The following is a 288,358-nucleotide window of genomic DNA, read 5'->3' as shown; positions in this document are numbered from 1 at the left end:
CTTGAGACCAACTCTAAATTCGGAGAGGTACGCTCTCCCCCTTTCCTCGTCTTTGATCCAAGATCAGACAATAAGATACTAGAAGTCTTCATCAGTGGCTTATTGTAGCGACTATTCTCCCTTAGGTAACACTCCTACCCGAGCCTTCTGCCTCCTACTCCCTCGTGCCTTGGAATAGGTTTGTGTCTCCCCTTTCTTCCTCTGCCCACGCTACACCTCAAAATAAAAGCCTTTGTTTCCTGGGGCCCCTTTTGCACTATTTGCTCTGTGATAGGCAAACACATTGGTTCTGTATAAGATGCCACAGCTTAATAATCGTTTGGCATGGTTTGTATCTTCACCTTGGTCCCCAAAGCCTTGAGCCAAAGCAGTTGGTTGCAGGAATTTCAAACCCAACAACATAAGCGGTAGAGGAAGTTTTGGGGTACAGTTTACTTTGCTTTAGCATGAGGCAGGCTCTTTTAGCTGTCATGTGCAAGCCATTTGGAAGTTCCAGTAGAGACCTATGCTGAGGAAGAAGTTCCTTAAGTTAAATTCTCTGACAGCTCTTTCCTAAACTTATTCAAGCTGATGTGTATTCATTTGCTTGTATCTTAGGTATGGAGAGACCTCCCCCCACCCATTTGCACCAGCATCTTTTTGCAAATTCATGTGGTTTAGGATTATGGGGAAATGAGCCATTCAGTCTCACTGGTATTTTTCCTGGGACAATTTTGGGCTGATGCTAGCCCCTCAAGTCCTCCGGAGTGACTTTGTAACAGTCTCTGGAGATTAAGGGAGAGGAGCCGCTTTATTTCAGCCTTTCCTGGAGCCTCAGTAAGAAATTCAGAAGACAGTTGCTTGGCTGTCCCCAAGAAATCCTGGTCTTCCCAGTATTTGCCATACCGCTGTATATGGCACCAGGGAAAGAGGATTCAGGCACAGTGCCAGCAGCATCTACTGAATGCAGTGAACCCTTCATAGTCTGTGCAGGGTCTAGCTTGTGGTGTTTTTGAAGTCACCTTTAATACTACTTCCTAATGATAGCAAAAGTAAAAACTTTATATAAGCCAGGATTTAGGAAAAACAATGGAATGGCTTAATGGGAACTTTTTTCTTCCTATTGGAAGACTTGAAAGTTAAGTGAGTTTTAAGCTTAGAGTTTAAGTGCTCACACCTTGAAGAGCCTAGGTTTTCTTTTTGATCTGTGAGGGCATCTGGTGTGTATCCCGAAGGCAAGAGCAGTTTGATAGCCATCTGTTCCCCAAGAAATGAAGCCTGGCAGCAAGATGAAGCAAAAATGACACCTGCTTGGACTAAGTGTTGTGAATAAGGCAGAACTGCTGTCACATAGAGTGTTCCATAAAGAAGAAAGACAGCAGAAGACATCTTATAGAAATGTTCAGAAGTACCCAGGGTGTGACTGCAGGTGAACCGGAACATACTTCTACAAATAATTGGTTCATTCAGCCCAAATTGCATACTGTGAACTCTACTGCAGCTCAACTACAAATGCTCTTAAGGCCTTCCAGTGGCCTTATTGTAGTAGGTTCAATTCCAGAGGCCACATTCTATTAGGGGCATCTCAGTGAGTAGACCGAGAGATCTGAAGATGGGGCCTGGGTCTTTGTTCACCTGTATATCTTTCTACATCCTTACTTTGTGATTTGTTGTTGAAAGCTCTAAGACCTGAGGTTTACCTGCATGGCTGTGTGTGTTCCCTTGCTACCTGGCTCAAGGTAAGTTTTACCCCTTGGGTTTAACTGTCTTCTCTCTGCTTAGTGATGATAGGATAATGCTGGGATTAAGCCGGATCTTGGAACCTCTTTAATATGTAACATATCAGGAATAAGAAGCAGGGCTTTCAGTGATGGATGGGGTTAGGCATAAATTGGCCCAAATATAGTCATCCTTCAGTATCCATGGGGGATTGGTTCCAGGACCTCCTGCAGATACCAAAATCAAGGATGCTCAAGTCACATATAAAACAGTGTAGTATTTGCAGATAACCTACACACATCTTCCTGCTTACTTTAAATCATCTCTAGATAGTTAGAATACCTAACACAATGTAAATAATGTGTAAATAGTTGCCAGCATGTGGCAAATACAAATTTTGCTTTTTGGAACTTTCTGGAATTTTTTCCTGAATATTTTTGATCCGTGGTTGGTTGAATTTGCAGATACAGAACCGCACATATGGAAGGCTGACTGTATCTAATTTCAGCGTAGGTGAAAGCATAACAGTGGCTTGGATAGGAGCAGAGAACAGGAAAGGGCAGGGCACTTCCTATGATGCCTTTTGTTTTTTTGGCAAAGTGGGAACCAGGTTTATCTCTGCACTGCACCTGCGCAGAAGTACCTTTAATAGCGGACGGAAACTTCTTCTTTTAAATCTCATGTGGAGGCCAATAGTATGGTGTTTCTCTCCCCTGCTTTGATCACATCCCCCAACTGAGCTGGGATCTTACCACAGCTGAAGTCAGTTGACATTTAGAATTTGGGTGGTGGTGCTGGAGGGATTTCACCCTGACCTCGATTTAAAGCTTGTCTGAGTCTGTAATGACTTGAGGATGTGCCCTGACAAACTTTATGGAAATCTGTTTCAGTCTAGAGACCAGCATCTATTGTGACAAAATGCTCATCAGTGATAGATCTCTGCCTTTTGGTTTGAGACACATTTTCTGCGGTTCCTTGGTTGAGATTCCTTGTAATTCTCAGTTTAATATGTCTCAGAGTTTCTGTGCATTAGCACGGAAGTAGCTGTCACTTCCCCATGATTAAACCTGCTGTGAGGCATCAGTGATATAAGATCACATTTGATGAAGGCAGTGCTTCCTTTAATTTATGTCTGTTTAGAGAAAACAAATATTGTAGATATTGTAGTTTTTTCTTTCCTGTAAATAGCACTGGCTTTGGTTTGTGTATTACTCCCCCCCACTCCACTCCCACCCCTCACACAGAGCAGTGTTTTAAAGTGAACTCAGTTTCAGCCATTATTAAAAATTACATTATGTAAATGTACAATTAAACACATTTTATTTGAAAAAGTAATAAACACTCAAAACCCACCGCTTACTCATTACTACGTTTTACTATTATCTATGCTCTTGTAGTTAGTTACCTCTATTGTATGTATGGGGGAAATACTATATAATGGTGTGTTTTCTGCCCATCCATTCCCAAATCTGCGTGTAGCAACACAAGAACATCAGGAACTTTTCTTTGAGAGCCAGTTGTTAAACATTTACCAGCACACCACTGTAAACGTACACACACAAACACAATCTTTCTCTTTCATATATATCCAGATCCTTTCCATAACCATGCAGAGTAGGTATCAGTTCTTCTATTTCATAAATAAGAAACTGAGACTTAGAGAGATTAAGTAACTTGCCAAAGGGACCATTCTCATACTTCAATTCTCCTACCTCTCCAAAATTGAAAATCAGTAAGCCTAGGGAATGATTAGGGAAAATGGAAGCTGTACTCTGGATTAGAAGTAAAGAGCAGAGATTTGAAGGGCAAGGAGCACCCTGTGGAAATCTAGGGGACCAGCATTCCAGGCAGAGGGTACAGCCAGTGCAAGGGCCTGGAGGTGGGATCATGCTTGCTGTTTATGAAACCAGGCAAGTACCTTTCTTCTCTCTGCCTTATTTTTCTGATCTGTAGAATGGGTCACGTCATGCTTAAGGTGAGAGTAAAGGATGGTGATGTGTGTGAATTTGATGTGTTATGTAAGTCACTGTTAATAAAGCTAAGCCAACACTATGGCTCCATCAGTGCTCTTTTCTTTTGACTTAAATATAAATTTAAGGAAGAATAATTTATTCTTGCTATTTTTAGCAGCTGTGCCATGTGTTATTCGGAAGCACTTAAGTACACCCATATTTAAAATCCACAGAGCAATGCAGCTTAATTTCATTCGGGATTGCTAGAACCTGTCTTTAGCTGTCTTACTGGCAGTGTGGTGGACTCCCAACAGGACACTCTTTTGTGACACTTTCCAAATGGCCAGTATGGATCCTACAAGACAAAATAAGAAAAGAAAAAGAAACATATTCTGTATTTTGAAAATCCAGGTCTCTCTGATTTTTACCAGGCATTTCTTATTCATAAAATAGGTTACTAAGTCCTCTTATCCACATATTGATTATATAGGCATATCTTGGTGTATAGTTAACGGTATAATATAGAAGTAATGAGCTTCTGTGGCTTTGACAATGTTCTGTTTCTTCTTACACGATTGTGCTTAGTTTATCAAAATTAAACATGTTGTACACTTAACATTTTGTGTCCTTCTCTATGTGTGTGTGACATTGCAATTTTAAGATTTTTTCTTAAAAAAGGAGTAGGGTTTCAACAGAGGGGAAAGTTTGCTCCAGTGGACCATGGAAGCAAGACACAAAATGAGATGAGGCTAGAGTTAGGATGGACATGGCATGTTTGTGTCATATGGAGGGTATGGATTATTGCACAATAGTAAACATTCATCGAGCACTTACTGTGCCCCAGCTGGAAGGTACTGTGGGCTAGGTACTCTAAGTCAGTCACAATATATTGATACTTCGCCCTTGCCTTCCTTTTCCATCAAAGTTGGAAAGATCCAACTTTTCAGCTTCCCATCCAGCGAGGCACGGTCATCTGTATGTTGAATGGGCTTCTGGAAAAGCCTTTTATAAATGGGTAGACTCACTGGGCTTACCCCCAATCTTTCTGTCTTTTGCTGTCTCTTTTCTTCATCCTGCTGGAATGGGGCCATGGTCCCATGGTCAGCAATCTTTCAATCATGACGTGACAAGCATCATGACAAAGGCCTATGCACTAAGAATGGAGGATGGACAGATGGGCGGGGTGAAGTTCTCTGGACCACTGTGACTGACAGGCAGGCTGGGTGGGTCAGTCCATTTCAGGACACTGTTCTTTCTGACCTGTAGACTGCCCCATGAGTTGCCCTTTGGACATTTTGGCATGATCTACAGACGTGCTACTTTCTCCAGTAACTGTTTTGGTGTTGTGTTGCCCTACTGGACATACGCTTGTAAGCAGCAACACATGACCGTATTAACCAGAGTTTTCTTGATGGCCAGATTTTTCAAAGTTACTATCAGAAAGTTTTTGCTGATTCAAACACCTTCCTCTGCTACTCCTTGGATGTTTTTTTTTTTTTTCCTGTTAAGATAATTTTATGTCATCCTAGTCTTGGAGCAATTCTTTATAAAATGAAACATTTTCAGCATTTCCATATCTGGAGAGAACAGTCTTTTTTACTCGGAGACTTGATACTTTTCCAAGGAGATATACTCAGAGGGAAATGGAGAGGCTAGAAAAGAATTTGATAAACTTGAGAAGTTGACAAAACAGATGCTGTGATTCAGCTGAGCAAGCACATTTTATCACAGCCACTTTGAAGCTGTAACATTGAAATTCTTTGCTCACTGTCACTCATCACCAAACTTTTGTTTGTTTGCGTTTATTGTTGTACTCATAGAAATCGTATGTGAGTATCCTAAGGCACAGTGATAATTTAAATAATATAAATATGGTTATATGTTAATTTGCCAACTTGGAGGAGAAAAATGGATTCAATCTGTTTAATTATGGAAGAATTTTTTGCATCCTTTCCTAGAATACTTTATTAATGTCAGGAATGCTCATAATGATCTTGGGAAACAGACTGCAAAAATATCTAGGGATTATGATATTTAGGGACTATGATATTTAGTTAAAGGTATAAGTTTATGTGTTTTGAAAGCCAGAAGATACAATGAAAGTTAAAGTGAATCTAGCATAATATGAAGACTTTTTGAAATTAAAATAAAGAAAATGTTCATTTGAAGCTGAACTGCATTTAGTTCAATTTAACTTGCATTTGATCAGTCTATTCCTTTATTCATTTGTAAGTGTAAGAGAGTTTAGGTAAGGAAGACTGGGAAACTCCAAGCAGTGGTGGCTACATGTCTGTTAGGTTTCTTCTTGCTTCTTCCATGTGGTCCTGCCTTCTACTTCACAGAGAAGGCAGCCCATCTGTGATTGACTTCTCTGCTCCCTGAGGCTCATATATTAATAACATCAACCTCCTGCAAACCATGAGCCTTTGATGTGATATACTTCACCTGATCTAGGACTTGGCAGCTCCAGATGAGCCCTATATTTTGCTGGTGTATTCAGTGTTTTTCCTTCTTACCTTCTTGTCCTCAACCCACAAACTCTATCAAGTACTACTTGCCTTTCTCCTCCAGCAACTGCCCCCTCTACCCCTTTTCTTTCAAACATCTTAATATGACCCTGTTTTCTCACATTCTCTCTCCAGCCTAGGACAAGGTTTTTTTCTCATTCTTCCTTCCAGAACTCCATCTGCAAGCCCAATGGCAGAGTTCTTAGCAAATGTGAAAAAATAACCTAAAAATCCAACAAAATCATTTTAATCCTCAATCCACCTGACCTCTCAAGGTTCTCCATCACTGCCTTCCTTCTTAACTCTCTTTCCCCTCACCACCCCTTTGTGGTTTTCTTCACTCTCTTTGAGATAGGTTACTCTCTCCCTCTATAATTGTATAGAGCCTGATGGCTGTCACAGTGCTCTCTACAGTGTTGATCACCAAATCTATGTCTCCAGCTCCAACCTCTCCCCTGAGCATCAAAGCCATATTTCCAACTTGTGCTGGATGTCTCCATCTCGGTGATAGCTTAAAAATATATCCAAAACTGGATTTATTTTCCACCCACCTCTCATCTTGGAAGCTACTCTCCAATCCCCAATCCTGTATCTCAGCAGTGGCAGCCCCAAAGCAAGAAATTAAACAAGCTTCCATGTCATAATGTAGAAATACAACAGGAATATCAGGAATAGTCCTTTCCATTAAAGTTAAACCAGTAAAAACCTGCACTATCTATATTTTTGGTCTAGTCTGGGATTCCTGTGGTTGGTTGTGTCATTATAGAGGACACTGGCATCTGCTATTTCTTATTTTTTACCTTTTTGTGGGACTTAAATTATGATTTCATTGTAGAATTGTTGTTGATTGATATACCCTATACTTGCCAAAGTCTTACATCATAGTTTGATTCATGCATTGAACGGCAATTGGCATAGTTAGAAGAATTTTACAGATGGAAGATTCTTAGCATGATTAAACCTATTAAACAAGGAGATGAAATATGTTTTGGCCTTCAGGATCTTTGAGAGCATCATGTTAAATGAGACCCAACTGACAGAATGCTTTTAGCTTTTCTTTTTTACAGAGAGTTATAACATTGTATTGTAAATTAAAAATTGAGTCCCAGGGTTAATAAATTTAGACTTGATTTAGGTTGTCATATATGTATGACATATATATACACACACACAAATATATATAAAATGATATTTTGTTGGATATATTACTTGGTGCCTCTCATGTCAGTACTATTATTTGTCTCATTTCCACAGTTTGGCCAAAAAAAAAAAAAAAAAAAAGTAGACAACCATGCCTACTCTCTCTTTAAGTTTGTGTTTGATGACTGGGGGCCTCCTTTGAGACTCTGTAGTCATCATAGCGGTTAGCACACTGTAATTCAATTTCTGATTTATAGTCAGGCTTCCTACTGGACTGAAAGTTCCACTTGAGAGCAGATGCTGTTTCTTTATTATTGAATCCACAATGCCTGATGCAGAGTTCCCAGGGAAGAAAAACATTTTAACATCCCTGAAATCAAGATGTATCTTATAATCAATGGCATGTCATAGTTTTATGTGTCATATCAGGATGATGGTATGATTCACAATTGATGGTGTCTGAAATTCAGTGAAGTGTATTGGAAGGTGGTAAGAGCTTTGCAAATGAGAACAGGATAAGAGGCGTTAAGTGAGCTGGGTTGGAGTAGGGTGGGGGAAGGGAGAGATGCAGTGTTAAATAAGATGGTAAGGGTGGGCATCATTGAGAAGATGAGGTCAGAGAAAGACTAGAAGGAGGTGAGAGAGGGAATATCTGGAGGAAGAATTTTCCAGGAAGAGGGAATAGACATTACAAAGGCCTGAGTGCATCTGACATCTATGGAGCCCATCAGGAAGGAACTGTGGCTGAGCATGGGGGAGAGTAATAGGAGATGGTCTCAGAGAGAGAATTGGGGGGGGTTGGAGTGGAGTGGGCGGTAGGTCATGAAAGGTTCTGAAGGTCATTGTAAAGACTTAGACTTTCACTGAGTGACATATGGGGCCCATGCAGGGTTCTGAGCAGAAATTTGCATGACTTGATTGGCATTTTTTTCTTGTTTTCAATTTATTCTGACTGATGACTGATAACAGACTACATAGGGACAAAGGGAGAGACTAAGAGACCTGTTCCGAGATTTTACATTGATCTGGGGGGGAGAGGATGGTGGCTTAGGACACACGGAGGAAGTGAGAAGTAGTTGGAATCTGGATGTCTAATGAAGCTAGGGCCAAGGGACTCTATCTTCCTCGAGCGACTAGATGTTGGTGTGAGAGAAGGAAAGGGTCAAGGATAGTGGCAAGGTTCTTGACACAAGAAACTGAAAGGAAGGAGTTGCCCTCACCTCAGTGAGGACAGCTATGGATAGAAGTAGTTTGGGAGAGAAGATCAGGAGTCCAGGTTCGGACATGTTGACTTTGCGTTGTCTGTTAGCTGATGGCAAGTGATCCAAATGATGCCGAGGAGGCCGTTGGGCATGAGATTCTTGGTGTTGGGAAAGAGGTCTAACCTTGATACTACTTAACTACAGCATCCTGATTTAAGGAAATGTAGTACGTGGTATCTGTGATACCTGTTATAACTTACTTGCTCCTCCAGTCTTCATAACAAGAAAGACAGCATCCTCTTAATTCCCACTCTCAAGAGAGTCTTCTTTGGGGGAGCTGTCTTATTTACACTTGACCCAGACAAGCTTTTCTGAAATTTCTCCCTTCTTTTTTTTATACCTTATTTTAGACAGTTGTCCTTTCTATCACTGGTAAATTCATGAAGGATGATGTGCACCTTTCTCCCAGGCTTACCCAATTCTGTCCCTAAAATCCAAAATTGAGACAGATGGGCTCTGTTCAGAAATGTAGTCCATTAAGATTTAATAATCTGGAAAGAAGGCATTTCATTTGCCCAGCACTATACAGCTATATTTGTAAATATCAGTGATGGCTGCCAATTTAAAAGAGGACTTTACATTGTCCATTTCAATTCTTACCTTTATTCCTGAGGATGCTCTGTTAGGCATGCTCATTTCATGAAAAAAGACACAAAGTCTGAGACCTCTGTCAATAAAAGAAAAATCATCATCATCATAATAGCCAGATAAGTAAAGGAACAAGCATGTTAGGGTTTTGATGATGTGTGAGAAGACTAAGTTATAATGTACTGTGTGATTATAACCTTTAAAGTACATGATTTATGGATGGGATACACTCAGAGGAAGTTCAGTCTCTATCTGCTTAATGTTCAAATGGTTATAGCGTGTGAAAAGGCTTGTTCAGAGAAAGCTAATATTCAATGTTTGTATGGCTTAGACTAGCAGTCTCCAAAGGGGTATGTGTAAACTAAATAATATAATGGGTGTGGGAAGAAAATAACCAAGATGTGTAGTTGTACATATTTATTTTTACCTAAATACAGAAATTAGTTTTTCTAATATTAAAAATACAGATTAACACTAATACAAATATGCATTTCTAAATGAATGTAGATGTGTTGATGGTATATGCCCAATTTTATTTGATGAGGTGTATAGCATAAACATCTCAGAATCCCTCAGGACCTAGATAACATTTTGCTTTTGATTGAGAAACTATTATTTTAGATTCAAATTGGAAGTAAAGTTAGAGGCAGAATGAATTAACTTTACTTTGAATATCAGAGCTGAAGAAGCATCAAGTGAGCTATTTTGTAGAGTAAATACTGGCCTTTCTAAATTGTACCTTATATGTCCTATTTCTTTCTGATATAATTTTCCTAATCTGATTTAGTGCTTGGGGAAAGTGAACCAGAGATGAAAAGGGTTCTAGAAGAGTTATATAATGTGTATTTTTTCATCTGATTTCTGCCCCCATGCTAATAGAAACTCACTAGGAGCTACCTTTTCCCCACAAGTCCAGAAAAGTCATTGTTAGTATTTCAATGGCTTGATCTCCAGACCATGCAGAAAATGTGCCTGGTTATGTCAGTAGTCCCATGAGAGATTCTCTTACAAATGTTGCTATTGAGAGTTGGAAGTCTAGTTTAGTATGTGGAAACATGCATTTTACTGTAGAATATACGTATTGGAATGGATAGCAAGTACAAATTCTTTTATGTATTCAGAATTCATGCTTTTTTGTGTGCTTTGGGCTATTAGTGAAGAGCATATGATTATTATAATAATTATTTTTTGTAAGGATGCATGAATACATTTGCCCTTTGCTGCTAATTGGAAACAAAGGTCTTTAGTAGATAATCTTACATATTTTTAGTTGTAATAATGACATGGCTTTAAGGGGCTACTATTAATTTCACCTGCAGTATTAAATACGGTGTAAATATAATTAAAAGAAAATATGTAAAAATGAAATATATACACATATATAAAGAAAATATATAAGGTGCGAATATATATAAAGTAGGGACTTTCCAATGTCTCCCTTCACTAATGTCAAGTTCTTAGAACTGATAGTAAGAATTATAATCTATTAATTTAATATAATGCCAGCCGAAATGCTAATGTAATTTTTTGAACTATCAAATCTGATTCCAGAACATATCTGGAAAAGAACATTCTCCAGAAAATGGGAAAAAATGTGGGAAAAAAAGTAGTAGTGAAGAGAATTAACACAGGCAGATATCAAAATTTACTATAATAATTTTAAAAGTGAGGTATAAGAAAATTAAACTGTATTGTTTATGGATATATATCTATGAATTTGTGTGTGTGTATACATATATACACACACACATATATGTGTGTATACGTGTATACTTGTGCGTGTGTGTGTGTATTCAGGATAGTGGTTACATGTAGAGGAGAGAAAAGTTATAAATAGGAAGGGACATTTGGAGGGCTTACAAGGACTCCTAATGTTGCCTATCTGAACTTGAATGGTTACTGAGAATTTACTTTATAACTATTCATTAAACCGTATGTGTGTAATGAATACCCTTTTGTGTGTATTTTATATTTCATAATAGAAAAAGAGTATGGTCTAGACACAGAAATTGACCAATATATCAGTGGAAGGAATTGTCAGTCCAAAAGTGGACTCATGTTTATATGAGAATTTAGTAGAGGTATCATTTCCAATTAGTGTAGAGACAGTGAACAATCCAGTAAGTGAGAAAACTGAATATCCATGTAGAAGATTATCTGTGCTTCATTATGTATACTAAAATAAGTTGGTCAGGTTAAAGAACTAAATGTGAAAAATTCCAAAAAGCAAAAATATAAAGGTATGAAAAGATAACATTGGAGAACTTGTGTTTAACTTATCATGATTATGAACCTGAGATGTTAAGATACAAAACCCCAAAGCGATATATTAAAAATGAAAACTAACACATTTAGGGTTCTTTTGGTGAGTATTTTAGGTAATAATTGTATAATTAAAAATTAATGTACATCTTAAAGGGAATTTTACCTCAATAAATCTAGCCAGAAATTTGCTCATCTTCATACCCACAGAGCTTCACATAAACCTCTCTGCCTACCCCAACCTTTCTTACCACGATGCAGGAAATATCATTCCTATCTGATCCCTGTATTTGTGCCGAGATTGCCCATCCTCAGCTTGATCATTTCCTTTCACTGGATTTTTCTCATCATACATGCACATATGAATACCTCCCATCTCAAATGGGCAACAATGACAAAACACCATCACCATCAATTACCCTGTCATATCCCATGCTAGCTTCCCTTCCATTTCTGTTCCTCTAGCTAGGATTTTAGGAAGACACATAAAAATAATGCTTCTACCTCTTTCTATCCCTTTATTCTCTGGGTTATTCTAACTGGGTCTTGGTTTCCACTATTTACTCTAACTGATCTTGTCAAGGGAGCCAGCTACCTTCATGCTCCCCAATCCAGTGAACGCTTCTCTTTTCTCCATCTTCGTGTCTCACGTGAAATAGTAAACCCACAGAGATGCCTTCCGTGTCCACCCTACCTATAACAAAACTAGCACTTTTCTATTTCTTTCAATTCTTTGATTTCTTCCCAGCACATCTTTATACGCTATATTGCTGTGTGACCAATTACCTCCGTGTTTACTGGCTAAAAAACAATAAATGTTTAACTCATAGTTTCTATGGATCAGGAATTCAGGAGTAACTTAACTGGATGTCTCTGGCTCAGGTTCTCTCATCAGGTTGTAGTCAGGGTATTGATCAGGGCTACAGTCTCTTCTGGAGGGTATGACTGAGGTTAGGGGATCTACTTTCAAGCTCACTCCCATGGCTGTTGGCAGGAGGCCTCGTTCCTCACCACATGGGTCTCTCCACACGGCTGCTTGAGTGTTCTCACCACAGGCCACTGACTTTCCCCAGAGCCAATGATCCAAAAGAGACAGCCATAGTCTGTTAAGACCTACTTTCAGGAGTGACACACCACTTCTAACTTATTCTATTTGTTACTAATAAGTCACTAAGTCTAGTCCACATGCAAGGGAAGGGAAATTAAGCACCAGTTATTGAAAGGAGCTGCAAAGAATCTGGGGACATAATTTAAAACCACCACATTCCCAAAGAGAATACAAGCTCCAACAATGCAGGGAATGGGTTGCTACTGACAGTTATGTCCTTAATACCTGGAACAGTGGGCACTTTGATAAACATCTGTTGAATGTATAAATGGATGGATATCCATTTAGGCAACAAAAATGTAGGCCGTGGAGTAATCTAGACCTAGAGTATAGCATACTAGCTCTGAACTTCAGGCACATTAATTTCTAGGAGTCTCAGTTTCCCCATGTCACCTATGTTATAGTAACACCTGCTTGGCAGGGATGCTCTGAGGATTAATGAGATTGCATATGCAAAGCACTTTCTCCAGTGTTTGTCACAAAGTAAGCATTTGAATTTTAGTGTACCTGATTTTTCCCCCTTCTTTCTACTTTTCCCAACACCTTCAATGATAATCATTTCTTTACTCTGTGATGTCAAAAATTTAACTCTTCTTATGATGAATTACTTGTTCAGTTTTTAAAGAGAAATCAGTTTATATCACATTGGAGGAACTTTGGCACTGATGCATAATGTCTACCTATTAGGTCCTCCCAAGAGAATTATAATATGTGCATAGAGGGGAAAATTAACAAATGTGTCAGATGGAAAGACAATTTGTTAGTTTAGGGATACACACTGCAATTTAGGCCCAATATTTTGTCTAAAAGAAATGAATGTGATAATACTTTGTACCTGAAGGAAAACCGAAGGATTCCTCTGTAGTTATGACATTTATTCCTGTGGGAAATAACAGTTACTTGAATCACAAACTGCAACAAAGACTTCCTCCAGCTGTCCTTAAACTTGATAACATATGAGTGAGTCTACTGATGCAGTTATTTTTTTTCTCTCAAAAAAGAATTTTTTAGGTGTAACTTCCATTAAGGAAAAGCACATATCTAAGTTTTACAGTTCTATGAGTTTTCACAAATGTACAGGTATATATAACCCACACCCCAATCAAGATAGAACATTTGTATCACCTAAAAATATTCTTTATGTCCCTTTCTAGTCATTAACCAACCCTCCAAGGCAACCACTGATGTGATTTCTGTCATCATTAGTTTAGTGTGTTCTAGAAAGTATGTACTGTCATGCCTATTACTATGCCTCTGAGGTCCACTGTTGTATATTATCAGTAGTTCCTTCCTTTTTTCTTTGAGTCATATCCAGTGTGTGGACATACCACAATTTGTTTACCCATTCATCAGTTGAACGTTTAGGTTGTTTCTGATTTTTGGCTATTGTGAATAAAACATCTGTGAACAATTTGGGGCATCTTTTGTTTCTTTGGGGTAAACACTGAGCAGTGTAATTGCTGGGTAATAAGGTTGGTGTTTAATCTTATAAGGAAAGGCCAGGCCATTTTTAAAAGTGGTTGTACCATTTTATACTCCCACTAGTAATGTAGGAGATGTCCAGTTGCTCCACATCCTCCCTAACAGTTGATGCTGATTGTCACTTCACTTTTAGTAGGTGTGATGTGGTATCCTACTTATGTGCATACTCCCATTTTCTCCGGTCACAGCTTTTGCCTTAGCTTCTCAAGAGAAATGTTGAACTGTCTCTGTTGCCTCTTCCCCACCAAGCTCTTTTAGTGAGGAGTGTTCCCATGGGAGGATGAGGTGTTGCACTGAATGATGGGTTCCACCCCAGGGCAGGTCTCCATTTGCTGGGTACTTCCAGACTCATACTTTCTTTGTACTGCAGTGGTCTCAGCATTTGCCAGAATAAGCAGGTCTGACCCTATGTCCTGCCTTGCTTTGTGGATCTCCTATTCCCTCCTTATGCTCACTCCTTCAAAATATAACCTTCTGAGGCATAACTCTTCCTAGCTTTGTCCAACACAGAGAAAAGAGCAATAGAACAGAGTAGCTGCAGAGCGTGGGCTCAGGACTGACTGCCTTAGCACACATCCTAACTCTACTGTTTACCAGTTGTTTAGCTTGGACTTAACCTCAAGCCTCGTTTTCATCACCTGCAAAATGGAACAACAACAATAACTACTTAGTAGTGTTATTGTGAGAATAAAATAATAAAAAGTGTTATTGTGAGACTAAAGTATGCAAAGCACTTAGCCACAGACAGCTCAGAGCTCAAATCTGCTGTCTGTTATTACCATGGTGGCTGCTAGAATACTGTCTCTTGTCACTTCCGGTGTCTACTATTGATAACTTGGCTGTTTACCACTCTTTGCCCTTGCTTACTACCTGCTTTTATCTTTGTTCTTGTCTTTCTATGTTCCTTTTCATATACTTCTAGCCACTTCAAGTCAGTGTGTAATTCAGGCTTTGGGTTTCTGTTTTTCTAGGAAACCAGTTATAAACGTATCAAATGGGAGAAGACAGTAAGAAATAATTTACCAGATTCCCATGTACTGTCTAATGCTTATCGTGTAGAGTTTAAAGGGAAAAATGTGAGCAAAAGCCACGTCTCTATTATTGTTCAAGTGCAGTTCAGTGGTCTTGCATGAGCTTTGGGGCAGGTTGTAATTCTTTGGGCAAAGCCAGATCATCTTCCAGACAGATCCTCGTGGGTGACCTTCCAAATACCTTGTTGAATTCACTATAGCCCTCATTTGGTTTTGAAGGGTGAGGAATCTGATTTCTTAGCATGCTGACTTATCTATCTCAGTTTTAGTTTTCCCTGAAGACCCTTGGGGAGACAGTACAGGGTATGCCTCATTTTTCCCACTGAAGGGTGAGGAAGTTAGGATATTTATCCACCAACATTTGCTTGGTTGAGAGTCGCTCTTGGATGAAGGTGTTAACACCGTGGCCTGTCTAGCCTGCCTTGCACACAGGCTGAGAACCTCCCCCTGACCCACCCTCAGGCCAAGAGGAGCAGGAATATTTTGGCAGGTGAGGAAAGTCTGCTGGTGGGCCCAGGGATGTTCATCTGCTTCATTATGTCTCAAACACCAATGCACATTAACCACATTCCCCAAGTACAGAGACTGATGTGTGAAAACTAATAAAGCTGATTTATGAATATTTGATGAGAAACATAACCACCAGAAATTCCAACCTCTGTGTGATCTAGCACGGGCAGCCTCTCTTTGTGGTCATATCCCGGGGGAAGCCCAGGTTATCTTCACAAAGAGATTGTGGCTTTCAGAGGTGATGATGTGAGTTTCTTGGCTGGTGTCATTGAGCTTTGTAGACCAATGGCATCCATCCCCGAGGTGGCATATCGCTCTAATGGGGATGGGTGGGACTCCTGCAAAACACTCTTTCTTGGATTTGACTCTGTTTTTCCTTTTATAGACACCTTGCTGACCATTCTCCTTTTCCTAATACACAATGTAATTCCTTAGCCATAAGCATTATATTTATAAACATAATCCAATTATGCCTTTCCCAGGTCACCTTTAGATATGAGGGTCAACAGTAATCTCTTAGTAACAGTTCCGGATGGTTGCTCTTACCCATTACTTTTGGATTCTTTATCATTTTCTTAATAGAGGTTAAATTTAACTTCAGTTTTAGGAGATTCTTTACTGTTAACTCCACAGAGCTTTGTGCAAACATTTTCTTGATAAAATTTGGAGAGTTAGTAAGGAACCAAATGAGCACTACTTTATTTTAAAAAAGGAAAATCATTCTTGACACTCTGCTATAATGGAAAGAATGCCAGCGTGCATTAGGTTGACAACATGTAAGTGGCAATATGCAACCACTTTTGACCTATAAAATGTCAATTTCATATGGTTCAGCTGACATGAAGACAGTAATCTTCCCTTTTAAAAAGTGAGTCAAAATGTCAGCATTGTAGCTGTGTGGCTTTGGGGAATCCTCCCACCTCTTTGATTCTTAGTTACTCATCTGTAAAATGGGTTCGGCTAGAAATCCAACAATAACAGTCTTTGGTTTTATGAATCTTAAAGGAGACAGGAAGGCTCCAGGATGTGGGTCATTGCTGGGGCTGCCACCAGAAATTTGTTCAAGGATGTTTTCCCTTCTTGCGGATATCTTGCTTTCTTACATCTACAATCTCATAAAGGAAAGGGATGTTCCCAGGTCTATGTTTATACCTAGGAGCTCTCCTCCATCCTCTCCTAATCCTTTTTAATCTCTTCCTTACTAGACAGTTTTATCTTTCCCTTAAGACCGCTCTAGTCTGAGTTGTCTGTTCCCACAGCAGCCTTAAACAATAGGGGGACTGTCTCTGCTGTTTATCTATCCTTGACAACTTGCTCCTCCATTTATCCTACTACTGGAGCCCCGTGTGGCAGTGAGGATAACTTCTCGAGGGCCCTTGTGCCCTGTAGTACCTCAACTCAACAATTCTTCAGCCCCACTGTGACCTGAAATCCATCACTCCTCTCACCTCTTCACCAGCCCTTGTCGCCTTCCTGTCCTCATTTTCCACCCTCCCCTGCCCCGTGCCAGTTTGGATTCTAGTTGCCATAATTATAATTCCTCTCTTGCCTATACTTTACACACATTGCCCTTTTCTCTTTTCTTTGTATTCACTTGGCAAAAATTTAACCCTGATTATATTTAACTCTTCGCTTACTCGTTGCCTGCACTCGCCCAGCTAAACACAGCTGGAGAAAACCCATCAAGGTGGCTGGTTTCCCTTGACATTCTAGACCAGGAAGCACTCATGAGTCCTTTTAGCTGCTGGCGAGTCTGATGATTTTCACTCTCCTGTTCTCTTAGGCAACCATTTCAAACCTTCTCCTCTCTTATCCCTCATTCCCACTTGTAGCTGTTATTCTTGCTTCTTGTTTCATGAAGAAAAAAGAAGCCATCAGAATAGAACACCCTCACGCCTTCCCCATCACATTACCAACCTTGCGTCTTCACCCATGGTCTCAGCCTTCATTCCTTTTGCTCAGAAGGAACTTTCAAGCCCTCCTCTTCCGAAGTGGAGTGCCGTCCTTTCTTGCCTGCTCTGGCAACTCCTCCCTCTGCCCTGAATCAGTGTTGCCTTTCTGCATCACATCCATGTGCTCTTAATTTTTTTCCATCTAAAAAAGAAATTCTCTTGACGAAAGGTCCCTCCAGCTATCACCCCATTTTCTCCTCCCCTTTAGAGCAAAACTGCTCAATAGAATGATCCACACATTTCTGCAGATCACATCATTCCACAATCTCCTTGTCCTGTATCCCTCCACCAGTTACTTCTGGTTTCTTTATACCATATTTAGTTTTTAAAAAAGTTGTTTCCTCTCGAAATATTTCATCTCAATACCAGAGGTCACATCGCATGGGGAGTGGCTGCTTGGGAGTTTAAAACAGATGAAAAGAAGAGGAAACACAGCCAAATATTTAGAGAAAAGATGAAGCTGTTCCATTCCATTACCTTTGTGGAAGCGTTTCCATTTGCTCTGTACCTTGGATGTGCTCCCTCTGGCCCACAGCTGAACTCAAGGCACTTGAAGTCTGTTTAACGGCCTTGAAGGAAAGCTTGGAGCCCATTTGTTCTTTTAAATCTCTTTGGTTTGCAATTGTCAGATTCAGTTTTGAGGGGAAGAGTTCAGAGCCTCATTGAAAGTAAAAAAAGAAGGGGAAAAGCTTTAGCCAAATCTGGTAAACTGTGTCAAAGTCTTTATCCTGCAGCAGTGGCAGCAAAGAAATATTTTTAGTACTGATGGCTGAGGGGTAGCGCCTGTCACAGGGACACCTGTGGTGCTTATGCAGCCTGGCAGGGATGTCGCGGGACTAGCATAAACTCTGCCTTATATTTTGATGGCATGTTTTATCCCATGGGCAGACTTTGCAGATAATATTCACTCTTCTGATTATGAGAGAGGAAAGCCTCATCCCCACACCCTTGGAAGTGTGTCCTGCTTCAACGCCTGTTCATTTCTGCTGGGTGCCTGTATTGTCACTTCTCTAAGAAATGTTAATCATGCTAGATTTGCTCTGCTGTGCTTCTGCTTAGTCAGAAGTTCAGGTCTAATAAGTTGTAGCTCTGTTTTCTTACTGTGTTAAAAGGGAGGATTGTCATTGGGTTATTTTTGAAAATGTTGATAAATTACAGAGGGATTTCTGAGAAGGTGTCAGCAGTTTAGGGAGGCATCGTGTATCATCTTTTTAAAATCCTCTTACAAAAAGAGGACAATGAGGTAGCAAGACTGAAAACCCACTGACTATGTTTAGAATAAAACTAGCTGACATAGGTGAATCCCAGTGCCAGTAGGACAGGAAACTCCCCCAGTGCTACTAGACCTGCCTGGCACCCACATCTGGCAGGAAGAAAGAGGGAAACCATGGCATGACTGTAGGACACAAAGGAGAACAGGGAAACCCAAAACGAGCCAATAGGTACTTGGTGGAAAGCTTAAATATTGCCTGGAGATCTGCGTTCCTTCTTTATTCATTTATTTAAAAAACATTTATTGATTGTCCACGCTCTGCCAGACTAAATTTTAGACACTATAGAGTCCACATTGAATGAGGTGGAAAATGTCTCTCTACTCTTCATTTTGATGTACAGCTCATGTCCTAGAAGAGAAACATAGAGTCAGAGAATATAATTACAGAGATATAGGTGTGCTCATGACAATAAAGGAGGGCAAGAGGAAGAACTAGGTGACAGGAGTCAGGAAATGCTGTTATTACAGAATAAATATAAATAATATTTATATATAAGTAGTAAAGGTAAATAGTTTTTTTGTTTGTTTGTTTTTGAGGAGGTGACATTTGAGCAGATAGGTGAGTCCTTGAGGGACCTGATTTGATAAATAGAATGACCAGGGTAACCTTTGCTACAGTCTGAATGTTTGTATCCCCCCAAACTTCATATGTTGAAATCCTAGGTGGGGCCTTTGGAAGGTGTTTTAATCATGAGGGTGGAGCCCTCCTGAACGGAATTAGTGCCTTTAGAAGAGAGCCTCCATAGAGATCCCTAGCCCCTTCTCTATGTGAGGACACTGCAAGAAGGTGCTGGCTTATGAACGGGAAGAGGCTTCTCACAAAAAGGCACCCATGAAGGCGACTTATTCTTGGGCTTCCCAGCCTCCAGAACTGTGAGCAACAAATCTCTGTCATTGATAAGCCACCCAGTCTGTGATATTCTGTTATAGCAGTTCCAATGGAGTAAGCCAACCTTGTTGATTATCTGATGCAGTATTGAAAACTATTGAATAGGTTAATCATTCTGCTTTGCAAGCCTGACATTCAGATTTTTTCTTCATTTAGTACTAAAGGCTGCCTCCATCCAAAATCAGAATGAATAATTTTGATGACATGACTACTGTAGGCCAAACAAAAATGATATTTATTATTTCCAAAACAAGAGATCCAGAGGACTTCCAATATTGGTGCAGCAGTTCAACTTTGTCCTCAGGGATCCAGCTCTGCTCCCCTCTGTGTTGGTTGAGATGGCCGCCATGGGTCTAGGCATCCAGGTCTCACATAGACATGTCTTAATGTAGGAAGGAGAAGCAAAGTCAGCCTCTTCTCTTTTCTTTTGTCTCTTCTTTCTCTTATCTTTCTTTCTTTAAAAAAAAAAAAAAATTATAGAAGTATATTATACATACAGAAAAGTGTACATATTTTAAGTATACCTACGTTTGATATATTCTCACAAACTGAATGCATCTGGGAACCATTACCCAGATCAAGAAACAGAATATAAATAGACCCAAGAAGTCTCTGATAGGTTTCTTTTCCATAACTACCTTCTCCAAGTGTAACTAGTTGTATAATTTTAAATTTCTAACACCACAGATTAATTTTTCCTGTTTTGAACTTTCATCTAAATGGAATCTCATCTAATATGTCTGTGTTGGCTTCTTTTACTAATTATGTTTGTGACATTCCCAGCCATATTTTGTGTGTAGTTGCAAGTTATTATCATTGCCTTATAGTATTTCGTTGTCTGTTCTGTTGATGAGCATTTGAATAGTAACTAGTTTTGTGTTACAGTGAAGAGTGTTATAATGAACATTCTAGTACATATCTTTTAGTGATCATATGCACGCATTTCTTTTGGATATATATATATATAGTTTCATTTTTTTTTTTAAACATCTTTATTGGAGTATAATTGCTTTACAATGTTGTGTTAGTTTCTGCTTTATAACAAACCGAATCAGTTATACATATACATATGTTCCCATATCCTTCCCTCTTGCATCACCCTCCCTCCCACCCTCCCTACCCCACCCCTCTAGGTGGTCACAAAGCACCGAGCTGATTTCCCTGTGCTATGTGGCTGCTTCCCACTAGCTATCTATTTTAAATTTGGTACTGTATATATATCCATGCCACTCTTTCACCCTGTCACATCTTACCCCTCCCCCTCCCCATATCCTCAAGTCCATTCTCTAGTAGGTCTCTGTCTTTATTCCCATCTTGCCACTAGGTTCTTCATGACCTTTTTTTTTTTTCCTTAGATTCCATATATATGTGTTAGCATAGTGTATTTGTTTTTCTCTTTCTGACTTACTTCACTCTGTATGACAGACTCTAACTCCATCCACCTCACTACAAATACCTCCATTTCATTTCTTTTTATGGCTGAGTAATAGTCCATTGTATATATGTGCCACATCTTCTTTATCCATTCATCTGATGATGGACATTAAGGTTGCTTCCAAGTCCTGGCTATTGTAAATAGAGCTGCAATGAACATTTTGGTACATGACTCTTTTTGAATTATGGTTTTCTCAGGGTATATGCCCAGTAGTGGGATTGCTGGGTCGTATGGTAGTTCTATTTTTAGTTTTTTAAGGAACCTCCATACTGTTCTCCATAGTGGCTGTATCAATTTACATTCCCACCAACACTGCAAGAGGGTTCCCTTTTCTCCACACCCTCTCCAGCATTTATTGTTTCTAGATTTTTTGATGATGGCCATTCTGACCGGTGTGAGATGATATCTCATTGAAGTTTTGATTTGCATTTCTCTAATGATTAATGATGTTGATCATTCTTTCATGTGTCTGTTGGCAATCTGTATATCTTCTTTGGAGAAATGTCTATTTAGGTCTTCTGCCCATTTTTCGATTGGGTTGTTTGTGTTTTTGTTATTGAGCTGCATGAGCTGCTTGTAAATCTTGGAGATTAATCCTTTGTCAGTTGCTTCATTTGCAAATATTTTCTCCCATTCTGAGGGTTGTCTTTTTGTCTTGTTTATGGTTTCCTTTGCTGTGCAAAAGCTTTTAAGTGTCATTAGGTCCCATTTGTTTATTTGTGTTTTTATTTCCATTTCTCTAGGAGGGGGGTCAAAAAGGATCTTGCTGTGATTTATGTCATAGAGTGTTCTGCCTATGTTTTCCTCCAAGAGTTTGATAGTGTCTGGCATTACACTTAGGTCTTTAATCCATTTTGAGTTTATTTTTGTGTATGGTGTCAGGGAGTGTTCTAATTTCATACTTTTGCATGTACCTGTCCAGTTTTCCCAGCCCCACTTATTGAAGAGGCTGTCTTATCTCCACTGTATATGCTTGCCTCCTTTATCAAAGATAAGGTGACCATATGTGCATGGGTTTATCTCTGGGCTTTCTATCCTGTTCCATTGATCGATGTTTCTGTTTTTGTGCCAGTACCAAACTGTCTTGATTACTGTAGCTTTGTAATGTAGTCTGAAGTCAGGGAGCCTGATTCCTCCAGCTCCATTCTTCGTTCTCAAGATTGCTTTGGCTATTCGGGGTCTTTTGTGTTTCCATACAAATTGTGAAATTTTTTGTTCTAGTTCTGTGAAAAATGCCAGTGGTAGTTTGATAGGGATTGCATTGAATCTGTAGATTGCTTTGGGTAGTAGAGTCATTTTCACAATGTTGATTTTTCCAATCCAAGAACATGGTATATCTCTCCATCTATTTGTATCATTTTTTTTTAAATATCTATTTTATTTATTTATTTTTTTAAAGATATGGCAATTTATTATTTATTTTTTATTTATTTATGGCTGTGTTTGGTCTTCGTTTCTGTGCGAGGGCTTTCTCTAGTTGTGGCAAGCGGGGGCCACTCTTCATCGCGGTGCGTGGGCCCCTCACTATCGCGACCTCTCTTGTTGCAGAGCACAGGCTCCAGGTGCGCAGGCTCAGTAATTGTGGCTCACGGGCCCAGTTGCTCCGCGGCATGTGGGATCTTCCCAGACCAGGGCTCGAACCCGTGTCCCCAGCATTGACAGGCAGATTCTCAACCACTGCGCCACCAGGGAAGCCCCTGTATCATCTTTAATTTCTTTCATCAGTGCCTTATAATTTTCTGCATACAGGTCTTTTGTCTCCTTAGGTAGGTTTATTCCTAGATATTTTATTCTTTTTGTTGCAATGGTAAATGGGAGTGTTTTCTTAATTTCACTTTCAGATTTTTCATCATTGGTGTATAGGAATGCAAGAGATTTCTGTGCATTAATTTTATATCCTGCTACTTTACCAAATTCATTGATTAGCTCTAGGAGTTTTCTGGTAGCATCTTTAGGATTCTCTATGTATAGTATCATGTCATCTGCAAACTGTGACAGCTTTACTTCTTCTTTTCCGATTTGAATTCCTTTTATTTCTTTTTCTTCTCTGATTGCTGTGGCTAACACTGCCAAAACTATGTTGAATAATAGTGGTGAGAGTGGGCAACCTTGTCTTGTTCCTGATCTTAGTGGAAATGGTTTCAGTTTTTCACCATTGAGGACAATGTTGGCTGTGGGTTTGTCATATATGGCCTTTATTATGTTGAGGAAAGTTCCCCCTATGCCTACTTTCTGCAGGGCTTTTATCATAAATCGGTGTTGAATTTTGTCGAAAGCTTTCTCTGCATCTATTGAGATGATCATATGGTTTTTCTCCTTCAATTTGTTAATATGATGTATCACGTTGATTGATTTGCATATATTGAAGAATCCTTGCATTCTTGGAATAAACCCCACTTGATCATGCTGTATGATCCTTTTAATGTGCTGTTGGATTCTGTTTGGTAGTATTTTGTTGAGGATTTTTGCATCTATGTTCATCAGTGATATTGGCCTGTAGTTTTCTTTCTTTGTGACATCTTTGTCTGGTTTTGGTATCAGGGTGATGGTGGCCTCGTAGAATGAGTTGGGGAGTGTTCCTCCCTCTGCAATATTTTGGAAGAGTTTGAGAAGGACAGGTGTTAGCTCTTCTCTAAATGTTGGATAGAATTCGCCTGTGAAGCCATCTGGTCCTGGGCTTTTGTTTGTTGGAAGATTTTTAACCACAGTTTCAATTTCAGTGCTTGTGATTGGTCTGTTCATATTTTCTATTTCTTCCTGGTTCAGTTTCGGCAGTTTGTGCATTTCTAAGAATCTGTCCATTTCTTCCAGGTTGTCCATTTTATTGGCATAGAGTTGCTTGTAGTAATCTCTCATGATCTTTTGTATTTCTGCAGTGTCAGTGGTTACTTCTCCTTTTTCATTTCTAATTCTATTGATTTGAGTCTTCTCCCTTTTTCTCTTGATGAGTCTGGCTAATGGTTTATCAATTTTGTTTATCTTCTCAAAGAACAAGCTTTTAGTTTCATTGATCTTTGCTATGTCTCCTTCATTTCTTTTTCATTTATATCTGATCTGATCTTTGTGATTTCTTTCCTTCTTCTAGCTTTGGGGTTTTTTGTTCTTCTTTCTCTAATTGCTTTAGGTGCAAGGTTAGGTTGTTTATTCGAGATGTTTCCTGTTTCTTGAGGTAGGCTTGTATTGCTGTAAACTTCCCTCTTAGCACTGCTTTTGCTGCATCCCATAGGTTTTGGGTCGTCGTGTCTCCATTGTCATTTGTTTCTAGGTATTTTTTGATTTCCCCTTTGATTTCTTCAGTGATCACTTCGTTATTAAGTAGTGTATTGTGTAGCCTCCATGTGTTTGTATTTTTTACAGATCTTTTCCTGTAATTGATATCTACTCTCATAGCGTTGTGGTCGGAAAACATACTTGATACGATTTCAATTTTCTTAAATTTACCAAGGCTTGATTTGTGACCCAAGATATGATCTATTCTGGAGTATGTTCCATGAGCACTTGAGAAAAATGTGTATTCTGTTGTTTTTGGGTGGAATGCCCTATAAATATCAATTAAGTGAATCTTGTTTAATGTATCATTTAAAGCTTGTGTTTCCTTATTTATTTTCATTTTGGATGATATGTCCATTGGTGAAAGTGTGGTGTTAAAGTCCCCTACTGTGATTGTGTTGCTGTTGATTTCCCCTTTTATGGCTGTTAGTATTTGCCTTATGTATTGAGGTGCTCCTATATTGGGTGCATAAATATTTACAATTGTTATACCTTCCTCTTGGATCGATCCCTTGATCATTATATAGTCTCCTTCTTTGTGTCTTGTAATAGTCTTTATTTTAAAGTCTATTTTGTCTGATATGAGAATTACTACTCCAGCTTTCTTTTGATTTCCATTTGCATGGAATATCTTTTTCCATCCCCTCACTTTCAGTCTGTATGTGTCTCTAGGTCTGAAGTGGGTCTCTTGTAGACAGCATATATATGGGTCTTGTTTTGGTATCCATTCAGCCAGTCTGTATCTTTTGCTGGGAGCATTTAATCCATTCACATTTAAGGTAATTATTGATATGTATGTTCCTATTCCCATTGTCTTAAATGTTTTGGGTTTGTTATTGTAGGTGTTTTCCTTCTCTTGTGTTTCTTGCCTAGAGAAGTTCCTTTAGCATTTGTTGTAAAGCTGGTTTGGTGGTGCTGAACTCTCTCAGCTTTTGCTTGTCTGTAAAGGTTTTAATTTCTCCATCAAATCTGAATGAGATCCTTGCTGGGTAGAGTAATCTTGGCTGTAGGTTTTTCTCCTTCATCACTTTAAGTATATCCTGCCACTCCCTTCTGGCTTGCAGGGTTTCTGCTGAAAGATCAGCTGTTAACCTTATGGGGATTCCCTTGTGTGTTATTTGTTGTTTTTCCCTTGCTGCTTTTAATATGTTTTCTTTATATTTAATTTTTGATAGTTTGATTAATATGTGTCTTGGCATGTTTCTCCTTGGATTTATCCTGTATGGGACGCTCTGTGCTTCCAGGACTTGATTAACTATTTCCTTTCCCATATTAGGGAAGTTCTCAACTATAATCTCTTCAAATATTTTCTCAGTCCCTTTCTTTTTCTCTTCTTCTTCTGGGACCCCTATAATTCGAATGTTGGTGCGTTTATTGTTGTCCCAGAGGTCTCTGAGACTGTCCTCAGTTCTCTTCATTCTTTTTTTTTTTTTTTTTTTATTCTCCTCTGCAGTAGTTATTTCCACTATTTTATCTTCCAGGTCACTTATCCGTTCTTCTGCCTCAGTTATTCTGCTATTGATCCCGTCTAGAGTATTTTTAATTTCGTTTATTGTGTTTTTCATCATTGCTTGGTTACTCTTTAGTACTTCTACGTCCTTGTTAAATGTTTCTTTCATTTTGTCTATTCTATTTCCAAGATTTTGGATCATCCTTACTATCATTATTCTGAATTCTTTTTCAGGTAGACTACCTATTTCCTCTTCATTTGTTAAGTCTGGTGTGTTTTGACCCTGCTTCTTCATCTGCTGTGTGTTTTTCTGTCTTCTCATTTTGCTTATCTTACTGTGTTTGGGGTCTCCTTTTCACAGGCTGCAGGTTCGTTGTTCCCGTTGTTTTTGGTATCTGTCCCCAGTGGCTAAGGTTGGTTCAGTGGGTTGTGTAGGCTTCCTGGTGTAGGGAACTAGTGCCTGAGCTCTGGTGGATGAGGCTGGATCTTGTCTTTCCGGTGGGCACATCCACGTCTGGTGGTGTATTTTGGGGTGTCTGTGGCCTTATTATGATTTTAGGCAGCCTCTCTGCTAATGGATGGGGCTGTGTTCCTGTCTTGCTAGTTGTTTGGCATAGGGTGTCCAGCACTGTTGCTTGCTGGTCATTGAGTGAAGCTGGATCTTGATGTTGAGATGGAGATCTCTGAGAGATTTTCGCCATTTGGTATTATGTGGAGCTGGGAGGTCTCTTGTGGACCAGTGTCCTGAAGTTGGCTCTCCCATCTCAGAGGCACAGCCCTGATGCCTGGCTGGAGCAGCAAGAGCCTTTCATCCACACGGCTCATAGTAAAAGGGAGAAAAAATAGAAAGAAAGAAAGAAAGAAAGAGGATAAAATAAAATAAAATAAAGCTATTATAAAGCAAAGCTATACAGACAAAATCTCACCCAGAAGCATACCACATATACACTCTCAGAAAAAGGAAAAGGGGAAAAATTAATATATCCTGCTCCCAAAGTCCACCTCCTGAATTTGGGATGATTCGTTGTCTATTCAGGTATTCAACAGATGCAGGCACATGAAGTTGTTTGTGGAGTTTTAATCCGCTGCTTCTGAGGCTGCTGGGAGAGATTTCCCTTTCTCTTCTTTTTTCGCACTGCTCCTGGGGTTCAGCTTTGGATTTGGACCCGCCTCTGCGTGTAGGTCGCCTGAGGGCCTCTGTTCCCCACCCAGACAGAACGGGGTTAAAGGAGCAGCTGTTTCAGGGGCTCTGGCTCACTCGGGCGGGAGGGAGGGAAGGATACGAATGCGGGGCGAGCCTGCGGCGGCAGAGGCTGGTGTGACGTTGCACCAGCCCGAGGCGCGCCGTGCGTTCTCCCGGGGAAGTTGTCCCCGGATCACGGGAGCTTGGCCGTGGCGGGCTGCACCGGCTCCCGGGAGGGGTGGCGTGGAGAGTGACCTGTGCTCGCACACAGGCTTTTTGGTGGCAGCAGCAGCAGCCTTAGCGTCTCATGCCCGTCTCTGGGATCCACGCTGAGAGCCGCGGCTCGCGCCCGTCTCTGGAGTTCGTTTAGGCGGCGCTCTGAATCCCCTCTCCTTGCGCACCGCGAAACAAAGAGGCAAGAAAAAGTCTCTTGCCTCTTCGGCAGCTGCAGATTTTTTCCTGGACTCCCTCCCAGCTAGCTGTGGTGCGCTAACCCCTTCAGGGTGTGTTCACACCGCCAACCCCAGTCCTCTCCCTGCGATCCGACTGAAGATGGAGCCTCAGCTCCCAGCCCCTGCCCACCCTGGTGGGTGAGCAGACAAGCCTCTCGGGCTGGTGAGTGCTGCTCGGCGCCGAGGTTCTGTGCGGGAATGTCTCCGCTTTGCCCTCCGCACCCCTGTGGCTGCGCTCTCCTCCGTGGCTCCGAAGCTTCCCCCCTCTGCCACCCGCAGTCTCCGTCCGCGAAGGGGCTTCCTAGTGTGTGGAAACCTTTCCTCCTTCACGGCTTCCTCCCACTGGTGCAGGTCCTGTCCCTATTCTTTTGTTTTTGTAATTTCTTTTTTCTTTTGCCCTACCCAAGTACGTAGGGAGTTTCTTGCCTTTTGGGAGGTCTGTTGTCTTCTGCCAGTGTTCAGTGGGTGTTCTGTAGGAGCAGTTCCACGTGTAGATGTATTTCTAATATATCTGTGGGAAGGAAGGTGATCTCCGCGTCTTACTCTTCTGCCATCTTGCCCCGACCACCCTATAGTTTCATTTTTAACAGGGAGAGAAGTCTTTCTTGAAGTTCCATATCCAATCTCCCCTCAAGTCTTATTGTTGAATATTGGGTCATAGGCCCATCTCCTATTTGTAGAAGAACCTGGAAAAGAAAATAGTCAGTGATGTGCTGTTTAAATGTTCAACAACCAGCTCTCTGCATGAGGATGAGGGAAATGGGGCCAATGTGTACCATTTTGCCAGTTTTTTGGGTGTAAATACTCCCTTCATGGCCAATTTCAAGGTAACAATGTTACATCAACCAGCGTGCAAAGCAGCTCTCCTAAAACAGCTCCAGGATACCACTAGCTCTCATTGTCATCCTTTATACTGAAGTTTGGCTGTCAGAGAAAAAGGGGGCAGGGGGAAGGGTAGGGAAGGCTGTTCTATAGATAACCAGTGTTTTTGCATCAATTGCGTTATTACCGTGGATAAATTAATAAACCACCATTCTAATACTAAGGTGGTTCTATAAAATTCTGACTGTTGACAAAAATTGACTTTTAGAGATATTAGGATAGAATAGACTATGCTGTGGTAATAAACAACCCCAAATCACAGCAACTCGGCACATAGGAGTTTATTTCCCACTCATGCCAAGTCCGCTGTAGGTCAGGCAACTCTTCAGGGCAACTGTTTCCAATGCAGTGATTTAGCAGCCTGGGCTGCTTCTATTGTTCTGACTCCTCATTTCAACACTCAGTCTCCATGGTCACTGCTGAAGCAAAGGAGAGAAATGAGGGTTATGGATTTGTAGGAACTTCAGCTCAGAAGTGACTTGTCACTTCTACTCATGGCTCATTGGTCAGAACTAGTTACTTGGTCCCTCCCCACTGCAAGGGCAACTGGTAAATGTGGGAAAGCATGTGGATATTTAATGCTCTGTAAATGTCACTGCCACAGAGACCATTCATGCCATTTGTTATTTTTATATTTTTTAAATTAATTAATTTATTTGTATTTTTTATTTTTGGCTGCATTGGGTCTTTGTTGCTGCGCACGGGCTTTCTCTAGTTGCGGCGAGCGGGTGCTACTCTTTGTTGTGGTGCGTGGGCTTCTCATTGCGGTGGCTTCTCTTGTTGAGGAGCACGGGCTCTAGGTGCACAGGCTTCAGCAGTTGTGGCTCGTGAGCTCTAGAGTGCAGGCTCAGTAGTTGTGGCGCACAGGCCTAGCTGCTCCGCAGCATATGGGATCTTCCCGGGCCAGGGCTCGAACCCGTGTCCCCTGCATTGGCAGGCAGATTCTTAACCACTGCACCACCAGGGAAGTCCATTTGTTATTTTTAAAGGACTTATTTCAATTCATATCTGTGCATTTCCGTCCTTGCATAGATCTGAATTATCCTAGGAAAATAACTGACAGCTGTACTCAAAGAATTATCCAGTAGAGTTGCATTTTCTCAGAAACTGAAGAGGAAACTATTAAACCATAACAGGATCAATCCTAGTGAAGACTGTTTTCTATATATGAGTTAATGGGCTTTTGCATTGGACTCTATCTCCAGCATATATAATGCTTATTTTGCAAACACCATAGCAATAATTGATCTAGGCAAGAGTCAGCAATGGATGCTAACCACCAGCTTAAATGTTGTTGAGCAAGAGAATATTCACATAGTCATCAAAGTGTCACCCACAGATTATCTATTACTTAAAAAGGGGGAAAAGATACCATTAAAATGGAGAGATTTAGCAGACACTGCCTTTTCCGACTGATCAAATTTAAAATTGCCAATAATGGGGCAAACTGAAACCACGTGCTCCTTAAGATGCATTAGGAAAAGATGTAATGTTAGCTAGGCAGTATTTTTGCCAAACTGTTAAATCTGAATGCAATCATGAGAAAAAAACCAGGAAAACTAAACTGAGAACGATTCTTGAAAAATCTTGGCTATACAGTACTTTTTTAAATTTAATTTTTATTTTATATTGGGGTATAGTTGATTTACAGTGTTGTGTTAGTTTCAGGTGTACAGCAAAGTGATTCAGTTGTACATATACATATATCCATTCTCTTTCAGATTCTTTTCCCATGTAGTTTATTACAGAATATTGAGTAGAGCTCCCTGTGCTATACAGTAGGTCCTTGTTGATTATCTATTTTATATATAGTAGTGTGTATATGTTAATACAAACTCCTAATTTATCCCTCCCCTCCACCTTTCCCCTTTGATAACCAGAAGTCTTCAAAGTCTATGAGTCTCTTTTTGTTTTGTAAATAAGTTCATTTGTATCATCTTTTTAGATTCCACATATAAATGATATCATATGATATTTGTCTTTCTCTGTCTGACCTTATTTCACTTAGTATGATAATCTCTAGGTCTGTCTATGTTGCTGCAAATGACATTGTTTCATTCTTTTTTATGGCTGAGTAATATTCCATTATATATGTGTACCACAACTTCTTTATCCATTCCTCTGTCAATGGACATTTAGGTTGCTTCCATGTCTTGGCTATTGTAAATAGTGCTGCAGTGAACATTGGGGTGCATGTATCTTTTCAGACTATGGTTTTCTCCAGCTATATGGCCAGGAGTGGGATTGCTGGATCATATGGTAGCTCTATTTTTAGTTTCTTAAGGAACCTCCATACTGTTCTCCATAGTGGCCACACCAATTTACATTCCCAACAACAGTGTAGGAGGGTTCCCTTTTCTCCACACCCTCTCCAGCATTTATTGTTTATAGACTTTTTGATGGTGGCCATTTTGACTGGTGTGAGGTGATACCTCACTGTAGTTTTGATTTGCATTTCTCCAATAATTAGTGATGTTGAGCTTCTTTTCATGTGCTTTTTGGCCATATTTATGTCTTCTTTGGAGAAATGTCTATTTAGAGTACGCTTAAAATATCACTGTCACGAATGCCAACACACTATCCCAGATTAAAGGAGTTTCGACTCCTTATGTCACTAAATGTATTGTGTGGTACTGGATTGGATACTGGGAAAATGAAGCTATAAAGAACATTATTGGGAGAATTTAGAGACTTTGACTATAGACTGTATATTATATATTATTGTATCAATTTTAAATTTCTCAGATGCAGTCAGTATACTGTGGTCATGTGGGAGACTGGCTTTAGCCTTATGAGAAATCTGCTAAATACTTGTGAATGAAGTGTCATATCAGCAAGTAACTTTCAAATGATTCCCCAAAACTTATATGCATATGTTTGTATGTGTGCATGCATGTATGTGTGTAATTATGTATACTTATAGAATACACATACAGAAAGAGGCAGAGAAAGCAAATGTGGCAAAATGTTAACCTTTGAAGGCAGGTGAAGGTTATATGGGTATGAATCTTCTACTCTGGCAAGTTTTCTATGGTTCTGAAATGTTTTGAAATTAAAAAGGTGAGACAATACCATGCATTCTATTTCTTCTGTAGTTTCACACCTCCATTTATTCTGTAAAATTTTGGCAAAATGTCAGTCTTCTTGGGATCATCTTCACTGTATTGTTTAATCTATATTTGCCTAGTAATCAGGTAGGAATTTAACTTCAAGAAGAGGGATTCTTAGCAATCACCACCCTGCCCTGAAGAGATGCCTGGATCAAGGGAAAGAGCCGCACAGAAGTGGAGAAGACCTTGTGTGTATTTGGATTAATATGGCATCATGCCTGGAAGATGATGTTGGTTTTCCAACGATAAGCAGTGACATCAGGAAGAGTAAAGCTGAAGATAACTTCCCCCTTTATCGTTTCTGTCAGTTCATATCAGCCTATATTATTACCCAAAATTGGGGGGAGAAATCTTTGTCTAATTCTTTAGTGACACTAGTGATACTTCATATGCTCATGCTGTAAGGAAAACTACTTAACATAATCTGCAGTGCTAAATGAATGAGCTGTCTTTTTAGAACAGGCCCTGTAATTTCGAGGGAAGAGTATCAATGTCAAATGAGTTGATACAGATGATGAACTTCAAAAAGAAGCTGAACTCCGATAAATATGCATTTTCTCTAAACCATCAAAAACTTGAAATTCTGGGACCCTTTCTGGCCATTCTGTCAGAGTCGGTTGATGCAGTATTGAAGTTGAAGCAGTATTGACTATTCACATGACTTTTATGAGTCCAATTTCGAATGGGAGAACAACAGATCTGTGTGGGATAGTTTGGCTCAGAATTGAAAACAAGAGCCATTTTTTTGGTTGTTCCCAGAATGGACTGTTGATCAAACTTATCATTCAACCCTCAATACTGGGACTTCTGGTGTATAGCATGGATAAATAAATGATAATGTTTTAAGACATTTTTATTATTTTGTCATTGCCCTAAAAGTCTGGAATGAGCTATTTAAGCTTCTCTCTCTTTTGTTTTTTTTTTTTTTTTCCTGTTTCTTTTCTTTTTTTTTTTTTTTTTGAATTGGGGGGTGTTCTACTTTTTGAAACACAAGAAAAACCATCATTATTTGCAGTGAATATGCCTCATATGGCTGGAACACTCTGGCTGCCACAGATAGTCCATAAAACCACATGGAAAGGGCAACTACACTGTTTGATCTAATTACAAATATTTAAATACCTTTCAGTACAAGCCCTGGGAAAAAATTGGGGGCAGAGGGACACTTCCCAGGAGGGGAGCAGCTTACTACAATATGAAGCTGAGTACTTACCTAAAAGTTTTTATTTGACTAAATGTTTCATAGGTGGATGTTGAATAGAGAATGAAATGGTTGGTATATATTATGACCTGAATGTAACCTTGGGTGTAGAACTTAAAAGCGTCTCCCGGTGTCCTATAAGATCATCTCCGTGACCCAACATTCCATCACCACTAGTCTTCTTGTCTCCAGGGAGTCACTCCCATCTGTGTTTGGGTAAACATTGTAACAACACCACTTATGGGTTTAACAGAAGACCCCTGTATGGGACCAGGAGTGCCTCTTTTCTGGACCTTGTACCACGGACATCATCTATCCTTAGTCAAGGTGTAGCGTTGGCTAGAGCAGGGCTACTCAGAGTGAGGTCTGTGACCAGTAGCATCGCTTTCACCTGGGAGCTTGTTAGAGATGCTAATTCATGGGCCCCACTTACTGACTCAGAATCCCTGGGGGTGGGGCTCAGAAATGTGTGTTTTAACAAGCTCTCCAGGTAATTCTGTGAAGTCTAACAACCTTAGATTTCCAATAGGTGAGAGGCCACAATCAGCCTTACAGCTGACTGCTTCTCCAAAGGTAATCATGATAATCTGTTTACCCTACCGAATAGAAGTTGTTTCCTGAAATGGAAATGGCTGAATACTTATCTATAAACTGTGATTAGAAATAGGTTCTTACAAACCTAAATGTGCTACAGAGTAATTTCCTTAAAGCACAGTGTTATCAGATGTTTAGCAGTGAAAAGACAATAAAATAAAGAGGCAAAGCTAGAGTCTGCAGCATCTTTTGTAACTCCCATACTCTTTAGATTTCCCCCCTCCACCCCCTAGGTTTCCCTGTTATAAGACACAGTATTAAGTGAAATCTTCCTCATTTGAATTTTTTCCTATAATGGATGCTCACCTGCTTTCTCATTAAAAGTTCTTAGGCTCTAAGCAAAGATGACATTAGCGTGTAGGTCCTCAAGGGGCTGTATTGTGACTGGAGTCACAAAGGGTTTGGTCCCTTTTGGAAAGCAGACCTAGACCCAAACTCAGTGAGTGCTGGGACCTATTTCTTGGTTGGGAAAAGCTTTGCTGCCTTTCTTTTCCTTAGACGTGGCCTCCAGGCAAAAGACGAAACACTCATAGAGAAGGGAGACTGTGGACCTGACCGGGGCGTGTCTTGTCCTTATTAGGGCATGATTTTATCCTGTGTGGTTAGAACACGTTTGATTTTGATAAGCTTTGTTCATTTTAGTTCCCCCCAATTCAGAGGTGTGCTGGTAAATGTTTAGCAAGATACTCTCCAGGCCAGGAGGCCCTGAATTATAACTTAGGTTGATGTTTGTGATGTAAATACTCCCACCACGGGACCGATTTCCAACTGTCAGGGTGATGTCACTGGAGTGGAGCTGGGACCACAGGCTGTCACTGTCCTGTGCCAGCTGGCCTCAGCATACCCCTGCTCAATGGCTCCCTTCCCAGCGCTCTCATGAGACTGCAGAGGATAGGAATTGAGCTTGCCCTTGGTGGACCTGGATAGGAGGGAGGAATCACGGATTCCCAGGCTTGGTGTGTGGGGAGCAAGACAGATGTAGTGATCTTCAGTAGATGAGAAAATATTCATGTGTTCGAGCCTCTGCCTTTCCATGCTATGTTGGGCCCAGTGTTGGGAAGTTATAAGATGCTGGATTCTATGTTTCTGTTAATAGCATGATGAGTTCACCACAAAGCAAGAAGCTAGGAAGGACATCACATCTCAGGCTGTTGGATAAATGACTCAGCAACACCCTTTTTCCCACCTAAGGCTAACCCCAGAGGAAAAGGCATGCATGGACACACTTCCTTGTCCCAGAAAGCTTTTGCATGCATTTGCTCTCATAGAAAAGTATAAAGGAGGCTGCATCCAAGTAAAACTATGAAGAATCTCCCGGGACAGAGCTTCTAAAGCAAACTCCTCCTCCTCAAAGAATCCTGTTATGTATAGACCAAGTGCAGCCAATGTCCATATTTACTTTTGTTGGTACCTGAGTTCAATGTTTGATTATTCTTGTCGCCATAGGGCTTAGAGCCTAAAATGCTGTGATGATGGGTTATGCACTCTCAGGTAATAAAGAGGGGGTGTATTTTATCTGGGGAACTGACTTATTTATTACTACCAAGGTATTTGGAGAGAAGAGGAAAGGAATTCAAATAAAAGTTTAAAAACAGACGAGCATGAAGATGCTCTTGGAAGACATAGAATGTAGAAGGTTTATTTTTAGTAAATTTACACTCTTCTTGAAATCAGACCATTTTACACAGGAGAAAATGATGGGGCATCTGGCCTAAGGATTCAAATCCATTTTGAAGGATAACAAAACCCTCCATTCAATCTCAGAATCTCTGAACTCCGGTGTTTCCTTTAAAAAGTCAAAATTTGCCAGACAGAACTGGAGAAGAGAACAGAGCTATAAAAATTTTCCTAAAGACTGAGTTGAGTGCAATCCAATAAAAGATCTAGGAGGAAAAAAAACCCTACATTTAGATTTGGTGGCATTGAACATATGTTTTCTTTTTATATTCACGTGTTTTATTTTTATTCTGTCTTTGATAAAGCAAGAACAATAGGTGTGATGGTCACGAAAGCTGTTACTTTAGCTTTAAGGGGTTGCTAGTTTTATTTCAACTCTTCATAAACTTCCTTTATGGGTATGGAATGTGTCTGGTAGGTTTTTCTCTGTTTTATTTTGTCTTCTCTGTTGTCTTCACTTGGGTTCTCCCCGATGCAGACCTTGAGAAAAGATTCTAATGCAAGTATAATTTCTTGGGGAAATAATTTCAGGAAACAGCTGGGTAAGGGGAGGTGAGATGGGGAAGGGAAAGAATTCAATGAGAAATGTTACCGAGGGAGCTGGCCTTGTGGGTTATGGGGGTTCAGTCCTGCTGGGGAACTCCGTGAAACATTATAGAATGCACCTCTGAACTCTCGCAGAGGAAAGTCAAGAAAGCTGGTGAATTTATTCAGCTCACTTTCTGCCACTGGTTCCATGCTGCTTCCAGGGTCCTTAACTATTTGACAGGACCACCTTTTCCTGCAAAACGGGCTCAGTGAGTTCCCACAGCTTGATAGGAGCCCCCTGGGTAGAAAGTACAGGTGTTTGCAAGTAAGGAGCCTTCACTCTGTAGAGTCGGGACATTCCTTAGTGCAGCACTGTCCAAAAAGTTTATTCTGAACCACTATTGTGAGGTACCCGTGTCACTTAAAATTTTCCAGGAGCCACTTTCAGAAGTAAAAAGACACAGGTGAAATTAATCTTAATACCTCTTTTTAAGATAGTACATGCAAGATATTATCATGTCAACATGTAGAAAATATAAAAATGATTGAATCTTTTTTGCCCAAATCTTTGAAATTTGGTGTGCATTTCACATTTAACAGCACTTCTCGCATCTCAATTCAAATTAGCCACTTTTCAAGTGCTCAGTAGTCACATGGGGCTAGTGTCTACTGTATCTGGCCGTGCTGGGAGCATGTGTCGATTACTGTAGCTCCCCAAGTCAATTCCACCCAGTAAGTCAAGGAACCAAACACGTACTTTCAGTTTTGGGCCCAACTGGTGGTTTACTTTCTCCACTAGGTTATGTTCCTTTGTTTTCTCAAGATAGAAAAGCTGAGGAATACTGTCTTCTGCTTATTCTACAGAATTATGTTGATTAGTGAGATTTTGAAAACTTGAACATTTTTAATATCTTTGCAAATGCATTGCTGTTATTTTTGTTAATAGATCAGTATAGGGTTTTACCAGTAAAAATTAGGTCCTCATTTATCCTGTTTTCTCCCTCCACCCACCAAATCTTTATTGAACACCTTTCTTGGGTCAGGCACAGTTATAGGCCCTGGGACCCTTCAGTGAAGAGACAAAGACTCGGCTTAATATTTTGCTGAGGAAGGCAGACGGTAAACAGAATACCATATAAATAAAAAGTGCCATGAAGAACAGGTTCTTTATTTTTTTTTTTTAACCTTTGAACTTAAATAATTACAATTTAGCTTTTATTGCTTAATTATGGCATAAAACAAATGTTTCTGGGTTCATAAGTAAGTAGACATCTTAAGAATTGTAATTATTCCAAATTTATTCAATAACAGTCTACAAAGACATTTCAGTAAAACAATCTTGGAATTCATTCTTTAAAAGATACGCATTTCTTGAAGAACTTGTGATTGCAACAGTATTCTTTTTTTTTTAACTTTTTATTTTATATTGTAGTGTAGCCAATTAACAATGAAGAACAGGTTCTTTAAAAAAATAAAACTTTATTTTTTAGAGCAGTTTTAGGTTCACATTTAAGAGGAAGGTACAGAGATTTCCCATGTCCCCTACCCCCACACATGTACAGTCTCCCCATTATCAACATCCCCACAAGAGTGGTACCTCTGTTACAATTGATGAGCCTACATTGACACATCACAATCACCCAAAGTCCATAGTTTACATTAGGAAGAACAGGTTCTTAGCAAGTGGTTTTTGCTGCTTGTTACTAGGCTTTATCTTACTTTAATCAGATGCCATATATAAAAGTCAAATATCATAGGTAAAAATAAATAAGTTGGATAGTGGTTATTTAAAATCCTCTTAAAAGAGGATTTTGCATTTTTCAGAACTTTTTACCTCAGGGTTCCTTTAGTTAGAGGGAGGCTTGATAGATTCTTTCTTTGAACTAATTTACAGGGGACTTCTAGGGATTTATCTGTACTGTAAAAGAAGTTGCACAAAGTCTGCTTAGGAGGATATTTACACTGCTGTATTTTGCATCCTTGGGTGCCTAATTTATGGGCAGTTCAAACATCCTACTTCTACACAGGCTGTCAGATGCATGGCTGAGTCACGGCTTTTGCCATCTTTCTGGCATGAACTTTGTAGATCTTTGAAGAGTAGCAGCCAGCAGGTCAGGTCAAAGACTTTACATTTCCATATTTCCAGTTGAACCCTAGGAGGTATTTATTTGAGCTGCTAATGTGAGCAAAGCTATGACTTCTCTATTAATTAAGGTTGTTTTATTCATTGGCTGAAATGTGAAAGCATTTAATTATTTAAAGACTTGGTGTTTTCAAAGCATAATTGACTTTTGAGGGTTGAGACACTAAAGAAAAAGATGTTAACTTGAAGCAGTAGCACTTGCAAAGATCGTACTGCAGTAATTGCATATGCAGGATATTTCTGGATTTATAATATATTAAGGCTAGGAAAGTTATTTCAGTAAGATTTAACTGGCTGAGTAAAATAGAGTGTTTTATTACATAATAATTGCCTCTAATGGGTGTGGATATTTCATGTGGCTATTGGAATCATTTTAATGTAACCGTAATTGAAAAGATTACATTTACTTTTTAAACATCTTTAACACATCAGATTGGGTCCGTTGATTCAGTACTTAATATCATATGTTTTGTTTTCACCGAGTTAATTTTCTGGGCTAGATTGCTTCCTGAAACTTAAGCCATTTCTCAGTAGACAAAGGTGGCTATTGTGTTCCTTCCTGTATGTCTTACTTCCTAATTTTTTGATGGTTGCAAGCAAAATAGAGGCTGACACTGGCTATCTTAAGCAGAAAGAAACTTCTTGGAAAGACCGTGGGACTAAGAATTGACAGAAGTTTTTAGCCTTGGGCTTTGCAAACAGGAGCCAAGAGCATACTAGGGGTGGCTTAGGTTGGGGTCCCTAGAAGCAGAGCATGAGAAGGAGAGTCTTGTGCAAATGACTTACTGAGGGAATGTTCACTGGAGAAAGCTGTAAGGGAGTGAGGGAAATGGGATAGGGCAGGAGAAGGATTTAAGCAAAAAATGAGGGCTCAGGTGAAGTCTAGCCTCAGCTTGGTTTCACAGGGCTCTGATGCTCAAATATCATCAGAGAATTGTTCCACTTTGAGACAAAGGCAAGGCCACTGTGCTCCTGTATCAGTCAGTCAGGGACTGTGGACTGCCTCTGTTACCAGACTCATGTGTGGCTGATCGCCACTCAAGAGCCAATAATTTGAGAGGCAAGTGTTAGTCGAAAGGAAAGGTGCTTTAATCAGAAAAGCCGGCAATCTGGGAAGATGGTGGACTCGTGTCCAGAGACCAACTCCGAAGATTCTGTTCAGCTAAGACAGTTTTTAAAGGAAAAAATAGGCGAAGAATCACAGTGAATCATCGAGGCAGGAGTTTGGATTCTGCATCATTCTCCATGCATGCGGACTGACTGACTGTCTCTTCAGATGTTCTCTTGCCCACGTGATCTGCCTGCAGGATTCCTTAGGCGGCTGTTGGGGGTAGAGAAATAATCATTCTTTAATTACCTAATTCTTCATCCTTAGTTCTTTTTATCTAGGAAAAGAATAAACAGGTTAGACAAGGCATGGTGTACATTCAGGAGAGCATAAGTCAGGAGTTAGGTTAAATTGCCTAGTGATCTCATTCCTGTAATTAGGTTCTTTTAAGGTTAGCAGGGAACAGAAATGAGCAAACAGCAAAAGGACAAAAGAGCTGCTTTCACCTCTGGTTGGAGCATAGCCTCCCAGGCAGTGATGTCCTGGTAAAGTGGCTCTCTGGAGCAGTAAGGAACCAGATTTATAGCATTTGCCAATTTCCATGGTGTAAATACTCCCCCCATGGCCTTCTTCAAACTGAAATTACCGAGTGTGGAGCTGGAAAAAAAATGTGCACATTAAACTCTTGTGAGCTAGTATGAGCCGGTTCTAGGAAATCACTGTTCTCAGGCATCTCCTGAACGGGGGGCAGGGGTTCCTGTCCTCTGAGCTTGGTTCTTGGGAGAAAGGGGCAATTGTAAACTATTAGCAGCCAACCCTCACAGCAGCTGGGGAGAGGTGTATCCACCCATGAAAGATCTGGGAAACCTCTACCAGAGGCTGACATGATATAGGGAACTTGGTGAGCATCACACAGCAGGAAGAGGAAAGTCAGCTCAGTGGGCAGGCTCCTGCTGCTGCTGCTGCCTCTTTAGTTGCCCCCTAACTGCCATTGCATGTGCTCAAAAGTGCAAAGGCCTTGAAGAAAGTATAAATTGGTCCTGCCTAAGGCACATGCTCCCTCTGGTTATACCAGGAAAGTATGAGGAAAGATTTAGTCCACTGTGCTTCAGTAGTAGAAGGGAAGCACTTATTCCCTCCAAGACTATTCAAAATTTTCTGGGGGGGGGTGGGTGATTCCCCCCAAAAAGGAGGCTGAAAACTCTTACTGATGGTAAGTGGAGGCTGCATAGCATCAGTGATGAAAATTTACCACATGTGGAGTAGAAGTTGGCAGAATTATGACAAAAGAAACATTTATTATTTTTTATTTAAAACCAATACCTATTTGCCAACAACTATTTTTGTTACTCAAAATACTGTGGCAGAAATTGTTGCCTCCTCACTAGCCTTTCTCCCAAACTTCCTCCTTGATGGCAGAGTCCGACTGTCACTAAAGAAGCTAAAAAATGCTGGATTTTGACTTTCCCAGCATCGTTTGCACATAGGACATGGGCACATGACCCAGTTATGACCAGTGGGTTCTGAGGGGATGTCTTTTGGGAAGTAAACCTTCTGGGAAAGAGTTACCTCCCTTATAAAGAGAGAGATGTTCATAAAGGAAAACTCCAACACCTTTTCCTCTTCCTGCTTTGAATGAAGTTAGGCCAGAACTTGATGCTTGGAGCTGTGGTTCCCATTTGATGGTAATGAGAGGAAAGCCAAGAAAATCACAGAAAAGCTGACTGTAACTCTAACATTGTACTGAAACCACCTATTTTTGGTGTCATTATTACATTAGACTTTAAATACTCTTATTACTACTATTCTACTTGTATTTGGGAGTTCAGTTATTTGATATACTTATTTTATGTTGTTTAATTTCAGAATATCCTAGGGGGGATATATTCTTATTTTCATTTCACATTTCGGGAAACTGAGGCAAAAATCAGCAAGCACCTTGACTGAGGAATGACAAAAGTTGAGACTTTTCTGTTTGACATCAGGGCCTGAGACCTTTATACCAGACTACTTTCTTATATAGTAATAATATTCCCCATCAACTGTGTTGTGTGTGATACAGACCTCGGTCAGTTCTTTTCCCTGCTTTGTCCCTTTATTCCCTATAGTGAAACCTGAGTTATCCAGAAATCAGTCTTGTAGAACTATCAGGCTGAAGGTGAGGATCACATCTCCTTAGGAAGAAAACCAGCTTTGACAATAGAGCAACAACCCAAGAATATGAAATTCCACTAGAAGACCCCCAAACAAGAGTGTGGGCAACTGCTTCCAACTTGGCTCAGATCAGCTCTGATCCAGGCAGGAGACAGGTAATTCACGGAAGAGAGTTTCAGGTTTTAGTGGGGGGAGTCTTTCCCTGCTCAGTACTCCTCAGAATTCGTGGTTTAAGTGAGGAAGTAGTAGTATTTGATGGGAAAACTCTCATGTTTAGAGAAAACTCAGTACTCCAAAATGGCACACTACTCAGTGATGTCAGCCGTCTGAAACTTTCCTGAACCTCCACACTAGTTCCATAATTGCTGTCCTCCCTTCTTTGATTTTTGCTCTTGGTTATGTCTTCATTACAGACTTAAAATTTTCCCTTTCCTTTTCTATGGTGGATCAGATTATGTAGGTGGAGAGCAGGGCAACAGTTACTCCCTCTGAGCACATACCCAAATGTGGTATTTAAAAAAAAAAAAAAAAACTTAAGATAACATATTGGTGATATGACAGTTGTTAACACAAAAATGAAGACTTTAGAGAAAGCATTGTCAAGCACGTAATTGAAACATCTTAGGCTAGAACTTGAGTCCTGCAGAGAAAAGTATTCGAAGGACGATGTGATTTTTATGTGCTTACTTCCTCACCAGGTGACAGTTCAGTGCCCCCTCCCATCCTGCACACCTTAAGATTATGACATGGCTCCTTTTTCACCACATCCACTTTTTCTGCTTTCAGGAAAGTATGTAAGAACCTAACTGTTCCTCAGTCCCTTTCTGTTCATGTTACTTGAATCTCTGGTGGGAATAAACTGAGAAAATATTCTGAGATTCTGAGATTTAACTTTGGAATTTTCCTGAGTGGCTTTTTGTAGCATCCTGCATGAATTGTTGATGGATAGAAAAGATCCAGGACCGTGAATGTATCTGTTTTCTAGGCATGACGCTAGGTGGGCTGTAATGGGGAGCCTAGGAAACTGAGTCCTCCTTTCTTATTTATACAGGGTCAGAGTTGGGATCCTCATCAACCCTATATTCCCTTTTTGTAGATGAGTAAATTGTGGTACAGACAGATGAAGTGACTTGTCCCAGGGCACATTATGGCCCCAGTGTTCATCTCTGTGGTCTTCCTCCCATGTTCCCTCTTCTACAACAGTCTGTAGGTCAGCATCGATTTGAGACCATGTTTTCAAGAGACCTTGGAAAATGAACAATGCGGTATGCTCTTCAGGAGTTTACTTTTTTTCTTATTCTATGGACAGCCCTAAGGTAATATTTATTATAATCAGAGAAAAGTCACGCAACTCAAGCATATACTATCATGTGTTACTGGAGGGTGGGTCTATATTAAGATATATGACAGACCAAGAAATATATGATAAATTCCTGTTCTTTACACTTCACCTTAACTAAGAATACCAAGAATACAAGAGTTTACATGTTATCAAGTTTTACAGAAAAGTGGCTTTAAAAAAATTCTATCAATTTACAGACTTCTTATTTTACCTGCACACACACTCATTACCTGCTTCTTCTAACGCTGTCACTTCATGAAAGGTGGTACATTGAAAAGAGAAATCCCAATGAAAAAACTCCTTTTTCTTTTCAAAGTATCACCTTTCATGAAGTGATAGCATTAGAAGAAGCAGAATGTCTCAGTGATCTGACTTCTGCCCAGCTCCTGCCTGACCTGCCTCCTATGAAGCCCTGGAGCATATCAAGCCCAGTCTGTCTCAGGGACTTTAAAATTGCTGGACACTCTTTCTAGTATGATCCTTCTCCAAGTTTTTCATATGACATTTCTTCTCATACAACCACATCTCCTGGGTACTTCCTTAACCAATCACATCAAGTAAGACTCCCCTGATTACCTTCCATTGTATTGCTTTGTGCATTTCCTTAATACTGTTTGGTTTGTCAATTTACATGTTTATTGCCTATTTTTTCCACCAAAATGTGTGCTTCATAAAGTCAAAGACAGTATCTGATTATTCACATCATTGCGTATACTAGTTGCTTAATAAATGTTGATCCCCTACAGAGCAGACTTTTACATAAAATTTTTACTAAATAACAAAACTGAGGAATATTTGTAACCTTCCTTTTAAAATACTTAAAATTTTTTCCCCTATTTTCACGGCAGTATACTCAGTTGCACATCGTAAATATTGATCATGATGAATGATTTTTATTATGGAAATGGAATTAGGATGGTCCAAATAATTAAAAGTGGGTGCATCTGTTGCTGCATAGTGATGACATTTACAAAAGCAATGTATTAGTGCCTTGCTTAATACAATGCAAGTAAACATTTTCAAAAAGGGGCCTTTTCCAGATAAAGTCCTCAGCATTCAGAGTCTCATTTTCCAAATGGAGAAGAGAGCTCTCTGAAATTGAATTTTATTCATGCTTCAGAAAGAAATGAAATCTCTCCATCATGAAAAATGAGTAACAGGTGCTTTTGATTTCCTTTTATCAGCTGCTAATCGGAAGAGATGAGGAGAGAGAAGCAAGCTAATGAAGAAGCTAACCGTTTCATAGGCAGTTGTATCGTAGGAAGCTTTGTGGTTGTTAATTAGATGATGGCCTTGGGAAATACACTGTGAGAGAGAGAAATGGAGGAGACGGTCATGTATTGCAAAGCCTCTCCTTGGGTCCAGAACGTCTAAAAGTGTTTGTGCTAAAATGTTTTGAGTCATAAGAACTACATTTTGAACAAGAGACATCTGGCATTTTGAAGATGCTAGAGGACCTTTATACATATAGATCCTCTAGATATTAGTAATGATTTGCATGTATACATTAGTAATTGTTTGTCATCTCTTAAAATAAATAGTTTAGAAAGACCTTACAATGTACATTTGTAATTTGGGAGGGCTGCCAAATAGCTGCCTCCTTTTTCTACCTGGGAGAATTCCTTCCTTCCTGAGTCTTTAGAAACCAGAGAAGCTAGACCCTCAGTCTCCCAACCTTCTTTGCAGCCAGGGCGCAGGTAGAGTTAGTGGCTGTTGGGGCCACAGGGCCGGTAGGAACTAGTGCAGATGGAGGTGGCATTGCAGTCTGTGTGACAACACATGTATGTCCTCACTGGGTAGCTTGGGTGGAATTCTAGTCATGGTCTATCATAGCCTCCTTTGCCTCTTCCTGATTCTTTCCTCAGGCTTCCCAGCAGTGCTGTGAGTTACCAAAAGATTCTTTTACTTTTTAATAAAGCAGGTAACTTTTTGTTGCTTACACATAAGCACCACGACTAGCTCACTTCAATAAAAGATGCTAACCATGCAGTAGTTAGTAGTGATATTTTATCAAATATATAGTCCCTTATATGATTAAAACAATCATGTGTTAATGTTACCCAGTACCACCCAAATAATAAGAATTTTATTTAGGAGGACTTAAATGTTTGTTTACATTGGCTTCCCAATTCTATTTTTACTAATAAAAAAATTATAATTGTAATTTAAAAATTAGAACCTCTTTAGTCAGTGCTGTGCTTCACTCTGTTTATAAAGATGTAGATTTTTTCTTAGAGTTTCATTAAATAGATTTAGTCTATTTAACAATTTTCTGTTGAGTCTGATCATTCTCATTGTATGTTCTAGGAGGTATCAGGAAGCCAAACATTTGCTGTCTCCATCAAGAGAGTAATTCCCTCTGGAAGAAAGTTTGGGCAGAACCTGATAAAGGTTAATGTATTACATAGTTAAAAATCTAGGTGGCTTAACAACTGTTTGTTTATTTAAAATATTTTATTGGATACTTGCTAAAGCCAGGAATTATAAGGCACTGCAGAGTTAGAACTGAATAATGTTTGGGTAATTCTTCTTTAGGAAACAACTTTCAGGAGCTTATAGTCTAGGGAAATGGTACTCAAAGTATGGTCCACAGACCTGTGCCAGCCACAACTGTTACTGGAAAACAATGGATTAAAGAACTTGTATCAGAATGTAAATCATTCAGCACACTGTTTAATCTAGCTCATATTTCTCTAGATACAAGGCTTTGAAAGTTAGTGACTTCAGAACTGGCCCAAAGATGTAAATTATCTTGTCATGGGTCATAACAGTTTTGTGGATTGGTTATTTTGAGTAGCAGTAATTTAGTGGATCATAAATATTATAAAAGATGGGAAATGACAGGTGATTTTATCAACCTATGGAACAGCAAAGTATGACCTCATAGTAACATTCGTTTCAAAACAAACATTTAAATTAGTACTTATTATAGGACCCTCATTATCTGCTTTCCATAAGTGAAACTTGGGCAGGTGCCATGTACAAAATAATTTGCTGGATTCTGTCAGATTTACAAAAATATCTGAGATAACCTTGGACATCAAGATTTTTAAACCTCCAAAGTGGGAAAAGACATACAAACAATTGTATTCGAACACTAGATATGGTGAATGATCTGTCATTTTTAATAAGAATTATAGCACTTTAGAAAACTCTGTCCATACAGTATTTTAAATGAATATTGGATAAGGTGACTGTTAGTTTTTCTTAGCTTTATATATGGGAGTTAGTAGCTCTCAGTATATTTTTAAACTATTTTCCCCTGATCAGGAGAGAATTAAGAGAATTTTATTATATTATAAAAATAATTATAATAATAAAGTTAATAATAATAATAAAGTTGACATTGGCTTTTTTGTGCAGAGCTAAGGGGTTATTTCCTAATATTTTCCCGTCATTCATTCAAATAAAGCACCAGATCTAAAAACTAAAAATATGTTTTGGATCACAGTTAAACTACAGAGAGCCAAAACTAATCTATGGTATTAGAGGCCAAAAGAGGGCTTATGTTTAGAGGATACTGGCAGGGATAAAGCACGAGAGAAACTTCTGAGGTACTGGAAATGTTCTAGGCCTGTGCTATCCAAAATGGCAGCCACTAGCCACTATGGCTGTATAAATGTAAATTAATTAGAGGGAAGACAGAAGAAGCAAGAAGAAGTACAATCCTGCAGCCTTTGGAACAAAAACCACATTCACAGAAAGACAGACAAGATGAAAAGGCAGAGTGCTATAAAGCAGATGAAAGAAAAGATAAAACCACAGAAAAACAACTAAATGAAGTGGAGATAGGCAACCTTCCAGAAAAAGAATTCAGAATAATGATAGTGAAGATGATACAGGACCTCGGAAAAAATGGAGGCAAAGATCAAGAAGATGCAAGAAATGTTTAACAAATACCTAGAAGGATTAAAAAACAAACAGAGATGAACAATACAATAAGTGAAATGAAAACTACACTAGAAGGAATCAATAGCAGCATAACTGAGGCAGAAGAAAGGATAAGTGACCTGGAAGACAGAATGGTGGAATTCACTGCTGCGGAACAGAATAAAGAAAAAAGAATGAAAAGAAATGAAGACAGCCTAAGAAACCTCTGGGACAACATTAAATGCAACAACATTCACATTATAGGGGTCCCAGAAGGAGAAGAGAGAGAGAAAGGACCTGAGAAAATATTTGAAGAGATTATAGTCGAAAACTTCCCTAACATGGGAAAGGAAATAGCCACCCAAGTCCAGGAAGCGCAGAGAGTCCCATACAGGATAAACACAAGGAGAAACACGCCGAGACACATAGTAATCAAATTGGCAAAAAGTAAAGACAAAGAAAAATTATTAAAAGCAGCAAGGGAAAAACGACAAATAGCATACAAGGGAACTCCCATAAGGTTAACAGCTGATTTATCAGCAGAAAATCTACAAACCAGAAGGGAGTGACATGATATACTTAAAGTGATGAAAGGGAAGAACCTACAACCAAGATGACTCTACCCTGCAAGGATCTCATTCAGATTTGATGGAGAAATCAAAAGCGTTACAGACAAGCAAAAGCTAAGAGAATTCAGCACCACCAAACCAGCTCTACAGCAAATGCTAAAGGAACTTCTCTAAATGGGAAACACAAGAGAACAAAAGGACCTACAAAAACAAACCCAAAACCATAATGCTGGAGAGGGTGTGGAGAAAAGGGAACACTCTTGCACTGTTGGTGGGAATGTAAATTGATACAGCCACTATGGAGAACGGTATGGAGGTTCCTTAAAAAACTAAAAATAGAATTACCATATGATCCAGCAATCCCACTACTGGGCATATACCCAGAGAAAAGCATAATTCAAAAAGAGTCATGTACCAAAATGTTCATTGCAGCTCTATTTACAATAGCCAGGACATGGAAGCAACCAAAATGTCCATCATCAGATGAATGGATAAAGAAGATGTGGCACATATATACAATGGAATATTACTCAGCCATGAAAAGAAATGAAATGGAGTTATTTGTAGTGAGGTGGATGGACCTAGAGTCTGTCATACAGAGTGAAGTAAGTCAGAAAGAGAAAAACAAATACAGTATGCTAACACATATATATGGAATCTAAGGGATAAAAAAAAAAAAAAAAAAGAAGGTCATGAAGAACCTAGTGGCAGGACAGGAATAAAGACACAGACCTACAAGAGAATGGACTTGAGGATATGGGGACGGGGAAGGGTAAGATGTGACAAAGTGAGAGAGTGGCATGGACATATATACACTACGAAATGTAAAATAGATAGCTAGTGGGAAGCAACCGAATAGCACAGGGAGATCAGCTCTGTGCTTTGTGACCACCTAGAGGGGTGGGATAAGGAGGGTGGGAGGGAGGGAGATGCAAGAGGGAAGAGATATGGGAACATATGTATATGTATAACTGATTCACTTTGTTATAAAGCAGAAACTAACACACCATTGTAAAGCAATTATACTCCAATAAAGATGTTTAAAAAAAAAAAAAAAAAGGAAACGGTAATAGGAACATACATATCGATAATTAGCCTAAATGTGAATGGATGAAATGCTCCAACCAAAAGACACAGTCTTGCTGAATGGATACTAAAACAAGACCCAAATATATGCTGTGTACAAGAGACCCACTTCAGACCTAGGGACACATTCAGACTGAAAGTGAGGGGATGGAAAAAGATATTTCATGCAAATGGAAATCAAAAGAAAGCTGGAGTAACTATACTCATATCAGATAAAATAGACTTTAAAATAAAGAATGTTACAAGAGACAAGGAAGGACACTACATGATGATCAAGGGATCAATCCAAGAAGAAGGTATAACAATTATAAATACATATTCACCCAACATAGGAGCACCTCCATACATAAGCCAACTGCTAACAGCTATAAAAGAGAAATCAACAGTAGCACAGTAATAGTGGGGGACCTTAACACCTCACTTACACCAATGGACAGATAATCCAAAATGAAAATAAATAAGGAAACAGAAGCTTTAAATGACACAATAGACCAGATAGATTTAATTGATATTTATGGGACATTCCATCCAAAAACAGCAGGTTACACTTTCTTCTCAAGTGCTCATGGAACATTCTCCAGGATAGATCACATCTTGGGTCACAAATCAAGGCTCAGTAAATTTAAGATAATTGAAATCATATCAAGCATCTTTTCTGACCACAACGCTATGAGATTAAAAATGAATTACAGGGCTTCCCTGGTGGCGCAGTGGTTGAGAGTCTGCCTGCCAGTGCAGGGGACACGGGTTCGAGACCTGGTCTGGGAAGATCCCACATGCCGCGGAGCAACTAGGCCCGTGAGCCACAACTACTGAGCCTGTGTGTCGGGAGCCTGTGCTCCATAACAAGAGAGGCCGCGATAGTGAGAGGCCCGCGCACCGCGATGAAGAGTGGCCCCCACTTGTCGCAACTAGAGAAAGCCCTCGCACAGAAACGAAGACCCAACACAGCCATAAGTAAAAATGAATAAATAAATAAATAATTTAAAAAAAAATGTATTACAGGGAAAAAAACGTAAAAAACACAAACACATGGAGGCTAAACAATATGTTACTAAATAACCAAGAGATCACTGAAGAAATCAAAGAGGAAATCCAAAAAATACCTAGAGACAAATGACAATGAAAAGACGATGATCCAAAACCTATGGGATGCAGCAAAAGCAGTTCTAAGAGGGAAGTTTATAGCTATACAAGCCTACCTCAAGAAAAAAGAAAAATCTCAAATAAACAATCTAACCTTACACCTAAAGGAATTAGAGAAAGAAGAACAAACAAAACCCAAAGTTAGCAGAAGGAAAGAAATCATAAAGATCAGAGCAGAAATAAATGAAATAGAAGCAAATAAAACAAAAGCAAAGATCAATAAAACTAAAAGCTGGTTCTTTGCGAAGATAAACAAAATTGATAAACCATTAGCTAGACTCATCAAGAAAAAGAGGGAGAGGACTGAAATCAATAAAATTAGAAATGAAAAAGGAGAAGTTACAACAGACACTGCAGAAATACAAAGCATCCTAAGAGACTACTACAAGCAACTCCATGCCAATAAAATGGACAACCTGGAAGAAATGGACAGATTCCTAGAAAGGTATAACCTTCCAAGACTGAACCAGGAAGAAATAGAAAATATGAACAGACCAATCACAAGCAATGAAATTGAAACTGTGATTAAAAATCTTCCAACAAACAAAAGTCCAGGACCAGATGGCCTCACAGGTGAATTCTATCAAACATTTAGAGAAGAGCTAACACCTATACTTCTCAAACTCTTCCAAAAAATTGTGGAAGAAGGAACACTCCCAAACTCATTCTATGAGGCCACCATCACCCTGATACCAAAACCAGACAAAGATACTACAAAAAAAGAAAATTAGAGACCAATATCATTGATGAATATAGATGCAAAAATCCTCAGCAAAATACTAGCAAACAGAATCCAACAGCACATTAAAAGGATCATGCACTATGACCAAGTGGGATTTATCCCAGGGATGCAAGGATTCTTCAATATATGCAATCAATCAATGTGATAAAGCATATTAACAAATTGAAGAATAAAAACCATATGATCATCTCAATAGAAGCAGAAAAGGCTTTTGACAAAATTCAACACGAATTTATGATAAAAACTCTCCAGAAAGTGGGCGTAGAGGGAACCTACCTCAACATAATAAAGGCCATATATGACAAACCCACAGCAAACATCATTCTCAATGGTGAAAAACTGAAAGCATTTCCTCTAAGATCAGGAACGAGACAAGGATGTCCACTCTCAGCACTATTATTCAACATAGTTTTGGAAGTCCTAGCCACAGCAATCAGAGAAGTAAAAGAAATAAAAGGAGTACAAATTGGAAAAGAAGAAGTAAAACTGTCACTGTTTGCAGATGATATGATACTATACATAGAGAATCCTAAATTTGCCACCAGAAAACTACTAGAGCTAATCAATGAATTTGGTAAAGTTGCAGGATACAAAGTTAATGCACAGAAATCTCTTGCATTCCTATACACTAATGATGAAAAATCTGAAAGAGAAAGTAAGGAAATATCCCATTTACCATTGCAACAAAAAGAATAAAATACCTAGGAATAAACCTACCGTGGGAGACAAAAGACCTGTATGCAGAAAAGTATAAGACACTGATGAAAGAAATTAAAGATGATACCAACAGATGGAGAGATATACCATGTTCTTGGATTGGAAGAATCAATATTGTGAAAATGACTCTACTACCCAAAGCAATCTACAGTTTCAATGCAATCTCTAATAAATCACCAACGGCAGTTTTTACAGAAGTAGAACAAAAAATCTTAAAATTTGTATTGACACACAAAAGACCCCGAATAGCCAAAGCAGTCTTGAGCAAAAAAAAACGGAGCTGGAGGAATCAGACTCCCTGACTTCAGACTATACTATAAAGCTACAGTAATCAAGACAATATGGTACTGGCACAAAAACAGAAACATAGATCAGTGGACCAAGATAGAAAGCCCAGAGATAAACCCTTGCACCTATGGTCAACTACTCTCTGACAAAGGAAGCAAGGATATACAATGGAGAAAAGACCGTCTCTTCAGTAAGTGGTGCTGGAAAAACTGGACAGCTACATGTAAAAGAATGAAATTAGAACACTCCCTAACACCATACACAAAAAGAAACTCAAAATGGATTCGAGACCTAAATGTAAGATCTGACGCTATAAAACTCTTAGAGGAAAACATAGGAAGAACACTCTTTGACATAAATCACAGCAAGATCTTTTTTGGTCTACCTCCCAGAGTAATGGAAATAAAAACAAAAATAAACAAATGGGAACTAATGAAACTTCAAAGCTTTTGCACAGCAAAGGAAACCATAAACAAGTTGAAAAGACAACCCTCAGAATGGGAGAAAATATTTGCAAACAAATCAATGGACAAAGGATTAATCTCCAAATATATATAAACATCTCATGCAGCTCAATATTAAAAAAACAAACAACCCAATCCAAAAATGGGCAGAAGACCTAAATAGACATTTCTCCAAAGAAGACATACAGATGGCCAAGAAGCACATGAAAAGCTGCTCAACATCACTAATTATTAGAGAAATGCAAATCAAAACTACAATGAGATATCACCTCACACCAGTTAGAATGGACATCAACAGAGAATCTACAAACAACAAATGCTGGAGAGGGTGTGGAGAAAAGGGAACAGTTTTGCACTGTTGGTGGGAATGTAAATTGATACAGTTACTATGGAGAACAGTTTGGAGGTTCCTTAAAAAACTAAAAATAGAATTACCATATGATCCAGCAATCCCACTACTGGGCATATACCCAGAGAAAAGCATAATTCAAAAAGACACATGCACCCCAATGTTCATTGCAGCACTATTCACAATAGCCAGGTCATGGAAGCAACCTAAATGCCCATTGACAGACGACTAGATAAAGAAGATGTGGTACATATATACAATGGAATATTATTCAGCCATAAAAAGGAACCAAATTGGGTCATTTGTTGAGACGTGGATGGATCTAGAGACTGTCATACAGAGTGAAGTAATTCAGAAAGAGAAAAACAAATATTGTATATTAACGCATATATATGGAACCTAGAAAAATGGTACAGATGAACCGGTTTGCAGGGCAGAAATTGAGACACAAATGTACAGAACAAACGTATGGACACCAAAGGGGGAAAGTGGCGGGGCTGGGGGTGTGGTGGTGTGATGAATTGGGTGATTGGGATTGACATGTATACACTGATGTGTATAAAATTGATGACTAATAAGAACCTGCTGTATAAAAAAATAAATAAAATAAAATTCAAAAATTAAAAAAAAAATAAATAGAGCAGAAATTACATATGTAATACCCTTGGCAGATAGATTGCCCATGAATATTTCCAGCCACAGGGAACATCTTCCATCCCCATTAAAAAAAAATGTAAATTAATTAAAATAAGTACAATTAAAAATTAACTTCCTCGGTTGCACTAGCTACATTTGATGTGCTCAGCGGCTCTGCAGCTAGTGAATTGGACAGTGTATAATTATTTTGTCATGGAACTTTTCCATCATTGTAGAAAGTCCTGTTGGACAGTGCTGTGTTCGATCTTGGTCTGGCTTGTTACTTGGGTGTACAAATTTGTCAGTAGTCATTGAGTTGTATACTTAAGATTTGTACACTTTACATGAAAAGATGCTCAGCATCACTAGTTATTAGAGAAATGCAAATCAAAACTACAATGAGGTACCACCTCACACAAGTCAGAATGGCCATTATTAAAAAGTCTACAAATAACAAATACTGGAGAGCGTGTGGAGAAAAAGGAACCCTCCCACGTCGGTGGGAATTTAAGTTGGTGCAGCCACTATGGAAAACAGTATGGAGGTTCCTCAGAAAACTAAAAGTAGAATTACCATATGATCCAGCAATCTCACTCCTGGGCATATATCCGGAAAAATCTTTATATATATCACACAGAATATTGCATAACTGCATTCATGAATTAGGTTGATCATTTTGTAGCCCATTAGCCAAGCTGCATTTTAGATATTAAACTGACCATCTATTGTCAGCTAAATGTAACAGCTGTAAAGTGTTGTTTCCTTCTTGTGGGATTTCTCATTTCACAGAGAAACTGAGTCACCAATGTTGCAGTCCATCTTCTTATAACAGGCGTGTGAGAGGGCAAATGTATTTTATATGCTAAAAGTGAAAATTGCTTTTTGATGTAACGTCACTCAGAGTGAAAAATGACCTATAAAAGGATAAGTGCACCATTTTAAGCCTTTGACTAAATGATTACAGTTTAATAAGAAATGACTTGGTACTGACAGCTTTCAATTAATCTCTGAAATTGAAAGAAGAAAAAGAATGAATAACTCCAAATGTCAGATAATCAATATTACTTATAGTTAGCTTTATAACATATGCTCTGCTTACTTTTGACTTGGAATGACTTTATTTCAAATCAGATACTGAGGACGTACTTGGGAAACCTGACTTGGGAGGAACAAAGGGTCTGTCTAGTTTCCTCTCTATCGCTATTCACCTGCTGTTGGAACTGCTTCAGCTCACATCATAGGCAAATAGATTGCACATTCCCCAAGAGGCCTCTCAGTATGGCCAGAAGGAGCTGATTTTGCTCAAATCACGGAAGCATGGAAAGCAAAACTTGATACTGAGAGCAACTTAGAAACAAAACAAGAACCAATGCTGAATGCCTTGGGCATGCCAACCGTTAACCCCAAGGGCAAGAGTAGACAGGTCAAGTCACAATGGAGATAACACTGAGCTTATATGAAACATGATTCAAGATGGCCACTCCATCATGCACATCTCACAAGTGTGAAAGAATTCTGCTGTGATGTTGCCTGTCATCAGGGAGATAGTCAGAATGGTCTGCCAATCATCTATTCAATCCATATTCCACCCGTCTATCCATTTAATCATCCAGCATGAACTTGAAGATTTTTTTTTCCCGAACACTTTAATTTGTTAATATTTTAGTTCTACTATCCATTCATTGGGCATAGGTTAAATGTCCATGAATAACTGTGTACAGGAGATGCTAATGTAATCAGAGAAGTTCTCGCTTTTCATAAGCTTACACTGTCTAGTTCTTAGATTAAGAGCACAGGTCGGTTTTGCCAGTTGAGTGAGCTAATAGCGTAAATTATTCTGAAAGAAGCCATATTGCTTTCTTGGGTTTTTGCTTCTAGGTAATGAACTAATGTTTCCGGTAGTCTTTAGAGTATGTATTAATTTCCTGTGACCGCTATAATCAGTCACCACAAACTTGTGCGCTAACAGCAGTAGAAATCTGTTCTCTCCCCATTCTGAAGGCCAGAAGTCTGAAAATTAGTGTCCATGGGCTAAAATTAAGGTCTCAGCAGTGGCACACTACCTCCTAAGCTCCTAGGGGAGGATTTGTTCCCTGCCTTTTCCAGCCTCTGGTTGCTGCCAGCATTCCTTGACTTGTGTCTGCATCACTCCAGTCTTCAAGGGCAGAATCTTCAAATCTCTCCACATGGCCTTCTCCTCTGTGGGTCTAATCTCCTTCTTCCTCCCTCTTAGATGGACACACATGATGGTATTTAAAGCCCATCTGGCTAAATCAGGATAATCTCCACATCTCAATATCCTTCACTTAATCACATCTGCAAAGTCTTTGCCATGTCAGGTAACATTCACAGGTAACAGGATTTAGAATGTGGATATCTTTTTGGGGGATCATTTCTCAGCCTCCTGAAGACTCCAAGGAATTAGAGCATTTCCCTTTAAAATGTTGTTTATTCTTAGAGAACAGATGTTGTGTCTAGCATATTGTTGTTCCACAAAGGCTCATGGACCTCACCCAACGTCAAACATTACTTATAATTAGTAAAGAATATGAGCAAAACAAAAGTACCTTCTCAGCATCCCTGCATCTGTTTCTGAAAGGGCCTTGAACCTCGGATGCAGCTTCCTAAAACTCCACATTTTGGTTTCGGAGTAACTGACAAATGCTACCTGAAAGTGTGATACAAGTTAGTTCAGGTGAAGCCGTTTAGATTTAAGGTGTCTCAGTTTTTTATACTTGATTAGTCACAGAGGTAGAAAGCCTGCATGAGTAATATCCACTCCAGCAGCCTGTATCCCATCAATCCATGAATTCCACATTACTTGTATGAAGCACTCAAGGCAGACCAGGAATAACCTGTTAAAACCTTAGATCCTGGGTTATCTTCCTGCTAGTAAATCCCATCACAGTATTTACAAGAAGGTCTGGTTTCATGAAGGCCGGCACCTCCTTGGCGAAGTCCTAAGGAGGGAGGGAGCTAGAAGTGATAGACCTACAGTTAATTCTCTTTTCCCCACACCTGGGTTATGTTTTAGATTTATAGAATATTCACTTTTGAAACTTTATCATCTGGAGGTCAAGTATGTAAATAAATCAGAATCAAATTATTTTCTTAGATCCATCCTGAAACGATTGCTGGTGTATATCTGTTCTCTATAACAGGAGTATAGAGCAAACAGCAAAAATAAAAGGCAACCATGTAAGAGCAAGGGTTGTGAGCATAATGTCGGCTGTTTGAACAGAACCTGGTTTATTTGCTTATACTAAAGATGCTTCAGAGACTTCAGCTAAGAGAATGATCATCAGTTTGTGTCACTTATTTATGAGATATTTAGATGCCTTTATTGCATGAGATAAAAAACAATTAAAAACCTATTTCTATCTGATGAATGAGAGAATGACTTGGATCAAATAATGGGACTCCTATTTTTATTTCTGGGCAGGTCTGCTTTAGTTTCACAGTTCCCTTTGTTATGGAGACAATAATACAAGTAAGATGATTCTCTTTCACTGTTTATTTGGCTTTTGCGCGGAAGAAAGAGTGTATACTTGGCACCTGGTATTTGCCATCTGTCTGCTGGTTTCCTTGCTGTGAACAGATTCACAGTAACGTGTGGGTGTGTGGAGAGGAAATCGTTATTAGAATCCTTTCTAAGAAGGTCAACTCTGTGTGGCATCTGAATGCCCTTGGGCGGTAAGTGTTGGCTAACACATTACTTTATTCAGCTCTCCTTGCTCTGTCCCTTAAGGACACCTGCTCATCATAAGACCACTGCTGGCCTCCAACTTGGCTTCATATCTTTTAAGGTAGGATTTAAAGTGAGGACAAAAGGGCAGGATCTGAGTAACTACTTCCAATGTTGACCTAACATTTTTCTCAGTATTGCTTTCAGGAAAAGAAAGAGGGAGGATTTTTTTCTCTGCTGGATCATTGGGATCCTACTTAGCGCTGCTTGAAGAGGTGGGCATATTAAAGATGCCGTGCAAGATTTCCAGAGACCTCCAGGTCTTAACTGGTTGCCTTATCATCCCCCTCAACAAAGACCTTTGCCCTTAGCAGCTGTGCTCATGATAGAACCTGGCATTTTGTAGAGCACCTTAGGGTTTTAAAAGCAATTGTATAGATGTTATCACATTTGCTCTTGGAATAATCCTCTGAAGTCATTTGGACACAGGTATGAATCTTCAATTTATAGATGAGAAAACTGAAGCTAAGACAGGTCAGGCAACTTGCTCAAAGTCATGTCATTCTTCTTTTTTCCCATTGGTGACAGATATTTTTTAGAAGTTTTTTTTAAATTGAAGTATGGTTGATGTACAATATTATACAAGTTACAGGTATACAATACAGTGATCCACAATTTTTAAAGGTTATACTCCATTATAGCTATTTTGAAATATTGGCTATATTCCCAGTGTTGCACAGTATGTCCTTGTAGCTTATTTTCTACATGATGGTTTGTACCTCTTAATCCCCTACCCCTATCTGGCCCCTCCCTCCTTCCCTCTCCCCACTGGTAACCACTAGTTTGTTCTCCATATCTGTGAGTGTTTCTTTTTTGTTATGTTCACTAGTTTGTTGTAAGTCATACAAGTGATGTCATACAGTGTTTGTCTTTCTGTCTGACTTATTTCACTTAGCATGATACCCTCCAAGTCCATTCATGTTGTTGCAAATGGCAAAATTCCATTCTTTTTTATGGCTGAGTAGTATTCTATTATATATATGTATACCACATCTTCCTTATCCATTCTTAATCAACAGAGTGGAGGTTGCTCATTACTTTAAGAGCTTAATCCAAAAGTCTTACAGGTTTCCCCCGCTATGAGAAAGTAGAGCATTCCTGTGAAACCTTTCACAAACCGAAATGGCATAAAGCAAAGAAGCAGCTACCTCAGGACACATCTGGCTAACAAATGCAGAAAATAAATCAAGATAAAGCACACATGCTCACAGACACAGTTCAGAGCTCTGGTAGCTGGATGCTGAGAAGCTGAGTACAGTTCCTGGGGAAGGAGCTTGGGTGCCCCGCTTTGGGGGGGCACAGCTGCTTCTATAACAATTTCCCTGCGAAACAGATGCTGAATGCTATTTTCATTTTTGGCTTTTTTTGTAAAAGTGAAAATCGTCTTCAGATTTATTTTGGCTAGCGAGAACAGTTACTAACAGAGGTCTTTCTTAAAGCAAAGTGGCATAAAGCAAACTTTCAAAAAAAAAAGGGGGGGTTCCTGTGTTAGTCATCACAAGCATATTGAAATTCCCCCAGGGACCTTGTGGATAACATAAGTGAGTGAAGTTTGGTGGGGTATGAAAAAGAATGGTGGGCTCAAGGTGATCTAAATGAGGGTGCGCAGTTCTACAGGGTGTTTTCTTGTCAGCCTCTCCCCTCTTTCCCTTTTCCTTCCTCCCTCCCTCCCTCCTTCTGTTCTCCGTCAGAAATACTGGAGACTTCTGGGTCTCATGGAATCATACATTTGTCACTCCTGTCTTTGAACTTTGTAGACAGTTTGAAGTACATAAATTTGTAAAATGATGGTTATTTGGCAGGGAATCTTGCATAAATAAGGTTAACTAGAGGCTGATTGGTGGTACTCTTTGGCAGTATAGTCTGTGATAGATATGTCCGAAGTGACAGGGAAAAGATTTTGATGGGTCTACCCAAGACCTTATGTTGGTTCAGTTGCAGAGACTGAGATGTATGGAACCTGAGAGACCATCTGTTGATACTGAAATTCTCATTTTCAAGCACTTCAGAGGGTGTGGGTTCTAGCAGTTATCTACTGCCACAATATTGCATAACAAACACAAAACCTCAGTGTCAGGTTGCAGTAAATGTTTATTGCTTACGGGTCTTGGATCAGCCAGGGGTCTGCTCAGCAGCTCTGATGATCTTGGCTGGCTGTTGGCTGATCTTGGCTGGCCTCAGATGGGAGCGTGGGCAGCTCAGCCCTGCTCCACTTGTCTCATTTCCCAGCAGGCTAGCTGAGGCATGTTCCCAAGGTGAGGGTCAAGTGCAAGAGTCCAAGGGGAAACAGACAAGGTCTCTCAAGACCTAGCCTTGGAATAGTAAGCTGTTACTCTGTTGGACAAAGCAAGGCACCTGGGGTGGAGAAATATACCTCACCTTAGGGAGCAACTCCAAAGTCACATGGCAAAAGGTATGGGTAAGAGGAGGGTAGTTACTAGCTAATGGCAGTATTACTAAATTTATCAATCACAGTTATCTAACAGGTTAGGAATAGAAATAAGATAGAGCCAGGTCTCTTGCCCCACTCCCACACTAAGGCCTTTCATATCATTTCCAGAGAATCTCAATTTGTCTTAGACATGCCCCTCCCCGCAAATAAGCCCCAGGCATTTAGAGCCTTATGTTCTTACCACTAAAGAACATTTATAATTTCCCTGTAGACTCAATATTTGGAAATTATTTTGTAATTTGTAAGAGTTCTTAATTACTTGTCTCTTTAAAAATATGAAACATGTACAACTGCCAAATAGAACTTCTGGTTGGCATGAGATACTGAACTGAGCAAAAGCTAACAACAGTAAAGACCATCCATCGCTGGTTCACTTAGCTTGGACCTGCGTTTTCAGGCATAAATGCCCAAGCGTGGACAGGCCTTAATGATTCTTGTTTCTTTACTGATTCCAGGCTGAGAGTCGTGGTGACAATATATGCTTCTATCTTGAGCATTTTCTTATAACCAGACCCTTTTGAAGAAAAAACATCCTTCCCTGCCATCAGTCACTCAATCCAGGTTTCCCTCAAATTAGGCTTGGAAAATTACTGATTACAGTTGTACCTCGGAAGTATTGTGGGTGTGGTTCCATGCTATTGCAATAAAGCAAATCATATGAATTTTTCAGTTTCCCAGTGCATATAAAAGATATGTTTATGCTTTACTATAGTCAATTAAGTGTGTAATAGCATTATGTCTACAAAAACAATGTATATACCTTTAGAAAATAATGCTGTTGGAAAAATGGCTCTGATAGACTTAATGCAGGGGTGCCACGAACCTTCAATTTGTAAAAAATGCAATTTATCTGTGAAGTGCAATAAAGTAAAGCACAAGAAAATGAGGTATGCCTGTATTCATAAAATATTGATTATTCAGTCTCAGTCACAAAGGTCATTATCTGAACCCTGCTAACAAGTTGAGGCAGAGGTACAGGTTCATATTAAACACTGTCAGTTAGCTTTTGGAAAAAGACTGTTTAAAAATCAAGAGAAAGGGTAGGATAAATTAAAATAGCACTCTCTTGGGCAGATAATTTAGTTCAACTGTTTCTGAATTTCTGAGGATTCTAAATTCAACTTCCATAAAATATGCCAAAGGTGGTGTTAGAAGTTTTAGCAATTGCAGCTTAATACTGTATTTCACAAGCATAAATTGTGCCCCAAATGTGTACATGTTTCCTTTTATCACTGTATTTCGGAAAAGGTCAAATATGGTGATCATTTTACCCAGCTGGAATATTTGGTTCTTTGTATGATTCTAGCTAAGTAGGGAAGGCAGTGAGCACTTAGAAAATGGTTGCAAGCTGTGATTAAAAAACCAAAACCAAAAACCAAAAAAGGCTTTGGTTTATCCAACTGCAGAAAGAAGAAATTTTTGGCAAGATGTGGCATCGTGGTATGTGAGGGACTTTGCATATATTACAGAGTATTGCAAATAATGGATAAAAGTACTTGAGTGTTTGTGAGAGGAAGATTAATCCCTAATGATAACTTTTAAAATTTATCATTCACTTCTTAATTGCAATTATAAGAGTTAGAGCAGTGCTGTCTAATAGAGCTTCCTGCTTTGATGGGGATGTTTTATATCTGTGCTGGCAATACAATAGCATTAGCCCTATAAGGTTAGTGAGCTTCTCTATGTAGCTAGTACAGATGAAGAAATGAATACTCTTTAAAAAAAAAAAAAAGCTTTATTGAGGTATAACTGACATATAAATACTCCCCATATTTAAAGTGTATAATTTGATACACGTTGACATACGTATACAACCAGGAAACCATCAACATCAATCAAGACAGTGAACATTTCCACCCTCAAAAGTTTTCTTGTGGCCTTTTTTAATCTCTCTATCTCACTCATTCCCCTCCCTTTCCACCTCTACCTCTGTCCCCAGGAAACCTCTGATCTTATTTCTGTCACCATATATTAGGTTGTATTACCTAGAGTTTTATATACGTGAAATCATAACAGTATGTATACTTTGTTGGTCTGGTTTCTTTCACTCAGCATCATTACTCAGGCTCATCCAAGTTGCAGCATGTATCAAGAGTTCATTCCATTTTCTTGTTAAGCAGTAATCTGTAGTATGAATACAACAACAGGTGGTTTATACATTTAGCTGTTGATAGACATTTGTATTGTTTCCAGTTTTTTGGCTATTACCAATGAAGCTGCTGTGAATAGGCATGCACAAGCCTTTGTGTGGACATATGCTTTGACTTCTCTCGTGAGTGAATACTCAGATGAAATGACTGGATCGTATAGCAAGCATATGTTTAACATTTTAAGAAACGGCCAGACTGTCTTTCAAAGCACTTATACCATTTTACATTGCCCCAGGAATATGTGAGAGTCCCAGTCCTTCCACATCCTTAACAAGACCTGATATGATTAATCTTCTTATTTTGTTTTCTTGCCTCATTGCTCTAACTAGACTCTCTAGAATGATGTTGAATAGATGTGGTGAGAGCAGACATCCTTGTCTTGTTCTTCATCTTAGAGGAAAAAAACAATCAATTCCTTTATTTTTAAATATGATGTTAGATCTATATTTTTCATAAATGCCCGTCATCAAGTTAGGTAGTTCTCTTTTATTCCAAGTTCGCTGAGATTTTTCATCAGGAATATATGTTAGATTTTGTTAATGCTCTTTATGCATCTATTGAGAATATAATTTTTTGGCTTATTAATAAGGTGAATTACACTGATTTTTTTCAAATGTAAACCAACCTTGCTTTTCTGAAATAAATCCCGTTTGGCCATGATGTATCATCCTTCCTATATACTGTTGGATTCATTTGGTAAAATTTTCGTTAAAATTTGTGCATCTGTGTTAATGATGGTTGTTGCTGTGTAGTATGTCTACTGGGTTTTGGTAACAGTGATGTTTGCTTAATACGAGTTGGAAAGGATTCCTTTATTTCCATTTTTCTGAAAGAGTTTGTAGAGAATTGATATTGTTTCTTCTTTTAAGTGACTGAAAAATTTCACCAGTAAGGTTACCTACACCTAGAGTTTTCTTTGTTGGAAAGTTTTAAATTACAAATTTTGATTTCTCTTATAGATATGGTGCTGTTATTGAGTGGGCTTTAGTAGTTTGTGTCTTTCAAAGAATTTACCATTTCATCCAAGTTCACAAATTCATTGTCAGAAAATTGTTCATAACATTTTTTATTATCCTTTTACACTTTTAAAATTTGTAGTGATACCTCCTCAATCGTTTTTAATATTGGTAAATCAAAAATCATGATTGGTAAATTGTGTCATATCTTTTTGTCCTGATCACTCTTGCTGTCTGTTATCAATTGTGTCAATCTTATCAAGAACCAGTTTTTTTTTTGTTTTTTTTTTTTTTTATATATATCTTTATTGGAGTATAATTGCTTTACAATGTTGTGTTAGTTTCTGCTGTACAACAAAATGAATCAGCTATATGTATACATATATCCCCATATTCCCCACTTCTTGAGTCTCCCTCCCACCCTCCCTATCCCACCCCTCTAGATCGTCACAAAGTATCGAGCTGATCTCCCTGTGCTATGCAGCAGCTTCCCACTAGCCATCCGTTTTACATTTGGTTGTGTATATATGTCAATGCTACTCCCTCACTTCGTCCCAGTTTCCCCTTCCCCGCCGTGTCCCCAAGTCCATTCTCTATGTCTGCGTCTTTATTCCTGCCCTGCCACTAGGTTCATCAGTACCGTGTTTTTAGATTACATATATGTGCATTAATATACGGTATTTGTCTTTATCTTTCTAACGTACTTCACTCTGTATGACAGACTCTAGGTCCATCCACCTCATTGCAAATAACTCAATTAAGAAGAACCAGATTTTTATTTTATTCATTTTTCTCCGTTGTTCTTATGCTTTCTATGTATTGACTTCCACAGTGATATTTATTATTTACTTTCTTCCATTTTGAGTTTTATTGCTCTTCTTTCCCTAGTTTTGTTAAGGTAGAAGGTGAGGTCATTGATTTGATACCTTTATTATGTTCTTTTATTAATAATTTAGCTATAAAAAAACCCCCTATGTACTATTGTAGTGGCATCCCACAAATTTTTGTGTACTTTTTAAAACATTTTTATTTACTTCTGAATACTTTCTAATTTCCCGTTTGATTTCTTCTTTAACTCATGGTTTATTTAGAAGTATGTCATTTAGTCTCCAAATACTTGGGAACTTTCCAGAGATTTTTCTGTTATTGTTTTCTAATTTAATTTCATTACAGTTAGACAACATACTTTGCATGACTGAATCCTTTTAAAATAATTGAGACTTGTTTTATGACTCAGAATATAGTCTTATTTGGTAAGCATTCTGTGTGCTCTTGACAAGAATATTTATTCTGCTGTTTCTGGTTAAAGTAGTCTATAAACGTTAATTAAGCCAAATTGGTTATTAGTGTTGTTCAAGTCTTCTGTATCCTTACTGATTTTCTGTCTACTTATTCTATCACTTATTGAGATAGCATTGTCTTTCTACACTAATTATAGGTTGTGGATTAATAAAAGATTTGTATATTTTTTTCAGTTCTATTAGTTTTTGCTTGATATATTTTGAAACTCTTTTTAGATATATAAATATTTAGTACTGTTAAGTCTTGTTGAGTGTTCCCTTCTATTGTCATGAAACTACCAGTTTCATTCTTGGTAATATTATTTGCTCTGAAATCTACTTTGTTTGATATTAATATAACACTCTAGCTTTCTTTCAGTTAGGTTCAGCATATCTCCCATTCTTTACTTTCAATTTATTTGTGTATTTACCTATAAAATGTATTTCTTATAGGCAGTATATAGTTGGGTGTTGCTTTTTTATCCAGTATGACATCTCTGTCTTTTAATGGGTGTTTAGGCCATTTACATTTAATATGGTTAGGTTTAAGCCTGTCATCTCTTGCTATTTTTTATATATTTCCTGCTGCAGAGTGTTCTTTTTTCTTTCTTTCTTTCTTTCTTTTTTTTTTTTTTTTGGAGGAAGCTGTCTCAAAATATCTTTATTTCATTTTCAATTTTGTAATATATTCTTCTGGATGGAGAATTCTAAATTGGTAGTTCTTTTTTTCTTTCACTGCTTTAAAGATTTGACTCCACTGTGTTCTTGTTTGCATTCTTTCTGATAATAGATACAGTGTCATCCCCATCTTTGCCTCTCCATAATACTGTGTCTTTTTTTCCCACAGGCTTTTGCTAAAATTTCTCTTTATCACTATTTTTCAGCAATATCATTATGCTATATATTGGTGTAATTTTAAATTTTTTGTGTTTGGGCTTCATTGAGCTTGCTAAATTTGTGGATATAGTTTTCATCGAGCTTGGAAAATGTTCAGTCATTATACCTTCAGATATTTTTTCTGTCCTTTTCTCTACATCCTTTCCATTGGTGAATCCACATACACTTATTTTAGGCTACTTGAAGTTGTTCCACAAGTCACTGGTATGTTGTTGTTAATTTATGTGGTATCCTTTCTCTGTTTCATATTTTTTAAATTAATATCTTCCTTCCCTCCTTCCTTCCCTCCCTCCCTCCTTCCTTCCTTCCTTCCTTCCTTCCTTCCTTCCTTCCTTCCTTCCTTCCTTCCTTCCCTTCCCTTCCCTTCCCTTCCCTTCCCTTCCCTTCCTTCTTTCCTTCCTTGTTGGGTCTTTGTTGCTGCACACAGGCTTTCTCTAGTTGCAGCAAGCAAGGGCTACTCTTCGTTGTGGTGCTCAGGCTTCTCATTGTGGTGGCTTCTCCTGTTGTGGAGCACAGGATCTTGGCATGCGGTGTTCAGTAGTTGTGGCCCCGCGGGCTCTAGAGCACAGGCTCAGTAGTTGTGGTGCAAAGGCTTAGTCGCTCCGCAGCATGTGGGATCTTCCCAGACCAGGGCTTGAACCCATGTCCATGGGTTCGGACCCATGATTCTTAACCACTGTGCCACCAAGGAAGCCCATGTGTTTCATTTTTAATAGTTTCTATTGCTATGTCCCCAAGTTCATTAATCTTTCATTCTGTAATATTTTATATGATGATAATCTCATCAAGTGTTTTTTTCATCCCACACCTTGTATTCTTTATCTGTAGATGATTGATTTGGGTCTTTTTCAAACATATGGAATGTAGTATAATCATTGTTTTAAAGTTCTTGTCTGCTAATTCTAATATGTGTCAGTTGTGCATTGGTTTTGATGAAAGGATTTATTTTCTTCTTACTGGTCATATTTTTCTGTTTCTTTGCATGCCTGGTAATTGTGGGTTGAATACCAGATATTATGCTTTATCTTTTGGGGGGGTGCTTGATATTTTAGTATTCCTATAAATATCCTGTGACATACAATTATTTGGAAACAGTTTAATTTGGGGGGGGGGGTCTTTAATATTTGTTAGGGGCAACTTCAGCAGTGCTCGATCTTTGGCTAATTATTACTGACTATGGGGGCAAGTACTTCTGGAGTAGTTTATCCAGTCAATGTCTCATGAATCTTCAGGTTTTCTAGTCTGGCTGATAGAAACAAGAGCTAGTGCTAGTCCTGTGTGAAGGCTGGCCAAAATCTAAATATTTTGGGTGAATCTTTCCCTAGCCTCAAGTAGTTTCTTCACATGCTTACACTGAACAGTACTCAGCTGAATACATGAGAGGGATGTTCTACAGATCTCTGAGTTCTCCCTCTTTCTCTCTCTCCCAATCCTTCTTCCCCTCCCTTCCCCCCTCTCTTCTTACACTGTGTACTCCCCCTTCCCTCCCTCTCTCTCTCCCCTCTCTCCTTCCCTCCCTCCCAAAAACAGTTTTTGGGAAACCAAAAATTTCATGTGACTCACTTTATTGTGATAATTTTCTTTGTTGCCATAGTCCAGGACTGAACCCTCAGTATCTCCAAGGTATGCCTGTGTACAGGAGGATGGGCCTAAGTTATATGCAAATACTATCCCATTTTATAGTTGGGACTTGAGCATCCATGGATTTTGGTATATGCAAGATCCTGGAACCAGTCCCCCGCGATACTGAGAGAAGACTGAAATTTTGCGAAATGGCAGTTCACTTACCACTCCTGAGTCACCCCGTGGGGAAACCCATTTCTTCCGTTCATAGTCCCATGACTCTTGGATCCTATATCATCCTCTGTCGCCAGCTTGCTTGTGAGTAAAGGCTGGTTACCTCTACTCTTCCTTCATTTCTGAGAAATACTTTTAATGTTAAGGGAAGTATTCACAGAGAGAAATTATAGCAGACAATGAGAGAGAACTTTGAATTCGCTGTTAGTTATTAATATCTCTAGATGCAACAGACAGTCTAGCCACAGCGAAATTCTCACTGGCTCTGTGCCTACATTGTTAGCAACGATTTTGCCGTGTCTTGGGGTTTCTCTCCTACTACCCCTCACCCCACTGTCCATATGTCTATAAGTCTGTCCCCTGGCTTTCTCTTTGTATCTGTTTATATCTTTCTCTTTTGTCTCTCCTATCTCCCACCCTCATTCTGTTAGTCTGTGTGTCTCTGTCTCCCTTCTCTCATTGTTCTCTCTCTCATCTCTTCAGTTACCTACTCGCTGTTTCCAAATTCCTTTTACTCTTCCATGGAGGCCAGACCAGCTCTCTGTCTTATCCCAAACTTTACACCTTTGGCCTAAAGTTTGCACAAAAGACATTCAGTAGAGTGCTTCTGTTCAACTAAGATACAAAAATTTCTCTAGGTTTCCATCCTTCCTAATACAAAGCACTGTCAAAAGCTTTGCAGTCAACATTCCTTTTAGCATATCTGAGATCAACTTCATAGGTAGGGTGCCTACAGTAGCCTTAAGGGGAGATATTCCCTTATTACAATAGGAAATCCAATAGAAGCTTCCTTAAGACACTTTTTTTTTTTTTTTCTTCCATGGTGGTGTTTGGACGGATTTCCGTATTTGTTAAAAAGAGAACCATCCCCACATAAATGACTCTACCTTAGTAAAGCATTCAGAATTGGTTTGTTTAAACCAGTGTAGGTAATGATACAAATGAACTTATTTACAAAGCAGAAACAGACTCACAGGCATAGAAAACAAACATATGGTTACCAAAGGGGAAAGAGGGTGAGGGAGGGATAAATAAGGAGTTTGGGATCAGCAGGTGCAAACTACTATATATAAAATAGATAAACAACAAGATTCTACTGTATAGCACAGGAAACTATGTTCAGTATTTTGTAATAAACTATAATAGAAAAGAATCTGAAAAAATCTGGTATACTTTGCTGTATACCAGAAACTAACACAACATTGTAAATCAACTATACTTCAATAAAAAATAAAAAAAAAAATAAAAAAAAATTAGACCTGTGTAGAAACTCTTGGTGCAGGTCTTTCTGTCCTGGCCTCCTTTACCACAGTGGTATACTTCTGAGCACAAGGCTCAGTTTTGATGTAGTGGGTGGGAAACTTCCTGAATTCTTGTCAGCCTTTGAAACAGGTCATCAGGTCAGTAACTAAGACTGACAATGTTGTGTTCTCCATCTCAGCGTCAATGTCTATTGCCTTCATCACATTGATCCCAGTGTGTAAATATGTATTCATTTGTATAATTTAAATTGCAGACTATCTTCCCTACTAAACTATTACTTTTGTGAGGCCAAAGGACCATATCTGATTCATGTGCAATTCACTATCCTGCCCTGAACCCAAAGTCTGCCCTGTTAAGCCCTTGATAAATATGTATCGTTGAATCTAGTTCTGAGAAAGTAGGTTCTTCCAGGCACAAAGTAAAGCTCAGTAAAATAGAACCAAAGGGTTATGTTTGCAGCCAGTACCAACGTTATTAGTGAGTACGAGGTAAAAGATGATGTTTCTTCCAGATTTTTCTACTGTTCTAAGGTCGTAAATAAGCAAAGCTGGTAATTTGTGTCTCTATGCAAGCGACTTTTTTTTTTTTTTTTTTTTTCTTAAATAAGAGCATTACAAAGCTTTGAGCTAACTGAAAGAGTGTTTAGACAGAGATCTTATTATGGGTGTTGGGGGTTTGATTGAGGGGGGATGGTGTGGGGGGAGGAGCACATGATAAAAGTTGCCAAGAGAGCAGCTCCAGGGTAAAGTGCCCCTGAACTCTCTACAACCTTTGGGAAGCTGGCTGTGTAAGAGAGGGGAAATGTGTGGGTATATATGTACCAAGGGGGATTAGCAGATCTATTACAAGAATCCCATCTACAGTGGATCCACATGAGTTTATTATATTACCAAGATCTGGCAGCAGTAATTATGCTAGTATTAGCATGGAAGGAGGTAGACTAAAATGTCAACAATGTCTTCGGTCCTGGGATTCTGATTGACTTTTTTTCCTGCTTTGTATTGATGCTTTTATGTTTTTCCAGTTTCTCTACAATGAACACCAGAACAATGTATAATCAGTTTTTTAAATGTGTAACTTTTGCCATTTACATTTGGTGCAAATTATTTGTTTTACAATCTCATGGAATACAAATTAAAATCTCCCATAAGAAGCACACACTCTAAGTATTACTGAGTTATCAGGTATTTGACAGCCTTAAGGCTTCAAACGTTTTATTGATGTTAAAATACATAAGCTGTTTAAAAATATTTTTCTTAAAATGCTTTCAGAAAAATATTTAATTTTCTATACAGCTGTAATTTTGCCTAAATGTTTTATGGCTTATTAACATGCAACCCGATCTCTATACCTTCTATTTGACCTAATTTATAGATTTTTTTTTTTTTTTTAATGAACTCATTTGACCCTGGAGAAAATCCTCGCATGTCAATTCTTAATGTAAATGAATCCTGCCCTAAAGACTAATAATTGCTTTTGAAGCTGATTATAAAATTGTGCTGTTAATTTTGACATTTTATATTCACTGCAGACTTCCTATATTATGTTTTATTATCCAGTGTTGCAGGATGTAAATAAATGTTTCATTATATGCTTGGGATGTTTAACTAAAGCTTACTAGGTTTTATTTTGGCATACTTTTATGTCCCAATAATTTCTCTATCTCCAAAATATTTGAGTTATAAGTGAGACAATTCCCAATGATATACTTCCTCTACACCAGTGGTCCCCAACCTTTTTGGCACCAGGGACCGGTTTCGTGGAAGACAGTTTTTCCATGGACGGATGGTGGGGGTGGGGATGGTTCAGGCGGTAATGGGAGCGATGGGGAGTGGCAGATGAAGCTTCACTCGCTCGCCCGCCACTCACCTCCTGCTGTGAGGCACGGTTCCTAACAGGCCACAGACCAGTACCGGTCTGTGGCCCAGGGGTTGGGGACCCCTGCTCTACACTGCCAAGTATCTGCTTTAAAACTGGCATATTTAAAAACTAAAACAAAACCCAACTAGTTGGTGTGAATTTTTGTATTGCTAATATAATTTCTCTCAGATTCTTCTTGGAAAATTCATTAATCCATTATAGTTAAAATATCATCCTTCTCTAGTTACTATTACTCTTAAGATCTTTAAGTCATCACAATAAGTCATTGAATACTCTAGATTTGTAAAGCCCAATGTGGGAGGCACTAACCACCTGTGGCTGTTCAGAACTTGAAATGTGGCTACCCCCAATTGAGATGTTCTGTAAGCATAAAGCGTACAATGGATTTCAAAGGTCTATTATGAAAACGTAAATGAAGATATCTCGTTGATAACTGTTGAAATAATATTTTGACTGTGTTGGTTTAAAAGTGCATTATTAAAATTTTATCTGTTTCTTTTACCTTTTTAATGCAACCATTAGAAAATTTAAACTTATATTTGTGACTCACATTTGTGGTTCATATTATATTTCTCTTGGGCAGTGCTACTTTAGTGCTTGCTTCTTCACCAAGGAGACACGTTCTACCAAAAATGTTTTGGTAAATGAAGCCCCCAGTTTTTGTAAACAACGTTGAGATTTGGCAAAGTAGTATCCACCCAAGCTTTCTACTATTATATCAGTGTCCACTGGACCTCACTGAGTTGCTTCTTGCTATATATTGTGCACTATTATATCAGTGTCCACTGGACCTCACTGAGTTGCTTCTTGCTATATATTGTGCACTATTATATCAGTGTCCACTGGACCTCACTGAGTTGCTTCTTGCTATATATTGTGCAGTGATTTTCCCTGTTCTGGCCTTCGAGTTTTGTTTCTGAGAAACATTTCCTATCATTCATTGACACACATGAATCCCAGAATTTTTCATTGGATGAGGCTGAGTCCCGATCCAATAGATCAAGGGTTAGCACAGAAAATCAGCTGGCAAGAATTTGAACTCAGCAATAAAGAGCTTAATGAAATAGATAATCACTTTCTTGGGCTAACAGTGCCTGCTGGGATGCATGTGCACGTGTATTCATTCCATGGGAGTCAGCATCCTGGGTCAGAACACATCCACATTGTATTTTCTCTAGATTTTTGTTAAGAGCTTTTACCTTTAACAAAGAATCTTCAGAGCCTATGACACTCGTAAGCACTCACATATTTTTACTTTTTGTTAAAAGTTTGTGATGCAGAATGAAATGATAAATACCAAAATTTAAAGCATGAGCTTGAAATTCTTGAGTTTCTTATGTAATGGAGGTATTGTTAAAAAGTAGAAGTCTCCATAAAAGAAGTGTCTCTTTTTAAAATTTTTTTTCTGAAAACATAATAGTAGAGTACCAGTTATAAATTGAAGTATCTTCCTTCGTGGTAATTTTATTGATAAAAGCTGCCATTTAGTTTTAAAGTAGTAAATATAAAAAGATCAAATTGACTTATACTACTTTTTTATTGGTGATATAAACTGTTAATTGCTCTTGTATATTTTAATTGATAGGTTGTTACTTATATATTAATATTTACCATATTTATTAATAATTTTAAGTCTGCTATTATGATAGATCTGTAACTAATTATTTTATATGTACATTATTATAACTATTTTTAGAAGAATGTGATTAGCAGTAGTTTGAAACTTCAAATTCTCTAGATATATAGCCATATGCATATATATTAAAAGAAACGGTAACATGGATTTTTGCTCTTTTTTCTAATAAAGTTTGAAGCTAGATTTATACTGCTCTTTTTTAAGGGAAATGTTTCATCTCTAAAGGGATTTCATTGAACTTTCAGCAGCACTTGACAATAAGGGAGGCTGGCATAAGCTTAATAAGCATTAAAATGCTCTAAAAAACCCGTTATTTCAGTTATTTCCTTGGTCTCCCATGGATATTTCCACTGCTGTCCTGAGCCACAGGCCTCCAGCTCAGGTGGTTTGGGTATGGTATGAGTTTACAAAGCAAAATATATAATTGTCCTCTAATGTGCTCCCTTTACACAAAATCCTCTAAGTTAAATGAATCTCAAAATACAAAGTGAGATTAAAAGATCATCTTTCTTCCTCTTTTTCAAAAACGTGGCTTGTAGAGCAGGTCACACATTGAAGTGCTACAAGGGCAAGACAGATGACATAAATGTGACATAAATGGGCGGCACATGATGAGTGCAGATTGTAGAAAAGTAGACAGCTCATGCCCTTTATGTATCACTTAGGAATTCTATTTGGTGGCAAGTAAGACAGACTGAAAATCAGAGTGGTTTAGGCAAGATGACTTTTCTCTCTTTCTTATAAAAGATGACCTCAGGAAAGAGGTCTCAGGCCACAGCAGTGACTCCATGGTCATCAGAGATGCAGGTCCTAGATCAGGCCACTACCACTGAATAGCAGACCACCCCAACTCTCTGTGTCATAAAACAAGAAGAACAACCATTACTCGTAAGTCTACAGATCAGCTGGGAGAGTTTTCTGGTCTTGATTGGTGTTTCGCCTGCATCTGCCGTCAGCATTGTATTGAGTAAGCAGCTCTTTTCATTTTGATTGGGTTCTCTATTATATTTGGAGGCCTGGCTTTAGGATGTCCTCAACTAGGACTAATGGGTCCCAGTTCATATGACCTCTCATCATTCTCTAGCATGGGATATTTCACATATCTGTGGAAGGTTTCCAAGAGAGAAAGTAGAACTACTCAGGGCCTGTTGAGGTCTAGGTTCAGAACTGATACTCATGCACTTCTACCACATTCTCTTGGCCAAATCAAGTCATAAGACCAGCCAAGAATAAACAGCTTGGGAAACAGCTTCCACCTTTTGATGGGAGATGTTACAAAGAGCATGAATATGAGGAAGCATGAAAACTTAGGCCACAATAAGTCTATCATAAACTTCTATCTTTGAAACCTACTTGAAGTGAGGATGCATGCATGACTGCTATCTTCACCTCGTGATCTAAGATGACTGCTGAAACTCTAACCATCACATTGAGTGTCTGGGCAAGAAGCAGTAGAAACAGAGAAGGGTAAATAGGACTCATGCCAGACTTCTGACCCTTTCTAATGAGCTTTCCTTAAAATCTCACCAAAACAGTGTGCTTATACATCATTAACTATCCCTGGCTAAAAGAAAGACTAGGAAATGTGTTTTTTTTAACCGATATTTCATGCCAAACAAAATAAGGGTCATGATACTATCAAAGCCAATATCAAGTCAATAACCAGAAGTATCAGACGTACTATCCATAAGTACCAATTTTCATTTTGTTTTGATTGATGGGCAGTGTAATCAAACATCCTGACTTTAAGAAAAAAAAACCCAAATACAGAAAATTTCTGTAAAATTTCCTGTATTTTATATGTTGGCACCTAATTTTACATAACCATAGTACAATTACCAAAAATAGGGCTTAAAAATGGTACAAGACTATAAACTGGGAGTTGGCAAGCTTGTTCTGTAAAAAGCCAGATAGTAACTATTTTAGGTATCTACCACTACTACGTAACTCTGCTATTGTAGCACAAAAATAGTCATAGACAATGTGTAGAAAATGAGAGTGTATCCCATCAAACTTTATTTCAAAAACAAGTGGCAGACCAGATTTGGCACATGGGCTGTGTAGTTTGCCAGTACTTGCTATAAACTAAGGTACAGACCTTATTTGATTTCATCAGTTTTCCCATTAATGTTTTTTATTTTGTTTTGTTTTTATTTCCATTGCTCTAGGAGATGGGTCAAAAAAGATATTGCTGTAATTTATGTCAAAGAGTGTTCTGCCTATGTTTTCCTCTAAGAGATTTATAGTGTCTGGTCTTACATTAGGTCTTTAATCCACTTTGAGTTTATTTTTGTATATGGTGTTAGGAAGTGTTCTGATTTCATTCTTTTACATGTAGCTGTCTAGTTTTCCCAGCAACGCTTATTGAAGACACTGTCTTCTCTCCATTTTATATCCTTGCCTCCTTTGTCATACATTAGGTGACCATAGGTGCATGGGTTTATCTCTGGACTTTCTATCCTGTTGCATTAATCTATATTTCTGTTTTTGTGCCAGTACCATATTGTGTTGATTACTGTTACTTTGTAGTATAGTCTGAAGCCAGGGAGCCTGATTCCTCCAGCTCTGTTTTTCTTTCTCAAGATTGCTTTGGCTATTCGGGGTCTTTTGTGTTTCTATACAAATTTTAAGATTTTTTGTTCTAGTTCTGTAAAAAAATGCCATTGGTAATTTGATAGGGATTGCGTTGAATCTGTAGATTGCTTTGGGTAGTATAGTCATTTTCACAATATTGATTCTTCCAATCCAAAAACATGCTATATCTCTCCATCTGTTTGTGTCATCTTTGATTTCTTTCAGCAGTATCTTATAGTTTTCTGAGTACAGGTTTTTTACCTTCTTAGGCAGGTTTATTCCTATGTATTTTATTCTTTTTGTTGCAATGGTGAATGGGATTGTTTGCTTAATTTCTCTTTCTGATCTTTCATTGTTAGTGTATAGGAATGCAAGAGATTTCTGTGCATTAATTTTGTATCCTGAAACTTTACCAAATTCATTGATTAGCTCTAGTAGTTTTCTGGTGTCATCTTTAGGATTCTCTATGCATAGTATCATGTCATCCGCACACAATGACAGTTTTACTTCTTTTCCAATTTGGATTCCTGTTGTTTCTTTTTCTTCTCTGCTTGCCGTGGCTAGGACTTCCAAAACTTTGTTGAATAATAGTGGGAGAGTGGACATTCTTGTTTTGTTCCTGGTCTTAGAGGAAATGATTTCAGTTTTTCACCATTGAGAATGATGTTTGCTGTGGATTTGTTGTATATGGCCTTTATTATGTTGAGGTAGGTTCCCTCTATTCCCACTTTCTGGAGAGTTTTTATCATAAATGGGTGTTGAATTTTGTCAAAAGCTTTTTCTGCATCTATTGAGATGATCATATGGTTTTTATGTTTCAATTTGTTAATATGGTGTATCACATGGATTGATTTGAGTATTTTGAAGAATCCTTGCATCCCTGGGATAAATCACACTTGATCATGGTTTATGATCCTTTTAATGTGTTGTTGGATTCTGTTTGCTAGCATTTTGTTGAGGTTTTCTGCATCTATATTCATCAGTGATATTGGTCTGTAATTTTCTTTTTTTGTAGTATCTTTGTCTGGTTTTGGTGTCAGGGTGATGTTGGCCTCGTAGAATGAGTTTGGAAGTTTTCCTTCCTCTGCAATTTTTTGGAAGAGTTTGAGAAGGATGGGTGTTAGCTCTTCACTAAATGTTTGATAGAATTCGCCTGTGAAGCCATCTGGTCCTGGACTTTTGTTTGTTGGAAGATTTTTCTTCACAGTTTCAATTTCATTACTTGTGATTGGTCTGTTCATACTTTCTATTTCTTCCTGGTTCAGTCTTGCAAGGTTATACCTTTGTAAGAATTTGTCCATTTCTTCCAGGTTGTCCATTTTATTGGTATGGAGTTGCTTGTAGTAGTCTCTTAGCATGCTTTGTATTTCTGCGGTGTCCATTGTAACTTCTCCTTTTTCATTTCTAACTTTATTGATTTGAGTCCTCTCCCTCTTTTTCTTGATGAGTCTGGCTAAAGGTTTATCAATTTTGTTGATCTTCTAAAACAGCCCGCTTTTAGTTTTATTGATATTTGCTATTGTTTTCTTTGTTTCTGTTTCTGCTCTGATCTTTATGATTTCTTTCCTTCTACTAACTTTGGGTTATTTTTGTTCTTCTTTAGTTCCTTTAGGTATAAGGTTAGATTGTTTATTTGAGATTTTTCTTGTTTCTTGAGGTTTTCATTTCAATTATTGTATTGTTCATCTCTGTTTGTTTGTTCTTTAATTTTTCTATTTGTTTGTTCTTTCATTCTTCTAGGCCTTTGTTAAACATTTCTTGCATCTTCCTGATCTTTGCCTCCATTCTTTTTCTGAGGTTCTGGATCATCTTCAGTATCATTATTCTGAATTCTTTTTCTGGAAGGTTGCCTATCTCCACTTCATTTAGTTGTTTTTCTGGGGTTTTATCTTGTTCCTTCATCTGGTACATAGTCCTCTAACTTTTCATTTTGTCTATCTTTCTGTGAATGTCGTTTTTGTTGCCCCATTAATGTTTTTTCTGTTCAATCCAAGTTCCCAAATCACATTTAGTTGTCTCCTTAATCTCCTCCAGTCTAACAGTTACTCATTATTTCCTTATCTTTCATGAACTTGACACTTTTGAAGTATGCTGGTCAGTCATTTTGTAGAATGTCTTGGAATTGTCTGATGGCTTCTTGTGATTAGACTGAGGTTATGTGAGTATATGCTTGGGTTGTTATACATACATATGTTTCCTAACTCTGTCCACTGAGAAAGCCTAAGATCAGTGACACCCCGGTAGCAAAGAGCATACCTAGCATCCAGATCCTTGATTTTTAAATACCATTTTCCAACAAAAGGATCTAGAGCTCTTTGGAGAAGTAGTTGATTACATGGCTGGGGCAGGGAAAGTATGAGAATTGCCTGGAATATTTGTGTTGTCAAAAAGTAAGGTCACACTCAAAAAAGAACAAGAGCATGTCAAAAGGACATATGAACCAGGAGGAGTTCCAAATGGCCAAAACTGGGACATTGTGAGCAACCAGATATATAATGAGAGTTTTGTATTATAACTCTTGGAATAAAGTAAGTACCCCTGAGTCCTTGCTCATATAAATAAATATATACATACATACATGCATACATATATAAATAAATGCATAAATAAATGGGGTGAAGGAATAGTCTCTTTTATGGAAGAATTCCAATTAATAAATGGAATTAAATACATTCCAGTGAAAGGATAAAAGAGGTAGAAAATTACCATTAGTCAAATACCACAGTGATAATTGTTGCAGACACAATCCACTGATGGATGCTAAAACTAATAGGCTAAAGTTTGTGGAGAACAGGATATTTTCATAACCTCAAAGTATCACCCCCAAGATATTTACTAATTACGAAGGGGGGACCATAGCTACATTTCACTATGTGGCAGATACACCTTAACTGAATGATCAAGTTTAACATCACCAGTAGTAAGACATATCAACATTCTGTACACCCTCTTTCAAACATTTTAAACATCAATTTGGTTAAACAGTGAGATTTCACCCTTATGTCCTCAGTTTGCAGCCTCTGCCATAGAGTGTACCACTGGCAATACTTGATTGGCCACTGCTTTGTCATTGCTTTAAAAAAATAAATAAATAAATAAATTGTGTTTTCTTGCCTCTTAGAAAACACTATTTTCTGGGGAATTCCCTGGTAGTCCAGTGGTTAGGACTCCACACTTCCACTGCAGGGGACATGGGTTCAATCCCTGGTTGGGGAAATAAGATCCTATGTGCCACTCAGTGTGGCCAAAAATTAAAAAAGAGAAAAGCAAAGCAAAGCAAAGCAAACACTGTATTTTCTTCTTAATTAGAAAAAAGTTAAAGTACGACTCAGTCACAGTAGGCAGAATGAAGTGTACATATGTTTGGTATTCACTGAATTCAAAACCTAGGGTTGGTAGAATTTCTAGAAAGAAAACAAAGGCCATACATCTTTAGTAACTACAGTAGATTAAAAAAAATTCAAGAAGACTCTAAATGATTACATCTTTGTTCTGTCATTCAAAACTCATAACTTATACTTTTACTATTCTGTTGAATTAATTGAACATGTTCTGGGGCATATTTTTTTAGTTTCTAACGTATATAGCTGATTGTTCTGCTATGGGCACTAACACTTTAAGTACTTGATAAAAATCCATATGCTTTCCTTTTCAGCCATATAATCAAAGTTTTATTTATATTTCTTTGCTTAGAATAATTCCTGTGCTCCATTTTGTCATGCATTTGGTTAACATCGGTTTCACTTAGACTCACTTACTCTTATCAAGATTTCAATTTATTGAAACAAACCACCCAGTTGAAGATGAATTCCAAAAGTGAAATTGCTGTGTAGCCATCACAAAGGGAGACAGGGTTGCCGAGGCTGCTGCGTTTTCACTCTGACATTTCTACTTTGGTTGAACTGTAGTTGTTCTTCATGTATACATTTTAATTGACTTCTTAAATATAAACTTCTGAGCAATTATACTGGGGAAAAGTAACCAGTGGCCTAGTAAACAAGATCCATAAACCTGAAGATCCATGACTTTAGAAGGTGTGCCTGTGAATACAAAATTAGGTAGGAATGTGAATATTTAGAATGAGGTAATAATTCATAGCAAAGTATTCAATATGAAGTTAACAAGCTAACAATGCAAACATCACACAATCAGAAAAGCAGTATATTTTTACTAGTAGATTACCACCCCACCTTTCTAATATCTTGACCCCTACACATTTTGGTACAAAATGCTTTCATTATCTCTTTACTGTTAAATATAAAAATTATTTTGAAACATCCTTCTGTAGAGAAAATAGAAACATAATACAGCTTTCCCTTTAAGATGTCTGATTGAAATTTATTTTTACTGACATCTAGAAAAGTTTATTTGGGCATCACATGTTGTTATCAGTAGTGGCATGTAAACTTTATTAGAATTATCAAATTTTGGAACACCTCTACCACATTTCTTAAATGTGTGAGTCCTAAGATTTCAGTGCATTTGAAGTTTGCTTGTACAATGACTAATCTTAATACTCTTTAAATTGATGAACCACATTATCAGTGACTTGTCATTGTCTTCCTTGTTTGACTGTGATGAATTGTATGTTATCTTCATAATCTTCTTTTGTGTCAAAGAATGGAAATATTTCCTTGTGTTCATAGATCCACTCGTTTTTATCAATTGAATTATCAAACAAGAGCTAATCCTTTACTGCTATTCACCATTTTCCTCCTAATGCATGCTTTGGATGTGGTCTGAAAATTATTTTGGTACAAAAGGTTTCTTCAATGTCAGAATAATTTCTGTTGATTTAATCAAATGTTTGTTTCCTATTCAATTTTTAAAAGTTTTTCTGCCATTCTTAAATAGAGATGATATAAAAGGTACCTTTCTCATATGATCGAAGCAAAGAGGTTTAATTTCTCACTTGTTTTAATGGTACCTTCAAAACAACTTTCCATATGCTGTTTAAATGGTATGTTCAAACTATATCAACTTTCTATACAAACGTTTTATGAATCTTTGAAAATACATTTCTGCATACTTAATGTGTTGTTACGCCCATGTGTTAAGGTTTAAGAAGCTTTATAATAGGCAGACTTTCGCCATGCACATATACCAAGAGCTGCAGGCACACTTATATTGTAATATGCTTTCAGGTCCTGCATCTTTGTACTATGATGCTGGGTCAGTCAGTACGTGGAGGTGTTGGAGATTTCCTGGATGCCCTTGCTGTACTTGGGACGACTAGAAAAAACTGAACTCTAATGGAAATTGATTGCAAAACACATAAATATATCCCACTATTACAAACCAAAAGCATTTACAACTCAAGTTCCCCCTTAGCTAGAGCCCCCAAATAGCTATAGCCACCCCAACTCCATGCAGCATACAGAGAAGTGCAATGTAGGAAGTTGGAATGCAAACAGACAGCTCTCGTAACCAGTAGCTGTTAAAATATCTTACTTTTGCATAATTTGCAAAAATATATGATCATGTGAACATATTGCTAGGGTCCTTCCCAGGGCCTTGATGTCCATGAACAAGTGAGTGGCCTTGAGCCTTTAGTTTTATTGGCTTCATGATACATTTATCTCTGTTCCTTATCTTGCAGGGAAGTATCAGAAGCAAAGACAGTGAAGACATTGTTGATGAACTAGTGGTGATGAGTGAGTGTTGGCAACTCCAAGAAATCCTGAAATTCCCTTAAATCTTACACTTGAGAGAAGTTTCTCAAATATGACAATAATCTTTAAAAATAGAATTCTCTAGTACCAAAAACTTTAATAAACTTTCTTAAAGTATACATTTAAAAAAATTTTTTTTTTCCACAGTCAGCCAGGCTGGGCTTTTCTTGAAATGATCTAAGAGGGAGCCTGGGTTTTGTTGGTTCATTCATTTATTTATAATTCAGTTTCTGTTATGAATTTCTTACTACCAGGACCATGCTGTTTGTCTCCTTGTGTCACTCTTCTGCATCAGCTAGCCTGGACATGTTTTCATGATAATGGCAAAAATGCAAGAAAAATCAAAAGAGCACAAGCACTTGAAAATACAGGGAAGCTGCTGTGTCCCATTGGCTAAATCAAGCCAGGTAACCAAACCTAGAGTCAGAGAGGAAGTGGCCTAAAAAGTTATTTGGTGAAAAGCATGGATACAGTGAAAGATGAGGAATTTGGGCAGTTGTTTTCAACCAGTCTATCCTGGTGTCTAAAACTGAACCCTTGATTTTCTTGACCAACATATCAGAAAAACCCAAACGAACTTTTTGGCCAACCCAGTACTTGCTATGGTCTGAATATTGGTCTTCTACGAAAAGCGTATGTTGACATTATAACCTCCAAAGATGATGGTGTTAGTAGGTGGGCCTTTGAGGCCGTGACTAGGTCATGAGGGTGGAGGCCTCATGAATGGAGTTAGTGTACTTATGGGAGAGATCCCACTGAGCTCCCTAGCCCCTCCCACCATATGAGGATGAGGCCTGGAGGAGAGCCTTCACCCAGTTACGCTGTTGCCATCCTGATTTCAGACTTCCAGCCTCCAGAACTGTGAGAAATACATTCCTGTGGCTTACGAGCTACCCAGTCTGTGATATTTTGTTATAGCAGCCCAAAGGGACAAAAGCAACATTTAAATCTGTTCCTCTCCAGCTGTCTCCCAGCTCAATAGGTGGCATCGCTGTCCACCCTACTGCTCAGGTGGAAATACCTTCTCTTGCACCATAGCCAACCCATCAAAGAGTCATCTATACTTTGAAAGTATATCTAGAGTCAGACCACTTTTCACTGTCCTGACCACTGCCACCCTAAGTGTGAGCTGCTATCATCCTTCACCTGTGCTCCCTAACTAGTCTCTTATCTAATATTCTTGCTTTCACTCTTAACCTCCTGCAATGTTTCCACCCCACCTAGGGACAGTTTTAAAGTATAAATCAAAATGTCACCTTCTATTCAAAGCTCTCCAATGGTTCTCCCATCAGATTTATAATAAAATCCAAAATGTTCACCATAGCCTGTTAGACCATCCACAGTCTGGTCACTGACTGCTTGCTCTATCTTATATTTATACCGTCCTTTTGTTATGGACTCCATTATAGCCACATGGGCCTTCAGTGTTGTTCTCTGAACATTCATGACCTTAGGACATTTGCACATGTTGTCTCTGTAGTCTGAAGTACTGTTGACCCCACTGTCTATAATGCTCATTTATTTACTTCATTCAGGTTCCTCCTCAAATGCTACCTCTTAGGAGTCTCTTATTTGATCTCTTTTTCTAGTAACTTTCTGTCACTCTCATTGCTGCCCAACTTTTTCTTTCTTCATAGCACATGTTTCTCCTGGATATTACAGGCTGTGGGTTCAGTTCCAGACCGCTGTGGTAAAGCAAATACCACAATAAAGCAAGTCACAGGAATTTTTTTGTTTCCTAGTACATATAAAAGTTATGTTTATTCAACACTGTAGTCTCTTAAGTGTGCAATAGCATTATGTTTAAAAAAAACAATGTACATACCTTAATACCTTAATACTTTGTTGCTAAAAAATGCTATCCATTATCTGGCAACCCAGGGTTGCCAGAAACCTTCAATTTGTAAAAAATGCAGTATCTGTAAAGCATAACAAAGTAAAAGCACAGTAGAAAGAGGTTTGCCTGTATAATGTGCACTTGTTGAATGAAAAAATAATAACCTAAAGGAAGTCAAAAAAGGTTCTAGGAGCATTACAACTAGCATAAAGATATTCCCCAAATAAGTCATGGTATCTGGGAGAACTGACAGCACAGAAAAATCTTACTATTGAAAAAGTAGTGTCTACCATTTCTGGTCATGTAGAATGTAACATTTGTTGTGTTTCTAGTCATACTCCATTTTCTGGAATATATCTCAAAGTGTATATTAGAAATACATAGACAAATATGAGTTGTTTAACAGCAAGCTAAGTGCTCATCAGCTACACTCTTGCTTCCTCCTAACTTTAAACTCAGGCCACAGGGGGTGCTCCGGCATGCTAGGAAAATTTGGAAAACTTGATTGAGCCCAGCTTCTTCAACTGGACCAAAGCAGAAGAGCTCATGTCATTGTGGGAAGCTTTAAATCAGGATTTTTATCCTTTTGCTGTGCCATGGACTTCTCTGGCCATCTCAGGAAGACCAGGAACCAATTTTTAACATGGTGTTTTGTTTATTTAGTGAGATGAAATTCACAAGACATAAAATGAATCATTTTAAAGTGAACAACTCACTGATATTTAGTACATTCATAAAGTTGTGCAACTGCCACCTCAATCTAGTTTCAAAACATTTCCATCAATCCAAAATAAAATACTGTAGGCATTAAGCAGTTCTGTTTATTCCCTTGTCCCCCAAGCCCTTGGTAACCACCAATCTGTTTTCCCTTTCCATAGGTTTTCCTATTCTACATATTTCGTATAAATGGAATCATACAATATGTGACCTTTGGTGTCTTGCTTCTTTCATTTAGTATAATGTTTTTGAGGTTCATTCACATTGTAGCATGTATTAGTATTCATTCTCTTTTATGCCTGAATAATATTCCATTGTATGGATATACCAACTTATCCATCCATCTGTTGATGGACATTCAGGTTGTTTACTTTTTTTTTTTTTTTTTTTTGCTATTGTGAATAACACTACTACAAACAATCCTGTACCAATATTTGTTTGAGTACCTATATTCACTTCTTTTGGGTATATACTTAGGGGTGGAATTGCTGGGTAACCACAGTGGCAAAATAATGCTTTAAAATGCATAAAATAAAATACCTAGGATTATAAAGGAAGCCAAGTATGCTGACACTGAGTTATCAAAACATTAAATAGGGCTTCCTTGGTGGCACAGTGGTTAAGAATCCACCTGCCAATGCAGGGGATGTGGGTTTGAGCCCTGGTCCGGGAAGATCCCACATGCCACGGAGCAACTAAGCCCGTGCACCACAACTACTGAGCCTGCACTCTAGAGCCCGTAAACCACAACTGCTGAGCCTGTGTGCCACAACTACTGAAGGCCGCACGCCTAGAGCCCATGCTCCGCAACAAGAGAAGCCACCGCAATGAGAAGCCTGCGCACTGCATCGAAGTGGAGATTAGACAGTCCTCATATTGCAGAGACATCGTCACTAGGTTTTGAGCTGTTATCTTTGTTTTCTGTATTAGATTAAGTAAAATTTTGTATAACTCAGTTAGGAATTAAAATAACTTTTCTAAATCTAATGTTGCATAGTGCTTCAGATTATCTGAAGTTCTTACACATGCATCACCTCATTTAATCCTCTGAAAATTGTGAGTACCTGCTCTTGTCTGAGTCCAAGCTGTCATTACCATGGGTTCAAGACAAAGAGGCCCAGACACAGGATGATTTAGTCAATCAAGTTCAAAAAGCAAGCATGCAACAGTGTGTCTAGAACTTGGGGTATCTAGCAAATAAAAATTTTAAGTGCTTTTTCTGGTTGGACCAGAAAAGCAACATATCCAAATTTAATGGTTCACTTGGTTTTTCAGCACAAGGAACAGTTACTCCTAAAATAAAAGCCAATACATTACAAGCTGCTCTTCCAGATGAAAAGAGCATTAACATGAGAATATTACCTATAGTTCATAGTTCTGAAAAACTCAGTCCTTCCACTGGCTCAGGGGAAACGTCTCATAGACAGAGGCCAGACATTCAAACAGGATATTTTCCTATAGGAAAAGCTGAGATTGTTTTTAAAAAAATCATTTTATTAATAACTTAAAAGAAAAACAAATTAGTGCTCAATCTATATCTGAGGACATCCAAAGAAAGGAAGTAGTTCTTTAGGTTCCCAAGAAGTTTCCCTCGAGAGAGTTCAGTGCAGTTGAACAAGGGCGTAAATAATTACTGCAAACATGCAGTCCCATACGTCACAGTTATCTTGCTTCGAAGGAAAGAAAATCCCTTTTTGAATGGATTACGTTTTCTACTCCTCCCCAAAGTCATTTATTCAAATTTTAGTGTTCTTATTATATTGTTGCTTTCTCCCGTGGAACCAGAACACACTTTATTCCAACAGTTAAGAAGGAGGAAGGGATGCGGGGTTCTGGCTATAAATATTTTATTATAGAGAGAGACAAAGATTACAGAGGGGCAGATGAATAGCAGGAAACAAAATGTGATGATGTTTTCAACTCCTCAGAGGAAGCTTATATTAAACCATCTCTGCCAGCTTGTTTTCTGCTTGGCTTTTACACTGTCAGGACTGGTAATAAAACCCTTTGTGCACCTAGAGTTTACCTATGAGATGAGGAGCACAGCATCTAGCTGAAAGTATAGAATTATCTCCATTCTAAAGTATATACAAAGAGGGCAGGGATCAATTAGGAGTTTGGGATTAACATGTACACACTCCTATATATAAAATAGACAACAAACAAGGACCTACTGTATAGCACAGAGAACTATATTCATTATTTTGTAATAACTTATAAGGGAAACAAATCTGAAAAATTATATATATATATATATATATATATATATATATTTATATATATAACTGAATCACTTTGCTGCACACCTGAAACTAACACAACATTGCAAATCAACTATACTTCAATTAAAAAATAAAATAAAATTGAAATTTTAAAAGTATACACAAAGAAAAAACTTTAAAAATGGCACAGTGGTAAAGACAATATTTTTCAAGAAGGATGATCCATATTAGTTCCTTGCGGAAAGGTTCTATTCTAGTTTTAAAAAAACAGGTTAAAAAATTGTGCCTTAGGTTTTCTCCATACAGTCCATTTTTTTCCTACTCTTACCTCAATGCCTTAGAATTGTTGGAAGATTTAGCCTGATGGGATTTAGCAGCTTTCATGATTTCATAACCTATTGGAGTTCCTTTGGCCAGAACTCAATATTAATGAGGCCAAAGTCATAGCCTATTCTCATAGAGAAAAAAAAAAAAGTCCTGTTTTGCTAACATAATAACACAGACAACATATTAAACCTACCATTCACGAATTTGCATTTCTTGTTACTAGGAGAAGTGGATGAAAGGGTGAATGATGCAACAAACATTCTAAGGTTATAGGGCTGCTGGGACCCATTTCATCCTGGTCTAAACCACCTTAAAATGCATCGGCATGAGTACTTTCATCTTTGAATGAGAGGAGAAAAAAATGTGCAGAAAAAGAACTGTTTGTTCTAATATAGCTGATGGTCAATTTTTGTTCTGTTTTACATAAAATAGACTCTCAGAGATTTTGAGTTATATATTATAACACACATACATATCACAGCCATAGACATTCTTGTTTTGATGGTAAGCCAAAATGTGGGTGAACTATAACTTTTTTTTTCAAATTACCCACAGGTGACAGGTCAGTATATTTTGGCTTTAAGAGCTAAATTCAGTTGTCTACAGTGCTGCTTGTGTTGGTTTTGTACTTAATAAAAACAAGAACTAACATTTTTTTTACCATTCACTGTTGGCCAGGTACTTTACACAGGCCATTTCCACTTTATCGTGAGGACCACTCTAGGTTACAGAAAATAGTGTCCATCTTCACTTTTCAGATGAGTAAATAAATTTGGGGAATAGTGAATTGGCCCAAATCATACAGTTAGTACAAGGTGGAACCATGGCTGTCAATTTCAAAGCCAACCCCTTCCTCTTGAAGGTTAAAAATGGAAATAAGAAATTTAATTTACATCTGTACCTCATATTAAGATGCACATTATCATCAGGTTCAGAATCGGATAGCTGTTACCTGAACATTCAGATTGCTTTTTTTAGGTCAATAGTGGCGATATGGCTTTATCAAAGACATATAAGTAAAGGTTTCTTAGTGGGTTGTTTAAAGAGAAAGAAATTAGAGAGTTTTAGTGATGATCTAGGCACATATTAAAGTAAGTTAATGACATCTGTTTTTCTTAGTGTTTTGCAGAATAAATAGAAAATGAAAAGTAATGCTAAATTTTACAAAATAAACTCAAAGCAATTATTGGTTAATTATATGGAAAATGTAATATAATGGTACTAATAAAGTATAAAGTAAGATGCATTTCATTCATTTTATTTTTCTGCATCAAGGTATTACTTTTGTAAAATATGTTGAGTTGTCTTATTGTTATGCAGTAGACCCATATGGTTTTATCAGTCTTGAAATCGCATTTCCTGACAAGGTGACTTATCTTCTGATACTCTGAAATATATGAAGAGAATCTCACAAGACTTTAAAAGGAAATTGTGTCTAGTTATATTTTAGCTGACTTCTTAAAAACTTTTATTTTTTGGCTGTGTTGGGTCTTCGTTGCTGCGTGTGGGCTTCTCTAGTTGCGGCGAGCGGACACTACTCTTCATTGAGGTGCACAGGCTTCTCATTGCTGTGGCTTCTCTTGTTGGTGGAGCACGGGCTCTAGACGTGCAGGCTTCAATAGTTGCAGCATGCAGGCTCAGTAGTTGCAGCACGTGGGCCCTAGAGAGCACAGGGCTTCAGTAGTTCCAGTGCATGAGCTCAGTAGTGGTGGTGTGCAGGCTCTAGGGCGCGTGGGCTTCAGTAGTTGTGGCGCATGGGCTTGCTCTGCGGCATGTGGGATCTTCCTGGACTAGAGATCGAACCCGTGTACCCTGCATTAGCAGGTGGATTCTTAACCGCTGTGCCACCAGGGAAGTCCATTTTAGATGATTTTGAACACATAAGAAGTGAGCTTTCAGAATCATCCTATTTCGTGTTACGTACTCAAAACATTGCCTTCTGCAAATCCTACTGATCCCAACAATGGTAGTTTAAAACATAGGGTGTGCTTTTGCAGAGGTGATTTTACCAACAAATTACTTTCCATGAACTACAACTAAATCAAGGTTAACTTTAAACAGTTTAAAATTTTGAGAAGTAAACTTAATTGGAAAATTTTTGTAGCAGCTTTAAAACATAAATCTGTATTCCTAAGGAAGTCTTTTTTTTTTTTCCACACACACACACACACACACACACTGTATTTTATTTTTACAAGAGATAAATAAACTGACACCAAGCATTGTAAATGGATGACCACAACAAAAGCAACAATGATTGCAATTACCAAACACGAAACACATTCATAGTATGTCATAATATTGACATTCAGTCCAGTAATCCTCCACTGTAACAGCTCCTTTACTTTGCAGTGAAAATTGGTTTGTATATTTTTTGCCTCTGAGTCATTGTGGGATTTTTTTTTTTTTTTATTCAAACAGAAAGTCACAAAAATTATAATCATCCTCATCAGTTCACTCAGTCCCATGTAATTAATTTTTTTTTCATCTTGATCTTTTGTTAGTACTTTTATGAATTCATCAGTTTTCCATTACAGTTCTGAAAATGCTTATTCATTCAGTTCAGCAGTATAGTTAGTTACCAGAAACCTGTACTTGTCAGAGTCTTTTCCATGAATTCCTTGAAGATGAAACCCTTTTATAGGAACATTTTTGCAAAAGCATCAGAGTACACCCAGGACTGTCTGTAAATGACAAAAGACTTAAAAATGACCACGGTTAAAGATTTGATGGAAGTTCATAATAATGCAATTGACAAGGAAATTTAGTTATTTCTAAGATATACATTTTAAAGTAATAACTAGAATTATGACTTATAACATTATACCAGAGCATATAAGATTTTTAGAAATTTCATGTAATGCCTGAAACATTTATAGTAACATATTTCCATACAAATAACCCAAAGAAAGTTTAATATTAGTTTTTTTTTTTTTTTTGGTTTGTTTTTTTATACTGCAGGTTCTTATTAGTCATCAATTTTATACACATCAGTGTATAAATGTCAATCCCAATCACCCAATTCAGCACACCACCATCCCCACCCCACCGCGGTTTTCCCCCTTGGTGTCCATACGTTCGTTCTCTACATCTGTGTCTCAACTTCTGCCCTGCAAACCAGTTCATCTGTACCATTTTTCTAGGTTCCACATACATGCGTTAATATACGATATTTGTTTTTCTCTTTCTAACTTACTTCACTCTGTATGACAGTCCCTAGGTCCATACACATCTCAACAAATGACTCAATTTCGTTCCTTTTTACGGCTGAGTAATATTCCATTGTATATATGTACCACATCTTCTTTATCCAGTCGTCTGTCAATGGACATTTAGGTTGCTTCCATGACCTGGCTATTGTAAATAGTGCTGCAATGAACACTGGGGTGCATGTGTCTTTTTGAATGATGGTTTTCTCTGGGTATATGCCCAGTAGTGGGATTGCTGGGTCATATGGTAATTCTATTTTTAGTTTTTCAAGGAACCTCCATACTGTTCTCCATAGTGGCTGTATCAATTTACATTCCCACCAACAGTGCAAGAGGATTCCCTTTTCTCCACACCCTCTCCAGCATTTGTTTGTAGATTTTCTGATGATGCCCATTCTAACTGGTGTGAGATGATACCTCATTGTAGTTTTGATTTGCATTTCTCTAATAATTAGTGATGTTGAGCAGCTTTTCATGTGCTTCTTGGCCATCTATATGTCTTCTTTGGAGAAATGTCTATTTAGGTCTTCTGCCCATTTTTGGATTGGGTTGTTTGTTTCTTTAATATTGAGCTGCATGAGCTGTTTATATATATTTGGAGATTAATCCTTTGTACATTGATTCGTTTGCAAATATATTCTCCCATTCTGAGGGTTGTCTTTTCATCTTGTTTATGGTTTCCTTTGCTGTGCAAAAGCTTTGAAGTTTAATTAGTTCCCATTTGTTTATTTTTGTTTTTATTTCCATTACTCTAGGAGGTGGATCAAAAAAGATCTTGCTGTGATTTATGTCAAAGAGTGTTCTGCCTATGTTTTCCTCTAAGAGTTTTATAGTGTCTGGTCTTACATTTAGGTCTCTAATCCATTTTGAGTTTATTTTTCTGTATGGTGTTAGGGAGTGTTCTAATTTCATTCTTTTACATGTAGCTGTCCAGTTTTCCCAGCACCACTTATTGAAGAGACTGTCTTTTTTCCATTGTATATCCTTGACTCTTTTGTCATACATTAGTTGACCATAGGTGCGTGGGTTTATCTCTGGGTTTTCTATCTTGTTCCATTGATCTATGTTTCTGTTTTTGTGCCAGTACCATATTGTCTTGATTACTGTAGCTTTGTAGTATAGTCTGAAGTCAGGGAGTCTGATTCCTCCAGCTCCATTTTTTTCCCTCAAGACTGCTTTGTCTATTCGGGGTCTTTTGTGTCTCCATACAAATTTTAAGATGATTTGTTCTAGTTCCGTAAAAAATGCCATTGGTAATTTGATAGGGATTGCATTGCATCTGTAGATTGCTTTGGGCAGTATACTCATTTTCACAATATTGATTCTTCCAATCCAAGAACATGGTATATCTCTCCATCTGTTGGTATCATCTTTAATTTCTTTCATCAGTGTCTTATAGTTTTCTACATACAGGTCTTTTGTCTCCCCAGGTAGGTTTATTCCTACGTATTTTATTCTTTTTGTTGCAAATGGGAGTGTTTCCATAATTTCTCTTTCAGATTTTTCATCATTAGGGTATAGGAATGCAGGAGATTTCTGTGCATTAATTTTGTATCCTGCAACTTTACCAAATTCATTGATTAGCTCTAGTAGTTTTCTGGGGGCATTTTTAGGATGCTCTATGTATAGTACCATGTCATCAGCAGACAGTGACAGTTTTACTTCTTCTTTTCCAATTTGTATTCCTTTTATTTCTTTTTCTTCTCTGATTGCCATGGCTAGGACTTCGAAAACTATGTTGAATAATAATGGTGAGAGTGGACAACCTTGTTTTGTTCCTGGTCTTAGAGAAAATGCTTTTAGTTTTTCACCATTGAGAATGATGTTTGCTGTGGGTTTGTCATATATGGCCTTTACTATGTTGAGGTAGGTTCCCTCTATTCCCACTTTCTGGAGAGTTTTTATCATAAATGGGTGTTGAATTTTGTCCAAAGCTTTTTCTGCATCTATTGAGATGATCATATGGTTTTTATGTTTCAATTTGTTAATATGGTTTATCACATGGATTGATTTGCATATATTGAAGAATCCTTGCATCCCTGGGATAAATTCCACTTGATCATGGTGTATGATCCTTTTAATGTGTTGGATTCTGTTTGCTAGTATTTTGTTGAGGATTTTTGCATCTATATTCATCAGTGATATTGGTCTGTAATTTTCTTTTTTTGTGCTATCTTTGTCTGTTTTGTTTTCTGGGTGATGGTGGCCTCATAGAATGAGTTTGGGAGTGTTCCTTCCTCCACAATTTTTTGGAAGAGTTTGAGAATGATGGTGTTAGCTCTTCTCTAAATGTTTGATGGAATTCACCTGTGAAGCCATCTGGTCCTGGACTTTTGTTTGTTGGAAGATTTTTAATCACAGTTTCAATTTCATTACTTGTGATTGGTCTGTTCATATTTTTTATTTCTTCCTGGTTTAGTCTTGGAAGGTTATACCTTTCTAAGAATTTGTCCATTTCTTCCAGGTTGTCCATTTTATTGGCATAGAGTTGCTTGTAGTAGTCTCTTAGGATGCTTTGTATTTCTGTGGTGTCTGTTGTAACTTCTCCTTTTTCATTTCTAATTTTATTCATTTGAGTCCTCTCCCTCTTTTTCTTGATGAGTCTGGCTAATGGTTTATCAATTTTGTTGATCTTCTAAAAGAACCAGCTTTTAGTTTTATTGATCTTTGCTATTGTTTTCTTTGTTTCTTTTTCATTTTTTTCTACACTGATCTTTATGATTTCTTTCCTTCTGCTAACTTTGGAATTTGTTTGTTCTTCTTTCTCTAGTTACTTTAGGTGTAAGGTTAGATTGTTTACTTGAGATTTTTCTTGTTTCTTCAGGTAGGCTTTTATAGCTATAAACTTCCCTCTTAGAACTGCTTTTGCTGCACCCCATAGGTTTTGGATCATCGTGTTTTCATTGTCATTTGTCTCTAGGTATTTCTTGATTTCTTCTTTGATTTCTTCAGTGATCTCTTGGTTATTTAGTAACGTATTGTTTAGCCTCCATGTGTTTGTGTTTTTACGTTTTTTTCCCCTGTAATTCATTTCTAATCTCATAGCACTGTGGTCAGAAAAGATGCTTGATATGATTTCAATTTTCTTAAATTTACTGAGGCTTGATTTGTGACCCAGGATTTGATTTATCCTGGAGAATGTTCCATGCACACTTGAGAAGAAAGTGTAATCTGCTGTTTTTGGATGGAATGTCCTATAAATATCAATTAAATCTATCTGTTCTATTGTGTCCTTTAAAGCTTCTGTGTCTTTATTTATTTTCATTTTGGATGATCTGTCCATTGGTGTAAGTGAGATGTTAAAGTCCCTCATCATTATTGTGTTACTGTCGATTTCCTCTTTTATAGCTGTTAGCAGTTGCCTTATGTATTGAGGTGCTCCTATGTTGGGTTCATATATATTTATAATTATTATATCTTCTTCTTGGATTGATCCCTTGATCATTATGTAGTGTCCTTCCTTGTCTCTTGTAACATTCTTTATTTTAAAGTCTATATTATCTGATATGAGTACAGCTACTCCAGCATTCTTTTGATTTCCATTTGCATGGAATATCTTTTTCCATCCCCTCACTTTCAGTCTCTATGTGTCCCTAGGTCTGTAGTGGCTCTCTTATAGACAGCATATATATGCGTCTTGTTTTTGTATCCATTCAGCAAGCCTGTGTCCTTTGGTTGGAGCATTTAATCCATTCACGTTTAAGTTAATTATCAATATGTATGTTCCTATGACCATTTTCTTAATTGTTTTGGGTTTGTTTTTGTAGGTCTTTTTCTTCTCTTGTGTTTCCCACTTAGAGAAGTTCCTTTAGCATTTGTTGGTGCTGAATTCTCTTAGCTTTTGCTTGTCTGTAAAGCTTTATTTTCTCCATCGAATCTGAATGAGATCCTTTCTAGGTAGAGTAATCTTGGTTGTAGGTTCTTCCCTTTCATCACTTTAAGTACATAATGCCACTTCCTTCTGGCTTGTAGATTTTCTGCTGAGAAATCAGCTGTTAACCGTATGGGAGTTCCCGTGTATGTTATTTGTTGTTTTTCTCTTGCTGCTTTCAATAATTTTTCTTTGTCTTTAATTTTTGCCAATTTGATTACTATGTGTCTCGGTGTGTTTCTCCTTGGGTTTATCCTGTATGGGACTCTCTGCGCTTCCTGGACTTGGGTGGCTATTTCCTTTCCCATGTTAGGGAAATTTTCGAGTATAATCTCTTCAAATATTTTCTCTGGTCCTTTCTCTCTCTCTTCTCCTTCTGGGACCCCTATAATGTGAATGTTGTTGCATTTAATATTGTCCCAGAGGTCTCTTAAGCTGTCTTCATTTATTTTCTTTCTTTTTCTTTATTCTGTTCCGCAGCAGTGAATTCCACCATTCTGTCTTCCAGGTCATTTATCCGTTCTTCTGCCTCAGTTATTCTGCTATTGATTCCTTTTAGTGTAGTTTTCATTTCAGTTGTTTTATTGTTCATCTCTGTTTGTTTGTTCTTTAATTCTTCTAGTTCTTTTTTAAACATTTCTTGCATCTTCTCAATCTTTGCCTCCATTCTTATTCCGAGGTCCTGGATCATCTTCACTATCATTATTCTGAATTCTTTTTCTGGAAAGTTGCCTATCTCCACTTCATTTAGTTGTTTTTCTGGGGTTTTATCTTGTTCCTTCATCTGGTACATTGCCCTCTGCCTTTTCATCTTGTCTATCTTTCTGTGAATGTGGTTTTTGTTCCACAGGATGCAGGATTGTAGTTCTTCTTGCTTCTGCTCTCTGCCCTCTGGTGGATGAGGCTATCTAAGAGGCTTGATGGTAGGAACTAGTGCTGGGTAGAGCTGACTGTTGCTGTGGTGGTCAGAGCTCAGTAAAACTTTAATCCACTTGACTGTTGATGGGTGGGACTTGGTTCCCTCCCTGTTGGTTGTTTGGCCTCAGGCAACCCAACACTGGAGCCTACCTGGGTTCTTTGGTGGGGTAATGACAGACTCTGGGAGGGCTCACGCCAAGGAGTACTTCCCAGAACTTCTGATGCCAGTGTCCTTGTCCGCATGGTGAGCCACAGCCCCCCCTCCCCCGCCTCTGCTGGAGACCCTCCAACACTAGCAGATAGGTCTGGTTCAGTCTCCCCTGGGATCACTGCTCCTTCCCCTGGGTCCCGTTATGCACACTACTTTGTGTGTGCCCTCCAAGAGTGGAGTCTCTGTTTCCCCCAGTCCTGTCGAAGTCCTGCAATCAATTCCCACTAGGCTTCAAGGTCTGATTCTCTAGCAATTCCTCCTCCCATTGCCGGACCCCCAGGTTGAGAAGCCTGACATGGGGCTCAGAACCTTCACTACGGTGGGTAGACTTCTGTGGTATAAGTGTTCTCCAGTCTGTGAGTCACCCACCCACCAGTTATGGGATTTGATTTTACTGTGATTGCACCCCTCCTACCGTCTCCTTGTGGCTTCTCCTTTGTCTTTGGATGTGGGGTATCTTTTTTGGTGAGTTCCAGTGTCTTCCTGTCTATGATTGTCCAGCAACTATTTGTGATTCTGGTGTTCTCGCAAGAGGGAGTGAGAGCATGTCCTTCTACTCTGCAATCTTGGTTCCTCTCCTCCTAAGGAAGTCTTAAATGTCTTTCAAGCACATTAGAAAGTAGATACTTAACGTATGATACCTTCATTGTTTATGTCACAGAGTACTGGCATTTTTCAGAAAATATAAGTCTCTACAGTGTGTACATTGTGTACTTACAGTTAACTGATGAGTATAATGAAATAAAAGCAGGTATTTCTTCTTATAATCCCAGGAGAAAAATGGAACCATCTTCTGGGAGAAGTTTGGGTTGTGCCATCATGGATAAGGTAGACTACTAATCTATAATTATCTTCAAGGAAATTTTCTTTGGACTTGTCTGAACATGGGATGAACAGTGAGTAATGTTGGGCAGAAGAAAAGAACTAGGCTCTGGAATTTGTCCTTTTCAAAGGATAGGAGAGAATAACTGCTGTCATTTCCTGGATCTTTCATGAAGCATATGAAATCTGTATTAGTCCCTTTCTACCCTGTCAGTAGTATTTATTTTTTACTCATTTAAATGGCAGTGCATATGATTCAGCAATGTGTATTGAGTCTGTCCTCCTTATTCATGGATTTTGTATTTGCAAGCTCACCTTCTTATGCTTTTTGTATTTCTGTGCTTTTTGTTGGTGATTTTGCTGTTGGAAATGGCTCCCCAGCATAGTACTGAAGTACTGCCTAGTGTTCTTAAGTGTAAGAAGGCTGTGATATACCTTACGGAGAAAATACGTCTTGGGTAAGCTTCGTTCAGGCATGAGTTACAGTGCTCTTGGCTGTGGGTTGAATGTTAACAAATGAACAATGTATATTAAATGAGATGTCTTTAAATGGAAACACACATAGAACCATACAATAAGGTTGTGTATTGGTTGATTGGTGCAAGTATTGGGGCCAGAAACTAGCAGAAACCTAATCCTGTATTTCCTCTTGGAACAATGGTTCAGCATCACTAATTTAGTGTTGGTGGCAACTATATAGAACATAACTACTACAAATAATGAGAATCAGCTGCATTAAACCTGTTTAATAACTAGTTAGTGGATGAGGCCCTAGAGATTCACAGGCCATAGGCACAGTTCCTGTCCCCAGAGGGCTCACCATCGATGGGAGAGATGGACTCACAGTGGAATGAGTAGAGAAAGTGCTGTGACAGATGCAGGCAGTGCTAAGGGGAACTTGACATTGCCTGGAGGTGTCCAGGTAATAACATGCAGATCAGTAGCTGCATGTCCGAGAAAAGGGTTGAAACAGTAAAGAAAAGACGTACAGTATGGAGAGACGTGAAGTAAATGAGGTTTTATGTTTATTTTTAAACAGAGCATAAGTTGGTGGGGTTCTGTCTCATGTTGGTATCATGTTGTTGCAGAAATACACTGTGGCGAAATGCTTCCGCCTCTTGCCAAAATGAACACTGAGGAAAAATGAAGAACAGTGAAGAACGCCAACGAAAAGTTACAGACCAGAAATAGCCACACTCCTCTGGAGTCTGATTCATCCACAGCCATCATAAAAAAGGTTGGGGAATAAATTACGTTACGGTTTTTTCCCTTTAAATTTTTATTTTAACTGATACAATGGTGAGAAGACAAAAAAGTACCTTTTTATTCAACATATACTTATTGGGTGATTTCTACATGCTTGCACATTGTTCTAGGCAATTAGGGATACAATAGTGAACAAAAAAGGCAGGGGTATGGCTTTGAAGGAGCTGACATTCTAGTGGGAGGAGGTAAATAAGTAGAGTCGGCCCTCTGTATTCTCGGGTTCTGCATCCTCATTGAATCCTTGGATGGGGAACCCAAGATACAGAGGGCCAACTTTACTGTGCCGTTTTATATAAGGGACTTGAGCATCCACGGATTTTGGTATCCACAGGGGTCCTGGAACTAATCACCCCCAGATACCAAGGGATGATTGTAAATCAATGCAAAGGAAACTGGCAGCCATTTATAATGTTTATAAACATGATAAACAGGTTAATGAGGTAGAGAATGAATAAAGGGCTACTTCTGTTTGAGTATCAGAGCAGACCACTCAGAGAATTTTGAGTTGAATGATGGAAAAGAGCCAGCATGGTAAAAGTTTGAAGATAGGACCTTGCATGTGCTGTGAACCAGGATCCAGACAGATATGTTCAAGGCTCGGTTGGAAAGGAGGCCTTTATTGCTTTGAGAGGGTATTTGGAGAAGCATGATGTAGAGAAGAAGTTGGAGAGAATTTAGACATGGAAAAGTATCTTGATTGTACTCCAACGAAGGTAGAAGCCATTGGAGAGATATTAGAGAAGTGAATTTATATTATATTTTTAAAAGGACATCCTGCTTTATTTAGCTAAGGGGTAGGGGGCTCAGTAATAGTGGAAAACAGGATGCCGTCACCTAGGCGAGAGATGATGATGAGTTGGCTTAGGGACCTGGCATGGGGGGTAGATGGATTTAAAATAGATTTTGGATCTCCTTCAACCAGATGAAACTAGATAATCATCAATGCTCTTTATGAATCCCCAAACATAATTCTAATTGTCATATGTAAGGTATGCTCTCATTTGTATTTTAATGTACCGTAGTCAACTGGTAATTTTTTTGCTGTTTCAAAGAACAACTTATGATGTATATATTTGTGGCTTCTGAAACTGAGAGGGGGTTGATGTCACACTGTGAAAAGAAATAAAATTCTGCCCTGAAATCTCATGATCAAGGCAGGTTATCTTGCAACACTTTGAGACTTGAGCCTCCCAGACGTTTTTGCAACAACTCTCTTCCTTGCTACATGGTTCCTGACTTCTGAGAACAGTGTTACATGAGCCACAGAGAGGTAGCTCATGTGAAGGGTACCCTTCTGGATGAGAAATGAGTTTTTAAAGGACTAGTAGCTTAGGTTAGTCAAGCATAACTTGAAGACTAAAACTTTCATACTGGATTATTCCTAGGTGGAACATTAAAGGAAAAATGAAAATACTATTTAAAATTGGTGCTTTAAAAAGACAAGAATATGTAAGGGATTAATTTCCAAAATATACAAACAGCTCCTACAGTTCAATATCAAAAGAACAAACAACCCAATCAAAAAAATGGGCAGAAGACCTAAACAGACATTTCTGCGAAGAAGACATACAGATGGCCAACAGGCACATGAAAATATGCTCAACATCGTTAATTATTAGAGAAATGCAAATCAAAAACAATAAGGTACCACCTCATACCAGTCAGAATGGCCATCATCAAAAAGTCTACAAATAGTAAATGCTGGAGAGGGTGTGGAGAAAAGGGAACCCTCTTACACTGCTGGCAGGAATGTAAATTGATACAGCTACTATGGAAAACAATATGGAGGTTCCTTAAAAAACTAAAAATAGAACTACCATATGACCCTGAAATTCCACTCCTGGGCATATATCCGGAGAAAACCATAATTCAAAAAGACACATGCACCCCAGTGTTCATTGCAGTACTATTTACAATAGCCAAGACATGGAAGCAACCTAAATGTCCATCGACAGATTAATGGGTAAAGAAGATATATATACAATGGATATTACTCAACCATAAAAGAAAGAAATAATTCCATTTGCAGCAACATGGATGGACCTAGAGATTATCACACTAAGTGAAGTAAGTCAGAGAAAGGCAAATATCATATAATATCACTTATATATGGAATCTAAAAAAATAATAGAAGTGAACTTATTTACAAAATAGAAACAGACTCACAGACAGAAAGCAAACTTATGGTTACCAAAGGGGGAAGGAGGGGGAGAGGGATAAATTAGGAGTTTGGGATTAACACATACATACTACTATATATAAAACAGATAAACAACAAGGACCTACTGTATAACACAGGCAACTATATTCAATATCTTGTAATAACCTATAATGGAAAAGAATCTGAAAAAGAATATATATATAACATACACACACATATATGCATGTATGTATAACTGAATCATTTTGCTGTACATGTGAAACATTGTAAATCAACTATACTTCAATTAAAAAAAAAAGATAGGAATATGTGGATTCAAGCAATGTTTGCCAGAGAAACTAATGCTCCCCGCAGACGGGGCTTCATGTGTTGGAGTGTGTGACCATTGAGCAAAGCTCACAGGGGGTTGGTGGGAGGAAAATGAATTATGCGGTTACCTTGGCAGGTGGGTCCAAGATTTCAAGCCCACAACCACTGTTGGAGCATGGGCCGACCTCACGTCTGTGTTTGGAAGGGTTTTCATGAAATGGAAACCCAGCTGAACAGCGCTTTAAGAGCTCAGCAAAGTACTGAGCCCAGCTTTCCAAGAATCATAACTTTCGGAAACGGTTCTAAATTTGTGTGCTGTAGACCCTTCCTTCCTTCACTCCAAACCCCTATCAAAAGGCTTTAGTTGTCAGAAAAGAGCCTCAGTCAGCAGTTATATAGTGTCAGATAATTGTAAAGCCTCTTGAGATGCCACAAAGTATACACATAAAGGCAAAGAATAGGGTCCAGCAGGAGAAAGCAAGCTCAGCAAACATCTGAGAGGACTGAGACTTCCAGGTACAGCCCCCACTCCATCACACAGGGTGTACTTTGTCTTCTGATCATGAACCACCAAGATACATGTGTCTCAGAGGAGCCACGGCTCAAACTCACTGAGGGGTATTTTATATTCCACAACTCAGGTAGCCAAAAGCAGACTTTGCAAACAGGTAAACAGGTGCAAACCATCAATCTGTACAGTTTCAAGAAACAGTATAGACAAGCTGGTACAGGATGCCTGGGGCGGGTTTTGACTTTTAACAACACATTATAAATCACTAGCTAATGCATTTCACCTCTGTCTTGGCCAAGAATCAATACCATGGTTTCAGGTGCCCTTCAAGATGAGCACAGAGTTACCCAAGATTAACTACAAGTTAACTCTGTCCTCATATACTCAGAGAATTGAGCCATGATGAAAACATCCAAGAAGACTAAAGATGGCACACCAAATTCTGTGCTTGGTTTTGTCATCACTGGGCTGGATACAGCTCTTTGATTAGCTGGAGAGATCATTAAAAGGCTAGGCTTTCAATTGGAAGTCAGAATTCCTGGAAGAAGTGGTTAGATTCTGAAGCAATAAGGGTAAAATAAAACTAAGAGTAATATTGTTTTAAGTTGATTTCCCTAGAATCAGATGGTGATTCTAAATTTGGATACTGGTGTGTATTCGGGGGTGATGCTAGTATACCTTTGTAGGGGAGTAGGGATGTGAGATGGGGAAGAGAAGAAAGAAAAGGTGCTTTATCACTGCTGTTACCAAGGCACACAATCTCACTAGGCAATTCTGGGATACAGTATAGAACATACCTTGGATTTATCCTAACCAAGGGCAAGAAAATTGGGATACGTAGCCACCTTCTTCCATCTGCCGTGGTTGAGGGCTGCTCCTCTGGGTGGGAGTGAGGGGTGTTAACTCCCTGGCATTTGTGGCCTGCAATGTATGCGGACCAAGGAAGCCCTCAGGCAAAGAGTTCCAGGTGTTTCCATTGGAAGCCACCATCAGATCAGCATGCATAGAAATGATGATGCCAAGGGATTATGGATGGAGCATCTACAGTTTCTCCTGCAAGATGTGACAACAGTGATGATGATCATGATCCTATTAACAGACCATAGATCATATTAATTAATCATATTTGCTGAGTAACTCTAAGCCATGTACTATATAGTAAATGCTTTATGAACATTTTATCATTTAATTATTTGTTGAACACTCACTCTGTGCCAGGTTGGGGGCAGAGGGAATATATATCTTATCACCACAGTCCTGCAGCATATACATTATTCTAGCCTTCAGTTTATACATGGGCAGATAAAGTTGAGTGAGGTTAACCAAAATCTCTGGAGTAACACATACAGGAAACAGAGTTGGGATTCAAATTCAGCTTTGTCTGCCTCCAAAACAATCCCTTGACCATCATTATAATCCTTAATTAATTAATTAATCATTGGTGTTTTTCTGACAAGCATTTATTGAAAAGTTGGCAGGTGTTATTAGGTTTGGGGATACAGAATAAAAATTGCTCCTGTTTTCAAAGAGCTGGAACATTTGTGGAAGAGAAACACAAGAAACTATGTAGTGATATAAGGGGCTTTGATGGAAGTATGTTGCAGCTATTAAATAGGATCAAGAAAGAATATACGATGTTGCCACATAACAAATAACTCCATAACTTAGTAGCTTAAGACGATAAGCAGTATTATTGCTCACAAGTCTATGGTTGACTTGAGGACTTCTGATCTGGGCTAGGTTTGGCTGATCTCAGCTAGATTCGCTCACTTGTCTGCAATTAGCTAACTGGTTGGCTAGGGGTTGGATAGTCTGAGATGGCTTCACTCGCATTTCTGGTAATTGATTGGAAGTAGCTGGGGTAACTCAGCTCTCCAGCAGGCTAGCCCAGGCTCAGTCATGTGGGCTGAGGAAGGTTTAAAAGAATGAATGAAAGTGTGCAAGGTTTCTTGAGGCCTAGGCTCAAGAACTTCTGCCTCATTATATAGACCAAAGCAAATCACAAAGCCAGCACAAATTTAAGGGGTGTGGAAATAGATCCCACCTCTTGGCGAGAAGAGCTTCAAAGTCACATACAGGAAGGGAGATTGCAATTTACCAAGAGCAGAAACATCTAGATTGAAACATACAAGGTGAGTAGGTGTTCCTCAGCCAAAATAAAGAAGGAAGCAAATTTAAGACAAGGATTGTAGTATGTGCTTAAAGACACAAAAAAAGTTATTCCATGATGCTGTCAGGTAATTTGGAAGTGAAGGCATACAGGGGTGAGGGCAAGAGAAGGGCCAAGAATTGCACACAGAAGGGAGCAAGATTAAAGACTAGAAATACGTAAAATGTACCAGAATTCAGGAAGACGAAAGTTAACTTGCAGGCAGAATAATAGGATTTGTATTTATTTCAAAGAGAGAGAGGGAGGGAGGAAGGAATAAAGGAAGGAAATACTTTGATTGGTGATTGGAGAAAAAGGCGAGGTTCAGAGTGGGCCTGAATGTAAGAAAATTTCAGTGTAAAACTGTGTTTGTGGCTTCAGGGAGGTAATGCAGTGATGCAGATTACGTGATAGAATCTCCTCCTGTGATGCACCTTCTGTAAGCATCTTCTTCCTAAGCAAAATGAGTGAGTTTTAGTGGAAACTAATAAAGGATTTTTGGATTATGGTCCCAAACTGAAATTCCAAGGCTCTGGACTCTCCCAGGGTCAAGTTTCTGGGGCAGGTTAGGAACGTATTTACAGAGAGATATGTGCATGTGTGTTTCGCTGGGATGTGTGTGTGAAATGGTAATTTTCAGTTCATGGATTTCTTCACTCTGAGACTAAATGGTATAAATTAAACAGCAGCCCGATTCTGCAGTTTTCCCTAAGCTTTTATTGTTCTCCTGGACCTGTGTTTTTTGTTTGTTTGTTTTGTTTTTTTTAAAGATAATTTTTTTTTAAATTTTTATTTATTTATTTATTTAATTTATGGTTGTGTTGGGTCTTCGTTTCTGTGCGAGAGCTTTCTTTAGTTGTGGCAAGCGGGGGCCACTCTTCATCGCGGTGCGCGGGCCTCTCGCTGTCACGGAGCACAGGCTCCAGACGCGCAGGCTCAGTAATTGTGGCTCATGGGCCAAGCTGCTCTGCGGCATGTGGGATCTTCCCAGACCAGGGCTCGAACCCGTGTCCCCTGCATTGGCAGGCAGATTCTCAACCACTGCGCCACCAGGGAAGCCCTGGACCTGTGTTTTAAGTGTAGTTTTAAGTGTAGTGCTCGCCCAAGTGACCAGGTGCAGCCAATTCTAAGTGAGGCTTAACAGGCTCACATTAGCATCCCCAGCTCCTTGGAGGCAGAATGGGAACTTGACTGCAGAAATACATGCTGGCAAGACCCATGAATGGAGAGTCCGGGGCCAAAATGCCCACCCACCCTCATTGGCTTGGGAAATGTATTACATTCATTCTTCTCTCCCAGACACTATTGTTAATCCATTGTTCTCTATTTCTAAAAAAGTGAGATAAAGATGGATTTTTTAAAAAAGAGGTAAAATAAGCAGAAAATAACATAGCCAAAAAGGAAATACATAACACCATTAAAGCTGACAACAAAGATACAAAATCCAGTGAACACTCTCTGGGGATGTAATAACTGATTAATTTATTTTTCTTTGGGGAGAAGGGAGCCTCCCATTCCATTTCCTCATCTCCCCTCCAGAGGTAACCACTATCCTAAATTTGTCTACCATTCACCATTTTCTTGCTTAAGAAGAAATTAGACCAAACATGAATATATCTCTATGAAATATATTTTTGCTTCCTTTTGAGCTTTATAATAGTCTCATAGTCATATAGTCTACAGATTTGCTCAATTTATCTAAAGGTTGTTTCTAAGATTCATTCATATTGTTACATGTAGCTGTAGTTCATTTTCACAGCTAAAAAATATTACATTGTGTGAATATGTTACAATTTATTCTCTCGTAGATTGACACTGCTATTATTTCCATTTTCTGCTATTATGAAAATGATATTATGATCAGTTTTATATATCTCCTGCTGCTTGTGCAAGAGCTATTTAGGGTTACATACATAGAAATAGGTTGCTAGGATGTGAGATATACTGGTGACCCGTCATCCCAGTTTGCCTGGAACTGCGGAGTTTCCTAAGATGCAGGCTTTCCAGCGTTAAAACCAGGATTGGCATGATTGGCCGCCTTAAATATGTATGTGTTCAACTTTATGACATGATACTAAACTCTTTCCCAAAGAGATGGTAGCAATTTACAATCCTGACCAGCACAGCAGTAAATGAGAATTCCCCTGGAGACCCAATCTCCCCATGCTTGGTGTTCTCAAGATCTTAATTTTTGACACTCAGTTGAGTGGCAAATTGTGTCTACCATGATTTGAGTTCCCTGTTTACTAATGAGCTTCAGATCTTTTCATGTTTTGCTCTCCGTTTGTGTTTTCTCTTCTATGAAATGTCTCCCACATCTTTTTCCTGTTGGTTGTTTTGTCAGCCACACCTTAGGCACCTCTGCGTATTCTCTTGTTTTTACCACCACCTGGAACAGGGTTTGTCACAGTAGCATTAATGATGTTTTGGGCTGAATAATTCTTGTTGGTGGGGGACTGTCCTGTGCATTGTAGTATGTTTAAAGTTAACCTTGGTCTCTACTCATGAGATGCCAATAGGTTCTCCCATTTGTGACGACAACAAAAATGTCTCTAGACATAAAATATCTCTAGTCAAATGTCACCCTGGGGGACAAAACTGTACCTGGCTGAAAAGCACTGACTTATATCCTTAGTAACTTGCTCCTGGGGGAGAGAGAAGTAGCAAGGCAGATAAATTCCCTCTCCATGTGTCTCTCTGGTGGCCTATTCCATGGCGTATGTCCCTGTACAGCATGTTTAGAGGTTTCCCATGTCCCTTAGCAGATGCATTTGCTGAGCTTCTGACTGTGTTTCTTCATGGTTTATGGTAATGTGGTGGCCAGGACAGTAACATAGGACTTTGTCTTACTTCTTATCCTTCCCTGCCTCATTTCTTTTCTCCTTTCTCTCCTATCTTGGGATTGCATATTCTGATTAAGGTATTAGTGCTTGTCCCTAGGAAACTGAACTAAAACAAGTGGTTGTAGAAAGGATACCCTGTGGATAGGATTTGGGAATTGGATCACTAACCCGTCTGAAAGCAACAGGGACCACATTTTTGTGTAGTAATTGGAGTGAAAATTAACCCTGGTATACAGCAGCATCACGATTATTTAAGCGTTCACCTGTAGTAAATTGAGATAAGACTTAGGTAGTGGTCAAGTGTTGAGATATCTAATAGCTACAACATGCGATGATAATTATACAGATTGTGGAATAAGGTGACTACATTTTACCTGCCAAAAAAAAAAAGTTAGGCTGAGGGTAGTTAATTGCCAACTTGCCAACTTAAGACACATACTGAAGCCAGAGGGCATCTATGGCAGCTTTCAAGGAGGCTTATCTTTGGCCATTGTGATGAAATTCAGACCCAGGATCTGACTATTAAGTCAGCAGAGCTGTAAAGGAGACTAAATAGACAGCTTTGTAAAGTCTCCTATTTCACACTCAGGGCCCTGACGAGGATTCTGAGACCTGGGATGAGTTCATTTGGGTGGATGAGCTTGAGAACCTTGAACTCCTGAATTTCCCTAAACCATTTTGTAAGACAGGAGCAGTCCATTCTCCCTTGACGGAGAAGAACAACCTTTCCCACCAAATGGCTATACAGGGACATCCCCTGAAGCCTCCTAAGATGATTCTCATTCTTCTTAAGATCTTTCTCTGCCACTCCTCATTGCCTCCAAGCTGCTAACTAGAGTATAGTCTCAGCAGAGAAGTACCAGCCTTTCTACAGGAAGAAGTAGCATACCCACTGAAAAATTGAAGTATCTAACTGATATGCACTCTCAGAACCAAGGAAACCCACATGAAAGCAAACTTTGAGTGTATGTTGGGGAGGGTGAAACCCACATGGAGCTGGAACAGGGAGGGTTTATTGATATAGGGGCACTCACTAACTCAAGATTCAGTCTTTTGTCAAGGACTCTTGAAGCTGGTCCTAATGGCTTTCTACAATGGTTCTTTGAAGGCTGTTTGCTCTGAGGGCAAATGAGGAGAAAAGTCCACAACTTCTTTGACCCTGTCTTTTTTTTCCCCTCACATTTTATTTTATTTTAAAATTTTAATTTAATTTTTAATTTATATTGTAGTATAGTTGATTTACAATGTTGTGTTAGTTTCAGGTATACAGCAAAGTGATTTAGGTATACATATACATATATTCATTCTTTTTCCATATAGGCTATTACAGAATATTGAGTAGAGTTCCCTGTGCTCTACAGTAGGTCCTTGTTGATTATTTATTTTATATATAGTAGCGAGTATATGTTAATCCCAAACTCCTAATTTTTCCCTCCCTCCCCCCAACCTTTCCCCTTTGGTAACCATAAGTTTGATTTCTAAGTCTGTGAGTCTGTTTCTGTTTGTAAATAAGTTCATTTGTGTAATTTTTTTAGATTCCACACATAAGTGATATCATATGATATTTGTCTTTCTCTGTCTTACTTCACTTAGTATGATAATCTCTAGGTCCATCCATGTTGCTGCAAATGGCATTATTTCTTTTATGGCTGAGTAATATTCCATTGTATTAATATATATGTACCACATCTTCTTTCTTCATTCCTCTGTCGATGGACATTTAGGTTGCTTCCATGTCTTGGCTATTGTAAATAGTGCTGCAGTGAACATTGTGGTGCACGTATCTTTTTGAATTATGGTTTTCTTCGGATATATGCCCAGGAGTGGGATTGCAGGATCATATGGTAGTTTGACCCTGTCTTCATAAAGAGTCAGATAGCTTAGGGAAGGGGGAAGTTAGAATGGATATAAAGATGGTTTTAGGTACCATCTGAGAACCTGTCACTTGACTATGTTTCTTACTGGCTGAGAGAGCCCAGAGGATACTCCCTTTACGAAGACAGTAAGTATTCTCTGCAGAAGGGTGCTGGCATCTTCCAGAAGCTCTCTGGAGGTTGTCATCTAAGCCTGGCTTCTAGGTTGATGTGCTGGGAAGCTGTCTAGGAGTTGAGCTTCCTAATATCACTGGGATGATGGATGATGGGACCCAGAATAACAGAGTGTGTGTAGCAGAACTTACTGTAAGTGGCAAGGTGGACTTAACTACCATCCTGGGCAGCAAAATTGAAGTTCTGGGGTGCCTTGAACTACAGGGATATGACAGTGGCTAAGAGAGCCTGGAAATCTTTGGGACAAAATAATTGGACAGCTGACTGGGATACTGCACAATTTGGAAAATCAGAAAAAAGTTCAAGAAAATATGACCCATGGAATATCATGGTCCCTTACCAAGTTTCCACCTCTAATTCAGTTCACAGATGGCAAAGAAATTATGACAGTCAACTAACACACGCTCATCCTTGTTCCATTTTTAATTGTTTTCACATTTTATACATAGCTATTTTGTATTTATCCACTGATTCTAAAACATGAAGTACAAGGGTGCTGGAAGCCAGCTTGTTCTTTTGTCAACTGTTATTTTTGGTGATATTTCTCCTTGTGTGGTTAAGTAACAGTTGATTATCAATGTTCATATATAAGAATCCTCTGGGCCTAAATCAGGGATGTTTTCCTAGGGAGAGTGTTGCTTTGCTTCTACTAAGGCAGGAACAACTTTAGCCTCTCCCAAAGCACCATTCTAGGTTCTGTCTCACAGGCTTAACTGCCCTCCCTTTCCTGTTCAAAGGGCCTAAGGCTTGGTCTCCAGATCCGTGTTGTTATCATGTTTGCTTAGGGCTATCCTGTCTTTTGCATTAGTTTATTCTCTATATAGATTCTCAGATTTCATTTCTGTCACTTCTTTGGGGGGTGGGCAGGGGTTGCTCAGATATTTCCTTTACTATCTAGTGAGCCTAGCAACATTTTGTCATTTTTAAATTGTATCCAGGGGACATATGTATTTTAGCACAAGGAACCTTCAGATTTATCTAGACTACAAAAGGAAATCACTCTGGCTCCCACTAACATCATTGACATCACGAAAATGACTAAATGCAGTTAGCAACTGCCCAGTGCACCAAGCATGATGGAATTGGGTTTGGTCCAGGAAGTATTTATTTTTTATTGTATTTTATTTATTTATTTATTTTTGGTTGCATTGGGTTTTTGTTGCTGTGTTTGGCTTTCTCTAGTTGCGGTGAGTGGGGGCTACTCTTTGTTACCCTGCGCAGGCTTCTCATTGCGGTGGCTTCTCTTGTTGTGGAACACAGGCTCTAGGTGCGCGGGCTTCAGTAGTTGTGACTCGCGGGCTCTAGAGTGCAGGCTCAGTAGCTGTGGCGCAGGGGTTTAGTTGCTCCACCGCATGTGGGATCTTCCCGAATCAGGGCTCGAACCCGTGTCGCCTGCACTGGCAGGCGGATTCTTAACCACTGCACCACCAGGGAAGCCCTGATCCAGGAAGTATTTAATTGAATGCATCAGAGGGGCTGTTTCTCTCATTGGTTGTCAAATATCCTCCCACATGGCTAACAGATGTTGATCAGAAGACTGGCCTGTGGGTGGACATCCTGAGTGAAGTTTCTCTGCGCAGAAGAAGCAAGGACAGCTGTCTCTCCTCTCTACCCATTTCATCTTCTACATTTAACACACAGATTCAACGTATTCTGAGCTATTCCTCTTATTTCAGCCATTATTTTTGGAATGAGGTTAGTATATAATACTTTTAGAAAGATTTTTGGACACATGAAAAGACAAATTTTTAATTGTCCAAAACACTCTCATCAACAGGGAATTGCCAAATCCATGTACTCTAAGGGAGAGAAGCGTGGATGGATTTGACTGACAGGTCATAGGGTGGAGCAGGGTTCTCATGCTTACACAGACCAGGCAGTTAACAAGCAGTAGGTGGTGATGGCCCTTTGTAAACAGGGAGACGTGTGCCTGCCTGATTGCAGGGACCCACACTTAACTCCTGTCTGTCGTTGCTCTTTGGGAATGGGGCCAAGTCTACCAGATGTTCCAATTTTTTTTGTTTGTTTTTGGCTGCGCTGCGCGGCATGTGGGCTCTTAGTTCACGGTCCAGGGATCGAACCCACGCCCCCTGCGATGGAAGTGGGAGGCTTAACCACTGGGCCACCAGAGAAGTCCCCAGGTGTTCCAATTTTTTAAGAGAAGTTTGAAAACTGGAGTTTTCTGATACGAGCTCTCCCAAGTTTTAAATATTGGTTTATTAAAAACAAACGCAAATGTGCAAACCACAAAGAACCTGATTGTGCCAGGAAACAAAACACATTTGTAGCAACTGACAAACTGAATTTCTTCTGCAGACAAGTTCAAATTTACAGCATGTAGATTGAGATAACTTTCAAAATGTAAATCCTATCTTCGTGGCAATTTGATTATTTTGTATCAAGGAAAATAACTACTTTTTGTCTAATTTATTTTTGCTTTGCTTGCTTGATTTTCTGCTTGGGATTTTCCCCCTAGTAAAATTTAAAAGCCTAGTGGATGCTGTATCAACTAAAGCTGCACACATGCAAAGATCTTGTGTATGAGAGAGAGAGAAACATGGAAACAACTCAGAATCTCAACAAAGCTACACTAACTGGAAATAAGCCAGATGTTCAACAAGAAAATGATAAAAAAAAAAAAAAAAATTTGGTTTGTTCATGCAATGGAATACTGTGCAACCATGCAAAAATCACACTATTGATCCACACAATAACATGGATGAATCTTACAGACAGTATGTTGAACAAAAGGAGCCAGACACAACAAAGGGTGATGTGTGATTCCATTTACATGGAGTTCAAGAACAGGCACAACTAATCAACAGCGATAGAACTCAACAATTAGTTTATGGTGATAGAACTTTGGAGGGCACACAGGAGCCTTCTAGGGCATTAGTAATTAGTCTATCTCATGACCCAGGGAGTGGTTGTATAGCTGTAAACAGTTGAGATTTCTGCATTCTGTGTGCAATAAAAAGTAAATAAGTAACTAAATGAGCAGCAATGGTTGGTAATTGAGTTAACTTTATGGTTTTGCAGCTCAAGGATAACCTCTGAGTAATTTGAAGGAGGTTTCCATGGATTCCTGTTTTCACAGGCATGAGAGGGCTGGAGCTTGAAGGCTAATTCTTCCCATTGCTCTCCCACACGAGATGTCAGCATGGCAAATACATGTGTGTAGAGGTGAAGGTCATCTGCGTCCCCATGTTGATGACAGTCCAGTTTTTCCAAGTCCTCCAGGTTCTCCACCTATGAGATATGACTTCCTTTAGCCATCATAGACATTTAGAGTTTTCTATAAAACCTACCAAGCTTGAGGAAGTAGCACTTTGGGGGGCATTCCTTGTGACCAGTGAGCCCCTATCTTATCCTGCAGCACCCTAGTCTCTGCACATAAAAAACAAATACATAGCAGAGTAACCTTCTCCCCTCACTCACAAGCTTAATATTTATTTAAAGTTTCCTAAGGAATACACTCAGGGGAGGAAAATATGCACCCCTATTTCTCTGCTACTAGAAATCTGAGTCACCATACAGATTGTCTCTCCTGCCTCAGGGACTGGTAAGTGAGGTCCCAACAGGAAGCTATTGGAAGGGACCTAAAAGAGCCCAGCGTATTTTCTTTGGCATCTCTTCTTTAACGCAGAAAGTGGGCCAAGGAGAAAGAGTCTCCTATAAAAACCAAAGGAATAACTGAAGAAGTGGGAGCATACACTGAGCCCTTAGCCAGGAAGGGCTTCTGATGACATAATTAAGACTGTGGATTCCAAACGCATGTGTAGGTAGTAGTTGTTTATTGCAGCTCATTGCTTATATGACATGAAATGCAGGAAGGAGCCTGAGATCTGGTCAAAAGTGCAGGGGATGCAGAGAAGGATGCTGTGTCATTCACAGCCTACAGCTGTTGTTCTCATCTGCATCCCTAAGGACTTTGTTCCTAATTGAAAGTTTCAGTTATATCCACACATGATACTCAAAAGCATCAAACAACTCAGAATCTCTTTAAAGCACTTAACCTGCTTCTCTGTAATGTAAGAAAGATAGGAAAAATTGGAAAATGGTCTTAGTCTTAACTTCCAATTATCACTATTATGATTTTTTTAAAGGCAAACTAAATCTCATTACAGTAAACTTCATGGGAAATTTGGCATCTCATTCCTTGGAATTTTCATTTGGCAAAACCAAAGATACCTGACTTGGGAGTCAGGTGCCCTCAGTCGTTTTTAGCTGCATCCCTTACAGGCTGCAATGCAGCCTTGAGCTGACTTCTTAACCTCTCTGAGCACTGAGGGAAGCAAAGTTAAAACACTTAGAGTGTCTGTTCCCTAAGTTCAGTGTGAAAGAAAATGAAAGGCACCTAAGAAAGTGTAAAATGTAAGGTGGATGGAGGTATGATCATTATTACCCCTATGGCTTAGAAAGTATACCAAATGTCATGTCTGTAAACATTCCTTGGATGAACTAATGTTTCATTTTTATTGGAAGGCGAAGTGAGTGTCTTTTGGTGTGGAAGGGTAAGTAAAGAGCATGTATTTTAATGGGGAAAAAAGAGATGTACAATTATAACAGAAAATATTGGGTATTATTCTAACTCTTGTCTCATTCTGGCTGGCCAAATGGTATTACCTCCATGGAATTGTTTTTCTAATTTCTAAAATAGGAATACCAGTATCTTCTACCCTGATCTACTTAAGAAGAGTGTTGTAAATATCAAAGGAAATCATATGTGTAAAAGGGATTCAAAAGTACAAAATAAGAGTGTGTACAGCGGAGGGTTTATACCACTTTTCTGTTCTCTTCTCAGAAAGGTTTCTAAGCAATATGTTGAGGGTTCTGAGAAGATTAATCAAGCCATCTATCCCACTTACCACACTGTCTGAATGTTTTCTTCTCTTACAAATCCCAATAAATACAGTAACTAGCAAAGGCATTGCATGTGTCAGATTCATTGTGATGGTCAAACGGTTCTCACATCATGGGCTGTTGGCAAGAACTTGGTGGCACTTTGTGGCCAATGTTTTACTGTCTTAGTGTTGGCCATAAGTTGGGAAAACATGTAATAATTTATTGTCCAAACGAGGACTGGTTTGAGAGTAAAAAGGAGAGCTGTTAATGATGCTAGGACAACAGTAGTAAACTAGGACTGTTCTGGCCCGAAAAGAATATTATTTAAAAGCTTCCCTTTTAAATTAAGTCATAATTTTGTTTAATATGCTCTATGCACTAATCTAGATGTGGGAAAGATTTTTTAAAAAAACAAAACTAAGTGAATGCCGTGGTTCTAGCCTTCAGGAAGCCAGAGCCTATATGGCAAGAAACAGCTTATGAAAGACAATGATGCAAAAAGAATAACTGAAAGACATCATGTTTGCAAGTGTTGGATTGAATATGGTGGAAGTTTGGACACTTAGACAACTTTGAGTTTCTGGGGAGCCTTTCTAGGAGGGGAAGCTTTAACTGGGTGGAAAAGACTGGTTGGGATCTCAGTAGATGTGGAGAAAGCATAGTGGGAGGCCTTCTAGGGAAGTAGAGCACCTGGATCAACATAAAAATGGATGGGTTTCCCTGGCTGCATGTAAAAAGAAGGCTGTAAAGGAATTTTAAAAGGATAAAATTTAGTCTTTCAACAAATATTTATTGAGCCTTGATTATTTTTTAAAATATTTATTTATTTATTTGGTTGCACTGAGTCTTAATTGTGGCAGGCAGGCTCCTTAGTTTTGACATGTGAACTCTTATTTGTGGCATGCATGTGGGATCTAGTTCCCTGACTAGAGATCGAACTCGGGCCCCCTGCATTGGGAGCATGGAGTCTTAACCATTGCACCACCAGGGAAGTCCCTGAGCATTGATTTCTAAAGGCCAGGGATATAGCAGTGAACAACAAAAACCTTATCCGTATAGAATTTACATTTGAATACATTTAAAGATCTTTTCTTAAGATCTGTATCTCCATTATACTCCTCCTTCAATTTTTAGGTGGCAAGAAGTATTTTGGAAAGAAGAGGAATGCTACTGGAAAAAAAGAAAACAGAATGATTCAGCTCATTTTGTGTTAAAATAATAAGGGAACCCCAGCAACTGAGCTAACTGATCTTTCTAACCCAGAATTTGAGACATAGAGTGGGTTTTATCAAGCATCCATCCCTTCACTCAACATTTATAGAGACTCTCCTGGGTGCCTGGGATTGGGCCATGGGCTGATGATACAATAATGAGAAACCTTGGGAAAGCTCCCTACCTTTGAGGAGACATTAATCTTATAAGATTTGGTCTTTCAAGATTATATATCCCAAGTCAAAGAGATGAATATTTTTTTAAAAAATAAAAGTGTTTCAAGCATCTCTTTATATATTCACTTTATTTATACAGAGCTAATAAGGGGAACATAGTTATTTGGTTTTCTCTATAATACAGTTTCCTTGCTCTGATTACTTCTGTGTGACCCCAAGTCTTCGCTTCTGCGAGTTTATTAGATGCCTGTGGCAATTGGGAATCATTCGCCAACAAAAAAGAAACTTTCTCCCACATGTCTGTTGCAGAGAGCGGTGGACCATTTGTCATGCTACAAGAGGTCTCATTTGGAATATGTGAGATGGTAACCTGACTGTGAGGTTCCCCACACCCCCAAAAGGCTTCTGCTGCAGATAAGGCAGTATATTTATAATGTTGTAATACAAAGTTAATATCATTATATAAAACAGAAATAATCCTGTTATTCCCACAGCTCTGGAGCACACATCAAAATCAAAGAAACACAGATTGGTTGGCCTACCCTTAGAGATTCTGATTCAGAAAGTCTGGATTGGGGCTGAGAATTTGCATTTCTAACAATCCCAGATGATGCCTGTGCTGATCATTCAGAGGCTACATGTTGAGAACCACCTTGTTCTACTTTAAATATGTGGCTATAATATGAATATAAAATTAGTTGATCTGTAAATATATAAACTGTAATGTTTATGAAGGAAGCCATTGTATTCTTGTAACTACTATGGCTGGGTTGCCCAGTATCATAGGCAAGTGTGGCTATTGAGCTTCTGAAGTGTGGCTATTGCCACACTTGGAAATGAAGATGTGTTGGATCTCTTATGTTAAGTAAAATATATTATTAAAAATAATTTGACCTGATTTAAAAATTTTTTTAATAAATTTATTTATTTCTGGCTGCGTTGGGTCTTCCTTGCTGCATGTGGGCTTTCTTTTCTCTTGTTGTGGAGAGTAGGGGCTACTCTTTGTTGCAGTGTGTAGGCTTCTCATTGTGGTAGCTCCTCTTGTTGCAGAGCATGGGCTCTAGGGCACTTGGGCTTCAGTAGTTGTGGCACACAGGCTCTGTAGTTGTGGTTCACAGGCTCTAGAGTGCAGGTTCAGTAGTTGTGGCACACGGGCCCAGCTGCTCCACGTCATGTGGGATCTTCCTGGACCAGGGCTCGAACCCATGTCCCCTGCATTGGCAGGCGGATTCTTAACCAGTGTGCCACCAGGGAAGTTCCCTGATTTTTAAAATTTTTATGTGGCTACTAGGAAATTTTAAATTAAGACATGTGGCTTGCATTATATTTCTAATGGGCAAAACTGGTCTGTAAAGCTTTTCTAAATGTGAATGCTGTGCATTTTTAGAATTTGGAATATTTTCAGAACTTAAAGCGTTACTAGCAGAGGAGAAGATGGTATTGTACTTTTTTTGCAGATAAGTGGTGTACTTTTCAGGAATACCCTTTTTATTCATTTTGTTTTGAATAACAATTAACTGGATAATTTTCACCAGGAGATTTTTTCAGTAGATGCTTGACCATCTCCATGCCTTAATGTAGCTGTTGGATCAGTTTCTCCTGAGTTTTCTTTATTCCTTGGAGTTGCCAAGAAATGCTCTCCTTCAGAAGCAAAGGCTATTAAGATCACTGAACTTCCCTTTGAATCCATTTGAACCCCTTTTTCAATACACATAAATCAGTTACAGATAGATTGTAAACCTAAGCTTAGGAGAAATATATTCACGATCTTGGTGGAAGCAAAGACTTTTAAAACAGGACACAAAATATAATAGAAACAATAAAAATATATCTAAATTGGACTAATTAAAATTACATGTATTTAACAAAAGCATTATTATTATTATTATTATTTTTGGCTGTGCCACACAGAATGCAGGATTTTATTTCCCCAACCAGGGATCAAACCTGCTCCCCCTGCAGTGGAAGCATGAAGTCTTAACCACTGGACCACCAGACAAGTCCCAAAAGCATTACTAAGAGAGTAGATTGCCTTGGATAGTATGGTCATTTTAACAATAGTAATTCTTCCAGTCCAAGAACATGGTATATCTTTCCATCTGTTTGTGTCATTTTCAGTTTCTTTCATCAGTGTCCTATAGTTTTCCAAGTACTGGTCTTTTACCTCCTTAGGTAGGTTTATTCCTAGGTATTTTATTCTTTTTGATGTGATGATAAATGAGATTATTTCCTTAATTTCTCTTTCTGATAGTTTGTTGTTAGTGTATATAAATGCAGCAGATTTCTGTATATTAATTTTGTACCCTGCAGCTTTGCCAAATTTATTGATGAGCTCTAGTGGTTTTCTGGTGGAATCTTTAGGATTTTCTATGTATAGTATCATGTCATCTGCAAACAGAGACAGTTTTACTTCTGCCTTTCCATTTTGTATTCCTTTTATAATATTTCTTTTTCTTCTCTTATTGCTGTGGCTAGGACTTCAAAACTATGTTGAATAAAAGTGGCAAGAGTGGGTATCTTTGTCTTGTTCCTCATCTTAGAGGAAGTGCTTTCAGCAGAATCACTATATAGTACACCTGTAACTTATGTAATATTGTACAGCAACAATACTTCAATTAAAAAAAAAAAACATTATTAAGAGTAAAAAGATCATAGAGTATGAGAAAACATTTAAATACATGTGTTCAACAAAGGACTTTCATCAAGAATTTATAAAGAACTCCATCAAATGAATACGAAAAAGGGAGAGAATCCAATGGGAATATGGACAAAAGACTTGAATAGATATTTTACAAACTAGAATATCCAAATGGCCAATGCATGTGAACAGTGTTCAGATCCATTAGTCACTAGCAAAATACAAAATAAAACCACAATAAAATGCGACTACACACTCACTAGAATGGCTATAATGAAAAAGATTGACAATATAAAGTGTGGATGAGGATGTAAGCAACTCATGAACTGCTGGTAGGAGTGTAAAGTTTGTAGCTACCTTGGAAATCTGATTGGAAATATATACTGAAGCCAAATATACACATAATCGTGACCCAACAATTCCAATCCTGTACATATACTGGTGGGTATATGTATATACCCACCAATGATGCATCATGCATTCTATTCACCTAAAGACAAGTACTAGAACATTCATAGCAGCATTATTTCTGATAGCCCCAGACTGGAAACCACCCACATTTCCATCAACATGAGAGTGAATTTATAAATTGTGGTATCACCACACAGTGGAACACTAGACAGCAAGGAGAAGGAGTGTGGCATTCAGCAACATGGATAAATCTCACAGCTGTTGAATCATAGACACTTGACCTAAAAGAATACTTGCTATGTGATTCTATGTATATAAAGTTCAAAATCAAGCAGAACGAATCTCTCGTGGGTGAAGTCAGAATGATGACTTATCTTTGGTGGAAGATGATGATTCCAGTGCAGCTTGAGGGAGGCTTCTGACACTTTTCTCTTTGGTTTTTACTGTGGTTTCAGGAATATGTTCCCTTTGTGAAAATTCATTAAGCTGTGTGCTTATGATTTGTGTGCTTTTCTGTATGTGTACTGTACTTCAATAAAATGTTTACTTGACAAAAAGAACAGGAAACACAAAGTCAAACCTTCATGACTGTCCTCCAAAGTAACTTACCTCCTTAAAATACACACACACACACACACACACACACACACTAACCGTAGCTGTAGCCCACAACTTATAACTATAGATTGCAAAAATAAATAAACAAAAAATAAGTAAAAATATAGGTTGCAATTGACTTATTGAAATTGTTTAACATAATGAGGATATTGGAACTATCAGTTTTTTTAATTATTTAAATTCCTTACTAAACACATAGCATTGAAAATAAAAAAAATATGATAATAACCATTGAATTAGAGAACTTTAATGGATTCTGTATTCAATTAGATATCATGTAGCTAATAGAGATCTTATATTATTCAAACTGTCCCCCAAAACGTAAAAAAATAAAGAGCCTTGTTAGCAGGCATGTTCTATAGGTCACAGGATTTGAAAAGTCTTATATGATTTAAAAGATTTTTGACAGTCATAAATTTATACAACTGTCACCCAGTTATTTACATTAGGTGGAGGTGATAAATTATATGGAGGAATTATTTTAGAAAACAATTTGTTCAACACAGCTTATTCAAAAGCCTTCATGAGTATACTGATGTATTCTTCACCAGTAGGAAGTTGGTCTTAATGTATATTTTTCTAAAGCACTAATGAACTAAAAATTATATGACTCAAAACTGCTTTGCTCACACGTTTGGTTTAGGTACATAAGTGTATGATTGCAGTGTAGTAGCATGTAATATCTATGCATAACTGCTTTGAAATGCTACATTACTGACACATTTCCAACTAATCTAATGTGTTATATGCCTCTTTGAGTTAGAAATAACTATAATTACTGTTCTTTAGCTTTATTAAGATTGCATATTTTGGGGGATATGTGTGAGAGAGAGAGAGAGACGTAGGGAGGGAGGGAGGGAGGGAAAGATAGAAATGGAGGGGTAAAGGAAAGATAGAGAAAGAATGGAGGTAAAGAGGAAGAGGGAGAGAAACACATGCTATAATTAATCAGACTCATTTCTTCGTTGACTCCTTCATTTGGTAGAATTAAAAAGTCAAATCAATTTCTTTTTGCCATAGTGTTTCAGAGTATCACTTTAAATGAAGGTCTTATCCCACTCTTAGATTATCAAGAATAATGTCAGATTTACAAAGAAAGAGGCTTTTTATCCCTTTTCTGAAAAAGGAATATCATTTACCTTCACAAGTGGTCAATTACATTCTCTCATCATAGAGGACTTGTCATTCATGGGACCAGATGTTAATTCATTCAAATTGCATGGTACACAGAATAAAGTGGAAATACGTTATAATATTGATCCATGATTCGCTGGTAAGGGAGGAACTAGCGTTCCTTCTCTTACTCTAACCTATGAGGTGAACTTTTTGTTTTGTAAGTTTGCGTGTTGAGAGAGAGGGGGCAGAGGGTTTTGTTTGTTTATTTCTTTGTGGGTTTTTTTGAATAAATAACTAACGCAGTACATGTCTGTCAGGTTCACACAGCTGCTAAGCTGGTATTGGCCCATGTAAAACTCACACTCTTTCCAGGATAACACCCAGATTACCCCACCTAAAATTTTTTTTAATGCTGTAATTGCACATTTCCAAAGTATTAATGTATATTTTACAACTATGTAAAAAGGCATCATGAGTGCTTAAGAACTGGGGTTATGATTACTTCCCAGTGCTTTTTCTTTTCCTTCTAAAGTAACTGAATGAAGTTGAACCAGCTACTATAAAAAATCGCTGAGGGTCGGAATTCCTTCAGTATCAAATATCTTAATTTAAATCATGTTATATGGCAGTTTATCCATGGAATAAAAGATAGCCTAACTGCCAAATGAAGTAAAATTATGATTGACCCTTACTAGGGTCCACAGATATAAAGCCTTATACATACAGTGGCAAAGATGGGTACTTATAAGCCTGATTCCTGCCTGTTCCAGGAGTTTATTTGCATTTTAGTATGAAAGATATAATACAAGCTAGTAATTTAAAAGGGGAAATGCAACAATGATCTTTAACCTTCTCGTTGCTTTCACACAATGAATGTGGCTTTAGAATTTCTTGACAGTAACGTCAAGTTAGAAGCAGTACTGGTGAAACAGGTCCTGATGTCTGTCTGTTTTATTTTACATGAATTTTTTTTTTAATCTCAGGAACTCTATTAGAATGAGCAATCCCTAAGTGTTCATTCTCTGGAAGGGAGAATGTATGATAAGCAAAGTTTGAACGAGTGCTTAACAATCCTAGAGGCCTTTACAGCGAGGGCCTAGCAGCTCCATTTCAAGGTAAGGCACAATTGAGATTTGTGATCAGCTGTCAGATGTTTGGAAAACAAGTCATTCTTTTTAAATCAAAGGTCAAAATAAATGACCCCAAATAAAAGTGTTTATAAAAATAAAGTATCTTAAATTTCACACTGAGTATGAGGTATTCTTGAGAGGAAATAAGTGCTGTTCTGTAATGAGGTAATGGTTCACCTTCCTTGGATATGAAGAACATAAGAAGGCTCCTTACAGTCATATACTTGTGATTTCATTTTCTTTTCCTTATAAAAAATAGAATAAGATTTGTGACTTAATTTATGAATCTTAATTATTAAAATTAGATGATTCTTATAACTGAGAGTGACCAGTAATCTACAGTGTCTTCCCCAATTTTTTGTTCATATCAAGGAAAGGAGCTCCAAGAAAAGGATAGAAAAAAATGACGTGGTTTCCCATTTAAACCCTATAAAACTTGGGCCATTCAATCAGCATGTTAGCGATGGGATGGGTGTTTGAGGAGATGATCCTAGATCCTCTTCTTTCCACAGTCTATGATTTGGGTGGCAGAGTTGCCTAAGGCCTTTAGAATGCTTTTAACTCCAGGAACAGTGTTTCTTCTTTATCACGCTGCCTCCCCACCCCGGACCTTTCTAACCCTCTCACCCTCTCCCACCACCATCTCCCACTGTGTCCTCAGTAACCAAGTGCATTCATCTTTTGGCACAGATGTTATCCAGTTTACTGCAAGTCTAAGTTTTCTCTTGGTACCCAGGGACCCCTGCACCCCTGCATTTGAAACACGTCCAAGGGCATCTCGTCCCAGGCATGTCTGAGCATACGTTTCTGTGAGGCAGCTGTAAGGCACACAGATGCTATTATTGCCCTGCCTGTCTCCCCTTGGCGTTCTCTGGCTTCCCAGCCTCTCTGTGGGGGGCAGACAGAAGTGATGAAGAACTCATACTCTGGGAGCATCTCTCAGCATATGATGGTTAGTAGCCCATGTATAAATACTGAAACTTCCTAGCTCCTGGGTGGGATGTAGGGTACCAAGGAGGTGACAACTCTGAGGCACCTTTACACTGTCTTCCAGAGGTTCTTCAGCAGGACTGAGACCCAGTTGCCCACAGCAGTAACTTGTTCATTAACTCAGCTTCCACTGGCAGCCTTTCTTTCCCTGAATCATTGCCCTCCTTCCCACCATTGCTTCCCAGGACCACTTTGTAGATAAACTACTTGCACTCAGATCCTTGTCCCAGAGTCTGTGTCCTGGGGCAACCCCACCTGAGACAACATACTTCTTTCAAAAATGATGTGATATGCCATACCTACATGGTGTTTGATCAGAAGGCAGTTCTCTTTGGGAATTAGCCATCCACACTATTGAGCAGCCACTGCAAACTTCCAGCAGGGTTGTTAGATGTTGTGTCATTGTTAGCCTGCCCTCTGCAGGACTCTGGCTGCCATCTTGATTTCTCATCCCATGACCACAGCTCTCCTTTGGTTTTCTGACCAGAGGCAGAGCTACTGACAGTTATTTTTTCTTTCAACTGACCTAAGTGAGTTATTTATAAATAGCCACTTATTTATATGGTACTTTTGGTTGACTCATTGGGCAAAGGGGACTGTATTTTGAGGGTGGAGTTGGGTGTGCTTTTTCAAAGATCTAGAGTGAAGCATCTTGCCGTCAAATAAGAATTTTATCTGTGGGCATCTGCATGTAAAGGTGCCCTGTAAGGTTCCTGTAAGTTCCTACTGCCTGCTGGTCAGTGTGGTCATCATATAACCATATAAATGCCCAAGAAGGTCAGATGTGTTCTGGTTACACATGACTATAAATATGCACATAATGTGTCTACAGATGAGTCCACAGAGACACTGAAGAGAGCTTTGGCTGTTAAACTATTCTTCTCACTCTAAATTCCAATGTACTTCCAACCTCAAAGTAACAATTATGGGATACATGGGATCAAAAAGTCATTTTAGATAAAGACTTAGAGTCTGAATAATCCATTTATCTAGTTCAAGTTACCAAAGATAGCTTTCTCCAGACCAATTTGCAGGATGTTTCTTGTTTATTGGAAGTTTCATCGCTAGGTTCCAAATCATTAAATGCTTGAAGTGGGAAGGCTGGGGGAAGGAGTAATTGTTCGTTTGGTGAAGTTGCTAGGGAGGTTAGGGAACCCAAGAGAGAGATAGAACTGCCAGATATAGACACAAAGAAAGAAGAGGGTTAAAGGAGGAGAAACAATTAAGAGTCTGTTTGAAATCAATTGAGTGTCCATCTGCTATTGAACTTCATTGTAACACTGATTACAGGTAATTGGTATTTGGCTGAGTAGATAATTAGGCTGGCCACAGAATGAAAGGAAGCAAGTGATGGGTGAATTTATCCTGCATCCTGATTTTCTCCTTTCTGAAGCTGAGCTGGAGGACTGGGATGTGGCAGACAGACCCTCCCACCGGCTTCTGCAGAGGGAGGGTGTTTACAGAGCAGTGACAACTCCTGACTCAGAAAACAAATGAGGCAGTACCTGAGGAGAGAAATATTCGACTACAGACCTTAATTATATGAAACAAAGACAGTGAAGTCTCACGGTTCTTTGAGAACAGTTTGGAATATTACTTCGATGTAAATGAAGCTGTTGGTCTGAGGGAACTATTTTCTAAGGATTCCAAACGTACATCTACAAGGATGTGACTGAGTCCACATTGTCCCTGCACCTCCAGTGATGGGACTATGTCTGCATGGATGCAACTGTATTTTATATCCAACCGAGGCTCTCATCACTTGGTTGTCGTCACTTTGTAGGGCTGGCTAGAAAAATGACTAGTTAAAATTATGATAGCAGTCATTTTTGCCAGGCAAATTGTTTTCAGTGATACCACATTTAATGACAACCCTGGATGGTTTTGTGCTGATGGGGACACTGAGACAAGGAGATCCAAGGTTGAATTTTTTTTTTTTTTTTATTGAAGTATAGTTGATGTACAATATGATGTAAGTTACAGGTATACAGTGTAGTGATTCACAATTTTTAAAGGCTATACTCCATTTATAGTTATTATAGAATACTGGCTGTATCCCCTGTTTTGTACAATATATCCTTACAGCTTATTTTATATCTAATAGTTTGTACCTCTTATTCCCCTACACCTATGTTGCCCCTCCACCCTCTCTCCCCACTGGTTTGTTCTCTATATCTGTGAGTCTGCTTCTTTTTTGTTATATTCACTAGTTTGTTATATTTTTTATATTCCACATATATATGATATATGGTATTTGTCTTTCTCTGTCTGACTTATCTCACTTAGCATAATACCCTCCAAGTCCACCCACGTTGCTGCAAATGGCAAAATGTCCTTTTTAATGGCTGAATAGTATTCCATTGTGTGTCTGCGTGTGTGTGTGTATATATATACATACACACACACCACATCTTCTTAATCCATTCATCTTTTGATGGACACTTAGGTTGCTTCCATATCTTGGCAATTGTAAACAATGCAGCACGGAATATTGGGGTACATGTATCTTTTTGTATTAGTGTTTTTGTGGTTTTTTTTGAATATATACCCAGGAGTGGAATTGCTGGGTCATATTGTAGTCCTATTTTTTTCTTTTTTGAGTAACTCTTTACTCTTTTGCACAGTGGCTGCACCTATTTACATTCCTACCAACAGCGTACAAGGATTCCCTTTTCTCCACAGCCTTGCCACCAAGGTGGGAATGTTTTAAGTGCCCCTGAGTCACTGCTCATTCCTATCCTGTGCACAAGCTCTGTGAGCTCCTACCTCTCAGTGTGCTGGGAGGAATTACCAAGGTTTCCCAGAATCTGCCTGTACCTGGCTATGCTGGGAGAATGAGGAATGGGCCATCGCTGGGCAGATGAGGGTGCTGTCAGCCAGGGAAGAGGCCCCAACCAGGAGAGCCCCGTGCCCATGCAGACAGATGGGCAGAAGCAGGGAGGCCTTGAGTCAGGATTCGTTACCAATCGAGTGAACACACAGACGTCTTCCCTCTGTTCTTTGGAATAGATTCATCTCCCCTTTGAGGAAGATGTTCACGTCCAAGGGCAATGCTCTATCATCTCTTAAATGATACAAGGTGCACATGGGAGAAAAGCAGAATTTGTGTGAAGCAAAACATTTCACACTGGCTCTTCATGGGGCTCACAGAGGAAGTCATGTTTGGAAGAAGGAAGTCAGCAAAGTCTGCCCTCTGCTGCTCTGTGTCTGAACACATCCCTTGCCCTCGGTTTCTGCTAAGGCTATGCTCCAGCCAGTTTTAGACGCCGCCCACCTCCCCAAAAGGAACCAGTTTCTCTCTCACCTGGGTGTCTGCTTAAATATTTGGGACATCCTTATCCCGGCCCCTGCCTCTCACCATCTCAGAGATGTCATTGATCCCAATGACATCTTTCTCTCTCTCACACACACACACACACACACCTCCCCAGGCTTTTCTTCATGCAAACACTCATCATACTCTATTTCAATTATCTATTTGTCTGACTACTCATGAGGACAAAGACCTTTTTATATGCATCAATATATTCTCAGTGCCCCATTCATGGCAGACACAACATAAATGTTAATTGGGTGAAAAAGTGACCTACCTTAATGACCTAAAAAATGTGTTTGACCACATTTGGAATCACTGTTTGAAACATTTGAAATTAATCACCATATATTTATATGTCTAGCCCCATGTCTTTGAAAAACATGAAACCTGGAGAAGCCTTGTCCTGATTCTTATCCAGAGTAGCCCCTGGATGATGAGAATGGTGTCAAGTCATCTTTTCAGTGTGCAACAGAGGAAATCAGGACTCAGAATGACACAGTAAAATTGGAAGTGTCAGGATAAAATCCAGTAAAGAAAAGCCCAAGGAACCCTGATTAGGGAGGAGAAACAGTTTGCAAGTGAGATGGAAAATGATATACTGCAAGCAAAAATGTCATTGGATTATATCCAGGAGGGATGATGTGACTAAAGCCTCCCTAAAAGGAGAATCTCAGCAGCGTGCCTAAAAGGAGAGGTGCGTAGACTTGATGTGTGTGGGGGCTGGTCTCCGAGTGCCACCCATATACACTGAGCTTTTCCCTTTTCTCCCAGCTGCCAATTTGTGCAGCTCTGGGGCCGAGGCCCCTTTTTCCCATTTACTGGAAAAAGGAGGGAGGAACTCCATACTTTAACCTAAAAGCCTTAATGCTGATTGAAGAAACACCTGCATGAATGAGTTTAATCAATTAGGTCATTAGTTTTTAGATGGGGGTAGAGAACAGAGATTATTTTTAGAAAAGCAACAGAGCCCATTCGGATGCAGTGTGAACATCCCCAGGAGGAGAAAGGGCAGGGAAAAATTGTCAGAGTATCGCCTTAGCAAACCAATCGCCTTAGCAAACCAATGTGCCCAAATTATTCATGATAAAAGAAACTGGCAAATTATCAACAGCTTCCTCTCTGCACATTCCCAAGCCTTGAATGCTGCCCCTTCTTGAAACCTTCCATGGCTTGATGACTTTCCCATCTTCAGTGCCTTTTGATTTCGTCAGAGTAGGCAAATCAGTGTAGCAAACAACTTCAAAACTCTTAGTGCCTTAACACAATAGGTTTTTATTTCTCCTTCATTTCCCAGTCCAGTGCAGGAGTTCTGGTCCAGGAGCCTTGCTTCAGGAAGCAGAATCCTCAAGGAGTTTCCCAGAGTCACATAACTAGTACAAGTAGCAGAACCATGATCTGAACATGGGCAGTCTACTTCCAGAGAGTTAAATATGTGCTTAACAATCTGTGGATCCTGGTTCCAGTCTCTCTGTAATGATAGCTGGCTTATCTCTATAATAAAAACCCAAATTCCCAATGGCTTGGCAAAATAAAGGTGTATCTCTCATTCACTTCACTATCCAGTATGAGTTGCTCTGGTTGGCAGCCCTCCACATGCTCTGTCAGAAACCCACACTGCTTCTGCGTCTCCTCCCTATTACCTGGCATATGAGGGAAAAAAAAAGCTGGGGATCACTTGGGAATTTTATGGGCCATGCTTAGAAGGGGTAAATCAACTGTCATCTTCATTTCATGGGTCTAAACTTAATCACATGACCGTACCTAACTGCAAGGGTGGCTGGGAAGTATAATCTAATGGAGAAAAAGGGAAACGGTTTCTGGTACAACTTCATATCTCAGACCAATCCATGTGGGAAAAAAAGAAGAAAGAAAAAGAGGCAGAATTAGATTCCTCCGGATTTCACAATATCTCCTAAGGAATCTTTCTTACCTTCGTTTGGTCCTGCATTAATAGAAAGTACATGGCAGCTGCAAACATAGCTTTGCTTTCTGAAATTTCTGAGAAATACCAATTATCTTCAACATGAATGAGTTCATTTATAGGAACTTCATTCCCAAGAGAATGGCTAATTGAGGTCTCACTCTGTGTAAGAATATAATTATTCACAGAGTGTGGGACATGTATATTTCCATTCCTTCTGAGAACAGAACCAGAGGCAGGACCCTAAATTGTAGCATGAGATATTTTTGGTTAACTAGAAGTTTGAGAGGAAAGTATGTGAATATTTGAACAGAATTCCTCAGTAGTTTTGTAAAACCTCCTCTGGAGGTTTCTAATGAACAATGTGGTGTTACAGAACCAAACTTGGGTCCACTCACCTGAGCACAGTAAAACCAGTCTACTGACACCAGGTTGTGGTGAAAGAAAGTGTGGCGTTTATTGAAGGGAACCAAGCAAGGAGTCCAGGCAGATAGTCCTCAAAACACCGGAACTCCTTGATGGGTTTCAAGAAAGCATTTTTTAAAGTAAAGTGAGAGAGGGGAGTCACAGGGTATGTGATCAGCTCGTGCACAATTCTCGGGTTACTGGTGAAGTAGCAGAGCAGTGTCACAGGGGTTAACATTATCAATCCTTAGGCATCAGTAGGTCTGGGGGATACATGTTCATGGTCATGAAGTAGTTAATTTATTCAATTTGGTGGGGTTTTTATCATCCGTAAAACAACCCGGGAAATGTGCAATAGCTACTTGTCTAGGTACCTCAGAGAGGAACTAAAGCAGAGGATATGGGGGAGGGGTTTGTCCCAGGAAGGCCCTGTAGGCTCCTGCTCGGTTACAGTAGGATTGCATCAGTCCCAAACGGGAAGACTGTCAGCTTACCTCTTAGTACCAAGTGTTCTGAAATTGTAGTCTACTTAAGTATGAAGTTTTAAATCTTAGCACCCTAATCTCTGGAATGGAGTTATAGTAAATGCCAACCCTGTGGCTGCTTTCACAGAATCCATAAACTTACTTCCTGGAGCTTGAACACAATTAGGAATTTTTACTTGACCCATGGATCCTTCCATACGTAGAATGTTAGCATTCCAGTGTGCAAGATGGCAACCACTTCTTGCTTCCTTTGACCAAGAAAGGGAAGACGTAGGGATGGGCATCTCTCCTTAGATTTGTCTAAGAACACAAAGAACCTCAAGAACATAGGGTAGCAGAAATTGTTGGGCTCACCTCAAAGTGTTTCCCATTTCTTCAGGACCTTGGGAACTCAACTTTTTTTCTGTAGCCCTAATCATGTTTTAATTCACCAGACTAATTAGACTGCTGAAATCTCTCCCTTTTGGCCACTGCTTTGTACATGGCTTTTGAGTTTCAACAATCTGAAGTCCTTGAGTCAGTAAATGCCTTGAAAGGAAATGAAGCTCAGGCTCTCACCTCATGTGCTTCCCTTTTCTCCAACATCCTGGTCTGTCAAGTTCTGGCTACCTTAGTGGCTTTCTAGTGCCTGTGAACATGATTTCAAAATAAACTGTCAAGCTTTTCTAGTTGTTTTAGGTGGAAAGGTTTGTACTCTACCCTTTTCAGAAATGAAAAAATTTTTAAAAAGGTATATTTGAATAGTGGAATTGAAACAGGAGGGAAGGGGACAGGGTACAACCTTTAAAAGAATAATAGTAGCCATAGGACATGACAATAACTGGTTAGAACCAACTAGATCCAACATGGTGGAAGATTCGACTTCCGGTAGACTTTGAGCCTCATTGTACGCCCATTGTAATGCATTAGCATGCTAAACGACATACCCACCAGCACCATGACAGTTCTGAGGCCAACCATAACAGGCCAAAAAGTGAGCCGTAGCCTAATTCCTAGAAATCTCCACCCCTTCTCCAAAATACTGGATTGGGAAAAAAGTTCGTTTGAGTTTTTCTGTAATATCTTATGGAAAAACTCGAATGAACTTTGTGGCCAACCCAATAGTTGGAATAATCCTCCCACTTGTTAGCCTATGAAATTACCCAGCCCATAAAAACTAACCATCCCATATTTTGGGACCTCTTGCCTTCTGAGGTGACCCACACTCTGTCTGTGGAATGTGTTTCTCTCTAAATAAATCCACTTCTTTTTTTTTTTTTTTTAACATCTTTATTGGAGTATAATTGCTTTACAATGTTGTGTTAGTTTCTGCTGTATAACAAAGTGAATCAGCTCTATGCATATGTATATCCCCATATTCCCTCCCTCTTGCATCTCCCTCCCACCCTCCTTATCCCACCCCTCTAGGTGGTCACAAAGCACCGAGCTGATCTCCCTGTGCTAAGCAGCTGCTTCCCACTAACTATCTATTTTACATTTGGTAGTGTATATATGTCAGTGTTACTCTCTCACTTCATCCCAGCTTACCCTTCCCCCTCCCCATGTCCTCAAGTCCATTCTCTAAGTCTGCGTCTTTATTCCTGTCCTGCCCCTAGGTTCATGAGAACCATTTTTTTTTCAGACTCCATATGTATGTGTTAGCATACGGTATTTGTTTTTCTCTTTCTGACTTACTTCACTCTGTATGACAGACTCTAGGTCCATCCACCTCACTACAAATAACTCATTTTTGTTTCTTTTTATGGCTGAGTAATATTCCATTGTATATATGTGCCACATCTTCTTTATCCATTCACCTGTCGATGGACACTTAGGTTGCTTCCATGTGCTGGCTGTTGTAAATAGTGCTGCAATGAACATTGTGGTACATGGCTCTTTTTGAATTATGGTTTTCTCAGGGTATATGCTGAGTAGTGGGATTGCTGGGTCGTATGGTAGTTCTATTTTTAGTTTTTTAAGGAACCTCCATACTGTTCTCCTTAGTGGCTATATCAATTTACAGTCCCACCAACAGTGCAAGATGGTTCCCTTTTCTCCACACCCTCTCCAGCATGTATTGTTTGTAGATATTTTTGAAGACAGCCATTCTGACTGGTGTAAATCCACTTCTTACCTATCACTTTTTGTCTCTCACTGAATTCTTTCTGCAATGAGACATAAAGAACCTGAACTTCATTAAGTCCTGAGACCAGGTATATGATCTCAATTGAAAGACAGTGGGTTCTGGCTGGCTTGAGTCCCGGCACATGGGTTCAAGTCCCAGTCTGGGTTTAGGCTGGGTTCGAGTCCTGGTATGTGTGTTCAAGTCCCATCTGAGGTGCATGGTTTCAGAATTCTAGCCAAAGGAAAAGGTCAGTGGTAAAAATGCTTATGATAAAAGAAACTTACTTGAAATTTTCAAATCACACCATATCAGTGGCCAGTAATTCTATTTATCTACCCAGCCACCCTGACTCAAATTTGCTTGTGTAACCTTAAAATAATGGCATGTAATAAACTCTATAACCAAAAATAAATAAATAAATAAATAAAGCCATGGTATAGACAGGTGCTGTACGATTTATTTTAAAATATTTATTAAATGCCATCAGTATGCCTGGCAAAATACAATATGCATATTGGTTGTTAAAATTAAACACCACTATCTTTCTTTGATCTCAGAAATCTTGTTAATTTTTAAGTCTGTCATTTCTAAGCATAAGGCTTTGGTAACAAAGAGTGGAGTGGAGTCTCCACTCTATTAATATACCAGCTGTGTAACTTGTCCTGTTCATTTCTCTGTGCTTCAGACTTTTCATCTGGAATGTAGGGATAATGCTATGTGTGTCATAGGATATGAAATAATCTAATTGTAAAATGTGCCTGGATCATCGTAGTTGTGCAACAAATGTTAGGTTCATTTTCCCTTACCAACTTTTCTCTCTCAAAGCAGTTAAAATAGTGGCTTAGGACTGAGAAGCTAAGAAACCAAATATAAAGCTTCATCTAAGAGGTTAGAAAGCCAACAGGAGCTTTCATCAGGCTCAGTTTCTTGGGGCCTGACAGATGCAAATAAGAGTTCAGGGTACACCATGAAAAAGGGGCTCTGTAAACAGAAGGACACCAGCCTAGGAATAAGGTAAACTAGTTATAGACTAGCCATTAAACACACACACACATACACACACACACACACACACACACACACACATTGAAACCAGTTGAGACCAAGCTCAATGCCAGACAGAATTAAATTTATCTACCCCTATTTATAACTGCTGCCATTAAAAAAGTAATATGGTTGACTCTTTAACAATATGGGTTTGAACTGTGCAGATCCCCTTATACATGGATTTTTTAAAATAAATACATACTACAGTACTACACAATCCACGTTAGTTGAATCTGCAGGTGCAGAACCATGGACGTGGAGGACCAACTGTAAAGTTGTACATGGTTTTTCGACTACACAGGGGTTGGCAACCCTAACCCTCATGTTGTTTAAGAGTCAGCTGTACTCCAATCTAAGAAGATAATGTCAGCCGTAGCTTCAGGTATTATCACAATTTTTCTTATGCAATGTCAAGCATTTAATAAGAATTTACCAGAAATGCTGAAAGTAGGATCAAATGATTAAAAAACAAGAGAAACAAAACAGATAATAGAAACATACCCACAGTTATTAGTGCTGTCTTATAGGGACTTTTACATAGTTTACTTAGTATGTTTAAGAATATAGATAATAAGCTGGAGAATTCTTCAGAGAACTGAAGTCTATTACAAGATTCAACTGGAAATTGTATAGCTGAAAATATAATGACAGAAATGAATGACTCAATAAATGGGTTTAAAACAGATTAAATACAAGAGAAGATAGGACTAGTGAACTGGAACATAGGTTAAAAGGAGATGTCCGGACTGAAATACAGAGGAAAACAGTTGAAACACATAGAAAAGAATACAAAAGACATACATAACCCCATGGAAAGTTTAACATAATTGAAGTCTGAAAGGGAGAAGAAATAATACAGAAGTAATAGCTTAAGAAATAATAATCAAAATTGTTTGAAAAGGTGAAAGTTCAGAGATTTAAGAAGGAATAAGAATCCCAAGCAAGACAATTCAAAAAAATCTACATGTAGGCACATTATAATAAAACTACTTAAAACTAAAGACAATAAGCAAATCCTAACAATCAAAGAAAAAAGACATGTTACTTTCAAAAGAACCCCAATAATACTGAAAACTGAATTTTTGACAGAAATGGTGAAAATCAGTAAACAGTAGAATGATATCTTTATAGCTCTGAAAGGAAACTGAAGATTATCCGTTTGGTGAAGAAACCTTCAAATATTAAGGGAAGATAAAGATGTTTACAGAATAACAAAACTGAAAAAGAATAAATGTTACCAGCAGACCTGCACTAAAAAGAGAATTTTAGTGGAGAGAAAATGACCTAAGAGGGAAACACAGACATGCAGAAAGGAAAGAAGAGCAAGATAAAAAGTAACTGTAAATGAATATTTACTATATAAGATAATAATGATGTCTCAAAGTGTTTTTAAATTTGTACAGAATTACCAAAGATAATATGAGGTAAGTGGAATGAAAGCATCTAAAGTTCTTACATTGAATAGGTAGTAGTAAAATTACTCACATATAATTACATTATAATTATTCCAAAAAGATAATGATTCATGTTATCTCTAGGGAAGCTATTCAAAGAAGAGCAAAACAATATAGAATTAACCAGCTAACGGTGGTGTGGGGGTGGGCAGAATGAATGAATGATAAATACTTGATTAATCCAAAAGAAGCCCATAAAGCAGAGAAGCAGGAACATAGGACAAGTGGGGAAAAAATTTATTTTTAAAGCAAGGTCGTTGATTTAAACCCAGCTCTATTATATTAAGTGTAAACGGACTAAACACTTCAATTAAAAATAAAAAACTTGAGTCAGCTTCAAGATGGAAGAAGAGTAAGACATGGAAATCACCTTCCTCCCCACAAATACATCAGAAATGCGTCTACACGTGGGACAACTCCTACAGAACATCTACTGAACACTGGCAGAAGACGTCAGACCTCCCAAAAGGCAAGAAACTCCCCACGTACCTGGCTAGGGCAAAAGTAAAAAGAAAAAACAGAGACAAAAGAATAGGGACGGGACTTGCACCAGTGGGAGGGAGCTGTGAAGGAGGAAAGGTTTCCACACACTGGGAAGCCCCTTCGTGGACGGAGACTGCGGGTGGCGGAGGGGGGAAGCTTCCAAGCCACGGAGGAGAGCGCAGCGACAGGGGTGAGGAGGGCAAAGCAGAGAGATTCCCGCAGAGAAGAGCGGTGCCAACCAGCACTCACCAGCCTGAGAGGCTTGTCTGCTCACCTGCCAGGACGGGTGGGGGCTGGGAGCTGAGGCTCGGGCTTCAGAGGTCAGGTCCCAGGGAGAAGACTGGGGTTGGCTGCCTGAACACAGCCTGAAGGGGGCTAGTGCACCACAGCTAGCTGGGAGGGAGTCCGGGAAAAAGTCTGGAACTGCCAAAGAGACAAGAGACTTTTTCTTGCCTCTTTGTTTCCTGGTGCACGAGGAGAGGGGACTAAGAGCACCGCTTAAAGGAGCTCCAGAGACGGGTGTGAGACGCTAAGGCTGCTGCTGCAGCCACCAAGAAGCCTGTGAACAAGCACAGGTCACTATCCAAACCTACCCTCCCGGGAGTTTGTGCAGCCCGCCACTGCCAGGGTTCCATGATCCAGGGACAACTTCCCCGGGAGAACACACAGCACGCCTCAGGCTTGTGCAATGTCACGCCTGACTCTGCTGCCACAGGCTCGCCCTGCATCCGTACCCCTCCCTCCCCCTGGCCTCAGTGAACCAGAGCCCCTGAATCAGCTGCTCCTTTAACCCCGTCCTGTCTGAGCGAAGAACAGACGCCCTCAGGTGACCTACATGCAGAGGCAGGTCCAAATCCAAATCTGAACCCCAGGAGCAGTGTGAACAAAGAAGAGAAAGGGAAATCTCTCTCATCAGCCTCAGGAGCAGCGGATTAAATCTCCACAATCAACATGATGTACCCTGCATCTATGAAATACCTGAATAGACAACAAATCATCCCAAATTGAAGAGGTGGTCTTTGGGAGCAAGGATATGTATATTTTTTCCCTTTTTCTCTTTTTGTGAATGTGTATATGTATGCTTCTGTGTGTGTTTTGTCTGTATAGCTTTGCTTTCACCACTTGTCCGAGGGTTCTGTCTGTCCGTTTTTTGTTTTTTGTTTTTTTTTCTTTTAGTATAGTTTTTACCACTTGTTATCATAGGTGGGTTTGTTTTTTGCTTTGGTTTCTCTCTTCTTTCTTTCTTTCCTTTTTTATTATTACTTAAAAGTTTTTTTAAATAATTATTTTTTATTTTTTATTTAAATAACTTTATTTTATTTTATCTTTTTTCTCTTTCTTTCTTTCTTTTCTCCCTTTTATTCTGAGCTGTGTGCATGACAGGCTCTTGGTGCTCCAGGCAGGTGTCAAGGCTGTGCCTCTGAGGTAGGAGAGCCAAGTTCAGGACACTGGTCCACAAGATACCTCCCAGCTCCATGTAATATCAAATGGCAAAAATCTCCCAGAGATCTCCATCTCAACACCAAGACCCAGCTCAACTCAATGACCAGCAAGCTACAGTGCTGGACACCCTATGCCAAACAACTAGCAAGACAGGAACAAAACCCCATACATTAGCACAGAGGCTGCCTAAAATCATAATAAGATCACAGACACCCGAAAACACATCACCAGACGTGGACCTGCCCAACAGAAAGACAAGATCCAGCCTCATCCACCAGAACACAGGCACCAGTCTGCTCCACCAGGAAGCCTACACAACCTACTGAACCAACCTTAGCCACTGGGGGCATACACCAAAAACAACAGGAACTATGAACCTGTGAAAGGAGACCCCAAACACAGTAAGTTAAGCAAAATGAGAAGACAGAGAAACACACAGCAGAGGAAGGAGCAAGGCAAAACCCCACCAGACCTAACAAATGAAGAGGAAATAGGCAGTCTACCTGAAAAAGAATTCAGAATAATGATAGTAAAGATGATCCAAAATCTTGGAAATAGAATGGAGAAAATACAAGAAATGTTTACCAAGGACCTACAAGAACTAAAGAGCAAACAAACAATGATGAACAACACAATAAATGAAATTAAAAATTCTCTAGAAGGGATCAATAGGAGAATAACTGAGGCAGAAGAACGGATAAGTGACCTGGAAGATAAAATAATGGAAATAACTACTGTAGAGCAGAATAAAGAAAAAAGAAAGAAAAGAATTGAGGACAGTCTCAGAGACCTCTGGGACAACATTAAATGCAACAACATTCGAATTATAGGGGTCCCAGAAGAAGAAGAGAAAAAGAAAGGGACTGAGAAAATATTTGAAGAGATTATAGTTGGAAACTTCTCTAATATGGGAAAGGAAATAGTTAATCAAGTCCAGGAAGCACAGAGAGTCCCATACAGGATAAATCCAAGGAGAAAAATGCCAAAACACATATTAATCAAACTATCAAAAAATTAAGTACAAAGAAAAAATATTAAAAACAGCAAGGGAAAAACAACAAATAACATACAAGGGAATCCCCATAAGGTTAACAGCTGATCTTTCAGCAGAAACTCTGCAAGCAAGAAGGGAGTGGCAGGATATACATTGGAGATACGACCTATGGGATGCAGCAAAAGCAGTTCTAAGAGGGAAGTTTATAGCAATACAATTCTACCTTAAGAAACAAGAAACATCTCAAATAAACAACCTAATCTTACACCTAAAGCAATTAGAGAAAGAAGAACAAAAAAACCCCAAAGTTAGCAGAAGGAAAGAAATCATAAAAATCAGATCAGAAATAAATGAAAAAGAAATGAAGGAAACGATAGCAAAGACCAATAAAACTAAAAGCTGGTTCTTTGAAAAGATAAACAAAATTGGTAAACCATTAGCCAGACGCATCAAAATAAAAAGGGAGAAAACTCAAATCAATAGAATTAGAAATGAAAAAGGAGAAGTAACAACTGACACTGCAAAAATACAAAGGATCATGAGACATTACTAGAAGCAACTATATGCCAATAAAATGGACAACCTGGAAGAAATGGACAAATTCATAGAAATGCACAACCTTCCGAGACTGAAAAAGGAAGAAATAGAAAATATGCACAGACCAATCACAAACACTGAAATTGAAACTATGATTAAAAATCTTCCAACAAACAAAAGCCCAGGACCAGATGGCTTCACAGGTGAAATCTATCAAACATTTAGAGAAGAGCTAACACCTGTCCTTCTCAAACTCTTCCAAAATATAGCAGAGGGAGGAACACTCCCAAACTCATTCTATGAGGCCACCATCACACTGATACCAAAACCAGACAAAGATGTCACAAAGAAAGAAATCTACAGGCCAATATCACTGATGAACTTAGATGCAAAACTCCTCAACAAAATACTAGCAAACAGAATCCAACAGCACATTAAAAGGATCATACACCATGATCAAGTGGGGTTTATACCAGGAATGCAAGGATTCAAAATATGCAAATCAATCAATGTAACACACCAGATTAACAGATTGAAGGAGAAAAACCATATGATCATCTCAATAGATGCAGAGAAAGCTTTCAACAAAATTCAACACCCATTTATGATAAAAACCCTCCTGAAAGTAGGCATAGAGGGAACTTTTCTCAACATAATAAAGGCCATATATGACAAACCCACAGCCAACATCATCCTCAATGGTGAAAAATTGAAACCATTTCCACTAAGATCAGGAACACGACAAGGTTGCCCATTCTCACCACTATTATTCAACATAGTTTTGGAAGTTTTAACCGCAGCAATCAGAGAAGAAAAAGAAATAAAGGAATCCAAATCAGAAGAGAAGAAGTAAAGCTGTCAGTATTTGCAGATGACATGATACTATACATAGAGAATCCTAAAGATGCTACCAGAAAACTACTAGAGCTAATCAATGAATTTGGTAAAGTAGCAGGATACAAAATTAATGCACAGAAATCTCTTGCATTCCTATACACTAATGATGAAAAATCTGAAAGTGAAATTAAGAAAACACTCCCATTTACCATTGCAACAAAAAGAATAAAATATCTAGGAATAAACCTACCTAAGGAGACAAAAGACATGTATGCAGAAAATTATGAGACACTGATGAAGGAAATTAAAGATGATTCAAATAGATGGAGAGATATACCATGTTCTTGGATTGGAAGAATCAACATTGTGAAAATGACTATACTACCCAAAGCAATCTACAGATTCAATGCCATCCCTATCAAATTACCAACGGCATTTTTTATGGAACTAGAACAAAAAATTTCACAATTTGTATGGAAACACAAAAGACCCCGAATAGCCAAAGCAATCTTGAGAAAGAAAAACGGAGCTGGAGCAATCAGGCTCCCTGACTTCAGACTATACTACAAAGCTACGGTAATCAAGACAGTATGGTACTGGCACAAAAACAGAAATATAGATCAATGGAACAAGATAGAAAGCCCAGAGATAAGTCCACGCACATATGGTCACCTTATCTTAGATCAAAGAGGCAAGAATAAACAGTGGAGAAAAGACAGCCTCTTCAATAAGTGGTGCTGGGAAAACTAGAGAGCTACATGTAAAAGAATGAAATTAGAACACTCCCTAACACCATACACAAAAATAAATTCAAAATGGATTAAAGACCTAAATGTAAGGCCAGACACTATCAAACTCTTAGAGGAAAACATAGGCAGAACACTCTATGACGTAAATCACAGCAAGATCCTTTTTGACCCACCTCCTAGAGAAATGGAAATAAAAATAAACAAATGGGACCTAATGAAACTTTAAAGCTTTTGCACAGCAAAGGAAACCATAAACAAGACAAAAAGACAACCTTCAGAATGGGAGAAAATATTTGCAAATGAAGCAACTGACAAAGGCTTAATCTCCAAAATTTACAAGCAGCTCATGCAGCTCAATATCAAAAAAACAAACAACCCAATCCAAAAATAGGCAGAAGACCTAAATAGACATTTCTCCAAAGAAGATATACAGATTGCCAACAAACACATGAAAGAATGCTCAACATCATTAATCACTAGACAAATGCAAATCAAAACTACAATGAGATATCATCTCACACCAGTCAGAATGGCCATCATCAAAGAATCTACAAACAGTAAATGCTGGAGAGGGTGTGGAGAAAAGGGAGCCCTCTTGCACTGTAGGTGGGAATGTAAATTGATACAGCCACTATGGAGAGCAGTATGGAGGTTCCTTAAAAAACTAAAAATAGAACTACCATACAACCCAGCAGTCCCACTACTGGGCATATACCCTGAGAAAACCATAATTCAAAAAGAGTCATGTACCAAAATGTTTGTTGCTGCTCTATTTACAATAGCCAGTACATGGAAGCAACCGAAGTGTCCATCAAGAGATGAATGGATAAAGAAGATGTGGCACATATATACAATGGACTATTACTCAGCCATAAAAAGAAAAGAAATTGAGTTATTTGTAGTGAGGTGGATGGACCTAGAGTCTGTCATACAGAGTGAAGTTAGTCAGAAAGAGAAAAACAAATACCATATGCTAACATACATATATGGAATCTAAAAAAAAAAAAAAAATATATATATATATATATATATATGGTTATGAAGAACCTAGGGGCAAGATGGGAATAAAGACACAGACCTACTAGAGAATGGACTTGAGGATAAGGGGAGAGGGAAGGGTAAGCTGGGACGAAGCGAGAGAGTAGCATGGACATATATACACTACCAAACGTTAAATAGATAGCTAGTGGGAAGCAGCCGCATAGCACCGGGAGATCAGCTAGGTGCTTTGTGACCACCTAGATGGTTGGGATAGGGAAGGTGGGAGAGAGGGAGACGCAAGAGGGAAGATATATGGGGAGATACGTATATGTATAACTGATTCATTTTGTTATAAAGCAGAAACTAACACACCATTGTAAAGCAATTATGCTCCAATAAAGATGTTAAAAAAAAAAAAAACCTAAAACTTTAAGATTGGATTAGATAAAAAAGAAATAACCGTTATATGCTGCTTATAGTAGACAACCTTAAATATAATGGTATACCAATGCTGAAGGAATAATGCTAATAAGATAGATGATGCAAAATTAAAAACAAAAAGCAGATATAGATATGTTTATATAAAACTAAAGTGGATTTTAAGACGAGAAGCAATTTTAGAAGGAAAAGTGTATCATACTTTATAAAATTAAAGGGTGATTCCACCAGAAAGATATCACAATTTTTAATGTCTGCGTGCCAAATAATAAAGTCTTGCACTCTCGCTTACACACACACACACACACACACACACACATGCGCACACATGCACACAGCTGACCCTTGAAAAACTTGGGGATTAATTTACCTGTAACTTGTACTCGGCCCTTTGTATCATGTTTCCTCCACATCCGTAGATTCAACCAACCACAGACCATGTAGTACTGTAGTATTTACTATTGAAAATTATCTGCATAGAAGTGGACCCACACAGTTCAAACCTGTGTTGTTCAAGGGTCAATTCAGTAAGCAAAAATTGATAAAACTAAAAAGAGAGACAAATCCACAAGTCTTGGTAACTCTTGAACAAAAAGAATAAGTTATAGATTCAGACAAAATAATTTGTAAACTTGAACTAATCGACATATAAAACACTGCACTTTGCAATTGAAGAGCATACATCCTTCAATTGCTAAGTGGACATGAAATGTTTGCTAGTGTGATCATGTGCTAGGTTAGGGGTCTTCATCTCTCAAAGCACCTCTCAGGCATCCTGTCCTCTGGGAAACCTTCCTTGACAGTGCCCCCACTCTGGTCTGAGCAGACCCTGTCAGTGTTCCTTAGCACTCATCATTTTCCTACATGCCTTTAGCTTCTTTCTGCAAGCACCTGGGATGCCCTCCTGAGGACTTTGTTTCCTCATAGGACCTTGCTCAGGCCACACACATTTCAAGCTGGAAACTCCAGAGTTAACACGCCAGGTAGAGTTTCCAACCTGTGAACAATGGGAATTGCTGAATAAATTGTGACCTCTCAGGTAGGACAATGCTGGGGTACATTCTACATCACCCAGAGGTGCTTATCAGGACTAAACCCCAATTGCTCATGGCATAACCTGCTTGAAAACATACCCTGTATTGGCTGCTTTTTTCCTTTCTGTCTAACTACCTCATATTCTCTCCATGCATCCTAAGATCACCTCCCAAATAAAAGGCTCACACTGAAACTCTTGTGCACAGGTCTGCTTCTGAGAACCCAAACTAAAACAGTGCCTCTATCTGTGCTCCCTAAAATAGCTTTAACCAGGTAAGTTACAACTGCCCATTGCCTCTTAATAGGGAACTCTTTGAGGGCAGCGACTCTACTTTTATCTCTGCATCCTAGATCATGGCACCTGGCACATAAGAAGTGCTCAGTGAGTACCCAATAGCAGTTGTCAAATCGATGAATGAGGCTTGTTTTGAAAGCCATCATCAGCTCTCTCAGGACAAGGCTGCCTGAACAGATCACACAGGCAAGGTTTTAAAAAAGAGAGAGTGGAGACAAGTGTGAACTCCTAGAAGGACAGGCCTGGATTACGTGCTGCAGGAAGTATCCCTAGACATACTAAGATGTCAAGAGAGCCCTCAGGGCCTGCCTGGGAGATGCACTCATAGCTTTTGTGGAAGAAGGACAAGGCTGATGAGACAGAATGTCAGGGTTCCTGAGACAGGTTTTGCTACCACATTTTGCCTGGAGTCAGCCTTGCTTATAACATGAAGAGACGCTGTGTTGATTTGGAATTTTATTTTGCGATCAATCAGTAATTTGATTTTAAGGGAAACTCTGTTTGGAAATGAAAGCACCATCCTATACTCAGAAATTGTCATTGAAAGCAAGTAGGTCCTGCCACATCACTGTGCCACTCTGTTGTTGCACCCTGACTATTGAGAATGCTTTATTAATCTATTACTCCTGGGAAAATAGCCTTTCCTTTATTCCTTAAACATTTTTTGAGTGTCTGCAATGTAACAAATTACTATACCAGGAATTGGGAGATGAAAAAAAGTGACCTTTATCATCTAGAGACATAGGCGTGATGGTACAGACAGACACACAGACTCAAAATAGAATCTGCTAAAGACTGAAGATGGGGAATGCACCAACAGTTTTAAAAGCACAGAGGAGATATATTTAAACATCAGGGAAAACCTCATCAAGCTTGTTCTTCCCAGAACATTCTTAAAGGGCACATTTTCCAACAGGGATGAAGATCCCAAGAAAAGAGCTATGAGATCAAGGCATTAGGTCACGAAAGGCGAAGGAATGTTTTTGGAAGAACAGCACCTAGTTATAGGAGAATCATGGAGTAGGTAGAGGGAATCAGTAGAAACAGGCTGGAATAGGGTTTTAACCTTGGTTTGTGCCAAGGGTGGTAATCTGGTGAATGCTGTAGGCCCATCTCAGAATCATTTCAATTTTTTTGAACTGCAGTTACCAGAACATTGAAAAAAACTTGTGATATGAAAATATCTGTGATTCCCATAAGTGAAAGTGTCACAAGTGACTCTGTTCCTTTTATGGTCTGTTGCTCCATGCATCATTGAAGGAAATAATCGGTTTCTATTAATGGTTAATAAAGATAAATGTTTAATTTTGCCCATCCAAGCTCCAGCCCTTCAGGATTAGATAAGAAGCCATGGGTGAGAAATTGGCTAGTGTTCAAAAGAGTTTAGACATTTTATCTGCAAAAGTGTGGGAGCCAGTGAATGTTGTCAAGGGAGGGATTGCAGCGACCAGCATCATTTTAGAAGCATAAGTGTGGCCGGATACACTCATGTCTAAGGCTGCCCGCCACAGCCTGGGTGCCAGCCCAACCTCCCAAACATTCAGATTGAAACTAGGAAGGAGGAGGTAAATGCCTCTGGGCTCTACCAGCCTGAGCCTCTCAGCCCTGGCACTTTTCTACTTCTCCCAGTAAGTACGGAGCGCTGGGCTGGGGCTGGAGTGCAGAAACCAGGGTATGAATGTGATGCATCTTATTAGAATGCCAAAGGATGTTAGAGTTGTGCGGAGGAAAACCTGAGCTTCATATTAAGGCAGAAAATATTACAAAGTGAAAGGTAATATTCTTCCTTTGAGATAAAAGAAAATGTGCCCTTCCTCTCCTCACACACATACACAGAATACTATTTTGTGCCCCTAACAATGTGGCTCTCAGTTCCTTGAGGAACATCTATCTGTTTTCCTCTGTGTTTAGATATTCATCAGTGTTAAAGTGTCAAGAGTCCCTGAAATACTAGACAACCATTTGGACCCACTGTATTTTATTGTAAATAGATAAATAAATATAAATAGTCTCTTTTTATAAGTGGTTATAATAAAACCACTATTTTATTGTTAGAATATCAGATATGCACTTAATACATAAAATGCAACACGTGAAGTAAATACAGATGCAGCAAATAAATTATAAAAATTATATATATAATATGTACAGTTGGCCCTCCATTTCCATGGGTTCTGCATCTGTGCATTCAGCCAACCACAGATCAAAAATATGTGAAAAATTAAATCAACTGTACTCTAATGTAAAATTTAAAAATATTTTTAAATGTAAAAAATAATTCCAGAAAGTTCCAAAACACAAAACTTGAATTTGTTGCTTACCAGAAACTATTTACATAGCATTTACATTGTATCAGTATTATAAGTAATCTAAAGATGACATAAAGTATATGGGAAGATGTGCATAGGTTATGTACAAATACCGTGTCATAAAGGACTTGAACATCCATGGATTTTGGTATTTGCAGGGGGTCCTGGAACGAATCCCATGTAAATACTGAGGGATGATTGTAAACATTTTGAAAATCACCAAATATACAAAACTGTGTGCAGAATTATGAGGGTTGATGGCCATAGTTTCTTTTGCCCCCTGGGAAATGAATTGTCACAGTCAGGATGATTTTATATCAAAGAAAAGATTGTGTTTCATACATACATATGTATTTATATGTCTGTGGTTATACTGATATATCCGTTCAGTATTCTCCTAAATTTTCTTTTATTTGTCGCTTTTGAAAGATTTTTCATATTGAAACAAAAGGTGAGAATTCTGAAAAAGTCCCTTTCTCCCTTTACCTCTCCTTCTCCACCATGTTTTTCAGCAAAACTGAAATGGAAACCACCCCCTCTTCTTTCTTGTTTGTTTAAAAATGGCATCAATAATGTTCACTGAATACTCTTCTATTTTCCTTTCTAGGGAGACAGTAGTCAGTTTATTAGGTCCTTCAAAAATAATAAATTATGAAATTTAAAAATTATTGTGTGTGTGATATTTTATATATTCATATAAAAGATTTGGATTGACCCAATTGCAATAATTCATACATTGATTAGAGTAGTTATTTGTTTCATTGTCTTGCTTTACTAATTTACAGTGATGTTGCAAAGAAGTGCTATAGAATTGGAAATTAAACATTGCTCATAGCAAGTTGTCACCAAATAGCCTGATGACTACCAAAATAAGCAGTAAGACACATGGTATTAGTTGACTAATTTGTTTATTTTCCATAAATATTTTGGATGGCTGTATAGTTTGCTTTTCTTCTTTAAAAACGTTCTTTCCTCTGGTAAATTTTAATTTAAAAAATGGGAACTGAATAATGTAAACAGAATGAGGAAGAAGTGCATGTTGGGAATGATGAATTAATTATTGACCTGTTTAGGGTTTTATCCATTCATTTATTCATTATTACATTCAAATGTCAAGCAGATATTTAAAGCCTCTACTATGTGTCATGCCTTGTGCTAAGCACCATTGGTCCTATCTGCTCTTTCAATCCAAATTGAATCTTTTGTCACTGCCAAGTATTAGAACCCCTCATTTTGTCATCCTTGCATTAGAGAAAGGTTTTCTCTGTGCTTCTGTGGGTGTTCAGCTGGACTGTTTTGATTCCTGCCCTCTCTGTATTTCATTGTTCATCACCTGTATTCAGTTCTATGTCCTTAAAAAGTTTGCAGGATCTCCATGTCTTTGACCATTCTTAGTCTGAAGAATCCCCTTTGCTCAATTCAATACTTACAATTTTTAAATGTACATTTTCTCCTGGGGACTGGAGTTCCTGTTTAGGAAGAGGTGTGTGGTAGATGTTGTAAATACCCCACCCAGTTCCCCAGATCCTGTTACTGGGCCTGTGTACCATCCCTGAGCTGTGGGGGGTGCTGGCTGCCATTAGCTCACAGCCGGCCCCTTCTCTGGGGAGTTGCCTTCAGCCAATGGAAGACTCTCCATCCAAGATGCTACATTCACAGGCAGTGACTGACCCAGGAGTCAGGGAGTTAATCCCCTTGCCTGTGAGGCAACTAATGCTCCAGAGCTCCCTCTGAGATTAGGCTGAGACCAGACTCCAGCTGAGACCACATCCTTGCTCGGCTCCTCACCCTGCCTACCCTGCTCCCCTGAGAGCACTTCCTCAGTAAGTCATATGCATCCAAGTCCCTGCTTCAGGCTCTGCTGGAACCCAACCAAAGACAGCAAGAATCATGCCAGGTTTTGCTACCCTCTGTCTGCCAGACTAGGAAATCCTAGCCTTTTCCACGTGACCTTCCTCATATTCAAATAACAGAGTCAGTTAAGATGCCAATCGCAAATGGGTTTTAAAACAGTTTATTAGATCCTCTATGATTTTCTGGGTCCATGTATCTAACATTGTTTCTAATCACTTAACTGTCATACTGGCTCCAGTTGTTTTGTATCTTTTGAAGTAAATGGAGCATCTGCCTGCAGACAGTATAGTCTAAGATGTACTTTATAAGAATTAATTCCTATAAAAACCTAAAAAAATTAAAGTACAAACAAAAACTAAGAAGATTCTTTCCAACATTAAAAAAACATATTCCAGTGGCAAGGATTACTCAGAAGCAATACCTAGCAAGTGAAGACCCTCAAAGAGAGACATGTAAGGAAAAGCAATCCACCCTATAAAGCACGTTATCTTCTTCCTCTAGGATTGATCCCCAGGTTCATAAACTCTAGGACCCATGGGGTCTCAAGTTTTTTTTTTTTTTTTTTTCCTTTGGTGGTGAGGGATGGTTTAGTTCTACATATGTATGTTAAATCTATGTATCTTAGTGAACAGAGACTTTCTTAGGTTCAGATTAGCTCAGAAAAAAAGGGTGAGGAGTCACGGTTAGAGCTGTGGACCTGAGGAATATCTAAAACATAGTGATCATAGTGAAAATAGATTTTGGAGCTAGTCTTGCTTGTCAGGGGTTGAGGCAATTATGTATTTCCTTCAGCAAGGCTGTGCCATTCTCCTCCTATTTCTGCTGCGGGACTTCCTGGCTTCCTTGGGGCTTTTCTTCCCTTTTCCAATTTACACAAGGCCATTATGCCGTGCACATCCCTCTGTAGCACAGTAAGTCATACTGTATTACTTTGGTCCCATTTGCATGCTAACTAGCAGAATCTCCCAGGTTTCTGATTCTAAATCCATGTCTCCCATTAGCCCAGTTTAACTTTACTCACCAGGTTTTAAGATGCTAATTGGCCAGCCTATGAATAGACTGCACTGGGGTCAGTAGCCCTTCCAGGAGTGCCGGGGGTAGGAAGGGGTGGTCATACCTCTCACAGCAATTAGGTTCCCATTTGGTAGGGCTGTGTGTGATAGTGAATTGCCCAGAGAGTGTTTGTGGGCAGAAATGTCTCATAAAATCTGTCACGGTATACTGATGGACAGCTAGGAGCTAGAAAGGAGTTTTTGACTTGATTATTTTAAGAATAGATACTTGGACATTTGGGAGGCAGATAAAGTATCATTAACTCAATCAGATAAATTATAGGGGAATCATTTGTACTATTGATTTCCCTTCAGATAACCTATGAAGTCCTAGCCTTTAGAGATGTCCAGTGTGGTAGCCACAAGCCACATGTGGCTATTGAAGTTTAATAAAATTAATTAATATTAAATACAATAAAAAGTTCAGTTCCTGACTTGCACCAACACGTCTCAGGTGCTCAAAGGCCACATGTGGCTCCTGGCTGCTTCACAGGCAGCTCACATGCCCAACATATAGAGCATTGTAGAAAGTTCTGCTGAACAGCCTTTTAAAAGCTTGTTATTTTTAATTAAAGGAGGAGATTTGAGAGGTTCATTTCTTTTGAGTTCTTTTTTCTCTTTTCCAATAAACACGGTAATAAACACATTTTGAGTCCCTTTCCTGGAAACACACTAAGGACAAGGTGCCAGATTCCTTCCATCTGTTATAACAGGAAGGACAACTGGTATTTTGTAGTTATTTTAAATGCAATAAGATGTCAAACACACTAAACACATTCTGTGCCTGTCCGTTCCTGTTAAGATTTCTTTCTTGCCCATGCAGTTCTTTCTTTTGTATGGGGAATGGTTTTGCACAGAGATGAATGGGTAGAAAGAAGAAGAGGTGGTCATTATTCTTTTGAGTCTCTACACCTTAGCATCGGAAGGGACCTCACATGTCTTCTATATACCATCCCCATCTAATGCGGTGACTGTGTTTGCTGCATCCTTTACAGGGTGAAGTTATTTCTACTCAAGAATTACCAAATGTAGACTATGTTTTAAGAGCCATCAGTTTGTATTGATACCTCCTACCTGTATATGTGGACAGAATTTTTAAAAAGGAACGAAAACTCACTGTTCTAATTTGGGGATTGAGAAGATACTCATTTGTAATTTTTGCTTTTTAGAATTTATTGAGTGTCTGTTCTGTGCCAGGATTTCACATATATTAAATCCAGTAACCATAAGCACTGATGTAGGCATTTGATAAATGTTACGAGTATAAATGTGTTGCATTTCCAAGGACATTTGGTAAGTATGATTTGGAGTAAAACATGTCCATGGAAACCATTGTTTAAAGTGATGCATTAGTTCTTAGGCTGCCTTCACAAGCCAAATTAACTCACAGTGTACCACCATTTCTAGCACTACTTCTATAAGACAGTTTTTCTTCCTCCTTCTCTGATTCTCTCCTTTTTGTCTTTCCTTCAACAAATTCTACATTCAAAGACTAAGGACAGAGCTCTCTCTAGTCTAGCTTTCTGCAGGATATGGCTGATTTTCATGGAAGGATTAAGAGTTCTATGACAGGAGCAGGGTCTGTGTTAAACTCAAGGCTACCTTTTCAAGCACTAATGCTTGCCTGGCTTTCTCCTCAAAAGGGTAAATCAAAAAACCTAGTTGGAAACAGCTGTGTGGCCAATTCTTGTCCCAAACCATGACAGAGATGCCCCGACTTGGATGTTCTTTGGATGGTGATACATACAGTCCTTTTCTTTGAGAAAAAACAAAATCCTGTTTTGACATACCTTCTTACAAAGCTTATTAAAAATAAGATAATCACTTTAAAATGGTAGTAAGAAAAAGAAAACAGTTTCTCTGAGGTACTTCTGAAAGGACACTAGTTAAACATTTAACAATACCAAGTATATAGATACATATATAAGAAATTTAAAATAGCATGTAAATATAATAGTAATCTGAGTTCCAGATAAACTATCCTAGATACACTTTACTAAATGTAAAATAATAACCAAATCACTTTTTGCCTCCAAAAAGTGAATATGGCCTGCCATTTGAATTTTGCTGTTTTAAAAGGTGTGTTACAACATGTGTAATTACAGTTACAACCATATTTATGTCAAATGCCTTTTGTTATAAAATTTTTCACTGACTTCTGCAATTAACGCAAGGTTAGATTTTGTAGTCCGTGTTACATTAAAAAATGTCTCGTATAGAAAGACAAATACCATATGATATCACTTATATGTGAATCTAAAATGTGACACAGATGAACTTATCTAAGAAACAGAAACAGACTCACACAGAGACATGGAGAACAGACTTGTGGTTGCCAAGGGGGAGGGGGTGTGGGGGAGGGATGGATTGGGAGTTAGGGATTAGCAGATGCAAACTATTATATATAGCATGGATAAACAACAAGGTCCTACTGTATAGCACAGGGAACTATATTCAATATCCTGTGACAAACCATAATGGAAAAGAATAAAAAAAAGAATGTGTATAACTGAATCACTTTGCTGTACAGCAGAAATTAACACAACTAACACAATCAACTATACTTCACTTTTTAAAAAATGTCACTTGTGATACTGTGGATTCAAGGAAAGGAACCCTCTTGAATACGCTGTGGCTGGTGAGCACTGACGGGCCCCTTGAGGGGTCTGTGCTGGTCTGCAGGAGGGCTCCATCCTCCTCTCCCCAGTGGAGTGTCCAGTGAATAAATGCACATTCCCTTTTGTTTCTGCATTTAGGTAACTGTGTCTTAGATGCAGCATCCCCCAATCAGATTAGCAAAATTGATAATGGCTCAACAAATTTTCCCAACAGGACAGAGGTTATTACATCATCAAGTCAGTGGTGCAGTGGTGTCCAAAAACAGCACATGCAGCTTCTAAAGATGCTTTTGTTTACTGGTTAGAGCATGACACTAATGCCAGTGTGCAAAATATGGTTCTCACCCTCAGTGTTATGCTCTGATAAAGTCCATGTGTTCCCTTTCCAAGTGGCCAATTACCTTTTTGTTGATCTATCCATCGACTGCCTACCTAATCCTGGCCATTTTTTTTGGTCATGAGAAAGAGCCAGGGAGAAAGAGTGAGCAGCTCTTCTGAAGTGCCATCCTGCAGAAGGTATGTCAATATCATCTTTGTAAGTGAATACAATACTATATTATTCTTCCAGCCATGGAGGATTTAAATCCAGGCAGGAATTGACTGCCTTATATCCACTGTGCAGGCAACAAATCACAAAGGAAAAAGAATGAAAGTGTAGGGTCCAAGATTTCCCATGAAAAGTACAGAGACATAGAGAGCCTTTTTACATTGTTTTATGTTTGGGTTTCTGTCACCCTTTGGAATGGTCTTATTTGCTTTCAGTATGAGTTTAGGAGTGCATGTCCTCTTTTAGGTTGTATGGGAGAGCTGTGTATTTTATATTTAATAGAGATATTCCAGTACTTGGCTACTGTTTTCATAAGGCAGAAATCATACAAAAGCAGTTCTAAAATAAAAAAAGTTCTTTCTCTCTTCCTGAATGGAGGTTATAATGACTCAAATGATTATCTAATAAAAATCAAGAAAATTCTGCTCAAATTTCCATGTCTTAGTTTCTATTCTAATCTATTTGATACACTTATAAACTGTACATTCAAAGTAGAATGTTCTTAATACAAACAAGTTATTATTTCTTAAATGATTTGAAATGCTGTTAAACATTTTAAGAAGGAAGTATTTTGAAAATATATTAACAGGATGCAACAATTCATTTTCAAATATGTGAATATAAGAGAATACACACACATACACACATATATATATAAATCTGCATGTATACATCATGGGCTTTAAATTAGGAAATTCTGTGTTCTGGTGATCTATTGCTTTGTAACAAACTATCCCAAAACTTAGTGATTAAAAAAAAAAGACAGCTTTATGATATCTCATGATTTTGTGAGGCATGAATTTAGTCCACACTTGGCTAGGTGATACTTTTATCTCATATGGTATTGATGAAGATTTCTCAGTAGTGTGCAACCAGCGGATGGACTAATCTGGAGAATCCAAGACAGCTTCACCTCCATGTCTGGACATTGGTGGGGCTGGCTGGAGGTTGCGCTCAGCTGGGGCTGTTGACTGGAGTGCCTGCACATGGTCAACCCAGTATGATGGTCTCAGGGTAGTTGGACTTGGTACTCTAAGAGCAAGCATTCCAGGAAACAGAAGCATTTCAGGAAACAGGAAATGGAAGCTGCCAGGCTCTTAAGGCCTGAACCCAGAACTCCTGGTATAGCATAACTTCTGCAACAGTCCCTGTAAGCAGCCCAGATTTAAGGGGAGGGAAGTTATACTCTACATCCCAATGGGAGGAATGACAGCAAATTTGCAGCCATGTTTAATCTATCACACTCTGTGCCCTGGCTAACAGGGAGAGATACAGTATAGTGGTTAAGAATGTGGAAGAGTAGTTCTCTGATTAGATGTGAAGCTTTCACTTTCTCATGTCCTCATTTAAAAACAAAGAATAGTGATAATACCTATCCATATCTCATGGTGTTGTACTATAAGTCTATGTGATAAGCAACACAGCCTACACAGATACACAGATACAAATATACATGCAAAGTACTCAAGTTCTTGCTGTTATTTGTAGTTTTTTGTAGTTCATCTGAACTATAAAGGGGTTGGGGGAAGAGGACATTGTAGCCAGGAGTAAGCAAGCCTCGTGGAAAACAAGAAAAGGAAGGTATCACCGGTCAGGCAACATAATGCTGTAACTCAAAATTTACTATTTCCCACTTGGTTTTGCTTTTACTGAAGACATTTTCTCAGAATGCCTGTCATATTGAAGAATGAAGCATGCCCTCTCATTCCTTCCTGTTACTCCTACTGGACTTCTGTTTGCCGTTAGTTGCTTCCTGTGGACAGTAAGGATGTTGTATCATACTTGTTTCAATATAGTGGATGGCAAATTTCAGTGATGTAACTCAAATTATTCCCTCTAAAGGAGCACATGTGTAGAAATGTCTTTGTTAAAATTATATTGGATTCTTTCTCAGAAAGAAGCTAAGAAATAGTGCCAAGCCCTATCTTTCTCTTCCTCCTTCCCGTCTTCTTTTTCAGCTCATTTACAAGTAAACACAAGGCACTTTCTTAAGTGCTTTCTTTCTTAAGTGAGGCAAGGTAAAGTTTAAGATGCTGTAACAAAGAGTCTCAAACATACAAGGTGTCCCACAAGATAGATGTTTATTTCTCTCTCTTTCTTAATAGTCTAGGGTATGGAAGCAAGCTCTGCTCCACAACATAATTCAGGGATCCATTCTGAGAGGCTCTGCCATCCTCAAGATGTGGTTTCCAATGTTCTTATTGCCATCATTTCCAAGCAGCAGGAAGGAAATAGGGACCAAGTCCAGGGCAAGTATCTCTACATCTTTAAGAAGATGACCTGGAAGTTGCACCCATAATTTTCATTTATCTCGATGGCAAGAATTTAGTCATGTGATCACAGGTAACAGTAAGGGACTCTGGGAATTGTAGTTTCTAACCAGGCATTCATGTGGCCAGGTAGGAGGGATTTGAGGGTGGGTTGAGGCAGGGGCGGGGTGGGGGTGGAGGTTGGTAGTGCACACAGTTAATTGTATGCCACATTTGCTGCTCTGTAAAACAACTCAACTTTTGTATAACTGATACACAATGGCAACTATCTAATTGTTCCTCCACATCCCACAAGTTGTACTGCCAAAATATGCCTCCCCATGCCCATTTTTTGAGAGGCTCTCTTTAATAAAATAATTTGACATTTATGGGTCAGGGCTGTGTCTCTGCGAATAGTTTTCTGATTTTAAATGTCTTTTAGCTTTGTATTTATGAGGCTATGATACATAGCATGAAGCTCGCAGCTACGAGCCTTTTTTTTTTTAAAACAATAACTATCATCCATGCATGACAATTGCCTTTGGCACTGCCAAGGATACAGGATGATAACTATAGAAGAAAGTGAAAGAAATCATTTCAAACAGCAGCAGTGAATACATTCTTGGTTCTTCAGAAAAATGAAATGATATTCCATGAGATTTAAAGGATGTCTGGTAAAATTCCATTGTCTAACCAAAATATTTGTGTCTGGATAAATTATACAGTAATATGCAATTTTTCAACCATTTAAACTCTATATCTCATTAACTTTCAAAGTCCCAATTCCTACAGCATCAAAGAATCATAGAATTTTAGAGCTGGATGGGGTCACTGGGGGTCTGATTTACTGTATGTAGGAAACCGTTGGAGGGGGAAGAATCTTTTGTGATCACTTTGCTCTCAGACAAAAGAGGGTGTCAGTCCATTGACCTGTTTGAAGAAATAAGGGGAAATCCTTCAGTTTGGATTAAACTTTGCAGGCTTGGTTAGGATCTACAGGTTCTCTCTTTCAAGCTTTGCTGAGACGAGATAATTGAGTCCCAGAGAAGAGTCTTCACTCTATGTTAAGAGTTCTGACGTGTTGTCTGGGGTTCTTTCCATGATATGGTGTGACCTTGCTGAAAGAGACTTTTCTGCCTGTGTCTGACCTATTTGTAACATCTCCTATCATAGGATGAAGCATGTACTCATTTGTATCTGGCTTTTTTCCATCAACATTATGTTGGTGAAATTCATGAAACTTTTCTCTGTAGTTTTATCTCATTGTTCCCCGCAAGGGAATACACCACAATTTATTTCTGCATTCTGCTGATGGGCATGTGGGTAATTTCCAGTTTGAGATTTTTTTTTTTTTAATTTTTATTTTATATTGGAGTATAGTTGATTTACAGTGTTGTATTAGTTTCAGGTGTACAGCAAAGTGATTCAGTTATACCTATACATATATCTATTATTTTTCAGATTCTTTCCCAATATAGAGTATTTCCCAATATTACAGAGTATTGAGTAATGTTCCCTGTGTTATACAGTAGGTCCTCGTTGATTATCTATTTTATTTATAGTAGTGTGTATATGTTAATCCCAAACTCCTAATTTATCCCTCCCCACCCCCCCACCTTTCCCCTTTGGTCACCATAAGTTTGTTTTCTACATCTGTAACTCTATTTCTGTTTTGTAGATAAGTTCATTTGTACCATTTTTTTTTAGATTCCACATATAAGTGATATCATGGATGGACCTAGAGATTATCATACTAAGTGAAGTAAGTCAGACAGAGAAAGATAGTTTGGGATTATTGAGCAAGTAGACAGTGAAAAGTAGAAAAGTAGACGTGGAAAACAATCATTTTAAATGCTCTTTTCATTCAAAAAGTTATTCTCTTCTACTGAGGGGGAGTGTATTTTAAAACTGACCCTCTTAGTGGTAATGTAAGTTCCCTATATTTACCTGAGAGCTCAGAGAAAGCCTGCTGGATATGACCTCCAAGGTACAGCCTGGCCTCACATGTTCAACAGGAGGGGCAGTCTTTGCTGAGTGTATATATTTCATAATTCTGACATAGAGAGTAGGGACAGTAAGCCCGTCTTCCCTTTTAAAAGAGCCAGAAATCCCCCTGTTCTCCAACAGACATACTCAAATTAAACCGTAGTAATAAGTTGGAGAGGAAAATGCATTTTGACATTTTTTCAAAGATTTGAATTTCAAATGGTTATTATTATGCATAGCAGAGAGAGGGAAATGACAATGCTATTTAAATAACCCTCTCTAGAAACTTCCATACATTTTAGACGCAGTTTCAAGATGCAGAAATTAGGAATTACTATTCTGGCAGTATTTCCTTCCTCAAGGTTATCTTACTAGGCTGACCAGTCACCACATAGTGGGATAACTTTATAGGAACACACAACTTCTAGACTAAAACAAGATTTGGTAAAAACAAAACACTGCCCCAAACCACTGCAGATTTTACCATTGCAATGTTTTTCGTTTATTAATTTATATATTTAAAGGAGCAAATCTTTATCTGCTACTGTACATCACAATAGAATCCGTCTTCCAAAGTATGCAATAATTTTGTCAACAACTTCATTAGCAGTCTTCCTTAGAGTATAAATGCTGAAATTTTGCAGAGTGGCTAATAATCACTGTTGCCGCTACTGCATATTTGTGTGTCATTCTTTGGCTCATTAAATATAATGTAAAAACTTTACATTAAAAGCCAGAAGAGTTTGACTGGGTCCTATGTCTGCCACCAGCTAGCCAAGTGACCTTAGGCAAGTGATTTCATTCTAATATTCAGTTTTTTCCTCTTTGATATGAAGTTAAAGCTATTTGCTGACAGGATAGTGTTGATAGCAGAAAAAAGTGACATGCATATTAGGGTATTGCTTATGGTTATAAAAGCTAACCCCTGGAATTTCATTCGCTTACCCAGGAGAATTTGATTTCTCTCTTGCATGAAGTCCAATGAAGGCGCTCCTGGTCAGCAGGTGGGTCTCCTCCAGGCAACAGCTCAGGGACCCAGGCTCCTTCTGCCTTGAAATGTTACCACCTCCATGCACATCGTCTTTCTCTGCATCCAGCCAACATGAAAGCCCTTATTTGGAATTGACTGACTTCACTTCTGCACACATTCTGTTGGCCAGGACAAATCACACGGCAATACTTGGATACAAAGAGAGCTGGGAGTGTATGTAGTCTGGTAGGCTGGGCACCCATCACCTAGGGTGAGCTCCACATTACACAAGGGGGAGCATGTGAAATCCATATACATTGTGAATCATTTTGATGTTGTTGCTATTAATATTTTAGGTACTCTTCTCTATAGCATCACCGTTCTGCTCCAGCATCCCATAGTCAAATGGAACATCATCGTGTTATCTTAGAAAAGATGACCAAAGAGTCATCACAGTAAGAAATATAGTTGCTGATAACACCCAATGCAGGGTGTACACCACTACCAGCATTTTTCTGAATTAACAAATGGATCCCCATCAGGTAGGGGATCCCCCAAATTAGGCTAACTCTTAAGCCACCATATATAGAAAAATTTCTCTGTTGCAGGTATTTGAGAGTCACGGTGAGAGAGATCTGCAGCTAAACCCAGGCTTCCTTTGCAGGGTGTTGGTATCAGATGGGCATCCTTTCTTCTAGGACCAGCCACTGTCCAGAGAGGCTGAAGAGAGCCCCAAGGAGGCCATGCTAAGGAGGCAGACCCTACATAACCATCTCTCCACCATTCTACCCTGTGGTCTAGGAAAAATGAATGTACCTGGAATACATCCAACCAGATAATCACATCTTAACCGAAATCAGATATGGTTTCAAATCAAATCACCAAACATTCAAATCACCTTTTATTCCACTCAGATTAACAAAAAGAAAGTCCTTCAGTGACAGATGATGCCCTAAATCTTGGCTTCTCAAACTACAGTGTGAATCAGAATCATCTGGAGAGCTTGGTAAAACACAGATTTCTGGGACCCAACCCTAAGAGTTGCTGATTCAGTAGGTCTGGGGTGGAGCCTCCGCGTTTGCATTTTTAACAAGCTGCCTAGTGATGCTGATGCTGCTGGTCTGGGGCCACACTTGAACTCTGTCCTCCTTCATCTCTGTCCTCATGTGTCTCTGTACCCTCGCTCACCCTTCTCCAGCTTATGAGCCCCCTTTCATGAGCTCACTGGGGGTGTCCACATTTCCAGGCCTTTGCCTCCGACTAGAACCCTTTGCCCAAATGTTCTCATGGTTTCCACTCTTACTGCCTTCAGTTCTTTGCCCAAATGTTACCTTCTTAGGAACATCTTCTCTTCCCTGACCCACAATTTAATATATCTCCTCCCCACCCAGACTCCCTGTCCCCCTTCCCTGCCTTTCCTGTGTGTGTGTGTGTCCTCCTAGGCCTTACCACCTTCTAATGCACTAAGTAATTTACTTATTAATTTGTTATTGTTTTTCTCTCCTCTCTGAATATGAGTCCCACAATGTTGCAATCATCTTTGTCTATTTCTCTATTAAATCTTTAGCACCCAGAACAGTGCCTGCCATTTAATATGTGCTCAATAAAATACTTGTTGAAAAAAAGGTACAGGGAGGATGAAGGAAGACAGACTGGAGAGGTAATTTAAAATAATCTTATTCAACCACATATTTGGTCCACCTGGAATGCACACCACATCATATCTCCTGAGCACACAGCCAGTTTGCTTGTAGTGCCTCTGCTTCCTTGTGTGATCCTGAAAGCCTTTAGTGCACTGGTCACCTTTATCCTCACACTGCCAGCATCATCCTCAGGGTCTTCTGGGGTTTGAGGGCCTTGGGTGGGTGACAGGCATTCAATGAGCTGCTCTGGACAGTCTTACAGTGGGAGTGGGCACCTTAAGGTTTGGAAGGGAGTTATGGAATCAGAGGTGGGTTATTGTTGATGGTGTTGGCATTATTGGGCCCCTCAGCTGATCTGACTTGGGCTGCATGAACTAAGCCCATCCTGATTCTTCCCCTTTCACGTCATGAAGGAGCAAGCATGAGGAGGAGAACCAGATGGTGAACATTATGTCCCAAGGTAGGAGTTTCTACACATGGAAACTTCAGTTTGAAGCTGACACATCATCAGGAGTACAGCTCCTGTTTATTTAGGATGTTGGATGATTTGAAGACATAAAAAAAAAAAAAAAAAAAAAGAAAGAAAGAAAGAAAAGGAAAAGAAAGAAACAAGACCCCCACCCCACGCAAACCCAATGATTCTTTGTCTAAAATTGTACTGAGTTTGGAGTAACTACCAAGGAGGTTCCTTTCTTTACCCATAGAAGCGAAATCCCTTCTTTATGTTTTGACCAATATTCTTCAACAGGGAAGAGTTCCTTACACCCAATGCTCTAAAACTACACATGATCAGAAACTTTAGAAGTAGACAGTTTGCCAAGTTCTTCCAGTAACCTCCAGCAGATGCCCAATTCTGCGAGGTTTTTTTCAAACAGTTGGCAGCAAAGCTATTAACTTATTTTTGGAAATAAGACAGGTGCCATTGCCCAGGTGAAGCCCATGTTCTCACTGGAGGTGGTATTAGCATCTGACCTCAAATGAGTAAGAGCAAAATTAGGCAAGTGTTTGTGCAACTCATCTGACCAATCTAAAACGAGCAAAATTAAGGTTACTTAAGGTTCTTTTGCTCCCTGTGAAATTCTGATACATTGGTTTTTATCTTCTTGACTGAAGGAAAGAAAGAAGTCTCTAATATTGTTAAACTTGATGGTGTTTCCAATTATGATTTATAGGAGATCTGTTTTGATTGCCAGCCATACATGCATAATCCTATCTTCAGTCACCTGGGAAGCTGGAGAATTAGATGATGACACATCTACCATATATTTCATAGTTTCTGTTGCAAAGACCTCTAAAATCTTTATAACCGATATGGGAATTTGGAGGGCTTTGGGGAATGTAGCTCCCTGCAATAACCTTTTTAAGAGAGGACAGGGGTCTTAGTGTGCTATCCTGAATAGTGAATGCCAGAAATTGGAGCATTCCACTGCCAATTTCCGGATTTAGAGGTCACTCTCAATGCTGTGCTGGAGCTGGCTCATGTGGGCTGTTGAGAGCCAATCATGTGTATCCTTGTTCAGCAGTGTCACATGGTAGCTTGACATCAGCCGTAGTGAGAATATTTGCACCACAGAAATTGAAAAACACTACAGTAAGGGCTGTTTGCTCCTTTCTAACCTCCTTGCCAGAGCAAATCATTAACCATTTACCAGTATACCACTGTGACTAACTGTGGTAGATTATAAACATGGTCCTAATTCACTACCTTTCCTGGTAACCACACCCTTTGTAATGTGACTTTGCAGCTTCTTCCTTTAAGAGGTGGACTTTACCTCTCACACCTTGAATCTGGGCTGGACTTATGACTTGCATTGTTTATAGATTATAGCAGAACCAGAGGTGTGCCTGTTCCTAGCCTAGGTCTCAAAAGGCCTTACTTCTGCACTTTCTTGGAACCCTGATACCACCATAACAAGCCTGTGCTATCCTGCTGAAAGAATAGAGTCCATGTGGCCATCCTAGACCAGTCAGTCTCCAGCCAACCCACAGCTGACCACAGATTACAGAAGCGAGCATGGGCAAGGCCAGAAGAAACATCTACCTGAGCTTAGCACAGATTGCCAGCCCACAGTATTGTGAGCTAAATAAATGATTGTCATTTTAAGTCACTAATTATTGGGATTGTTTGTTATGCAGCAAAAGCTAACTAATACACTAGTCTTATAATTTACAGTAAGTTTTAAACAAATGGCAGTATTGCTAGAATTAATACATCAGCCAATGTCTATTTGGGAATCTCTGCTCCACTTAAAGAATCACTTTGAAAGTACTGTATTAAGTACTTTCTGTATTAAGTTTCCCTACCCATTACCCTCAGAGTAAGTAGTTGAGGATATTTGGGCATTAGTGTCAATGGAGTAGAAAGAAAAGAAAACTAGAGAATCTGGAGCTATGTAGGTAATGTCTATCTCAAGATGGTGAGCCACACCATTCCCCCTTCAACCCATATTGCTTCTGACACACAGGCTTCTTCAGTTTCTTGAACAAGGCAAGTTCTTTTCTCTCTTGGGGCCATTAGCCTCAGTGTTCCTTCTGCTTGGATTGTTCTGTCTCAACTTTTCAAGACCTACACCTTCTTATTCATAAAGACTGAACTCTAAACATTATTCACCAATATCCATATCACAAGTAGCCACACAACTACTCTCCTCAAAAGTTATTCTATCACAGTGATAATTTAATAGAAATACATGAGGTACATATTTAATTTTAAATATTTTAGTAGCCATATTTTAAAATGTAAACAGTGAAATTAATTTAAATGATATATTTTACTTAATCAAAATATCCAGAATATTATCATTTTAATACATAATTAATATAAAAAATTAGTAAGTCTCATGACTGCAGAAGACCTGTACACTGTTGTTCATACCAGCTTTATTTATAGTAGTCAAAAATTGGAAACAACCAAACTATGTCTCAGTAGGTAAATGGTTAAACAGACTGTGGTAAACCATGGAATACTACTCAGCAATAAAAAGGAGCAAGCTGTTGGTACACAAAACAACTTGGTGGATCTCAAGGGCATTATGCTGCATGCAAAAAAAGCCAATCTCAAATGGTCATACCCCATGTGATGCCATTTATATAACAGTCTCAAAATTACAAATTTATGGAAATAGAAAACAGATTAGCAGTTGCCAGAGCTGAGGAAGTGGGAAGGGTAACAAGAGGGAGCTCTTTGTGGTGATGAAACAGTTTTGCATCTTGATTATGCTGGAGGTTACATGAATCTACAAATGTGATAAAATGGTGTAGTACCAAATGCGCACACTCTACCAATGTCAAATTCCTGGTTTTGATATCATACTATGATCATGTAAGATGTAAGTATGGGGAAAAACTGGAGGAAGTATACATGCGACCTCCTGTAAATCTATAATATCTCAAAGTAAAAAGTACACACACACACATATGTATATGAAATATTTTACATTCTTTTTTATAACAAGTGTTCACAATTTGGGTTGTGATGTATACTTCAATCTCAGTTTAGACTAGCCCCATTTCTGTGACTCTGTAGTCATATGTTACTATATCAAATAGCACAGCTGTATCACATGATCTTATTTTGTTAATTTCATAGAACTTTTTATACCCTATCATGTTTTATTTCTTTCCTTTGTAATCATAATAGCTAACAATTATTGAATGCCCATTCTGTGCTACGCAGTATTTTATGTGCTTGACAGACATTAACTCATTAAATATCCACAACAACCCTTTGATATAGATATTAATTACTAGGTGCATTTAATTTTATTTTTTATTTTTATTTTTATTTTTTTTAAGTACTTGTTTATTTATTTATTTATGGCTGTGTTGGGTCTTCGTTTCTGTGCGAAGGCTTTCTCTAGTTGTGGCAAGCGGGGGCCACTCTTCATCGCGGTGTGCGGGCCTCTCACTATCGCGGCCTCTCTTGTTGCAGAGCACAGGCTCCAGACGCGCAGGCTCAGTAATTGTGGCTCATGGGCCTAGTTGCTCTGTGGCATGTGGGATCTTCCCAGACCAGGGCTCGAACCCGTGTCCCCTGCATTGGCAGCCAGATTCTCAACCACTGCGCCACCAGGGAAGCCCTTATTTTTTATTTTTTTAACATCTTTATTGGCGTATAATTGCTTTACAATGGTGTGTTAGTTTCTGCTTTGTAAGAAAGTGAATCAGTTACACATATACATTTGTCCCCATATCTCTTCCCTCTTGCATCTCCCTCCCTCCCACCCTCCCTCTCCCACCCCTCTAGGTGGTCACAAAGCACCGAGCTGATCTCCCTGTGCTATGCAGCTGCTTCCCACTAGCTATCTATTTTACGTTTGGTAGTGTATATATGTCCATGCCACTCTACTAGGTGCATTTATTGATGAGAAAATTGAGGCACAAAGAGATTAAGTAATTTTCCCCAATAAGTGTCAGAGCTAGGATTCAATCTCCAGATGTCACTATACCTGTGTCTTTCTCTCCCACTAGAAAATCTCTCACCTCTACTCCATAAGGTCTTGTCCTCCCCATTCCTGCTTTGTCTATAGTTAAGTGATTAGAAATATTTTTGAAGAAGTGATAAAAACTTATGAGGAAAAAGTTTGAGAGACCTGGGTTCTCTTTCCCACTCTGCCAATGGCAGCTGCATGTTTAAGTTGGGTTCCTTAGAAGCAGAGCCTGAGACAGGGATTCAGATGTATGCCTGTCACACACTGCCAGTCTCACCCTCTGGGCTACCAGTGTGGTTAAACTACAAATTGTCTTTAGAGAGGTAAATATTTTTGTCCCAGTGACCACTCATTCAACAAATATTTATTGAGCGCCTACTACGTCCCAGGCACAGATAAGATGGAAATCAGCTGATGGAGTTTATGGGGTACTAAGGAAGACCAGCTTTGCTTTCTGACAATGTTGGTAGGAGAGGAAAATCAGCCAGGCTTTCTGAAAACCACCTTACCAGCATCTTAAAAATTTTAAACATACTTGCTGTTATAGGCTGAATTGTCTGTATCCCCCATCCTCCCACATGCCAAATTCGTATGTTGAGGTTCTAACTGCCAATACTTGTGTAACTGTGTTTGAAGATGGAGTCTATAAAGAGGTAATTAAGTTAAAATTAGATCATTAGTGTGGGCCTTAATCCATATGACTGGCATCCTTATAAGAAGAGGAAATTAGGAAACAGATGGGTACAGAGGGGAGACCACAGGAAGACACAGGGAGAAGACGGCTGTCTACAAGCCAAGGAGAAAGGCCTCAGAAGAAACTAACCCTACAGACACCTTGATCTCAGATATCCACCCTTCAGAACTGTGAGAAAATAAATTCCTGTTGTTTAAGTCACCCAGTTTGTGGTACTTTATATGGCAGCCCTAGGAAATGGATACATATGCCTTTAGTCCCATCATTTCCATATCTGATGTTCTGTGCTGCAGAACTGCTCGTATTTATGCAGAATGATACATACACCAGGATTCTCACCAGAATGTTGTTTTTAAGAACCAAAACAAAACAAAACAAAACCTCTTAAATGTTAATCAATAAAGGAATCAATAGATGAATTATAATACATTCCACTTTATAAAATGCTATGATGTCTTAAAGACAAGTACTGATATGTGTACTACTATGGAAAGATAGCCAAGGTTTGCTTTTTTTTTTTTTTTTTTTAAACATAACAGCCAAATTATGTTAAATGACACAAAAAGCAAACCCCACGACAGTGTGCATAGTGTGGTCGTGTTTATGTATGAAAATTCAGGTTGTGTGCAGGGATGGCAGAAACAAGCAACAAAAGGTCCATGTTTGGGATTTTGTGGTGGGAAAGTGTATGGCAGTTGACTTTTAGCTTTTATTCTGTATGCTTCTTTATTGTTTGAATGGTCCACACCAAGTTGTGTATTACTCATGCATTACTTCTGTAATTTGGAATAGGCACAATATTTATATAAGGAGCTATGGAGAACATAAGAAGAAAGGGATTCTGGGGTTCAAGTATGGCAGGAAAGAAGACTTAGGGTGATGTGGGAGGCTGGGGCAGGGGAAGGCAGATGTTGGAGGGTCAGGGGGCCTTTAAGTTAATGGAGGTGACTAAGGATAGTAAGGCTTAATGAAGGGGAGAGGGATGTAGGCAGTTAGAGAGCTATGCAAGGGGTAGACCTAGGGAGCCCAGTGAGTTTGGTTTTGTTTTTAAGGTCAATGAGAAGTCATAGAAAAGGCTTAGGAAAGAGAGAGCATGATGCAATCAGATTTACATTTTAGAAACTTGGTCTGCCTGCAAGGTGGAGGGCTGCTTGGAAGGGGGCAAGTAAATAAATAGGGAGATTATTCAAAAGGGCCCAATGCAATCACAAGTGTCCTTAAAAGTAGAAGAGCAAGGCAGAAGAGAGAGTTGGGCAGAGCCATGTACGAGGAAGAACAGTCAGAGAAAAATGTACTATTGCTGGCTTTGAATATGGAGGAAGGTTTTAAGAGTCAAGGAACACAGGTGGCCTCCAGAAGCTGAAAAAGGCAAGGAAATAGCTTCCCCCTTAGAGCCTCCAGAAATGGACACAGCTCTGCTGACACCTTGATTTTCACCTGGTGAGACCCATTTCATACTTTTGACCTCCAGAATTCTAGGATAATGAATTTACCTAAGTTAGAGGTAATTGTTACAGCAGCAGTAGAAAACTAATATTGGGAATTCTGAGAGATGTACAGATGTAGTGGACATCTGGGGAGTAGAATGGACAGGAACTGGTGGTGATTGGATGTGCAGGATGGGAGAGAAGGGAAGGTCAAAGTGGATTCCCAGAATTGTCTTCAACAATTCCATACAACATGGTACTGTATATATACTAGGATTGGTATATCTAGAGGAGGAACAGGTTGAACAAGTAGGAAGATTGTGACTTATGTTTTGGGGATGCTGGGTTTCAAGAGTGGGATGTATCCTAGAGTAGATTTGGATGCATAAATCTGGAGCTTAGGAAAGGAGTCTGGGCTACGTCTCTATATGTGTGGTTATTGGCATAAGGAAGAAGAAACATGTGGTATAGGATGAGACCATAGTGAAATAATAGCTTTTGACTATAACATTTAACACATTTTTTTTCTGCATTTTTTTGGAGTGTATACTCTGTTGATGCTATTCTACAAAGCATAATTTTCTTCTTGCTCCTATTTTAACATTATGTTATCACTCTGGACAGTGTGAAAATGATTAGAATTTAAATGTTTTCCTCAAAGCATGCCTTTCGTCCATCCTGGGTGTTGGGTGGCAGACAATATGAGTTGGAAGAATTGAAGCCAGAATGGAGAGTTGCGTTAGATTAGAGTGGTCTTGCAATGTGGATGGTCTAAACAATGTGGAGTTGGATAAATGGATATGATAAATCAAACTGCAGTCACAGATTCCAGAATCAGGACAGAATCAGAAAGCTTAGATGAGAAGAAGCCAGCAGATACATTAGATCCAAACAACTTTATCAGTGGGAGGTATCCGAGAGATTCCCATAGTAGAGAAGGACAAAGAAGAAGCAAGGAGTCAGGTTTGGAGGCTGAGTTCAAATCCAAAGGATAAAAATTGGAAGCCAGAGTCAGATGCTTCCAAGGAGGTCTAGAAGGCAGTTGTAGTTGGATTAGGGAGCAAATCAGAAGAGCACACAGAGCAGGGTGCATCTGGATCACAAGTGTCTGTACAAATACAAATGGGGACCAAGTAAAGAATAATCCTTTTGTTGACCCAACATGCTTTGAAGCAGTTTTTCTGGAATGGGAAGTACCCCGTGGAACAGTGGCTGTCCCGTGGGTGATGTCCAGGACACACACTGCAGTAAAAGAATCCGAGGAAAGGAAACCATATCACTTACACCGTTTTGGACATGATACAATAATTTTTCTTAGGAAACAACTTTATTTTTAGATGATATTATAGATCCATCCCAAGTTTTTAATATTCTCCTCTGAACCCCAAATTATATCCATGTTATATTTTACCTAAAAGCAACTTAACTAAAAGTCTGGTGAATCCTTTGTTCCCAAATCTGAGGCTGTGCCAAATGCGTATCTGAGCAATGGTCTCTCGACAAGGGCATGGTGTGGCTGCTCTCATTCTCTCTGCAGAGGAGTTTCTCAAATAGCCATCTTTCTTCAACCAACGATAGGCAGGTCATTAATCCTAAATTATCTGAACACAGGTAGGTATTTCAGAAGTACTTAAATATCCATTACTGCATTTACCAAGTTCCTCAAAACGGATCTGAGGCTAAGAAAAGAAAAATCTTTTCATGAGGGGGTCAATGAGAAAAGAATCACCCCTGAGATGTATGTTAAAGGCGCCATCGTTTAATTCTGTGATCTTCCTCTAAGCAGCCAGCTGTCTGTCTAGCTGAAAACCTTAATAGTCCAGTAGTTACACTAAGTCCTCACTTCAGCTGTAGGGCCTGCAAGCACAGACTAAGCAGTTGTCAGTGCCAAAGGTTAGACCAATACAGTTTTGATGGGGAGAGAGGATAAGAACAAAAAGATTGTCCCCAGCTCAGCTCACCTCTCTGCCACACCCCATCTTCAATGTGTTCCCTCTCTGCTAACTACTTTCCCCCATACAGGCCAAAGCTCCTGGGACATGTCCATACCATTATTTATTATTATTATTATTATTATTATTATTATTATTATAAAATATACATAATATAAAATTGACCATTTTAACCATCCTTAAGTGTACAGTTCAGTGGCATTCAGTCCATGCACACTGTTGTGCAACCATCACCACCATCCATCTTCAGAAGCTTTTCATCTTCCCAAACTGAAACTCTATACCCATTAAACAATAAGTCCTCATTCTCCCCTCTTCCCAGCCCCTGGCAACACCATTCTACTCCATGTCCCTATGAATTTGACTACTTTAAGTACCTCATATAAGTAGAATCAGGCCATATTTGTCCTTCTGGGTCTGGCTTATTTCACTTAGTGTAATATCTTTGAGGTTCATCCACACTGTTGCCTGTGTCTCAAATATTTTTTAATAATTTTGAATACAATAGCAAAATAATACCTTGTGAATTTTTATACTCTGGCCCAAACTCCATTCAAAGCCCTTTATGAGCATGCCAACATTTTGAAAACTAGAGGTATTTCCTAACAGTATAACACTATTCTTACTGATTATTCCAACTGTTCATATTAATAAAGAATGGAAGAAGTAGTAAAAAAAAATATAAAATTACCAGGCATATATATATATATATATATATATATATATAACAAATTATACTTTGAGCAAGAAAGTTGAAAATAGAATTTGTAGTCATGAAACGGACTTTTTAAAAAAAGATTTATTTATTACTTATTTAATTTATTTTTGGCTGCGCCGGGTCTTAGTTGCAGCACGCCTGATCTTTGTTGAGGCACGCGGGATCTTTCGTTGTGGTGTGCGGGCTCTTTGTTGCAGTGCACGGGCTTCTCTCTAGTTGCGGCGTATGGGTTTTCTCTCTCTAGTTGTGGCACACGGGCTCCAGGGTGCTTGGGCTCTGTAGTTGGCTGCACGTGGGCTCGCTAGTTGAGACATGCAAGCTCAGTAGTTGTGGCATGCAGGCTTAGTTGCTCCGCGGCATGTGGGATCTTAGTTCCCTGACCAGGGATTGAACCTGCATCCCCTGCATTGTAAGGTGGATTCTTTACCACTGGACCACCAGGGAAGTCCCCTGAAACAGACTTTTTGAGCCAAAAATATTCAGGAGAATAAAAAGTGTTAGTGGCCAGTAGTCATGTGTTTTCTAGGCCAGTAGGCATGCTTGCAGTCAAGTATAGTTTTAAAATCTACTTGCAAGGTTACTTCATTTTCTACATAAACAAGAAGAATGTTCTTATAAGCTCTCCCATACATGCTTGTGATGGTTAATATTATGTGTCAATTTGACTGGGCCAAGGGATGTCCAGATAGTTGGTATACATTATTTCTGGGTATGTTTCTGGAAGAGATTAGCATTCAAATTGGTGAACTGAATAAGGCAGATGACCCTCCCCAATATGGGTGAGCATCGTCCAATTTCTTGAGGGCCCAAATGAGCAAAAAGACAAAGAAAGGGTGAGTTTACTCTCTTCCTGCTTGAGCTGAGACTTCCATCTTCTCCTGCCCTTGGACCTTGGCGGTCCTGGTTCTTGTGTTTTCAGACTCAGACTGGGACCTACACTACCAGCTCCTGATTCTCCAGGCTATGGACATGGACTGAATTACACCGATAGCTTTCCTGGTTCACCAGCTTGCAGACAGCAGATCATGGGGCATCTTGGCCAACATAACCACATTAGCCAATTCCTATAATAAATTCCCTCTTATATACATCTGTAATATATAAATCCTATTGGTTCTGTTTCTCAGGAGAACTCTGACTAATACAATGCTTATTTCATAAGCTGAGGACCTATGAGCTAAGAGACATTTTAGAGAGGCTAGAAATAGGGGGCATTAGTTTATGTCTATCTGTTATATGTGGTTTCTTGAAATGTCTCCACCTGCTCATCTAGTTGTAAATGTGCAATTTAACAATCAAAGGAAATATTTCTTTCCTAAGCTACATGCCACTTTCAGTGGATATGGCTACCAAAGAATTAGGTATGTTTTGCCAATATTCAAAACCTTTAATGTAGAGCAATAGAAATAACGGTAAAAGGGCCCAAGATGAGAAATCTACTCAGCATGCAAACACCTTACTGAACACTCATTCTGTATGAACTGCCAGTTCTCAGGCAAGATGAGAATCTAAACTGGCTGGCGCCATTGGGAAGACCAAGTTGTCATCTGATGTGTTTCCCAAGAGATAGCAGCTTCTTGTATCATTTGTGAATGGCTACTCTAGATATAATTTCAAAATGATGGTTGCTAGCCCCCTTTTTACTCTGCTACTCATGTAAATCAATCTTTTCTTCTGAATGTTAACCCAAAGGATGAATTTTTTAAGTTCTATTTCAGTATATTCTGGTACATGCTAACTTTAACAAGTTTTTGTGTTTTTTTTAATCTGCTTTTGTTGTTGTTGGCCGCACTGTGTGGCTTCCGGGATCTCGGTTCCCCAACCAGGGATTGAACCCAGGTCACGACAGTGAAAGCCCAAAATCCTAACCACTAGGCCACCAGGGAACTCCCCCTTAACAAGTGTTTCTTTTGAGTTGATTTTAAAATATTTTAGAAAATAAATATACCACACATGGTTTACCAAAAAAAAAGTTAAAAAATCCAATGGTTTCCTGATTCACCCTATGATAACTCCAAGTTCTGTTTCCCCAGAGGCCACCATGACATTCCTTCAGTTTTGGAAATTTTTTTTTATTTTTCAGTTTTTTACCTCTAACCAAAAATATGTGTATGCAGTTATATCAATACTAGGCATCTCCATCCTTTTATTTTCTGTTATGGTAGATAGAATTTAGCTTTATCATACCACCTGCCCAGTGATTGAAAGCACGTACTTTGAGATTCTGAGTCTCCAGCTTCGCCAGTTTCTTACCTCTGAGCTTCTGTTTTTCCTTCTGTAAAATGGAGGTATGATAATAACACCTCTTGTGCCAAAGGAGTTAACATAGCAGGCCTGAGGCTGCGTTTCTTAGAGATACCTATCTGCCAGTTTGGCCCTCGGCTGGCATCTGGGAACTTGGATTATAGGAGGGTTCCCACTGTTCCCTGGTAAGAATGGCTCACTGTGACTAAACTGTTTATTCAAACAATATGATCTAAGCTGAACCCATGTTTCCTTCTGGAATCTGAGGTTTTGGCACAGACCAGGCAGAGGTGTCTATGTGATAGGTACCGAATAAAATCCTCAGGCACTGAGACTTTCACAAGCTTCCGTGGTAGACAACATTTCACATATGTTGTCACAGTTTAGTGCTAGAGGAATTAGTCACATCCTGTGTGAATCCGCTGGGAGAGGACCCCTGGAAGCTTACACCTGGGTCCCTCTAGACTTGGCCCTTGTGCCTTTTCCCTTTGCTGATTTTGCTTTGTATCCTTTTACTGTAATAAATCACAGCCATGAGTATAACTCTATGCTGAGTCCTGTGAGTTCTCCTAACAAATCAAACCTAGGGGTGGTCTTGGTGACCCCCACCATAGGGTTATTGTGAGTTTTAAGTGAGATCAAGGACCTTGAACATTTAGCACTTTGCCAGGTACAGACTAAGCGTGGGCTCATCAAAGAGAAGAAACCATTTACCAAGCAGGTCTGGATTTGAGGAGGGTTCCCTACCATGTGTCTTTCACCTGAGTGTGAGATTCCTCATTGCTGTCAGAGGAATGGCCATTACTCATGGAACATCACTATACATCATGGAGATTCCCTCTCTGCTTTTTGTCAAGTGTGAGTTTCACAGGAACATGACTTTAGGATTTAGAACTTCTTCATTTTCTTTTTAAGTTGTTTCCTCTTTAACTCAAACTTATTAGACAGCTAGAACTGTATATATATTACCATTTAAATTACAGTTGTATAGTATCACACAATGAAATGTAGGCAAATTAATTCAGCTGTGGGTTTCCTCTCCACAACTGTCTTATTTTAAAACAAGAATGGTATTAGTTCATTGATATTTTCTTTTTTTATATTCTCCCTTGAATGGCATAGCAACCACTGAGAAATTCACAGTCAGGAAGGGAATAGTAAGACATTTCTATTCTGGTTCCAAAAATATTTGATCCAACATTCTCAGTGCTTGTTCAGGTATGAATACATGCAAAAGAACTCTTCTCAAATGATTTTTTTTAAAACAATTGCCCCCTTGTTTTAAAAAATTGATCATAAAGTTTATTAAACTGTCAAGTGGACTCAGCCAATGCATGACCAGATTATATTTTCAAAAAAAAATTTTTTTTGGCCGCTGTGCACTTAATGTGGGATCTTAGTTCCCCGACCAGGGATTGAACCCATGCCCCCTGCAGTGGAAGCACAGAGTCTTAACCACTGGACCACCAGGGAAGTCCCTCAAATATTTTTTATTTTCACAAAATAATACTGAGATATGGTGTATAGAGTCACTTACTTATTTGGCATAATTTCCTGTCCACTGAAAACCTTCTAGGCCCTTGACAAGCCAGACGACAAGATCACAATGGAGACTCCTCTGAGTGGACACAATTGTATAACATTTAATATAGTTACCCAGATTGGGCATTGTTACTTGAGACTTTGAATCAGCTAAAATAGAGAAAAATGATGGGCATCTGAAGATGCAAGGTATGGGATGATCATCAGTTAGCTTTGTCTGTGCAACAATCTACTCCAAAATGTAATGGCTTAAAACAATAGCCATTTTATTTGTGTCCTGATTCTATAGGTTGGCACTTTGGGTCCAGCTCAGCTGGGGTTTTTTCTGCTGGCTTTGACTGGGCTCGCTAGTGGACAGCTGCTGGTCAGCTAGGCAGCTCTGTCTCCAGGGCTGGTTGTTGCCTAGGCTGATGAGTGACTGAGCTGCATGGTCTGTCATTCCCTAACAAGATGGCCTGGCCTTGTTCTCATGCTGGCTGCTGGTTCCAAGAGCAGCATGGAGGCAAGCCCCAGTGGGCAAGTACATTTCATGCTTGTGTCAGGGTTTCTATTGTCGCTTTGTAGATTACATATCCTGGTCCAGAGTCAGTGCGGGAGACACCCACCCAAGGGCTTGGATACTGGAAGGCATGAAACACCAGGGGCCATTCCTGTGACAGTCTACTATGGCTGGGCTCCTTTACTTCTTTATACTCTGGCTGAGATGTTCTCAAATATTTAAAATCAATTGACATATTTATTAACCTAATTATAGTAAGGTACTTAAAGAATTTTTTTAAAATTATAATTATGTTTTTCCAAGAGAGATAACACACATCAAGGTATTTTTGAGCCCTTATCATCCTTCATTAGTTTTTCATTATCACCTTATGTGAGTTTTCTAAATTAGTCTGAAATAACAACCAGGATGGATGGGAAAATGGGTTTTAATAAATTCTGGGGAGTTAATGCTGTGAAAAGTCTGATCCCTGTCAGGAGAATATATCTGCAGTGCTGTGGTCTGAATGTGTCCCTCCAAAATTCATATGTTGAAATACTAATCCCCAAGGTGATGGCAATAGGAAGTGGGGCCTTTGGGAGATGATCAGTTCATGAAGGTGGAACCCCGTGAATGGGATTAGTGCCCTTATAAGAAGAGACCAGAAAGATCTCCCTTGTCCCTTCCAACATGTGAAGTTACAACAAAAAGGCAGCCATCCAGAAAGCAGGTTCTAACCAGGCATGGAATCTGACAGCACCTTGATCTTGGACTTCCAGCCTCAAGAACTGTGAGAAATAAATTTATGTTGTTTATAAACCTCTTGGTCTCTGGTGTTTTGTTATAGCAGCCCAGACTAGCATCAGTAGAGGATGGAATAGGAGCTTTAGAAAACTAGAAGGAAAGGAGGAAGCCCCTGCTGGCCAAGCAGGGATAAATGGTTAAAAGAGAAAACAGAAGTTTTAATGGAGGATGAACGGGAGGGAGGGAGAGAAGAAGGAGGGAAAGAGGAAAGGAAGATATTAACATCTATGGAGCTCTGACCCCAGGTCCTCTTCCCTGAATGTTTTGTTCTGGGTGATTTTAATCTGTCAGCAAATATTTCTTGAGCCGTACCATATGCCAGGCGTTGGCAAACAGTAATAAACAAGCAGGCAGCATCCCACTCTCATGGATCTTATATTCTAGAAGGGAAGACAGACACTGGGCATACCGTTACACCCAATTAATTGATAGCAAGTGGATAAGTGCAGTGAAAAATATGTATGGAGCTGTACAAGTATATATATAAAACCCACCTACTCAAGTCTGAGGGCTGAGATAAGGCTTTCCCAACAACACAACCTTGAAGCCAAAGCACCATCTTTTATAATACCTGCAGCAGGGGTGTCAGGATTCCCCAAATGATCATGATTGTCATGTTCACAGAAAATTCCGAATGAGAAAATCAGTTACCCAAGATCATGGTGAAGAGGTGGGATTCAAACCCAGGTTACCTTACATGTTTTCAATAAACGTAAAGCATAAAGTAACTATTTTACATTATTTTCTAGAGGTATCCCTGTCACAGGGTGTTTTAACTAGGTAAACTACATTGTTTCAAATAAGTAAACTACGTTGTACAAAATTCTAAATATTCCGTGAAAAGTGGCTTTTCCTCCCTGCCTTGTCCTCCTGACTCCCTTCTCTGCAGGCAACGCCAGTCAAGTTTCTGGTGTATTCATCCAGAGGTATTTTTAATACTTGCAGCACTGACTTTGTGCCAGGTATGTTTCAAAGTGTTTTACAAATGTTTACTTGTTTAATCCTGATAATAATTTTATGTGGCAAATAGAATTATTAACTCCATTTTTCATGTTTACGCATATTTTTCCACACAAATGTTTTAGATTTTAAGTGCACACCACACTTTGAGATGCTTCTCCCTGTTTGCTAGTCAGCTTTTGCTTTGGTAATATCATGTAACAAACAAGTACAAAATCTTAGTGGCTTCATGACAAACATTTATATCATACTTGTAACTCAGCTGTGGCTCAGTTGAGCTTGGCTCCAAACTGGAGGTCAGATTTGTGTCTGCTTCATGCATCTCTCCTTCCAGAATCTTGGCTGAGGGTGTATTGCCCACTAGAGAGATCTTCATGCCAAGTAGCAGGAGCATAAGAGGGAAGTGGAAACGTACAATACCTTCAGAAACCTCCACCCTGAATTGAAGGACGTTCTCTTCTACGCACAGTCCATTAGTCAAAGAGAGTCACATGGCCAAATCCAAACTCTATGGGTCAGGAAACTACATATGGCAAGTGCAAGGAAAGAACAAAAACTTTTGAATGAAGTTATCTAATCTACACACCCTAAAAATACAAATTCTATCTTTTGCTGCTGATATATAGAGGAAGAATTGAAAAGATAGAACTCTGAATGAATTACTAATTATCCTATGGTCTTCTGCTGGCGACATATAAACAGCTCCCTGTTTCTGTTTGCATTTCTCAGGTTTTCCACCATGTTTGGAAAGAAAAAGAAAAAGATTGAAATATCTGGCCCATCCAACTTTGAACACAGGGTTCATACTGGGTTTGATCCACAAGAACAGAAATTTACCGGCCTTCCCCAGCAGTGGCACAGCCTGTTAGCAGACACGGCCAACAGGCCAAAGCCCATGGTAGACCCTTCGTGCATCACTCCCATCCAGCTGGCTCCCATGAAGGTATGGTGAGGATTCTGTCTTTAAGTTGGCTTAAGAAGCATGCTCTCTCGTTTGATGCAGTGCGCCATCTTTATGGGCGAGCTATCAAATGTGTAAATCATGTTTTTGTTTTTAAATATCCACAGATTATCCACAATCATCTTCAATGGGTATAATGGTCACTACTTAATTTTCATGTAAATTGCAACACATAAAAAGGAACCTCAGCTTTCAGATGTGAGTTTTTTTTTAATCAGACTCATACAATACAGTCACAAAATAGGAAATTTTTATTTCTACTTTTAATGGTGTTTGTTCTTTTTACTAAAGAATATTATCCACCCACTCTGGTAAATATTGGCAATAACCTCTGAGTAGACATTATGTTAGGCAGCTTTGTGTTGTTTTGCATTTGCCCTCAGAATGTCTAAACTTTTATATAAATAGTAATAACAGTTTTTAACAATAATAAATGATTTATATATTTGTACACACATACATGCATATGCGTATATATTTTATATATAAAATCAAATATATATTTATAAGTATATATATATAAATTATATGTATATAGTCTTCATAGTCTAAGAGCTATTTCAAATAGAAGATGAAGCATTTGAGTCCTAGAATAGCCTATAATTTACCTTTAAAAAATGGCTAGTAGATTTTTAAAAGGAATGTTCATCAAAATAATTGCATTAAAGTGGAACTCAGACCCAATACATTTCAGATATGTCAAGAGACTACAAAGAAAGTCCACCCTTTGCAGTTTCCTTCTGCACCTCAGAATGATAAGAATTCCCTGGGTCATTTCCCAAAAGTTCCCTATGGTAGTTAAACATCATTGAAGCTTATCATCATGTTATCCAATAGATTAGATTTATATTAGTAGGCATCTGAGCTACATAAACACCTTATTCTGTATTAACACGCATATTGAATACACTGAGTTTAAATGATACGTAAAACAATTGTGGATGCATTTTTAAAGGGAGTAAAGAAGGAACCTATCTGGTAAATTACAAGAAATTCTTATAAGAGACCACCTGAGCTGAGTAAGTTGGAATTGTGATTCCATCATTTATGCATGGTCTTGGTCATTCTATTCTAGTATTGAACATGTGGGTCTCTTCTGCCCAAAGATCGATACAGAGTGTTCTAATCCTGCATCTTGTGAATTTGATGTTCTGATAAGATTTTGAAAGTTTTCAAGCCAGCTAAAATGTAAAATACTAAGGAGATAGATATTTGAGAAGACAAAACTTTAGGGACAAAAAGGAACCTCTTATTCTAAGCAGGTATTGATTGATATTTAATAGAAACTGACCAATTAACCAACTCAACTGGTTAATATTAGGCAGTATCTTACTACTGAACATGATTTTCTTCCAAAATAAAGACTAATGCCTCACTAATGACTAAATAATAGGCTGGACCTTATCTAAAAAGAAGTTAAGATTGGAAAGAATTTACTTTTTAGTTTCATTATTTCTCACATATTCCAAGTTTTTATAAAACCCAGAAAACAGAAGACACAGTGTGCCCAGAAAAGTTATCTGCTATTGATCAACATGGCAAAGGAGAACTGCCCAAATGAAATAAGGACTATTTTTTTACCCTTGAGTATAATCATTTGATGAAGAACATTCTGGAAGAAAGCAGTTAAAGGCCCATGATGTGCTTTCTTATCAGGGAGTGTGGTTATTACAGGGTCAGGACAGAGTATCATTTATTTCACCATGGTTTTTCACTTATCCAGGTCCTAGCAGGTCCTGGCTGGCAGTGAAGTAGGAATCTCCCATCTCAGTGATAATCCAGCATGCTCAGTGGACGTAGGACTTGAGAACCTTCTAGCTCATTTCTTCCATCTCCTGGATGGGCTGGCTCATTATCCTCTCAGACTTAATTTATGAGCCTCACTGATTGGGGCAAGATTTACTAACTGCTGAGCTCCTGAGCCCAGTGATTCTCTTACTCACGTCATGGGTTTCCTAGCCCTGATGCCAAATGTGTGAGTATCCAGTCTGTATGAAACGTGAATGTTTGTTTTAGACACTTAAATGCTAACAGAAAGATGACTGGAAAATACGTCTTGAGTATGCATCCAGTCCTGGATTTCTGCAAATTTCAGGCACATTTTTACCTGCGAGAAAAAAATAAAAACAGACAGGAGTGACAAAACAAGAGTCAGCTAGGTTGAATTTTCCCCAGAAAGAGCAGAGCTAATTAAATACTTTCTAACTGAAGGACCCCCAAGAAATCCATATTTCATACTCTCACCAAACTCCTTTAAGATGGAACCTTTCTTTCTCCAAATCCCATGAATGCAGTTGGTGCTGTCAGCACATATTGAATCGGGGTCCAAGAGAATCCTACTGACTGTACCAGCCTCTTGGAATAAGGAAAATAAAAGGTTGCAGGGGCCAAAGTATGCCATGAGGTTTGGATGATCTCACTCTTTGGAAATGACTTCTCTGTAGAAATCTTGCAAGTGACTTGAGAAGGACAAATTATAAACCATGCAGTATATATTGCAGAATTTGGAACAGTCTTTGGAATACGAAGCCATGAATGAATTGATAGAAAGGAATGAATAGGTAGAGTTGTGCAGATTTAAAGCCATTTTGGCAAAGTTTTTTTAAAGTTAAGTAGAATTGACAATTCTAATTTGGTCAATTTGTCCTTTGAAGCAGACAAAGGAAAATGAGAAAACAGATCATGACATAAAAGCAGTACTGGAAGAGGTGTACAGTGCCTTAGGTGGTGGCAAAGTGCTAGTCCTTCAGGATTGGTCAGTAAGCTTCAGGCCAGCTGGTTCTGAATGGAAATTCACCATTGCAACCAATACTCTCTTCTCTGATTGGTTAAAGAGTCATTCCTGTTCAAGCCTTCTTTAAAGTACGTCTCAATCGCCAGGACATACTCTTCTATGTAGATTCATTTAGGTCAGTGTCTCTCAAACTATAGTCCAACAGAATCACCTGGAAGGCTTGATAAACACAGATTGCTGGGCCCATTTCCAGAGTCTCTGATTGAACAGGGCTGGGATGGAGCCTAAGAATTTGTGCTTCTAATAAGTTTCCAGGTGATGCTGATGATGCTGGTCTGGGGACCGTGCTTTGCAAACCTTGATTTAGCTAATTACAAAGGAATTTATTCACATAACGTATCAATACACGTTTACACTGGCCAACATTTCCAAAATCTCAGAAACCAGGAGCCACAGGTTAGCTCCGATTTGTGTGAAAAGTTAAACTTCAGGTACCCAAGCCAAAGGTGTGTAGGCAAGGTGAGGGCGGGGTGGGGAGTGCTTTTTAAAACATAAAACATTTGGCAAATATCTTTGAGAAACTCCTTTCTATATGTAGCATCATTTTGTCCACAAGAATGTCATAAGCAATATTACCAAAATTCCTGCCGAATTAGATACATTTACATGAAGGACAGGTTGAATGGTCATGTTTGTTCTTGCCCAGTGGTTCTCAAACTTGGGCTTTCAGCAGAATCTCCTGAGGAGCTTATTAAAACCAAGATTCCTGGGCCCCACCCTAGAGATTCTGCTTCAGTAGTTCTGGGTGTGCCCCATGGTTTGCACGTCTAACACGCTCTCAGATGGTGCTGGTGCTACTGATGGGTGGAGGACAACTTTAAGAACCACTGTTTTAAGTGGACTGAAGCTTGAGCTTAGTGATCACCCTTTGTAACAGCCTAGAAATCATTTTAAAATGCTAAAAAAATATAAAGAGGATAATGTTAAAAAGCCTTTATATCACAACATTGTAAATCAACTATACTCCAATAAAAAATAAAAATAAAAAGAATAAATGGGGACTTCCCTGGTGGCACAGTGGTTAGGAATCTGCCTGACAATGCAGGGGACATGGGTTCGAGCCCTGGTCTGGGAAGATCACACATGCCGTAGAGCAACTAAGCCCGTGTGCCACAATTGCTGAGCCTGCGCTCTAGAGCCTGCGAGCCACAACTACTGAGCCCGCATGCCACAACTACTGAAGCCCGCACACCTAGAGCCCATGCTCCTCAACAAGAGAAGCCACTGCAATGAGAAGCCCGTGCACCGCAACGAAGAGTAGCCCCCGCCAAAAATAAATAAATAAATAAATAAATAAATTTTTAAAAATAAATTAAAAAAAAGAATAAATGACCATTTTAAAAAGCCTTTATAGCTTCTCTTTAAAGTGAACAAATAGCATATCTTAATATTGCTTCAGATTTGTTTTTCATTTTCAAGTAAAACTATAGAAATTATAGTATTATTTGGCATATTTCAATTTTATTAAATGATGCCATACTGTATATAATATGCTCTAACTTGCTTTTTACTTAACATTGTTTTAAGATAAACTCATTTTCTACAAATCAATATGAATTTATTTAAAAATTGTTCTTGTCCCCTTGGGCACATGGTGAAACATTTTTTTGCAGCAGTTCTCAAAGTTTGGTCCAGAGCCCCTGAGGGTCCCTCAGACTGTCTCAGGGAGTGGAAGATAAAAACTATTTTCTTTATAATACTAAAGCATCATTTGCCATTTTCATTCTCATTCTCTCCCAAGTGTAGAGTAGAGTTTCCTAAAATCTACATGGCGTGTGTTAATGTCATTGGTCTGATACCTAATGGATCTTGTGCTTTGTATTCTTGTGTTTCTCAGTTTGTTTCAAATGCAGTAAATATTGATAGATAAAACATAAACCAAAGTCTTTTGTGGTCCTCAATAATTATAAGAGGTTCTTGAGACCAAAAAGTTGTAGAACCATTGTCTTAAGGCTGACATCAAATTTGATTATCTGTGGCTTCTACAACTCGCTCTTCACATACTACCCAGGGTTTTTTTGTGTTTTCTTTTCTTCTTATTCTTTTTGTTGTTGTTGTTTTAATTGAAAATAGAGAGTAGTTTTCTCCAGTTGGCTAGTAATCTTCTGGGGTAAACAGCCATCTCACAGAATATTGAATGCAATATTTCATCCCTTTTAGTGTCCATAGAATATAATTTCTCCAGGAACATGACTTCTCTGGTTTTGAAGTCATTTAGAATGCCTCCGTCCTAGAAAAAGGAACTGTCCTACACTGTTGGTGGGAATGTAAATTAGTACAGCCAATATGGAGATTCCTTAAAAAACTAAAAATAGAGCTAGCATAATAATCCTACTCCTGGGCATATATCCAGAGAAAACCATAATTCAAGAAGATACATGCACCCCAGTGTTCATTGCAGCACTATTTACAATAGCCAAGACATGGAAGCAACCTAAACATCCATCGACAGATTAATGGGTAAAGAAGATATGGTACATAGATATAATGGAATACTACTCAGCCATAAAAAAGAATGAAATAATGCCATTTTCAGCAACATAGATTGACCTAGAAATTATCATACTAAGTGAAGTAAGTCAGACAGAGAAAGGCAAATATCATATGATATCACTTATATATGGAATCTAAAAAAATGATAGAAGTGAACTTATTTACAAAACAGAAATAGACCCACAGACCTAGAAAAGAAACTTGTGGTTACCAAAGGGGAAAGGGGGGGCAGGGATAAATTAGGAGTTTGGGATTGACATATACACACTACTGTTTATAAAATAAGCAACAAGGACCTACTGTATAGCACAGACAACTATACTCAATATTTTGTAATAACCTATAAAGGGAAAAGAATCTGAAAAAGAATATATATCTGTATGTATAACTGAATCACTTTGCTGCACACTTGAAACTAACACAACATTGTAAAGCAACTATACTCCAATAAGGATGTTTAAAAAAAAAAAAAAAAGAACTCTTCTTAGAAATAGACATTCTGCATCTGTACCCAAAGTTTGGGAGCTGATTTAAAAATAACTTCAACCTACATAAAAACTCTTTGGATTAAAAATAATAGCTGAAGTTTTAAGATTTTTTTATTGATAATCTTTGAAGTTCAGATTTAATCTTGAAATATGTAAAAAATAAACTTTTTTGTTTATTAAAAAAAATTAATTAATTAAATAAATTATTTTAAAAATAATAAAGTAAAATGCCCCCACCCTTACCATCCCCTTTTCTAATGTAGCCTTCAAATCCTTTCTAACAATCTTCTTTTTATCCTTTCAAGTTTGAAGAGTCACAGAGTCTAGCAAAGCACACTGGCTCTGCCTGGGTCTGTGTCCTCTCCGTGGTCTCTGGTAGTTCATAATCTTCCAAAGCTGAGCTTCCCTCATCCTCATCTTCTCCTGACCATTGCATTAAAAACCACTCTACTCACACAAACAAGTAAAATCAGGAGAGGTAAATCCTCAGGTCCAGCCTCCCCATTCTTGAAGACTTGTACCATTGTTTTGTTTTCTCCCATGTCATAGTATATGTTGAAGTGTCTTATTGAAGAATGAACTCATCTTAATTACTCTGTAATTCTTTATCTTTTCTCCCTTTTTGTGATTCACAACTTTGCATTCAGGATTTAGGTTTCCAGAGCCACATCATCCTTCTTAGCCCTATCTCCATGGGATTCACACTCTCCTAGAATGTATTTTGAAAATTGCCTTCCTAAAATACAGGACAACTCTCTGACATTTTCTGGCATGATCTCCCTTTGAGCCAAGGTAACAATTCCTCACAATGTTCCTTCTCATTTCCGCATCACTGATGTGCTTCTCCTCATTGGTCAGCATACAGTCTAGAGGGACTATTTCTTTTAGGGCCACCTCCACCTTCTGAGAGTTGTCATCAAGGAGTTCAAACTGTGTATCAGATGGTTGTCAGGCTCTTAACTGAATGAAACTTCCAGCAATTCCGAGAGCTGCCTCATCATGACTTTTCTGGCTCCCGTCCCTGTTTCGTGACTTGTAACATGGGAGCCTCATACTGACCTTCAGCTGGGATGAGTGGCTTCTGTCCTTTTATTTTCATCCCAATATTGTCCACTGGGTCCCCTCTTAAAGCTCATGGATCCCCCGTGATTTTCTTACCCTCTTAAGTCCATGTGGTTTGATCTACCCTTTCTTTTAGATCTGTTTCCACTAAAATATAATGTTGAGTGTGGAAACGTCTTTCTTACAGCATGAAATTCAATGCCCTGATGTTCACCCATTTAAGCATTTAGAAATGGGAAGAGGAGACCCAAGGAGTCAGCACACTGGCATCTAAGTCCAAGATGCCAATTACAAACTGCGTAGCTTTAGATGAGTCATCTACCTGCTACTTTGATCCGGAGTTTCCTTGTCTCTAAAATGAGGGTGCTGGTATTTCTCTTGCAAGCTTGAATGGCCAGATCCTAACTGTCTAAGGAGGTGTGTGGAGAATACATTCTACTATTTGTACTTAGTTTAATAACATGATAAAATTATGGATCTATTAAGTAATATTTCAGAAAAATACCAGTACCTACTATTAAATTAATTCCATTGATCAAATTATACATTTAAATATTAATTAGTCAAAATCTCCTAAATATTTCAAGAACATCATAGGTGGAATATATCAAGTTTTCTTGGCTGCTTCAACCATAAATGCAAAAAAGTAAATGCATGCAAACAAAAACAGTAAAGACACATAAAATTTCATAATCATCATAATGGCTGTAAAATATGTTGTTATAGTAACACTTAACATCTTACAAAAATACTGATATTGTGGTTTTGCTTCCTTTCCTCATTATTTTAAGATACATTTTGTAATTTCTCAGGTTATACAGCAATACTTATTTTTAAACCTTCCTAGGGTTACAAAAGTCTTACCAAACCTAAAAGATAAAAGATACCACCTCAGACAAGCTTCTAGGTACTCAGTAAATAGAACCAAATGTTGTTTTTGTTGTCATTGTTGGGAATGATGGTAGTGGTGGTATTGTTACTGTTATTTTCTCAGAGTTTATGTCCTCCTATGTACCCAGGGTTGCCAAAACTTGTTAACTCAGAGCCACTTCTGAAATCTGTATCTTTAAAACTCCCAGGATGCAGAAAATTTTACATTAATTTCACTCATTCATTCAACTAATATTTATTGGAGGCTCACTCCATGCCAGGCATTGTGCTAGGTGAAGGGGTTGTCCATGTGAACAGGAAATGCCAGGTCCCTGTCCTGGGGAGCTGGAATTCTCATGGGAAGACAGATAGTGATCGTTTAAATAAGCAAACAACACGGCTACAGTAGCAATAAATGTGATGAAGAAAAGAAAGTATCATCATACTATAAAGTAACTAAGGGTGAAGCCATTTGTAGTCCTTGAGGATTGTCCTTTCATGAAGGGGATGAGGGAGCCAAGAAGGAGAGGGCCCAGGAAGGGTAGAAATTCACAGGTGGAAGGAAGGAAGAACTAATTCAAAGACCCTGGGGTGGGAACAAGCGTGGGGAGTTAGCCTGTGTGGCTGTAGCAGAGTGGGCGGGGAGAACGGGTGGGAGACGTGTTCAGACACAAGGCAAAGAGGGAATGGATGGTGTGGGGCTTTGTAAGCCATGGTCAGGGAGTTGCTGTTGGTTAAACCCTCATCCGTGAAGGGCACAGGTCTCAGATCAAGAAATTGTTCTATTACAAAATAAATCGATTCATTTAAAGGTCAGATCCAATTTTTAAGTGTGCCAGTGATATTGATTTGATATGCAATCCTGCAGGTTTTAGGGGTATATTAATTAAATGGGTATGAATATTTGAGATTTGGGGAGTCCTTCCGACTCTATGACTGTCAAAAGACGTTTAAGAAAAACACAGACCTCTTACAGAAGAAATAACATGTGTTGTAAAGATAGTTAATTTTTTTAAAAAAGAAAAGGTAATTATGAAATGAAACTTTGGGGACAGGTTACCTCTATTCTAAAACCTCTCATCAAAAACACCACTTGGAAACACCTACTGTTAAGTTGACTGGAATCAAAGCTCTCACTGAGAGGACAGGTGATTAACCTTTGCCAAAGTTCTAATACTTCTGCACTATTAAACCAGTGAGGACAACAGGCTTGGCCTCTCACAACTCTCTTGGTGCCCATTACTTTCTGAAACCTCTTCTTGCATTTTCAATATGCCTTCTCAACCTTCCCACTGCCACAGAGACTGTGGAAGAAAAACATTACACTGACCCCAAATTCTCTCACTTGCCTAAATTCAGAAGATTTGGGCAAGGTAAGCTTTGTCCCAAAGGAGTGGATAAGGCCAAACCCAAAGCCAGATTTATTATCTATCTTCATTTCTATGATCCAACCAAATCTGGAAACTTCTGAAAACCATTTTCCATTGTATAAATGGGGATAGTATTTGGCGTGCCCTATGCCTACCATGCCCCCCACTTCCACTCCACCCTCCCACACACAGCCACCTCCAAAATTAAAAAAAAAAAAAGTAAAAATTGACATCCACAACTTATATGTACCATCTTTCTTCTTTTACTGCGCTGTTTCACTTAAGCTACTTCCTTTCAGTTGGAGCAGCCTTAAGCTCATATAACCTAGTTGTTACTCCAAAAAGGAAAGGCTGATGTTTTCAGGGCAGAAGGAATCATCACAGGAGAGTGACCCCTGCAGGTACTCACCCCTTCTTCCTTTTTGAAGAGAGCAGGATATTAACCACATACCTCATCTGGGCTCTCAGCTGGCTCATCCCAGCACCTATGTGACATTTCTATATTCACAAATGACTGTATCTCACACCTGCAGCTCATGGGACAGGTAGAAAACAGCTAGACTTTCATGTTCCATGATCCTACAATGTGGAAGCTCCTAGGTTTCCAATGAAAAGTGGACCACTAAGGCCCCATGAGCAAATGCTCTTAGCCACCTCCTCTCAAGAGTTTGGTATCTGCCTAGCCCTAAAGGTAAACATAAATAGAATGTACCATTTTAAAGCAATTGTCAATCATCGGTTGCATTAGAAAGTAATTTATGACTAATTTATTTATGACTAATTGTCTGTTTCCGAGTGCCTCCTCTCAGCTTAAAATCCCTGGCCCAGCATTCCTGCAGTGACTGTGGTCTCTGACTGTAGCTCCAGAGAGGAGATGGACAGATCCCACACAGCGACAGAATACAGGCACCAAGATGCAAATGAGTAAGCATTCAAATGTCTGCTGCTCCCTTTCTGTCCATGGTGGCCTCCCTACTCCCTGAGCCGATCATATCTGAGGTCGAACATGAACCCTCAGATCACAGGCATTGCGCCAGACTCGTGTTGGTTTCCCGTTGAGTGGCCTGCTCTGAACTACTTCTGACAGCTGAACTCCTCCAGTGAGGATGGTTGTTCTTTGATAACTGGGAACTTCTATATACAGAGATGATGTTCTCAGGGATGCCTTATTTGCCCCAGCTCTTCTCTCCTGGCAGGGGTGACCTAACTGAAAATAGTCCTTCTAAATCCAAAGGCAAAAGAATGTGGCTCCCTGTGGCTCCCACACATGCTTGAAACTTGAAAGATTTAATTTTATCTTTTATTTAGCATCTCAAAGAAATTGGGGCACTAAGATGGCAGCTGTAGTCTTCTTTGGGGGGCACTGTCAAATCCTATAGTTTTTAATCGTTTTGTCATATAATTTTAAGTATAAGCATTAAATCGTCGACTCTAAACTAGTAATAAAGAACTTTATCAATATTTTGATCATTTCCAAGCTGCACATCACCATCCAACTGACTGGATGCTACTACTATTACCTGTAAGGTGAAAATTGCAATGCAAAAGCTGTACCCAAGATGGCACTAATCTAAGAGTTTGCTGTACTCACACAATCCATTGCCTATTGAGAATCTTTGTATTAGTTTTCTATTGTTGAATAATAAATTACCACACACGTCATGGCTTACTAGAACACACATTTATTATCTCAGTTTCTGTGAGTGTGGAGTCTGGGTTCTCTGCTCAAGCTCTCGCAAGGCTGCGGTCAGGGGTCAGCTGGACTTCATTGCCATCCGGAGGCTTGACTGGGGAAGAATCCACTTCCAAGCTCATTTAGGATGTTGGCAGAACTTGCCTTCTTGCTTTGGAGAACTGATGGCACTTTGCTTCTTCACAGCCAGCAGGAGAGCAAGAGCTACCTGCTTGGAGTTTTACGTATATGTCATAACATAATCATGAAGTGATGTCCCATCACTGTTGTCATATCATGTAACATAACCATGGGGCAGGTGACATCCCATGACCTTTGCCATATAACATAGCCCACAAGTGTGGATGTGGCATCCTACCATCTCTGCCATGTTCTATTGGTTAGAAGCAAGGCACAGGTCCTACCCAGGCTCATGGAGAGGGGATCACACAAAGACATGAGCACCAGGAGACCGGAATCACTGAGGAGCCACCATAGGGCCTGTCCACTCTGGTCCTCACTGTCCCTCCCACATGCAAAATGTATTTATGCCAGCCCAAGTTTCCCATCTCATCTTGTTAGAGCATCACCACAAGTTCAGTGGGGGTCAGGTGTGGACAGAACTGCTGGGGCACCATTGCCCTCCATCTGTGGAGCTGTGAACCCCCAGCCCTCCCAACACACGATGGTGGGGCAGGCATAGGATAATCACTGTAGACATTCTGGTTCAAAACAGGAGAAACAGAAGGTAAAAAGGAGTCACCAGTCCAAAGCTGCTGTGAAATCCAGCCTGGCAAATGTTGGGAGTTCACTGGTTAGGTTTCAAACTTAGGGATAATCCTCTGTGGCTCAGGCCCTGCTCTCAGGGTACTGGTTCTGCCCTTCTTTCCCATGAAAAGTAGCCTGTGTTTGCAGCCAAGTAGTTTTATCAGCCTGCTTTCTATTGCCGGTGGAATGGGGGGAGGGGGGCTCTGAAAGCCTCCTGTCGTAATATCTTGGTCCCTTGCTGTCTGAGTTGGCAGTGCTTCTATTGAAACAATTTCTCAAGAACTTCGTAGACCTTGTGTGGTTATCACTGTGGTCCCCTCCATGAGGCAACGGCTACATCCACAGATATTGTTAAGATAAACCCTCCTGAACCTCGGCCTCACCTGAGATGGCTGAGGGGCAGTGCCTTTAAGCTTCCTAGAAGTTTTCTGATTTGATTGAGGCCTGTGGGGCACACCCTTAATTTCTTCAAAAGGCTTTTATGTGACTGCATGCCCTGACCTTGGGTCTTTCTTGAGTTTTTCGTTTTTGTGTTTTTGATGTGGACCATTTTTAAAGTCTTTATTGAATTTGTTACAATATTGCTTCTGTTTTTGGCTTTTTGGCCACGAGGCACGTGAGATCTTAGCTCCCCAACCAGGGATCGAACCTGCATCCCCTGCATTGGAGGATGAAGTCTTAACCACTGGACTGCCAGGGAAGTCCCTTTCTTGAATTTTTAACTGAGAGTTGATTGTACGGTCACACCCTTAGCCTTTATTCTCAAGCAAGCTTTCCTGAGTGCATCTCTTCATTTCCTCACCTTTGCCATGTAGAGAGGCTCAGAATTTTTTAAGTCATGAGATTCTGGTTCCCTTTTTTTAAAAAAAGTTCTTCCTTCAATGAATCTCTTTCCTCCTACATTTTACTGCAAACAGAAAGAAGAAACCAGGAAGCACTGACCACACTTTTCTTGGAAATCTCTGTAGATATGTCACGAAATTTATCACTTACAGCTTCTGCTTTCCACATAACTCCAGAAGACAATTTTTCTAAACTTTCTGCCGGTACATAGCAAGGATCCCCCTTCCTCCAGTTTCCAGTAACATGTTCCTCACTTGTTTCTGTGCCCTCACCATCTGCATCCTCAAAGTCCAGATTTCTAGTAAGAGGCTGTTCATGGCAAGTTAGACTCTCTCTACCGTGTTCCTCAACATCCCTCTAGCCTCCACCCACTTCTGGTTGCAGAACCCCTGTGTTGTTATGTATTGAATCCCCACCAAAAGCCACATGTGATTTTATGTGGTAATAGGGTCTTTAAGGGAGGTAATTAAGGTTGAATGAGGTCATAAGGATGGGGCCCTAATCCAGTACGACTGTTGTCCTTATAAGAAGAGGGAAGAGGTGCCAGGGATGCACAGGAACACAGAGAAAAGGCTGTCTGCAAACCAAGGAAAGCAGCCTTAGGAGAAGCATCCCTGCAGATACCTTGACCTCAGACTTCCAGCATCCAGAACTGTGGGAAATAAATTTCTGTTGGTTAAGAAATGTACCAGTACCAGTCTGTGGTACTTTGTTATGACAGCCCTAACAAACTAAATACTCAGGTTTGTAGGTATTTGTTACAGCAGCACCCCACTTCCAGGCACCAAAATCTGTATTAGTTTTCTATTGCTACTACTGTATTGTACTTTCTATTGTAGTAAGTTATCATAAACTTAATAGCTTCCAACAGCACATATATATTACTATCCTCATTGTTGGTCAGGAGTTGGGCACAGCTTATTAGCTGGATCCTCTGCTCAGGATCTCACAAGGCACAGATCAAGGTGTGCAGTGAGCTGCCTTCCCAACTGCCTTCCTGTCCAGGGGCTCAAATGAGGAAGAATCACTTCAGAGTCCATCTAGGCTGTTGGCAGAATCCATTGCCTTGTGGCTTTGAGGGAAGAGAGTACTGAGACAAGGAAGGAAGAGAAGCCAAGAGAAGGTGTGATAGTGAGCAGGTAGCTGCTGTGCAACCGGGTCTCAGTCCCGCTGAGGATGTGACTTTGCAGCACACAGCTCAGAACTGTCCCTGCACGAAGTGAGGAAACTGGGCCATCTGTCCACCAACTCTCCAGTCTCTCCCTGGTTGTCAGCTGCTCCTGGGAGTAAATTCCTGGCAAAATCCAGCCTCCCCATATTTGGCCAAGCACTCCCCAGCGCCAGAGGACGCCTTCAGGTAAAGAGACTTGGGTAGCCCTCAGCGGGGACAGGAAATGGCTGCAGGTGGCCTCCGAATTGGGCTGAGGACTTAAAGGCACAGCACCAGTACAGCTGCTATCAGTATAACACCGGCTTTCACATCTTCAGCAAATGTGTTTTGTGGACCTACTGTGTTCTCAGCAGTGAAGCTCTGGAGGAGGACAATGCGTGGTCCCCCCTCTACAGGCACACAGTCTAGTGGGGGAGATAGATTTATCAATATAAAGACAAAATAGAATATCTAACACTTAATAGAATATATAACAATAGATTATATAAACACTTTGTTATGAAAACTTTGAGAGTGGAATGAATTCCTAGAAAATGCAGGGAAGGTGTGATCTTTGGATTTTGAAAGAGTGTAGTCGTCTATTCATGCCTAATGAAAGGATACCCCTTAGATAAGAACATAAATTTACAAAGAGGCAGTAACAATGTCTTGCTTAAGAGCCCTCTAGAGACAGACTATCCAAGATAAACCCCAAATCTTGGTCCTGCTCATTCTAGATGTTTGACCTTGTGCAAGTTACTCGCCCTCTGTGTGCCTCAGTTTCCTCATCTGTTAAAAGCAGATATAGCAGTACTGCCTCATAGAGCTGGTGTAAGGGCTGAACAGTCAAATACATTTAAAATATTAGTGGTCAATAAATTTAAAAAGGAAACAAACCCAAATATCTCAAGTACAAAATATAATGAAAATTGCCTTTGTAAGAGAAAAAAAAATGTATTCTTTAATTTTTATTTTACATTGGACTATAATTCATTTACAAAGTTGTGTTTGTTTCAAGTGTACAGCAAAGTGATTCAGGTATACAGATACATATATCCATTCTTTTTCAGATTCTTTTCCCACATAGGTTATTACAGTATACTGAGTAGAGTGCCCTGTGCTATACAGTAGGTCCTTGTTGATGATCTATTTTATATATAGTAGTGTGTGTATGTTAACCCCAAACTCCTAATTTATCCCTCACCCCTACCTTTCCTCTTTGGTAACTATGAGTTTGTAGGAGAAAAATATTTTGACTTTGTTTCCTCTCACAATCAATAAATTGAAGACTACATGCGTATGTCTCAATTGTATAGATAACCCCGTAGTTTTATAAAATGTGAGTTCTCAGCAGTTCGTCAGTTTTAATAGCAAAACACCCTAGACCTCTTTCACTCAGGAGTGCTTTCCCATGTGAATTTCCTCAGGTCAGGCTCCCAATGACATCTTTCACCTCAGACCTGCAGGATGCTGCAGACCATTCCTTCCACCATGAAGCAGGAGCCACAGAAATGACGGTCCCCACAGAGCATCTGTGACATCAGCAGGCCCCACCTCCCTGCCCTGTCAGTTGCATCATCTCCTTAGATCTGCCAGCCGTTGGGGTGAGAAGCCCCATCCTCTGGAAACTCCAAGCCATGTTCACTATCTGAGGGCTGCAGGGGTGGGAAATGGGTGTTTTTTTTTTTTTTTTTTTTTTAAAAAGCAGAAAAGAAGAGGTACATATAGAAACAGTTTCTTCAAAACCTCAGTGTCCTAAAGCCAGATCCCGCATTTTTGGAGCAGGAAGCTGGAGAAGTTAGCAGAGTGCAATAAAATCTTCATCAAAAATGAAACTCTCTGTTATGTTTAGCAGCTATTTTTATTCAAAGAAGCAAATATGCTCCCATAGGAAGTCACTTTTAATAACCTTTCATTGTTTTTAGCATATAACACTTATTCATCACAAGCAGGTTAGTAAATATAGAAAACTATGGAGAAGAAAGACCTACCGTATCTCCAACTGTTGACTTTTGATGTATTTTCTTCCATCGGTTGAAAAAACATACACACGCACACACACACACACACACTCGGAAAAGCAAGATTGATTATAATGTTGATGCAGTTTTTATTTCATTTTTTTCATCTAATGCAGCAATTCCCAAACTTTCTCAGTTCACAGTGCCAGTGAATCTGGTGTCTCAGTAATTTTGTCACAGCACCCCCTAGGCAAAAAGAAATAGTTAATCATTTTATTTATTATTGATAAATACATAGTTCAATCCAAACAACTTAAGTTTTTATGTCCTAACAAATAGTACACAAAATTAAGATATTTTATGTCATTCTGAAAGAAACACTGATGAAAACGTGCACATCTGCTGGGCACTGCACTTCTTCTTCAGCCTTGGAAGCAGGTTGGATCCCTCAGTACCTCACACTCGTTTCCTGTTCCATTGATTTTCACAAAGCCTGCTTTTTTTATCGTGACAACTGCCAAATGCACATCTTTACATTCAGTGATATCAACAGGCATGTAGTGCAATTGAGTGTAGAACCTTGAACTATCTTGAGCTGGTAATTTACAAGGTGTAATGTCATATATACAGTGTTTAGATGAAGGGTGAAAAATATATTTGTTGTTAGAATCATGCACAAATAAGAAATGTTATAATAAAAAGTCTTGTCAACTTCAGAATTGTTTTTTAAAAAGGTTAGACATTGCTGTCTCCTTCAAAAATTTAAAATATCCTACCACACTCATGAGAGTTCACAGTAGTCCTCTGGGGCACTTGGATATACAATTTGAGAACCATGAACCTAATGTATTGTTATATTTTATGCAATATTATTTTTAGTGGCCACATTAGGACAAATGTGTCATGATTTGAAAACCCTCGTATTGTTGGAAATTTATGTTGATTGCTAGTTTATTTTTTATTGATAAGTTCATTATCTTCAAAAGGGTAAGAAGTTCTGTACTTTGATAGAAAAGTGGAATTTTTGAGGGCACAGTTACTACCTACTGTAGTTATTTGGCTTGTTTACATTCTCACCTTGCAGTTTCAGAGCCCAGTTAGCCCAATTAGCTGGTAGCACCTGCAATCTTGAATGCTATGATTTTCCGTCTTCCAGATCCTATGATCTTCGTGGTTTTGTCAGTGATTTGGCTTTAGAAACAATAAGCCTAAAACAGGAAACAATTTTGTAACCCATCGGCCATGCTTCACATTTCCAAGTTAATGACTAAAAATAAAGCCAAGGAGTTGACAAGACTTTGTAAATTAGCAACAACTGGAGAGAAATTAACCTAGAACACAGAAAACAATGCAGGCAAGTTTAAAAAAAAAAAATGGTCAAATTCCCAAAACTCTGATTTTTGGTAGCTTCACACCAAAAACTTGGGCTCAGTGCTATCTCCTACCCCATTGGTGAGCTTGGCTCAACAAGGAAAGACATTGATTTGCTACCCAGCTTTTCGCTTCTCTCCTTGGCACAGTTTTATAGACAACAGTTCAGGGTGGGAGTTACGTCTTCAGTTAAGGATAGATCCCTGCCCTGTGCTCGGTTAACATTCCCTCAGCTCCAGACTACATCTTCCTGCCTTTTAAGGTTATTATGTGAGTCAAGTCAAAGATGAAAGAAAGAAAAAGAATAAAGGTGGTGATGGTGGGCATAATAATAGAGGTGGTTGGTGGAGGTGGGGATGGGCGTGGGGACAGTAGTAATAATACTTTTTTAAACCTTCATGAAAGGCTCCCTGTAGATGGAAAAAGCCCACAGCTATTTTGTGCCCAGTTATAAAGTTCAGTGTCTACAAACCAGTGTGAATATTGGGTACTTGTGTTTCTTGCTTCCAAATCTGCTGGTAACAGATTCTCAACGTGGTTTTCTCTGGGAGGGATGCGAACTCCCTCTGGGGAGCAGGGCTGGGGTTAATTGTACTAACACATTTGAATAGATAGATATGACCTCATCTGAGCCCTACTAAGTGAGGGTTGGTATGTCAACCTTATTTTACAGATGGGAAATCTGGGCTCAGAGCACACATGTGCTTCGCACAGGCCACACAACCATCACATGGTAGAGCTGGATCTCGAAAACTGTGTTTAAGACGGATGGTAGTTGCTGAGGGTATAGCGGCATTAGTAGCATATTACAAGGCAGGGCTGTATGGAGAAACCAGAAATCTCAATTATCATGAGCACAGATGAGTTGGAAGAAACTCTGCTTGCATTATCTCTGTAAGTGGATAAGGGGAAGGAGGGGGAAAGATGAAAGATTTCTACATATCTTATGAGAGCACAGGGTAGGGAGGAAATATAGCATCTTTTGGGGGGACACAGTGCACCTCATTGGGGGAATTAGTTGGGATTTTGTTTTCAAAATATAGTAAGGAAGGAGAAATCTGATCCCAAGAGCAGAGAAAGGGGAGAGAGAATCCATTGTTGGAATGGAAAAGTGGGACCTCCAAGTTAATGAATGAAAAGCAATGATGAAGGTTAGCCCAATCCTGGGCATTACATGAAAAACCTTCCTGTAAGCACCTTCCAAGCATTCAAGATCTCTTGATTTCTGATTTGTTCACTGCATAGATACCTTTAGTAGGTTTTCAACATTGCGTCTGTTCGTCAAGCTGGGCATGGTGCAGTGCTTGCTGAGATGTGAGATAACTAGCAGAGGCTAAAATGTTTATAGAATCGGACCAGATTTGAATTTCCCAACACAATTCTCCTATGCCTCGTTTCTTTTTATAGCAAAAATTCTCTATTTTTGTCAAATTCCGAGAGAGGTATATTTAAGTCTCTCTCTAGGATTGTGATTTTTAATATACTTTTCTTGTAACATTTTATCCTCTGATGCTAGACTTCAGATGCAGCATTGAGTTAAACTTTTTCTTGACTACGGGGCATACTGTCACTCTGGAGTGGGATTGCTGGGTCGTGGGCATAGGTACACTTAAATTTAGTGGCACTGCCAGATGGCGATCCAGAACAGTGACACCAGTGCACCCCGGCCAGTAAAGCACAGGAATGCTCATCTCCTTACACCCTCACCATGCCTTGGCGTGATAGTGATAAACCTTTCTAATACTTTCAGCCCTAAGGGAAGTGTCATTGTGGTTTTCATTTCCTCTCTCTGATTGCTAATATGTTTGATTATCTCTTCACATCACTGTTAACTGTTGGACCACTCGTTCTGTGAACTGCCTTTTTATAGATCGTTTGCCAATTTTCCTACTGGTTTTCCAGTCTTCTCAGTTGTGTTGCAAAACCTTTTTCATTAGTAAGTTTGTCCAGTGCATTTAATTTTAAATGCCCCCCTGTCTGATATGTACATTTCCAAACCGGATTTCTTTTTGTTTATGCTTATCTGATATATCCTTAACTAATACTGTAGTTTTTTGTGTGTTAACACTTTTTTGCACATAGCATTTAGGTATTTGGTTTTATGACATTTTATCTTCACTCAGTCTGTCATTTATTAGAAGAATTCAGTACATTTATATTTCAGTATCATGACTCATATGCTTGATTTTATTTCTGCCATATTAGTGTTTTATTTAATGTATATTATTATTTTATTCTTTTCCTTATTTTTTTGCTAATTTTCATCATTGCTTTTCATTCATTAACTTGGAGGCTCCACTTTTCCATTCCGTCAATGGATTCTCTCTCTCCTTTCTCTGCTCTTGGGATCAGATTCCTCCTTCCTTACTATATTTTGTAAACAAAACCCCAACTAATTCCCTCAATGAGATGCACTGTGTCCCCTCAAAAGATCCTATATTTCCTCCCTACCCTATGTTCTCATAAGATGTTTAGAAAACTTTCATCTGCTCCCCTCCTTCCCGTTATCCACTCGATACGGATGCTTTTATTTCTCAAACACCTCCCAAACTTTTAAATTTTGATGAAATTATTTTACATTTCTATCCAGCCCACCAGTTCCTCTGTTGAGACGTCCTCAGTACCCAGGCCTTGCTAACGGCCAGCTGCCCACTGGCCTCGGAAGCCATTTGGTGGAGAGAAGTAGACAGACTGGAATTGAACATGGAGAGGAAGGGAGCGATGTTTGGGTCATCGTGGTTCCAGAATCCTCCTCCTTTCTGCCTTCTGTGTTCCTTCCAAAGAGACCCGAACACAAATTTCCATTCTTCCATTTCAGGTTACTTTGTTTCAACAAATGCCTGCCCCATGCTGCATGCTGGGGATGCAGCAGTGGATAACTCAGGCAAGAGTCCTTCCAGAAATGTTTACTCCAGAGGGGAAATAATTACAGATGTGGTCCAGAGATAGAACTCTAGAGGGCTGTGATGGAACGGCAGTGTGTCCTTCTCACATTTCTGCTCTCCATGCCCACTTAGTTGTCACAACAAACCTCCTTCCCTGTTAGGTTCACTCTAAAGGTGTCCTATTCATTCCATTTCATCTTTGGAAAATGTTTAACCAGTGCATACAAACAAAGGTGGCCAAGATGATGGGGAGTCTAGGACAGAGGCAGTTTGGCAGCTGGTTGAGAACACTGGTAATCCTTGGTCAAAGACTCTGGGGAGGAAGGTGCAGGATGGCTTTCTTCAATCACTGAGTGTCTGCCCCACAGGAGGGGAGTTCAGGATCCTCTAGGAATCCCCTGGAAGGAAACGCAGGCAGAGCAAAGTAGAGCGAGCACAGAGAGGCCTCAGAGCTGCACACTGAGTAGAGCAGGATTTGGAAGCAGTGTGTGTTCTCTGGCAGTGGATGGGGCTACCTTGGAAAGTATTGGCCCAACTTCACACATAGGAGGGAGCTGGACACAGCAGATGGGGCAGCAGTAAAGGCCAGGAAGGACTGGAGTAGAGACATTTGTTGGGAAACTTGGTGTCTGAGAGGCTGAGGACACCCAGGAGGGGGAAGAGTATTGGGAGGAGTGGAAAGGGAGTGGGTAGGAGGTTTGAGAAGTGTGGCCTTTGTTCAAGGGGAAGTCAGGAAAGAATGTAATTGCTTTTCAATTATATCTTTACAAATCCTGGAGGACATGTAAGTTCCCTAAGATTGGATATAGCCATGCTTTTTTTTTTTTTTTTTTTCCCCAGATTTTTTTCTTCTCTTTTCCTCTCTGGTCCACCAAGAGTAAAACAATTAAGAATAGAGTCTACCTTCCTTACCTCCTCTCAAAACCTTAGTCCTGAAACATATGCTATGTTATGAAATATTCATCTAGGCTTTCTTTAATTTGCTTGTACATTCTACTTATAGAACTGTGCCTGTCACCGGAAAGGTGCTCAATAAATATTTGATGATTGAATTAATACGTTCCAGCTCATAATAGTTTGTCATATGTATTAACACATGCCCCAGCAGTAATACCTGGTGGGAGATCTTAACATAGAAAGTACTGCAGCCACATGGGGTAGAGCTGCTTCTTCAGATTATAATGTAGTAGGCTAATAAAATTTGGGAAGTTCCTGATTTTTTTTATCCGTATACCTAACGTAACTTTAAACTTTACACGTTAGGCATTTAACTCATCTGTTAAAGTTGTATTTACTGTATTACGCACAGCTTTACTCTAGATGGTCCCAAGCATTGTGCATTCCTAAGGGTATGCTGCCATCTACTGGTAATGGAGCCACATTACAAGCCTACCCATTTTTGTATACTTACAAAGGCTTATTTTTCATTATATTAATATTAGCTCAATTGAAGGTTAAACGTTGCATAATTTATTTTGATAGCCTTGACCTTTTCTTCCATGGTGTATCTTCGATTTCGGGACACACTTTAGAGGTTTAACTATCCTTTGATGCTTTGACAATTAAACGTGTTTAAAATTCTCACTTTTTGTTTTCCGTGACTTGGTAGCAAAGCCGTTGAAACAAGCGGCGGGATTCCTGTCTCCTTGTCTGGTCCCTGCAAACTGAATAAATCTTAGTCTCAGTTTCCTTATTTTTCAGTAATGAGTTTAATCGTTTGCTGTTTTTAACGCCAGCTCATGCCAGCACATCAACGGGCAGTGTAGAAAAATCATCTGGGAAGAGTTACTTAAAATACTAATTCCCAGGGTCCAGCCTCCAGAATTCGATTCAGTGTCTTTGAGAACCACTGAACTAACAGGTTTCTTTCGGTTGATTCCAGTTTTAAATTCTGGTTTTGTAAAGAAAGATGCTGCAGCGCCACCTAGAGGTCCTGAACAATTTGTACAGCTTCACGCTGAGAATTGGCTGAATGGATGTAGCAGTGGTGGCACCTGGAATTTCATGTTGCTACATCCAATAAGGACATACTGAAGCTTTAACTTGTCAGCTTTTCCAGTTATAAATGCAATAGTATTCACATTTAATTAGTTACGCCGAGGCTGTTGTGAGATAAGTCAGTGTTATCCCATTGAGTCACTTGGAATAATTGGTTTGCTTTCCCTTTTGATTTATGACTTAGTCTTTTTTCTGAACTCTGTTATGCCTCTCAGCCTTATTGTGCCAGAATCACACACAATTGCAGTGATCCAGTTTTTTGCAGTTATCTATATTTTTACACACAACTCCAGGAAGACCAAAGTGAAGGAGTGAAAGACTTGCAGAGGAAAATGGCAATTTCTCACTCCTCCCCATTCCTACTGGTGAGAAGCGGCAGACTGCCAAGGAATCCAACAGCTTTCCTCCACCCCCTGCCACCCACCCCAGACTTCTATCCTTAGGGTCTAACTGCCCACAGAGAGCTAAGTTTATCAGGCTCCTCGGGAAGGAGACATGCTTTTCTTGGGTCACGGGTCCTGTCTGGGCAATTAACTCCTTTTGTACCATAGAGCCTCGCTTCCCAAGGTGCAGGCCACAGGCCAGCTTCAGCATCCCCTGGGAGCTTCTTAGATGCAGAATTTCAGGCTCACCCCAGACCTGCTGAATCAGAATCTGCATCTCAACCAGATGCGCAGGTGATGCACGTGCACGGTAAAGTTTAAGAAGCACTGTCATAGAGAACACAGAGGTTTTAGCCAGAGAACTCTGATTTGCCTCCCAATGTGCTGCTTCCCTTTGCTGCATCCCCAGGAGCATCAACTAGTCTAAAAGGATGAGCACCAGGCAGATCTGGCTTTGGCATCAGAATCTTCCACTGACCACCGCTGTGGTCTGGGCAGCTCCTTCATCGCTCTCTGCCTCCAATTCCTGGCTGTAATATGGGGACTGTGATACCTACTTCAGGGAGCTGCAGTCTAACGTATATAAAGCACCTGGTCTAATGCCTGCCTCATAGTCTGCCCTTTATGAGTATCTGTTCCTTCTCTACCCACCCACCCACACTCCAGGTGAAAATGTAGTTGAGTATAGTTTCAACATGGTTTTGTTCTTTGATACTTTTCCTAGCAGAGGTGGTGTCTACTTCCCCTCCGCATGATTCAGGCTGGGCTCTGATTCCCTGGTACCCAGGAGAATGTGTGGGAAGTGCCACCGCAGGACTCTCAGGGCCGGATGAGGATAGGCCCTGTAGCTTCTACCTGGTTCTCCCATGATGCAAGCTCTGGGAGGAGCCCGGCACGGTGTAAGAAACTGCCACCCTGGAGAGGCATCATGTAGGTGCTTGGACAGCCTGTCTGAGCTCCCAGGCAGGAGTTGCCACCAGCTGCCATGTGAGTGAGCATCTTGGACGTCCAGTCCCTGTGCCTGCTGCCCCAGACAGCATCTGACTGCAGTTACAGACAACTGCCCAGCCGACGCCTTTTCCAAATGCCTGACCCACACAATTATGAGCAAAATACCAGTTGTTTGGGGATCATTCATTATGCGGCTTTGGGATTCTTTCATTTATTTCTTCAACAAGAGACCTAAGTCAGGAGTCAACAAACTAAACCTACTGGCCAAATCTAGCCTGCCATCTGATTTGGGGTTGTTGTTGTTGTTGTTAAGAGACATTCTTTTATAGAGCAGTTTTAGGTTCACAGCACGACTGAGCAGAAAGTAGGAGAATTTCTCCTACACCCCATTGCCCCACATACGCAGTCTCCCCCACTATTAACATCTCACATCAAAGTGGTACATCAGTTATAATGGATGAACCTGCACTGACACATCATTACCACCCAAAATCCATAGTTTATGTCACAGTTCACCCTTGGTGTTGTACATTCTATGGATTTTCACATGTATCCATTATTATTATATCCTACAGAATAGTTTCACTGCCCTAAAAATCCTCATGCTCTGCCTATTCATTCCTCCCTCTTCCCTAACCCCTTGGCAACCACTGATCCTTTTACTGTCTCCATAGTTTTGCTTTTTCCAGAATGTCACATAGTTGGAATCATACAGTGTGTAGCCTTTTCAGATTGGCTCTTTCACTTAGTAATGTGCATTTAAGGTTCCTCCATGTCTTTTCATGTCTTGATAGCTGACTTGTTTTTAGTGCTGAATAATATTCCATTGTCTGGATGGACCACAGTTTATTTATCCATGCACCTACTGAAGGACATCTTAGTTGTTTCCAAGTTTTGGCAATTATAAATAAAGGCACTATTAATATTTGTGTGCAGGTTTTTGTGTAGACACAAATTTTCAAATCATTTACATAAATAACAAGGAGCATAATTGCTGGATCATATAGTAGGAATCTGCTTAGTTTTGTAAGAAACCACCAAACTGTCTTCCAAAGTAGCTGTACCATTTTGCATTCCTACCAGCAATGAATGAGTGTTCCTGTTGCTCCACATCCTCACCAGCATTTGGTGTTGTCAGTGTTTTGAATTTTGGTCATTCTAAAGGTGTGTAGTAGTATCCCATTGTTTTATTTTGCAATTCTCTAGTGACATATGATGTTGAGCATCTTTTCATACAGTTAATTGCCATCTTTGGTGAAGTTTCTGTATATCTTTGGTGAAGTTTCTGTCAGGTCTTTTGCCCATTTTTAAATTAGATTGTTCATTTTCTTATCGTTGAGTTCAACAGTTTTTGGTATGTTTTGGATAACCGTCTTTTGTCAGATGTGTGTTTCGCAAATATTTTCTCCAAGTCTGTGTCTTGTCTTCTCTTGACGATGTCTTTCACAGAGCAGAAGTTTTTAATTTTAATGAAGTCCAGCTTATTGAGTCCTTCTTTAATGGATCATGCCTTTGGTGTTGTATCTAAAAAGTCATTGCCATGCCCAAGGTCATCTATCTAAATTATCTTCTGGAATTTTATAATTTTGCATTTTACATTTAGGTCTATGATCCACTTTGAGTTAATTTTTGTGAAGGGTATAAAGTCTGTGTCTAGATTCATTTTTTTTTTTTTTTTTGCATGTGGATGTCCAGTTGTTCCAGCACCATTTGTTAAGAGATTATCTTTACTCAATTGTATTATATTTACTCTTTTGTCAAAGATCAGATGACTATATTTATGCAGGTCTGTTTTTATACACTCTATTCGGTCCCATTGGTCTATTTCTCTGTTCTTTCACCAATATCACACTGTCTTGATTACTATAGCTTTATAATAAGTCTTGAAGTCAGGTAGTATCAGTCCTCTGACTTGGTTCTTCTCCTTCAATTTTGTGTTGGCTATTCTGGATCTTTACCTCTCATATAAACTTTAGGATCATTTTGTCAGTATCCACAAAATAATTTGCTGGGATTTTGATTGGGATTGCATTGAATTTATAGATCAAGTTGGGAAGAACTGACATCTTGACAATATTGAGTCTTCCTATCCATGAACATAGAATATCTCTCCATGTGTTTGTTCATCTTTGGTTTCTTTCATCAGAGCTTTGCAATTTTCCTCATATAGATCTAGTACATATTTTGTTAGATTTCTGCCTAACTATTTCATTTTAAAGCACACAAATGTAAATGGTATTATGTTTTTAATATCAAATTCCTCTTGTTCATTGCTGGTATATAGGAAAGTGATTGACTTTTTATATTAACCTTTTATCCTATAACCTGGCTATAATTGTTTTTTAGTTCCAGGAGGTTTTCTGTCAGTTCTTTCAGATTTTCTGCATAGACAGTCATGTCATCTGCAAACAAACAGTTTAATTCCTTCCTTGCCAATCAGGATACATTTTATTTCCTTTATTTATCTTATTGCATTAGCTGGAACTTCCAGTACAATATTAAAAAGGAGTGGTAAGAAGGGACATCCTTGCATTGTTTCTGATCTTAGCAGTAAAGCTTCTGGTTTCTCACCATTAAGTATGGTGTTGGTTATAGTTTTCCTGTAGATGTTCTTTATCAAGTTGAGGAAGTTTCTCCTAATCCTAGTTTTCTTAGAGTTTTTAATCATTAGTTAGTGTTGGATTTTGTCAAATGCTTTTTCTGCATCTATTGATATGATCATGTGATTCTTCTTCTATTGATGTGGTAGATTACATTAATTGATTTTTGAATGTTGAACCAGCCTTGCAGACCTGGGATAAATCTGTGGGCATGATGTATAATTCTTTTTATGCATTGCTGGATTCAATTTGTTAATGTTTTATTGAGGATTTTTGCATCTCTGTTCATGAGAGAGATTGATCATTGGTTTTCTTTTCTTGTGATATCTTTGTCTAGTTTTGGTATGAGAGTGATGCTGGCCTCAGAGAATGAGTTAGAAAATATTCCCTCTGCTTCTATTTTCTGGAAAAGATTATAGAGAATTGGTATAATTTCTTCCTTAATTATTAGCCTCTGGAAAAAAAAAAAACAAAAAACAGTACTTTAGCTCTGGTAAAATAGTTTCTCTTGAGGGCAGGCCTTGTTAAGAAGAACAGAATGCTCTGGCATTTTTCAAATTGGTTTCTTTTTTCCTCCCCCTGTGGGAATCAGGGGTGGATTTTTCTCTGATATTTACTGTGAGAACTTGGTTGAGCTCCTAGAGGTAAAACTCACAAAAGTGTGGGAAACCACACCACCACCACCCCCCCCCCGCCATGACTGGATCCCCCTGAAGTTTTGACTCTCAGACTTGTCCACACTGAGCCTCCAGCAATTTGTCAGTTAGAGTCCAAGATTTCCTATTGTGGCACTAGTTCCCATGGAGGTTTCTGCTCTGTTGTGATTCTCTGTATTCACCCATCTCTCCAATTTGGGGGGGCAAAAGTTTGCCCTGTGACCTCACTGCTCTGATGGAGCTAAGAAGAACTATTGATTTTTTTCAATTTGTTCAGCTTGTTACTTGTTGTTAGGATGGAGTGGCAACTTCTAAGCTCCTTACATGCTGGACCAGAAACTGGAAGTCTGGCTTTTGTAAATAAAGTTTTATTGGAACATAACCACACTCGTTCATTTTCATATTGTTTCTGGCTGCTTTAGTGCTACAGTGGCAGAGTTGAGTCATTGCCATAGAGACCATTTGGCCCACAAAGCCAAAAAGACTTACTATTTGGGCATTTACAGAAAAATTGTGTTAATCCCTGTTCTAGGTGATAGGGGTCTAATGATATGTAAAATAAAGTTTCTGTTTTTTGTGGAGTTTATATTCTAATGAGGGAGAGATAAAGTAAAAGCTAATAAATATCAGGTGGTGATAAGTGCCAGGAGGAAAAATAAAGGGCACAAAACGTGAGAGGGAAGGGAATAGACAGGGTGGTATGGGAAGAGCTGGTGGTATTTCAGCAGAGGTGGGAATGGGGTGAGGGAGCAAGTCTGGGAAATGTGCTCTCCAGACAGAGAAGACAGGATGACAACCATTGTCAAGGTGAACTAAGCTTGGAGGAGAAGCAGCCTGGAGGGCAGGGGGGCCTCGGGGCCCTGAGGTCAGACCTCAGTGAGAACTTTGGATTTGGACGTTCACCATCCATTCTGCTTCAGAATTTGATTAACATGAACCACTGAGGTGTTTTCCATAATGGACCAGGCACCTTGGGTTTCCATAATGGAGCTGAATAACATTGTTCATACCTGTTTAAAAAATTTTTTAAGAAGAGAACAGAGCTGTCTCAGGATGGGTTCCCTGGAGGAGACCTTAAGGCAAAGATTCATGTGCAAAGGATTTATGAAGGTTGTGATCCCAGGAAAAACTGTTCAGAGAGCAAGGGAAACAGGCAGAGAGAAGGAAGAAAGAAGCTCAGCAGTAGGGCAGTTTCAGGCAAATTCTCAGCCTCAGTCTGGTCCCTGGGGAGCCCTGGAGCATAAATGACTCCTCTGAGTTTATTCCCTGTTGAGGCAAGGAGCTAACACTCACATTCCCACCACAGGCAGGCTGGTTGAGGTCCCCTCCAGGTCCGGGGGACCGTAGATTCCCAGGCACTACTGCTATCTGTCTACGCAGGCAGAGTGGCCCCAAGGGCAGTCCTTGGAAGATGAGTTACAGGAGCAAGTCGTTAGAAGCAAAGCACACAGAGGCCAGGGGAGGGACACACGGGTACAGTAAGAGAGACCCAGCAGATCCAAGCAGGTTATCAGCAGTGTCTGCTACAAAGACTGGAGGAGAAATTAGAAGAAGAAAGAGGAAATACCTTAGGATCTTGTAAATATGTCTGCGCCTTATATTTACCTATTTGTAATTCAAATATCAGGCACATCTCCTATATTCGATTCAGTTAACTCTATTAACTATATGATTCTGGGTAAGGATGGGGCAAACACACTGTGCAGGCTGGTTCTCCAGTCGGGGAATGCCAGCCTGCACCCAGCAATGTTGTTTCAGAAAGTCAGAAAGTACAGCAGGGATAACTGATAGCACTGGCCCTGTGTGTGAAGCCACATTCAAACTCCTACCTGGGCAGCAAAATGGGAGGTGTTTAATGATAGTCTGGAGGACACAGGCCATACCTTTGACATCCTCCTTAGTGGCTAATCTGGTTTTGAATACATTCAATGTAAAAACTATCGTGGACTTTATTAGCCCACCGTACACCATTGGGTTTGTGTATAGCAGGGTGATTTCAGCCTTATCCGAAAGGTAATTTACTTAGATGCCTTTTAAGCACCTTAAGTAGCTGCAGTTGCTTTTACCGTTTCTAACACCAGGGGGCAGACTTGAGTCTGAAATCTGATGTACGTCCCTAGAAAACAATAGCTGAGTGTAATTTTAAAAGAAAATAAATCAAAAAACAAAACTCACTACTCTTGGCTACCTCAAGGGAAATTACCATCCGGAATTTTACTTCTTTTAGTTTCATGGACTGGTTACAAGCCTTCTGTGTACTAGATTTAGAAGTGTTGCTATCCATCTGTCCTGTCTGTTTTATCTACTCCATTTGGGACAATTTTTGAGAATCCTTTTGTTTTAAATGGGAGAATATATTATCTGTGTTGAAGACTGACCAGCTAATATAGGGCCACAATTTCCAAATTCCTAGAATAGAAAGTTTGCCAAAGTTAGTCATTTTTTAATGTGTTCTTGCTTTGCTACTGTAAAATCTTTCAGTAGAGCATGCCCAGTGGCCAAATGCAGACAGGCCTTGATGTCCGTGCCTCTGATGGCCTTGACTGCTGGTCACAGCGGGTTGGCTTCAGAGGTCGAGGGCCATGAGCTCATTTGCCTGGTGTGATCCCTCATCATAAATGTCAGCCTCGCAGAGGGAAAGGAAGGGTTGCATCTGTGCCTGCTTAGCCCCTTTTGGTGTCTTTGCCTTCAGCTGGGATATGTGGGCAACTGTGCAGGGTAAAACTGTGATGTGTCTGATTTTCATCAGTCTGGAAGGTTGTGGCACTAGCTCGGTTGCTTAGGGCAGCACAAATGGGCTCCAACTGCAGGTGACCTCCTCGTGTGACTCATGCTTATGGCTCAGACTCTGCCTGATGACCACCTAGTCAGTTGGCAAGTGAGAGCTGCTGGCCTGGGCCTGGGGGAAGGAAAGCAAGACCGTCTTTATTGCTAAAGAGACCACATGGAGAATGCTCTACACACACATACACACACACACACACACACACACACACACAAACACACACACATCAGTGGGTCATCAGTTCCCTGTTACCCAAAGCCCGGTGTCTGGCTATAAAGGGAAGCCCTTCTCTGGTCCTGGGAGGGGGGTTGAATTCATACCTTCCAGATAAAGAGTATCACTTGGTGAATAGGCATCATTAATTTGCTCATTTGGGAGATGCTTTGCTTTATTCTTCATCACACTGAATAGCCTCATTTCCCTTTCTCCTCTTTCAGTCTCGTTTCTATTACCAGTGGCATCCAATGAAGGAGCAGCAGCTGGACAGTTTAATTTATTAGGGTTGTCAAGGCCAATCTACCACTGATAATAGAACACGGTGAAAGTAGACCCATCCAGAAAAGCAGATTTAATCTAAATGATTCAAATCGTGTTTCAGCAGCTTCCTATAAATTAATTCATTTTAAATTAATTCATTTTAAAGTCTTCCTATTAATTTTGTTTAAATATGAGACTATGTGCACATTACACAGGAATTTTTCTTTAAAAAAAAAATACCCTGTCAGATTTTGCAGAGGAGATATTTGATATTTAAAATATTTCCCTCTAGTTTTGAAAACAAGATTGAAAATCAAATAAGAAGACATTACACGGGATCAAGGGTGTCTGAACACCTTGTCCGGCATAGAAAGAGCTGAGGCTCGCTGATCAACTTAAATCCACTCCAGGAAGGAGCATTTGCACCTCGTGTTCTTGGGTCTTCCCTCTGAGATCGGGAATCCTCTTGGCTAAAGCATTCATGGAAATTCCTTTACTTTTCACTTTCGTTTCAAATAGTCTCGAATTTACACAGAGGTCGTAAGAACAATATAAAGAACTCTTTGTCCTGAATCTGTTGAGAGTAAGTTGTCAACTCAGTGCTCCAACACCTCCAAATCCCATAGTGTGTTTTTCCTACTGAAAAAGAGCATCTTCTGAATAGCCACATGCCGCCATCTACATCAGGACATTAACACCGAGACTTTACAGCCATTTAATCCTCAGGCTCCAGTAAGGTTCTCCAGTGTCCCAGTAACAGCCTTTATAGCAAAAGGGTCTAGTTGAAAATCACCTGTTGTGGGGAATTCCCTGGCGGTCCAGTGGTTAGGACTTGGCGCTTTCACTGCTGAGGCCCGGAGTTCAATCCCTGGTCAGGGAACTAAGATTCTACAAGCCCCACGGTGTGGCCAAAAAAAAAAAAAAAGAAAGAAAAAAGAAAATGACATGATGAAATGTTGCATTTAGTTGTCACATCTCTTTAGTCTCATTGAGTCTAGATGAGGTCCTCAGCCTTACTTTATCTTTCTTGACCTTGGCACTTCTTCGTGACCTAGGCAACTCATTTTATAGAATGTCCCTTGATTTGGTTTGTCTGCTGCTTCCTTGTAATGGGGTTCAAGTGATATACCTTTGCAACCCTATCAGAGAAGTGATTCTGGGTCTTCCTGTTGCATCTGGTCAGTTTCAATGTGTCCCGTTGCTGGTGATTCTCACTCGATGAAGGTGGGGTCTGCCAGGGTTCTCCACTGTAAGGTTACTCTTTTCCCCTTTGTAATTAGTAGTAAGTATTGGAGGGGGAGGTCATTTGAGAAGATGAAATATGGTCCTTCATTTTTAAAACAGCCATCAGCAAAAGGTTTTTTTTGATCCTAAATGTTAGTTGCTTTTCTAAAAAGGCTTGGCTTTCTTAAGTATTTTTTGCAAAACATATAGAGGGAAATTAACTCTAGGTGTCTCTGTATTTCTCATTCGGTGGGGGCACAAGCCCTAGAAATGCTTAAAAGCCAAGCCTACACTCCCCCACTTCCACTTTAAAAAAAAAAGTCTTGATGTTTAACATTTATACAGAAAAGTACACAAATTATAAATGAACAGCCCAACACATTTTAACAAAGGGACACACAAGAATCACCATATTCTAGCACCTACCCCCTACCCCAACAGATGCCAACCCTGTGCCCCCTTCCATTCTCAGTCACACCCAAAGGTAACCAATGTCCACCATAGATTTTGCCAGTTTTGGGACTTGACTTTAATGGAATTGTACAGGATCTGCTCTCTTGTGCCTAATTTTTTCTGGACTTTTTTAAAAATTGAAGTATATTTGATTTACAGTGTTTCAGGTGTACAGCAAAGTGATTCGGTTTTATATATAGGTGTGCGTATATATATGTGTATATATATATTCTTTTTCAGATTCTTTTCCATTATAGGTTATTACAAGGTATAGAATATGGTTCCCTGTGCTATACAGTAGGCCCTTGTTATTTATCTATTTTATATATAGTAGTGTGTATCTGTTAATCCCAAATTTCCAAATTATCTGCCCCCCTCGCCCCCCACCCCCGCCTTTCGCCTTTGGTAACCGTAAGTTTGTTTACTATGTGAGTCTATTTCTGTTTTGTAAATAAGTTCATTTGTATCATTTTTTTAGATTCCACATATAAGTGATAGCATATGATCTTCATTTTTCTCTGTCTGATTTATTTCACTTAGTGTGATAATCTTAGGTCCATCCATGTTGCTGTAAATGCCATTGTTTCATTCTTTTTATGGCTGAGTAGTATTCCATTATATATATGTGTGTTTGTGTATATATGTACCACATCTTCTTTATCCATTCAACTGTCAATGGAAATTTTGGTTGTTTCCATATCTTGGCTCTTGTAAGTAGTGCTGCTATGAACATTGGGGTGCATGTATCTTTTCGAATTATGGTTTTCTCTGGATATATGCCCAGGAGTGGGATTGCTGGATCGTATGGTAGCTCTGTTTTTAGTTGTTTAAGGAACCTCCATACTGTTCTCCATAGTGGCTGCACCAGCTCACATTCCCACCAACAGTGTAGGAGAGTTCCCTTTTCTCCATACCCTCTCCAGCATTTATTATTTGTAGACTTTCTGATAACGTGCCTAACTTCCTTCACTCAACATTATGAGATTTGCTCTCATCTGTGCCATTCTATACAGTTGTCATTACTGTGCCTCCCAGGTCACCGTCCAGATTGGGGGTATCTTATTTCTTCATTTGTTCCCCAGACACCTACAGAACATCCAGAACATTAGGTAGAGACTGGCCCTGGTAGACACACTTTGCTGCCCTGTCGCTTAGGGGGATAATTCTGACATGCATTCTGCACGCATCCTTACAGGGGCCACTACAGGACTGAGCCCCAGTCCCCCACAGTGATAAGCAGCTCATTCATGCACCCATTTCGGATTTCTCTCATTTCCTTTGCCCTTTCCTCAGTCTCTCCATGTATTCCTGGAATCTTCTCCCATGTAAAGAACTAAAGACCTTCGTTAGGGTCTGCTTTCAGAAGAACCCAGGTTAGGATACCTGTTCTCTCTGCAGTTCCCTGATAGGGTACCAAATGCCTCTGAATAGGGTAACATCCCAGGTAACACTCATGGTTGCTTGTACAAGCCCTGGGTTTTTCCCTCCCTCCCACAGGATGCTTGGTTTCAGCATTCAGTGGCCCCTCTGAGGGAAGAAAATAGTGTCAAGACAATCAGGCATCTTTCTCTTCCCTCCAGAGTATAAGGAGAGAGGAGAAAGGCTGGTGTTGGTGTGTGGGTGACAAAGGGGCAGAGTTTCCCAAGTTTGGAGGCAACCATTTTGAATAGGTATTTAAAACTCTTTAAGAGCAAAAGCTGTTGGATCTAAAGCAACCTAGCTTCAAACCTTGATTCCTCCACTTAAACAGGCTGGGTGACCATGACTGAGTAAGCTAACCTCCATACCCCACTTTCCTCATGTCATAGGGTGATAATAATTCTGCCAATCTTACAGGGTTGTTGAGTAGATTAAATTTGAAAATGTATGTAAAGCCCTTAACATAAATACCAAAAGATAATCTTTTTTTTTAGCCATGTGGATGTGCTGGCTGGAAGGCCTGGGTTCAAGTACACAGCTTTCCTACTTACTGGGTCAGGCCTCAGTTCCACACCTGTAAAATGGGGATAATAGTAGTACAGACCTCATAGAGTTGTTATGAAGATTAAATAGAGAGAGAAACAGAGAGAGGTGGAGGGAGGGAGAGAGAGAGAACTTTAAACAGTGTGTAACACATTAAAAGCACTAGAAAATCTAGAAAAACTCGAATCCAGGAGCTGTTTAGAGACAGGGTCTTGGAGGACGGTCATGGCCTGTGCCTCCAGAGGGTGTGGGTTGACTAATATGCAGAAGGGACATTGGCTACTCACAGTGAACAATGTGGAAAGACAGTCCTGAATTTTCCTCTGGGGCAGAAGCCCTGTGTGAATTGGAGACCAGCTAGGGGGAGACAGAAACCCTCAAGTACCAGGAAGTACTGATTCTCTGGTTAAAGTAGGACAGAACTTGAAGCCTTTGGGGAATGAGGTGGCATAAGGAGAAGGGATTCGCAGAAACGGGAGGAAGAACAGAGGAGAAGGAGTGGATAGAAATGGAGAAATGGATGGCTGCCTCTCCCCACCAGGTAAAGCTGGCTGCTGCTTACCTGTCCTCCGTCCCCACATAGAGGCACTTCTGGGAGAGGCCAGAGGGCATCCCTCCCTAAGTGTTCCATCTACCCAGAAAGCCATTATGTCATTGGCCAGGTAGCTAATAGGGATTTTGGCTATTTTTGTATCTAGTGGCAGTTGTGATCGTTCCTCCCCAGGCCACTATACCTACCAGCCTGCTATGTTTTGTGATGCTTCTATGTTGAAAGTGGTCCCATCCAGCTTCCTGGGTTCTGTGCCAAGACCAAATGGGGTAAAATAAATCAACTTGGCTTTTCCATTAAAGACTCCTCTGTCTCAACCATCTGTGATTTAGAGGAATAGGAACTAAGGTGCATGACTGATTGTACATGTTATTTTTCCTTTGTTCATTTGCTTGCTTGCTTTTTGTTTTTTTATTCTGTTGTATTGTTTTCTGGTTAAAGACTAGATTAAGTAAATGGCTATTTTTGCCTGCAAAAGCTGTATTACATATCAATTCATGCAAGATGAGGAATTCCTTGGATTAAGTTCAAATTATTCCCTGAGAGGAAAGCAAACTTTGGTTGATAAAGTGGGTCCTTTCGGCATTTTGCTCAGATGCTGTGGTCATGTTTGACTGATTTGGAGCAACTATGAAATCTCAGCTCTGTCAAATGTTGCATGTAAACCAAGCTTTTTACTAGCTTCCAATGTAGCATGGAAAAGTCCTGCAGTGCAAAATGATTAAAGAAGTGCAAAAGAAATCTTTAGATTCTGAGGAACTGACTGACAAATCAGCCTGAAGCTTTACCTATAAAGATGATTAATCCGTGGCATGTGAGCATCTGTACCAAGCACATCCCAGACACCAAGGGGCTTGGCTCCACCTGAATATAATGGGGCTAGCCATGGGCAATGTGATTCCCTAGGTTGTATATTAAGGAGGTTCGGAGCAAAGGCTTTGAATTCAGACAGTCCTGGAATTTAATCCTGACTTCATCACTGTATTAGTCAACTATGGTTTCAAAAATGCTGCCTAACAAACAACCTCCAAAATGTAATGGCTTATAAGTACAAACACTTATTTTTCTTACTCTTGGGTCTGTAGGTTGGTAGGGTCACTCTGCTTCAAGCTTCAGGACAGCTGAAGTTGGCTTCAGGGTTTAGGTTGGGTTCAAGTCCGTTTTGGATGCCTCTTGGTATTCTTGGATGAGCAAGTGCCCAAGTCAGGTTCTTTTCAGGGAAGATAGCAAGAACTCAAGGAACCAAGCCAAACCATGCAAACACATGAAAGCCTCTGCTTGTGTCTATTCACCAACACTTCAATGGCCAAAGCAAGACCCGTGGCTAAGCTCAAAGTCAATGGATTGGGGATATATATATTCCACATACTCTACTGAGGGACACTAAAAAGTCATGTACAAAGGGTTGAATTTATAATCATTATGGGGAGGGGGGTGAAGAATTAAAACAATATTTCATCTATTACAACCATTAACAATCTTCAAACCTTGATAACTTCTCTTTGGTCATTTGTAACATGAGGCATAACAGTACTTGCCTCCTAGAGCTGCTGGGAAGATTAAAAACAATATATGGAGGATAGCACATAGTGAGTGATTAATAAAGGGTACCTTGATTGTAACAGATCTGCCCTTTCCCTTTGGACTCTTTTTCTCTCCTGATCTCTTCTCTCCACCATCCCACCAGCAGCACTTTCCTTCTTCAATTCCTGAATTCTCCTGCATGGCCTCTTCTCATTTCCAGGACCAATTCAAATAATTAGAATTGCACATGAGGTTAGGGCAATGTGGACATCTTGGTGTTTATGCTGTGGGAAAGAGATCGAAATCCAGATATCAGCTTTATGATTGTGAAGACCCATTTGCTAACGAGGCCTCATATAATACACACCTCCACCACACCCTCCAGCTTAAGTATAGGAAAGAGCTCTGCAAAGCTGATATTGACCCAGGGGAGGGAGGATCACTTCCACATACACTCATCACCTACCAGTATGGCGTCAGAATGGGATTGCTGACCTCTGGACAAGAAGTTCTGGGTCCTTGACACATGGAAGTAGAAGAATACCCAAGCCATGCAGACAGGAAGACTGTCCAGAAAAATAAAGAGAAGGGTCCTCAAGCCATGCACTTGCCCTAACCCTTCTCCCTTCCCTCCATCAGATAAGCCACACTCCCTGTCACATGCAGACAAGTGAGTAGTGGAGGCAAGAGAATAAAAGCATTATTCCAGTGGAAGACCCGTCATGGAAACATGAGGACAGAGGAGAAGCAGTTTCCCTGACAACCTGTTTTACAAATGAAGAAGTTTAATCTCTTGCTGTGAGCTTTCTCAATAAAGTCATCTATTATCACAAATAAGGTTGTGTAACAAAGCACTCCAAAACCAAAGAGCTTAAAACATGCTGAAAACTACAAAGTATTCCTGAAAGAAATTAAAGAAGACATAAATAAATGGAAAGACATCCTGTGTTAATGGATTAGAAGACTTAATATTGTTAAGATGACAATATTACACAAATTGATCTACAGATCAATGCAATTCCTATCTAAATCTCAGCAGCGTTTCTTACAGAAATAGAAAAACCCATCCTGAAACACATATGGAATCTCAAGGGACCCCCAAATAACGAAACATTCTTCTTAAAGAACAAAGTTTGGGAACTCACACTTAGTGATTTCAAAACTTACAAAACAATAAGAAAACTATTACAATAATAAAAACCGAAGTATGGTGTTGGCATGAGAATAGACATCTAAACCAATGGAAGAGAATATAGAACCCAGAAACAAACCCTCACATTTTTGGTCAAATGATTTTTGATAAGGGTGTCAAGACCATTGGATGGGGAAAGAGCAATCTTTTTAACAAATGGTACTGAGAAAACTGGATATCCATATGCAAAAGAATGAAGGTGGAGGCTTATCTTATACCATATACAGAAATTAACTCAAAATGAATCAATGATATAAACATAAGAGCTAAAACTACAAAACACTTAGGAGAAAGCATAATGGAAAAGCTTTATGACTTTGTATTTGGCAGTGATTTCTTGGATATGACACCAAAAGCACAGGCACCAAAAGCAAAAAGTCAATAAACTGGATTTCATCAAAACCTTGTACGTCAAAAGACATTATCAAGAGAGTGAAAACACAAGCCACAAATGTGAGAAAATATTTGCAAAGCATTTGCCTACTAAGGAATTAATATCCAGGATATATAAAGAATTCCAACTCAACAACAACAAAACAATTTAAAAATGGGCAAAGGACTTGAATATACATTCTACAAAGAAGATATACAAATGGCGCATGAAAAAATGTTCAACATCACTGGTCATCATTGGGGAAAATGCAAATCAAAACCACAATGAAATACCACTTCACATTCATTAGGATGGTTATTATAAATTTTTTTTCTAATAAATAAAAATGGAAAGTAAAAAGTTCCAAGGATGTGGAGAAATTGGAACCCTCATGCATTGATAGTGAGAATGTAAAATGATGTAGCTGCTGTGGAAAACAGTTTGGTGGTTCCTCAAAAGTTAAACATAGACTTACCATACGCAACAGCAATTCTTATTGTTACATACCCCCAAAGAATTCAAAGTAGGGACTCAGATATTTGTACCCTGATGTTCATAACAGCATTATTCAAAATCCAAAAATTGATCCAACAATAGATGGATGGATAAACAAAATGTGGTATATACATATAATAGGATATAATTCAGCCTTAAAAAGGAATGAAATTCAAACACATGCTACAACATGAGCCTTGAAATCATTATGCTAAGTGAAATAAAACAGACACAAACTGACAAATACTGTATGATTCCACTTATATGAGACACAAAGAATAGGCGAATTTGTGGAGAAAGAAAGTAGATTTGAGGTTACCAGAGACTCAGGGGAGGCAGATGGGGAGTTATTTTTTTAATGGGCACAGTTTCTATTTGGGATGATGAAAAAGTTCTGGAAATGCATAGTGGTGATGGTTGCCCAACAACGTGAATGTAACTAATGCCACTGAATTATACACTTAAATATGGTTAAAATGGTAATTTTTTTATTTTACCATGATTTTTTTTAAGAGCTGAGAACAATAAGCATTTGTTGTTCTTCACAATTCTGCAAGTTGGCAGTTTGAGGTATGCTCAGCTGGCAGGTCTTCTCGTCTCATCTGGGCTCACTCAGGCATCTAGAGTCAGCTGCTGAGTGGGTTGGAGGCTGGCTGGTCTAGGATGGGCTCAGCTGGGCTCACCCATCTTTGCTCTATGAGTCCCTCATTGTTCATCAGGCTAACTTAGGCTTGTTCTCATGGCAAGTGGGCAGGGTCCAAAGCTGCACAGCCTCTAGAGATGTAGGCTTGGATAGGTATGACATCACTTTGACTGTGTTCTATTGGCCAGAGCAAGTCATGTGGCCAAAGGGGAAGAGAAACAGATGCCATCTTCTGATAGGAGGAGCTGCAGAGTCACATTGGAATGGACCTGGATACAGACAGGAGAGGAAAATTGGCACCATTTTTACATCAACCTACCACAGTTTGACATTGTTAATACAGAACATGTCAAGATACCAAATGGTTTGAGGCAGGATGGGCTCATGTATCTAACCTAGGAGTTGTTTACAATAGAAGGTCAGTGTCTGATCTAGGAATTTAAAAGTGTAGGAAAGTATACACAAACTCCAGTAAGCACACATAATTTTCTCTCCCAGGCATTAAGCACCTGTCAGATTATTTTTCAGTCAAGCCAGCTCCTTTGCAAACTTGGCACTTTGTAGGAGCTGTAACTCCTTGGAGCAGCTGGAATGTGGAGAGTCTTCAAAACAACAGAATTTTGGAGCTGGAAGGGAGCCAGGCAGATCTCAGCACAAACGGGAACCATAGACCCAGCAAGTTAAAGCAGCTTGACAAAGGCTTCATAGTTACCAATGACCAAACTTGGACTAGAACCCAGATTGCTGAACTCATAATCCCGTGCTCTCTCTAGGACACAGTGGTGATCTCATTTTCCTTAGACTATACAGACCCCAGCTCAGTTATCCAAGGAACTTGATCTGTTCTTTAGGACTTTGCAACTTACAGTTGTCCTTCAGACCATCAGCCTCACCCAAGAGCTTGTTAGAAACTCAGAAATTCATGCCCCACATCAGACCTGCTGAACTAGAGACTGCAAACTTACAGGATGCCCTGGGCATTTGTGTATAGGCTAGAGCTTGAGATGTATTGCACTGGGACACTGGTTTTCAACCTTGGCTAATCATTGGAATCACTGGGAGAAGTTTAGAAATACTGATGCCAGGGCTCTACTCCAGAGGTCCTTATTTCTTTGTTCTTGGGTGCAATCTGGGAATAAGGATTTTTAAAAGCTTGCCAAGCTACCACTTCTCTGTTATTGAGTCCAACCTCATACTGCTGCACTGCACACAGGCTAATCGAGAGACAAGTGGTCGGAGCAAGGAATAGTGACTTTATTCGGAAAGGCAGTAGACCGAGAAGATGGTGGACTAGCGTCCCAAAGCACCATTTTATCCAAGTTAGAATTCAGGCTTCTTTTATATTAAAGCGGAAGGGGGTGTGGTTGGTTGGTGCAAACTTCTTGGTGTCTGAATCCTTTGTTCTTTTTTTTTTTTTTTCACACACACACACTGTATTTTATTTTTACAAGAGATAAATAGACTGACACCAAGCATTGTAAATGGATGACCACAACAAAAGCAACAATGATTGCAATTACCAAACACGAAACACACTCATGCTATGTCATAATATTGACATTCAGTCCAGTAATCCTCCACTGTAACAGCTCCTTTACTTTGCAGTGAAAATTGATTTGTATATTCTTTGCCTCTGAGTCCTTGTGGGTGAATCCTTTGTTCTTGCAGCTGTCCAGGTAGGTCAGGTCATGATATTCCTGTAAACCCCCAAGACAAATGATATTCTCTGTTCTGCAACTTTTTTATCTCTCTATGACTGGAAAAGTGTTATATCTTTAAAGGTCAGAGAATGGGCTATCCTGTGTATTTCAGGCTATTGACAACATTCTTAATTTGTAGCAAAAGAGACAGGATATAAAGGTTAAAGTAAAAGACACAGATCCAATATGAAGTCAGATTTGTTCTTCCCTATTACATCTGTAGTCTGTCTCTAATGTGCTAAAGATGTTAGCAGTTTTTGATTAGGTTTTCCCTCCATGCAATGAGCTAATATTTTCTTAATAAGTACACCCAACCTTCAACAGACCCTAACTGATGACCTTACTCCAGTGGACTGTGTTGGATGTAAGATTAAGGGATTTATAAATTGCTGAGAATTATTTAAATGTCCTTACAAGGGAAGAAGTTTAAATACTGGAACTGGTACTGAAGGGAATTTTTTAAACCTATTTTGTTCCCCAAAAGGATTGGCACTTATGTACGATGAAATTCCCCATAATAAAAGTTTGTCAAATTAGAAATACAAGATTGAGGACTGAAAAATATAAATCATGGAAGAGAAAAAAGAATAATAAAGGACACAAATGTGAAAACCTCACACGTGAACGTAATCAATAGTTAGTGTATAAATTTGATTTTTTTTCAAGCCTCCTGAGAGTCGAGTTAAAACAGTTGCAAAATTGTTTTTTTTCAACAGAGACAGGGAATGAGAGAAACAGTCTTTCCTACAGGAAAGCAAAGCTTGCTAACTCCAATTTGTAAATAAGTGTTTCATGAGGTCTTTCAGTGAGGACACAATGACATTATGAACCATGTCTTCAAGAAAGTTCCTAAGGCAAAAGCAGGACTGGATTTCATCTGTTTCATATGGTGTCTTTTTGTTAAATCTGTTGTCATCACACGAAACACAATTGATGGAATATGGCTTTGGAAAAAGGAAAGAATATTGTTTGAGTCTCTTCTGGGGTTCATGTGTGGGTGTTGTGTGTATCCCAGCTTAATCTAAGATATAACTTAGGGAAGGGGAGTTGTAAAATCACCCCCTCTTTAAATTTGGCCAGGTAGCTGCCATCGGCCTAAAGAGAGAGTAGTGGGTTTTCTCTCTGTGCTGGTGCAAGGGCTCTTGCTGTTCTGTTAGTATCCCTGAGTGCGTGAACAAGATTATCCAGTAAACTCTTTTTGGACTCCTTCATTCCAGCCTTAAACTTTCCCTCTGGGATGTTTGAACACAGTCATAATAGGATAAATGTGCTCTAGCATTAAGTCACAGAACATGTTCTAGGAACATAATAACCCTTTGTGTTATGAATCAATCATTTTCCCTTTTCTGCTTTGGATGGCTGTTTCTTTTCTTTATAAAACAAATGACTCTATTAATCTGGAGTTCAAAGACTAGGGAATATTTTCTCTATGATAATGTATATCTATAGATATAGATACATCTAAATATAGATACATCTAAATATAAAAATGTTATAACTAGATATATATGCATATGAGTGTGTGTATATATATTTCTCACTGAAAGAATTGACTGATTTTCAAAATTTCTATTGAATTGAAATTTTTTTTGAGTTGTGAAAAGGGGACATCACACAAATGATCCACCACTGCTGTTCAGACTTCAGTGTGTATATGAATTACCTGGAAGCTTTGTTAAAATGCAAATTCTGATTGGAAGTTTAGCTGAGATTCTGCAGTCCTAACATGCTTCCAGGGGTTGTTGCTGGTCTGGGACCACACTTAGAGTAGCAGCAGGGGAAGGCTACTAGCAGCATCGTTCCCAAATTTGGCTGCACACAGGGCTCACCTAGGGATCTTTAGAGATTACTGACACCTGGAACCACCACCAAAGCTGTAATTGGTCTGGGGAGACACCTTGGCCTCAAAAACGTTCGTAAACTCCCCAGGTGACTCCTATGTGTCGCTTAGGCTGACAGCCGCTGCAGTTGAAACTGCCAGATGGAGCTGAAGCTCTCACTGCTTTAGCCTTTGCTAAGAGCTATCGGAAAACCTCAAGGTGCAGTCTTAAACATTTCATTAGGTTTTAAAGAAATGAAATCATTTAAGTGTGAACAAATCTTATATTTGTGCTGGAGGGAGAGATAGGTACATACATACATACATTCATATTCTTGTAAAAAATGTCTCATTTTGCAAAAAAAAAAAAAAAGAGAAACCACGTGATTTTATTCTGCACAATCAAACATTGAGGACTTAGCACCTCTGCTGTGCAGAAGGAAAGCCCCTCCAACTTGCAGGTTTCTCTGTGTGAGCCAAGTTAATAGCTAGAGAGGCATGAGGCTCTACCAGTGGTAATGGTAAAGAAATTAAAGATGAAAGGAGCCTCCCAACTCTTAAGAACATTATTTCTTTGGCTCTTGATAAGGTATTAGAATATTCAGTGTGCAGTTCTATGTCTTTGATGGAGGTTGCCATCTCTCTGACTCAGCTCCCATCCCACAGCCACACCCCACAACACCTGTTCTTTTCCAATCCTTAGACGTCCAATCTTCCGACACTGGTGCATTATCCTTACCTATCCTCCCCCTCCTTTATTAATCACCTTCCAACTTAAACTCATAGTTCATCCATTCTATCCCTCATTGCTACTTACCTGCTGTTAGTCATCCATGGCAACTGCCTGGCAAATATGCATTCTGGGATATATCCAGTGTCCCAAATTTGCAGAAGCTGCCTTCAGGGTGCTACGTATTTGCTAGAAAAGACAAGCAACCACTTGGTTTGGTGCCATTCCAATATATTTTAACAAAATAATTTACATATAATAAAAGGCAAATCATAAATGTACAGCTTGCTGAATTTTTACATATATATATTAGTGTGACCACAACCCAGATCAAAATATAGAAACTTTTCATCACCCAGAAAGTTCCCTTGTTCCCTTGGGCTTCTTCCCAATGAACATCCTTCCCCTGGAGATAATGATTATTCTGACTTTAATCACCAAAAAGAAATGGATTCATAACTATTAATAATAATATTATTATTTAATAAATAATTAATAATTATTCCTAATAACTAGGAATATTTTGTATATTTCTGAAATATTTGGAAAATGTGGAGCCCAGCTTTTCTCCACTTTTTCCCCACAGGGGCATATTTTTTGTTTGGCATCTAAGACCAGTCCATTTCTGAAATATTAAGTACATTATTTTAATACTAACTTTATACTTTAAATGTCATTTAACCACCTAGCAGTTTTATTTACAGATTAACAAGTTTCTTAACATTTATTATGCCTTGAAGAGATCATTTTTATGTTTGTTAAGATTGCTTAAAATGTCAGGTTAAAAAAAAATAACAAAGTTTTGGACACTCAAAGGTAAAATTCTGTTGACCAAATTTAAAATAAACATGCCTTGTGCTTCCTTGTATAGCCTATCAGAGAAAGCAAAAAATGTTGACATTTAGCATTGCATATTAGCAATATTTCAAGACTCAGTTTGTCTTTACAGGGGGAGAGTGGTAATCAATGCATATACTACACATTTTGTTAGTTATTAAATTTTTAAATGTCAGAATCTTGAGCAAATGTGATGTAACAAGATACTTCTTTTGTTACAGTGACAGAATTTTGAAGTTGCTGCAAGGGCTAATTATTCCAAAGAGCATTCAACTTGTTTTTCCCCAGTTCCCATAATTCTGAGTTTTAAACATCCTTTCTTAGGAAAGTTTTGTTTCTGGAAATATTTTATTTTTGCTTGCCATGGTGTTTGCATACATTCCCTTCCTTGTATCACAAAGTGATACAGCTTGTCCTGATGCTTTTGTTGTCTTTTCTACTCCTTCAGAGGGTAGAGTTGTGTGTGCTGACAGAGGTGCTGTGATTTCCATATATATTGAGAAGCAGTATTTGTAATAGATAAGAGTGGGCCTTGCTTTCAAACCCTGCACCTGCCAGCTGAGTGATATCGGGCAAGTAACTTGGCCTCTCTGAGTCTTATTTCCTTCCCTTGTACAAAGGGGTAATAAAGCCCCTATCTCAGAGTCTTGCTGTAAGGATTAAATATGGGAAAAACACTTCTAATTGTCTTGGCACACAGTGACTGTTTAAGTCAATGTTAGTGACTGGAAGCTCTTTTAAACCAGTGCATGGAATGATGGCAGCCATTTCAATCACCTCACAAATTATTTAAAGCTCACATCTTATGTGGGGGAGGGGAGTGCCCAACTCTTGTTTATGCCCATCTCATCTGCAATGCCTAATGTTGAGTTCAACACCCAGCAAAACTCAGCCAACTTGCTTCTCTACTGTCACTTGAAAATTCCTTCGAGAACAGGGTGTGGTTTCTTATTCTAGTGGATTGACTTGGCCCACAAACTGAATTGCTTCAGGAGTGGGGAGACCTGTGTTTCATGTCCCTTCTGCCACAGAACCACAGATTGTCCATGAGCCAAGAGTGGTCCTTTGGTGCCAAGTGACCACATCCCTCTGAAACCACACACCCAACTTACTGGGAGTCTTTCTTCTTTTTTGTCGTGGCACATGAATCAAATACTAGAACAGTTTTCCCCAAAAAATGTTCCTGTCCAACTAGTGATACTGTAGATTTTATGCAAACATTTTATGTAAAGGGCTTGATAGTAAATATTTTACATTTTGAGGGCCATGTGGTCTCTGTTGCAACTACTCAACTCTGCCAGTTGTGGTGCAAAAGCAGCCACACACTGTAGCTACACAAATGGATGCAGCTGTGTGCCAGTAAGATGTTTACAAAAACAGGCTAGATTTAGCCCATGGGTCATTGTTTGCCAACCCCCGTTCTACCTCAATGCTGTCCAATCGAAATATAATGCAAAACACATATTTAATTTTACATTTCCCAGTCACCACTTTTGAAAAGTTCTTGATATATTTAAACATCTCAATCTTTCAGGACTTTTAAAAGATGGAATAAAAAGAAAAATCTTAGAGTAGAAAGGGACAGATGCCTTACCTCACAAATACCCTAAATTTGTTGAAGCAACCTGATATCTAATGACTTCATTAAGAAATCTTAAGTGATAATAGGAAACTCTGCATAAATATTAAAATGCCCATTTTGACTGATTTTTTAGAGTCCATATAAATGGAACCAAAATTATAACCATGAGGCTATGTCAATTTCAAATAATTTGCCATAAAAAAACCTAAAACCCACTCAAAGATAAGCTTTGACCACACCCCTGTTTGGACTCCATGCCGACTCGACCTTTGTGGACAAAAGTAGACGTTGGGGGCTTCATGAGTAGCACCATTTAAGAGAAGCCAGTTTCCCAAGACTCATCTCTAGTGAGTTTCCATTCATATAAATGCCCCTTTCTGTAGCCACATCAAGGGTTAGCGTTCCCTACCCACAGGCACGCAGGCCCTTCCCCCTTCTGCAGTTTGGTTCACCTGCCCTAGTATAAATGGGCCCAGCTCCCAGCTTTTGTGCCTCCTTTCTTCTGCATCTCCGTACTCTTGCCAGCGTGGAGGAAAGGGGCACATAGATGAATTGGGGCTGGCTGGTCTAGGATGGCCTCAGCAGAGATGGCTCATCTCTGATCCTCCAGATGGCCAGTCCAAGCTGGTTCACCTGGGAAAGGCAGGGAACAGAGAGAGCAGGGCTTCCTGCAGCCCAGACTAAGAATTAGTATCATGTCACTTCTGCCACCCTCTTTTGTCTCAGCAAGCCATATGGCCATCCCAGATTCAAAGGTGGGGACATAGACTTCACCACCTCCCAATGTGAAGAACTACAATATCACATCGCATCAGGAGGGGATTAGTTGTGCCCATTTTGCAAGCAATCTATCACAGGGACTAATATCAAACTACAGGATTGGCCCTTGTGTGATACACTCTAATGAATATGCCTTCTTTCACTATCTGTGTGAGTTTGTATCTCATCCTGAAATACTGAAAAATGAAACACTTCTTCATCTGTGGTCAGCTCTTCTTGATACCCAAGCATCAAGCTAAGATAAGTAGTTCCAGTCACAGCTCTCAGTGCTCCATCCTGGGCTCCAGGTGCTGCAGTTCATTATCAGTGCATGTCTGGTTCATAACTCAGAGTGCTCCCCTTGGCATCCCTGGAACTGGTGTGGGTGGCCTTGGCTCCATGGCCAATGATGGAGGATTAGCCTGGACACACTTTGTTTTTTTTTTTTTTTTTTTTTTGAAGTATAGTTGATTTGCAGTGTTGTGTTAATTTCTGCTGTACAGCAAAGTGATTCAGTTATACATAAATATACATTCTTTTTTATATTCTTTTCCATTATGGTTTATCACAGGACGTTGAATATAGTTCCCCGTGCTATACAGTAGGACCTTGTTGTTTATCTATCCTATATATAATAAGTTGCATCTGTTAACCCCAAACTCCCAATACATCCTTCCCTCCACCTCCCCACCCCATCTGCCTGGCAACCCCAAGTCTATTCTCTATGTAGCCTGGACACACTTGATAGAGAAACCAGGGAAAGTCTGTCCCTCCTTACTCTCTTTTATTCCAGGAATGCTTTATAATTCCAGGCTCACTATAGTCATCATTATGATTCATGAGTTAAGGTAATTCCTTCCAGCTGCTATAACGTATTAACGCATGAACCTCAGTAAATAAGCTCAACAAAATAGGAGTTTATTTCTCAGTATCCAATGTGGATGTTCCTGCCCAGAGTATGGCATTGCACATCGTCATTGGGCAATGCAGATTCCATCACATGGCTCCGGCATCTCCTAGCAATTTCTGAGAGTATCCTGCTAGATCTTCTCCGTCCAGCTGGTAGACAAGAGAATAAAGAGAAGAAAAGACATTTCTTTGTAACTGGCCTGGAAGGACACACATCACAACCAGCTCATAGTCCATGGGTGAGCGTTGGTCTGAGGGTCCATTTAGATGCAAAGGGTGCTGGGAAATATGGTCCCTGGCTGGGAACAGCTTGGCAGCAATAAGGTTGCCCTATGGAAAGGGAGCGCACATCTTTGCTGCATATATACCACATTAATTGAGAATACCGATATTCACACCCATTGGTTTGTGAGCAGGGAACCCTGCCTTACTTCATTTAAAATTTTTTATTGTGCAATATATGTCTAAAACAGGTGTACTGGGTACCTCTTGTGTCCCATCACACATCCTTTAGGCCAACCTTTTTTCTCCAGCCGTTGCTGAGACAGCCTGCTGTCACCTCGGTCGCACCACTCCGCTTTTGGACCTGGTGATTTTTTTTACTGCCACCTGGTGGCATGCATAGGGGGGTCCTCTCAGCCATTCTGACAGAGGAGATGGGAAGATGAATATTTGCATCTTCATTCCCTTGAATCTTCAGTTTTGAGACTGAGAATTGACCCCTAATTGTCCACAGACAACCAGCTTGATAATGTACCCCCGAATTGCCTTCCCCCCTTCCCTGTTTCACTCTCCCTGCTGTTCCTTGACCTCACTTTCCAAAATAAACTATTCACATGCAAGCCATTGTCTCAGCTCTGCTTTTGAGGAAGCCAGGCTAAGATGTGAATATAGCACATGGAGAGCGTAAAGAAAAATACTAAATTCTTACATCTTATGCTCAAATTAAGAAACAGATTGTGGGATATTGTCTCATTCATCTCAGAGCACTCCCTGCACCTAGAAACGATTTTTGGTTTAATTAAATGGATAAATTACTGAACAGAGATGCCTCCATAAACTTCATTGCTACTTAGACACCAGAAGCAAAAAACGGCAAGCAGGTAACAGTTAAATTCCCAATTATGGTACTCATAGTCTCAGATTGACTTTAAATACAAACATAAAGCCCTTCTGACTATTAACTCTGGGCAAACTGGCTTCAGTTGACTTCAGCCCAGCTGCCTCGCATTGCAAGCATCAAGAACCAGGGCTATAAACTACACGTTTGCTTAGCCAAGTTAACAATAAATAGTCACCTTCAGGGGTTATCCTTGTATGGAACTGATGAGTAAATGTGTCAGATTCATTGTGTTTTCAAAGGCAGAGAAAATGGCCAACAATAGAACATTTTCCAATTACCTTAATGAGGAAATCTTGAGTGCCACAAAATTCACAGAACTTTCCTTAGATACATTCTACTTTTTTTAATAATTTGTGCAGAACATAATAATATTTTTAGTAAAGGAATTGGCTTATTTGGATTCCACGTGATTAAGATTTTTGCGTAATTTATTTTAAAGGGTTTTAATGGTTAGAAACCCTCATCACCCCCTCTGCTCTGAGATACCCTGCTCATAATTCTCATGTTTTGCAGGAATATGTGATTCTCAACTACTTGCTCAATTAGCTCCACCCCCTGTGGTTACCAAAGGAGCAATTATACTCCAATAAAGATGTTTAAAAAAAAAATTAAAAAACAAAGATTTTAAAAAAATGAAAAAAAAAGACAACAACAACAAAAAAGTGTATGTAGAAAACTGAAAGAAAATAGGTCTGAGTTCTTTTGATGTTAAAAAAGCCTACATTTCTTCACATAAAAATCCAAGTGTATCAGGTCTTTTTGTTGTGATTATGTACTCAGGTGTTTCTAGCCACATTCCTTAATAAAAACAGGGAATTGGTTCTCTGCAAAGAGAGTAAGAATTTAGATGGAGTGTTTAAAAGTCGATTATTTTCTGAGAGGTCCTGGCTTATTCTTGAGTCAGGGGACTATTTGGCTTATTCACCTCCAGAGAAGTGTTTACCAGAAAGACAAAATGAAACACATTCTTGAGGATGATAGAAGACATTGTTTTGGAAAAGAAATGTGAGGTTTTATTAGGGCAAAGCTGTTAATTACACACTTTATTATTGTCAAGGTTAATACAGTTTGTGAGAGCAGAGGCACTTTTTCATTTCTTCCCGGGAACAAGGGGAGACAGCTGTTCTTAGGGACAGATCCATTATAGCTTATCACCGGCCAGCAGCCTGAGGAAGGAGCACCATGAAATATGGCCTCTGTCACCAGGAGCCAGGGCCAGTGCTGAGCTGGTCCAGGCACAGAGCAGAGACAATGAGAACCACAGCACTAAACTCAAGTAGATTGGGTTGCATTGATTTTTAATGCTCGGCTGTTTTGCAGTGTGAAATTTACTGGTACTCTTGCAATTATTGTATTTACTGATCTCTACAAAACTACACAATCTTGCTTTAATAAACATCACATTCTGACAGTAATAAATAGCGGTTCTTACCTTTTGAAGCCTGGTTAAACCGTGTTGTACAATTCTGTGTTTGGATTTCATTATCATCACTTTGCTGCTTAGGATTCCTTAAAGTGAAACCCGTGTCACGGAAACACATATTGCCTCGGTTCTAGTTTAACTGGTTTTTCTGATTACATAAGGTTATTATACTCTTCTTTTTAAAAAATTTTTGGAGGGTGGGTCAACAATTTATTTTTAAGGTTGACATTTTGTAAGCCCCTTCTTGTTAACACTGATTTAATAGTTTTCATTGAAAGAGAGAAAAGTTTCCTTTAAGAGGGATTCATGTACACCTTCAGTAAACATTTTCAAATGCATTTTTTTGGGTCTCCTTTTAGCATTGAAAATGCTAAAAGACTGTGCTTTCAGTTCTTGGAGTTTTGTTTGTTTGTTTTCACTATAGATAAGATTTTCTTCTTTTCAAATGTCTGCAACCGTACATTCATTTCCGTGGTACTCAGCTTTTATTCATCAATAACTCCAAGGCTTGGAGCTTCATGGTAAGATCACGATGCTATAGAAGATGTTCCAAAATGGTGAGCTCTGTTAAAGTCTTCATTTTGGTTAAACATAAGTATTTCCGCTTTCATAGGGAAGGCGGAAATATTGAACAACTATAGCAATAACCAACTATAACATCAAAAATGTACACAATATGTACATGTTTAACACTATTTATGTGTATATAATATATTTAACACTATGCTATATATATTTAATAAAATATGAATTATATATTTAATACTCTGTGTGTGTGTGTATATATATATATATATATATATATATATATATATACACTACTGAATCCTATTATACTGAAAAACATGGCCCAGTCTAACTTTTTTTATTATAAAAGTAACCCTGATTATAGAAGAATCTGGAAAATACACTTTGAGTATGTTCCCAAGTGCAAACCCATTTTGCTCACCACACAACAGGCCAATAAGTCAGGAGATGAGTTTTTGGGGCAAGCAATAATGACTTTATTGAGAAAGCCAGCAGACTGAGAAGATGGTGGACTAGTGTCCCAAAGCACCATCTTACCCAAGTTAGAATTCAGGCTTCTTTTATATTAACAGGAAAGGAGGTGGGGTTTATTTGAAAGTATCCCATTTTTTAGATCTAATAAGAAGTATCTATTTAGTATATATAACAACTGGAAGTAATTTGAGGTTCAACTGTTTAAATTCAAGACATTTCTATCTAAAATTACTAATAATAATTTTTTGGAGTCTACTACATCAATTATCCTTTTTCTTCCAGTGTATAAAGCTGAGATTTATTTCTTCTATCTGTTTGCAGCTTCTTATTTTCCTAAATTATTATCAACCTAATTTAAAAGCAAATTTTCCCATAAAATAGTGAAATGACTGCCATTATTAGTACTTACTATTAGTATGCCAGGAATCATGCCAACTATTCTGCACATGTTATTTCATTAAATCATCACATTAACCCTATGAGGCAAGGATTTATTCTTGCCATATTATGGATTAGGAACTGTGACTTAAAAGGTTAGGTAACTTGCCCAGTACCACGAGGCTGATAAGTGCTGTGAGCCTAAGATTCAAAACAAGGGTAATAAATACATACTACTTGTTTTTTTGAAATATTTCTTATTCAGTAAATAGTCTTTATCTTTCTTCTAAATAGCATTTAGCTCATAGCAATATTAATATTTCTACTTCCATATTAACAAATGTATAGAATTCTGTGGATTGGGTTTACTACTATAATTTTACATGTAAACTGAACATACTTTGGCTATTCAAGACAAGTGCACAGAAACCGCAAACTCCCCAATTCTGAGGTCACAGGTTAATTTGTATGCTTAAACAGCGACCCTCTAATCCCCACGGAAATCTAAACAAACATACTTGGGCAATTAAAAACGTTTGTGAAATAGTTGTTTATAATTGTTTGGTTTTTAATTTTTTTCAAATGTAAGACATTTGAATGTGTAGTGGGTAATCTGTAGGAATGTGCAGAGGATAATTTCTATCCAGAATGCTGGCTAAAAAGACCTTTAGTAGATACACTGTGATATAAACAAATGGATACTATTTTCTTGAAAATTACTACAAACACTATTGAACAGAAGAGGAGGCCAACAGTTTAAATCCACAGGAAGTAAGAGTACATGTGTCTCAGAGGCTTTGAAAAGCACCTGAGCAAATAGAGAACGAGAAGTGTAAACAGGTAAGACCCACCTGCAGTGCAATAGGAGGCTGCTCGAACAGACTTGGTACTTTAGAGGGTGAGTTATTAGCATTCATATTTAATGCATTAGAAGCTGTCCATTTCATCTTTGCCTCTTCCCAGGCTGCTCCCTCTTTCCTGTTCGTGGGTATTGTTTCTCCCAAGTTTATCTGTTGGGGGTTGCATAGACATTGCTCTGAGAAGAGGTCCAAGTATATATATGATATATGATTCTTTCTTTCTCTGGGGGATGCTTCAACAAAACGTCACCTATTTTGGCAACCAATCAATCAATGTATACCCCTCTCTGCAAAAACAATTACAACATTCCATATAAAGGAACATTATTCAGTGATAAAAGGGAATCGGGGAAAAAAAGAATAGGCTATTAATTCACAGGACAACCTGAATGAACCTTAAATGTATTATGCTAAGTGAAAGAAGGAAGACCAAAAGACTCCAAAATGTGTGGTTCTGTTCACGTGATATCCTGGAAAAGGCAAAACTGTAAGGATGAAAAACACGGTTTGGGGAGTGGTAGTGTCTGACTAGGGGAGGGTCAGGAGATTTGAGGAGAGAGAGGGTAGAACTAATCTGTATGGCACTGCCAGTGGTGAATACATGATGCTTTGCATTTGTCAATTCCCATTGAACTTTCTGGCACCAAAAGTGAACTAATATATGCAATTAAAAAGAAAAAAAAGTCAACCAGGAGATCAGAGCATCCCAAGATGGAATGCAGAGTGTGACAAAAGAATCTATTATTACACGTGTATGACATAACCTCCTTGAAGGGGGTGTGAGGAAAAAAGACACCAACCTAAGTAACTTTTAAAAACAGTGATTTGAAAGCAAACTGTAAGACTAAAGTAAAAAAAAAAAAAACCCTGCACATAAACACTATACTCTAGTTGGCACAGTTGTTTCCCATAGTGGTGTGGGTTCATAATTCTGAAACTGCTGTACGTATCTACGGTGATTGAATGGGTAAATGAACAGCAGATAATGGAATCCAGGTTCTTCACTGTTGGGAGAGTGGGGATTACAGACAAGTAAGGGGGAAAGCTAGAATGAACCATGTGGTACTAGATTAGATTCAGAGATATCCGTCTGAATTCAGGTTTAATTTAATATAGATAGAGCTGGATTTATAGAATTATAGATGTGTGTGTACGTGGGTGACTTTACATAAGCATATTTCATAGCTCTGTTTACTGAGAGAGGCTTGGAAACAATGACACCCAGTAGCAATGTGCATACCCAGCACCCAGATATTGGTTTCTAATATCATTCTCCAGTAAATGGAACCAAGGCTCCTTGGAGAAATGGCCGATTTTAGGGCAAGGACAGGGAAAATACAAGATGAGCCTGGAGCACCTTATAGTGCCAGAAAGTAAGCAAATGCTCAAAAAATAAAAGAGTGGGGTCTTTTCATAGGGACACAGCAGCCAATCTGAAAGAACTCTTAATAACCAAAGCTGGAACAATTTGAGCAACAAACCAACATAGTACAGGCAAACCTCAGATATATTGCGAGTTCAGCTTCAGATCACTGCAGTAAAGCAAATACCCCAATAAATTGACACACACATTTGTTGGTTTCCCAGTAAATATAAAAGTTACGTTTATGCTATACTGTAGTCTGTTAAGTGTACAGTAGCATTATGTCTAAAAAAATGTACATACCTTAATTTTAAAACACTTTATTGCTGAAAAATGCTAACCATCATTTGAGGCTTCAGCGAGTTCTAATCTTTTTTACTGGTGGAGGGTTGGAAATATTTTGAGAATTACCAGGATGTTACACAAAGGCAAGAAATGAGCAAATACTGTTAGAAAAACGGTGCCAATAGATTTTCTTGAGGCAGGGTTGTCACAAACCTTCAATTTGTTAAAAAAAAAAAGTAAAAAACAAAAAATCTTTAAAGAGCAATAAAGTGAAGCACAATAAAATGAAGTATGTCTGTATTGAATTATAACCCAAAGTATAAAACAAGTAAATATCCATGATTCCATCCCTACTGAGTCAAATAAATGATTGAATAAATAAATAGGGAGACTTGCCTAGTATCCTGTGGAGAATTCCAAGTACTTTTTGTAGATATACCCTCTCAGGAAGGTAGATCTTGACTTGACACCCCTTGAGTATGGGCTGCACTTAGTGACTTGCTTCTAAAGAGTGAAATGTGGAAAGCGGGAGGGAAGGGAGGGGAATACAGCTTTACAGTGTGGAAACCAGGCAACCATGACCTTGGCCAGGTGATCTAGGGCAACATCATCAGTGGTGAGCCGTGTGTACCCTGGATATGATGTAATGAAATTGGTATATTACTCTGTGATCTTCCTCCCCAAAAACCAATAACCCCAGTTTAACCATAAGAAAAACTTCAGACACACCCAACTGAGGGACATTCTGTAGAATACCTGACCGGTAAAATTGTCAAGGCCATCAAAAACAAGGAAAGTCTGAGAAACTGTCTCAGGTCTAAGGAGACTTGACAAATAAAGGTAATGAGGTATCCTGGATGGGACCTGGAATACCAGGGAAAAACTAATGAAATCTACATAAACTGTGGAGTTTAGTTAATAGTAATGCAAGATGTTAACAATCAGGGGACTAGGTGAGGGATATATGAAAACTCTCTTTGCAGTTTCTCTGTTAATCTGAAAGTACTCCAGACTTAAACGTTTATTTAAAAGAAAAGGGTAGAGACCAAAGGCTTTAGTCCAGGACTGATTGGGGGAAAAAAGACCAAACCTTGTCTTTCACTATGGATAGTTGGAGAAGCACTGATCTGTAAAAACATATGCTCTAAGACAACTTTGACTTATTCTTCCAGTTTGAAATCTATTGTTCTAACTGAGATAACTTTGAACTCCTTGCTACTTTCTTAAAGGTGTTTTTCTCTTGAAATCCCGAAGTCTGAAGTCACACTTTGTTCTTTGTTCTTTTATCCACCCCCGTCATATTTTATTGAAAACCTTGTTATTGTCAAGGTGCAGCTGACTGGTTTTGTAAGCAGTTTCTGAATTCTTTCTGTTCCTGTTATTCATTCCAGTGTTATTTAGGCTCATTATAGGGAACATTTGGGCTTGGCAATTTGTCACTAAGATTTGTGTACAAGCACATCATTACCAAGCTATCCAAAATTCAGCAGTGATGATACTAATGATACACAGAAGTGTGGCCAAGAAAGCATTACAGTTATATACTTAATAAGAACATCACATTTGATCACAAATTAAATCATACAAGTAGTCTTCATGCGGTTCCCTATTTACAGCTCAGAAAGTTTCTTCCTCTTCTATAAAATCTGATAACTTCAATTATTATGTGTCTTCCATAAAAAGGTATAAAAAAATGTGCACCTTTTTCTGAGTATGTTACTATTCGAGTACCAATGTATTTGATTTTGCAAATAATCTGGATAACGAATGTAAAAAGATAATAAATATACCTTTTATAACAAAAGAGTTATAGACTTAAAATTATAATCATCAGTTTATTGTTAGGTAGCTAGGGTTTATTATTAAGTGGAGGAAAATTAACTGGAAAATAAGACAATAATATCCTATATATAGTCTTCTAAATGGTTTTTTGATGTCTGATCTCTCTATTGAGATAGGTAAGGAAGAATTTGCAGTTTGAGATGATTGTTTAATATTTGATTTATTTCACCAGTCAAATCAACCAACAGACTTTTTTATCTTTTTTAATGAAATGTTCCTGGGGCCTATTTTCCTCTGTGGTTTAAATTGGATGGATTCGGGGTGGGATTCTTCCATCAGTTTGAAAGCATGAAATGTTTTCTTTAAACAGTGTTCCCTTTCTTATTCCCAGACAATCGTTAGAGGAAACAAACCCTGCAAGGAAACCTCCATCAATGGCCTGCTGGAGGATTTCGACAACATCTCCGTGACCCGCTCTAACTCCCTAAGGAAGGAAAGCCCGCCCACCCCAGACCAGGGAGCCTCCAGCCATGGTCAAGGTCATCGGGAAGAAAATGGATTCCTCACCTTCTCACAGTATTCCAGCGAATCTGATACCACTGCTGACTATGCGACGGAAAAGTACAAAGAAAAGAGTCTCTATGGAGATGATTTGGACCCGTTTTATAAAGGCAGCCACTCGGTCAAGCAAAATGGGCACGTAATGAAAATGCAACATGGGGAAGCCTACTATTCTGAGATGAAGCCTTTGCAATCCAACAGAGCCAGGTTTCCTGTTGATTATCACACACACTTGGACTCACTGAGCAAACCCAGTGAGTACAGTGACCTCAAGTGGGGGTACCAGCGAGCCTCAAGCAGCTCCCCTCTGGATTATCCGTTCCAATTCATGCCTTCTAGAACTGCAGGGACCAGTGGGTGCTCCAAGGAGAGCCTGGCGTACAGTGAAAGTGAGTGGGGACCCAGCCTGGATGACTATGACAGGAGGCCAAAGTCATCATACCTGAGTCAGACAAGCCCTCAGCCCACCATGCGGCAGAGGTCACGGTCAGGCTCCGGGCTCCAGGAACCCATGATGCCCTTCGGAGCAAGTGCATTTAAAACCCACCCCCAAGGACACTCCTACAGCTCCTACACCTACCCTCGCTTGTCCGAGCCCACAATGTGCATTCCAAAGGTAACGTCCACTGCCTCCTTCCTTCTGGTGTGTGGGGTCTCCACAAAGGTGTGCTCCCATGACCTTCTTATACAGATTCTAGAGTGCCAATCTGTCTATAAGTGAGAATCTATATCAAAATTCTACCTGATTTCCACCCACGAGCCCCAAGGGCAGAGAATTTAGGGCAAGGCACATTTATTCATTAAAATCAAAGCCATTTAGGAGCTCCTACAGGGTTTCTGGTTAAAAGGCAAAAAAAAATTATGTATTTGAAAGATATTCTGATATACTAATGATAAATGTTATGTGCTCACATGGCACTAAGTCCTGTGTTAAGGAGTATACAATTGTAGACCATTAGGTGGAGTAACAGTGGTTCGTGCATTCTAATAAAGGTTACGTGGAACTGTGGACAGGCGGAAAAAATCAGGTTAACGTGGTAAGTTTTTAATAAAGTTCATTGTGTTCAACTCAAGAGATGGTCCCGCATTTTAAGAGTATGTTCTTTCTACTAGTTTAGTATTCAAATGTCATTGTTTTTTCGTATGAAACTTTGGGATAATAGATGGAATCTGGCTGCTGGGCCTTCTTTGGTGTGCTTTTTATTTTGTTTTGTCTTATTGTAATTCCTCTCTTGATACTTTTTATTTCTAATGTTAGCTGCGGCAAATTTGCTTTGAAATGTGGCTGGTCCGTGATATCCCAGAGTTTGGGAACGGCTGTTGGAGGAGTTACTGGCTTTGCAAAAATGCCTTGGAAAGTGTGCCAGGGGTTTATTTTCCCAGAGTAACTTAGAAATTTTTTCGTTCCCTCCCCTGTACAGCAAAGTGAAAATGGGACTTCTGGCAGTGGGCTCTAGATTTCAGAGCCAGTTGAGGGAGACTTGACTTCTTGAAGCGTGATCATGGACCTTTCACCGAATACTGTCTCTTCAACTGCTTGATAGGGCTGCATAGCAAACCCTGAAAGGCAAGCCTGCCTGCATCATCTGTTTGATTGACTGTCAATACCCAGTATTTTTCCTTTGCTCATTATTTCTCATAAACCCAATCCAAGATGTTGAAGTCTTTTAGGGACATGGTGGGAGTGACTAAGCCATACTTAGTCATACTAAGCCATACTTTAGAAAAAGCAAAAAAAGTTATCACTTTAGTTCCCAATATATAAACTTAAAAATAAATCTTGAGGAAATAAAGACCTGAAATATGTACTGCCAGTTAAAATTTAAATATTGAGAATGTTTTCCATCTCACTGTGTTATTTATTTGAATCCCCATGATCAGGGTATCATGACTGCCTTTTCTTCCTATGTTCTTGCCAGGGCAATGGTTGGAAAGAAGTCTGTCCAACTAACCAACAAAGTTATAAGAAGCCATATGCATGTGTCATGATGCATGAGATCGTTTATTCGATTTACTGTGCACATCACTCAACCAAAGGAACCTCTTCATAGTTCTAGAGTGAGCTAAGCAAATTAATACATTCTGTAGCTGAATCTAGTTACATTCTCTGGTTTTTGAATATCAGTGGTTACTTTAGGAATAAAGAATGTGATTTTTTTCAGCTTAACTGAGGTATAATTGACAAAATTATAAGATATTTAAAGTGTACAAGATGATGAACTGATATACATTGTGAAAGGATTTCCCTCACTGAGTTAAGACATTCATCACCTCACATGTTTACCTTTTTTGTTTATGTGTGAGAACATTTAGGTTCTACTTGCTTAGCAGATTTCTACAATATAGTGTTATCAACTATAGTCACCATGTTATACATTCGATCCTCAGACCTTATAGCTGAAAGTTTGTAACCTTTAACCAACTTCTTCCTTTTCCCCATCTCCTAGACACTGGCAACCACTTTTCTACTCTCTGTTTCTATGAGTTTGACTTCTTCCTTTGTTTTTTAAGATTCCACATACAAATGATGCCATTTATAGTATTTGTCATTCTCTATCTAGCTTATTTCACTTAGCATGAAGCCCTTCAGCTTCTTCCATGTTATTGCAAATGACAGGATTTCATTCTCTTTTAAGGCTGAGTTATATTCCTTTGTATATATATATTTCTTTGATTCACATTTTCTTATCCATTCATTCGTTGATGGACATATAGGCTGTTTCCATACCATATCTATGCTAATAACGCTGCAATGGGCATGGGAGTACAGATATCTCTTCCAGATAATGATTTTGTTTCCTTTGGATATATACCCAGAAGTGAGATTGCCAGATCATGTAGTAATTCTATTTTTAATTTCTTGAGAAACTTCCTTACTGTTTTCCATTGTGGCTGTACCAGTGTACATTCCCATCAACAATGTACAAGGGTTCTCTTTTCTCCACATCTTTGCCAGAATTTGTTATCTCTTACCTATTTAATAATAGCTATCCTAACAGGTGTGAGGTGGTATCTCACTGTGGTTTTGGTTTGCATTTTCCTGATGATTAGTGATGTTGAGAACCTTTTTATATACCTGTTGGCCATTTGTATGTTTTCTTCAGGAAAATGTCTATTCAGGTCCTTTGCTCATTTTTAAATTAGATAATATGGTGTTTTTACTACTGAATTCCTCACTATTATTTCCCAGTATACTTTGGATAGTAACTCCTTGTCAAATATGTGATTTGCAAGTATTTTCTCCTGTTCTGTAGGTTGCCTTTTCATTTTGTTGGTGGTTTTCTTTGCTGAGCAGAAGTTTTTTTAGTTTAATTTAGTCCTACTTGTTTATTTTTGCTTTTGGTGCCTTTGCTTTTAATGCCAAGTCTAAAAACAAACCATTGCCAAGAGCAATGTCAAACAGCTTACTCCTATGTTTTCTTCTAGGAACTTTATGGTTTCAGGTCTTATATTCAAGTCTTTAATCCATTTGAGTTGATTTTTGTGTTTAAGATAGTGGTCCAGTTTCATTCTTCTACACGTGGCTATTCAGTTTTCCCAGAACTATTTATTGAAGAGACTATCCTTTCCCCATTGTATATTCTTGTCTCCTCTGTCAAAAATTAATTGACCATATATGTGAGGTTTATTTCTGGGCTCTTTATTCTGTTCCACTGATCTAAGTGTGTTTTTGTGCCAAAACTATACTGTTTTGATTACTATAACTTTGTAATATAGTTTGCAATCAGGAAATGTGATGCCTCCAGTTTTGTTCTTTTTTTTCTCAGGATTGCTTTGGCTATTCAGGGTCAAATATGATTTTGTGTGTATGGTATATTTGAATGCTTGTTGTTGGGAGCTGTTTTAGGTCATGGTCATTGAGAAAATTGTGTCCAGAGGCTTTAACCTTTCAGTCATGGAGCTGTATTTGGCCCATTGACATGTTTAGTCACCCAATAGTCATTTTCAACATCTGAAAAATCAAAATATTTCACTTAGAATTCTCAGCTTTTGGGTCTCAGATTTCTCTTATGAAAAATGGGACAACCTGTTATCCCTGGGCCCACATTTTCACATAGCATTGGAAATAGAATTGGCTGGAGGTAAAAGCTGCCCCATTACAAGGGACAGGCTCTGCCCAGCCCACTTCATTAATTTTTCCCATTAGCCTAATCCCTAGAGGCATTTGAGATTTAATATAACCACCAGCATCCCTTGCCTACTAATTTCACAGAAGGGGAAAGTGAGGTCCAGAAAGTCACATGGCACACTTAAGGTTTCACAGTTAGTTGGTTGCAAAAGAAGAACAAGAATCTAAATCTGCAGTTTCTCCCAGTTCAGTATTTTTCCCATTATATTGGCATATGTAGTTTTAGGGGTTCAACTGCATTTGCCAATAAAACCCATGAGAGGTCCCAGTGGCCACCAAAACTTTAGGTTAAGTGGAGGAATAGGAAGAGGATGGGAGGAAGGAGGGAGGGAGGGGATAGATTGCTTAATTCTTCACTGATTCCGTCTTCTTGCAGACTTCCAAATATAAGGCAAAGCAGACTTGCTTTATATTTGGCTATTATTGTGGCTTAGAAAAAAAAGAAAAAAAAAAACCCATAACAGTTCCTACCAAGTGTTTTTCAGTCCTTATAATCAGAACTCCAAAGGAGTAAGCTGCTTCTCCATGTTTCATAGGAGACCCGTGAGAAATTCATGAGCAGGTCTTGTGGGAGGGTAGGAGGTAGGAGGCCTGTTTGTTAGTAATTAAAACGTTTACTTGATTAAAAATATAACATCTCTCTAAAAAGACTTAGGTGCCTGTGTCCTTAGAACTAGACTCTTAAAAATCTACCAATCACATTCGGATTTCCTGCTGAGAGAAGAAATAGCAATCATGACTCAGATAATTTGACTTTGGCTCATGGAAAATTCTAGAAACTGGTGGGTAATGTTCACATCTCCAATAACAAGAGAAAGCATGAAACTTGAGTAAGTTTCCAGATAGAGCAAAAATGAGGAGGGGTGTGTGTGTGTGGTTGTGTGTGTGTGTGCGACACCAGCTTTACATTTTGGCTTAAATTTAAAAAAAAAAATTAAAAAATGTTAACCCACAGTAAAAAACTCCTCCAATGTTATGTACCTACCTTTCCCATTAGTGTGACAGGAATAAAGGATGTTATGAAATCTGTAGATATTGGCATCCATCTCTGTACTTTTAAATGCTTTTTTTTGCTGGGGCTGAGCAGATGAAACCTTGGGGGAAAAGATAAAGCCAAACCATATCCATACAGCACCATTCAGATCACAGAATTACCAAAACAGATATGGAGAGAGACTGCTTTCCACCCTCCCCTGCAGACAAGGCTGCCTTATAGGGAGGGAAACTGGCTGGAGACCCTGTTCCAGTGCGTTTGGTTTTGCTCATGCCAATGCTTTCCAGGGACAAGGCGGCTGTTGGCTTGGGTGTCTGGTGCTGGCCCGGCACATCCATCCCTTGTTCTGGCTCCAACTGCCAAGAAGCCCCCAGCGTCATCCCAGATCTGCCAGTTCACGAAACACTGGCTGGCTGCCAGATCCGTGTGTTGCCTTGTTGAGCCTCACAGTCCTGTAAATTCTGGAGGTTACCTGGGATGCATGAAGTGAGAGGAAGGGTTAGTAGAAAAAGAGACCTTTAAGGATGCTGAGGAAAATGGCTGTGTAGCAACCATCCCTGTGATTTGAGAAGCTGGTATTTAGAGTGTAGATAAGTGATCTACACTCTAAATACCAGAAGAGAAAAGTGCTGCTTCCTCAGAGCCAGTGGGAGGGAAGAAGGGATAGAATGATGTTGACAGCACTTCTGATGGGCAGCTGGAGACTTTTCAGGAAAGCAGATGTTCTTCAGCTGGTATCCCTAGAAGCTGAACCTGAGACAGGGATTCTGGAACAGGTGATTTATTGAGGAAGAGAGAGCAATAGGAAAAAAGCAGGATAGGGCAAGGGAAGAAGTCATCAATACAGGCTTTCCACTAAAATTGAGCCTCAGCTGATCCCATGGGAGTTCTAGAACTTTGAACAGGAAACAGCCCAGTCAGTCTGCTCATAGCAGAGCTGGGACCCAGCTTTCTGGGCTCAACCCCCTCAGCCGGACATTGGCTACATCCCCAATGGCACAGGAATAGCTTCTGCGGTGACACTCCTTAACCTGGCTCCTTACGAGCTCCTTCTAACGCCTGCAGCAATAACGTCCCCTTGGTTTGTGTCATCCTGTTGCATTCTATAGCTGGATTTCTCAACCTTGACACTATTGACATTTTGGGCCTGGTAATTGTTTGTTGTGGGGCACCCCATGCACTGTAGGATATTTAGCAGCATCCCTGACCTCTGCTCACCAAATGCCAGTAGCACCCCTCCCTCACCTGTAACAACCAAAATATCTCTAGACAGCGCCCAATGTCATATGGGGCAGGGGGAGCAGAAGCAACTCCAGCTGAGAAGCCCTGTTCTCTATCTGTCGTTCCCCAAATGCTTTCTGGCAGTCAAGGCTATAGGTTCTGGAGATAAACTCCCTGGGTTTGAGTCTTGATATTGCCACTTACAGTTGGGTGAATAAACTGCTTAACTGTGCCCTTACTTCTTTATCTATGAAATAGGAATAAAGACTGCCCCTGCCTTATGATGTTGAGTGAGGTTAAATAAGTTGACAATTACAGTAGCCTAATTATTAATATGCATCGTCTGTATACATCAGTCTGTGTGTATAGTGTGTAGATGGATGATGGCTGTGATGTGACGCTGGAGGTTACTGTGTGCCAGGCACTGTGCTAGGCATTTTACAAGCATGACCCAATTTTGTCCTCGCAACAACTCTGGAAGAATTCAAGATCATCTCCCTTTTACAGTGAAGAAGCTGAGACTCAAAGAGACTATATCTTTCCGGACGTCCCAAGGATATGAAGACAAACAGCTGAGCCAGGATCCAAAATTAGGTCCATCTCACTCTAAAGCCTACCTATTCCAGAACATTCCCATTTCCACCAAGAAAACCAAGGAGCAGAGAGATGGATATGAGGCCTTGGGGCCTAGATGCACACACCACAGGCAGCCCTCACCTTTCTGACAAAGAATGGGTGCTGATTCACAGGTGGATTTGAGGTGCGTGGGAATGCACTTTATTCTGTCTGTTCTTGGTAGGCTGGAATCCTCTAAGAAGCCCCTTAGCATCGGCAGACTGTGATTTGTGGGTAAAGCTGGGACCATGGGTTGCAAAGGAAGCATTAAGAGTAGCGATCCCTGAGGCTCTCCTACGCACTCACTGTACCTTGAATGATGGTCTTATTTGATTTTATAAAAGGCAGACCAGATTTTCTCACCCATTACAGAAGGCATTGAAGAGCACAAGTTCTAGAATCAGATCCCCAAGATTCCAGCACTTTCTAGCTGTGTGATCTTGTCTGTGCCTCAGTTCATTCATCTGTAAATAGGGTGTCTCAATACCTACTTCGACCTTGTCCTGAGGATGAAAAATGTTTAATAAATGTAAAGGAGTTAGCACATGGCAAGCCCTCAGTGTTAGCCCTTAGTCTCAGGAATATTTCTGGTTGGAAAACATGTCACCATATCTGCTCTCGCCAGTCACAGGAGCATCCTGTCGGTATAATCTTTTACATATTTTCAAAATATGGGGACAGGTTCTATCTGACTCTGCCCCCACGGCCACTCTGTGCAGCCTCATAATTACTACTGTAGTCTCTTTAGAGATATGGGTCATGGAAGGCCAGAGTAGCCGTGTGACTTCTCAAGGGCATGCAGAGCCTTAGCGACTGAACTGGCCTGAGGACCCCAATCCTGACACCCCAGTGCTTTCTCTACTCTCCAGAATGGACATGACATTCTCAGACTTCTTATGGAAGACAGCTGCTAAGAGAGAACAGAAAATTTAGCAGCATTAAGGCAAGAGCCATCATCTCTATAGATGCATAATTGTGATGGTTCCTGCCAACCAATCCCTCTACCTTACCCTCTTCATCTCCACTGCACAGAGCAGCAAAGTGACCAATGCTGGGCCCAGGTCATCCCAAATAGCTAGCATATTAAGGATCTCTGAGTGAAGAGAGAGGATGCAAGAAAAACAGTGACATGGTTCCTTAGACCTTCCTTCTGGGGTCACCAGTCCAATGATTTTTCCTTGCTCAGCTTCACTTTGCTTTTCCTAGAAGGAAAAAGCAATTGAACCAGTGTGCTCAGCCTTCCTGAATCAACAGTTTAATGTCTCACCGTTCTTTGTGGTACTTGTCACACCCAGATTCAACCAAGGCTCCAGGAACAAAACTGTAGCTCCTAATCTACTAAGGAACCCAGCAGAACACTTTTCAGAGATACTTTAGGGCCTGATGGGTAGTGAAATGACAAGGATGTTGAAATCTGATGGGCTGCATCAAAAATCTGAGAGGGGGGCAGGGGGAGAGAGAAAAGTGCTTAATTGCTTAATATAACAATGGATAGTATCGCCTGTAGATTTTCCTTCCTTTACACATGGGCTCCCGCAAGATGTTCATTAAGGCTCATGAAACATCAAAGAGGTGATTCAGAACAACATGTCTAACATCTGTCCCTTCTCATGGAGACTTTCGGCATCATTTGCCTATGAATGAACTCATCTTCCCATGAACGTTCTTGTGGTTCAAAGTAAATTGTATTTTGGTCATTATAAGTGGGTTTTCCCGTTACCAAATTAAAAACGAAATGAATCTAACCTGGCATTGTCTGTCCCAGTGCTCTTAGAGGCCCTGACACATTTGAACCATATTCTACAGCAGTGAACTAATCCCTAAAGGTGCAACCCCCTTCCCCCCACCATGTCCCTGCAGGCGGTGACAGATCACGAGTCAGAGTAATCTGCTCTTGAATAGAGGATGCATCCTTAGTTTGGAGTAGCAACGGTGGGGGGTTAATTGGATATACTGATTCGGAGGTGGAGGAAGACCCCGAAATACCCTGTCCCCTTGAGCCTGCTGATGGGAGATTGATTCATTTCTTCAAATAACTAGGGTTTCCCTCTTTGTAGGGGTCATGAGCCACTTGTCAGAACTCTCCGTGTGCATTTGCCATCCGTTTTGTAAGGCAGGGAAGTACACAACTCTTCAAACTTCGTGTCATAAGATGTAAATTCCTACATGCCTAAATAGGAATCCAGCCTCACGGTGTGGGAGATTTTCCTGCAAAAATGCTAAATATGGTGAATGGCTTTCTGCTACATGCAGTTTGGAAACCCAGCAAGTGTCTGATCATCCAGAACTGAACCTCCTTCCCAAGTTCCTTGCACCAGGACCTTAAGGAGACATCTTGATCCCTGAGGTTCTACTGGGCCCTGCTCTTGACCGCTGCTCCCTGCTGTGATATGTGTGCCTCTTTCACTGAAATTGAATGCCAGCTCAAAGTGTGTACTGTGTCTCTTTGTCATCTGGCCAATATAATAGGCTCTGAAACAGGGCCACTCCATTTAGTAAATGAATATAAGTAATTCAGAGGAAACTGAACATGGTTTTGCCTCAAGCGGGGACAGTAGCTGTTGTTTATTAAGATGTCATTGGAGGTGGAACAACTCCCTACCATCCTGTAATCGGAGCTTTCGTGTCAGCAGTCACCTCAGCGGGAGAAGTGGAGGCTGGAAAGTCATGGATGGAGACACAGGAGCCCATCCGCCACAGGCCAGGCAGGTGGGGACTGGCCACCATCAGTGGCGTTCCTGCTGTGGGATTGCAGAGCATAACAGCAGGGATGCAGGTCACAGGGTTTAATGAATCCCCTTCCCCTAATTATCAGTCTCTAAAATGTCCCTACAGAGAAAGCTAGGTACTGATTCTCTCCCAAATCCTTACAAGCAGACGTTTTTCTTTCCCCAGGCCAAGCCAAGCCTGGTCCTGTTACCTTTCCCTTTGAGTCAAGTAAGGACAATTTAAGATGTCCTTTTCTTGCTCAGAGCCTTATGATTCACTTTTACCCTGCATTTGATTTGTGGAGAACAAGCAGCGCACAGTCTGGCTTTTTTTCATTTGGGGGATGAGCAGTGTCTTTGCTTTATTGTACTTTGAAAGGTGTATTGGATCATCACACTCAGGCACTGGAACCGGCTGCCTTCCCATCCCCTATAACTGCAAGGAGTGGATAGAGAGACACCATCCTTCATGGAAACTTCCGCAGTCCCCATTCTGTGGACGCAGACTTACAACACGCCTGCCCGTGCACACACACACACATCCAGCACAATCCAGCCGCAGCCTCCCTGTCACCAGCACGGAAGGCCACAGTGACAAATAGATGCTGCCGCAGGGTTTTTTTCCTTCTTTTCTTCCTCTCTCCTTCCCCCCACCGAGCCTTTTTTCCTAGCCTTGGCATAAAATGGTCAAATGATGTTCTACTGCAGAACTCAATTTCACAGTTCAGTTAGGTCCTTGATTACACTGCCAAATTCAGATTAATGTGCATTTAACTAACATGGATCAGGGGAATTCTGGCTGGCAGCCAGCTGTAATCGGAGTAATTGATAGCTGTGTGGAGTTTTATGCCCTGTCCACCCCAGCACACCACTGGTGAAATTGATTGATTAAATGAATTCATTGCTATAATTATTTATAATTTTGATACATCGCAAGCCTGTGACTGGCCCTATCCTTGGAGATGTGCTCATTGTGGAAGGGGAATCTGGCTGAGTTGTTAACTGAGGATTATTTATTCCCATATAATACCGCTTTTTTTTTTTTTTGTTTTTATGGTCCTTCTTATTTTTTGATTGGGTTTGAGTAGAGACATGAAAAAGCCCATTTCTTTAAGATTTAATTTATATTGAATTCTAAAAGGCATTGGGAAACTAAAAAATGAATATATGTTATTAACCATTTTAGAGGAAGGAAACTAAGACTTTTTCTATGTCTTTTCAGTATTTTTAAAGATTCCTATAGCAAGAATTCCTTCTGAGAACGTATCTGATTTCCAATGACAATTAGTGGTCCTGTGACATCAACTAAGCAGTTTGGCAGTCTGGTGATATCCGCCTGGGTAATAATTTACAAAATAAAACTGTTCTCCTCTTATTACATCTTGCCATATGGAGATCACCCTTAAAAGTATGCAGACCATGGTCTCACTTGTATGAAATTATTGATACTTTTCCACAAAATCACAGGACTGTTCTCTTTGGAGGAGTGGGGGAAGCCTTTCTGGTGTCTCTTTATTGTTTTCTCTCCTGCCTTGTGGCTTTCCACCCCTGCTCCCTATGCCCTTGCAATAAGGTCTTAGAAGGTAAACTACATGCATAGATCTTTTGGACATGGTTTGGGGCACGGATGGTGGGAGGCACATTGGATTCGCTTATTAAATATCTGTACCTTTCCCTGGTCCAATTTCACCACACTGTGGTTTCACTAGATGATAAAATCCTACATCCCTCTTGAGATGCTACAGTCCTGCCCATGTGGACTCCAAATGTACTCCTTTTGTTCTAGAATATATTTGTAAATCAGTTTGTAGAAAAGGTAGCCCAGTTCAAGCTTCACTCTTCTGCAAGTCTCTCTTATAGACATGAACATGTATATATGTACAAAACAGTATATATGGACAAATTCATCATTTTTGCTTCACCCATTTATAATTATAAGATATCATGGGAAAGATGATTTAGAGTAGAACAGTTAAATAATTATAACAGTTTAAGAGCCATGTAAAAGGGCCAGGAGACCATGTTATAGAAGAAAGCTTGGGCTTTCTTTCTTGAACAAACACACAGAAGAAAGTTTGGACATTGCAGCTGAACACAAAATCCTGCTCTGGCCAAAGTAAAAATGAAAGCAGTGAATTATGTATATATGAGCAACTCATTTTGCTGTGATGATTATTCCTTTTTTGTATATTTTGAGCTGATTTCTATAAGCCAAGACTGTTAACACACACACACACACACACACACACTTAATTTTTCTTTTCACCCCCCTCCCCCAGGCATTATCATCCATCATTTTCTGGCCCAGTTCTTGCATTTGGCCTCAGGCTGCTCAGACATCTGGACCCCCAGTGAAACACCCTAATCAGGCTTTAGCTCCGTAGGAGTCACTCTACACTGTGCCCACCTCTGTCCTGACCCTGTCTACCTTTTCATCATTGAAAGATAGCTCTGAGAAGGTATCAAGGACCCACGTTCTAAAGTGACACTGTCTAGATTTGAACCCCAGCTCGACTTCTTAGGAGCTTTGAGACCTTTGCATGACTACTTAAACCTGTGGTGCCTCAGTTTCCTTTTCTGTAAAATGGAACAATTACAGGACTTTATCTCACTGTGTAACTGGGATTTAAATGTAGCCATGTACATGAAATGCTTGGAACAGTCCCTGGCACGTGGGAAGCACTCAGCAAATGTCAAGTATCATTATTAACATCAGTGTGAGTTACTCCTGTGAGACAGGCTTCTAACAGAGCAGTTGGTTAATGGAAGGGGCTCCGACTTTGCTCCCAGTAAAACACCCCTACTTTTTATCAGAGAGAATGTCCACCCTTGATTATGTAGGCCAGGGAGGTGACAACTAGTGGAAGAAATGCCAAGGCAGGCAAGAAAGCAGACCTGTGGTGCCAGTGTGTCCGGCAGCTGGGATATGGACACCCTCCCACTGGAGGTGAAGGCCTGATCTGAGCCGAAGAATCAGGTTGTGTAATCTTCTTGGAGGTTTGGGGCAGCTGGCCTCAGATTGCTTGGGAACAGTTTCACCTCCCAGAGCCTCAGCTTTATCAATACAGTGGGATTAACTGCCTTCTGCTTGACTCTTAGAGTGAAAAATCATGAGGCCAGCCACCAACGTGTGGGCCAGCGATAGTCACCATCGTGGAAACCTTGGGTCATCAAAACCCAACTGAGAGCCATGGTTCTGCAACATGGTGACCAGAACAAAGTCACCTATGAATTTCTCCTTCCCAAAGCCAGCTGTTTGTCCACCATCATCTCTTTGAGCAGATGGAGTCTGGAGGGAGGACCATGCATTCTCTCACTGGAACCAAAAGTCCATTGTCCTTTGACTGGTATCCCTTGAGTCTGGTTCCAAAAACTGTCTCCTGTGATAGTGTTTGCTCCTCATCCAATGCTTTTTTAAGAGTCTGCACCTCTTCCAGCAGCCATGAAAGACAATGGCACCGTTTTATCTCCAAGACCTAGTTTCGAAGACATTTAGCTAGCACTGAACAACTCTGCATTCTGTCTGACTGGAAATTGTCCCACTTGTGCAGACAAGCGTCCTTTACTTTCTTTTTCTTTTTTTTTTGTATTTAATTATTTTTAAATTTAATTTTTATTTTATTTTATATTGGAGTATGGTTGATTTACAAGACAACGGAGGCAAAAGAATAGACAATGGAGAAAAGACAGTCTCTTCAATAAGTGGTGCTCGGAAAACTGGACAGCTACATGTAAAAGAGTGAAATTAGAACATTCTCTAACACCATACACAAAAATAAACTCCAAATGGATTAAAGATCTAAATGTAAGGCCGGATACAAGCATCCTTTTCTTGATGCATCATGCCAGCCGTGAAGAGTAGACTCTGATAAGGAAGAGCAGTGTCCGGATGCGATTCCTACAGGAAACAGCCTTTTATTTCTGACATTTCTTCAGAGACCAGTTATACATGCTTGTGGGGAATGAATTCAGTTTCACTTAAACTACAGGAGGAGATCCTCCCAGGAAGACACCAGGAGATGATGGCATGTGGTGGCTCCCAGGACACACTTTCAAAAGTAAAAGTCACAGTCCCCGCTTGCCCTCACACACTGGCCTTGTGACTAGACTAGGCTTGGCTAATCTGGAGCTTAATCTAAAGGAAGAATTGAATTATTTAATTTACACTGACATTTGTCTCCCCCTCAGCCCAGCACATACACACACCAGTTTTCCTTGTGTATGGCATAAATCCAGGACCTTAGACAAAAATCAGCTTGATGTCAAATGTAGCATTTTAATTATAATACAGTGCTGAATATATTATAATTAGGAACACTTTGATTGTTTTAGAAGGTTAATGTATGGGAGTATATATGCTACCAGTACATTGTACATATTCGGTAAATGCTCACTAGTCTTATTACCACTGTAGTTACTATTTATTATTTTCTTTTATATTCCTGCTACTGTGCTAAGCACTTTATATAATAATAACACTACCCAGAATGAATTAACAGACTGTATGGAACAGTTACTGTTCAAATCCTTTGATTGTATTCAGTTCTTTAGAGTTCACAGTGACCTAAGGAGATAGGTATTATTATCATTTGGTAGGTAGTATTATTATTGCTCTCATTTTACCAGTGAGAAAACTGAAGCACAGGAGTTGAAATAACTTGCCCAATGTCGTACAACTTGTAAATGGCAGAAGAAGTTTTTGAGTCCAAAGTCTTTTCTTAAACACCAGGCTGCTCTAGGGTTCCCCCAGGTAAGCCTCATAAAAGCCCCATGAGGGAGGTGTGATGACCCTCATTTTACAGATGAGGAAACTGAGGTTGAGAGAGGCTAAATGATTTGACTCAAGTCATTAGAATCAATATTCAGCCCTCATTATGTCCTTCAAATATATTCTCTCTGCTCTGCAACCAGGCCAGGGCCCTGGCTTAGCAGGACCCCGGCCCCTGCTGGCTGATGCTAGGCTGTCTGAGTGCAGCAGTACAGGAGGCCAGCAGTGTGATCTGGGAGCCAATGGACAGTCCATAACTGAGAATGGTACCATGGCAATTTTCAGGAGGCTGCTGTGTGCAGATCTTGCTCCCTGACTTGTTGAAGAGGCACCTGTTCATGCTGTGCAAGGGGCCAGAGGTTCAGACGCCTTTGTTCTGCCAGATGACCACCATGTTGCCCGATGCAACGAGCAACATGCCGCATCCAACTTCACTTCTCCGTGGCATTTGATGTGGTTCATCACTCCTTCCTTCTTGAAATACTTTCCTTCCTGGGCTTCAGGACATCCTAGTCCCTTAGTTTCTTTCCTACATCACAGGCCACTCCTTCTCTGCTCCTTTTTGCAAGTTCCTTCTCCACTTTTTAGTCTCTAGATGTTGTAGTCCTTGGACTTTCTCTTACACATTCAACACCATGGCTTTTAACACCAGCTAAAGACCGATGACTCTCAGATTCATGTCTTTAGCGTCAACTTTTCCCTGGACTGGAGGCATGTCTAAGTCACCTAAGTGGCATCTCCCTTTGAATGCTTAATAGCTCTCTCAAACTTAATGTGGCCATGATGGAACTCTGGGTTTCACCCTATGTTTTAGTTATCTATTGCTGTGTAACAAATCATCCCCAAACTTAATGGCTTAAAACAACAATGAACATTTATTACCTCACACAGTTTCTGTGGGTTTCCATGACTAGCTTAGCTGGGTGATTCTGGCCTCGAGTCTGTCATGAGGTTGCAGTCAAGAGGTCAGCAGGGCTGCAATAATCTGAAGGCTTGACTGGGGACAGAGGATCACCTCCAATATGGTGCACATGGCTGTTGGTGGAAGGCTTCAGTTTCTAGCTGGCTCTTGGCAGGAGGACCTCTCTATAGGATTTTGGGTGTCCTCACGATATGGTAGCTGGAGAAAGCCAGAGCAAGTGATCCAAGAGAGAAGGCAGAGAAGCCACAATGTCTTTTTTGGCCTCAGAGGACACTTACTATTACCTCCACCATATTCTTTTTCTCACAGATCAACCTGATACAATAAGGGAGGAGACTACACATTCATGTCGGGAGGCAGGGATCACTGGGAGCCATCTTGGATGCTCATTCACAGCCGAGAAGCCTGCTTCTGCCCCTATGCTCCTCATATTATTAAGTGGCTTGCTCCTCAGGATAATATCCTGGGAGTCATCTTTGATTCTTCTCCTTCATATTCTAATCCAATCCATCAGCAAATTGGATCAGCTCCATCTTCAGACCCTACTCTGGATCCCATTTCTCACCCCATCTACAGCACCCACCCTCATCTCTGCCTACATTGACTGCAGTAAGCTAACTGGCATCCCTGTTTCCACTCTTGCCACCGAAGCCTCTTCTCCAGCATCCAGAGAGTCAAGTTCATGTCACTGTCCTCTGCTTAGCAACCTCCAGTGGCTCCCACCTCCCTCAGCAACATCCAGCATCCTTGCCATGGTCTGTATGATCTGCCCCCTCACCGCTTCTCTGTCTGTCTTTCCAAACTGCCTCCTCTCTGCTCCAGGAGAGCCTCCAGGCTGTTCCTCAAGCCTGTGTGTGCCTCAGAATCCTGCGTGTGCTGTGCCCTCTGCCTGGACTACCCCTGCCCCCCACAGTCACAGGGCTTGCTCCCGCACTTCAGCCAGGTTTCTGCTCATATTACACCTCTCAGAAAGGCCTTCCTTGGCCATCCCATGCAAGATGGCACCTTGTTACTCTCAACCCCCTTGCTCTGCTTTATTTTTCTTCATATCACCTATTACTACTGGACCACATACTGTATATTTATTAATTTTCTTGTTTATCATCCGTCTCCTTCTCTAGAATGTCAACTCCAGGACAACAGAAATACCATCCATTATGATTATTGCTGGACCTTCCCACAGCACCTGAAATGGTGCCTAGCACATAATGGTTGCTTAAATATTAATCTGTGCACTAAACGAATGAATGAATGGACCACAATGTGGAAGCAATGAATTCAACTAGAACAGTGCCACCCGATAGAACATTCTGCGATGGTGGAAATATTCTAATATGTTCTATAAATATTCTATATCTAGTCCAACGTGGTGACTCTTGAATACCTAACATGTGACTAATATGAGTGAGGAATGGAATTTTTTAATCTTAACTTTTAATTTCTATTGATTTTAATTAAATAGCCACATGTAGCCAGTAACCATCATTTTAGAGCAAATCTGGATCCTTGGAGTGGGCATGTAAATGTCATTCCATGTACATCCTGGTAGAGTGGTAGAGACTTCCTGGGACTCTGTGTTAAGAAGGTGCTGGAGGTCCAATCAACGAATCTTTTTCAAACACCTTCTATGTATCCAACACTCTCGTTATCATCAGGATCTTACACAAAACAGTGTATTCATCTATTAGCACTTTCTGCTTTGGGCAAGGAGGCGAGGGTGGTATGATGTGGAATATTCACCATCCCTGACCTCAGTCATTCCAGGGGTGACCAGAGCTCCTTCTTGACCTTTTCCAGAGAGTGATTGCTGGAACTTACACCTAGTGTCATGGCAGCCCCTCACTGGCTTCCCCCACCCCTGCCCTGTGTGTCCTCCCTATCCTCTCCACTAAGTTCCCTCAATCCACTCTTCACAATCAGAGTAGAATGTTCTTGCCTGGAATCCTTTTGAGGGCTAAGCAGATTTCTCTTTCATACACACACACAGCCCTGCAGATTTTGGATTTTCTCAAACATTATACATTTATACTGATTTGTATGTGTTTATCTTATTGTCCGAAAAGCTGCTTTGCACAGGGAGTTAGGTTGTCCCTTTTACGTATTCGGTGAGTCCCCTACATATGAACCTTCAAGCTGTGAACTTTCAAAGATGTGAACGTGCATTCGTATGTCCAATCACGTAAGTTGGTTCACATGTCTGGTGTACATTGTCACATGCGTGCATCCTCTACAAGTGGTTGTGCTTTTGTGTACTGTACTGTACAGTATCTTTATTTCAAGCCCAGGATGTCCAGAAGCAAGCGTAAAAGCAACAGTGATATAGCTGGTACTGCTAAGAAGCACCAAGCAATAACGATGGAAACAAAAGTGAAAATAATTGAGAGAGTGAAGCGAGGAGAAATAAGATGGTAGACGCCGCTAGTTCTTATAACATGAATTGTTCAACCATCGGCAGGATCCTGAAGAACAAGGACAAGATCATGGAACATGTGAAGTCTGCTGTGCTGATGATGTCGCCAGTAATATCGAAGAAGCATGGAAAAGTGATGGAGGAGATGGAGAAACTTCTCAGTGTGTGGACGCAGGATCACATCAGTGTCGAGTCCCTCTCAGCTTAATGTTGATTCAAGAGAAAGCTGAAAGCCTTTATGAAGACTTGAAGAAGAAACATGGTGAAGAATCAGAGGGCGCATCTTTTAATGTCAGGCATGGCTGGTTTCATTGGTTCAAGCCTAGAGCCAACCTTCACAACGTAAAGGTAAGTGGCGAGGCAGCAAGTGCAGATATGGTAGCTGCCTGGAAATTTCCTGAAATGCTTTGAGAAATTATTGATGAAGGAGCATATTTCCCCTAGCAGGTTTTTAATGCGGATGAGACAGGACTGTGCTGGAGAAGGATGCCAGACAAAAGTTACATCAATAAGAAAGAAAAGTTGATGCCAGGCTATAAAGCAGCAAAGGACTAGCTAACTCTGTTGTTTGGTGGCAATGCTTTCGGCAATATGAAGCTGAAGCCTGTCTTAATTTATCATTCAGAGCACCCAAGAGCCCTTAAAAACATAGCCCAGGGCTCTCTTTTTGTTGTGTGGAAGAGTAACCCCAAATCCTGGGTTACACACACCATTTTCCAGGACTGATTTTTCCACCACTTTATCTCGGACGTAGAGAAATATTGCTTGGAGCAAGATGTCCCATTCAACATTATTTTGCTTCTCAACAGTGCTCCAGGCCACCCCCCATTCATGGACAACTTTCATCCCAACATCAAAGTAGTGCATCTGCCACCAAATGCTATGTCGCTCATCCAACCCATGGACCAGGGAGTTATTGTGATTTTCAAGAAATATGTACGTCACACTTTTTGTCAGGCAGTTAAGGTGAGTGATGAATCAGGAAAAACCTTGTGACAATTTTGGAAGGACTTTAACATCTACAAGGCCATAAAAAACATTAACTTTGTTTGGCGTGAAGTTACAGCCATCACCATGAATGGGATTTGGAAGGACCTTTGCCCACAGTTTGTTCACAATTTTCATGGATTTGAGAAGGTGGATGAGGAGTCCAAAGAGGTCTTCAGCAACTTAGTGACCCTCAGCGAGAAGCTGGAGCTAGATCTGCAAGAGGACGACTTCATTGAACTTCTTGCTGTGCAACATGAGGGGCTTACTAATGAAGACTTTATGGAATTGGAGGCCCAGAGAAAGGACAGAGAGACAAGAGGAAGAAGAAGTAACTGAAGAACTGAACAGATTCACAATGCAGGAAATGGCAAGGGGATTTTCTTTATCCGAGGAGGCACTGTTAGTTTTTGAGGCACAGGACCCGAATGTAGAATGGTACATGAAAGTTGCAGCAGCTGCTCAGAATGCAATCCAGTGCTACTGCATTATCTAAGATGAGAAAAAAGAGCTACTACCCAGACATCACTGGATCGTTTTTTTTCCAAGACGGTAGGTAGGATTGAATCCAGCAAGGACCCAGAACCTGTGTCATCCACATCAGGCATGAGTAAAATTGCAGCTTGCCCTCCATCTCCTATTGCTGACGATCCTTCAGCTCTACCATCTCCCACCTCCTCTCCCTCCTCCGGTCAGTAACTCTTCTTGCCTGTTCACTTGATCAGCCCCTGTATACCAGCTGTTGTACTGTAGTAATGTATTTTTCAAGGTACTGTACTGTAAGATTAAAAGTGTTTATTTTTTGTTTGTTTTTTTATGTATTATTTGTGTAAAAAGTATTATAAACCTATTACAGTACAGTACTATATAGCCGATTGTGTTAGTTGGGTACCTAGGCTAACTTTGTTGGACTTAAAAACAAATTGGACTTATGAACACAATCTCGGAACGGAACTCATTCGTATGTAGGGGACTTACTGTATTGGCATTTTCCCCTTCATAACCCCTGGGATCACCTCCTACTACTTGCATTTGAATCCAGGTCTCAGAGTCTACTTCTGGGGATTTTAATAGGGAAGGAGGAAGAAATAGGCAGGATGGGGAGGTCAGAGGGCAGGTAAAGGGTGGAAGCGATGCATCCTGGGACCCCACGAGGTAAGCCTCACCCACGAGTGGGTTGTGCAGTGGTGCTCATCATTTGGACCAGCTGTGTGATGGCTATGGTGTTCAGATGTAGCATGTGAATTTCTCCATCTGTGTCTGTCTTCCCAGGTGGATTATGATCGAGCACAGGTGGTCCTCAGCCCTCCACTGTCAGGGTCCGACACCTACCCCAGGGGCCCTGCTAAACTACCTCAAAGTCAAAGCAAATCAGGCTATTCCTCAAGCAGCCACCAATACCCATCTGGATACCACACAGCCACCCTGTACCACCACCCCTCCCTGCAGACCAGTTCACAGTACATCTCCACAGCTTCTTACTTGAGCTCTCTCAGCATCTCATCTAGCACCTACCCCCCACCCAGCTGGGGCTCCTCCTCAGACCACCAGCCCTCCAGGGTGTCCCACGAACAGTTCCGGGCAGCCCTGCAGCTGGTGGTCAGCCCAGGAGACCCCAGAGAATATTTGGACAACTTTATCAAAATCGGGGAAGGGTCAACCGGCATTGTGTGCATCGCCACCGAGAAACACACGGGGAAGCAAGTTGCCGTGAAGAAAATGGACCTCCGAAAGCAACAGAGACGAGAGCTGCTTTTTAATGAGGTAGATGGTGTGTTCGGATCATCCTTTCTGTCCTATGTAACATTTCTTTCCCATTTCAGAAATAACACATGTACATTTTAGGACATTAGAAAACACAGAAAATATAAATACAAAAATAACATCCCTCTTTCTATGCCTGTATGGCTGTCTCTTTATGAAGTACTTCCTGTGGATCAGCCACTGTGCTAAGCATTGGTCTGGTTTGATTCTCACAACAGCCATAGACAGAAAAATGTTATCTGCATTTAGCAATAAGGAAACCTAGCATCAGATTATGTTACTAGCCCGGGGTCAGACAATAGGTTCATACAGCTGTAACAGTGCAATCAGCTGTGACTTTGGACCCTCTTCCATGATGGCTTATGTGAAGGCTCCACCCAGCTCCAACTCCCATAGGTGTCCATTTCTTTTCCATGCTCCAAACCTCACAGAGAGCACGGGGTGAGTGGGATTCATCTTCTTCCCAGTCCACAGCTCCTGATTTCTGGAACTTATTTCCAAACCACAATGCCAGGACAGGGAAAATATAACTTAAACAACTGTATAATTTATTATTTAACACTCATTCTGAAAATATCACCAGAAGCGGCCACAAGATGGCAATTCCTGGACACTCTCTCCAGCAAGCAGACACAAGTTGGCCTTTTAATGCCTAAGTCATAGTGCTTTTACCTTCAAGACTTATCCTTTATATTCAGCCCAAACTCTTTCAGACTCAGCCTAGACCTCCCAAGAAGTTAAATTGGTGTCATGTGGCCCCAGCCCTAATAACTGTTTACTTCAGTCACTTCTGAGACTCACTTACCTTGAGTTGGTGACCTTTTTGCCCAGTTAACCAATAGCAGAGTATGGACAATGTGTTTTAAAAGTAACCTCTGGGATATCTGATCACATCCCCCCAAACAGTCAACTAAACTCCTTCTTGTGAATGCAAACTCTGCCATGGTTCTGCCTGTTTTTACTCTGTATTCTCCCCCAACCCAGTGTCTTGTTGACCTGCCATTTTCTCTGAATTTGTTAACTTGATCCCCTCTATTCCTGCCAGCTGCTCTCAGTGCTGTCCCTTTGTCTGTAATAGACTTCTGAATACCCCCCCCACACACACACAATCAGTACTCCCCATCAGTTGAACTCACAGCCCAAATGTAGCCATGAGAAAACAAAAAGTCAAATTTCACGGTCCGAAGTCAAACAGTGTCTTTCCATTTTGCCCAGGTTGTGATAATGCGGGATTATCACCATGACAACGTGGTTGACATGTACAACAGCTACCTTGTCAATGATGAGCTCTGGGTCGTCATGGAATTTCTAGAAGGTGGTGCCTTGACAGACATCGTTACTCATACCAGGTAAGTTTCTTTACTATCCAGGCAAGTAGTTCAAGGTGCTTATTATTCTTTTCCAGGGTAAGGCCTCAGTGACTATATTTATGAACTCTTCATAAGTGGTTAAGCACTTTGAAGGTAGAGAAATGACTGCCTTTTTTCTCTGTATTCCCAGGTGCCTATCACAATATCATGTATGTATAGTTCATTCACTCAATTCACATTCTCCCTGCCCTCCAGAAGTTCATTGATACCCACTGATTTTAAATCAGCAAGCTGCTGAGAATGGAGTTTCGGTGACAAATAATAGAATTTCCCATCCTTACATAGATTTCTAAAACTGAGTTTCATTCTCCTAAGTTGCTATACCATTGCTATGTGTTGATACCACCAAGGGTACCTGGGGAAGGCAGGGGCAGGTGAAAGATCAAAATTTTATGTCATAATAACAAACTACATAAGAGAGAGAGAGATTCTTCAAATCTGTTTTTAAATCATCTTGCAAGTAACAATGGTTAATTGCCACTGTTCCCTCAGCTACTTGCTTCGCTGATGTGTCAATTGTGGTCATTTCATCAAGTGTTTATTAATCACTTTTTATGTGCCAGGCTCTTTCCTAAGTGCTGGGGCTACAAAAGATACAAATGAATAAGGCTCAGATACACCCTTCCAAGGAAGTCTCAGATTAGAAATAAATACATTGTAACAACTGTGCAGAATTAGAAAGAAGTATATAAGTAGCATAGAAGAATACCTGAATATCTCTATAAGAGAGTCAAGAAGGATTTCCAATATACGGTGATGTCCAAGATGGGTTTTGAGAGATGCATCAGAGTTTACTAAGAAGGCAAGTGGGAAGAAAAGGGCATTGAAGGCAAATGAAAGAGTATGTGCTAAGACAGTGCTTCTAAAATTTTAATATGCATACAAATTACCCGTGGATCTTATTAAAATGCAGATCCTGATTCAATGGGGGGGCATAATACTCTGCATTCTAAGGAACCCCCAGGCGATGTTAATGCCGTTAATTCATGGACCTCGCTGGAAAAGCAAGGTTCAAAGGAACAGACGTGTAAAAAAATCATGTTACATTTGGGAAACTTTAAGTTTGCTTTGCTGGTAAATAAAATACCAAAGAGTTGAGAGGATTGTCATGAAAGAGCTACATTGGGTATTAGCTGATGTCACTGAAATGGAATCCAAATCATAAGTGAATCCAGTTGAGCGACAATAGGTGGAAAGCAAGGTAGCAAGAAAGTGTTCAGAAACCCATAAGGGATCGAAGGTTCTGCTTTTTCTCCACTAAAATGAGGCAGTGTTTCAATCATGACTCCCTATAGCTCTGAGTCTGCGGTAGACCATCTAAAAACAAAAGGACATGAGGGAAGACACTGAATGTTTATCACCAACATTTCAGCTGGCAGATTCCTATTGGTATAGCCATACAACCACCATATCTATCTATCTATCTATCTATCTATCTATCTATCTATCTATCTATCTATCTATCTAATCATCTTAAATTGTAGCAACAAGTATACTGAAGAGACCTAAGAATAAGACAAATGTGACTTACATATAAAACAATTAATAAAAATATGTCCAAGGGAGGGGCTTTTTTCTTGCCTCAGAGAGCATCAGAAAACTACAGCTCTCCCTTTGTCAAGTTCTTATTTTGTATCTGTGGGATTCACTGAAGAGCCAGCCTCTCTAGAATCCATTGTGTTTTCTAATTCTCTCCATCTAGTTTTGTTGATGGATCTCCCCTTGAAGGCAGAGTAGCTCCAGAGAGCAAGAAGCAATTGTGTGTCAAGGAATACCATGGATATTTAGAATTTGAAATCCTTAAGCTGGTAGTTCAGAGAGTTTCCTACAGTAGATATTCAATAAGTACTTCATTGAATGATTGATTGATTGGTTGATAAAACATTTAACTGCTTGCCACTCAAAGTGTGGTCTGGGGACCAGCAGCATCAACATCCCCTAGGAGCTTGTTAGAAATACAGCATCTCAGGCTCTACCCAGATGGACTAAAATAATCCATCATCTAGCCAGATGCTCAGGAGTTTCTTCTTTTTTTAAAAAATTTATTTATTTTATTTATTTATTTTTTGCTGTGTTGAGTCTTTGTTGCTGCACACGGGCTTTCTCTAGTTACGGCGGGCGGGGGCTACTCTTCGTTGCAGTGCCCGTGCTTCTTATTGTGGTGGCTTCTCTTGTTGCAGAGCATGGGCTCTAAGCACACGGGCTTCAGTAGTTGTGGCGGGTAGGCTCAGTAGTTGTGGCATGCGGGCTTAGTTGCTCCGCGGCATGTGGGATCTTCCCGGACCAGGGAGCGAACCTGTGTCCCCTGCATTGGCAGGCAGATTCTTAACCACTGCACCACCAGGGAAATCCCCTCAGGAGTTTCTTATACATACTAAAGTTTTAACCCTATCTAGCATCTTGTTAAATCATATCCTACTTTTTTCAAGGAAACAGTTCTAGAAGGGAAAGGAAAGTACCAAGCTCTGTCAGGTTCTTTATACATTAACTCATGGAACCTTCACACATCTCTATAAGGTAGGTGTTGATGTGCCTGTCTGTTAGAGGATGAAGCTATGACTCATAGAGGTGAAAAGTATCTTTCTCAAGATCACGTATTTAATAATAGGCAGAGCCAGGATTTGAATTTGGAGTTGACTCCAAAACTGAGGTGTTTTTATCCCCACCTGACTTCCTCCCTGCTGAAGTAGGAAAGCACCAGGCTTTCTACAGTAGGCCATGTCCATTTCAAAGTCATTGAATTAAGAGTCAGTAGCATTTGTTATAAATTCCAGGGCTTGTGGAATTTGTGATTGGGGGCTCAGAGTTAATTCGTTTTTGTTACCATTGACCTGTGAAAAATCTTTATGCCTTCTTCAAATAACTCAAATCTCATTGAATCCAAGAAAAATGGATTTTATTTTATTAATTTTATTAAAAATGATAATTCTTGGTCCTGAATTAATTTTGAGATGTAGTTGGACTTGTCCCTGTGGCTGATGCTCTAAACCTCTCAGGACTGTGCTTTGGGCAGATGTGAAAATTGTCATCTGAAAACAATCCAGCATAATGACCAGCCCACTTACCACAAAACTAAGAACACAGAAGTTGTAGGTTTCCACACTGTTTCAGACACCTGCTTTCCTATGAGACCAATTCATTGTGGCAGTAGGAATCCTCTTCAAAGAGAAGGACATGTTTCTTCATACTCATCCACTTTGTACCTTTGACATTCTCCTGATTGGTTATCTCCTTGGATTTTACTTTGAACCCTAGTTTTACTCAGTTGGGGTTTGTTGGCATCAACAAGACTGAAACACAGATTCAAAGCCATCTATTTACTTGTCCTGCTGAGCTAAAAGTTACCTGGTATTATTCCCCAAGTCAATTCTTAAATTTGGGCTCTGGTCAGTTATGCACTGTGTCTCCTGATAGCCTCCTCTGTTTGCCTGATAGTTTGTTTTAGGAGGTCTTTCACATTTGCTACCTAATTTGGGCCTCTCAATATCTCCGTGAGAGGGAGGAAGTTTTATACCTAGTTGAGTTAGGCAGATGCCTAAATGGGTCATTTTGAGGGCACTGAGGGACTCCATTCTCCACATCATTCTTCCCACCTGGGTTCTTCAGTGGCTGAAAATCCATTCTTTTGAGTTACAATTGTTGCATGATACAGTGGGGAAAGTGGAAAAGCATGGGTTTTGAACTCATAAAAGGTGGGGTTTGAATCATGATCTGGTTACTTTCTGAGCTATATAACCTTGAGCAGGTCACCTGACCTCAGTCTCCTCTGAAACCAGAAATACCTTCTTCGGAGGGTGCAGCCATGAAATGGGGGAGCATATCCAGTGTTGTGCTTGCCTTTCTTATTCCCATGGTCTATTTATTAGGGTATCACGCATTCACGCTTGGTTATTAGTAACTAACTAGGCCCAATTTCCTTCTTGACAGAGGGATCTGGAGCAACAGAAGCTTCCAGCTCCTGGAGGAGGGAGAGGAAGGGCTAGTGAGAGGCAGGGCAAGTCCCAGAGGGGGATCTTAGAGATCTAAAGACCACTTTGCCTGAGTCCAACCTTGAAGAGAACCATGGCCTTGCCCATTTCCAAGATGAGGAAAAAGAGACCCGAGGAAGTTAAAGGACTTCCTCAAGGTCATCTAGCAGCCACTCCTGGAACTTTGGCATCATTCAGTGTGTCCTCTCTGTAGGGCCCTGGTGGCTTGTCAGTACCTGGGGAATTACCTATAAGAGTCCAAGGAAGTGCATTTGCACTGATGACGCAAAAGCCAGCCAATGGGGGTCTCTTTACTTTAGCTTATACTGAGCCCCTATCATCCTCAATGCCAGACCTTAGGTTCTGGGACTCAGGTCCCAAAGACTTCCTTTTCCTTCCCCATAGATTTTCGAGACATGGGCTGGGGAGCATGGACTGGTTCACTAGAACACAAGGGAGCCACCTCTCTTGATCATTTCAAAGATGGTCTTAAGCCTGACCTTGCTCCTTCAATGTGATTTCCTTTCTAGAATGAATGAAGAACAAATAGCTACCGTCTGTCTGTCGGTTCTGAGGGCTCTCTCCTACCTGCACAACCAAGGAGTGATTCACAGGGACATAAAGAGTGACTCCATCCTGCTGACAAGTGATGGCCGGGTAAGATTTTCATGTTGGGTCCCTCCCCAGTTTACCTTGTCATTTCACCTGTCACAGGTATTATATTCCTAAGAACACTTTCTCATAATTCTAATTTTCCTTAGTCGCAAGTCACCCACTCCCCTTCCCAGGAGGCTTTTGAAAAAGAAATTACCATCCTTTGTGTCATCCTGTTATTCAGAACTATCTGTGAGCTGAATTTGACAGATAATTTTCTGCCTTAACAGTAAGTGCAGGAAGTAATAGAAACTATAGAAATTTCTTTTATTTTTCTGCCACATTCTTATTTTCATTGGTGGAGAGAAAATGACTTTTCTAGGACTGTGTCCACCCTGTTCGTGTGACTACGCATGTCTGCAGTATCTCTCAGAGTCCCTGCAGGAAACAGATGACAAATTCCAGTGCTTTGAGGAGAGTTTAATAAAGGTGTGGTCAGATGAGATGTAGAAAAGCCAAAAGGAACTGTCATGAGGACCAGCATAGGTCTCTAGAATAGAACACCACTCTTATTACCCCATGACTGAAGAGGTGAGGTGCAGAACTAGTCACTGGAATCTTGAAATAGAGATTGTTGTGTGAAGAGGGCTGCCTGGCAGGAGCTCTGATCTTCAGTGGAAGCCAGACCATAGTGAACCTGCTGGATGGGAGCTGGGCCAATAAGTACCTGAACCTCACTCTGCTCCTTCCTTCCAATCTCCTACTGGTGCTTCCCATTGGCTGAGTCCAATCAGAAGCCATCAATAGTCAACACAGTTTGGCCTCCCAGGGCTCAGGGCTCCCAGATCTGAAAGGACAAACAGAAGATATCCATCACACTAGTGTATCCCCAGGCCCAGATATCTGCATTTCCCATCATTGCAGCCTGCTCAGGGGATTCACTTGAAACTCATCAGCCCCACCAGATAGAATACAACAGCCAAGGAAGGCATGAGTTGACATTCCCAGGAAGACTTAGTTAGATGGAAGAGTTTTGAAGCATAGATTTTTTTCCCCCTATTTAGACCCTTTTAATCTTCCTGAAACTCCCAGCAGATGTAATAGCCTTGTGATGAATGGAGACAGCTGTCCCTTTAATGCACCTGTCTTTTACCACCCAGCATCCTCAGTCACATGGAAAATGTTCACGGCACATCAGAATTTGCCCAGGAGTGATCAGAGGGCAACCAGAAGAAACTACCCAAGAACTTTGGCTTTTCTTCTTTTGTTTTAAAAAGATTGTCAATTTTATTGTGGAAATTTCAGCAAATTCAGAAAAGTATAAAGAATAAAATAAAAATCACCCATAATCCCATTTCATATATATATATATATATATATATATATATATATATATATATATATATATATATATATATATGAACATACACACACACACACACACATAATTTGCCAATTTAGTATTATGTTTAATGGGCAGTTTTAAGTCCTGCTTTCTGCATTACTCTGGCTGAATTTTTTTTAAGAGTGTACAGGAGTCTGTGTCAGTCAGTTTTTGCTACACAACAAACCACTCAATACTTAGTGGCTTAAACCCAGAACCATTTATTTGCTCACAATACTGTGAGTCGGCTTTTGCACTGACCTTAGCTGGGACAGCTTACCTCTGCTCCACGTGACATCAGCTGAGCTCACTCTTGCATTGTGGTCACTTTGGGGTTGACAGCCTCACTAATTAGCCTGGTGGTTGGCTGGATCTCAGCAGTGGTAGTAGAGGTAACTGGGCCTAGATGCAAGGGGTGGGGAAGTAGCACCATAAACACCACTTCCTCTTGATGGGAGAAGTTGCAAAGTTGCATCCAAAGGCATGTGGATACAGAGAGGGGAAGACCATGTGGCCATTTTGCAGCATCTGCCATAGAGCAGAGGAGCTATAGGAAAAGGGGTAGAACTCTCTCCTGGCCTGACTCAGAAAAGCACCAGGGCAAGGTCCCATGGCCTCAGAACACAATTTGCAGAGCATTGAACTGGTCCACAAATTGGCTCTGGTGACTGGAGCTTACAGGAAAAAAAAAAATCAGGACAGTTTCTGCCAGGCTTTCTTTCATTGTTTTTAGAGTTTGAGGGTGTAGGCTCACCCTTGCTGTGAGTACCTGTCGGATGTCAAAATCAGATGTGAGACAAAGATAGTTCATTATTTAATTAGCTTACTTAAAGATCTCCCTTCCCCACAATATATGAAAGGCTAGATCACTCAGTGTCATTCTTGAGGGCAGAATCTCCGTTTCAAACATTTCTTTAGTTTCCACGCACCCAGCAGAGCTCACAGGGACTGGCACATCCTCAGTGCTTTCAGTCTGAATGGTTTGTTCACTCACTCATTCAATAAATATGAGCTAAACGTCATTCTGTGCCAGGGCAGTGCTAGGTCCTAAGGATGAATGAAGCAAAATCACTAATTTCATTCAGTTTATTTGGAGAATGGGGGTGTGATAATAAACAAATAGATAAACATAAAAATAAAATCACCACCAGATTGCAGGGTGATACATTCTAAGTTTTCTATGATTAATTAACTTAAGTAGAGTAAAGAAGGTGGAGGGTGGAGAGTAGAGGGTTTGTAGAGGCCAGTCAGAGAAGGCCCCTCCGCAATGGGGTGGTGACAGCAGAGACACGTGAGGGGCAGGACCTGTGGGCTTCAGGGATGAGAGTGTACCTGGAAGAAGGAACACAGCTTGTGGAGCGGAGCCTGACTCTCAGCCGTGTTGGCCAGGGTGAGCTCATCCAGATTTAAGAACAAGGTGCCATATTGACTCCAGCTTCTATAGAGAAAGGAAACTTTTTTTCTTAAAAGAGAGAACAGAGATGGAGTGTGACTACTCCAAGAAAAGGCTGAGAGTACAATTTATACTAATCTATTGGAGCTTTTATAGCATTCTATAGTGCAGAAGACATATTCATTTATTGTCATAATAACAAATCACCTTAGGTCTTAAGTCAAAAGTTATTTTTGTGCCAGTACCATACTGTCTTGATTACTGTAGCTTTGTAGTATAGTCTGAAGTCAGGGAGCCTGATTCTACCAGCTCAATTTTTCATTCTCAAGATTGCTTTGGCTATTCAGGGTCTTTTGTGTTTCCATACAAATTGTGAAATTTTTTGTTCTAGTTCTGTGAAAAGTGCCAGTGGTAGTTTGATAGGGATTGCATTGAATCTGTAGATTGCTTTAGGTAGTAGAGTCATTTGTGACAAAGTGAGAGAGTGGCATGGACATATATACACTACCAAAAGTAAAATAGATAGCTAGTGAGAAGCAGCTGCATAGCAGAGGGAGATCAGCTTGGTGCTTTTTGACCACCTAGAGGGATGGGATAGGGAGGGTGGGAGGGAGGGAGATGCAAGAGGGAAGAGATATGGGAACATATGTATATGTATAACTGATTCACTTTGTTATAAAGCAGAAACTAACACACGATTGTAAAGCAATTATACTCTAATAAAGATGTTAAAAAAAAAAAAGTTATTTGCGCATTCTCACATGACTCTGAGAGTTGGCTGGGCTCAGCCAGCCAGTGCTGCTCTGACTTGTTAGACGGTGCAGCTAGAAATCTTCCTCAGGCATATGTCAGGAACGTAGTGCTGACTGTTGTCTGGATGCTCAGCTGGAACTGTCCACCAGAATATCTACCATGTGGCCTTTCCATGTGGCTTTCCTTACAGCATGGAGGCTGGATTCCATGAGTGAGTGTCCCAAGAAAACAGGGTAGAAGTATGGCATTTTTATGACCTCAAAGTCACATAGTGTCACTTTTACCATGATCACAGCCCTTCCAGATTCAACGGGAAGGAACATGAAACCCTCCTGAGTAGGAGGAGAATTGAATCACATGTCAAGAAGATCTCATGGGCTGGACATTATCATTGTTGGCATTTTTGGAAATATTGTCTGTCACACAAGGTGTGCTGTTGGGAGATGTTCAACATCATCAGCCCTTAGAGAAATGCAAATTAAAACTATGAGATATCGTTACACACCTATAAGAATGGCTAAAATGAAAAATAGTGATAACACCACTAATTCGTACAATGCTGGTGCAAATGTAAAATGTAGAGCCACTCTTGAAAAATAGTTAGGCAGTTCCTTTCAAAACTGAAAATGGGCTTACCATGTGACAAGCAATCTCACCCTTAGGCATATATTCCAGAGAAATGGAAACTTATTTCCACACATAAACTTGCACACAAATGTTTATGGCAGTTTTAGTCACTGTAGTCCCAAACTAGAAAATACCTAAATGTCCTTCAGAGGGTAAATGATTAAATAAACTATGGTGTATTTATACCAGGGAATACTACCCAGACAAAAAAAGAAATGAATGAGTGACACATGCAAGAACTTGGATGAACCTCAAGGAAATTATGCTGAGTGAAAAAAAAAGTCAATCTCAAAAGGATACACACTGCATAATTCCGCTTATGCAACACCTGCGAAATAATGTAATTATAGAGATGTACAGCATATTAGTGCTTGCCAGGGGTTAGGGATTGGAAGTGTGTGGCTATAAAGTGGTAGCACCATCACCTTATGGTGATGGTACAGTCGCATATCTTGATTTGTGATGGTGGTTGTGCAAGACTACAATGTGATAAAATTACAGAGTACACACACATATACACACATACACACTACATACACAAATGAGTTCATGTATAACTGATAAAATCTGAGTGAGCTCTATGGACTGTACCAACATCAATTTCTTGGTGTTGATATTGAGCTGTAGTGCATAAAATGCTAATGTATAGGGAGGACTGTATGCACATTTCTTTGTAACCTCCTATGAGCCTATATATAGTATTTCCAAATAAAAGATTTTTTTTTTTAAAACAGTGAATTGCTCAGGTTTAAAAGGATAAGTCCTTCGAAGACTACAAGGAAATTATTTGCTATCAACTGAAAAGAAATCGTTCAATCTTTCCATGATAGAAATAATATCTAGTGAGTCACTAATTTGTGTTAAGCAGAGGTGTTTAAGGAGTGGTGTTTGGGGTTTGAAAGGGAAAATAAATAACATGTCATTAGAGTGGTTTCAAGAATTACATGAAGTAATTAGTATAAAACCATAAGAGGTAAACCAGGTACACGGTAGATGCTCAGAGTGAAGGCAATACCCCTGCCCTTACAATTAAGGGTTGAGTAAATTCCTCCATGATTTTTCCTTGGCCTGGGGCTTGCATTTAAGAGATGATACTTATGGGCCACAAGGCAGTGAGTGACTAACTTTTATCAAATTCATTGGCTGAAATGGAATTCAAACCCATGACCTCTTAAGCCTAATGCATCTATTAAAAAGAGGCATTTACAAGTAATCTTTATGGTTTTTCTTTTTACTGTAAATTGGTTGCCACACTTTAAGAATTAGGAGATTTCACATAAAATTTCAGATTCCTGTCTCCTTTGAAAAAAATCAAAGTGTCTGGCAACACTGTGCCTGACTTCACACATGGCAGTAATGGAGGTGGTGTGATGAGGGTGAATAGCACTACAGTGCAAATGTTGCTGGTGCCCCACCCTTATCTTCCCATTTCAGTGCTCGATAACTCCTCCTCCAAATGCCACCACCTGCATCTCTTTGCCTGGGGACTTCTCTGGCTATTGTAGTCTGCTCTTCCAGCACAAAGCAGGTTAGAAATTCCAGGAAATTAACATTCGTGCTTCCCAGGAGCAGCCCTGAAAAAGTGATGGGAGTTGGTGTATAAATACCCCAGCTCTCTCACCTTTGGATAGAATAGCTCTGAGGCACATGCTCTACACAGTCTCCCAGACGTCCTCAGCAGGATTAAGCTCTGGTTCCCATGGTGGTAACTTGCTTGCTGATTAACCCTTGACTGACTGCCTTCACTTCCCTGTTATACTTCCCCATTTCACTGCTAGTGTTTCCTGTATCTCCTGAGTAAATGACTTACGCTGAATCCTTGTCTCAGCATTTTCTTCTGGGAGAGGGGGGCCCAAACTAACATAGCACCCAGAAATAATAAATATGTTTGTGCCCTTTCTCCCACAGGATTTGAAGGGAGGGTTAAAGGATAAATAAGGGGCCATAGACGGGCAACCAGAGCCTATGAGTGTTCCACACCTTCTCTACTGGACCCCTGACAATCAGCTGGAAGTTAGTGTCTCTTTACCAGGGGCGTGTGTCCCTAGTTTTCCATTGTCTCCACTGGCTCATTTAATTCATTGGTATTATTGGGTTGGCCAAAAAGTTCATTCGGGTTTTTCCATTAGATGTTACGGGGAAACCTGAACAGAATTTTGGCCAACCTAATATTTTCCTGGCTCCTTTAGCCATTTGAATTTTGTTGTCTCTCAAATTGCTAGAATTTTACAATTAGAAGAAAACCTGAAGATTATCTCCCAGAAGCTCTTCTTAAATAGAGACTTGGGCATATTAAATAGCTTGCTTAAATTCATTCCATTCCAGTAGTCTCTGAGATACACCCAAACACTCCCTCCACAGAAGTTATTTTCTAATGCAGGGAACACAGCATGAAAAGTCAGGAGACCCCAGGGTTGAGTTCACTGCTAAAACTGTCATATAGTCTTGGGCATTTTCCTACCACTCTCTGTGCTGTGCCAAGTGGCAGAGGAGCTGGCTGAGGCCTCTAGGCCGTTTCAGCTCAGCCGCTATGATGTCTTCCCTCTCCTCTAGGGTTTGGCTGCTGAAGAAATGGGTCTTCAGCTGGAGGCACCATCATCAGTCTGGCCCCTTCTATTACTTTGGTTCCTTTGTCCCTGGGTCATTGCTCTTCTTAAAACAAGTTCTCAGACTTTAGTGAGCATCACAAACCCTGGAGACCTTGGCAAAAAACAGATTCCTGGGCCCTTCTCTCAGAGATTCTGATTCAGTCAGGCTGGATGTATCTCTGAGCAATTTCCAACTGATGATACACACTTGAGTACCGTTGCCTTATAAGAAGCACCCAGGAACCAGGCACAAAAGCATCCATCTTTCTGCCTTAGCAAAAACCTGGAGCAGATGCAAGAATTCTTTAGAGCATATGCAATTTACAAAACGAGGGTTTTACATTTTATTTTACACCTGTAGCTATCTTGTGGGTAGATTCTCTTTTGATCCTCCTCTTGCAAATTTTTGTGGGACCCCTTACTCCTAGCCAGGATGCATTGAGATGGGTAAGATCTCAGGTTTAAGTAGCAGCTTTGTCTGACCTCTGAGCTCTAGTTCCTTGCCTGGCCCCTGTGGCACCAGCTACATCTCCTCTTAGGGGGTGGGCAACATGCTTGCTTCAGTTCTCTTAGCCTAACTGCATTAGTGAGACAAAGGTGGTTTCCTAAGTACCCGCGTTGTACAATCCTATCTAAAATAAGGCTCAGCTTAAAGTCTATGTGATTTGCTTTTTTGTGTGTGTATGTGTGTGTGTGAGATTTGCTTTTAATAACTGCCTACAATGCTTTATTATACTCATTACCTGAGTTCTTATTATCTACTTGCAGATTTATTTGGACGAATGTTGTGTGCAATTATGTTCTTTTAGAAAATTGTCTCTTTTATGTACTTGGATGAGTAAAAAAATCATGGAAAAGCACTTATACTCCTACAACAGAAGAACAGGCCAGGCTTCCAAGTGTTGAGTTTCAATTTCTCATCTTATATTTTGTCAGGGAGATAATTATTAGTCTGTCAGGTTTGGTATCTTTTTTTTAATGTCTGGAAAAAGAAAGCCACACTAGAGATATTGAAATTAAAACTGCCAATACCAAAATTCTGATACATTCACCTCCTGAATCATTCAGGTTTCCTTTTTTTTTTTTTTTTTTTTTCCTTTAATTAATTAATTAATTAATTTATTTTTGGCTGTGTTGGGTCTTCGTTTCTGTGCGAGGGCTTTCTCTAGTTGCAGCAAGCGGGGGCCACTCTTCATCGCGGTGTGCGGGCCTCTCACTATCGCGGCCTCTCGTGTTGTGGAGCACAGGCTCCAGACGCGCAAGCTCAGTAGTTGTGGCTCACGGGCCTAGTTGCTCCACGGCACGTGGGATCTTCCCAGACCAGGGCTCGAACCCATGTCCCCTGCATTGGCAGGCAGATTCTCAACCACTGTGCCACCAGGGAAGCCCAGGTTTCTTAATTTTACAGGTAAACAAAATATATTGGCAAAATTGTTCCTCCTTCACTATCTGTGTCATAGGATTGCAGACTTACTCAGGCTTGAGCTTTGGAAATAACCACACACACACACACAACTAACCTTGACTTCTTCACAAAGCCCCACTGACTAGAATTTTTTTAAACTCTATTTTAATTCAGTGTATTAAATTTAGTCTGCTTAAATAATTTAAACATTGTCTATCAGAGTTCAGGCACATTATTGTAAGGTTAAACTGATACCTTTAAACCCTCAGTCTTTCAGGTTTGGCTGCCACCTGCTCCTTCTTTCCACCTCCCACCCCCATCTTCCTCAGGATGGAGACAAATGTGGGTTATGGGACCTCCGGGAGAAGGAGATATGATCCATCTTCTTGTTCCTCGCTAGTCCCTGCCTTGGTGTGACAGCCTCTTCTGCTACCTGGACTCATGACCAGTGAGCATTAGCTGGTCCCATCAGCTGCTGGTCTTTTCTGGAAGAGGCTTCTCTGCAGTATTTTACTCCAGCCTCTTTCCTCAAGTCTTGAAAACTATCCTTGAGACTGCCTCTCATGTCAACCATAGGCTTGTGCCTGGCACTTCCCTGTTCCTTCACTGAGATTTGGAGGAGCTTCGGGAGTCCTGCATACCACACAAAGGCCATGGAAGCCAGCAACATTGCCTCAAGTTCATTTCCACCCACTCTGTTGTGCCATCTCTCCATGGAGGTCATGTTGGGCATAGCCGAAGCTGATGTGCAGCTGGTATTCACCAGTGTATCTATAACCATTGTTAAAATGTTGCAATATTCTCATGCTTGTTGGTTAATAGCCACTGTTTCCAGTCATGGGAGTATTATCCCCTATGACCCCAGCCCTTTACCAGGACCCCCCTTGCCTCATTAAGGATTGTAATGCCCACAGGATAACTCCAGAACAAAGCTCAACTTTATGTCTAGATTCTGATTGGTCTAGATGAATCTGGTTATTAAATATTTTTAATATTACCTCTGAACACAGATGCATGTGGCTTCTCCTCTCCCTTGTTTGTGTGGGGTTGTATACTACTCAGATATTTCTGAAGTGCACCACCCTCTGCTCGGGGTGGTAGGAAATAGTGTATAATAAAGAGTTGGGGCCTGACATAAGTTACTGCTCTTTGTCCTCTTCTGCAAATAATCCTTGGCTAAAAGGGATGGACTGTAGGGCTTTCCCTTCTCAGAATTGTAGATGCCTTTTACAATAGGGCAGCAAGGATTATGGACCAGCTACCATGGCCATAGGGCACTCTTCTTTCTTTTTTAATGTATTATTCTTTTCTTTTTTGGGCTGCGTCTTGCAGCTTGTGGGATCTTAGTTTCCCAACCAGGGATTGAACCCGGGCCCCAGCAGTGAAGGAGCCAAATCCTAACCACTGGACTGCCAGGGAATTCCCAGGGCACTCTTCTTTATACCACATGGAAATTCTGTGATCTGACACATCTGGGCTTGATTCTTGATATGCCAAAGCAATTGAGAAAAATTGTCTCTCTGTTAAACCATCTTTCTCTAGCATTCCATCTGGTGCAATCCAAATTGAAGGAGTCCCATCCCAAACAACACCCTACTAGTCTTGGCCTGATTAGAGAGCAGATCATGAACAAGGAAATGGAAAAAGAAAAAATAATAATTTCCAAAACATTACCTCCATTTCATCTGTGTTACAACTTTGATTCTAGAAACACTTGTCTTCAGTAAGTCAATGATGGTTTCAGAAGGAGCACCAATGTGTTTTCTATCACGTGATCTGTTGTCCCATGTATGTATGTATGTATGTATGTATGTATGTATGTATATATATGTCAATATCAGATAATATCAATCTAGTAGCATGAGTTTTTTGAGTATCTACTGTTTTCTCAGCTCTTAAGGAACACAGTGAGGCTTCACAATTAAAAGGCAGAGCTATTGCCCCTGAGCAATGTCATTTCTAGCTGAGGGAAAAACTCAGCATCAGAAAACAGTTCAAGATTAAATGAATGCTAAATTCTCTCAAATTTGTTGAGGGGAGAGATTAATATGGGCTCCTGAGAAAAATTCTGGAGGAAGTGAGAAGTGATCAGGGCCTTGAAGTATCATTAAGAATTGAATATGCTTTCCAACTAAGATTAGGAAAAAGGCAAAGATATCCCCTCTCACCACTCCTTTTCAACATCATACTAGAAGTACTAGCTAATGCAATAAAACAAGAAAAGGAATAAAAGGTATACATACTGGGAAATAAGAAATAAAACTATCTTTGGTCACAGGTGACATGATCATCTATTCAGAAAATCTGAAAGAATCAACAAGAAAATCTAGAACTAAAAAGTGATTAAAACACGGTTGTAGGATATCTAGTTAATATACAGAAGTCAATCACTTTTCTATGTACCAGCAATACAAGTGGAATTTGAAATTAAAAACACAATGCCATTTACATTATCACCCTCCAAAACTAAATACTTAGGTATAAATCAAGCAAAATATGTACTACATCTATATGAGGAAAACTATGAAACTCAGATGAATAAAATAAAAAAATTAAATAATCGGAGAGATATTCCATTGGATAGGAAGAACTCAGTATTGTCAAGATGTTACTTCTTCCCAACTTGATCTATAGATTTAATGCAATCTCAGTCAAAACCTCAGTGAGTTATTTTGTAGATATCAACAAATTGATTCTAAGGTTTATATGGAGAGGCAAAAGACCAACATAATCGTCAACACATATTGAAGAAGAAGAAGAACAAAGTGCAAGACTGACACTACCTAACTTTAGGACTTTTTGAGACAGTGTGGTATTAGCAAAGAATCCACAAAAAGACCAACGAAACAGAATAGAGAGCCCAGAAGTAGACCCACATAAATAGAGTCAACTGATCTTTGACAAGGGAGTAAAGGCAGTACAATGGAGCAAAGATGGTCTTTTCAACAAGTGGTATTGGAACTACTGGACATCCATATGCCAAAAAAATGAATCTAGACACAGACTGTATAACCTTCACAAACATTAACTCCATGTGGAAACAAATACTCGATGGATGTATAGGTTTAGAATGAAGATGAGAAACCTGCATTAAGTCTGGGAGGAAAAAGAGTATCTAGCAAGAGCACCTAAAAAGAGAAGAGGTGAGAGTTGGGAGCCAAACTCCTGGAAGCCCCAGTATTTAAGTTGTGGGCAGCAGAGATAAAGCCAGAAAAAAAGTTTGAAAAACGTTCAGAGAGGTATCAAGAGAATCAAGGGAGAATTTGTGCCTTAGAGACTATACCTTTGATCTATGGAAATTTTAACTTCAAATGGCCATTCTGAACCATTGCCAACCAATGCCTGAATCATTGATTTGTTTTGTTTTGTTTTGTTTTCATTTAATGTATTCTGTCATCACCAATAATCCTAAGTGGCAATCCTTTTCAATGAGGCTATCTGAAGTTCAGACCAGGTCACCATGAACAGGAATCAAGCCTCCCAGAAATAAACTGAATCCTGGTCACCTAGAATATATAAACTGGCAGGGTGCCTGAGGGTGCAGTATGTTCCTAAGAGTATTCTTAAAGGCTCTGGGCAAGAAATTTCAGGGTGTTTTTCTTTTTGATGACCTCTAACGTAAATAACATATATGTATATTGGGTAATTAAGATGACCACCTTGTACCCCTCGTAACTAATTGCTCACACCCAGTTTCTATGCCCACATTTCCACTTGCATTGATATTCACATTGGCAACTTCAATTGTCCTGAGCGAAGGAGGAAAATCAAAAGAAAAGGAGAGCCAGTAAAGTGTTATCTCAGCATCCTTTATAAATGGGGCCTTGCAATAATTCAAACATAGAAGTGAGGTTGGTTATTTGAATCATCTAATGGTACTTAGAAATCTAAATGTCTTTGGCGCAAGAAAACCCCTAAATTGCAGCAGTTTGTAGAAAACTCGTGTTGAGAATAGCAGTTTACTTACACTAAAGCATCATCTCTTACATTAAATGAAAGTAGTAGGTTTGAATTTTAATGAATTTGTTTTGGGTGTATTGTAAATTTTGGGGTTTCATAATTTTATAAAAGATACCAGCAGCAGGAGTTAAACATTTGCAAGTCAATCCTGCTGGAGCCATAAGAGGTTTTTTCACTAAAATGGATTGTACCTTTCCAATAAAAGGGTCTGATAGCCCCCTCCTCTGGTATTTTCAAGGCCTGTTAATAATGAGATGGTGATTTTGTTTTGAATTTGAAACTCTTTCTAATTTCTACATCTTGAAGCCAGTATTTTTTTTAAATTTATTGAAGCATAGTTGATTTACAATGTTGTGTTAGTTTCTGGTGTACAGCAAAGTGATTCGGTTATACATGTATATAAGAGTTTGCACCTGCTAATCCCAAACTCCCAGTCCATCCCTCTCCCACCCCCACTCCCCCTTGGCAACCACCAGTCTCTTCCCTATGTCTGTGAGTCTGTTTCTGTTTCAAAGATAAGTTCATTTGTGTCATATTTTAGATTCCACATATAAGTGATTTTGTATGGTATCTGTCCTTCTCTTTCTGACTTTCTTCACTTAGTATGATAATCTCTAGGTCCGTCCATGTTGCTGCAAACGTCAGAGCCAGTATTTTTAAATTGTTAGCTTGTTGCATTCCTTTCCTTTTCAGATAAAGTTGTCTGACTTTGGTTTCTGTGCTCAAGTTTCCAAAGAGGTGCCAAAGAGGAAATCACTGGTTGGCACACCCTACTGGATGGCACCTGAGGTGATTTCTAGGCTGCCTTATGGGACAGAGGTAAGGGAGTGATGGTCATTGTTGGGGAGTGGCAGGGTCTGGTTAGGCTCTGGGATGCAGGGGTTCTGAGATCGTTAATGACCACAGGAGATCAGGGTGATGACTTTTAACTCCACATTTGACCCCCATTCACTAGGCTTGTCACAGAGTAGGTTGTGGAAGAAGGGAGACTGGCCACCCCTGGGATATTGCCACAACATTGGTCCAGGAACGTACTTAGGTCCCAAGTTGACAGTGGGAGAGAGTCACTCAAACTATTACCTTACCCTCAGGACCAGGCATGCACAAAGTGAGAAAATGCAACCTGAAAAGTGGCCAGAGACACACAGATGAGTAGGTGTGATGATTCAAAGGATAGAACGTCAGAGAAAGCTCCACAGGATTGGGGTTAATATTTGGATAAGAAATAATGTTTTCCTATAGGGAAAATCATATACGAATATTGCAACATATCTTAAAATATGGCAAAATGTTTGTTTCCTCTGAAAAGGAAATAATCACTCATAATCTATCTTTTAATTGTTTTTTGCTTTTTTAATCAAAAAATTTTTTTGATCTTTTTTTATTGAATGAAAGATTCTTTAAATTCTACAGTGCTTTACAATTTTCTAAAGTTTCACACACATGATTTCATATAATTCCATAATAACCTTCCCTTTTTTAAAAAAATTCTCTATCCCTGTGTTGCCCTTCCTCTTTTCCCTCTCCCCACTTGTCACCACTAGTTTGTCCTCTGTGTCCGTGAGTCTGCTTCTTTTTTGCTTTATTCACTACTTTGTTGTAGTTTTTAGATTCCACAGATAAGTGATATCATGCAGTATTTGTCTTCTCTGTCTGACTTGTTTCACTTAGAATAATGCCCTCCAAGTCCATCCATGTTGCGCAAATGGCAAAATTTCATTCTTCTTTTATGGCTGAGTAGTATTCCATTGTATATATACCACATCTTCTTTATCCATTCGTCTGTTGATGGACACTTAGGTTGCTTCCATACCTGCTCATAATCTATTAAGGGACAAGGTTTGGATACATAAAACGAGGGGCCAGAAGTGGAGGAGGGCCTTCTAGGGGGAGAATAGTGTGAGTAGAAGCTCTGAGACACACACACATTATACACACATACACACAGAGGCAAGGAGCTCATTTCGCCTGGGCACACAGTGTTTCCACACATTATGGTGCAGAAGGTGATCCTAAGAGAGGAGAAGCCTGCAGGTGGTGGCACAGACCAGTGAGCAAAGGAGAGTGGCAGAAGTTCAGCGGACTCTGCTCTCTTTCCCTGGTTTACTTGACCTTGGATGAATACTCCACTTGTTTATCTCACTGTGGTCCCAAGAGTATCAATTCTCAGTGAAGGTCACTGTGCCGGTGAGAGCAGGAGTGCGAATAACTGATAAGAGGTGTAATGAGGCTGGGAGGGGGAGGCGACAGTGCCTGGGAATTTATAGCACGTCTGTGGCTCCTTCTTGTCCTGACTTCCCATTCTTTACCCAGAAAGGATTGCTTGTTGTCTCTCCCTTTCTTTCCCTCCATTCCCTGAACGTGGTTTTATAGATCATGGTTTTGTGCACACTGCTTCAAAGTGATAAAACACAAAGGAAAAAAAAAATATATGGGGGCAAAGAACTATTTTTAAAAATCAAATTAATAAAAGAATCAGGATATATTGTGCGTGCAATGTAGCTCTTTGGAGTTTGTTATGAATATGCCAAAAACTTTTCTTATTTTCTTATGGTTTAAAGGCAACTTTCCTCTCCATTCATAACATAAAACTTTGGATGGTTTTCACATCTGCCTTGTAGACCATGAACCACCCACGTTAACAGGATTAAAAGAAAGTTCTAAACTTCAGAGTCTTAAGACATTCACGTGTATCTAATTGTCAGAATCTTCATTGAAGTTGTATTTTAAAAGCAGACGAAGACCATTAGCAAACACTTGGTCACTCAACAATTCAGCCTATAAATATGAATTGTATATTTTGAGAGGTTACAAATCCCATATTAATTTATGAATGAGTATGAATCTGTTGGGGTCCCTGACACATCCAACCTTTCAGAATGTTCTCTTTGCCTGAGATAATCAGTGGGGTGTGCCTAACAGGTGGACATCTGGTCTCTCGGGATCATGGTGATAGAGATGATTGATGGCGAGCCCCCCTACTTCAATGAGCCTCCCCTCCAGGCCATGCGGCGGATCCGGGACAGTTTACCTCCAAGAGTGAAGGACCTGCACAAGGTGAGAAGCAGCATCCGTTGCTGAATTTCAACATCGTTCTTCGATTTTTCCGTCTCTCTATAGTTTTAAAGACTGGCGTGTCTCATCCAGGAGTAGATCCTGGTTTATGCGCATGGACTTTGGGATTCGAGTTGCTTGCATTCAGAGCTCTGCTATTCTTGTTCACTCACTTGGGCAAGTGAGTCAGCCCCTCCATCTCTGAAGCTCATCTGTAAAATGGGGTACACCTGCTCGTCTTTCATGGGGTTGGCTCTACTCTGCACTCCCTCCTTGAGAATCTATTGCATGCTGGGGACTGTTCTAATGGCTGGGATATAGCAGCTCAAAACCCCACGTTTCCTGACTCTCATAGAGGTTGCATTCTAGTTGGGGAAGCAGTTAATAAACCACACACAGATGGATGAATAAAATAATTTCAGAGAGTGGTACCTGCTATGAAGCGAATAGAACACTGTGATGTGATGGAAGGGGCCGGAGAGGGGGCTGGGAGCTAGTTCTGGCTGAGGGGTGAAAGAGGTCCTTTCAAGGGGCTGGAGCCTGATTGGGAAGAAGGAGCTAGTTATGCAAAAAGATCTGGGAGAAAAAAGTCCCAGGCAGAGGGAGAAGCAGTGTGAAGACCCTCAGCCAGAGCAAAGTGGGCACGGGGAAAGGGTGAGGCATGTCAGAGGGTAGGCAGGGGCTAGATTGTGCAGGGCAAAGAGCAACATGGTTAAGGGACCAAGTAGGGTCTTTCCTGTTTTCCAAAGATCGTCAAGTAGGGCCAAGCTCAGAACATATGATGCTAAGTCAAAGAACTGCCACTGTGGGGGCCATCAGTGGGGGCAGAGCTTGCTGAGAGGTGCCGTCTCCACAGATCAGCTCTATAAATGCTGACCCCTCCCGTCCGCCTCCTGACAATAAGAGAGGGAGTGAGGCTGCCTTAGGTGAGGGGATAGTTTGTAATGGTTGCTTCTCCTCTTCCCTCACCCCTAAACCTTAGGGAAGAGCCCCAATAGAATCACTCATATAGGATGTGTGAATCTGCCAAAAAGATGGGAGATTGCTTGAATTGAACAGGAGATTGAAATTTATACTGCATTGGACTGGGTTTAAATAATAAAAAGTGGCTAAAATAGTATGGTCTCAAATAGTCCCACACCCAATACGAAGGAGTGTGATGTTCTTCAAAGTCACAGACAAGAGCAGCTTTCATCCTAATGGTCAAAAACTGGAAACCTTCCAAGGTTGTTTCCCAAAGGGATAAGTGATATGTGGGATGATTCAGCAGTGAATACTACACAGCAATGCAAAGGAGACAGCTTTTGCCACACACATCAGGGATTCATCTCACAGACACGATGTCGAGTGAAAGCAGCCAGAGAGAGAAGGGTTGACAGCCAATGACTCCATTTCTATAAAGGACAAAAGCAGGTAAAAATTTATCTTATCAGAAGTCAGGATAGCGGTGACCCTTTGCAGGGAGACAGGTATTGATTAGAAGGGGGCTGGAGGGAGAGATGTTCTATATTTTGATAGGGGTTGGGAATATATAGGTGTAAATATGTGTTTAAAAACACTACTGTAGAACATAAACTTTTTACACGCTCGAATGTACGTAAGCTATACCTCAAAAAGTAAATTACATGAAATTAAAGGAAAAATGCTGTCTGTGTCAGATATCCTTACAGAAGTTTGTTTCTCTTCAAGAAAGGGATTCCACAAAGCCTAGATGGTTTCAGTGGTTACACAAAGAAAACTCATTCCATGTTGACACCATTGTTCATCAAACATGTGTGGCCAGCACCTATACACAGTAAGCACTTCATAATAGCTGCTACTGTCACTATTATACCATTATTATTTTATTTAGTAAATATTCTTTGTCGTACCATCATTTAATCCTATTATTTCAGACTTGAAGAATGTAAGGAAAACAGCATATGTTAAGAAAGGCAATTCCTGCTTTTGCTTCCATAACCTCTTTCTCCTCAAGCTGATATTCTGGAATTTGATGTTGTTGATAGAATGACTTTCCTGGGAATTCGCTGGGAACCCATTTTAGGGGAACTGGGTTGGGTGTCTGTGTTAGTCCTCAAGATGGTATCTTGCGTTTTCACAGGTTTCTTCAGTGCTCCGGGGATTCCTAGACCTGATGTTGGTGAGGGAACCCTCTCAAAGAGCCACAGCCCAGGAACTCCTCGGACATCCATTCTTGAAATTGGCAGGTCCGCCATCTTGCATTGTTCCCCTCATGAGACAATACAGGCATCACTGAGCAGAGGATTCATAGAGGTGACAAAGCTAGATGAGGACCTGAGAATAATTCAGGAGAACACAAGGAAACCAGAGAACGTGTAACAGACCTGTATATTCCAGACCAGCTGATTGATGGGACGGTGTGATGACCAGCAGGGTTTGGCAGACCAGGGCATCTTCTTGTGTCTTAAACAGGCATCTCTCCACTAACAGCTGGTGTGGTCATTTGGAACACGGCTTTAATAAGTCATTATTATATTTTTCAGCCTTTCATCCAGCAAATCAGAATGACTCAGTACAAACTCCGTTATGATATATCCTAGCCACATGCAGGGTAACGCACAGGATTTTCTATATTGAAAGAATACTTTTCTGGCAAAAAAAGAAAGGATAACAAAAAGCACTTTTTTCTTAATGGTAGCAGTGTAATGTATTTTGCAATGAATTTGTAATTTTTCTGTACAATAGTTTTGATAATTTATAGTACTTTGATGTCATGTAGCCATTGTATCAGTTGAAGTAATACCTGTTTACTAGCAAGAGTTTGAACAAAGTCTTTCCTACTTTTTTATCCCTTTCAGAGAACCAACAATTCTTTAGGAACTTTGAATACTGAATGACTCTCAGTCACCGTCAGCTTTAGTAGAATATCTTTCTTACCTTAACAAGTGTCTTATGTGATGGAAGAAGACTTAAGAGTGATGGTGATGGGGGTGCACATTCCATTTATCCAGCCAAAAATAATACAGTACAATAAAATGTGAGCCACAGTATACCACCAAAAGTACTCCTTGGGAGAAAGCTAAATATTCTGAAAAATCACATTTTCCTTCAAGCCTATTGGTAGCAAACCATCTTTTGCACAGCAGGATGTTTCCCCTAGTACCCTCTCTTAAAGGGGTGCGATGTCCCCTTGGGGCCAAATTTCCCCTCCAAGGAACAATTTTAGTGCTAGGATCATGTGATGTACTTGCAGGAGGCTGCGAGCTCCACGTCCTACTCCTCCGCCATCTTGATCCGACAACCCAGTGCTAGGATCATTTGGACTCCGTTCCCCAAACTGAATGTTTCAAGAAGGCTGTGAGAATTCCAGTCTCACAAAGGGAAAAAAGAAAGAAGAGGGCAAGATGTTTGGTTTTGTTCGTCACTGTTTTAAAACTCTGTGTGCTAGCACACCAAACTCTTGTCTGTAATTTACCTTCGTCGCTATTGTTTCTGTATCATACTGGAAGTCTGGATTCTAGAGAATGAATTAGGAAGTGGGGATTTTCCCGGGAGTGACCCGAATTCAGTTGTGACCATGTTCTGTGTTTCCGACATAGGAGAGTTGTGCTGCTGACTAGATCTTCTTGAATGTTGATAAACACGAATGACTACTACAATACATTTTGTGTTGCTTGTTGGATGAATTTGCATGTTAACTGTAGGCCAATATAGATTTGCCTTTAAAACTCTGGAAAAGCTACATAGTCATCATTAGTTTCTATTACTTCTGCATCCAACGAAAGCCATTTTTTACCAAACTGGAAAACCAGAGGCTTTTCTTAATTTCACATACTGTAACAAATATGAATTTAAAATTGTGAAAATGCTCTGGTTGCTCTAAGCCTAATTAAGAATGTTTGTAATTAATAGGTTCCTAATTATTTATTAAAGTTAAAAAGGAAAATAAAGGCATAAAATGACCTTCTACTGATTAGATTTTCAGTTTTTCCCTAAACTGGAAATGCCTCATTATAAATAGGATCTATAATTTTGTTTCATAAAACACAAAAAATCAATGTTTTATGTAAAATATTAAAATATTAATATAAGTATGTATGAATGAAAATAATCTAAATCCAGAAAATGGCAGTCCTAAAAGTTCATGGAACAGATTGTATTCATTTAACCAGGACTATGTAGAAATAGAAAGGAAAGAAAAAAAAAATCTTTTCTTAACCAGAGAAAATATTAAAAACCATTGCAGAAAATAGTGGATTTTGGATTCCAAACATTTTCGACAGTGTAATAGAAATTTTTCTGTAATTTTCTTATCACTGCCTCTTTTTTAAAGTCTTCATTGAATTTACCAAAAGTTACTGTAGCTTAAAATGTTGTGTGAGCACTAACTATTGGCAGAAACTGCACTTGCAAATAAAAATAAATGTTTGCCTTTTTCCCATCGTGTTATTGGAAACTCTGGTAATTTCCTGAATTTGCTTCTTGAATAACAAGAATGGTGTCTTTATGATCTTGGGGAATGCAAATGAGTTGCTATAAAATTATATGTAATATCATGTTGACATGAAGCAAAGATAAATATTCCCATCCCCACAGGTTACAAGCAGTGTAAGACTATGATGTAGATACCACTATTGAGAAAAAAAAAAAAAAATTAAATTCTGGAAGGCCAAATTCAAGGAAAGCCAGCTTCATGGCTAAAGATTCCTACTCTGCTGTTCCAAAGATGCTGAACTGATCTGAATGCTTTTACCCACGAAAGATATAAAAAGGAGATTGTTCTGGATTAGAGAAGCTCTCTGGTAGACTGGAAGAAAATGTTGGGCCCCCTCCTCCTGTTTGGGTGACAAGGGAGACATTAACATTTATCCCATGAAGTTAAGAGTGATACTGGCAAATAAAGTGATCTGGAAATTTCAGAAAGTGAAAACCCTCAGGAAATAGCCTGAGATAGCAGGATGAGACCACCTAATAGTAGTATATTGCGTGCCAGGGAAGAGAAAGATGAAGGCAACCTTCCCCAGGCAGGTCCCTGAAGCCACTGGAAGGCACAGAAGAATACACTAATTTCTTCTGCTTACGACGGTGCATAGAGAGAGAGCAGGGAACACGGCAACCACTTAACTAAGTAATGGGGTGATGCCCAACTTGAAGAGTGCTTTGGAGGTATGCACCATGGGGGAAAACAAAGGGAAATATGGCTGCTTTTCTACAGTGGGCAGGTTCAGGGAGGAACTGAACCTTACTCTAAAAACCACATATATCATCTACACCATGACCACTCTAAAAGCAGAGGCTGTAGTCTTCAGGTGGACACAAATGAAACTCAGGCATCTCCTCTTCCTCAACAGCATTTCCAAGGCAGCTGACTGCAGTCAGCTGGGTTACTGGAATCTCCCTTCCCCACAGCTCCCCATAGGTTTGAGCCAGGAGTTAATCTGAGACTCCATGATTTGAGGGAGGGACTCAGAAGAAAGAAAGGGAGGATAAGAAAGCACACCTTGTCCCCTGCCACTGCCTATCCACTCTACTTCTATCTCTCTGATACGTTTAGCTCAAGCAAAGGGGAGGGGAGATATTTTGATTTTGAATGAGATTGATTTTTTTTAATGGATTAGGCAGATGGAATCAGTCTGAGTTATGGTTGTGTCCCCATTACCCACTGGGACGAACACACTCAGTAGCAATTACTAGAAAAATAAAATCATTCCATGAAGTTATCAACTCAATGAGTTCAGACTCATTGGGCAAACCGATCAAGTGAATGTCACTGTGTCATCAAAGAAACGGTAATGAGATTCCAGGCAGAGAAACGATTGATTTGGTCTGAAGCAGCTACAAAATGTACAAGCAGGAGCAGTTCTGTGAAAGTGACACGATACAGTACAAATCCAAATTGTGCAGCAAACCCATCAACGTAAGCCTTGAAATGTGTGCATTTTGAGTTAAGTGAATAGATGACCTTAGTGTGGGTTCTGCCAAAAGGAGAACCTCAGACACACAAGTACTTCCTGGAAGATGATCCCAGGAAGCTCATTCAACATGGCAGAGTAGAGACATGAGACCAAGAGGGACAGAAATTTGAAAAAAAGGTGTGTATTAATGAATGGGTCACCACTATGGGTGCCTGGGGCTCAGTCCCACTGGAGACCTTCTGGGAGAGATGCTCCAGAATCGTCCTTCTAGCAGTGAAGTGGCTGGGGCATTTATCCACCATCTCCTGTCCCTGGTTTGTTGAGAGTTGCACCTAGGGCATCATCCCCCAGAACGTCCATCTTGCCCTGTACGTGGGCAAAGTTTGTTCCCTCCAACTAAGAGGGAGGGAGACACGGGGGGCCGTGGGCATGTACAGAAACTGTCAGCAAATGAGCTCCAGGAAGGACCGAGGGAACATGGGTGGGACCCCAGCAACGTCTCCTACATAAATAAATCTGATGAAGGATAAAAAGGGGACTTGACAAAGTCTGAGGGTTCCTGATTTCTGAATCAAAATATACTATTTTAAAAGCAAAGGGATTCCTTATCCTGAAAGGTTTGCCCACATAGCAACTGCTTTGATAATTATGCTTCATCATCATTGGCAGCATTTTGAAAAAAAATTAAAGCTAAAAAGGACTTCAAGGTCACATATGGTCCACCTTAACTGAGCCTAACCAAGTCCCCAACAACTTGTTCAATGACAGCACATGAATCATGATACCTGAATACACCACACACACACACACACACACACACACACACACACACACACACACACAGTTCTGTTCCATGAGGGCAGGGATTCTTACCTATTTCGTTCACTGATGTGTCCCCAGCACCCAGACCAGGGTCTATAAAACACAAGATCGGTGCTAACAAATACTTATCTCATTTGTCACATAAGCCTTTGTGACCTTCCCCAGAAGACAACCTGACAGGTTCCGTCACTTTAAATGACAACTGAAGTAGCCATCAGCCCTGGAGTTCTTAGTCTAATTTTGCACCCTGGACCCTCTTGGCTGTCTGACGCCTATGGAGTCCTCAGAAAAATGTTTTAAAATGCATAAAATAAAATACATAGGCTTACAAAGGAAACCAATTAAAGCATAGTTATCAAAATATATATTTTAATGTTATGGTTATAATGCATTAAATAACAAGATCTGTGATGGGTCTAATAACTGCCATAATTTCAAATAAGGAATATAAATGATTTTTGGAGGTATCTCCAACAAGTATAATGTGGTAATTTCTGCTGATGACCTATACCTAGGTCCTGCTTATACTATGGTGGTTTGGTGTCTATGTTCATAATTGAAGGAGATGCTACCTTTCATTTGAGGTTAGTAAAACTGAAGGTGTAGTTTTTTCTCATCCAAATTCATGGACTCCAACCGTCTCCCCGACACCCCCAAACTGACAACCTCCTGAGCAGTTCACTGGGCTGGGGATGGAGAGAATCCTTGCATAGAAACATACTCTGAATTCAAAATAAACTGATACAGAAAACTGGATGCCAGATAAACAAACAAACCAACCCTGCATTAGTCTTTTTGGGTCTTTCATGAACATGTATGGCAGGTAAAATTTGAACACACATTTTAAGAAGGATGCTAGAAAAGTATCATTAGTAATACCTCTTATGGAGCATTTCCATTGTTCCAGGCACTGTGCTAGGGACTTAAATGTACTATCATGCATCCTCAAATAACTTTGCAAGGAGAGGGCAGTGAACTCCATTTTCAGATGAGAAAATGAGCACAGAGAAGCCCAGTAATTTGGCTAATGTTGCAGGTAGGCTGATAGCAAAGGCTTTTTTAACTAGAAGTTGTCATACCGCTAGATCAGAATTACCTGAAGAGAGCAAGTAGTCAGAATACCAATTCTAGGGTCTCACCATAGAGATTCTCAATCATTGGGTTGATGCCCTAGAACTGACGTTTTTCAACAACCCCCTGAGATGATTCTGATGCAGGCTGCTTGCAAACTGCACTTTGAGACACACATTGAAAGCTGTGTCTGTCTGGTTCAGGTTGCTTGGGTGTTTGTTTCAGGGAGGTGTCTGTGCCCAGTGCTGGTTTGGACTACCCTCCCCTGTAAACAACCCCAGTGCACACACTGCCTGCTACTCCACCAGGCGCTGCAGGTCATTCTTTCCATCTTCCTCCCACTTCTCCATTCTCATATCTCTGCTGTCTCCCCCATCCATGTGGCTTTGCCAAGCTTTTGTTAATGGAAAGATTAGAATTGGGAGAAAAGAGTGGTTATAGTTTAGAGGGCTTTCTTGGACTGGGGAACAGTCTTCCTTGTTCCCTGAGGCAGCTTCACTGGGAGCTATTTGCCGAGAATGGGGGAACCCTGCAAAGAACCACGCTCAGAATTGAAATCAAACTCCTCCTTCCCCCAAAGAAACGTGCATACGGTTCATCCAGCCTGGCTTTTCCAGGCCAGCAGAGCAGCAACCAGAAACAGCATCCTTTTGTGCCCAGAGGCGTTTGTGTTTAAAACTCCAGTAAAAAAGAAAAATGACAGTTAAAGGGGTAATTGAGCATCTGTGGATTATCTGTTTGTTTTCTTTCCCATCTCTGAGCTTGGGAAACAATGCAAATAGACGAGCCACCCCCCAGCTTGTTCCTGCTGCAGGAGCCTCCGTGAAATGCAGGACAATGACAATGAACATGAGTCATCCCTCTGGGTACCTTGCCTTGTCCACCCATAGACCACTGGCCCTGCCCTCATCAGAAGGCCCCCTTTTATTCTGCTTAGTTGATGATGAAGATAAAAAGGGGCTAAGAAAAAATAAGGCGAGGTTCATAGAAATAAGGCTGAACTTGAGACTTAATTTTAGGACTGCTAAATAAAGATGCCGCAATTAATAATAACAATAACAGCCGTAGTAATAAGGCGTTTTATACGTACTGCATATCACAGGTGAAAAAAAAAAATCACTCTTAATTTTGAGAATTAAGAAATTTGGATTCTAGAAGGATTTAGTTAGCTTAGACACAGGTACGTGGCCATATGGCAACACTTTGTAAAGCACCAAGGCACTTTGTTCTGTTTAGAATGACGTGTGTGTATGCGTGTGTGTTTTCTTGTCTGTTCTCCCACTATAGACTCCCAGTTGTCATTTACTACTGTACACCCAGCACTGAGCCTGCACTCAATAGGTACTCAAAAACTGTTTGTTGAATGAATGAATGACAATTCCAAAAATAGTAATGAGTCCTGTCTTGTGAAAGCAAAATTTTTAAAAAATATGAATTTACTTTTGTAAAAGTAGATTAAATTAAGTAAAGATGGAGTTTTCAGAAGTACGACTCAGAAAGCCTAAAAATGTTTTCTAAAGGGGATACATCTAAGTGTCTCTTTCTCCCCAGATCCTTGGATGGTTCCAGATAAATAGGTAGTTTCCTAAAAATACATGAGATGCTAAAAAGGAAAGGACTTGTCATATTTGGGGCGTGGGGGTGAGATGACCACAGATGACAGAAGGGTGGAGGACACGTGGGTGGGGTGGGGGTTGTCTGCCTCCGCTGGCACCAAAGGCGTCTCTTTTTTCTTGTGCAACAGGCAACTTTCATGAGGAATCAGGGCTTGTTCCTCACTGACCAGGCAGACACTGAGAATAAGTCATGCAGGGAAAGACTGAGGTTGCCAGAGCAGCAAACAAATGGATAATAGGAGAGCAACTGGCTGATAGTTATCAAGGTTTGCTGGTATAATGAATTTCTAAGGATGTGCTACTGTCAACAATTGAAGACTTGGGGAGATAACTCATGAGCTTCCTCTCATATGGTGATGATTTTACAGGGGTAAGGGGATTCCCACCTTAACACCAAAGAAAAGGATTTCCCCTAACTCTGCTCAGGTCTTCTGAAAAATGACTATGTAGAAAGTGAGTGAAATCCAAACTATGTACATTTCTCTAGGGAATTTCAGTAAATTACATTTTATCACAAATAAAACTCAACCTAAGCTATTATGTTCAGTCCAGCTTTTTAATCCAAAGTGAAATGCCAGACTCAAGACCAAGAAGCACCAGAAGCTATATTAGACCAATCGTTCAAGAGGTGCCATTATTAAAACTACTTATATTTGCCAAAATAAATCCATGTTTTTTCACCTGGAAAAGCCAACTCCCCCCCCCCCCACACACACATTGTTTCCTTGCTCTTTCTTTGCTTTTCCTCTTGCAGAAATGAAATCCCGTCTTCATCATTCCCCTCTCTCCTCTGGATGCCCCAGAAACCATTTTAGTTTGTTTTCTTGTTTCAAGAAAGCATTCAAATGTTAGACAGTAGTGTGTTTTAATTCATTTTGAAAAACAAACTCACATGGATTGATTCTTCAGGTCCCCTTACTTGGACCTGACACCCTATGAAGTCCAAACAACTCTGCATAGTTACATTAAACAGGTTCTTGTGCTGTGAATTCACTGGGTGCAGGTAGCAGTGAAACATTCCCAGGACAATCACTAGACATGCAAAACGCCAGCCAGAAGCATGGATCACTTTCAGGGGTCTTGCTGCAGCGAGCATGAGGCTGTATTTTGTGTACGTTGACAACAGTATAGGGTAAGCCATCTGTGTTCAAGGGAGCAAAGCCTCCAATATTCCTCTTGAACCTTAAGGGGTGTCTTTCCGAACGAAGTGTGGTTTCAGTCTCTAAACTTCAGAGTCAGATACCCCTCCGAGTTTTATGAGTTGCTCCTTGGAGAGTCAAAGCCAAGCCACCGTGAGTGTGAAAGCTGGCTGACCCCTCCCTCCCATTCCCCAGCAACTGTCCTTCACCCCATGAATCTGAAAGAATCCCCCCATCCCGGGGTTTAAGCATGGATGCAGGCCAAGCAAGCCTTGAATACCCAGGTCTGTTTGATTGCAGCTATGTTGGTATACCCCATGTACAGGTGGAAAGTGCTTTTGTTTCTCTACCTGATCCAGCCAGTGGAGGGGGGCCGGGGGCTGTCTGCCTAATAGTTTCTAGCCCATGTGCTTATATTGGGATCGGTCCCTAGGGATCTGGACCTGGTTGGCAGTCATTTTGTGGTGGAGATGGTAAATCACCAACGTTACCACAATGACGAGGCCCAAGATGAGCCCCAAAATCAGAGGCAAGGTTTCCTCCAACTGCTCCCGCTCATCCACTGGGCATTTATGCTCTGAAATGGGAAAGAAGAAGAAAAGCAATGAGCTCCTGCCAAAATATTCTGAATCGTAAGTCTGCTCAAGAAAACTAAAAGGCAGATAGAGATGAGAAGATTTCTCAAGGAAACTTCAGAGATATTTTCTTTTTCAGAAACAATATTTCCCAACCAAACTTAAGGCCTAATCCCTTAAAATTTCTGCATAGTGTAAAATAAAAATACATCAGTTAAATAGGGCAACATTCAGGTTATTGGATTCCTGGCTGATGTCAATACAACTTCCAAACGATTTATGCAAATTTTCAGAGTTTGGGCATCAGGCACAACCACCATCATTTTTATTGTTTATTTAATTTTTTAAACTTTTTATTGGTGTATAATGTACATAGAATCGCAGACAAAATACACCTTTTAGAAAGTCTGAAATTACCAAGTGTTGTCAATGATACAGAGCAATTGGAGCTCTCGTCCACCATTGGTGGGAAATGGTACAATCACTTTGTAATAAGGTAAGGGTAAATATACACCTACCTTATAACCCAGCATTCCACTCCTAGGAATTTACCCAAGAACAATGAAAACATATGGACACAAAAAGCCTTGAACATAAATGTTCATAGAAGCTTTATTCATAATAGCTTAAAACCAGAAACAACCAAAATGTCCATCAGAGTAGAATGGATAAATAAACTGTGGTATATTCATACAATGGAATATTAATCAACAATACAAAGGAATGAACTATGGCTACACATAACAAAATGGATGCATCTCAAAAATATTATATTGAGTGAAAACTGTCAGACACAAAAGGGTACATGTTGTATGACTCCATTTATATGAAGTTCAAGAGCAGGCAAAACTAAGCCTATGGTGATTGAAGTCAGAGAAGTGGGGAACAGTGTGTCTTGGAGAACAGGACACAAGATTACTTCAGGTGTGATGGAAATGCTCTGAATGTTGATTTAGGTGAGGGTTATGTGGCTGCAAGTATAGGTAAAAACATATTGAGTTAACACCTTCAGATTTGTGCATTTTGATGTATGTAAATTATACCACCATTTAAAAAAGAAAGTGTAGAGTTTGATGGATTTACACCACACACATCAGAAGTGGTATCAGAATTGTGGTGCCAAAAGTATTAGCTTTAAACGGATAATAACTTTGGTATAGTTATGGGGAATAACATCTAATACACCATCCTTTAAAGAAGATAGAGGAGAAAAGCATGGTGTATTTTGGCAAAAAATTATGGTTAAAATATTATTATAGTTTATTTCTTTAAAAATTGTTTTGTTGCCTTAGGAGAAAACCTGAACTAAACACACCACTGGAAGAAGAATATAAAGGGAGTATTAAACTATGGACAAGTCCAAAGTAATTATGGGAAAATAAGGGGATGTCAAAAATTATCATGAAAAATACTGAATCCCCTTCCCCACCCATCCCCATTCATTAAGTGGTCAAAGAAAGGGGAATTCCTGAGTTCTCTTTCCCTTACCCACCATTCCAAAATCCACAAAGCTCTAGAAACCACAAGTACTTTGTATCATTCATTTGGCAGCAAAAGCTGGCTGCTCTGATTCTCATTTCTCCTCCTTAGCATGAAGATTCATGTGTTTCACTGCAGGAAACAGATCCATTAATCTGTTTGATTACAGGAGCTTCCCTGAGTCTTCTGGGTCTTGTATAATATATGGACAATGCACTGTATTATCTTCCTAAAGTCCAAAATTATTCTGAATTCTGAAAAACATCTAGCCCCAAGGGTTTTAGGTGAGAGATTGTGAACCCATAAAAAAAAGACACACATTCCCCTCTCAGGCTTAAGCCACTGTCTTCAAACTCTGCCTTTGACCCGCAGGAAAAACAATATTTTACATTACAACCCAGGACATACGTATACATACATAACTAAAACCAAAGTTTTATAAAACAATGGTTTTCCTTACCTTGTGCCTCTAATAATTTATCCTCTATTCTATTCTCTTTCATTTAAAATAGTGCTGGTCATGACCCACTAAAGCAGAGGTTATAATCTTTTTAGTGTCAGTGTGATGAAACTATCCACCCTTCTCAAAATACTTATAATTGCATAAAAATAAAATACATAAGATTACAAATAAAGCAAACTACACTGAAGTTCAGCTATTAAAATATTTTAAAATAATGTGAGGGACAGTTATATATATATTTATTAGTACACAGGTATACTGGCTGTGATTGCAAAGTAGGGAGAAGCATAATTGTTACTTTGCAAGATCTGGACAAACATGTGGGAAGAGAAAGACTATTATTTCTATTGGTAACAAAGTCATAGGTATGACTAATACTACTGTGGGTTGTTACCTTTATTTATAATCAAAGGAAATGTTAAACATTAATTAGAAATTAATGAAAATAAAGATGTAAATGTTTCCCATTGAAATTTACAGACCCCCTGAATTCTATACACAAACCCTATGGACTCCAGGGTTAAGATCCTGTGCAATAAACTGATTATACAACCCACAGATTATAGAGCAAGGATGGCTGGCCTCGATCTCTGCCTGGGAGAAGAGCATCCCTTGGCTTAGCCCAGCTCAGCATCTGGCTTTGGGTGCTCGGAGACCCCTGACTCCCTGTTCATCTCCACAGGTCTTGGGGTCCCTCACACCTCTGCCCTGGCTGTACTTACAGTTCTAGAGAACACAAAACAGAGGCCCAGGGTGGATGGCCCATGACTGGAAAAAGCAACAACCAGCCCAGTCATTGCAAAGAACCAGATGAAGACAGATCAGACAAAATTGTGTAACTGCCAGCTGCCAGTTCAAGTCCCCTCAACCATAAACCTGGTGTGCCCATTATAATCCTGAATGATCTTAGGTTCTGTTTTCTAGACATGTGTTCTATTTTGTTTTGTTTGATGACCACGGCATTTTAAAGTTGTATTTACTCCCTGAGGCAAACAAACTGTAAAAGCTCTTAATGAAAAGCAGCTCCAAACGAACAGCACTGAGATGGGCCACGGACCAGGAGGCAAGCTGATTGCTTTCTCCAGCTCTGCTAGTGCCACAGAATTTTCTTGTTGGAGAAGGTGGGCAAGCCTTTTGCTGGCCGTGCTTCCCTCTGCTGTATGATAGGGCAACTGGAGGGAGGGGTTTGCCCCTCTTTCCATATCTTCTCTGGACTGGCTTGGGACTCCTATAACCTCAGCAAAATGTATTTTGTGTACTGAGAAGCTGTTAAGATGAGTGGGCTTTGGAGATCTTTGGCTGGAGACAAGCAGATACTCTCACCAAGATGTAAGCACAACAGTAAATAAGAAAACAATTACTGATTGATGCCACTGTGTGCCAGGAACATCCCTGCGCACAAGGAAGAGCTGTATAAACTCTTTCCCCCTAGCCTGTAAGCTCCACCAGGGCAGGGAAAGTTCCTATATCCCAGTACTGGGTGTACTGGTGTACAGACACCGACAGGGTCCTATGACCTTGGTATTAGCCATTCCCACCCATTCCAATGGGCTTTGACTACAAGGCAGGTTAGACATCCTGGAGAGTCAACGCCCCCCCTTCCCCACCCAGCAGCCATCAGTGGCGGATGGGAGTTGGAGGGTAACTCAGGTGGGTACCACACTCTTTACCCAGAAGTTCCAGCAGTGTGAGCCCCGGTGCCCACAGTGGTAACCTGCTCACTTACACACCTGTACCAGCTTCCTTGCCTTCCCACCTCACTTCCCCACTCCCCTAGCAGTGCCTTCTAGAACAACCTAAATAAACTACTTGCCCTTGCATACTTATAGAGGATGTGCTTCTTGGGGAACCCCACCTAAAACACTAGGCTCCAGGGCAGTAGCAAGAACACAGAATTCTACGACTGGCTGGCTACGTGGCCCTGCGCTGGGCCTCCGTATTCCAGCCCTCGACACAGTTCTCTGTGGTGTTAATAACAGGATTGTCTCCCTCTGGATGCTTCCCCAGGAGGCTCTGAGAAGGAGCAACTACTCAGGTGGCATGTTTCCTGGCTAGGAGGTGCCATGCAAACCACAGGTGTACACGGCACTCTGGATCAGCATCGGCACACCACGCCCTGGTTTGCAGCACGGCAGCCAGTCTTGGGGCGCTCAGCTGGGGGCGATGTACATTCATTTCCACTAAAACACAGATCATTTGTCCTATAGATCTGGGAAAAATACAGATCAGGTGGTATCTCCCAAACACACTGCTAGAAACAATGATAAGTTCATGAAGTCAGAGCACCCGACAACCTTTCTGAAGATGGCCCCCTGCATTCACATGTTTGGTACGGTTGTTCAGCTGCAGCAGCTGAGGTTCGGAGAGGCTAAGAGCACAGGATCTGATACCCAAAGACAGGTTCCTGTCCCAGCCCTGGCAGCCACAAGAAGCACAGTCTTGGCCAGTAATGTCACCCCTAAGCCTCAGCTTCTCCACTGTAAACAGGGATCTCAGTACCTTCTTCACAGGTCTCTTTATTTGTTTGTTTCCCCCCCCCCCCGGCTTGAGAATTAAGACGGGCCCAGTCTATATGTGGCAACTTAAATGCCCATTAAACCTGAGTGTTTAACAAAGGGCCACAGAGGCACCTTCGTGTTCTATTATGTTTCGTTTGTCTTTATGCGTGAGAGTCGCCTTTAATTCAAGCCATTAAAATACTCAGGCTGCTCTGTTCCCTCCCAGTGATGCATCCTCCATGCTATCACAGTCAGAATTCTCCTGGGGCCTCAAAGGGACTCACTACCAGGAATGAATTGTGGAAGGACAAGTTACCCAATGCCAGCTGAGACACATGGGCTGCCTTGAACTGCAGGCTGAGAGTTGCCACACCAAGTGTACCTGTTATAGAAATAAGCTGGCCTCCATGGATTGGCCCCTCGGTGGTTTATATTTTCACTGTAGGCTGAGACCCACATCCAATTATTAAAAAAAAAAACAGCCCAAACAGACACGTTTAGCCATTTAGGGCCTGTCTGCTTTGCATACAAATCTCACCCAACAGCTGTTACCCACTGATAGGATAGATAAGGCCCTAAGCTTCTGCTTCCTCCGAGCTCTCTGACCCAGACTCCTCCCCGTGCTGCTGAGTGACATCACCTAGACCCATAAGCCCCCTCCTGACACCCCTCTCCCTGCCAGGAGATCCCTTATCCTCCTTTCCTTTGGGATAGTGGTCCCCAGGGTGCTGTAAGCCTTCTTCTGGACAGTCCCATGCTGTGAGGGGCTTTCCTTATACAACCTGCCCAAGTGCCACCCAACGAAGCTTGTGTGTTTCTGCCTCTCATGGTCATATCATATTCCTTGATCAGCTCAAAATCCCTCAAGTCCCCCTTCCGACACTTTGCCATGGACCAGCGGTATCATCAAGGAGCTAGCTAGAAATGGAGCCTCTTGGGCCCCGCCCCCAGACCTACGGAACCAGACTTGACTTGGCATGTTAACAAGATCACCAGAGCTGTGCACAGTGATCTGGGGCCTCTGGGCTACTTTCACTGGGGGTCAGCATAGCAGCCAAGCTCAATGGTCTAAAGGGATTTGTGTGATAAAGATGTCATCCCCATTTGGGCTTCTCTCAGCCTCTATGGGTGTCCACTAACCCATTTCACTGACCCTTCCTTGCTTTTCTCAGAATCTATGAAGGAGGCAGGTGGGAGACTGCAGACTGCCAGGCATGACCCCCTTACACAGGGAATAAGCTCTTCATTGGAAGCCCTTATGCTGCAGGTCCTGCTTGCACATGACAGAACGCATGTACACAGCCCTGCAGTGGGCGTCAGACATATGACCAGATGCCCTCCTCACCACCACACAGGCAGGCTTCACTCACCCACACGGGCATTAGCAACACATCAGAGTCTCTTTCTATTCTGGGGAGTAGGGTCCAAGTGCCAGGTCCCGAAAAGGCACTCCAAAAGGAATCTTTCAGATTCCACCAAATCAAATAAAATGATCTCTTACAAAACACACTGGGGGCAGGTGCTGAGAGGCACAGACAGGAGGAACCAGGAACAAAAGGAGCCCTGCCACACAAAGGCACATTGATTCAGTGGGTGATCCTGAATGAGGCTTGCCTCCTCCCAGGAGTGTCAAGGCTTGCTTCCCAGGGCACCATACAGGAGGCAACACCCTAATTATTCCCCAGAAAAGCCTGGGTGAGACAAGTGCAATTTGCTTGTGCTTAATATATCTGCATTTAGGAAGTTATACATGCTTACAAACTGTCTAAATCTATCCATTTAAGCCCTGGAAGTGGATAAAAACTGCTTTTTATGCAAAAACATCATTAAATCTATGCCAAGAATATCACTGATTTTTAGGAAAATAGCTCTGGTCCTTATTCAGTACTCATTTACTCTTATTTTATACACAGTTCTAACATCTATGAGATCTGATTTCTCCATTCATAAATGACTATAAGCAACAACTTAGAAATAACCCAGAGAGGGTTAGGGTGAGATTGTGACAAGGAACTAGTAAAAGCAGCAATTATAGCACCAGTGGTACCAAGAAGTGAAGAAGTGTCTAAAAACATTTGACCAGAGAAACACAAAGAGTGACTAGAGACTACTGAAAGTACCTATACAAACTCAAAAGTATCTATGGTAGGGACCCTGGGGACTACGTGATCCAATATTTTCAAAATGAATTCTGGACCATCCATAATCATAAGTCCAATTACTTTTAATTACATTTAATATTTTCAGTTTAAGAAAGACACTGTTACATTTTATAAATACTTTCATAATCAACAGTATTTTTTAGTGTTAAGATCTTGGCATTTAGTTTAGTTTCAATTTTGTAGAAAACACATTAAGATGGAATAGCCCATACAGGTAAGAGCCATAACAGGTAGGTATAGCACTGCTGTACTAAATCTATTAAATTCTGATTTGCTTGGCTTTGAAGCATTTGCAAGTCTCTATTAATTGATCCCACAGCTTCAGAATATCAATTCAGCCAAAGTTAACAGGGCATCTGCAATATGCCAAGCACTGTATTTGGTGCTAAAAATACATAGATGAATAAGAAGGAGGCCTTTCTCTTAAGGACAGTTTAACTTAGGAATTCCCAAATGCCTTCTGAATAAATCATGGGGGGAGGGATTCTATTCCGTATACTTTGAATGGGAGGGGCATTTAATGAAAGCTGGACTCCTTGGGACTGATTTAATGATTTGTGTATGACCCAGGTGGGGATTCCCTAATATCCTACACATTCGAATGGTTGTATTCACCTGGGGATCGCCAGACCAAAGGTAGGCATCCATAAAGCAGTCAGAATCTCTCCCCATTTCTTAACCACAAGGAATAAATGAGAATATCAAACTGCCTTTAACAATCTTCTCCAGACAATAGAGAGAGGGAGAGAAAAAAAAATGAATGGAAGAATTCACTTACTCCACTTGCCCAGAGTAAATTGTTGCTAGATTTGGACAAATTGCAGAATGTGAGTTCCTCTCCTGCCCTCCTTCTGGGATGCAGAGAACCAGGAGGATATGGATGCCCTGAACCTGCCCCAGCTGGATCCTGCCTGATCCCCTTCCAGGGCTCGCAAAGACTGAGAAGAAGCCTTCTTGTATGCCCCAGAGGGAGCAGATCAGGGACCTTGCCTCCTTGGAACCACATGGGTGTCTCTCCACACAAAGGTGAGAGCTGGACAGAGGCAGGACTTCATGAGTCTATGTAACCTGTACACACACACACACACACACACACACACACATACACACACTCACCTCTATTGCATTCTGGTCACACAAAAACTTAGACTCACAGTGGTAGAACCTAGGGCTGGAAGTGTCTAGAGACCATGGTGAAACTGAGGCCCACACAAGCAAAAGTCCTTCTCCAATCCATGGCTCTCTCGATAGCTGCTTGGGATTTTTAGCTGTCTTTTCCTTGGGAAACTTGCATCAAAATTATATATTTTTTTCAGCTGACTTTCTTATCTTTCTCCCTATCCAGTTTCCTTTTTTGGCAAAGGAGGGGAGGAAGGGAAAGATGAAAAAGTAAGGGAAAAAAGGAAGGGAGGGAGGAAGGAAGAAAACAGAGAAAAAGAAGGGAGGGAGAGAAAGAGAGAGGAAAAGAAGGAAGTGAAGGAGGAAGAGAGAGAGGGAAGATGAAAGGGAAAGCCATTGAAGTTGATACAATTCAGTTTGTTGCCTTTAGTCTTTGAAAAATATTATAGAGGGAGGCAGCGCCATGATATCCTAGAGAAAGTCCAAGTGGTAACAGCCTGGTACCCTGGCAGGTTGCCTTCCACATCTATCTTGAGGTCAGCCTTTGCTTCCTTCCTCTCCCTCTCCTCCTGCCTCCCCACCGACCTACCTTCACTGAAGACAAAATCAGAGATGATGTCAAAGGGCTGGATGTGGACCGCAGACAGGATCATGGTGACTGTCTTCTGCGGATCACTGGAGGCTAGTGAAATGGTCTGCTGAGCTTGACATTCATAGGACTTTCCAGCTGGGGTGACCAAGGCAGAGAGATGATGCGAGTTGGCTGTGTGCTTCCCGGCTGCAGGGAAGTCCCAAAGCAATGGTTAGGCCCCTAGGGCTGGCAGAACCCTCCTATGGTGATCCAGATAGTTGACCTTTGCCTCTTAGCCCAGACCCCCCACTCTGATCCTCTGCTGACATGCCCCGTTGCCTTGCCCGTCTGGGGCTATGCAAATGTGAATGCACCCATTCTTTCATGAGCATGGATTTCTTAAATATTAATTTGGAATTTCCTTTTGGAAGAATAAAGTGATACCTAAAACCCCAACCCTTTTTACTATATAAGACCTAACAACAGAGATTCCAAAGATCCACAATGAACAGTGACTTGGTATCCTACACCTCACACTGGCCTGAAAAATATAAAATATCTTCCTCAGCAAAGCATGTCTGCTCTGAGCAGATGCCCTTGTACGCATACATATTCTTTGGAAGCCTGCCTCACCCCTTTTCCTCCTTTTCTGGATTAAGGCTTTTTTGTTTTTGTTTTCCTTTTTTTGGTCTAATTTAACTGTGGGAAATGTTTGAATATGAATTTTGATGAAGAAACAAAATTGCCCTTTTTACTGCGATGATAAGGGGTGAAACGGAAAAGATGACATATGTATTCTTGTACATGTTCAATAAAAACCTTTTCCCAACTCAGGTGCCCAGGTGATGGAAGGCTTCATTATGAGTAGATCAGACAATTTACAAAATAAATACATAAATTTAAATGTGGTCTTTGATGGTGCCTGCAGATCCCAGCATTGTTATTTGGAGCCTGGATATCCCTTGCCACAATATTTTTGGAGGATCTGGGTAGTTTTTGGAGTGATGGGCATGAAAAGCTAATAAATAAGGGCATGGTTCAGAATCCACTCTGGGGTGGCTGCAGTGGATGACTGAAGATTGCGGTGAGGCCTGAGCAATGCGCCAAAAGATCTGAAGGCCATCAGATTCTGACCCAAAATGAAAGTCATACTGTCCCCATTGAGGTTTTAGCGCATAAGAATAAAAACCGGGGTGCAGAAGAAAGTAAAAATACAGCTTTGTCCTTCTCCGTGCTTCTTTAAAGGACAAATCATAAGAAAGCCATCCTGAAGCAGCCACAGGAAGACAGTCCATCAAGAGACATCTCACCCAGGATCAGGTGATGGGTGACAGGCTGGTCATCAGGCCCTGGGTTTCTTGCGCATCTACAAGGCCTGAAGGCCAGAGGACCCACCCGCACTCCCGCTTGCTTCCTCCACCTTGCAGAGCAAGCCCAGGGCTAACTTGGCCTGGGAGCGCAAGGCCCTGACCCTGAGGAATTCGGCCTCCAAGCCTGAGATCCCTGCAGTGTCTGCGCTTCCCGAGCTCCTTCCCCAGCCCTGCTGTTCTCTACTCACCACTGACCGCGTCTTTAAAATGGGTCTTCTCCGAGGAGTCATAGACAAACTGGACCTTGCTCAGCCTCCACGTTGCCTCGGGTCCCTTGGACGTGTTGTGACTTTCCTGCCGAGCGGGGGAGGCGCGCGTTAACCGCCCGAGCAGATCTGGGTGGGGAAACGGAGGGGCGGACCCTACCCACACCCACCCGGAGTCTGCAACCCCTCTGAGCGCCCCACTAGCAGTTACCTTTACAAACAGCATTTTGAGCGCGTATGCGCGATCCACCCAGAACACCTGCAGCTCCGACTCGTTGTGGCCACAATGGCCCTTCACCTCAGCTCCCCGGGTCAGTGAGATATCAGCCTGTTCCGTGATTAGCTGGGAACACAGACGCCCCGCACCCCCTCAGCGCGAGAGCCCCAGTGGGGGCTGTAAAGGGCAGCGCGTCCAAACTCCGGGTCGCACGCCTGGGCACTCCTTTGAGCGCGCGCTCCCAGGTCCAGGAACATGCGGTTAGATGCTCTGCGTGCAGACCCGGCCATTAGGGAAGCAGAGAGAGGGATTTACTTTCAAAGCAGGCGGGCATTACAAGCCGGAAACCCCATGCAGCATTTGGGAGCAGCTTGCAGGGTGCAGGGGGGAAGGCGGGTGACCCAGGTCTTCACAGGGTCTTGAGGGAAGGTGCCCTTCGTCCCTGGAGCCCTAGGAGCAAGCTGGGAGGGAAAAAGTGCCTTACATCTACATAATTGCTGGCCCACACATCATAAGGGACAATAAATTTGGCTGCAAACTCTGCCATGAGACACGTCGTCCCATTTTCCCGCACCACAAATATATCTTTTTCAGGGTTAGTGGAAAGGCCTGAGAGATTCTCCACTTCTTGTTCTGCCATGATTCGAGCCATTGTATCTGCAGAAAACAAACAAAAAATCCTATCGGTTAGGGGCTCAGCGAGCCCACGCGTCTCGTCTCGGGCACAAGGGTGGAGAGACATCGTGGTCTGCGGGCTTTGGGCTGACAAAGTTCCTTGCCGACTGCAGGGCGCTCTGCGAGCCATTTCGCTGACCTAGCGCCGACAAATTCGACTTCGTTGCTGTTAATTTATAATAAAAATAAAATTAAAAAACATTTAAAGCCTTACTAGTTTGTAATCCGACTGGCCTTTTTCTTCATCTTAGGCTTTTAAACCAAAGCTTTCTCGCCCGTGCTCCGAGCCCACGAAGCAGGCCTGTGCAGCATCGTGTCTGGGATTGGCATACAGGTGTGTGGCTCTCTGGGGAATTCCCTGCCACTGAAGGGAAGGTCCTCCCCTCCTCCGCCCAAAAAAGAGCAAACCCGCTAAACATTAGGGCCACGTTTTGACCTTAAGCTAATGGCTTTACTGTGCCAGTTCTATTCTCTGCAAAGAGTGCACCCTGCTCTGGCGGTTGCCGAAACGCTACTCACGGAAGAGCAACAGAAGAACTTGAAGTCTATTCACGCCGAGAACGGCTCTTCCTCGGAGATCCATCCTCGCGGAGCAGCGAATAAGGCCAGTGGTGCTGCTGCAGAGGCCGCCTGAGAGGGAATCCCTCAAAGTCGCCGCTGGAGTGAGCCGGAGTGAGCGAGGGGCGGGGGCCCCGAAAGGGCGGAGGGAGGGAGCGCGCGTTCCGTACGCGCTGGCGGACTTGGTGTGGATGGAGTACCGCACCGACCCGGGCAGGGTGAACGCGAGTGTGCTCACTGCAGAGGAAAGGACCGCGTGGCGAGGGAGCTGTCCACGGCTGCGAGTGCTGAAAGGATTCGGTTGTATTGCTGGAGTGATTGTGGCTGGGCTTGTGCAGAGCTCCAATGAGATTTGGGAAGGCTAAAATTCTCCCTGAGTCTGTTTCCTGCGCTGCAATTGCATCCGCAAAGATGATTCTATCCTGAGAAACTTAATAGCACCCTCTGACTTATTCAATATCCCTACCAGTACAGTGATTAGGTGGTGAAGACATCACACCACTGGAGTCCTGGCTTCTGAAAATGCATCCAGTTCCTGAAGGAAAACGGTGGAGCACAAATTGTTGCTGCTTTGGGGGAGGAGGCGTAGGCAGGAATAGAGAAGGAAAATGCTATGGCAACAGCTTCCTGCATTTGGAGACATCCCCTTCTCTCCCCTGCTCTCACGAGCTCAGGGTTTAAAGTTAAACTGATGCCTCCTCAAACGAGGCCGTTAGTCAATGCAGTATGTCTATTTGGGCTTGTTTCTTGTGAGTTCTGTTCTCTGACTGCATGAGGACTTTGAACTCTGGGGTCACCTACCCTCGCTCATTATATTGTGACTACTCTGCTAAGAGGAATGTAAGTGAACCCGAAGTTTGTGAGGGTTATGTAGCATATTTTAGGACAGTCATAGTTATATACACACACACACGCGTGCACACATATATTACTCTACAGCCTCTAGTGGGACAGAAAAAACAAATACTACTGGGCTAATTCCTATATTTACACTTTTAGTAGCTTGATTGATTTTTAAATTTTTTGCTCCATAAATCAGAATACAGCATTTTCAGCAATAGGCATACTGTCCTAATCAATTGTAGTGATGTCCAAATATTTTATTTCTTAGTGGCTATTTCATTATATGAAAAATCAACAATATAATGTCATAAAACAAACAATGTCATAATAAGGGGCAAATTGCAAAGTATTTTCATGTGCACTGTCAAATTTGATCCTCCTTACAACCTTAGAAGGTAGGCAAGGGAAGATATACCTTACTGTGGTTGTACATACCCCAAAATTGAGGCTCAGAGAAATTAAATGACCTTCCTCAATGTCACATGTTAGTAAAATTAAAATAGAAAAATCACATGATTTAACTTCATAGGGATCATTTTCATTTTTCCTTATATGATACTTTGACTCTAAAATATACCATATGTTGATTTCCATTAAAAAATCTTTATTCAGTGACCAAATAACAAGCTAACACCTAAGATTTCTAGCTCACATTCCTGAAATGTATAGAGTGTTGTTTTAAGTATAATAATATTCTGACATTATGCTTGCCACAAAGTGTTTATACAATTATTTTTTTCAAACCTATTCCTATATCAATAATTAGATCAATAGCAGTTCAAATTATGAAGTAATGTTTAAATCAATACTATATTTTTACATCTTTATTTTTATCTCTGTATTTTGATATTTCATCCAAACATTTCTCAATAACTTTACATAACTGAATATATATAGAAGCACTGAGGCAAAATTGTGATTGATACAAAGGCAATTATTATCAGTTGAGAGTGGAATTTGTAAAATTTATATATGCCTAATGATTTGTCATGTTAGCAATTGTTAATAAACACTTATTTTCCTGTAGCACTGTAAAAATTAGAAAGCAATGAGATATAGGTAATGGAACATTTATATATTCTCTTTCCCTCTCTCCCTTTAGTAGTTAAATGAGGAAAGAAATGAATGGGTTTCAGTCCAGGATTCACTATTTATTTTTTATGACCTTGTACAGATTTTAGTGTTCCTCACCTAAGAAGCTGGGATAATAGCTCAGGGGATGTCTGGTTAGGCAAAGTGAGCCAATGATTATAAAAGCATTAAAAAAAAAAGACAAATTAATTTAGACCATAAGCATTAACTGAGTACCCACTACTTGCACTATGTTTGGTAATTTGGAAACCCAAAGATAAACAAATACCATTATAAAGTAGAAGAGATATCTGTAAAAGTTAGGACACTTTCTCTTGTGACACATTATTGCAGATATCTTAAATTATAAGTTGTTAAAAGAGCAACTGAATTAATTGATGATTAGCTGCTTTAATAATAAAATATTAGATGGGACATAGCATTGGTCATGAATCTTAAGTTGTTGTAGCTGATTTACAAATCAAATGGTGGTTC

At 39.9% G+C, this 288,358-nt stretch overlaps 2 protein-coding genes across 3 annotated transcripts; one reads left to right on the top strand and one right to left on the bottom strand.

Moving 5' to 3' along the window:
- The first annotated feature begins 166,590 nt into the window (after nucleotides 1-166,590).
- PAK5 (p21 (RAC1) activated kinase 5) lies at nucleotides 166,591-265,789 on the top strand. The gene is made up of 8 exons (XM_068523851.1): nucleotides 166,591-166,794; nucleotides 221,749-222,534; nucleotides 241,945-242,436; nucleotides 243,652-243,785; nucleotides 248,305-248,431; nucleotides 261,172-261,297; nucleotides 263,401-263,535; nucleotides 265,634-265,789. The coding sequence occupies exons 1-8, from the start codon at nucleotides 166,591-166,593 to the stop codon at nucleotides 265,787-265,789; spliced, it is 2,160 nt and encodes a 719-aa protein (XP_068379952.1).
- Nucleotides 265,790-274,454: 8,665 nt separating this feature from the next.
- On the bottom strand, nucleotides 274,455-285,974 carry LAMP5 (lysosomal associated membrane protein family member 5). Of its 2 annotated transcripts, XM_068524690.1 has the most exons (6): nucleotides 285,911-285,974; nucleotides 285,201-285,373; nucleotides 284,711-284,842; nucleotides 284,482-284,587; nucleotides 282,942-283,130; nucleotides 274,455-274,633 (listed from the first exon to the last, which is right to left on the bottom strand). In XM_068524690.1, exons 1-6 carry the CDS (start codon nucleotides 285,972-285,974, stop codon nucleotides 274,455-274,457), a joined length of 843 nt encoding a protein of 280 aa, XP_068380791.1. The 2 variants fall into 2 exon arrangements, with proteins under 2 accessions (XP_068380791.1, XP_068380792.1); XM_068524691.1 differs by lacking the exon at nucleotides 284,711-284,842.
- Between the last annotated feature and the right edge of the window lie 2,384 nt (nucleotides 285,975-288,358).

This window comes from Eschrichtius robustus, chromosome 16 (genome assembly GCF_028021215.1).
Source record: "Eschrichtius robustus isolate mEscRob2 chromosome 16, mEscRob2.pri, whole genome shotgun sequence".
NCBI lineage: Eukaryota > Metazoa > Chordata > Mammalia > Artiodactyla > Eschrichtiidae > Eschrichtius > Eschrichtius robustus.
The sequence above is the reverse complement of the archived record's forward strand: the minus strand, read 5'-3'. Positions and strand labels throughout refer to the sequence as shown.

Bases quoted from the DNA above. Each gene is read 5' to 3' on its own strand.
- PAK5 (XM_068523851.1), top strand. From the start codon at position 166,591: ATGTTTGGAAAGAAAAAGAAAAAGATTGAAATATCTGGCCCATCCAAC. The intron at 222,535-241,944 runs GTAACGTCCACT...CTGTCTTCCCAG, and splicing joins CCACAATGTGCATTCCAAAG to GTGGATTATGATCGAGCACA. The intron at 243,786-248,304 runs GTAAGTTTCTTT...TTTCCTTTCTAG, and splicing joins GACATCGTTACTCATACCAG to AATGAATGAAGAACAAATAG.
- LAMP5 (XM_068524690.1), bottom strand. From the start codon at position 285,974: ATGGATCTCCGAGGAAGAGCCGTTCTCGGCGTGAATAGACTTCAAGTT. The intron at 285,374-285,910 runs GTGAGTAGCGTT...TGTTTTCTGCAG, and splicing joins AGTTCTTCTGTTGCTCTTCC to ATACAATGGCTCGAATCATG. The intron at 284,588-284,710 runs GTAACTGCTAGT...CCCGCTCGGCAG, and splicing joins TCAAAATGCTGTTTGTAAAG to GAAAGTCACAACACGTCCAA.